General features: G+C 32.8%; 11 protein-coding genes across 21 annotated transcripts; 4 read left to right on the top strand and 7 right to left on the bottom strand.

Moving 5' to 3' along the window:
- Positions 1-2,356: 2,356 nt before the first annotated feature.
- On the bottom strand, positions 2,357-11,141 carry LOC129940065 (protein takeout-like). 3 transcript variants are annotated; one of them, XM_056048297.1, is made up of 4 exons: positions 11,123-11,141; positions 3,327-3,402; positions 2,778-3,261; positions 2,357-2,641 (listed from the first exon to the last, which is right to left on the bottom strand). In XM_056048297.1, exons 2-4 carry the CDS (start codon positions 3,394-3,396, stop codon positions 2,443-2,445), a joined length of 753 nt encoding a protein of 250 aa, XP_055904272.1. In that variant the 5' UTR covers positions 3,397-3,402; positions 11,123-11,141; the 3' UTR covers positions 2,357-2,442. The 3 variants fall into 3 exon arrangements, with proteins under 3 accessions (XP_055904272.1, XP_055904271.1, XP_055904270.1); XM_056048296.1 differs by lacking the exon at positions 11,123-11,141 and adding an exon at positions 3,478-3,509; XM_056048295.1 differs by lacking the exon at positions 11,123-11,141 and adding an exon at positions 3,474-3,497.
- On the top strand, positions 10,259-57,369 carry LOC129940068 (dynein beta chain, ciliary). Its single transcript, XM_056048300.1, has 27 exons — positions 10,259-11,012; positions 18,149-18,301; positions 18,367-18,578; positions 18,798-19,036; positions 19,269-19,551; positions 19,625-19,890; positions 19,955-21,977; positions 25,036-25,308; positions 25,596-25,625; positions 25,805-27,793; positions 27,864-28,576; positions 28,641-28,993; positions 29,073-29,896; positions 42,079-42,440; positions 42,503-42,659; positions 42,724-44,073; positions 44,262-44,431; positions 44,492-44,989; positions 45,050-45,419; positions 45,482-45,622; positions 45,694-45,864; positions 45,936-46,252; positions 46,324-46,738; positions 46,805-47,806; positions 47,869-48,017; positions 52,545-52,677; positions 52,826-57,369. The coding sequence occupies exons 1-27, from the start codon at positions 10,298-10,300 to the stop codon at positions 52,985-52,987; spliced, it is 13,470 nt and encodes a 4,489-aa protein (XP_055904275.1). The 5' UTR covers positions 10,259-10,297; the 3' UTR covers positions 52,988-57,369.
- Positions 57,370-61,584: 4,215 nt separating this feature from the next.
- On the top strand, positions 61,585-82,034 carry LOC129941808 (Kazal peptide Pr13a). The gene is made up of 4 exons (XM_056050537.1): positions 61,585-62,844; positions 81,250-81,420; positions 81,487-81,561; positions 81,620-82,034. The coding sequence occupies exons 1-3, from the start codon at positions 62,817-62,819 to the stop codon at positions 81,519-81,521; spliced, it is 234 nt and encodes a 77-aa protein (XP_055906512.1). The 5' UTR covers positions 61,585-62,816; the 3' UTR covers positions 81,522-81,561; positions 81,620-82,034.
- Positions 82,035-92,209: 10,175 nt separating this feature from the next.
- On the bottom strand, positions 92,210-156,113 carry LOC129942914 (protein Malvolio). Of its 8 annotated transcripts, none has more exons than XM_056052050.1 (12): positions 120,781-120,939; positions 116,428-116,658; positions 116,177-116,361; positions 115,944-116,108; positions 115,725-115,863; positions 110,533-110,688; positions 110,299-110,457; positions 109,783-110,228; positions 109,593-109,708; positions 109,437-109,528; positions 107,203-107,273; positions 92,210-95,071 (listed from the first exon to the last, which is right to left on the bottom strand). In XM_056052050.1, the coding sequence occupies exons 2-12, from the start codon at positions 116,653-116,655 to the stop codon at positions 95,047-95,049; spliced, it is 1,782 nt and encodes a 593-aa protein (XP_055908025.1). In that variant the 5' UTR covers positions 116,656-116,658; positions 120,781-120,939; the 3' UTR covers positions 92,210-95,046. The 8 variants fall into 8 exon arrangements, with proteins under 8 accessions (XP_055908025.1, XP_055908020.1, XP_055908023.1 ...); XM_056052045.1 differs by lacking the exons at positions 92,210-95,071; positions 120,781-120,939 and adding exons at positions 106,032-106,385; positions 155,827-156,113; XM_056052048.1 differs by lacking the exon at positions 92,210-95,071 and adding an exon at positions 106,032-106,491.
- Positions 156,114-181,468: 25,355 nt separating this feature from the next.
- LOC129941005 (src substrate cortactin) lies at positions 181,469-188,014 on the bottom strand. Its single transcript, XM_056049542.1, has 6 exons — positions 187,894-188,014; positions 187,545-187,838; positions 187,072-187,475; positions 182,948-183,069; positions 182,022-182,879; positions 181,469-181,954 (listed from the first exon to the last, which is right to left on the bottom strand). The coding sequence occupies exons 2-6, from the start codon at positions 187,706-187,708 to the stop codon at positions 181,862-181,864; spliced, it is 1,641 nt and encodes a 546-aa protein (XP_055905517.1). The 5' UTR covers positions 187,709-187,838; positions 187,894-188,014; the 3' UTR covers positions 181,469-181,861.
- Positions 188,015-193,670: 5,656 nt separating this feature from the next.
- On the top strand, positions 193,671-195,202 carry LOC129941854 (60S ribosomal protein L13a). Its single transcript, XM_056050608.1, has 3 exons — positions 193,671-193,821; positions 194,146-194,386; positions 194,772-195,202. The coding sequence occupies exons 1-3, from the start codon at positions 193,801-193,803 to the stop codon at positions 195,125-195,127; spliced, it is 618 nt and encodes a 205-aa protein (XP_055906583.1). The 5' UTR covers positions 193,671-193,800; the 3' UTR covers positions 195,128-195,202.
- A 9,674-nt stretch (positions 195,203-204,876) lies between these two features.
- On the top strand, positions 204,877-205,674 carry LOC129942557 (uncharacterized). The gene is made up of 2 exons (XM_056051552.1): positions 204,877-205,329; positions 205,385-205,674. Exons 1-2 carry the CDS (start codon positions 204,903-204,905, stop codon positions 205,390-205,392), a joined length of 435 nt encoding a protein of 144 aa, XP_055907527.1. The 5' UTR covers positions 204,877-204,902; the 3' UTR covers positions 205,393-205,674.
- Positions 205,659-207,247, bottom strand: LOC129942556 (putative nuclease HARBI1). Of its 2 annotated transcripts, none has more exons than XM_056051550.1 (5): positions 206,998-207,247; positions 206,764-206,939; positions 206,481-206,714; positions 206,267-206,405; positions 205,659-206,207 (listed from the first exon to the last, which is right to left on the bottom strand). In XM_056051550.1, the coding sequence occupies exons 1-5, from the start codon at positions 207,026-207,028 to the stop codon at positions 205,687-205,689; spliced, it is 1,101 nt and encodes a 366-aa protein (XP_055907525.1). In that variant the 5' UTR covers positions 207,029-207,247; the 3' UTR covers positions 205,659-205,686. The 2 variants fall into 2 exon arrangements, with proteins under 2 accessions (XP_055907525.1, XP_055907526.1); XM_056051551.1 differs by having other exon boundaries at positions 206,764-206,935.
- Positions 207,248-207,414: 167 nt separating this feature from the next.
- LOC129942227 (meso-2,3-butanediol dehydrogenase-like) lies at positions 207,415-208,351 on the bottom strand. The gene has a single exon (XM_056051083.1). It carries the CDS (start codon positions 208,275-208,277, stop codon positions 207,507-207,509), a length of 771 nt encoding a protein of 256 aa, XP_055907058.1. The 5' UTR covers positions 208,278-208,351; the 3' UTR covers positions 207,415-207,506.
- A 9,120-nt stretch (positions 208,352-217,471) lies between these two features.
- Positions 217,472-217,948, bottom strand: LOC129944996 (uncharacterized protein K02A2.6-like). Its single transcript, XM_056054657.1, has one exon. The coding sequence runs from the start codon at positions 217,946-217,948 to the stop codon at positions 217,472-217,474; it is 477 nt and encodes a 158-aa protein (XP_055910632.1).
- Positions 217,949-220,486: 2,538 nt separating this feature from the next.
- LOC129941677 (uncharacterized oxidoreductase TM_0325-like) lies at positions 220,487-221,552 on the bottom strand. The gene is made up of 2 exons (XM_056050373.1): positions 221,432-221,552; positions 220,487-221,361 (listed from the first exon to the last, which is right to left on the bottom strand). Exon 2 carries the CDS (start codon positions 221,351-221,353, stop codon positions 220,586-220,588), a length of 768 nt encoding a protein of 255 aa, XP_055906348.1. The 5' UTR covers positions 221,354-221,361; positions 221,432-221,552; the 3' UTR covers positions 220,487-220,585.
- Positions 221,553-231,921: the final 10,369 nt, after the last annotated feature.

Raw genomic sequence — 231,921 nt, 5'->3', positions numbered from 1 at the left:
CTCTTTTTTATGTCGAACTCTTTAATGAATTCAAGTCTCTTTTTAATTTTGTATAAGCTAGTTATGTTACTGATATGGGCACCTCTTTTGAAGGTGAATACTAAAAAATGTTGGAAACTTGTAAACTTAAAGAAAAAATCAGATGGCTTTCCAGTTAACTCCTCTTACAAGAAACTTCCATTAGATAAAACTGTTGATATCTGTAACGCTTTCGCAACCAATTTCAACCCCCTACGTTTATATTCAAATTTTCTCTAAAAACAGGGAAATTTTCCAGTAAATGTAAGAAGTCATTTTCAAGGAAGGTAACAAAAAACTATAGGCCAATTCCAAAGCTTTCTTGTACATATTGTTTGAGCATGTTGTATGTGAGAGTGTAGCAATTTTTAAGTACAAATCTCATTTGCGAACAGCAACATGGATTCGTGAAAAAAGATCAACTGTTACAAATCTCCTCATATTTTAAGACATATGTTTAAACGTTTAAGAACAAGGTTATGAAGTTGACTATGAAGTGTGTATGCTATGCACTGACTTTTCTTAAGCTTTTGACCAACTATGTTACGGAATTATTTTATTTAAACTTAAACCTCTTGGTCTTACACCATTTTTCTTAGCTTGGATCAAATCACACCTTGAAAACAGATCCTATGAGGTAAAGCTTAAAAATTGTCATTCAAATCCTTTTGTTACTCAATGTGGTGTTCCCCAGGAAAGCCATATTTGCCCTTTTCTGTTCATCCTGCCTATTAACGACGTACCGTCATGTCTGCGCTCGAGTGAAGTTCTCATTTTTCTGATGACATGAAGATTTTTAAAATAATAAAGTCTACCCATGATCGTAGTCTTTTACAAGCCCATATAGATAGTTTTAAATTTTGGAATGGGTAAAGCAGCCTACCCTAAACCCTTTCAAATGCCAGTCGATATCTTTTACTAAAAAAGAGGCTGCGATGTGACCCACACTGATGACTTCCCATCCCGTCTATCTATTTGTCTTGCTTAAAAGTTTGTAGGTTTTTTTGTTGGGTTAAAAAAGTTGTTATTTGAATTATTCTTACAAATTTTAAAACTACCAACAATATTTTTCATATCAAGAAACAGATAAGTTTGAAAATCTAGTTTTATTAAATAGACTTTTAGTCGAAAACAATTTTTTACCAATTTTAGTAGTATTTGAGAGATATCAAGAACCGAACTTCAATTTTTACCAAATTTGCGTACCATTTTTTGAAGATTTTATTTTTGTATAAAAAAAAACGGTGTGGAAAACAATATTTTCTGTGAAATAAAAAGAGTTTGAAGACAATATTTTAAGTTCTTAAAAGCTTTTAGAGTCGTAAGTAAATTGTTTTTTGTAAGTTTTTTATTTTTTGTAAAATCAAAATTTTACTGAGTGTTGACAACAATATTTTTTAAAAGATAAAAGAAGTTTAAAGCGAATATTTCGAAGTTTTGAAAAGATATTTGAGTCGAAAATCAATTTTTACCAACTTTTATTTTTTTTTGTTTAGGTTTTTATTTCCTGTACAAAAATTGTCAATTCGATTTTTTTAGAATTTTCTGAATGTTAAAACAGTATTTCTTAAAAGATAAAATTAGTTCAAAGCCATAATCTCAAGCTTTTAAAAAGATACTTGAGTCGAAATTTAATTTTTATCAACTTTGAGTAATGTTTTTTTTGGTTTTTATTTTTTATTAAAATAACTTTCAATTCGATTTTTTTTTAAATTTTTCCAGTTGTTAAAAACTTTATCTTAAAAATTTAAATATTTTTTTGGTTCGTGAGATATTTAGGTTTAACCAAAATGTTCACCTTTTTTTAAACTGCTATGGTAAAAAAACCACACACGCAATTTTCTTTTTTGCATCTTTCTGCATTACAAAATTTTTTTGAAGTCGATATCTCTTCTGGTTCTTAAGCTATAGACAACGAAAAATCGTTGTGAACCTTCGGACGTACTGAAATACAAACGTACGGACATACGGACGTGTTCTGTGATAGTTCGTGTTAAATATGTTTTTTACTTTGTTCGTGTATCAGGATTTAAAATTGTTATTTTCTTACTAACAACGAACACATGCACTTATGATGAGCCTCTGATACTCTTAAAAGTCCATAAATTGCTATGATTGGTTTCAATCATAAAAATAAATGATAGCTTCAAATAGTCCCTAACTTGGCAGTTAGTGGAGTTATTATGCATTAAAATGAAATCTGTTATAACTTAGAACTCATTTTTAGACAAACATTCTTTCAAAAAAGGAGATAGAGAAATCTCTAGGAAAATAATTTTTCATTACACTTACTCTTTTATTAGACTTAAGTTAGCAAAAGACCAAAAACGTATAATAATTATATTTGTTAGGGCTCATTTATTACAACACATTCTACAAAAGAAGCAGCATCAGTAAAAAATTACTTTGGGATTTGAATTAAAATCAATCAATGTAAAATTCGTCATAAGAAATCACTTGTAGGACTTCACTTAATAATAATTTTATAATGTCTGAGTATCCTTCATTTATGCCGCTTTCCAACTCTGTCCAAACATCTCGCCAATTGTCGTTGATGACTTTGTTAAGTTCGTCACCTACAGCCTTATTGCCATTGAATAAGTTATCTAGTTTTATGCTCATTCTGAAAAAAAAAATTGAACTTGTATATAAGATCAGCACATAAAGGAGCAGAGGTTTGATTTTTAAAATCAACGTTTATTAATTTTTCCTCAATGATTGCTGATCAAATAAAAGGTTACCATTGAAACTTTACTTACAGTTCAGGCTCATTGTGGACTTTCATTTTCAAAATTGATATTCTTTCCTTTCCGTCCTCCTTAATTATTGCAAACTTTAACTTAACACCACTTTTAAAATTCTTCAATTGCAAATCAGCAGTTCCATTGCCTACGATCGGCAGTAACAGAATTCTTCCATTTGCTTCGTAATGACCTTTAATTCTTAACTCAGGAATTATTACATACATTTCAAATTTCGATTTCTTTAAATCTTTTTCGAAACCAACCACCTTGGTGACGTTTAATTTTGACAGTCCAAACACATCCAGATTAGTAAATTTGAAGTTTAAATTTAGTGGATTATTACCATTGGTTCTAGCAACTACCATTTCATCCAAATGAATTGGTTCGATTCGTCGCAAACCGAGTTCTGCATTGCCATTTGGATAGTCGTTCAAAATCTTAGTGGTGGTTTTTGCTATGCAAACTACATCTGCTGGACGACATTTTTGAATACTTGAAGCTGCAATACGTTATAAATGGGTTAAATTACTAAAAAAAAAAAAATACAAAATTAAGCACACTCACGTATTCCAGCCAAACTTTCCTGCAGAATTAAAAGTCCTAAAATTAATGTCGATCGAAATGAGAACTCCATATCCCACTGTAAAAGGTATGAAATTGTATTTTTGAATGTTGTAAATTTGATCACGATTATTTATTTTTTACACCTACATACGTTTACAGAAAATTATTTTGACACTAATGATTCTGTTGGAAGTGTTCCCGGTTTTATATTCAGGAAATTCTACAAAAGAAGATTGAACTTTAATCCCAAAAAAACATAAACCTATTTTTGTGTACTTTTAATTTCGTTTTATGGGATTAAAAGTCATTATAAGAAACAAATGTATCTAATGCAATTAAAAATAAAATTCTATTTCTTGTTTCTTTAATTGTCATTAAATATTTAATGTTGGGTATTATAGAGATATTTAAGTGATTTTTTAATGAGGAGGAATTAAACATATAAACAAAAGATTAATTGTTGAAGATCTGGTTTAATACGTCAGAAGTTGATTTAATTATGCCTACCAAAAGATAATGTTCAATTCACCCGAATATTATATCACATAGGGACTCCTATTGGTAAAGAGCTAACCTGCTTTCATCAGGGATTATAAACCTTGTCAATGTTGAAAGCAGATTAGCTCTAAACGAATTAGTTTTCAAAGGTGAACGGCCGTGAATTCAATCCATCACATCAGTAAAATAAAATGAAAAGAAAAGTATAATATTGATATATTACAAAAGTCGTTATGAAATCAAAAATTCTTAAGTTATTTTTTAAATTTTGTAATTATAAGCATTAAAAGTGTAAATTTGACCTTTTGATCCTACAAAATTAATAAAATTATTAAATTCATGCTTGACTTTGAAAAAATCCTTTCTTAAATAACAGAAGTATATACATTGAAATTGATTTAAATTTTATTATTTCATTTTAATTTTAAAATGCATAGTAATAGTTATACCGACAATGCTGTAGTTGGTGATAATATGGAAAATTGTTTTTGATATATTCCTTCTTTCATTGAGCATTTTAACATAACAGTTACTAAGCCTGGTGTACTTGTATTACTAAGAGAACTAGGGCCCATTTATAAGCCTGATACGTATTAAAGACTTTGTTCCTCTTGTTTTGCGTCACCATGCGCAGATACTCCTTACTTCAATTTAACAATGTTCTTCAAACTGTCAACATCCTCTAGGTTGTGTATTGTTAATGATCTTGATATATATCTTTCATTTCTTGAAGAGGTGATTAAAATTAGCTACGGTGATCTTGATATTTACTACCTTTACTTTACTGTCACTTTGCCTGTCGACACAAACCGGACCATAGATCATACGCAGAACCTTGCTCTCGAAGACACCAAGAGATCCTTCATCCGATAGGGCATCATTTCCAACTGCAAGCTTAGACCAAAGAAACAGCGATTAGCAAGGGTAATTCTACGTTTGATCTCCGCGCTGATGTCATTTGCGGAACTAGCAGCAGTGCCCAGGTAAACAAATTCGTTTACCACCTCGAAGTTGTACATGTCAGTTGTCACATTTTGACCAAGTCTACGGTTTGAATCGACTCTATTTGATGACAGTAAATACTTTTGTCCTCGTTAATGTCAAGACCCATTTTCTTCGCCTCAGACTCCATATTAGAGAAGGCACTTGTCACTGCTCGTTTGTTTCTTCCTATAATGTCGATGTCATCTGCATATCCAAGATATTGTGTGGATTTTTGAAAGATGGTGCCACTTGTATTGGCGTTGGTGTTGCGCACCACTCTTTCAAAGTCCTGTGGTGGTTTCGAAGGCTTCGGTCGAGTCTCTTCCCATTTTGACCCAGCAACGAGCATTTCCCAGCGTCATCCTGATAAGTCGTATCAGTTTGGTACGGATACCAAAACTCAACATGGCACGGCTTTAAAATCGATGAAAAGATGGTGTGCTTCGATGTTATGTCCTAGGGTCTTTTACAGGATTTGGCGTAGAGTGAAAATTTGGTCGATGGTAGATTTTCCAGGCCTGAGTGAACTCGGAGTCAAACCAGGGGTTCCTTAGTGGCGGCTGTGAGAAACCTCTTCTGCAGCATTCCTGATGGATTGTTTGCAAAGCTGACAGTGGGTCTCTGGCACATCTCGCCTGCTTTAGGGTTTCTCGAAAGCTCTAGGGATACTCGGTCGGCAAAGGCATTGGCGGTATGCTCCTGCTGCAGTCTTCCAACGTTAAATCTTCTCCTCGAGGTTGTTGTTCGCCTAAGAGCTTCCATGGATATTTGTACGCCCAGTTTAGCACCAAATAGGTAGCGGTCGAATTCTTTGTTGGCTGATCTTTCGTCAATAGCAAAATGATCGATTTGGTTACATGTTCGATCGTCGAGGGACCGCCAAGTACCTTTGTGGATATCTGGGCGGGGGAATCTGGTGCTACTCAACACAATGTTTTTTCTCGGCTAGGAAGTCGATAAGCCTGAGTCCGTGTTCAGATGTGATGTCGTATAGGCTATGTCTTCCGAATGACAAAAGATGCCTTCTTACCAATTTTGGCGTTAAAATCTCCCAGGACAATTTTAACGTCGTTTTTGGTACATTGCTCATATGTTTTGGCGAGGAGCTCGTAGAATTCTTCTTTGCTATTGTCATCTTTCTCTTCCGTCGGGTCATGCGCGCTGATAAGGCTCAGGTGGTGGAATTTGGCCTTAATGCGGATTGTCGTCACTCATTCGCTTACTTCCCGAAACCTTAAAACTCTTTGATTTAATTTCCCTCTGACAGCAAAACCACATCCAAATAAGCGCTTCTTCCCATCGAGTAGACACTTCCCATAGTAGAAGTCACAACCTTCAAACTTCCTACTGCCTGGCCTATTCCAGCGCATTTCCTGGAGGGCTGTCACATCAGCTTTGAGTTCGTCGAGGGCAACGGCAAGCTGCTCTGCATTGCGTGGCCGGTTGAGTGTACGCACATTCCATGTACATACACGTACATTGTTGTCCGTCTTTCGTTTGCGGGGGAGGGGGGTGTTAAAAATTTCGTGAGTCTTGCTTTTTTTGTATTTTTTTTTTAATGAAGCTTATTTTTTTTTATAAAAGTTTGAAAAGAATTAGTATAAGAAATAAGTTGTTGGATGTTTTGACCAAAAAACATTATTCTATTATAAAATGAATTCTGATTTCGAATCTACTGATGCTTTTTCATTTGTTGCTATTATTTTGGAAATATCTTAAGCTATGTGCCAAATGAGACGGTTTTGTCTTCGATTACCTAAAAGACATAGCAGGATTTAGAAACAATTAGGTGAAAGATACTTTCCAGAAAAATAAATAAATACCATTAGAAGACAAACATTAGTTTTTTCTTTACTTACAACATACAAGTCGTGTTTCTTTGGTAACATATAAAGGACGGTTAACTTTTAAGGGCCGATGTTTAATGCAAACCACACCTAAATTTCATGTTTTTTTCCTGCATTTCATTTTATATTTCCCAATATCAGTCTAATTCAATTTGTTAAACTTATTCAGGCTTATCATGAAAATCGTAGTACCCGTGGAATGATGGTAAGTGCGTTGGACTATCATGCCAGAGGTCTTGGGTGTGATCCCAGCCTATGCCAAAATGCTAAGAAAATCATCTTAATTCATGACTTTATTTATTGTAGTTCCTTTAATACAAACGTTAACAATTCTTTATATATACTTAAAATCTAAAAACTTAAACTAGACTGTTGAATAATTTTAATTTGCAATTTATTCTTTTTATATTATCATTTGGTGAATTAATACAAGAGTCAAATTTATTATAGATTTCAATTTATTGATTTAAGGGGCTTTGTACACCATCGAAACCCATTCATTTATAAATAAAACAAATAGAATAGGACCAAGGTGACTACCCTGGGGGACACCAGAATTCACAACAAATGAACTTGAACACTCATTACTAAATTTAACACTATAACGTCTACCTGCAAATATGAGGAGATACAGTTTATGAAACTGTCGTTAAAACCTAACAGTAGTGTTTTATGACACAATTTGTTCACGTTTTACAAACACATTTAAACAAAAGGTCGTAAAGTTAAACAGATTAGTAACAGTTAAATGGTTTTTAACAAAACCATTCTTGTTATCACAGATACTTGAACTACAGTGAAAAGAAAGGACGCTACGATTGACTCAAATAGTTTAGGTATCACAGATACGAGAAGTTTAGCAATAGGTCGGTAGTTCATTATTTCGTTTTTTGGACCTCTTTTGTGTACTGGTATTATAAAGGAGCTCTTCTTGATAAAAGGAAACAGAGAGTTACTTAAAGACGTGTTGAAAAGAACACATAACGGATGTGCTAAATACGCAGCACATTTCTTTAAAAATGGATGATGGTACACCGTCGGGACCAGAACTAAAACATTCGTCAAGTTGTAGGACACTATTAAGGACAGTATCTTCATTTATAACGAAATTGATAGAATTTAAGTGGGGGATATTTATAAAAGTGGTAGATGTGTTAGGAAAACTAATAATATCATAATCTACAAAAGCATATTTGAAGAGTTTGGAAACATGTTCACAATTATTCTCGGCTCATTACTATTTGATGTCGAATCATTCATTAAGTTAGGGTACCCACATGACTTCTTCTTACGATTAACGAATTTTTTAAATACTATCAGGATTATTTTTAAGGTTTAATTCAATTTTCCGAATGTAGTCATCATATAGGATGTTAAAATGTCAGTGAAAAGTTGTTTTATTATAATGAACGTCTTATAATCATCATCAGTTCTTGTTTGATTATACTTTATCCAAGCTTTGTTCCTTTTGTTTTCAGGTTTTTAACGTGTGAATTAAACCATGGTGGAACATTCAAGTATTTTCGAGTCTTTTTAAATGGAATCGTTTTTTAGAAACAGTCAATAAGAGTTAAATAAAAAATGTTACACATATCGTCAATATTTATGTTACAAAATAAGTGATCCCAATTGATCGTACATAATAAGTTAAAAAGGTTATTAAAATTACACCTACTAAAGTTTGTTGTTATTAGATAACATATGTTTAAATTATGTGCTATGTCTAATGCAGGATGATGGCGTTCTTCGTCCACAATATTGACAGCAGAAAAAATCACAGCTACTTCAGAACATATGGTTTCAGTGAAAAATACCAGATTTAGTGAAACTTCTTCGGTTCTTCACACCGTTTAGTTGACTTAAGCCACATGAAGACATACCATCTGTTAATAAAAACTCATTTGAAGATGACGCGTTTATTGGAACGTAGAAGTTATCGTCATCAATTTGAATCCAATGGAGATTGGGTAAATTAAAATCACCAACAACCAGAACTTCGTCTTCAGGCTCCAAAAGGATATAAATACTTTCTATACAGTTGTTTAGTTTTTCATAAACATCGTTCTTGGAGCTTGGAGGTATACATGCTGTTGCTATTTTAGTTTTTAAGCATAGTATTTCGATGTCTGTTGATCAAAAGTGGTCAATCAGGTAACTAGTGAAAGTATTGTTAAAGTTGAAGCAGAATTTAACCTCAGTGGATTCCTCTATTCAAAGAATTGCCCCATTGATGGTGCCACACAACGAAAACATATGTGACAAATTCAATGGAGTGTAATTTCACGTGATGACGATGTCAATTATCTGCGAAGGTCACGTGATTTGACAACTTGGCACTTCTTTCTTTGGGGTTAGGTATTTGAAAAGAAAAGTGTACGTCGATAATCCAGCAACAATTATCTATAGTGCAGATAAAGTACTAAGCAGAGTAAATATCAACAAACAAACCCTATCTATTAATTTTTTCATCATCTAAATTTCATATTCCGAAACTCTATCTTCATCTTCTTTAAATATTTGAACTGACTTCTGACTTACTTTAATTCACAACCCCCTTATTGTTGTTTTTAATCATACATTACATAGTTACATACTCAAATCAACCCAAGTCTATGTGAAATCCAAAAATCAACTTTTTAATATAATATAATTGGACGTTTCTAAAAAAAATGCACTTTCGTTTCTCAAATTTCAATTCCAAGTGTTTAATCAAACCTTATCCTATTCAGCACTCTATCAAAATAAATGAAGTTATCCTAATTGCTTAATTATCACTAGTCATGCAATCGGAACCTACCATCAAAGTTTCCGACGCCTATTTAACTGTTGAAAACTTTAAACGTACCTACACAAGATACCTAATTGAATAACTTCGCCTTCCTTATCAATCAATAAGAATACCATCAGAGAAAACAGCCTTTTGTTTCGTGGCACGACGGACGTATTATAAAGGAGCAACAGGAACATTTTAGCATTAGTTATTTTTAGCCATCACCAACTTGTTTGCCAGCTACGCTTTTTGAAACCAATGAACTCATAAACTTTTCCACAACAAAACTTCAAAGACCTTACCTTAGGTCACGATTTTATAATAATGTTTCAACAGGTAATAAAGCCTGCATAAAGCGAAAATCTAAGGGCATGGTCATGGTCATGGCCCAACATACCTGTTGGTAGCTACATTGGTAATAAAATCAACTTTAATTTCAAGTAAACAAAAACAAATGCCAAGTAAACAAAACAAAATCGTTTTGACGCACACGTGACGGATATGAAAAGTCACCACCACCGGCTTCTGTTGTCGTTTGCAACGCTCGACGCGTCATCCAAATGTTTGGTTTTTGATTTTTATTTATTTACATATGATATTACTTTTGGTTGCATAGCAAAATTATGTTGTTTGTTGTGATTAAATAAAATTGTCTCTGATGGTGATTTTGTCATCGATAAAATATTTTTGTTTCGATTCTTGTCTCTCATTTGTAACAAGTCCTTAGCCGAATATATTACATCGTGTTGAGCTTTGCATATAAAACTGTGAGTAGTTACATAACTTCTTGGTAAGTGTAAAAATTTTCAAATTTTTTAGATTTTTCCATAAGGAAATTAGCTGTTAGAAACTTTGAAAACAAAATCCGTTAAATGGAACCTTCGACAAGTGGAGAGGGTGCCAATGGGCCAGGTCCTGATGTTCGACTAGAATTCATGGGTTCTTATGTAATCAAGTCACTCAAGTTGAAACCAGAAAAATGGACAAGGGTCATTACTGTGGAAGAGCACAAGGGTGTTATCAAAGAATTTCTTGATCGGCCCATGCCAGTGGTGTTGGTTATAATTTTGACACAAGCTGCACAATTGGTTCCATCCACAACATTTCCCTTGTCGCAGTTAAAGAGCAAGGGTGTCTACTTTATCAAGAAACAACCATTGCCAGTACCAAAAGAGGAATGTGAACACTTTATCATAGTTGGGGACTTGGCCACACGGACAATTGATCAATTATCAGCATTAGTAGAAGAAGTCCTAGTGCCATTATTGTCCAATGAAGACAACTACAAGTCATGGCCCGATATGGTTGCGCAAGATGTTCAAAAACATGTTCACAGTTTGAAAAGCACTGTACATCAGGTTAAGGGTCAGGTTAGTGGTGAGACTATACTTGCAATGCCCGTTGGAGTTGAGAAGATCGTGAAGGCTGCTAAGGAATTATCAGAAACACAAAAATGCACTTTCGATTTGTATTTAAAAAGTGCTATTGAAGGAGTTGTCATAAAATGGGCAACACAAATACATGATGTCATAAAAGAGAGTCCATCAAATGCTTTTCTAAATAACCAAAATCCGACACCGCACGCTGGTTAGTATACTTAAATTTTAATTTTGAAGTTTCGTACACATATTTCTGAGAATTCTGAGAACATTTTATAAGTCATATCGATTTTGGGGGAGGATGAAATATGCACATACATGTAATTCATTATTTTTTCGCACTCAGATTTTTTAACAATCACAAAGTATTTTTTTTGTATTTTGAAAAAATGTATGTTTATTACGAGGTATTTGTTTGAAAAGTGGAATGAAATCATTTATCAATTTATAGATCTTGAAAAAAAGTGTCCGTAAGTACAAAAGTATATATCATCACTGATTTTGAATGATATATGCAAACAAAAGCAAGCGAACAATATCTCGATTCAAAATCTCAACACTGGACCTGAATAATAAAGTTATATTCTAAAGCTACAAAAATTCCTTTCAGTGGGTATCAAAATAATTATCTAAACTTTTTTATCTCGCAATAAATAAACAGTTTCTACGTCGAAAAAAGTTTTTTTTACCACTCAGAACTTCAAGTTCAAATACTCGTATCTCAACTTTCCGATTACTTAATTTTCTATACTCAAGCTTAACGTCACCTTTTAGTTGACACCAGCTTTGTTTGGGTACAATCATGACCAGAAATGAGCGATACCCTAAGACTTATTTAAAACAAACAATCAATCGGGCTATAAATGCGCATTAAAAGTTCAAATTTACTTTTGTTGTATCATTAAGTTGAGGTAAGATTTAGTGATAAAACGTCAAAATGAGTCACCTGAAGTGAACCCAATCTGAACATATAGCCATCGACTGGGGAAATATTTTGTTGAGATTTAAAATTGAAAGAGGCTGGAATCCGTCCCAATAGCGTCCGACAGAAAATGTCAAATGGCATTTGTTATAACGAGTCTTTTTTTTATTCAGAAAAACGAAATGAAAATCCAATACAAAATTAAGTATCAATTTAAATCAATATAATAGTATTTTTCGCAGAGCTTGCATTTTTGTAAAAAATGTCTTGAAATGTATCAACAAATTGACAACAATAATAATATTGGAGGAAACAAGTCAATATGTTTTTCAATATATTTAAGCCGAAATTAAATGTAAGGTTTTCATTTCACTATCGAGAATATTTTTTAATGGTAGGTATACAAATTATAGTGACAAATTGCCATTTTGTAAATTAAAGCTGAATAAAATAAGAACTGAATGAAAGGGGTTCGTTCGTAGATTATGTTCTAAATGTGTGCAGACCTTCACCTTCAAATTACTTATCATACTGTAATAAGTTTACTTATTCTAGGGATTTATCGAGTGAAAAATCAATTTTTAATTTTATTAGTGTCCAGTAGTTCTTTAATTCTTAAAAAACTGTCAAATGCATTTTCCTTAAATTTTAACCAAATGTTAAAAACTATGATAAAATTTGTTCTGAGACAATATATCCGAATTGAAGATTTACCAATTTTTGATAGAAGTTTTTTAGATTTTTAATTTATGCAAAAAAAATGTCATGTAAATTTTTTTAAAACTTTTTTTTTGACTTTTCATAACTTTATTTTGATTGTTCAATTTCTTGTGTCTTTTCGAATATTAAAGGGGAAGGAAATACAATTATGAGAAAATTGACATTTCCCAAAACATAATTTTATATAATTGCAAGATTCACTACTTGAGTATTTGCTTAGGAAAATTATTTGATCTAATTATTGTTGCACCATATGTTTTTTAAAAAGCAAATCAAATAATTTAAAAAAAACTACTTCATTTATTTTCATAGCTTCAAAAATCCAATTTAAAAGGAAACCCGTTGTGAACGCACCCGCTAATCATCAAACTGTCCTTGTGAATTTATTTAGTAAATTTAAAATACTCGAACAAGCAACGTCTGCAAATTATACAAATTTTCAACCGATATGAGAAATCGGTGTGACCGAAACTTTAAAAGCGTTAAATTTTCGGTAGTAATTTTCGCCTTATCTCAATAGCTTAATGGGTTCGTCAATAAGCAAAAACACGATAGTTCCGCACTTTCAAGACGCATAGTTAGTATTGGCATTTTGTCTCTAAAGTTTGACTGTTTTTTAGCTTCCCATAGGAAGTTATTGTAATGGGTCCGATTTGTCAAATTGAAATTTTGACATTTCTCGGCGTTTCAAGGTCCCTAGAGTGGAAATAAAAGATTTTTAGAGAGATGTCTGTGCGTGCTTGTGTAAAAATTTAAGAAATTCTACAAACTTTTAAGCAAGACAAATAGACAGACGGGAAAGGGAAGTTATCAGTTCGGGTCGCATACCAGCCTCTTTTTTATTTTTTATTTATTAACTTTTACAGCTCAAGTACGAGCTTATTTACAAAAAAGCTTGTAAATTTTTAATATGATATGAATTATTTGTCTGTAGAAAATTTACATTTTGTTCATGAATCCCCACTTGATTAAAAAAAAAAATATGTGTTTGGTGCGGTTTGCATGACGGTTGCCTTATTAGGCAATATTTTTTCATCGATGTCCTGCGAATGACCAGCGTTATAGCGATAATTTTTGACCCAAATAAATTGAAAGATATGGACCTGGATGACATCTGGTTTTAACAGGGTGGTGCCACAAGCTACATAACACACGTAACAACCGATTGATTGAAGAGGAAGTTGGATGAGCGGGCCAGTCGATTAACTGCCTCGTTCATGCGACAGACAATTTTCTTTGGGGCTATGAGCTCATAGCGGCCATTTCGGCTAAAATATTGTGCCCATTCATCGAAAATTGGATTGCCACTTATAAAACCTTATATACAAGTTATTTGGTAATTATGTTTAATATGGTAAACGAATGTCATTCAAATGCAATAAAAGAGAAATTGTATCAGTAAAAGGTACAAATATTATGTATGTATCGAGAAATTGAGGATTTGGAGATTTCTTGGGGATTCAGGTAATACGATTTGTTTTTTTTTTTGAGATTTTATTATACACTCTGCTTCAAATGAAAACGTACAAACATTTTTGAAAATACTTTTTACAATTTTTTCAAATGTTGATGGATATCGTGCCATCATTTGGTACGAACTACTCCCTTTAAATATGAAGAAAGCTAACTAACAAGAAAAGTTGAATTAAAATTGTTATTGGATTAGAACAAAACAAATTTTTATGTTTGGTAGTTGGTACTTTTAATTTTAGTTTAAATTAGTTCCGCTATGAATCCTATGGACCTTTTGATATAGTTCAACGATATTTATCTAAACGCTAACTTAATTGCAGACTTTATGGCATTATTTTTCTTTAAACTGACGCCAATCACCTTTATCTGTAGGTATTAACCATCCCCAATTTGTATATTTAATAATGTTTAGATCAGATGAGTACGGCAGTTATTGAAGAAAGTGCAAGTTTTGCTTCTTTGTCCAAGCTTTTATTATGCTCAACCAGTGAATAGACGCCTTATCATAGGCTCCGTTTATGGGTCAGAAAATGTTAGATTCCTTAGGAAAATTTCTTTCTAAGATTCACTTGTGCCCAGCTGCAGTAATTTTTGATTTAACGACCTCAATCTTAATTATTTCATACTAACTGACACATTTTAATCTATCAACACTTCCTGGCCCATCAGTGGCACTGAAAATAAATATTTGTATCGTCTGAAAAAAAACAACTTGATACCATAGTTTTGAAAACTATTGTAAAAGTCAAAATGGCCAAATATTTATTAATTATCCTTGATAGTACATCCAATCTGTCTCATGTTGATCAACTAACATTTATTATTCGTTACGTAAAAGATCACAAACCTGTTGAAAGGTTTTTGGACTTTGTTGCAATTAACGAACATAGATTTGATTATTTAGCGGAAACCATACTGAAGTTTTTGGAGGATCATGGCATTTCTATAACAGATTGCAGAGAGAGGCAAGAAGGTTTTCTCGTCTGCAGGCAAGAATTGTATAACTTTTTTTTCGGTATCTTCTCATCGATGGAGTGTGTTGACTGCTCATTTAGGTCCAAAAAAAGTTTTAAAAAGTCGTTATTAAACAAGATGGTCGGTGCGAGTTGATGCTCTACCTTATATAAAGGTCATCTCGAAATTGAAGAAGCTTTGATGGCTATCGTGAACGATTTATTACAGGCACGAGAGCCCAGAGAGGAAGCATTTATTTTTTGCAAAATATTTCCAAAAACAAAATATTACCCTGGATGTTGCAATAAATTTGATGAGTGCATTAGATGTTTTTATAATTGGGCTCAGAGACAATTTTGATAACTTTGATTCATCAGCCAGACAAAAAAAAACGGATTCCGAATATAAGGACCTTTCTGAAAGGATGAGGTCACGCCAGACTATTTTTTTACGGATCTGGACCCTCAGTAATTTTGACTGGGAAAGAAAAATTTAAAATTGAAACCTTTCTTCCCATTGTCGCACACTAAGCGTTCATTTGAAACAGCGACTAGGTTAGGTTCGTATACGAAGATTGGACAACGTTTTGATTTTTTTTGATTACAAAATCTGAACTCAGAAGACTTAAAAGAGAACTGCAAATCTTTTGCTAAATTTTACAACTAAGATGTGAAGGGAGATGAACTTCATGCTGAATCCCTGACTACTTAAAAATTATCGTCACGAAAATAAAGAAACTGACAACATTCTAGAGCTTTATAATAAAATTGAAGATGAATTTCCAAATATTGAAATTGCACTAAGAATTGTCTTAAGTATGATGGTGACCAATTGCAGTGGGGAACGTTCCTTCTCTATGTTAAAAAGGATCAAAAACGAACTCAGAACTACAATGATTCAAAAAAGATTGACATGTTTGTCGCTGATATCAATCGAAAGCGACATACTCAGAGGCATCGAATTTAAAGATGTAATCAATGATTATGCTAATCTCAAATCAAGAAAAAGACCCCTTCAATACCATTTCCGAAAAGTGCCCAGGCCCCCCAAAATTGTAAAGACGGCTCTGTGCAGATTATTAACTTCCCATAGGAAGTTATTGTAATGGGCCCGATTTGTCAAATTGAAAATTTTGGCATTTCTCGACGTTTCAAGGTCTCTAGAGTCGAAATAAAAGATGTGTACATACGTTCGCTACGTTTTTTCGCCGTCCATAGCTAAAGAACCAGAAGAGATATTGACTTCAAATAAATTTTGTTATACAGATAATAAGGCAGAAAGATGTAGAAAGGGCTCCCACTAAAATTGCGGGGGTAGTTTTTTTTACCATAGCAGTTTGAAAAAAAGGTGAAAATATTGGTTAACCCTAAATATCTTCCGAACCAAAAACGCTACAGACTTGAACTAAATTTTACATAATATATTGTAACGTGATATCAAAGAAGTATATTTTTTGAAAAAAAAATCCATTTAATGGTTTTTTTTTATAAATCAAAAAAACTAAAAAAAATGTCTCACATCCAAAATTTAAAACAATTTTGTGCAACGAAGAATAATGTTTTTGACATCTGATAAAATTTTGAGAAAAATCAAATTGACAATTTTTTTTATAAAAAATAAAAATCTAAAAATAAACATTACTCAAAGTTGGTAAAAATTGAATATCGATTCAAATATCTTTTCAAAAACTTGAAATTTAGGCTTCAAACTTATCTTATCTTATAAGAAATATTGTTTTCAACATTCGGTAAAATTTTGAGAAAAATCGAATGGAGAGTTTTTTTTTAACAAAAAATAGGAACCTAAAAAAAAATTAATAAAAGTTGGTAAAAATTGATTTTCGACTCAAATATCTTTTCAAAACTTTGAGATATTGGCTTTAATTTACTTTTATCTTTCAAAAAATATTGTTGTCAACAATCAGTTAAATTTATACAAAAATCGAATTGACAGTTTTAAAAAAAAAATAAAAACCTACAAAAAAATGTATAAAAGTTATTAAAAATTGATTTTCGATCAAATATCTTTTCAAAAATTGTAGATATTGCTTTAAAACTACTTTTGTCTTTCAAAAAATACTGTTGTTAACATTCAGTAAAATTTTGAAAAAATTCAAATTGACAGTTTTTGTACAAAAATTAAAAACCTAAAAAAAATTAACAAAAGTTGGTAAAAATTGATTTTTGACTCATATATCTTTTCAAAAATTTGAAATATTGGCTTCAAACAAATTTTATCTTATAAGAAATATTAATTTCAACATTCGGTAAAATTTTGAAAAAAATCGAATTGACAGTTTTTTTTACAAAAAATAAAACTCTAAAAAAACAATACTAAAACTTGGTAAAAATTTACTTTCGGCTCAAATAGCTTTTCAAAAATTAAAAATATTAGCTTCAAACTTATTTTATTTTACAGAAAATATTGTTTTCGGTAATTTTTATATAAAAATCCAACAGTCCGTTTTTTCATAAAAAAATAAAATCCACAAAAAATAGGACGCAAATTTGGTAAAAATTGATAGGAGTACATAAAGACAAACTTTTAAGCAAGACAAATCGACGGACGGGATGGGAAGTTATCAGTGTGGGTCGCATCCCAGCCTCTTTTTTAAGTTTCGATTTAAACTATCCAGGACATACTTGAAAACGCTTAAAAACAACTATTAGATTGTCGTTGCATCTATTAAGTTGACTTTAAAAAAAACTACTTTTTTACGTATGAAATACATATTTAAAAGTGGGCGAAAAATAGACTCGCAGTTTTATTCGGATATTTTTTTTATAACATCTTAAGGGATTAGTTAGCATCGACAAATGTCACAAAAACTCTCAATATTAAAAAAAAAAATGCATTTTTGAAAATGTTTGTTCGTATTCAGTTGAAGCGGGTTCGTATGTAGATTTTCTCCTTCGACAAAATGAAATTATTTTTTTTCTAGAGAATTTGCTCAATGTGATTTATTTTTTTGGAGATTTCGTACGTTTCACTTATAAGTAGTCAAAATTAATCTTATAGGAACACAACCTTTGATAAATAACGGGATTCTGACGAAACTTATACACACTGTGTCTTTCAGGTTTTTTTACTTTTTGGTACTGTTGATAAAAAATGTGATTTTCAGATTAATATAAAATATACATTACAAAGCGTTACCTTTAACCTTCCCACAAATTCTGTTACTTAATCATACGAGTAATTAGCTTAATTGAAGTACTTTAATTTTCTTTCTCTTGTTTTGATTTTCTTTTAAACATTTTTTTTCTTCTCCACAGAAATTTCATTTTGGAATAACCGTTTGAAGAACCTTTCATTTATATTTGAACAACTCAGAAATGAAAGAATTCGTTCGATGGCTCTTATATTGGAACACTCACAAAGTGCATATTTTCCATGCTTTCAAACACTATTTAAAAATGTTGTCACAGGTAAGTTTTGCGATTAAAATCATATTGTATAATGTACTTAGTATAATAACAAATACTATTTTCAGCCTTGGCTGAAGCAAAAGATATAACTCTATATTTAGGACCACTTAAAAAGCAACTAGTACAGCTAGAAGAGATAGACTTCGCAGAAGCAAAACCTCTTTTAATTCCACTAATGCACGTAGTTTGTAACCTTTGGGGAAATTCCAGATATTATTGCCATTCCTCAAAAATTACTGTTTTGCTTAAACAAATGTGCAATCTTATTATATATCAAGTAAGTTATGTTCCCGTGAAGATACCAGTGACCTTGCACTAAAAATCGAATTCAAAGGTCTTATATTCGATTTCAAAAACATTTAGGTTGATTTTAAATTTTAAATTTACAATTCAAAGAGGTTAATGAAATCGGTTATAGACATAAAGATCACTTTTCAAAGTTAGTTTCTACTGTAAACTGTTTTTAAATTTTCTTTGTGTCTTATTTTATTTTCAGGCAAAACGTTTTTTAGATCCATCATCAATTTTCCACACAGATATTGAAGAGGCTATGCAGCGTTTGACATTATCAATTCAAATTTTAAAATTCTATCGAGATCTTTTTGACTATTATAGAGAAAATTTGGCCAGTTATTTTACCGAAGAAGATCGAGCTCCAATTTTATGGACGTTTCATCCAAATTCAGTTTTTAAAAGGTTCAATGCTTTTGTAGAACGTCTTACAACAATTCAGTGGTGAGTAATCCCAATCGAAACATACAATGAAACCCAATTAAATTCAACAACAACAACAACAAACAACAGACTTTTCTAGTTTTGAAGTGCGGATGGTACATATCAGATTCAAATATTTTAATTTGGGGGTTCTGTCTTCACACAGCTCACTTAACTGTTTGAACATTCTTTAGTTATAAAAATTTTTACAGTAACTTTACAATTAAACTAAAAAACAAATGCCTTTTTTCAGGTTCTTCTTCACAGTTATGGAATTTCTCAAGTTAGAAAAAGTTGAAATTGGTGGCCTCAGAGGCCGTCAATTGAGTGCACGTATTGTAGCTGTTTATGTAGAATTTAATCAATACTTCACAGCATTTGCTTCAAAAAGCTACGATGTCCTAGATCCCGATGATCATGAGTTCGATGTAGACTTTGAAAATTTTCAAGCACGTATTTTGGAGCTTGACATGAAGCTGGCAGCAATTTTATGTCAGGCTTTCGATGATTGCTATAATTTGGAAAGTATATTTAAGGTAAATAATTTTGTGGATAAGAAACCTTAACGATTATCATTTAACAATAATATCTCTTTCTTTGTATGTAAAGCTCATAAGCATTGTTGGAAGCGTATTAGATCGTCCAAAGATTAAAGAAGAATTTACACAGAGATATGCTGAAATTGTTCGGATGCTCGATGAGGAGGTGACAGTCTGTGAAGGCATATTCAATTCTCAAATGGCTCTCAAAGAACAGAATATATTCCTTTATCCGGACTATAACTTTCCACCCACATCGGCATTCATTCGTTGGTGCGGTCAGCTGGAAAATAGAATAACTCCACCTGTGCAGAGCTTTCAATCATTGCAGCATCCGTAAGTTGAAAATAATTATATTCATTTCGTGCCTTAAAATATTGTGTTTATCTTGATTTCATAGAGTAACGACCACTGAAGAAGCCTTAGCAATAATTGAGCGGTACAAAAAGCTCATGGAAAAACTTGCAGCATGTAAATCGTCTGTATTCCAAGAATGGAGCGAACAAATCCCCGAACAAATTGAAAAGAACCTTGAAAACTCACTAATAGCTCGTAATCATAGCAACAACATGCTTATTCTTAATTTCAGTCCAACTCTATTCTGCATTCTGCGAGAAGTGCACTATCTCAAGCAAATGGAAATTGAAGGAATTCCCGAGGTTGCGACTGAGTTCGCTGAGAAGAACGAAATTTATAGAACGTACACTTTAAATCTGGAGAAAACAATCGACTGGTACAACGCCATTCAGCAGAACAGTTCTCCAGTCGAACTGATATTGATCAAGAAGGAAATCGAACAAATCGATGCGCTAGTAATTACCGGAGTCGATGAGTTGGTTTGGAACTCGGAAAATATAACGGAATATCTCCAGAAACTGCGAGAACCTGTAGCTGCGTTACAGAATCGAATGAATCATACCCAAGGTAATTTAGCCCAAATTCATCAAATAATGTCAGCGTGGGCAAAGGTTCCACTCTTCGAACGCAAGGATTCCAAGAAGGACACTGTACTCTGCTTAGATGAGCGTTCGGATCGGACAACTAAGCGATATGCCGAGATCCGTGCAGCATCAAAACAAATTCATGAGTTGCTAGAGGATAACATGGTTCAGTTCAACATGAAAGATCGCCAGGATGACGAAATGTGGATAAATTACGTCTCATTTGTCGATAACATCGTCTACGAGAATATTTTGAAGACAGTTGGGGTAAGTGTTGGCTATTTGGCTGAGAACATGGATATTGAGAATGGTTACGCTCCGCTGTTTGAATCACGACTGGAACTGGTCGAGCCGGATTTAAAATTCGTTCCGTCTTTAGAACCTGAAGATCCACATGGTTTCAATAGCATGCTAATAGAACTCATGCGTGACATCCTTAAGATGGCAAATCTGATTCAGCGGCTGAAAAAGACCGATAAAAAGTCGTATGGCGAGTTGGTGAGCATGAATCAAGACATAATAGACATGCGACGAGAGATATTAAACGGAGTTGACAAGGTCATGGAAGAAGCTTCGGAGTTTTGTCATCGCTTTGAAAGGTACTCATACCTTTGGCTTGAAGATCGAGAGGAGTGTATGTCATTGTTTTTGGAATACGGACGTATCCTCGACCCGGATGAAGTAGATTTGATAATGGTTAAAGATCAACTTGCCCCACAAGTCTGTGCTCCAACTATTGAAGCCTTTCGTGAGCAAATTGACAATTATGAATCGCTTTTCATGGAAATAGAAGCAATAGCACCATTCCAGGTCTTCAATTCTTGGTTTCAAGTTGATGTGAGGCCATTTAGACAAGCACTTCTGAATACCGTGTGCAAATGGGGTAATATGTTCAAGGAACATCTTGTTGATCGTGTCACAAATAATCTCATGGATTTGAGTAATTTTATTCGCAAAGCCGATGAAGGTCTGCTGCAGACGGTTAAAGAAGGTGACTATAATGGTTTGGTTTGTATTATGGCATACTTGATGCAGGTTAAGGAAAGAGCCGAAAATACCGATGAGATGTTTGAACCTATGCAAGAGACCATTCAATTGTTAAAGTACTACGATATGGATATTCCAGAGGAAGTGAATGTTCTTCTGCAAGAGTTACCAGAACAATGGGCAAATACTAAAAAAATAGCCAGTACTGTGAAACAACAAGTTGCCCCCCTTCAAGCTGCGGAAGTTGTGTGTATACGCAATAAAATTGCTTCGTTTGAGACTCATATTGCATTTTTCCGAGAGGTCTTCAAGCATTACGAATTCTTTAAATTTGACTGCCATGAACCATATATACTAGCTAATAGAGTAAACGACGATATGTTTCGTTTGGAGACTGTTATGCGTGGCATTCAAGAATCTGGAGGACTGTTTGAAGTTAATATACCAGAGTTTAAGGTCTTGAAGCAGTGTCGCAAGGAATTAAGGATGTTGAAGGTTATTATGCAGTTCTTAATATATATATATTTTTGATTCATGCCTATTATTTTTTTTTAGAAAATCACATTTTATAATAATAATAATATTTATAAAAGAATCTGCAGTATTAGAATTGCAGAGATTTGATTTATTTTCTATGAAGAAAGAAAAGAACAGACAATTGATAAGAAGAAAAGCAAACAAAAAGTATATTCTTTTTCTAAATATTGTCAACTATTGGTAAAAATCGTTACTTATTGTCGCTATTAAACGTTAAGATTGTTACGTTTTATATGACGTCATTGCAATATATCTAACCTCATTGTTCAAATGTCAAATAGTAACGACTTGTAAAGATTCGCAAAGTTGAAAATGTTGAACTGTCAAAATGATTCATTTGTTTGCAAAAAAGTAAAAGTTTTTTTTGCTTTGGAGAATATAATGAAAAGCAATTTGTTGGATTTTCATTACACAATAAACCAAAGTTTTTCGTTGATTCCTTTCTTAAAAATAATATATATTTGATTGAGGACATATTTTAAAAACAAGCATTGTTTATCATTAACTTTCAATAAATTTCTTAAGCATTTTGAAAGCTTCTTCAGTTTTTCTTTCGTAATTTAGTTTGTGATTTAAGGTTTTAACATCAAATTGTTTTTAATTTTTGATATTTTTTGAGACTGTTCTGAGACACCTTAATTCTCTTTTGGAGTTGTTGATCTTAGTTCCCCATTGGAGGTAATACTCCCAGAGTTTACAAAAAATGTGTTCTTTTATTTATTGGATTTAATCAGTCAACTACTTGTTGTTTATTATAAGCTCAAAGTTAATTTTTGGTTATTTTATACAACATGGAAAATAGAGCATGTCATTAATATTAATTTGCGATCGCAGAAGGGGCTTTAGCGGATGCTGTGAGCAGTTCCATGCGTCCTTGCATTGGATTTTATTTCCTAAAGTAATGGTGGTACCAAATATGAGAATCAAAGAGAACGAAGTTTCCTACTAGATAGATAGATACAGATTTTATTGAATTAAAGTAAAATTTACATTACACACCAAGAATGTTTACAAAAATCATTATAGCATGGCGACTGCCATCTGCCAGATTGACAACAAAAAACAATTAATGTAAAAAGCTCTCAATATAATTTCTTTTTAATATTAAAAAAGTTATTTATAATTTCGAAAATAATGAAGAAAAAATTAAATGAAAATGTTTCAGTTCTTTCAAGAAGAGATAGAGGGGCGTAGTGGGTTATGTTGGGTTACTTGTGGCTTCGTTACTTAGGGAAATGCCGTTTTTTTTGGGGATGTGGTAGTTGGATATTTCGGCTATATTTTTTCTTCGCAATAAAACTAAATTTAAAAACTAGTAAATATGTATTTTTGTTGGTGAGATACCAGTCATTAAATAATGTTTGTATAATTTATGCCAAGTTCCCAGGCTGGCATTTTTTTCAATAAAAATAGGCTGGGATGAGACCCACACTGATATCTTCCTATCCGTGCCCCTCTGTAGATTTTTTTAATTTAACAAATTATTAATAACAATAAGTTGCGAGAGGTACGAAAAAAGTCAATACCTTTCTTTGTTCTCATAATACTTGAGCCAAAAACCATTTCTTATCAGTTTTTTTTAAGGATTTCTTGTTTGAATTTTTCTAAAAAAAATTAACTAAAAGTTACTAATATGATTTTGCATTTGCAGTTTTTACGAATTTCGCGTAGTATTTCTTGTAAACTCTAATTATTTCATTAAAAAAAAACATTAAGTGGAATTTTTCTAAACATTTGACTAAATGTTGAAAACAATATTTATCACAATATACAATTATTTTTAATATATTCTTAATTTTTACCAAGATATTTATTCACTGGTTCTTGAGATATGGATGACAAAAAATGGTATCCCGAACGTAAGACGTACGAACGTAGGAACGTACGAAAGCATGCACACACATACACAAGGACTATATAGTTGAATTCAAGCATATCTCAATGCAATTTATAGTTCTTAAGAACTTTTTTTGCAATAAAAGAAACAAATTAAAAAAACAGACACAATTTTTAACGAATCAATTTTCTGGCTTCGAGTACGGTGACTTTGTCGCCAGGAAAACAGTATTCGGTAGAGGGACCCGATGATACAGCATTTTTTACAGTGGCGTTTAGGCGATGGGCAATTTTAAAAAAATTACTTAAAATCTAAAAAAAAACATTAAAAAAAACGGCAACACCTGCAGTTATAATTTTATAAATTATTCTTTTTTTAAGAAGCCAAAACTCAACACATTATAATTTATTTTTAATAAAGTTGATTCATTCAATAATTTTTAAAGTTTTTGACTTGAAAGGTAAATTTTATAAATATTTTTGATGAAAAACGTTCAAAAATGTTTCCTTTTTTTTAATTGAATTTGACAGAAGACAAAAACTATTTTGGAAAAAGTCAATAACTAGCCTTATTTGGGTCACCCAAAATTTTAAATTATGTATGTAAATTATTTGAAGTTGATATCTCCACTGGAGGTAAATTTTATAAATATTTTTGATGAAAAACGTCATGTTTCATTTTTTTTAATCGAATTTGACAGAAGACAAAAACTATTTTGGAAAAAGTCAATAACTATTTAGCCATATGTAAAAAAATTATTTATCATATCTCTCTAAATATAGTGGAGGACTTACCTACATTCTATATCCTTTAATATTTTTCAAATAAATACTGTTTTGTCTTGATTTTTTTTCTAATTTCAGCAAGATTTTATTAGGCTCCCGTTTTCTCTATTTAACATGAAATGTATGCTTCTAACATTTGATACCTTTGTAGGTATCCAAAAATAATTCCTTAAAATATTTGAAATCTTCACTTTGACATATTCTAACGGTTATTCTTTGAAAATCGATATTTCTCTTGGTTTTTGGATAAAAATAGAGCTGTCTTTATGAATTAAAATATCATATTCCATTCAACTCTTTGGGAATTCCAAAGTCTTACAAACCTATGTACCTACAAAAATCTACCTGCCCAACTCGTATCATATTCTTAAATATTTTTGTCTTTCCATTTCAGCAACTTTGGGACTACGTTTATATCGTTCAAACTTGTATTGAAGATTGGAAAACCACACCGTGGCGCAAGGTCGATGTCGAGAACATGGATATAGAATGTAAAAAATTTGCTAAAGACATTCGTCTTCTTGATAAAGAAATGCGCACCTGGGATACCTTCCTCAAGCTCGAATCAACCGTAAAGAATATGCTTACGTCGTTGCGAGCCGTTGGTGAACTTCAGAATCCAGCGATTCGTGAACGTCATTGGGATCAGTTAATGTCATCGACAAAGGTCAAACTTTTATATTTTAATTGTATTTTATTTTATTCTATATATACCTACCATACTTATATACTCGTATATGCATATCGCTGTAAATGAAATGCTGAATTCATCGCGTTTTGCACATCCGATATCAAAGTAGGGTGTCTCGTTGAAGGAACATACAAATGATGTTGCCTTCAAACGTCTGACACCCTATCATTGTGTACAGTCACAATAAGTTTCGTTTGGACCAGTTTTATTTTGTATCTTTGTTTCCTGTTTCTTTCGTTTTTTGTAAATACGTTTCATTACAGAACTTAGCGGCCTTACCGAAGGATATAACCGTAAGTAATTGTACCAAAGTTAACCAGCAAGTATCTATATTTGTTGTACATAGTAGCGGTTCATATATGCATGAAGTAGATTGCACAGTAATTTATAGATTGACTTTTAGATTTATTCGATTTAACAATCGACTTGGTGACGACGCTTACTAACTCTGTATGTCTCTGGCGTATTATAGGTTAAGTTCATTATGGACAAGGAAACAACTTTGGCAGAACTTCTGGGTTTGAATTTGCATGAATGTGAAGAGGAAGTAAAAAATATCGTTGACAAGGCCGTAAAGGAGATGTCAATGGAAAAGGTTTTGCGTGATTTGAATACAACGTGGTCGGCCATGGAATTCGATCATGAACTTCATCCTCGAACTGGGTGCAATCTGCTGAAGGCATCAGAGGAGCTTATAGAAACTCTGGAAGACAATCAAGTTTGCCTGCAAAATTTGATAACTTCCAAGTATATTGCGCATTTTCTAGAAGAAGTCTCAACCTGGCAGAATAAGTTGATGATCGCTGATCAGGTAATCACTGTATGGTTTGAGGTCCAACGAACGTGGACTCATTTGGAGAGTATATTCATGAGTTCTGAAGATATTCGTAAGCAATTGCCAGTGGATTCAGACCGTTTCGATCGTATTGACACCGAGTTCAGAATTTTGATGAGTGAAATGTCATTAACTTCAAATGTTGTGATTTCAACCAACCGAACGGGGCTTATTGAACGCTTGGAGAATCTGCAGAGAGAACTTATATTGTGTGAGAAGGCTTTGGCGGAATATCTCGAAACAAAACGTTTGGCGTTTCCGAGATTTTACTTTGTATCTTCGGCAGATCTCTTGGATATCCTCAGCAATGGAATACAGCCTGACATGGTGACCAAGCATTTGACAAAGCTCTTTGACTCTATAGCAAAGCTCAAATTCAATGCTAGTGAGTCGAACGAAATTGTTTCTGCATCGGGAATGGTTGCGAAGGACGGTGAATACGTCGAATTCAATGAAATAGCAAACGTTAGGGGCCCCGTAGAGGTGTGGTTGAATCGAATTCAAGACGCCATGCGAGCGTCACTTCGCCATTACATCACAGAATCCGTGGTTGCCTATGAGGAAAAACAGCGAGAGCAATGGCTCTTCGATTATCCAGCACAGGTTTCGCTGTGTGTCTCACAAATCTGGTGGTCCACGGAGGTAAATATTGCTTTTGGTCGCTTAGAGGAAGGGTACGACAACGCAATCAAGGACTATTACAAAAAACAAATAACACAATTAAGCCTTTTGATTACATTGCTCCTTGGTGAGCTGACCAAAGGTGACCGTCAAAAGATTATGACCATCTGCACAATTGATGTGCATTCTCGAGATGTTGTAAGTAAGATGATACAGGCAAAAGTCGATGCTGGATCAGCATTTATGTGGCAATCGCAATTGCGTCATCGTTACGATGACCAAGAAAAATCATGCATGGCAAATATTTGTGATGCTGAGTTTCAATATTGTCATGAATACCTTGGGAATACACCACGTTTGGTGATCACACCGTTGACGGATCGTTGTTATATAACATTGACACAAAGTCTTCACTTGGTAATGGGTGGGGGACCAGCTGGTCCTGCTGGTACGGGAAAAACTGAGACTACTAAAGATTTGGGAAGAGCTCTTGGCATAATGGTATATGTCTTTAATTGCTCCGAGCAGATGGACTATCAATCGTGTGGAAATATTTACAAAGGCCTAGCACAAACAGGTGCCTGGGGGTGCTTTGATGAATTTAACCGAATCACAGTCGAGGTTTTGTCTGTTGTTGCTGTCCAGGTGAAGTCCGTACAAGATGCCATTCGTGATCAAAAGGAGAAATTCAACTTCATGGGAGAGATTATATCGTGTGTTCCTACGGTGGGAATATTTATCACTATGAATCCAGGTTATGCTGGGCGTACTGAGTTGCCAGAAAATCTGAAGGCACTATTTCGTCCCTGTGCTATGGTGGTGCCGGATTTTGAATTGATCTGTGAAATTATGCTGGTGGCTGAAGGATTTCAAGATGCAAGAGTATTGGCTAGAAAATTTATTACACTCTATACTCTTTGTAAGGAGCTGCTCTCCAAGCAGGATCACTACGATTGGGGATTAAGAGCCATAAAATCAGTCCTAGTTGTTGCTGGATCACTCAAGGTATACGATTTATTTTAATCTTTTACAATTTACGTCTTAATGCGTTGATTGAGTTTGTGTTTTTCTTTAGCGAGGAGATCCCGGTCGTCCTGAAGAAGAGGTTCTTATGCGGGCCCTACGTGACTTCAATATTCCCAAAGTTATCACCGATGACATGCCAGTATTTATGGGTCTTATTGGTGACCTCTTTCCCGCTCTTGACGTTCCACGCAAGCGGGACCAAGACTTTGAGAAAACAGTAAAGCAAGCAGCCTCCGATTTGCTTCTTCAACCTGAAGATAATTTTATTCTTAAAGTTGTTCAACTGGAGGAATTACTGGAAGTGCGTCACTCGGTCTTCATTGTAGGCAATGCTGGAACGGGAAAAACTCAAGTTTGGAAAACGCTCCTGCGCACTTACCAAAATAATCAAAGAAAACCGATTTTCAACGACTTGAACCCCAAAGCTGTGACTAACGACGAATTGTTCGGTATTATAAATCCAGCAACGCGAGAGTGGAAAGATGGATTGCTTTCTGTGATAATGCGAGATCAGGCAAATATAACAACTGATCAGCCCAAATGGATTATTTTGGATGGTGATATTGATCCCATGTGGATAGAAAGTCTCAACACCGTAATGGACGATAATAAGGTTCTGACACTGGCTAGTAATGAGCGCATAGCTTTGACACCATCGATGAGACTTCTATTCGAAATTTCAAACTTAAGAACTGCTACACCGGCTACAGTGTCAAGAGCTGGAATTTTATACATTAATCCTCAAGATTTAGGTTGGAATCCGTAAGTTTTTTTTTCAAAAGTCTAAATTGGTAAAAATCTCATTCGTTTACATGTTTTTTTTAAGGTATGTCACAAGTTGGGTAGAAACTCGGAAAGTTCCTGTAGAAAAATCAAATCTGGTAATGCTGTTTGACAAATATATTCCAGCAGCACTGGAAACCATTCGAACTCGCTTCAAAAAGATCACCCCAATAGCTGAGATGGCACACATACAGATGCTTTGTCATCTGTTAGACTGCCTTTTGACACCCTCGAACACACCGGCCGACTGTCCAAAAGAATGGCACGAACTTTATTTTGTTTTTGCTTGTATCTGGGCATTCGGTTCGGCTATGTTCCAGGACCAAGCAATCGACTATCGTGTCGAATTCAGCAAATGGTGGGTGAATGAGTTCAAAACGGTTAAATTTCCTCAAGGTAAGTTTGAAATTGACACCATAAATCAGTAACCTGACGAACTGTTTTTCTAACAATAATCTTTTGAGTGCATTATTAGGCGGAACAGTGTTCGATTATTTCTTAGATGGTGAAACGAAACAATTTCTATCATGGACTGAAAAAGTTCCTAGATTTGAACTTGACTCTGATCTGCCACTTCAAGCGGTTCTTGTTCACACATCGGAGTCGATTCGAGTGCGATTCTTTTTGGAACTGCTTATGGAGAAAAAACATCCAGTAATGTTGGTCGGTACGGCTGGATGTGGAAAAACGGTTCTACTCAACGAAAAACTCCAGAACTTATCGGAAAACTATGCTGTGGCCAATATCCCTTTCAACTTCTATACAACATCGGAAATGCTACAAAAAATACTCGAGAAACCCCTTGAAAAGAAGGCAGGCCGAAACTTTGGTCCACCGGGGAACAAGACCCTCATATACTTTATTGACGATATGAATATGCCAGAGGTAGATTGTTATGGTACCGTCCAACCTCACACAATCATAAGACAGCATCTAGACTACGGGCATTGGTATGATCGAAATAAACTTTCTCTAAAAGACATTCACAGCTGCCAATATGTGGCCTGCATGAACCCTACCTCGGGAAGCTTCACAATTAATCCGAGGCTGCAAAGGCATTTCTGTGTTTTTGCCATGAGTTTTCCAAATATGGATTCGATCAGTATAATGTATTCTTCGATATTATCACAGCATTTTATTAATGCTGAGCAGAAATTCAATCCAACTGTAATGCGGCTAACACCTAATATTGTGTCGGCAACGATCGCGCTGCACAATAAGTCGTCGCAGATATTTCTACCGACTGCAATTAAATCACATTATATTTTCAATCTACGAGATATTAGCAATGTATTCCAGGTATGTGAGTTGCATGGTTTTGATAAGGAATTTGCATGCTGAGCCTTAGTGATCCTTGATTTAATTTGTTGTAATTGCATATATTTTTCAGGAGTTCGGACTTTATTCTAATTACTTTTGCATGTTGCATGTTTATCTTCTTCTTTTTGGAATGTAATAATATTGGTTTCAAATTGAATTGTTGAGGTCTTCAACTTTATATATTTTTTAAGTATAAGGTAAAAACACCGAGTGTAGCTTCGGGTGTGTGGTACGTAGCGTCAACCTGTTGCAATAAAATGTTGCCAATATCCTCTTCCCCTTTTTGTGAACAAAAATTCGTTTAACATTTTCGAAGAAAAATGGCCCAATTAAGCCTCTGGGCCAAAATCCATATCAAACAGTGACTCGTTTTGGGTGTATCGGCTTTTCAATGCATAAGTGCGGGTTTTTTGTGCCCCAAGTGCTTCTTTACATACCGGCCAAAATCAAAATGGGCTTCACTTGAAAATATGATTTTTTTAGCAAAATCGGCATCTTCTCTAAGCGTTGTTCCCAGCAATGTTCAAGCGTGTACACAATCATATGTGTTCAGCGGAAAGATATGTTTATGTTTATTCATTCATTATTCTCTTTTACATAATAAACTAACGTATATACATAGTTACAAAATCTTACTTTTTACAATTGAGAATAGCTAGTGACATTTTGTATTTTGCTTATAAAAGCTATAAATAGTGTTAGATGTCACTTTAAAAAAGACAAAATTAATCAAAGTGGGGTGACAGTGATTATTGTTTTTTTTTCTTTGTTTTTTTCTTTTTTTCAAAATTAACAATAAAATTTACAAATATAATTAAAATTTTTAAGATTTTAAACTAATATTTATGCAACATAGGAGAGCAAATCTTCTATCTCATCCTGATTAAAACCAAGAAGCCATGCTTTAACATTTTTTAAAAATTTACTTTGGGTTCTTATAACTCTTATATCATGTGGAAGATTATTAAAAAGTTTACAGGACACAACTGGGTAGGAGTTCCTATGATGAGTAGTGCGGAAAGCTGGAATTAAGACAACATGACGACTAATGCTACGTAAGTTACGTGAATCAAATATAGGACTTTGCATATAGCCACCTCTCATATAAAATATTTTAGAGACCCTAAAATAAAATAAATGCCTAACTGGAAGAATTCTCAAGGATCTAAACAATGACGATGAGCGTTACTAATTTTTCTTATGGCGCACTTTTGTAAGATGACGATTGGCCTTAGATTGGACATGTAGGCACCTCCCCAAACACTAATCCCATATTGCAGTTTTGAATGGAAGATTCCATGGTAAACAGTAATGAGTGTTCTATTAGAACAACACTTTCTTAACCGATATAAACACCTAATAGAAGAGCGCAAGTACTGTTTCAAACTAGAAATGTGTTGCATCCAACTCATGTTTTGATCGATCGTAGTACCAAGATATTTAAAGTTTATGACCACTTTAATTTGAAAACAGTTTGAACTGCAGGCCTCATTTTCATTAAAGGTTGCTTCAGACACAGATGTACAAACACAACCATTTAAGCTGAAACGCTGACAGTCAAACGAGTGGAACTTGACATCGACATATGGTGGCTCAAGTGAACCTAATCTGAAAAACATTAATTTGGTTTTTCCACTTACAATTAACTTATGTGAAGCAAACCATAATCTCAATAAGTGAATATCGTGGTTTAGTTCAGCTGTCAGATTCAGTGGGCTCGTTGAGCCATATGCGATTCCAAGATCATCTGCAAAAGTAGTAACTCTAACTGGACTAAAAAAGTTAATTTTTGCTAGATGCGCGCACATTCTTTTTTTATCATTTTTTCAAAAACCTTAGAGATTGAAGATAGCAAAGAAATGGGCCTATAGTTGTTTTTCTCTTTACGATTACCCTTTTTAAACAGTGGTAATACATCTGCACATTTCAGTTGATCAGGAAAAGTTCCACTAAGAATACTTAAATTGAATAAATGTGCAAGGATTTCAACTAAATTTGGCGCAATTTTCTTAAGTAGTACATTAGAAATGCCATCGTTACCACAAGAATTCGAGTTCTTCAGAGAGTAGGTCGTACTTAAGACTTCTAACCCAGTTATTTCTTCAAAAAAGAAGCTATTTGCAGTCGTCGTACTAACATGCACTTGAGAACTTACACATCTGTTGCAAAGCGACCTACAGTTTGATTGGAAAGACATATCTCCTACTGAAACAAAGAATTCATTAAATGTATTGGCTACAACTACAGGCTCAAAAATGTCAACTCCTGCTTCTTTCAGCACAATGGGGTTAAATTAATAAGGCGTGATTCTATTTTCTAAACTATTGATTATGCTCCATTCCTTTTTTTGGGTTTCCTTGAGCGTTTTGAAATTTTGAACAGTAGTAGTTGTCGCGTAAGGTCGAAATTTCCTTATTAGTTTTCTTACTCAATTTCTTAAACCGTTTTTTTAAGTTTGAGTTAAGTGGATGCTTAAAACATAATTTGCGCATTTTATTTTTCACTTTAATTTTTTTTCAAAATAGAATTGCTTATCTATGGTTTTAATCTTACCTGGGATTTATTTTTTGTGACTGTGAAACTAGAGCTTTTTATATGATCTTTTAAAATATTTAGAAACGAGCCATACGCTTGAGAAGCATTTTCTTCAGCATATACCTCCTCCCAAAATTCAAAACGCAGATGATTATTAAGTAAGGGATATCTTATATTAGTCACAATCTAAGGGGAAGTGAAACAGTTACGTTTCACACCAAAAACACCGTTGAAGAAAATACCTGTCATATTGTGGTCAGTTATTTTCAAATCAAAGTTGATACCAAAACAATTTCCCAAAGAGATTTTCATAAAACGACCAAAAACATGATCAATGCACTTGCATGATATCGGCCTTGTTACTTCATTTATAAAAGATGTAAGACCATGTTCAGCAAGGTAATAATCAGATACAGCGCTCAAAGTTAAAATGTCAATGTTGAAATCACCCAATACAACGAGATTACACCCATTTTCACCACGTAGAAAATTTGAAAAATCCTCGAGAAAGGATTGAGAAGATGTAGACTCTAATCTATAAACACAAACAAAATCAAAAAGAACTTTGTGAACATTAATAGTAATTTTTATCAAATCTGCGCTAGCCATGTTGTATCGCTTCACCTTCAAGCAATCACCTTCTGAGTATACATCTCGAATAAAAACTCCAACACCACCTGCTGGATATAATTCATTAGTGTTTGCATAAAATGTATAACCGGGAATGATAAAATCATCCGTTTCACAAGAAAAAATCCAAATTTCAGATATAAATATCAAATCAGCAAATATTCAAAAGCTTCAAGATTACAAACCAGTAAGTCGAAGTTTTGTCTCACACTACGTATATTTTGATGTACAATATAAAAAGGTTTACTTTCATTAAAGTTTATACGAAAAATTTTAACACAACTACTTTTAATTATCATAGTGGTTGAGTTGTTGCTATCTAGATCGAAATTATTATTCATGCTAAACATTGTACAAAAATAAAATTGAACTAAAAAATTAGTCTTGTAATTTACCTAAATCTTCGAACGAACTTATAGCAACAACTCTACCCTTATCAACCTTACGCAATAAGATTTGAGAATTTTGAAGTTTTTAGTTTTTTTTTAACTTTTTTCGCTTCCATAAATAATGCACGATTAAATTTGGTTAAAGAATCATTTACATAAATATTACTCTGTTTCCCCTCTACAAATAATGCAGCATTCAGCTTCTTCGTTGCGGACCTTTTTTGCTTCATAATTTTTTGTTTGACTGCTGGTGATGAAAAATGCACACATAAAATGTCGTCATAAACATTTGTTCTGGATCCCACGTTGCTAGAGTAATCTTTGTTGTTTTTATTCTTCCGCACTTGTTTTACAAAGCATTTAACTATTTCTCTGGGCTCAACTGAGGTATCCAACGCATCGGATAAAAGCTTCTTCAAACATTCGATGGCATTATTGTTGTTTACACCTGGTATGCCAACTATCTCAACAGAATTCTCCAACAGTTTTTGATCTCTCCAGTTGAGTTTACTTTCAAGGGACGATATTTTAGATTTCAAGTAATCATTTTCATCTCTGAGCTCCTGCACTATACCGAGAAATTCTGTGTTGACTTTTTTCAGATTAATAATCTCTTCGTAAAGAAGCTCCAGAAGATAAAACCAATTATCTGTTAAAACAAACATGTTGACAAAAAAACGTTAGATGGCGGATGTTTTATGGTGAAAAAAGTTTCTTTCGCGTGGAAATTGCTCAAAAATTGTTTGTTCCTCTAGTTTTTTATAGCAGTTTGATTTTATTAAAGTGTGTAAGATAGCCAAACAAATCATTGAAAAAAACTTAACTAGCTGAAACTCAAATCCCTGTCCAGGTGAAGAGTTTTTGTGTCAGTTCTACCGTTTAATTCATCCTTTCATTTGCTATTGTCATCTTTATTGTTTTAAAAAAATGGTTGCCCTTATTCATTCACATTTAAGATAAATCGGTTTGCCCGATCAATGCAGAGAGGGCACAAGAAAAATGTTATTAAAACTTTCAGATTTGTATTAAAATGAATTTTTCATCATAGTTGTGACATTAAGTACAATTTCTGTTGTATAATCAAAGCAACACTTTTTTAAAGGATTAAGATGCCCTGAATTCGACTTTAAATTTTTTCTCACATAAGTATAAGGTTTTTAAAAATAGCCCCTTTTAAAATACTACAAACAACGGAGTTATTAAGGCTGAGTTAAAACTCAAAATATCTCTTAACAATAAATTGTGTGATGATTTTGCTAAGCACTAATCGCTTTATACTTTTATACCGAGCTGAGGGCTAATTTCTAGCGTTAAAGGAAACCAGTTGAATTTAAAGTTGAAGGTAGTTTTAGTAATGGTGATAACAGAAACGTTCGTCTTCAAATGCATTGCATCTTAACGTCTACGACACGCTGATTTCATATATGGTTTTGACAGACGTGTAGGTTCTTGCATTTATCCTGCAGAGGTCACCGAAAACGCGTTTTTGGCGAATTTAGATTTTTGTGAGACCGCTTGAAATCGTACGTTCGTACGTCCGTATGTTCGCGATGTTTTTTTCGTCGTCCATAGCTCAAGAACCAGAAGAGATATCGACTTCAAATGAATTTTGTTATACATATAATAAGGCAGAAAGGGCTCTTTTAAGAAAATTAAGTGGGTGGTTTTTTTTACCATAGCAGTTTAAAAAAAAGGTACACATTTTTGGTTAACCCTAATTCTCTTAACTGATTTAAATGATTTTACTTCCCAAACAATTTTGTGCATCTGGTAAAATTTTGAGAATAATCAAATTAACAGTTTTTTTTTTATAAAAAAAAATAAAAAAAATTAAAGAAAATTTTACAAAAGTTGGTAAAAATTGATATTCGACTCAAATATCTTTGCAAAACTTTGATCTTATGGCTTCCAACTAATTTTAACTTATAAGAAATATTGTTTTCAACATTCGGAAAAATTTGAGAAAAATCAAATAGACTTTTTTCTTACAAAATATATAAACTTAAAAAAAAATTAAATACAAGTTAGTAAAAATTGACTTTCGACTGAAATATCTTTTCAAAACTTTGAGCTTCCAACTAATTTTAACTAATAAGAAATATTGTTTTCAACATTCGGCAAAATTTTGAGTAAAATTGTATTGACAGTTTGTTTTACAAAAAATAAAAACCTAACCAAAAAAATTAATAAAAGTTAGCAAAAATTGATTTTTGGCTCAAATATCTATTCAAACATTTGAGATATTGGCTTTGAACTACTTTTATCTTTTTAAATACATTGTTGTCATCATTAAGTTAGCTTTTGAGAAAAATCTAATTGACACATTTCTTACAAAAAAAAATAAAAACCTAACATAAAAACAATACTTAAACATGGTAAAAATTTACATTCGACCCAAAATTAAAAATATTGTCTTCAAACTTTTTTTTATTTTACAGAAAATATTGTTTTTAATATTCAGTAGTTTTTTTTATAAGAATCCAACAGTCCGTTTTCTCATAAAAAATAAAATCTACAAGAAATAGTACGCAAATTCGGTAAAAATTGATGTTCGGTTCTTGATATCTCTCAAATTAATTTCATGCATCCAATTTGTAAAAATTTAAGAAATGATACTAAAATTGGTAAAAAATTGTTTTCGGCTAAAAATCTATTTAACAAAACTAGATGTTTAAACTAAACTATTTCTTTATATGAAAAACACTGTTGGTAATTTTAAATTTTTTAAGAATAATTCAACTAACAACTTTTTTTACCCAACACGAAAGCCTACAAACTTTTAAGCAAGACAAATCGACAGACGGGATGGGAATTTATCAGTGTGGGTCGCATCCCAGCCTCTTATTTTAGATGGTTTTTGATGGTCACTAATTGTAATATCCATTCAATTAATGATTTTCAATCCAACCAAACCAAACCAAAAATTTTCGGGCAACTAGATAAGATTAAACCGAACCAAACCAAAGAATATCGAGATAAAAGTCGGAAATGTTTGATTCTATTGTATATATATATTGCATGTAGAGGTAATTGTTTGTATCCCAGTATTTTAAAAAATTCAGCGGTGAATCACCAACTTTTTCCTTTTGGAATGAAAGCTGCCCCCATGAAAACATGAAATTGGTCTAGGGATTGTCGTTCACCAAGTAGTGAATTTCAGGGTGATTGTTCAGTGATGGAATCACCAAGCAAGTGTATTTGGTGTATTCCGAAGTCAATTGTAGTTGATGAATAATACCGTGAATTCACACCGGTAAAATCACTACGTTAGTGGAGTTGCTTAATATACTTGGGTACTTTACATTGTTAATACGAGTAGGTAAATTTGATGTATATTCACTAAGCAATTAATTTTGCGAAATTGAACTGTTTATTCATAAATGAATATTGACCGGTGATTTCATTAAGCTCGCAAAAGTTACTCATTCATTGGGCCAAACTTACCTTTTGAAAAATTTCGTGAATGTGCATTGAAACTACTGTTTTTTTTTTAATCTCACTCTCAATGTCACTTTCTATTTACCTACAAGTATTTCCATCTACAGTTTCTTAAGTTGGCGCGCTATTACTAGCAATGACCTCCTTAACTTTCCTATTAAAACGATTCCTTTCTTGCTTTGCCAAGCATTTCAAATTTTTAATTTAAATTTAATTAAACACAAATTAATATTCACTTTTTAACACTCTTTATTGACATTTTTACACATTTACTCTTTTCAATAAATTTTCCTTTAAATATCGGCTTTACGCAATTGTTGATGCTCTTAACAAAAAAACACTTAATGAAAAAATAAACAATAAAGGAAAAGGATTGTATGTAATTAAAATAAAACTGTCTTACCTAATTACTGAAAAAGCCTAATGCATTTTGTAACTTTTCTGTTTCTTGAAAAAACAACAATGCTTGAACTTACCCGCATACTATGGATTGTTGTTATAAGTTAAAGAGGGTTTCTTTGCTAAAAATGAAGTTGTAAATTATAGACTTTAAATTTAACGAACTTCTTGCGATTTAAGTGGCGAAAATGATGGAGATAACCAAATACAAGGTTTTTAAAGAAAACCCTCAACATACATTAGGAATAAATTGTGTGATGATTTTTCAAAGCACAAATCTTTGTGTTTTAAGATCAGTTGAAATTATTTTAAAATCATATTTATTTTGTTACAGTTCTCATTCGCTTTGAAATTTGGAGTAAACCTCGAATTTAATACTTTCATAGTTTAAAAGAATACGCTTCATATTTAATTTTAAGTGCTGAATTCAATACCAAACTTGGATTTTACTTACGAGTATCTGCCCGAATTTTACAAATACCTGTTTTTATGATCATTTGTTTACTTTTATAATATATTTAAAAAACATGATACAATAGAATTGTAAAACGATGGATTCGTTGCAAGCACACAAATTACTTTAATCCGTTTTTTTTTCGTTTTGCCGAAAACCGTTTTAGCTCAAATAGCTTAGCTTTTCTTTTATTAATTTGAGGCACGTGCAAGGTTGACCCAGACTTTTATTCGGAAGAGGGATCAAATACTTAACAAAAAGAAGAGTTTTTGGGCATAACTTAAAAATGTTCTTTAATGATCTGTCAAGGAGGCTGCCATATTTAAATAACATAATGTGTATCTTAACCTTGCATTTACATATTTCCAAGGCTAAAGTGACAATTTTATATATTAGATTTTTTTAGGAACATTGTTTTTCGAAAAACTGTGTTAAAACTTTTTAATTTGGATGACTCCCTACATATGAAAGCATTCCAAGATCACAACAGTTTTCTTAATGTGCACAAGAGCGAAAATACAATAGTTTATATTGATTTTGGGTGCATTTCATGCAGAAATATTAGAAAATATGTACACGCAGCTTTTTTCTATAAATAATGTTTTCAGTTCTTGTTGCCATTTCTATATATTTAAATATGCGAAGAATGCTACAAAAATATGCCAACAGGCAGAAAATGCGAAAGTTTGCCAGAAAAATTAAATATTTGTTCATAGAAAAATAAAACAAAATTTAATACGAAGCATTTTACTTACTCCTAGATTGGAGCTGTTGCTAGAAGACAAATTCCTTAAATATGACTGCTTTTCGTGAACCTTTTTCAATTTTTCTTGAATATAAAAGAGTCAAAAAAAAACTTAAAAATTAGGAAAAGAAATATGAGTGTTTCTTATATTTAATTCTCAAAAAATTAAAAAAAAAAAAACTAATTAAGGTAAAATACAAACAAAAAAAAGGCTGGGATGAGACACACTGATAACTACCCATCCCGTCTGTTCATTAGTCTTGCTTAAACGTTTGTAGATTTTCGCGTTGGGTTAAAAAAGTTGTTAGTTCAATAATTCTTAAAAATTTTAAAACTACCAACAATATTTTTCATATAAAGAAATAGTTTGGTTTATAAATCTAGTTTAGTTAAATATATTTTTCGTCGAAAACAGGTTTTTACCAATTTTAGTAGCATTTCTTCCATTTTTACAAATTGGATTAATGAAATTAATTTGAAAGATATCAAGAACCGAACATCACTTTTTACCAAATTTGCGTACTATTTTTTATAGATTTTATGAAAAAATGGACTATTTTATTTTTATAAACAAACTTATGATTATGAATATCGAAAATAATATTTTCTGTGAGATAAACAAAGTTTAAAGCCAATATCTCAAAGATTTGAAAAGATATTTGAGTAAAAAATCAATTTTGAAAACTTTTATTAGTTTTTTTTCTAGGTTTTGATTGTTTGTAAAAAAAACTGTCAATATGATTTTTCTCAAATTTTACCGAATGTTGAAAAAATATTTTTAATAAGTTAAAATTAATTGGAAGCCATTATCTTAAATTTTTTAAATGATATTCGAGTCAAAATTCAATTTTTAACAACTTTGAGTAATTTTTGTTTAGGTTTTTTTTATAAAAAAAACTGTCAATTCTATTGTTCTCAAAATGCTATCAGATGTTAAAAACGTTAATTCCCGTTGCACAAAATTGCTTTGGAGATAAAATCATTTTCGAGGTGACATATTTTTGTTTTAGTTTGTTTTGGTTTATAAAAAAACCGTTAATTGTGTTTTTTTTCATATTATCTTTATAATAAAATTTATTTGAAGTCTATATCTCTTCTGGTTCTTCAGCTATTGACGACGAAAAAAACGTAGTGAACGCACAGACGTACGATCGTACGTACACACGCACCTTGAAACGTCGAGAAATGTCAAAAGTTTCAATTTGACAATCACTTCCTGTGGAAAGTTAATGAAAGAAACTGTAGTATGGCACTCATAATTCATTCGTATGGGCGCATCCATACATTTAATAAGAGGGGTAACATAAAGATGATTTTTGAGCAAAGCTTAAGAATGTTCTTTAATGTACTCTAAATAAGGCTGACAAAATTCTAGTGTGGCACTCACAAATTAAACCTTGCAGAATCTCTTTTTTACTTCAGTTTTCGAGAGATTCAAAGCTTTTATATTAAATTACTAGCAAACCCGGCGAACTCCGTTTCGCCACCATATGGCTTCGTTTTTTGTAACATTTCGTTCGGGGATTAAAAGATGAAGACAAATTATTATTTTTTTCTTTTATATTTGAAAAGGAAAAATTTTATTTCATTTGACAACAATAATGAATTCATTTCGATAACAAAAATGAAATGAATCCAAAGTAAATACTGAATGGAAGCGTTATACTTGTCCGCAAATCCTGGTAACTCCAGAGAGTTCAAGAACTCCGTTGGATAATTTACTACAACATCAGGATTTTTTTATTGAATCAACTGATTTGTATGTCACCAAATAGCCAGTGATTTTTGATTGAATGGTGAAATTCAGTGCGTGTACATCATTATTCTTTGCGGCGAGAATTGCTCGTTGACTTAACCCAGCATAATTCTGATTATTCTCACTAATGTTTGGGAAACATTTCCAATAAGAGCTACTTGAGAGTCTAAAAATCGGCAAAAGTCGTTGGTAAGAGTAATTAATCCAGTTGTCGCATCAACTGGCACTTTTCCATTTCTAACAGCAACAATTGTTTAGAAAATTGTGAAGCACTTTGATCATTATGAAGAGAACTCTCATTTTAGTGGTTAGAGATAATTATTATCGATAACATATTATAAAGTGTTTCCTTTAGGCAAGAATTCAATTCACACGCCGCCGTTCCTCGGGGAATCGCTGGCAACGTCTGTATATGGTTGACTAAAAAAGGTTCCCAAAAGTAAGCTTTGGTGTAGAATATAAACTTTTGAAACATCAAAAAATTTTAAAAAAATTTTATTCCATAAATCGGAACTTTTACAATAACTTTCTATGGGAAGCTAAACGGACATCGCCACTTTTCTGTTGAGTTTGTTCCTGAATTTTGTCTGCTATAAACTTCACGGACCCCGAGACCTTTCCAACGAATGCAAAACCGTGGAATTAAAGCGACAGAAAGGAAAACATGACTTATTTTTATATTATAGATTAGATATGAAAGGTTGATAGGTTTTCAATAAGCCATTCATTTAAAGGCAAGTTAATCAATATCAAGTTGGCGAACTCTTATTCACTAACTCTTTTTCTTTTTAAGATCCTGAATATTTGCCCTTTCTGTCAGAAAAGATCTTATGAAAATAATTTAAAGCTTTATATACTAAAGTTTTTTCAAGTTCTTAATTGTGTGAAAACAAAGATTTTTTGACAGCAGTATTTGGTAAAAATATTTAAGTGGTCAAAAGTTGATAAATACATATGTGTTACGCAATTGGAATAGGCCTGGATTTCCGATTTATATTGTGTTCTTGGTCCCGTCCTCAGTTAAAAGTACACTTTTAGCAACAAAGTGGAAATCACTAAATAAAAATCTAATGTTATGTACATACATATGTACATACACACATATACTAAATAAATGATTTAAAACATAGGGGAGTCATATCTAATAATGGAAAACGATTAGACTTTAGTTCAAGGGAACTACTACGAAAATTAACAAACAAAAATCTCACAGAGGGGGTCAAGACCCACAAGCCCCGCTATTGTGCACGTGAAATCAAACAGATTTCAAAGATTCTTCAAAAGTTTTATGAAATCCTAAAGTATTGGATTGTAGATTTGAAAAACATTACGAATTTAATCGAAAAGAACTGCTTTATGAATTTAGATAGCCTCAAAAGGCCTTGTATATTTGTTGTTTTTTGTTCCGAATTTTAAAAAGTAATATTTCGAAAACCTTACATGATTGAGTAATTTTGTAGTCGGTTATGAATTAAGGCTATCAAAACCGATTGGAAAAGTGAAATTTTATTGCCAGGAACAAAACCGAGGTATTATTTGGGAACCTTTTTTTCATTTTTTATGATATCATTCATTATCCTCAAAATGGGAACGATGTAAAGTTATAGTCGTATAAGATTTAGACAAAATAGTTGGAATTTTTTTTGAAATTTTTTTGGATCACTAGGTGCAAACTATTTGAAAGACTTTTTACATAAACGTACTGAAATAAACACCTGCATGATGCATGAAGTGTCTCACAAAGAGGTTCTGTAGAATTTATAATAATTTACAAAACAAAACTAATCAAAGAACTTGAATTCCTTCTTCCTGTAGGGTCTTCTTTTTAGTTCGTCTGAATGTCTAACATGTCCCACAGATTTGATAAGATTATGGCAACATGAGACGCAACGTGTGTATGGTGATAAGCTCATAGATGACAAGGACATCGATAGTTTCTCGAAAATGCAACACGATATTATAAAAAAATCATTTGAAGAATTGGATGAAACGGTGATATTCGAGAAACCAAATATTTATTGCCACTTCGCTGGAGGAATTGGTGAACCTAAGTACATGCCCATAACGGGATGGACTGAGCTTCATAAACTCCTTCAGGAAGCAATGTCTTCGTATAACGATTTAGTTGCTGCAATGAATTTGGTGCTCTTTGAGGATGCAATGATGCATGTCTGCAGGTAAAATAAATTGTTTGAGCACTGTAAAGAACTTTTAAAAAGTTTTATATTTTTTGTACTAGGATAAACCGAATTCTAGAGTCACCGAGAGGAAGCGCACTTCTCGTTGGTGTTGGAGGAAGTGGTAAGCAGTCTCTAGCAAGACTGGCTGCATTTATATCTACACTAGAAGTCACCCAAATTCAGCTCAAGAAGGGTTATGCAGTAAATGATCTCAGGGTTTGTATATTCTTAACTTCAAAGGTCGTAAATTATTTTAATTACTTATTTTTATGTTATTTAGGGTGAGTTTGCAGGTCTTTACCTCAAAGCGGGCTTGAAAAACGTGGGGATAATGTTTCTGATGACAGACGCACAGATTCCTAACGAAAACTTTTTGGTTCTGATAAACGATATGCTGGCAACTGGAGAAATACCCGAATTATTTCCTGATGACGAAATAGAAAACATAATAGCTGGAGTACGCAATGAAGTGAAAGGAGCCGGCATGGTGGATAATCGCGACAATTGTTGGAAGTTCTTTATAGATCGCGTTCGAAAGCAGTTAAAGGTTGTCCTGTGTTTCTCACCAGTCGGATCAACCCTACGTGTAAGAGCTCGAAAATTTCCCGCCATTATCAATTCAACATCTATCAATTGGTTCCATGAGTGGCCGCAAGAAGCTCTTATATCGGTTGCCATGAACTTCCTGCAACAGACCGATGTTTTACCAGAGAATCACAGAGATTCAGTGGCTAAATTTATGGCCTACGTCCACACATCCGTGAATAGCATGTCAAAGTTATACCTTCAAAACGAAAGACGGTTTAACTACACAACACCTAAAAGCTATCTGGAACAGATTAGTCTCTACACAAAACTTCTCAATAACAAACACAAGGATCTACAAAGCAAAATCTTACGCTTAGAAAATGGTCTCGATAAATTACGTAGTACTGCTGATCAAGTTGCTGATTTAAAGGTAAAGCTTGCCGTTCAAGAAGTTGAGCTCAAGGAGAAAAACGATGCTGCAGACGCTCTTATCCAGATAGTGGGAATTGAAACCGAAAAGGTGCAAACTGAAAAAGCTGTTGCTGATGAAGAGGAAATGAAGGTGGCTATGATAGCCGACGAGGTGACAAAAAAGCAAAAGGACTGCGAGGAGGATTTGTTGAAAGCAGAACCAGCTCTTTTGGCGGCGCAAGAAGCTTTAAATACCCTTAACAAAGCTAATTTGACGGAATTAAAATCCTTCGGATCACCGCCAGGGGCTGTAACTAACGTAACAGCAGCAGTTATGGTTCTCCTTGCACCAAATGGCAAAATTCCAAAAGATCGAACATGGAAAGCTGCCAAAATTGCTATGGCTAAGGTTGATGCATTCCTTGACGGACTTATTACCTATGATAAGGAAAACATTCATCCTGAAATCATTAAGGCTATACAGCCGTACTTGAAGGATGCAGAATTCGAACCAGAGTTTGTACGATCTAAGTCAGGCGCTGCCGCAGGTCTTTGTGCTTGGGTCATAAATATAATAAAGTTCTATGAGGTTTACTGTGATGTTGAGCCAAAGAGGAAAGCACTTGCTGCTGCGAATGCTGAACTTGCGGCAGCTCAAGAAAAACTGGCCGGTATTAAGCGGAAGGTTACGGTAAGTACAACCTTTATCGAAACTTAATTCATTTCACATAAGGCTGTGATATAAAGACTTTCAATTTTCATAATTTTTGTTAAAAACATTTTGCTTTGAACAGCTTTTCGTGAACAAATTATTTCCTACAAAAACACAGCAAGAAGCAGCAAAATATTAAGTAAAACCAAATTTTGTATCAATTTCAGTCACTTGAGGAACAATTGGCAAAACTAACAGCAGATTTTGAACAAGCTACAACCGATAAACTACGATGTCAACAAGAAGCAGATGCTACCCAGGCTACCATTCAGTTGGCTAATCGTTTAGTTGGAGGATTAGCAAGCGAAAATGTTCGCTGGGCTGAGGCCGTCAATAAGTATTTAAAGCTTTAAAATTATCTTTTTTTGAACATTTGACTGATTTAACTTTTAAATAGCTTCGTGAAACAAGGCATCACTCTCCCCGGTGACATTCTTCTCATAACTGCATTCATTTCTTATGTTGGTTGTTTCACCAAACAATTTCGAATAGATTTGATGACAAAAATGTGGCAACCCTACTTAAAGAATATTGATCCACCAATTCCGACTACAGAAAATCTGGATCCATTGAGTCTTTTGACGGATGATACAACCATTGCAGTTTGGACAAATGAAGGTCTGCCAAGTGATCGAATGTCAATGGAGAATGCAACAATTCTCTCGAATTCTGATCGATGGCCTTTGATGATTGATCCTCAATTGCAAGGTGTTAAATGGATCAAGCAAAAATATGAAGATCTGCTTAAAGTGATTCGCATGGGTCATCGTGGTTACTTGGATATAATTGAAAAAGCTATCGTGCAGGGAAGTACAGTTTTGATAGAAAACATAGACGAACAACTTGATCCGGTTTTAGATCCTCTGCTTGGAAGAGCCTTGATAAAGAAGGGAAAGTAAGTTGGAATGTAACACAATTATTTGAACTCTTAATTAAATGTGAATTATACTTTCAGAGCTATTAAGATTGGTGACAAGGAAATGGAATATAGTTCCAATTTCCGGTTGATTCTTCACACTAAGCTCGCCAATCCACATTATAAACCGGAAATGCAGGCCCAATCAACACTCATTAATTTTACAGTGACTCGAGATGGTCTTGAAGATCAGTTGTTGGCTGAAGTTGTCAAAGCTGAACGACCAGATCTTGAGGAGCTCAAAGCTGAATTGACAAAACAACAAAATGATTTTAAAATCATGTTAAAAGAACTTGAAGATGATCTTTTGTCAAGACTATCTTCAGCTGGAGCAAACATTTTGGGAGATACTGCTTTAGTTGAAAATTTGGAAACAACAAAGAGTACCGCATCAGAAATTGAAAGAAAGGTATAGTTTTGCTTTATAAGACAAAGTTTAAGAAAAGACAAAATAAAATTTGGTATTTTAAGGTGGCTGAAGCAAAGATTACATCTCAAGAAATAGACAAAGCCAGAGAGTATTATAGACCCGCAGCAGCTAGAGCTAGCCTTTTATACTTCATTTTGAATGAACTCAATACCATAAATCCAATTTATCAATTCTCATTGAAAGTAATACCATTTTTTAAATATACAAGTCAAGGGAAAATTTTTATACATACATATCTCTTGAACTTTTTAAGGCTTTCAGCGTTGTATTTCAAAAAGCTATTGCTAAAGCAGAGCCGGCTGAGACTGTTGCAGGCAGAGTTACAAATCTAATTGATTGTATTTCATACTCGGTCTTCCAATATACTTCACGAGGATTGTTCGAATGTGACAAGCTGATTTTTGCATCTCAAATGACATTTCAAGTAAGCTGAGCAGTTTGAAATTTGACTCTTTTTTTACAGATCTAATACAATTTTAAATGTTTAATTATCAGATTCTTCTTATGAGTGAAGAAATAACCTCCACAGAATTAGATTTTCTTTTGAGATTTCCAATTAAACCGCATGTTACAAGTCCTGTTGACTTCTTGTCAAACCAGTCTTGGGGTGGTATTTGTAGTCTTGCCTCGAAAGACGAATTCCGAAATCTTGACCGTGATATAGAGACATCATCTAAGCGATGGAAGAAACTTGTTGAATCTGAAATTCCAGAGAAAGAAAAATTCCCACAAGAATGGAAGAATAAGACAGCACTTCAAAGGCTTTGTATGATCAGAGCTCTGCGACCGGATCGAATGACATATGCTTTGGCGTAGGGTTTTTTTTTACTGCAGATGCATATGTAGACCACTTGAAAATTTTATAATTCTTTTCTTCCTTCAGAGATTTCATTGAAGAAAAGCTTGGTTCCAAATACGTTGAGAATCGAACAGTAGAATTCGCAAAATCATACGAGGAAGCCAGCCCATCAACACCTATCTTCTTTATTTTGTCACCTGGTGTAAATCCTTTGAAAGATGTTGAAGCTCTTGGCAAACAACTAGGATTCACCATGGACGATGGCAATTTTCATAATGTCTCACTTGGTCAAGGCCAAGAAGTTATTGCCGAAGCTGCAATGGATGAAGCCGCTAAAAATGGACATTGGGTTGTTCTGCAGAATATACATTTAGTTCGCAAGTGGCTGCCATCGCTTGAAAAGAAGTTAGAACACTATGCTGAAGGATCTCATCCGAATTATCGGGTATTTCTTAGTGCTGAGCCAGCAAGTTCAGCTGCGGCACATATTATACCACAGGTATGTACCTACGAAAATGAAAACCAGAGTTTGGAAATATATTTAATGATAACATTTACTCCACAGGGTATTCTTGAATCTTCTATTAAAATTACCAACGAACCACCAACTGGTATGATGGCAAATCTTCACAAAGCATTGGATAACTTCACGCAAGAAACCCTTGAAATGTCCTCCAAAGAAGCTGAATTCAAAGCAATCCTTTTCTCGCTCTGCTATTTCCATGCAGTTGTAGCGGAACGTCGTAAATTTGGGCCACAGGGATGGAATAAGATTTATCCATTCAATGTTGGTGATCTTAATATAAGTGTTTCAGTTTTGTATAATTACTTAGAAGGCAATGCTAAGGTTCCATGGGAGGATCTGAGATATCTCTTTGGAGAAATTATGTATGGTGGCCATATAACCGATGATTGGGATCGTCGCCTATGCATCAATTATCTCGAAGAGTACATGCAACCTGATTTGGTTGATGGTGAATTGTTTCTAGCACCAAGTTTTCCAGCTCCACCAAATACCGACTATGCCGGCTATCATGCTTACATAGATGAAAATATGCCAGCAGAGTCGCCGTATCTTTACGGTTTGCATCCAAATGCAGAAATTGGTTTTCTAACAATGCGAGCTGAGACTGTTTTTAGGACAGTGTTCGAGATGCAACCACGTGATGCCGGCTCAAGTGGTGGAGCAACTGTGACTCGTGAAGATAAAGTCAAACAGATTGTCGATGAAATTCTTGAAAAACTTCCCGAGGAGTTCAATATGATGGAAATAATGAATAAGGTCGAGGAGAGAACACCGTATGTCATTGTGGCCTTCCAAGAATGCGAACGAATGAATTATCTAACGAGCGAGATGAAACGAAGTTTGAAAGAGCTTGATTTGGGTTTGAAGGGTGAACTGACAATTACATCTGACATGGAAGAGCTAGAGAACGCTCTATTCTTAGACCAGGTACCGCCGATTTGGACACAACGTGCTTATCCTTCATTGCTTGGTTTGACTTCGTGGTTTGTGGATTTGCTTCTTAGGTTAAGAGAACTAGAGACGTGGTCAACCGATTTTGTGGTAAGGCTAAAATAAAAAAAAAAAAAAAATTTTCTCATATTACCGCACATATTTTCCTTAAGCTCCCTTCGTGCGTTTGGTTAGCTGGGTTTTTCAATCCCCAATCTTTGCTTACGGCAATCATGCAAAGTACAGCCAGGCGAAATGAATTACCATTAGATAAAATGTGTCTACAGTGTGATGTTACAAAAAAACAAAAAGAGGATTTCACGTAAGTTTCTTATAAATTATATGTTTTGTTAAACGGTTAAACAGATGTTTCAAAAAAGGTTCATATGGCAAAAAGTTGATACAACTATGAAATTTCACAAAAAGTTCTTCAAGAAAGAAGCAAAACTAAAACATTTTGAAAAATACATAGGTATCTTCAAAAGACATTCGGTAAGAATCGATTCCAAGAAATGTTGGTCTCTTGTGACACTTAAACCACCGAATAATGAGGATCAATGTTTGAAGATCGACAGATGATTTTTCTTTCTTTGTTTAAATTCACTTAAGGGAAGTTTGTAGTTGAAATATTTTCCGAGTAATTTTAGTTTACCTTACGACGATGTTCGAGTTGTTGAATTATTACACTTGCTATAAATTAACTTTATTATATTTCAATTGGAAATTCCGATTAAAGGCTGTGCTCAAGGAACATGAGCTCGAAGAATTTGTTTTCAAAGATTTGGAGAGGATTCTGGAAGCGGAAGCAGATGCAGGAAAAAGAAATGCAATTAAAATATTAGAAAAGAAATGCAAATCCCTTATTATAAATCGTATAGTCATCTAGAGTATATATAGAACAAATTAACGGCTAAGGAAATTTTGGTAAGCCTTAAACAAACTTATAAGGAAGACCTTTTGCGAAACAGCTTACTGAGCTTCAAGTGTTTAGAAGGAGGGGACATTTATCAACATCTCATTAAATTTGACAAATTCAATCGAGATTTGCGTTCAACAGGAGCAAATTTAGAAAATGCTGACGTTATTTTTCCCTAATACGTACATTGCCCCCTTCATTCATCGCACTGGTGACCTCTTTGGAAACGATGGAAATAGAGAATTTGTCAATTGATTTTGTCAAAAGTCGGATCCTAAATGAAACTAAAAAAAATCAGCTCCAGAAATTATTCCAGAATTAGTAGGAATGTATACGAAGAGTTCATTTTAAATGCTTTAATTGCGAAAAGCTTAGGCAGAAGCGAACAAAAAAAAAACAAAATGAAATAGAAATATGTTGGAAAAGCCAAAATAAGTACAACTGATGCTGAAAGATTACTTTTGTTGCACATTCAAAAATGCGTCTAGAAGCTGAAGCATTAAACTTTTACTTGGATTCCGAAGCAACCGACCACATGATCAATGAACAATATTTGATGAAGTGTAAGACATTGGAAAATCTAATTCAAATATCAGTTGCAAAGAGTAGAGTGCAAATTTATACGCTTATGAAAAAAAAATCGAAGAATTCGTAAAAGAATTATCTTGTAACTTGCTTGCTATTTGAAAGCTGGAATTGAAAGGTTTTTTGAAAACGGAAAGGCGCAAATTTGGAAAGGAAAAAATCTCTTGACTGAGGCTGTAAGCAATAGTAAGCTGTATGAAGTATGCATCGAAGTTCACAAATTTGGGTTTACTGACTTGCAGACTGGAATAAATTTAAAAGTGCCATTGGGGATGAGTTAAAATATTTGAAAGAAGCTCATACCTAAACGTTAACAAATCTTCCTGTTTCAAAGAAGCCATTGGCAATAAATGGGTATTTAAAATAAAAAGGGATCAATTTGAAAATATCAGCAAGTAATAAGCTCGTTTGGTTGCCAATGGTTTTGCCCAACGGATTGGTTTTGACTATACCGAAACATATGCAACTGTAGCTATACTAACGACTGTACGAGTAGTTTTAGCGGTAGCGAACAAAACTGGCATGTACATTCATCAAATGGATATGAAGTCGGCATTCTTGAAAGGCAACATAAATGAAGAAGTCTATAAGCGACAGCCGGAAGGTTTTAAAACAGGCAATCTCGTTTGCAAATTAAATAAATCGTTGTATGGTCTAAAACAAGTTTCAATAATGTGGAACGAGCGATTTCATAAACTTATCATTTCAATTGGTTTCAGAAGAACAAATTCCGACTATTGTCTTTATACAAGAATCAAGAAAGAAAATCAATTGTTCATATTGATTTATGTCGATGACCTATTAATCGTTGGAAAAGACTTGCAAGAAATGGACGACGTAAAGAAAGTTTCAAATAAAAGAAATGAATGAAGTTCAACATTTTCTTGGCATACACATCAAATGAAGTGTATGATGACGTGGAGTCAAAAAGAGTCTTTGAAGAAATTTTTGACAAGATTTGAAATGCAAGATGTCAAGGAAATTTCTACTCCAATAGAACACAATTAGCAAATACCCAAAGGTGACAAAATAAACACTAAATACCCTTACAGATAACTTATTGGGTTCCTGGTGTATGTGATGATGTCTATAGTCGTCCCGACTTGAGTGCATCGGTGAATTACTTCAGTCGCTTACTTCAAAGCTGTTACATAGGAGCTCACTGCAAACATTTGAAATGCGTTTTAAGGTATATCAAGAAAACCATAGACTTTTAGCTGGTTTATTCGAAGACAGATGACGGATTGCCTTAACAAGGTTACGCAAATACGGGGAAATGACACAAATGACCGAAATCTATCTCAGGGTATGTGTTTAAAATTTTTAATTGTACAGTTTAGTGGTGTTCCGGAAAACAAGAGTCAGTTAGCTTGTCTTCTGAAGCTAAATATGTAGCTTTATGTAATGCTGAATGCAAAGCAATCTGGCTAAAAGAACTACTTTGTGATCTTGGTATACAAGAAGACACCGTTAAAATATTCGAAGATAATCAAATATGCAGACAAATAGTAGAAGAACCAAAAGAGCACAAACGAATGAAGCATATCGACGTAAAACATAATTAAATAAGAGTTGCTATTCTATCTTCGAAGAATCAGATAGAAGATATGATGACAAAGGCTTCACCTCAAGCTCATCAAGTTGAGGAGGAGTGTTGAATTATTAACACTTGCTATAAATTAACTTAATTATATTCAACAAAAAATATCGAATAACTTAAATATTTGTTTGTCAATATAAGTTTTTGTTATGAATTACTTGTGAAATAATTCTACTGCTGTGCTGTTGTGTTCCCTCGAACAATAAATTGTTTGTACCATTCTCTTATAAAGGGCTATTTTTTTAAAGCTATAGGATAGTTTTTCAAAAAAACAATTCAGAAAAATGCATGAAATCTTTATTTGAATCAATAGTACGGTCCATATAATTTATGGTCTGAAGATTATTTCATGCAAATGTTGACCTTGACTGCGCCTCAAATGGTTCATCTTCATTTTTGGCATACCTTTTCCAACATTTCGGCCTGTATCTCACGACTAAATGCTTCAATATTGTCTTCCAATGCGTTAAATGAAGCGGGCTTTTCTGAATAGAGATGACCTTTAACATAGCCCCACAAAAAATAGTCTAAAGGCGTTAAATCGCACGATCTAGGCGGCCAATTAACCGGTCTCAAACGTGAAATAAAATGTTCAACGAACTCGCCTCTAAATAAGTCTATTGTTGGACCGTCTTGTTGAAACCACATGTCATGCAAGTCAAGCTCTTGTATTTTGGGCAAAAAAAGTTGAATATCATCTCACGGTAGCTCTCACCATTCACAGTACGTAACAATTTGCCAACCTATAAATTTCACCAAACTGTGACTTTTTCTGGATGCATTAGTAGCTCTTGCAATACTTCTGGCTGATATTCACTCCGAAATCGACAATTCTACTTATTTACGTACCCATTGAAACAAAGATGAGCTTCGTCGCTGAACAGATCTTCGGCAAACTTTCCAAGAGCCCATTTACCAAAAATTTTACGTTGCAATTTGTCGTTCGACTTCAATTTTTGCACCAGCTGTATTTTGAAAGGCATCGCACCTAAATCCTTTCGCAAAATTTTCCACGTTGTTGAGTAACAGAGGCCCAATTGCTGCGAACGCCGACAAATCGATAATAGATGGTCATCATCAACACTGGCCGATACAGCTGCGATATTTTCTTCAGTTCGAACTCTAATGCCCGACAATTTAAATTTAGTCCGAAATTTAGTCACAATAGCCCGAATAGCCGCTTCAGTGAGTTTTATACAAAATTATTAAATTTCAATATGAGAAATGTATGAAACGTTAAATACCTAACAAATTAACAATTTAAACGATTCAAGGCAAGATTATTGACACCAAAACAAGCGACTTAAAAACCAAATTTAATTTCTGACTGTTTTATTTTTTAAATATTGCACTATGCGTAATTTATGACTTTTATCATGAATATAGGTAATCAAAGGTAATTCAATCCTCAATTGACCCCCAAATTAGTTAACACCCGATGTTTTGTGCCATAGTTTTTGCATGCACATATTTACAAACAAATACAAAAATAAATGTTTAATGTTTAACCCTCAAGAACTCATATTTCGTCTAACGACCACTAAAAGTATCAATTACATGAACCATCAGACAATTCTGCTTTAATTAGTATATTTTCTTCAACAAGAATACCTACACTTCAAATTTTAACATACCTTGAAAAACTATTTGAAATTTTAAATCTGTCAGTTAATTAATTCCAAATACATTTTCTTAAACTCATACTTTATTCATAGCTCATATTATTAACATTTATTTAATTTTTATAGAACGGCACCTCGAGAAGGCGCCTACGTTCATGGTTTATTTATGGAAGGCGCCAGATGGGATATTCAATCAGGCATCATTATGGAATCACGACTAAAGGAACTTTATCCTCCAATGCCTGTTATAAATATTCGGGTAAGAAGAATGAATGAAAATAAAGAGAAGCAAAAAGAAGAAAACACTTTTGTTTGATATTCAGGAATGCAATATCAAATTTTGACTTTCAAAATAGAAAATATTATAATTACATGATTTTATTTCATATTGTTTATTTTTTTTCTAGGCTATAACGCAAGATAAGCAAGATCTGCGAAATATGTATGAATGCCCATTATACAAGACGCGAACAAGGGGTCCAACTTATGTTTGGACTTTTAATTTAAAAACAAAGGACAAGCCAGGCAAATGGACACTTGCCGGTGTTGGGCTACTTTTACAAACTTAAGTTTTTTTTCAATCATTATTGTGATAGAAATATTAGTCTAGTTTTCTGTTTATCAGTCATGAGGCTTTGATAAACAAACGTTTGTAGTTGTTTGCTTGAACGATGTTAAATATCTAAAATCAAAATTTTCAGATTGAGAGTTCAAGCTCTTGTTGAAAGTGAGATCATCATAATTGCACCTTAAGAAAATAAGAAATTAGGGAATATAACTTAAATTGTTTTAAAAACAAATAAATATCAGTATTTAGTACTTAGTTAACAAAACGTGCCGTGTGGATAGTTTCCGTTAATCATTTTGAACTTGTTATCAACGCAACAAAGCACCTCTAAGAACTTAATGCACAATGTTGTAATAAAACACTAATAAACTTAATGCAAAACATTGATTTTGAAGTTGAACACAAAGTTTTGCATACATTTGTGTTCATAAGTCAATCTTTACTTTAACTCTTTAACCTAAAGCAGTATGTTATTTAGCTAAGGTCCATCTACATTCGGTTTGGCTTTGGTTTTCGTCTGTTTGCTGTGATGATTTCAAAATTTAGTTATTTTTGTAGAATAACGTGTTGTCTATTTCCAAAAGTTATGCAATTATTTTGGTTAATTCTAAAACATTGTGAAGTTTCGGGAGTCAAAGTTAATCAATAGCCGTTAACATTTAAAAATGAATAAAACTTGATTACAATTTATAGTCACGTCATATGAGATTCGCATAGTCCGGTTTTTAACGTATATTCATGATTTTATGGTGATGGTTGTGAACTTTTAGAAGAAAGTCGTATACAAATTTACGAGCTCGAAGCTTTTATGTTTCAGATATTGTTTGTTGTTGTTTTATCATGATTAGGATTTCACAGTTTGCATTAACTTTTCGGAACCCTGTAAAATAGGCTTTTTAGAAAATTTAAAGATCAAGATCAAGATTGATTTCATATAATTTTAAAGGGAACTTGACCCAGATATATTAAATTAATTATTTATTTCACATCATTTAAAATTATTTTAAGTATCTGCAGCATTTTTTATGGTATTTTTTTGATCGCGATGCACTACTTAAGCCTAATAGGTTCAAAGATATATTATTTTTAATATTCATCATATCGTTCACTTGTCACCAAAATCGGAAAAATATGCAACACACATTTTAGAGCTCTAGAGAGAGACATCTTTATCTGTTAATAACTATCCTCACAGAAAGGTTAGGTTAGGTTAAGGTAGCTTTTGACGAGAAAACTAACACACTTAGATCAATGGTTGGACTGTTGTCATACCATATGGAAAAGAATAGTTCCACAGTTGCATTGTTAACGCTCTCTCGAATACTTAGTTTCCAGCTTAATTTCTTATCCAAAATAAGGCCTAGCTTTGTCTGAAAATTTAAGCGGTAAACTAGGAGAATTTTATATTTCTTAGTAAAGAGGACAAGCTCGGTTTTGTGAGGATTGAAGCCAAGTCAACACCTATCTGCTATGGTAGGGAGCTCGATTAAAGCAGTTTGTATTATGTAGTCTCTTCATTGTGTTAAAATACTAATTAGTTTGAAGCCGATATCGAAAATTGAGTCGAAAATAAATTTTAACCAACTTTTAATAAAGTTGATTTTTAGGTTTTTTTTTAACTTCTCATTAGGAAGTTATTGTAATGGGTCCGATTTGTCGACGTTTCAAGGTCCATAGAGTCGAAATAAAAGATTTTTAGAAAGATGTACGTGCGTGTGATGTGTATGTGCGTTCGCGATGTTTTTTCGTTATACGGATAATAAGGCAGAAAGATGCAAAAGAGCTCTCAAGAAAATTGCGTGGGTGGTATAAGTCAATATCTTCCTCTGTTCTCCTGATAGTTCAGTTCATTTTTTTCAGTATTTTGTTGCTTTTATGGGTTTTCGTGTTTTTTAAAATTGAAATTTTATCAAAATGAGCTACAATTATTTTCATTTGATAAAATAAGTTTGTTTTTCACCAATTTTAGGGTATTATTCTGAAAGTTTTTATATATAAAGACCATTAACAAACGTTTAAAACAAAATTTAGCGCAAAATTATATATATATTTTTGCAGTCAATGCCTTTATTTATCCTCTACATATCGAGAAAAGAGCATCACTTTTTATCAATTTTGTGTAGTTTTTTCGTAGATTTAAATTTTTATGAAAAAACAGACGGTTGGTTACTGAATGTTAAAATCAACATATTTTATAAGATGCAATTAGTTTGAAGCCGATATCATTAATTTTTGAAAATTGAGTAGAAAAGTTTTGTATTGTTCTCAAATTTTTTTATTTTTGTATTATTGGGCAGGTTCAGCCAATATAAGGGATTTCATTTGCATTCTTTGAACGAGCATTTTGACTAAGGCAATTAGTTAGTTTTTCAAGTTTCTACTTTAAGTTCATAGTACAAAAACGACCAAACAAAATTATTGTCAACAAAACACTCCTCAGGCAAGCTACAATTCCATCACGATTTTTATTTTGTATTGTAAAAAAAAGTATTACTTATTTCTTTTCCAAATTGAGAAGGGACACTTTTACAGAACTAATGAAATGAAGTTGTGCAGAAAATTAATAAACCACAGAGTAATAAAGTTCAGCTTTCAGTTAATTGAAAAAACATGATGAACTGTCATGTTGATAGAAGTAGACTTGACTTGATAGTTAGGGAGATTTTTCTTGACTAACTTTCCAGTCAACTTTCCCAATAAAGCTGCCTTAATTGGAAGGTAATTTTTTGGCAGCTGATGACCACAACTTATCCCTTCCAAATAAATTATATGGTGTTTTTGAAAATTACAAATCTTTATCTTTTAGATACAATTTAAATCAATTAGGACCTGACTTAGTTTTTGTAATTTGATAACTCACGGATATTCGATTCACTCTATAACCAGTTGTGTAAAACCTTGAATGTAATTCCTTTATGGCTTTAGAGTTGATTTGTAATTTAGATTCAGAGTCATACTCCGATTCATTCTCAGAAAAACTCAGAAATATCCGTTTTCATCACTATTGTCATAAACTTACTGTTTATAAGTATAACAAAACCTTCAACCTACAATTTCATAATACTTACTTAAGGTGGCGCTACAGTCCGGGGCGGACCTGGGCCTCAACCAACAAGCGTCTCCAGCCAGCTCGGTCCCTAGCTAGCTGTCTCCAGTTTCGCACGCCAAGTTGGTTGAGGTCCTCTCCCACCTGCGTGCGCCACCTGAGTCGCGGTCTTCCTCTACTGCGCCGTCCCTCGGGATTGGATTCGAAGACCTTCCGGGCTGGAGCGTTGATGTCCATCCGCTCTACATTACCTAGCCATCTAAGCCGTTGGACTTTAATTCTGCTAACTAGATCAGTGTACAGTTCGTCGTTATATCTTCTCCTCCATCTATGCGTACGGGACCAAAAATCACCCGAAGAATTTTTCTCTCGAAGCATCCTAAGACGCTCTCATCTTTCTTTGACAATTTCGTAATAAGATCAAAAATTGCTTCCATACCGTTTTGGGCTTTTTCGTTAAGAACCGTTTTATGTTCTTTTGAAGTTAATGTATGCAAATGAAGACTTACAACTTACAAGTTTTTTTTTTGAAAAATAAGTACAATTTTCAAACGGAATATTGAAGTAAGGGCTTGCAGACTTTTTGAAATCATCACCAATTATATTGAAAAAAAAAACTACTTCATGAATAAAAACAGCCTCAAAAAGTTTATTAATAGTTTTTATTTTATATCGCAAGAACCTGACGTGGTAGATTAATTTTGAAGTCGGATTCAAAGTAAGGCCATCAAAAACCTTACAAAACTGCATTGTCTTAATTTGGGTCAAGCCGTTAAAAAACACTTAAAATTAAAAAAAAATATGTTCGTATAAATTTCATGTATATTTTCTTATAGTCCTTAAATTTAAGAGCTAGTGCAGGTGACCTAACTTACGTAGTCATCACCTTATGCATACCTATTAATCTATTATTATAAAAATGATTTACTGTACCTGTATGTTTATACAACCCTACTATTATAATTGATATTTAGGCTGATAAAATGTCCAGGTATCTAAACTACCTAATGAGTAAAATTCTTATAAAATATTCTTACTCACCCATTTGATAAAAATTCCTAACAGAAAACATCAATACTTGTAATAGGTAACAGGTAGCAACTTCGTATAATCAACAATAAATAATACCTAATCAATCACCACCTTTTATATGCTTATTTGTCTTTTATCTTTTGAAACAATATTTATACTATACGCATACATGATTGACAAACATTTATTTTAAAAATTCAGCTATCCAACTGTTAATTATCTTTCAAATTGTTAATTACCTTCTAAGTATCTAATATTGTTATTTAAAAAACTGTTAAGAAAATAAAAACCTTATCTATAAATGATGAAGACTGCGTTTATTTTTATACTTATAACCAACAAAAACCCCTTTCAAATCATCTTCAATAAAGGTAGTCCTATACAATACATATCTATATTTTGCAGATAAGCCTAAAGATGGACTCCGCCGCGTCGGTCGCGTCGGGCCGGCCGGCCGGCCGGTCGCTGCCCGTTTACATATCTTTATTACATTCCATTCAAAATATTTACCTACATTTCATTGGAATACCTTTACCTACCTTCATCAATATGGTAAAATCTTTTTAATCTTTAAAAGTTGCCGCGCGATACGATGGTGAACGTGACTTGACTCTGAGTTCGAATGAATGTCTTAATGATCATAATCAATATAATCTCATATTATGATAAAGAAACAAAAAAAGCGTTTAAAATCTAACGCACCCCATTTAACATCATTAAAGTATCTCTCAATGACTTGTGGTACCTACACAACATACGGTCATCGTTTGTGGTTGCTTTTGTTTATTCAATGAGAGAAAGTCACCTCTCTTATTATTATTGATTTCATTCAAAGAAAAACAAAAAGGTAGTAGGTTCACATAAATGTAATAAAAAAACAAGAAAAACAACAAAAACAAAAAATGCAAGAAATACATCAACGTCACGAAGTGTTTAATTTGTCGTAAATCATTTTTTATCACCAAAGAATCTCTAACTACATTTTCTCCTCTTTTCTCTCTCTGTTTATAAATAATTCATCGTGCTACAATTATTATTAATTTCATATCTCGTTCGATCTCTGAATACTTGGAATCGAACTTGTTATTTTGTTACACTCCGAATCAATAAATGTAAGTCATACTTTCGTCGTTTTTATTGTAAATGGGAGGAGCAATGAAGTAAAACACGATGTGATACTTTCATGTTATAGGTCTTGGGTTCAATCCCGGCTTGTGACACCTATATTATATATATATTATATATTATATTAGTCAAAAAGTAAAATTACAGATAAGGTGTTTTTCTTTTTTAGTTTAGAAAAGAGTTCTTTATAGATTCTGGGCATTAAGAGCATGTTCTTATCAACCTACAAGGAAAGTGTGTTTTGTTTGAGAAATATTTTTGAAACACAATACAACACTTAGATGTCACTATTTTACAACAAACTTCTCCATCTAGCTCGGTCCCTAGCTAGATGTCTCCAGTTTCGCGCTCCAAGTTGGGTGAGGTCACCTTCCACTTGTGCGCGCCACCTGATCCGCGGTCTTCCTCTACTGCGCTGTCCTTTGGGTGCGGATTCGAAGACTTTCCGGGCCGGAGCATTGGTTTACATGCGCTCTACGCGACCCAACCATCTAAGTCGTTGGACTTTTACTCTTCTGGCTAAGTCTACGTCGCTGTACAGCACGAACAGTTCGTCGTTCCATCTTCTCCTCCACATCCCTTCGATGCATACGGGACCGTAGATCACACGAAGAACTTTTCTCTCGAAGCGACCAAAGTTTCTTTCATCCGCTTTTGTCATGGTCCATGCTTCTGCACCGTATAGCAGGACGGGGATGATAAGGGTCTTATATAGCAATACTTTGGTCCCTCGAGAGAGGACTTTACCACTCAATTGCTTTCTCAGTCCAAATAAACAGCGGTTAGCAAGAGTTATTCTGCGTTTGATCTCAGCGCTGGTGATGTTTTCTGCGTTTACAGCGGAGCCTAGGTAGACGAAGTCCTTGACTACCTCAAAGTTACGTCTGTCGATTGTGACGTTTTGACCAAAACGTCGATGTTGTATGTTCTTTCTAGACGACAGCATGTACTTTGTTTTGCCCTCATTAACTGTTAAACCCATTTTTGCCGCCTCTGCCTCAATACTCACAAAAGCCCCATTGACATCACGCTGAGTTCTTCCGATTATGTCAATGTCATCAGCATATGCCAGTAATTGGACAGACTTTTGAAAGATAGTGCCTCTAAGGTTGACGTGTGAGCTCTGCACTATTCTTTCAAGCACGATGTTAAAAAAATCGCATGACAGCGCATCACCTTGTCTAAAACCTTTTTTGACATCGAAAGGTTCTCTTAAGTAGTTTCCAACCTTTATGGAGCAGCGTGAATTCTCCATGCTCATCCTGCATAAACGGACAAGTTTAGCAGGGATGCCAAAACTAGACATGGCTCTGTACAGCTCGTCCCTGTAGATGCTTTCATATGCGGCCTTGAAATCGATGAAAAGATGGTGGGTGTCGATTTGGTGTTCTTGAGTTTTTTTCCAGGATCTGCCGTAATGTGAATATTTGATCAACTGTGGACTTTCCTGGTCTAAAACCACACTGATAAGGACCTATCAGGTTGTTGACGATGGGCTTTAGACGTTCACATATTACGGCAGAGAAGATTTTATTGGCGATGTTAAATAGACTTATCCCTCTATAGTTGGTGCAGTTTAGAGGGTCTCCTTTTTTCAAACTCTTAACAAGCTAAAAACACGTTCAGAACGAAAAAAGAAACACGAATTTGAAGCTTTGAACGTTCAAAGATAAATAAGAAACAACATTTTTTGTTTGACAGTCCAGGTTCTGGTCTGAACTGAAAAAGAAAATCAACTATTATGTGACGACAAAATGTTATATCTAGAACTCAACTTATTGTATTAGGATGATTGGGTTTGTTAGTCACTTCGGATCACAATGACTAACCTAAATTTATAATCAAAACAATCAATAGTGAAGATACTTTTAATACCCAACAACAAAGCAATGCAGAAGTATTACAACCATTACTTAAAAGTGAAATCGAAAAAAAAATCGGAAAATTTTCATTGACCAACTGGTTGAGAGATATTTCCAACAGGTTTTGGTCATACAGAAAGTCCCAACTCAATTGACAAAATCTAATATAATTATCATACACAAAAAAAGGTAAAAAAAAACAATAATAATAAATATAAACCTATAAACATAATATCTCCAATTTAAAAGGTTTTTGCGAAGAACATTATACAATAAAAAAAAGCACTGTATGCTTTAAAACAGAATCTATCCGACCAGAATTTGAAATTTTACGAAGTGTAAGACAAGGAGATCTTCTCTCACCAGCGCTTTTTTCCGCAACCCTCGAAGAGATCCTTAGGCAGTTAGATTGGGAAGAAATAGGATTAAAAAATGGGAAACAAGAAAATATATGTTCGATTCAACAGTGCTCCCAGTTTTAATAGATTATTTATTTACTGTTTCCAGCAATTGGGAACATTTTGGGAAAGAATTCAGGAATGAAGCCTTTTAAAGTACAGTTGCTACTAAAATTGAAGCCGAACAACTCACCAAACCGTATTTAGAATGAAAAACAGTCAGAAGCATTAAAAAAGAGCTTCCAGTGCATCCAAAAAAGTCACGATGATCTGTCGGAATCATCGGGACGTATTTCATTAAATCGCAACGTTACTGTGAATGAAGAGTACTAACGATCAAGACCTTTACATGTGGTTTTAACGGTGCCACATAGTACGCGTGACAATAGACCAAATTGAAAGACGAGTTCGAAGAACATTTAATTTTACGTTTGGCTCCAGTCAATTAGCAGCCTAGATAGGCGATCTAAAACCTCTAGACTATTTCTTGTCAGACTATGTAAAGCCTTGTTTCTAAAACGTAAAAAATCCGTTTCAATTGACACACTGAAAGCCAACATTAAAGCCTTTAGGGTAGGGGCCAATTATAGCTGTCATTGGTTGTTTCTCTTTTGAACAAAAAAGTGTCAGCTGTTCAGGAAAAAAATTTAAAAAAAAATTATTTTTAGCAAAAAATAACCACTCAATTAAACTTTTAACGTAACAAAGATTCTGTGGAAAATTTTCGATCGATCAGTATATGATTTTCATTTCTAATCAAAGGGAAACACAGTCAAATATCGATTCAAAAAATTTGCCGGTTTGCAATGATATCTATAACTGGCCCTTTATTCCAAAATTGACTATATTTGAAATAATTTTCAAATATCAAAGATAATTGTAGTTTTGAAAGTAAATAATTTAAAATCAAAGAATAACTATGAAATACATGTTACATGTGTGCATAAATAATATTAACAGGAGTAAAATTACAAAATGATAATTAATTTGAAAAATAGATACGAGTGCAGATAGTATTTCATTCAAGTGACTCAGAGTGTATGTATGTACGTTGTACGTTCCTTCAAAGTATTTTCCTACAGAAAGATAGATACCTAACCTACACACAATGTACGATCGGATCGGCTACATCGACACCGATCGTGCTGCTGCTCGCGTTCGCGTTCGTTGTGATTCCCTACTTTTTTTACTTTTATATTTATTTCTGTCTCAAAATTCAAATTCAAATTCAATATACAACACTCACTGCTGACCCGTCCGTCTCGTCTTGTCTATGTCTCCATCTCCATGTACAAAAGATACAGTCCTCATCTTATCTGGTTCTGGATGTGTAAAACGTCAAAATCAAAGTACTAGTGGTCGGGTCGCCGAGCATGAGACAAAAAATATCTATATAAAATTAGGTACCTATCGCTTATTGAAGCTAAGATATTTTTGAGTCCAAACTAAAAGGCAGCCACCGCAGCATCTATACGGTTCGTTTCGGTTCGGTTCATCCATCGTCCATATCTTCTTCACTTCTGTCCATTTATTTTCGCAAACTGTTATTTTTTCTTTCTTAATTTTGTTTTTTTTTTTGTTAAGGAGGACACTGAAATCAAATTTGCGCTGAGCAAACTAAAAATCGAAAAAGAAATAAAAGCCAAAAAAAACAACAGACAAAATTTAAAAACGATCGCGAATTTTTAGAGTCTTTTGCGGCAGAACTATCGTTTTCCGTCCAGTTGAATTGAGTGAGTGCATATTGAGGCTTACACTTTAGTAATTTTTGGACGTTGCCGCTGCCGCCGCTGCTGTTGCTAAAAGACAATTATGTTCTTGTGAAAAGTGTTTCGGATTTGGGTGAGATCGGTTCGTTGGCGGACTAACAACTAACGACTAACATCTTGTATCTTGAAGCTTGATATCTACCTTTCAATCGGTCCCATCCTATACACTATACACACACCTTTTTTAGTTCGTGTTGTGTTGTTCTTTTCCTCTTCAAAAAAATTGGATATTGGGATCCAATCGATCTGTGTGAGATAATTTAGTGTTCGCAAATTTTGAAAATCAATTGATTCGTTATTCGGCGTCTAGCGAAAGTGGTTGTGTTGTTTCTGAAGAACGATTTGCCTCTCATAATATCCCGAAACGTCGGAATTTAAGTGAACAAGTAATATTTTCTATCCACATCCACGTGATCATTTGCTGTTATTATTTCCTAATTAAAATTTAAATAAACTTAAATTGATTGGATTGTTTCAATTTAAATAAAAAAAAAAGAAATAAAACTACATACAGTCGATTTTTGTAGCTGGGTTTTTGCACAGTTTTTGTGTTTAGCTGATTTTAAAGGAGGCAATTGAAAATTATTGAGAAATAAAAATGAAGTTGATCTGCATTTTATTGGCACGTAAGTAAAACGGACCTTAACAAATTTTGTTTATAAAGATGATGGTTTTTTTTTGTGTTTGGCGCCATATTTTAGTTGTGTATCTAAAATTAATCAATTGTTTATAGTTTTGTTTTTTAAATCATTTGTTTATATGTACCTAAATATTTTTTTAACATGATGATTGAAAATTTAAATTTTCATAATTGAGTGGTTTATTGCTTGCTTAGTTAACTGACGTAGAATGTGTATTGAATTTCCTCAGCCTAAGCAATTTTTCTTAGGTAAGATTGTCACCAGCTCAATCTGAATACGGGAGTTAAAGCTGAAAGTTATTAATGGGATTTCAGATATTTAAATTGTCACACCTATTTTGACAATTTGAAATTTACAAATACTTACACTGATACTCAATAGTTGTTTCTTAATTTATGTAGACAAAAGAGTATCCAAAATACTAGGGGTTTTATCAAAGACTAGAAAACGCTGATAAAGCAAGATAAAAAGAAAACTGGCTTTGCTATGGAAGAACTTTTAAATATCCTTTTTTTGTTTTTTTGTTTTAAAGTGCTTATTGAACTTTTTTTCAAATCAGCATTTTTCACATATTTAACAGATTTGACTTCAAGCTCGTCTTCATGCATAATAGTTCGGTTCTTTCTAACTTTCCATAGGAAGTTATTGTAATCAGCCCGATTACTCGAATTAATAATGTCTCGACGTTTCAAGGTAAATAGATTCTAAATCAAAGATTTTTAGAGGGAAGTCTTTGTTCGTACTCTCAAGAGCCAGTAGAGATAAAGACATCACATAAGTGTTGTATACAGATAATAACACAGAAAAATGCAGAAAAGATTTTCAAAAAGATTGTGTAGGTAGTTTTTTAGCGAAACAATTTAACAAAAAAAGGGAACATTTTGGTTGACCCAAAATAAATCGCGAACCAATAACCATGGCGACTTCAATGTGACGTGGTAATAAACTATATAATTTTGAAACAATCGAAAAATGATTTTTATAAATCAAAAAACTTTTAAAAAATATTTGTCACTCCAAAAAATTATTTTACTTCCAAAATAATTGTATGCAACGAAGAATAACGTTTTGACATCTGGTTAAATTTTGAGAATAATCGATACAAAGGTTTTTTTTACAAAAAATAAAAAAAAACTTAAGAACACATTACTAAAAGTTGGTAAAAATTGATTTACTAGTCAATTCAAAAATTAAAGGTATGGGCTTCAAACTAATTTCCCCCTATACAAATATTGCTTTCAATATTCTGTAAAATCCAGAAGTATTTTTTTTATAAAAATTAAAATCTACAAAAAAATACAGCACACAATTGGTAAAAATTGATGTTCCATTCTCGTTATAGCGTGAAAAAATGAAGGTATTGACTTCAAAATTATCTTATTCTGTGCAAAATTTTGTTGTCAACGAAAGATAATGGTATTAGAAAAAAAAACGATCTAAATTTTTCCTTTACCTATAACAATTACAAATTTCCAAAAAATGCTTCTAAATTCCGACTTAAAACAACGTCAAAAACACGAAGCCCTACAACACGAAAAAAAAACTGATAGAAGAACTGATTTATTCATCTTACAACGACGAATTGTTGTTATTTATATTTTATACATTATTCGCCTTTATAAACTTATTTCGGAATATAAAATGATTTAAAAACTAAATTATTGGACACACATAGTCATAAATAAAAAGTTGCCTATATAAACTTTAAGTTTTTTATTTTGTTCTTTTATTTGTTTAGAACAAATCTAAATGTTTGGTATAACTTAATGTTTGCTATAATTTAACTATATACAGTATTTGAAAAGATTCCTGATTTCTATATTAATGATATTGGTCTTTGTTTCAATTAATTTGAAATAAAACGAATGATTCATGTAGTATTAGTTTAGTTTTTCAACTTCTTAAACAGTTAAACAAAATTGTGGTTGCATTTGGTTAAGACTAGTACGAGCTGAAATTCGCCTTTTTCTCCAAACTAAGACTAAGACCTGAGCTAAAATTTGACAAAAGAACGTTGTGTAGAAAATTCAATTGGTCTTATGGGTACTAAAATAATCAAAGTCACAAAATGATGGATGATGCTTCTTCTTTTTTTTAACTAAAATTTTGCGAAAGAAATTCTTCATTAAACTACTTCTCAATAACATTTATTTATTAACAGAAACCCTTTGGAAATAAAAATACAGAGTATTTTGTAACTCAATTGAGGGGACGGTTTAAAGACTTGTTTTGGTAAAGAAAAAAATGTATTTAAAATATATTTTTCAATTTCTTTCAGTATGGGTTGAATCGCCTTGATAAATAAACGAATTTGATCTATGTAAGGTAATAGTCAAATTGATTGCTTAAAAGATGTCACGACAAAAATTTGTTAGTAGTTGTAAAAAAATATGTTGTTTCTGTTGTTTCGTTAAAAAAAAAACAAAAATTTAAAACGAAGTTTACGACATTACAAAAAATGTTATCAAATCAAAGCTAATTTAATACTTTTATTTAGATTATTTATAGAAATCATTTAAAAGGTCACCATGGCAACAACGAATTTTGGCAGTTCTAATCTCAAACTGTTCAATCGAATTGAACTTAGTTAAATCCATCTTACACAAACAAAAAATTCAATTTGACTATCAAAAATGAATTAGTCAATTATCACCTTACATGTATTTCTATATTATTTTTATTTGTTAAAACAAATTTTCTGATGAAATTAAACCTCAATATTTCCCCCTTTTGGATGCGACATTCAACAATCTGTCAAAATTTAGCAAAACGAAAATTCCCATACAAAAATGACATTACGAAATCATAAACGTAAAATTTCGCTGTGCTTTTCGTTTTTCAGTTCGCTGCTCAACAACGAAATGTGTCATTTTAGTGGATAGCTGTACAAGATTTCTTAGTACAATCCTCCACTCTTTTCGTTCTCAGTTTAATTTTTTTTATTGAAAAAAAAATTGTTTACTCGTGACTTTCGGTGTTTTGACTTTGATTTATATGTGATTTAAAATTGATTTGTCTAATGTGTTCCAACAATACATTTCTGAATCAGAAACTCAGGATGTTGAAGATGTTATTGGTGATGTGCAAGAAGTGATGAAGACGAGCAGTGAACTTCAACTTCCAAAAAATTAACCGAAGAAAAAAAATTGAGTTCTCTTCGGAGGAAAAAAAGAAACTGGCTTCGTTGGTCGAAGTTAGTGAAGCTATTTGGAATTCATAGGCTTTACAAAAATAATTTAGCCGCTGCGAGCCTCTGGAGTAATATACATACCTGCGGAAATGAAAAAACTATGTACTAACTGCTCAACAAAATGTTAATAAATAGAATTCTTTTCCACTTTTGTTTACCAGCAGCTGATTGTCGGAACTTGTCAATTGTTTTTGACAGCTGACAGAACTCTCCACAAATATGTTTACGCTGTGGTTTTCGTGTTCTGCACTTGGAGACCGCTCGCTGGCTTAAGAAATAAATGCGCAAAGTAATTTATCCGTCTGTTAAAATTTGACAGCTCAACAAGCTAGGGCTTCTTACCAATCGGAGAGAATTTTATACAGAAGCTTAATTTTAGCTCAAACTCTATACCATGCTTCAGGTATAATAGTGTAAAGGATCATTTATTTTAATTACAAGTTCTTCAACACCATTCATCTTTAAATATTCATATAAACATATTTAGCTCTTATAGAATACAATTTAAAAGAATGGTTTTAAATTTTAAAACTTCTCAAATTAAAAATTTTAAATTATTCCAACTCCTAAATTAAATGGAAAGATGTTTGGTTATATCCCTTGAGTTTTTTGTTGCTGCTACTTTAAGATCTAACTCCTCTGATTTTGTCCAAAGTTCACATCTGAAAGGTCAAAAATAGTTTTCTTCATATTATAATTTACAAAGTTTTTATTTTCAGGGGAACTGTGTCGTGCGAGAAATAAAAAAATCCTCCAAGAGTAATTCTTGTCATGAAAAGTGCTTTCGCAAGTCATTAGGCCCTACTTCTCTGCGAATTTTTTGAGCCACTAATACTAGTAAATGTATTACCCGTGGAATGATGATTAGTGCGTTGGACCGTCATGCCAGAGATCTTGAGTCCGATCCCTGCCTATGCCATCTTTGACCTGTGTCAATCGTGATTGATTCGGTCTTTATGAACTTCATCAAAACGATTGAGTGAATGCAATCGTAGTAAACCAAACCAATCGTTCTCAATGTTAATCGTTTCATCATGCTGTCTTTCGTTTTAAAGGGAAAGAAATATGTTTCGTTCATCCAACTTGTTCTTATTTTCAAATGAAATGATATAAAATGGGGATTAAACATAGCTTTGAAACAATCAATCAATCATTTCAATACTAATCGTTTTAAAGACCGAAACTGAATGAAAATGAAGTACCTTAACCTTACCTACTCTACTGCAAAAAGATCTATATGGTTCCACACGCTTATTTTCCATTCAAAACCAAAATGAAACAGAAACCTAAATGATTGAAAAAGTGAACGATTAGAATAGAATGAAATTTGCAAATTTTATTCGCATCCAAATGAAGCATATACCAAAACGATTGAAAAAATGAACGATTGAAAAGAACGAATCATTGAACTGAACGACATATGAACGATTGAATCTTTTAAAACGAACGATTGACACACCTCTATGCCATCTAAAGTTTTTTTCACGGATACTGCCTCCTGCGAGGAACTGACAAATTCTCCAAGAATATTCTCGTCATGAAAAGTGATTTGTCAAATTAGCCGTTCGGATCCGGCGTAAAACTGTAGGTGCCCTAGTAAATATACGTTTAGCCACTTAAGTTATAAACAAAAGGATGTACTTTAATGAAATTTTCTTTTTTTGGTCCTTTAAAACCGGTAAAGATTTTTCAAAAACCTCAAATTTATTTGTCTTTAGCTGATTATCAAATCGCAACAGATAATTTACTAAGATCAAACAGCAAATATTGCAAACATAAATAAAATTTTAATTTTCTTCGCATTTCGCACTCGTGTCATGTGTGAGCAAAGCGTGATGCCGATTTAAAAACGAATGATAGAACACAGACGCATTAAACTATAATAACTTTTTATATATTATATAAATAAATAATGCGTCCAAAAATATATTTACATACCTATGAACATACATACATATATGCATGTTTATAGTTCTACCATAGAATCCTTGTGTTCATTTATACATTTTTATTCATATTCCGAACCGAACTGATCAAAAGATACATAATTATTTATGAATCCGTCTGTGAATCGCAAAAGATAAATCAACATGACATGTCCATTATAACTTTTTGGATGTTTCATCTTTCATCTGTCTGTCAGAGAAGCTGTCATCTTTATTGAATATATCCGATAGCAAATATTGGCTGTTGTCCAAAACGTTTTGTATATACGCACAACGAATTACACATGCTCGTCGTAATGTATCTACATTATGTACTTGTAGAACGAACGCAATTTAGTATTATGAATGACGTCTGGGTTTTGTCTTTTTTTTTGACAGTTCAATAGCCACTCACTGACAGAATTATATGATGAAATTTTGCACAATTTCAAATCACATTATAGTTTATGTGAAAATATATTTGGAGCTTTAAATAAAACAAGTTTCACACTAAACTAAATTTAAAAAAATATCTTTCATCTTTGGTAAAGCAAAAAACAAATAATTTTGATCAAAATATTCTGCCTGTTTTTTTAATAATTGGTTGATAGAAAGGGTTTCGCTATTTGTGATAAAGGTTGTGTTGGACCCACATTCCTTGAAAATATTCATACTCAAAAATTCAACATTTTTTTTTCGTATGTATTTTCTGTTTAATCGATTTCTTAACTCGATCATGATTTTGACAGAATAGTGACCAACTCCCAAATTATTTATTTGACAATATGACACGAGTTATTTGAAGAATGACGTTTGTGATTTGTGTATTAAACAGATAAATTTTAATGGTGGACATTTTGAATTCTTATTGAATTCGTCTTTTAAAGGTGTGTTCAGACCAAAGAAACTAAAATGTTTTTTCAACAAATGGGAAACATTTCAGGTTTTCTAAGCAATGTTTACGAAAATCGTCTCTCTTTGCAATAGTACTGCTTTTAGTGTTAACTGTCAGTTATCTGTTCATTGGATACTTTATGCACCCTATAAGTTGCTTAACACATTAACTTCTAGTTAGACCTTTCCAATTATTGTGAAACAGTAATATGAATTGTCTATCGGCTAATTAGGTTCCAAGTAGCTTAATTATAAACTTTCCTTTTATGTTGGAGAACAATCCCTAAGTGAAAGCATGGATTAGATTCAATTGAAGTAGTTTTAAGTTATTTTAAATCCAATTTTCAGCTGATGCACTTTTTAAAGACAGTAACCTATTTAAATGTAGGTTTTTGGTTCTAATACCGGCAAAAGAAAAATATAATAGAGTTCAAATATTTTATGCATTTGCCTACACCCATACATACAGTACAGTTACTCTTAAAATTGACAACAACAAAAAATTACTGTGTTGTTGTTTTGAATAATTAAATTGCAATATTTTTTGTAACATTTTTATTTTGATTATAAGAGAAAAAAACTGAAATAACAACTAAAAAAAGGAATCACAATTGAAAAACTACAATATTCTTCATACATAGCTCAAAGCGTATTATCGAAGATCAAAGAAAGAAGAGGTATTTAAAGTCTGCTAAAATTGAAAGATTATTATTTTGGAGGGCTACCTTTAGCCATGGATTTGACAATTTTTTTTTTGTAAAAAACGTGTGTTTTAATGGGGGCTATCTTGAATAAAAATGTTTGTTCTGAAGACATTGCTAGAGGCCCAGTGACTTGCTGAGCTGGGGTCTTGAGTTGGTTTTTGGCATTATTGAGAAAAAATTCTTTGACAAAAAAGGTGTTTGTTTCAGATCGTGATATTCTTAAAAGTGAAATGTGGCTGTTAAATTTAGTTTTTTTGAAGACTGGCGCATATTTCTTTGAGTGTGTTTAAAAATATCAATTTGTCCATAATTATGTGAATGAATTCAAAGGTTTTCCCCAAAGAGAAACTGTATGCATGTATTTATAAAACGTTTCCCAATATTAAATTAATTACGTAGAAACAATAATCAAAAGACGGAATTAAAAATTTACTAATTTTAAACGACTTAGTAAAAATGTTGAAGTAATTTTTGGCAATTTACAATTTATAAGATTATTTACCGAATTTTAAAAGACTTTACAATCTAACTAACTCTTAACAATTTAAAAATAAATAAATGAGGTGGCGCAACAGTCCGTAGAGAACCAGGGCCTAGTGACTTACAACTCTCAAACATTCCTGTGTAAGAGTAAATGCAGGGATGGAGGGGACCTACAATTTATATGCCGAATCCGAACGGCTAATTTGACAAAGCACTTTTTCATGACAAGAATTACTCTTGGAGAATTTGTCAATTCCTCGCAAGAGGCAGTGCCCGTGAATAAAACTTTTGTGTGGCACAGGCAGGGATCGAACCCCAGACCTCTCGCATGACATTTCAACGCACTAACCATCATGCCACGGTTACTACTTAACAATTGGCTTAAGTTAATATCACGGAATGCTGCTTTAACTTTAAGCTATTTGCATATGATAATATGACATCTGCACAGTTATTCTATAAAGGCAGTGGGTGAAATGGTCCAGTCCATAGTTTGGAACTCCAGTTAATTGGTCTGTTTAAGCGTATTTGCTTTGTTTATTTTCACGAACTGTCACTTTTTAGAATTGTTTGGATGCTTTTTTATTAGCAAAAATGAAACAAAGCTTTAACATTTTGGACTCTACTAGTAAATTTGTAAATATTGACCAAATTGCTAACTAGAAAATTGTTAAATCCTTAAAATGTTGGGCCACTGATTTTAAAAGCTGACTCAAATTTAAAACTGACATTTAAAGTCTTGAAAAAGTCAAATAGACGAATGGACTTCAAGTTATGACTTTAAAAATGGCTTGATAATTTTTATTTTAAAAGTTTAAGCCAAACCAAATTAAGGAAATAATGTCCGCTTTCAGGGCATTAAGGAGAATATCTTGATGACTTTTCTAAAAAATATTCTATAAAATGGCAGGAAAGTTCATTTTTACAAACCAATACAAACAAAACAGTTTGACAAACGAGACAAGTTGTATTCTTTATGGAAGTCTTTAAAGTATTTTGTTCGTATGAATTAATAAATCGTTATATTCTATGCTACAATATAATTTGTGTTTAAAAAGAAAAACTGAATGGAAAATTTTCAAGGATCACGTTATTCGATTTAACTTCTAATACGGGTCAAGAAGCTTTCGCACGTGAACGTGCTGCTCTCAATCTTCGCTACTTGTACGACGACACAGACGCAAGATTGATATTGTTTCCCAGAACAAACTAATTGGATGCAGATGTTGAGCGAAAACAAAACAAAGTGTTAAGAAAGCTTATCAATTCTATGGCATAATGTTTATTAAATGATTATAGACAAGAGTATGACTTTATCAATGAAATAGACATCATTTCTATAATTATCAAATCATTGTCAGTTATATTAGTTTAAGGGAGATCACACTTTTGTTGAAAAATTCATGATTATACGTAATTCCCACAATTTTATAGATAAGCGCTTTAGACAAACCGTCACTATGAATTTGTGATAATTTTTCAGCACGTACATTCATAACAACGGGTCTGTTGATTTAATAAAAACAAAAACATGATGATTTCACTCGAAGTGAAAAATTATTATAGGGTTGCCAAAGTCTACAAAAAACTTTTCTAAATTGTATTTCTTTTTTTTTCATAACTAATTTAGCAATTCAATTTTCATAAAAAAGGTACCTCTACAATAAGGAAAGTTGAAACAAAAACAAAGCACGTTATGTGAAACATTGTTAAAAGCCTTATTAATGCCATCTTCGTTGTACATGAAACAAAAGCCGATGATGTCGCCGGACGGTTAACAATAAAAACCAAATAGTAAATTTCTGAGGGTGCATTCATTTCCACTATCTACGTCAATACTATTTAGAACTTATTAATAGTTGAAGCTCTATTTTCATGTTTTCTAAAAGTGGATAAGAAATTAATATCTACCTATGTACTATTTCTTGTAGATTTTATTTTTCATGAAAACACGGACTGTTGGGTTTTTATAAAAAAAAAACTCCTGAATATGGAAAATTATATTTTGTATGAAATACAAAAAGTTTGAAGACCATATTTTTAATTATTAAAAAGTAAACTTTTACCAAGTTTTAATATTTGTTTTTTTTTGTTAGGTTTTTATTTTTTGTTAAAAAATTGTCAAAGAGATTTTTCTCAATATTTTAATAAATGATGACAACAATATTTTTTAAAAGATAAAAGTAGCTTAAAGTCAATATCTCAAACTTTTGAAAAGATATTTGAGTAGAAAATCAATTTTTAAAAACTTTTATTAATTTTTTGTTTAGGTTTCATTTTTTTATAAGAAAACTGTCAATTCGATTTTTCTTAAAATTGTTCAGAATGTTGAAAACAATATTTCTTATAAGCTTATAATGGTTGGAGTCAAAATATCATAATTTTGGAAAAGATATTTGAGTCGAAATACAATTTTTACCAACTTTGAGTAATTTTCCTTTAATATTGAAAAATTTGTATAGTAAAATATACAATTTTAAGAAAATCTTCAGAGGTTGCTAGATTTCACATGACTTACAAAAATCTAAATTAACTCTAAAGCAATAAGTTCTTAAACGGGTTTCAACTGAAAAACGCGAAACGATTTGAACTTTTATATCCAGTTTTGGAAATATGTATATTAAAAATATAAAAATGATGCTGAAACGAGTATTTTTAAAATTTTAGAAAATATGTAATATCGAAGTAGAGACTTGCGATCAGCATTACAAATTAATCCCAAAGGTATTTTTTAAAACAGTGAATGTATTATATTCAAGGTCAGCTCAAAACTTCATATAAAGGGTGATTTTTTAAAAGCTATAGGGTGGTTTTCAAAAAAACACATATTCAGAAAAATGCATGAAATTTGTATTTAAATCAATAGTACTATTGTATGGTCCATGTTATTTAATGTTTGAAGATTATTTCATGCAAGTTTTGACCTTGACTGCGCCTCAAATGGTTCATTCGGTTTGTCCAATTTTGGAATACTCTTTCCAACATTTCGGCCGCTATCTCACGAATAAATGCTTCAATGTTGTCTTCCAATGAATCAATTGAAGCGGGCTTGTCTGTATAGTCATGAGCTTTAACATAGCAAACAAAAAATAGTCTAAGGGCGTTAAATCACACAATCGAGGCGACCAATAAACCGGTCCCAAACATGAAATAACTCGCCTTTTAATAAGTAAATTGTTACGCGTGCTGTGCATGTCATGCAAGTCAAGCTCTTGCATTTTGGGCAAAAAACAGTTAAATATCATCTCACGGTAGCGCTCACCATTTACTGTTACGTTACAATTCGCGTCATCTTTGAAGAACTGCGTCCAATGACGCCACCAGCCCATAAAACGCACCAAACTGTGACTTTTTCTGGATGCATTGGTAGCTCTTGCAATGCTTCGGTTGATATTCACTCCAAAATCGAAAATTCCACTTTATTACGTACCCATTGAGACAAAAATGAGCAAACTTTCCAAGAGCCCGTTCACCAAAAATTTTACGTTGCAGTAGGTCGTTCGGCTTCAATTCTTGAGCCAACTGTATTTTGAAAAACATCACACCTAATCACACATAATTTGCAAGCGTTGTTCGTTTGAAAGACGATACATGGTTAAATAATAGACCAAACTAAAGATGTTTAACAGTGAAACAAAAAACGAAACGTTTGTCAGCTGCTTAAACCAGTGTTGCCAAAAAAATCACACTTAAGTTAAAGAAAACAACTAATGAGTATTTCTATAAACTAAGTCCGATACTAAAATCATTTATACTATAAAGATTCGTACTTTGTAAAAATCATTGTAAAATTTGTTGTGGAGGATTATATTTTGCTTTGACTTAAAAACACCGTTTTTGGTTGTCTTTAGCATTTTCGAAGTGCTATATTCCAAAAACCTAATTTTATAGGAAAGTTTTAAAGCAAGATACAGGACAAAGTAATTCTTTTAAAAAAATATTGTTTTGTTTGTGTTACAGGAAAAAAAAAGTAATTTTGTCGAACTGTGTTGCAACTTCATAAATGACAATCAGCGACTTGGGAATAAGAATAGAAAGAGCGTATTTTATAGAAAATATCAATATAATTTGTTGGTTTTGTCTGAAACATACATTACTATTCAAATGATGGATCTAAAAATATTTTAAGGCTCTACAATCGTGTATACTTAGTTGATTTTGTAAGTTTTTATAAGTAAATTAAGTTGTGCGGCTTGAAGAAGACTTACGAAAGCATTGCACTCCGCACAAATATGGAATTGTGGAATTCGACCCCATTGAATTCTATATAACAACATTCTGTAGCAAAAAAATTCTATAAACTTTTATGAGAATAAGTTATCATAAGAATTTTTCTAAGTTAATTTGAATAGCAAATTTATTGAATTCTTGAACAAAATTTGTTTTGCTTTTCAAAAAAATAATACATACATACATACGTTAAAATAACATTTGGTTTTTTTTGTGCTACTAATAGTTAAAATTCAGAATTATAAAAAACAGACTTTGTAAGGATACAATATTTTGTGATGATAAATTCAGAGCTACAGTATTATGACATACAGTATTCTGTTTATAAAGTATTCCAAGTTTACAGTTTCTCGAAATACAAAATTTGAGACATACATAATTCGTATCAAAAACTTTCACGTCTGCTCTGCACCTCTTAGTATGAGTGTGTTCATTTGAATATACAAGTTTAATGCTTCTTTTTTTTAAACGATGGGCAAAGGAATTTAACGATCTTATACTCTTTTTTTTACAGTTGCCTTGTTCGTCCTTATTGATTCGTGTTGAATCAATTCAACTATGTTAGCTATTCTGCTTCTTCAAATCCAATCTTTCCATCAAAGGCACGTTTATAATGACTTAATGTTTCTTCATCAACTCATTAATTTTTTATTCCATAGAATTTAAAGAATGAAGCTTTTAGTCGAATGAATATTTTATGTAACTTTAACCGCACAGGCCATCGATTAATTTAAACCTTAATAAAGTGGAATTAAAATTATTCTTTAGAACCAGTGCTCCCTTATCGTAAACGTCTTTATTTTATTTTAAAATAGTTCAACTTATATGCTAATTTAATTGTTTTTGTATTTTGTACGTTTTAAGGTGCATCAAGACCAAAGAAACAATTTTGAAGCTCATAGACATTTAAGAATCATTTTGGGGAATGTTCTCCTATTTAAATCATCTAAGGAAACATTTCTCAAATGTTTCTTAAATGATCTGGGGGTCATTCCGTAAAACGATTATCTTCAAACGATAGCGTTTCGACCATAGTCTCACTTCACATAAGACGATAATCATCAAAGCTTTTGTACGATAGCTAAATAGGTATCGTCTGTCATCGATTTCCAAATATTAACTAAGAAAATTGAAATACAAATGTTTCGGCGTAATTGAGTTTTACAAAGTGAAAATGAAAACTCAGAAAAAATAAAATTAATACGGTTATGTTTAAGAGATAAATCAGATCCCTCTATCTTCCAACCCATATGTAAGCATTTGTGTTTTTTTCTTTTCCACTTGTAAAATAATTTAAACCATTATAGTTTTGATCGAAGTTTTCAAAAAAGGGCCTTATAATAGCTGTAACTATTAAAACTTTGTGTGGCGGAAGCTACCAATGTTCTTGCACTAAGCGCATTATCCAAAATAGTTTTGGTAACAACAAATACTTTTGTAACCAAGTTATGTCCCCTGATAAAATTGAATCTTGTCATCCTTCCCATGAACATAATTGGGGTTATACACATTGGCCAAGGGAGGTTGCTCACCCATAAATTTTGTACGCATTTGCAGATGAACTTGTGTTACGGACCTAGTATGTATGTTTATACAAAATTATAATTATAACTACAATATCAGATATAAATAACTTACATGTTAAAATAGAGTTCTATCGTCGGAGGCAAAAAAAAGTAAAAATATATAAAATAAAATAATAGTAAAATAATAAAAGTTGGTATATTTGGTAAAAAACAATTTGTTGCAAATATTCACAATTTTCCATGGACAAAAACCAAGTTTAATAACATTTTCAAGTTATCGAACAAGCAGTATCTTTTGTTGAGTTCATTTTGACATTTCAGTTATCTTATTATAAAAACGATAGACAAAACGATAGTGTCAAAGATACGTGAAGCAAATTATTGACGATATCGTTAATGATAATCGTTTTGAAAATTACGGAATGACTCCCCTGGACACTCGTGAAACATTGCTGAAATGCTTCTTTGTTTCCCATTCCGAATGGGAAACTTTATTTGATTTCCAACAAATTACATTATGTAGGTAGAAAGTAGGTAAGAGGCTATGAACCTATAGACATCAAATGTCGTAAAAAGTGTAAAGCAACAAGAATGAATGAAAAAAGTTGATGAGCCCCTGATCGCAGTTTGACAATTGCACTAAGCTTACTACTTTCTGAGAATTCTGAAGTGAAAACAAAAATTATGACCAAACAATATCATACAAAATGTTGATTATGCATTATTCCGAAAAACAGTATTTGGACGTGCTCCTATTAAATCAACGATACAACACGTTATTAAAAACCACAGTTTCACTTTGGCTTGGAAACTACTTAATGTCTACGCTGACCGATTAAACCATTAAACATACATCTTAATTAACTAATAACTAACATAAGAACATTGTGAAATTTATATTTTTAACAACTCTTGCAACCATATTACTTCTGCTTTGTGGAAAACAAATCTACTATTACTAATTTATTACAATTCTCCATTTTGCATTTTTACGGACTTTAGCAAACCGTTTGAAAAATTAAGCCATGAAATTGTTCTTAATTAATTAAGTGAAATTTAGCTTAATTAAACGTGTTTCGTTTTGTGGATTTCGTCATATCTTAAAGATAGGTATCAAAGCGTCATATTAAGGAGTTAGACTTCATGTCAATTCAAGTACCTCCAGGGAGTCACCTTAGTCAATTATTATTTATTTTATGTATTAATGATTTGTCTGTTTGTGAAATAAAAATAGTTTGATTTTAAATATATACAAATGTAAGACAATGTGTTTTACACGCAAACTAAGAATTCTAAATTATGACTATATGTTGAGTTCGTAACCTATGAATAGAGAATCCAGTTTTTCTGACCTTGGTGGTGTACTAGACCAGCGGTTCCCAATCTGTTTTAGTTGCGGAGCACTTTTTGCGTTAGAAATTTTACGCGGAGCGCTTCGATGCGTATATGCCATTTCTCGTAGTTACATGCAGCAAATTAAATAACTTTTTTTTTCGAATTTCGTTTATTTTATTGAATTCAGGAAATATTTTCTCAAACGAAAAACACAAGAACAATGTTAATAACTAATTACATAATTATATTAAATGCATTATAATTATATGGAGTTTCTTTTTAGTGGAAATAATGTGCCTGCTTGTTTTTGCATAGAGCTGTAATATCTGGTTGAATTTGGACAATTGCAACAGTACCTATATTAGTGTCTGCATCTAGTCGGGATCTATACTTTGGTTTGGTTCCGACACATGTAGAGAACCCTTATTCGCAAATGTATGTTGTTGCAAACGCCAGAAGAATTATTTTAGCTTTCTCTGACAGTAAACTGAACTCGTGTCTTCAACATACACCAGAATTCTGATAAGGACTTCATTGTTGCAAACAGTTCTTTTATCGAAGAATCTAATGTCAACGCGGCAGAGTACGGATTTATTACCCATATGACATTCATTTAAAATATCATCGAGAATGTCCAAATCTATTTCTTCTTTAAACTCCTTGATTCAGACCAAAACAGGCTTATATTTATAAATGCTTCTTTTTTGTCATTGGATACGCCAATTTCAATAACCAACGCTCATAACACAACATGTCCCCCAAAATAAATTTGTTATCAATAAGCAAGGTTCCAACTTCAGCTCTCATTTCAAAATGCCGCTTCAGTGTTTTTCCGCGAGAAAGGCACCTTACTTTCACGCGAAGAAGTAAAGACGTATTTAGACTACCCATGTCATCGCACAACACTTTAAAAAGGCTTGTATCCTTTGGCCGTGATTTAATAAAGTTGATTATTTTCACACTTTCGTCCAATACCTCTTTAAGAGAGACCGTCATATTTTTCATTGCGAGGGCATGGCGGTGTAGAACGCAATGGCTACTGGTGCATTCTTTAACAATTTGCTTTATTCTTGCGACTACACCGGAAGTTTTTACAGTCATGGCCCGTGCGTACATCCACGCAGTTAGCCCATGCTATGTCATTTACAATTTGTCAATCAAATTCAAAATTTCAGCACCAGTTGTAGTTGTTGGCAATAGCTTGCAGAAGAACAGACCTTCTGGAAAGGACTGTAGATATTGGTAGCGCACAAATACTATTAAAATAGCCAACTCTGCAACTTCCGTTGATTCATCCATCTGCAGCGCAAATTGTGTGACTTTGATTCGTTAACGTAAAGTAGCTTTCACATTCTTCTCTAAGTCTCCGATTCGTCTTGATATTGTGTTATTTGACAAAGGAACGGTGTAAACTAATTTTTTGGCCTTTTCACCCAACAAACATTCAAAAATAACTTTAACACAAGGTTTTATTAAGTTTTTAGCAATGGTATGAGCTTTACCAGTTTGCGCTATTTGGAATCTTTCCAAGAAGGAGGTCATCAACGGATTTTCGTTCACTGTCTTTGAGTGATAAGTAATAAATATAGGTTTGAGATTTAGTAAGTTCAGCATACTTTCTTTATTCTTTTGAAGAAATTAGTCGGTTTGCTTTTGCAATCTGGATGAATCCCTGCAAAGTGACGTTTGATTTTTCGTGGAGACATTACACTGTTCGTCAACACATTGCCGCAAATTAACACATTGAGGTTTGTTGTCACTTGTCTCAGCAAGTCCAAAATTCAAATATGATTCGTGGTACTTCCTTTTAACTGATTTTTGTATACAAACAAAATAAAGTAAAACTCACACACTAAAAGCAACTGCAAATTAAGTTCATAGTACTACGTTTAAAAAAAAAGCTGTTTTTATCGTCTCTTTCACTAGTCTTCTTAGTATAGTATGTAAATTTATACGAGTAAGATGGTATAAAAAATAGAATTTGTCCCTGAATTTCAAATCCGACTGCTGCGATCAAAATTACAAGTTCAGAACCCCAAAATTAACTAGTTACTTGGAATTTTTATATTAACTTCCCATAGGAAATTATTGTAATGGGTCCGATTTGTCAAATTGAAAATTTTGAGTCGAAATAAAAGTTTTTAGAAAGATGTCTGTGCGTGCGTGTGTACGTACGTTTGTACGTCCGTACGTCCGTACGTTCGCGACGTTTTTTTCGTCGTCCATAGCTCAAGAACCAGAAGAGATATCGACTTCAAATAAATTTTGTTATACAGATAATAAGGCAGAAAGATGCAGAAAGGGCTCTCAAGAAAATTGCGTGGGTGCTTTTTTTACCATATCAGTTTGAAAAAAAGATGAAAATTTTGGTTAACCTTAAATGTCTTACGAACCAAAAACGCTAGAGACTTGAATTAAATTTAATATAATATATTGTAACGTGATACCAAACAGGTATATTTTTTAAAAAAAATCAATATAACGTTTTTTTTTATAAATCTATAAAACTGAAAAAAAAAATTGTCACCTCCAAAATTTTACGACTCAAATATGATTTCATCTCTAGAACAATTTTGTGCAATAAAAAATAATGTTTTTTGACATCTGATAAAATTTTGAGAAAAATCTAATTGACAGTTTTTTTTACAAAAAATAAAAACCTAAAAAAAATTGTATAAAAGTTGGTAAAAATTGATTTTCGACTCAAATATATTTTCAAAACTTTGAGATATTGGCTTTAATTTACTTTTATCTTTCAAAACATCTTGTTGTTAATATTCAGTTAAAGTTTGAAAAAAAATCGATTTGACAGTTTTTGTACAAAAAATTAAAAACCGAAAAAAAAAATTAACAAAAGTTCGTAAAAAATGATTTTGGACTCAAATATCTTTTAAAAACTTTGAGATAATAGGTTCTAACTAATTTTTTCTTATAAGAAATATTGTTTTCAATATTAGGACAAATTTTGAGAAAAATCGAATTGACAGTTTTTTTACAAAAAATAAAAACCTGAAAAAAAATGCATAAAAGTTGGTAAAAATTGATTTTCGACTCAAATATCTCTTCAAAAATTTTAAGTATTGGCTTCAAACTACTTTTATCTTATAAAAAATATTGTTTTCAACATTTGGTAAAATTTTTGAATAATTCGAATTGACAGTTTTTTTACAAAAAATAAAACTCTAAAAAAAACAATACCTACTAAAACTTGGTAAAAATTTACTTTCGGCTCAAATAGCTTTTCAAAAATTAAAAATATTGGCTTCAAACTTATTTTATTTCACAGAAAATATTGTTTTCAATATTCAGTAATTTTTATATAAAAATCCAACAGTCCTTTTTTTCATAAAAAATAAAATCTACAAAAAATAGTGGGCAAATTTGGTAAAAATACATATAGACAAACTTTTAAGCAAGACATATCGACAGACGGGATGGGAAGTTATCAGTGTGGGTCGCATCCTAGCCTCTTTTTTTTCAAATATTTCCGCGGAGCACTTGGATTTTCTTCCAAGTGCTACGCAGAGCACACTTGGGAAACCCGGTACTAGAATAAATAATAAAATTTACTGATTACCAAACAAAAACCTAACAAAGCACTGGATTTCATCGTCAAAAGATTTTCCCGATAGTTCCGTGTCCCGAAATCGTATTTTAATAAAATTCTATATGTTTCCTTGTTCAGGCCAATTTTTGAACACGCTTGTGTTGCGTTGTATGGGTCCCGTACTATTCAAGGAAGAGTAAGAAGTATTCAAAGTAGATTTTTAACATTTTGTGTATATTTTTGCTCCTGGATAGACTTTTATTACCTTCCTACAACCTTAGAACTATTTTAAACAGATCGAACTATGGCGCTAATAATTCTCTAAATCAATTAATCTGTAAATTTTTTATGCTTATTAACTTTACAAATGACAATCTCAAATCTGAAAGCTTTAAGGTCTGCTATAAGCAGTTAAAATTATGTTAGTTTTAAGTTTAAGTTTAGATATATATCATAAATTTAACGTTAGCATTAAACGTATATATTAAATTTATAATATATGTACATATGTAATTATATACTTAAATTTTTGATTTATTGCTTTTTATATTTTCAGTGTCGCTAGTTTCCTTATCGATGTCACATTCCCTGTCTACTGAGGAGAAATGTGTCCTTAATTGTGACATTAAATCCTATATGCCGGTATGTGGTACAGACGATGAGGGAGAAACGCGGACCTTCAATAATTTATGTATTTTGAAAACGGAAAATTGCTTACGCAATTTAAGTAAGTCATCTTCCATATAAGAGTGTTATTAGTCTTTTTAACTCTTGTATCTTTTTTTTAACGCAGGTTTCCAAAAGACCGCTGATGGCCCGTGCCCCTAAAATGAGCAAAAACTATCGGAATTTAAATTATAATTAATATGTATTTATATATTTTGACCTAAAGATTTAATTTAAATCTAAGCGTAGTCATGACCTAGGGCAATGTATACAACGCTTCATCATCATCAACCATCACCACCATCGATCGCCATCGCCATCGCAATCTTAATCATCATCTGTTGCGGTTGCAGGACCAGAAAAAGAAAAAGAAAACAAATTAAATTAACATATCAATCTCAATAGTGATGCCATATTGTTCGATTGGCAGCAATAATTTAAATTTAAATTTAAAACAAAACAACACAAAATTGCCGTCGTCAGTCATTTCTATATAGTTGTAGCGATGTATATGGAGCCAATTTACGTGGTATTTGTGTGATATTCTTAAGTTTGATCAATCATGAATGTAGATTTGCATAATATACGTTTTATTTTTGTATATTTAATGAATACTTATTAGAAAATATAAAGAGACAACGAAAAAATAAATAACAAAATAAAATATAAATCAAATGCAACTACTTGGTAAATGGTAAACAATAAAATTGACTTTTGTTGTTTACTATTAGGGTGAGAGATTGGTGTAATGGCATTTACCATTAAAGTTAAGAGGTAAAGTAAAATAACTAGGGTTGTTCCTGGCCGGATAGCAGATAGGATTCGTTTATTATTATTAGTTTTGAAAAGTACTCTTTTTTACCCAAAGTAATCTTTGTAAAAAATGGATGAGATCATTGCTTCTTTACATATGTTAATCATAAAAAGTTGTGAGTTGCATTTTATCAACAGTTGCTTGTTAAACTTAAATTACGCGGTCAACGTACCATCACACAAATGACACCCTCCAACCAATGTTGTCAAAAAATGCGTTGACGTGTAAGTGAGTTAACGTGACATTTAGTTTAATCTTTCAAAGTTGACTCGCCAAACAATTACGTTTTAACGATTTGACAAAATTAATGTTTATGTAAATCAACTTAATTTTTTTAAGCTGGGAAAGAATATTTACACTAGGGCGTTTCAAAATAAAATTATTTTTTTCCTGAACCAGGCTCAAAAGTTTCGTTTACATGCCAAAATAGGCCTCTGAAAATATGAGCCCTTAATATTAATATGTAGGTACGGTAATCCGCATCGCACATTTCCCATAAGAATAACATAGGTAAAAAAAAAGTTTTTCTTCCGATTTTTATAAATAACGAACGAAAAATTGCATTGTAATATCTCTTATGTATTTTGTAGAGAATTGAACGCTCTACAAAAAAGTGTCACTTTTTGATAAATCAACTCAGTCGAAAGTTATTTAAGGGTAAAGTTTACTTTACCCTTAATTAAGGCGTTTTATTTACAATACTCTTAAATTTATAAGATTACTAGTTTCAAAACAAACTGAAAGTTTATTTCTAAGCTCTCCGAGTAAAAAAAAAACAAAACTCTTATATATTGCCCTCAAAGATTGCTGAAATTTTATTCATCCAACAGTTTTAAATAAATTGCGCTCGAAAACAGCTGAAATTTTTCACATGGCCAGAAAAATTATCAGATTTATTAAGTTTTCATTACTTAACTAATGAAAAATATTTTATTTCAAATAAATTCGAAATTTTTCCATTTAAAAATAATTTTTACGCATTTACATTACATTGATCTTGCTGAGGAGTTGTCTTATTGTACTTAGGATAACTCAGACGATGTTCGCGAGCTACTTGCAATAAATATTACAGTTGTTCTTCATCTCTCGTAAGGCAGTTGTTGTATTCCTTAATCAGAGCAACCCCTCGTTCAGCTACGTCATTTGTCACTTCCAATGTATTGAAATATTCTAAACATTCCTTATATGAATGATTAATGCACCATGTTGAAACATCATACAACAAATCGCTTGGTAAATCGAACAGCTCTACGGAATTTTCGGAGACGAAGTCACTCAAATCTTTTTGTAAGAAAGATTCTAAATTTTGTCAAATTACTGATATCCTCGATTTTTAATTGCCGCAACAATTTTTTTCTTCACATCAACTGATACGTTACTATCAAATAATAAAAGAGTGACCAATTTTTCATTTAAGTACCACAAGTTCTCAATCATTTTCTTCCAAGCTCTTTGTAATACCGGTGGATCTGTGGTTTCTGATTGAATCAAATTCTTCATAAATTGTAACTCATTGCTTGGTGCTTGGATAGCAGAAGATGAATTGTACCATACTTTAATAGAAAATAAAATGGCAAAAATACAAATTCGGCGTTTATTTTTTTCCTCTTGAGCAGTAAGATTAAACTGATTAATAAAAATATTTTCAGGCTGTAGATGGCCCTTGACATCTATCGCGCATGGTGCATTGCACCAGGTCGTTTAAAAGAAAAAAAATTTCTTCAGAAGAACTATCGAGGAATAGGTACTAAATATAAGAGTAAAAGCTCTCGATTATCATCTCGAGGCTGTGACATCTGAAAAAAAAGCAATTAATTGAAAGCTAGGAATTAAAAAATCTACAATAGGAGCAATAAACAATTTATACCTGTAAGCAATTGTTAATGAAGGTAACAATTTCAGATTGTTTTTCTCTCAAAGTACTGGCGATAATTACATCTACCATTCCGCTTTAATAGTTGGATTTGTCAACTTTATCCTAATAATTTTTAAATCTTACGAATATTGGAACATTAGGACCAGATGTCGTTTTCCAAAAAACTTCGAAAACTCCCCTCAAAATGATCTCCATTATATGATAGCGACATGGAAGCCAAACTAATTTCTGCCAAATGCTTTTTCCATTAGAACACAAGTACCTTATTAAGTACCTTAATAAAAAAAGGTACAGCTAAGATAAAATCGAATATACAAGCTTTATAAAAATTATAATGTTTTGAATATATAATAAATTATACCAGTATTTACAGTTGTTGGCGTATCAAAACACATTGCTCTCACATATGGAGCAACTTCCCACTCATTCAAAGCGTCAATAACAGATGAAGCTTGTTTAAGAGCACTTCCATCATTTTGGAACTGCGAGAAGTTGATCAACCCCAGAAACTGATAAGAGAACTACAATACGGTCTACAGTTTCCGTAATTTTAATATATGATTTCAGATCCTTAGCAATAGATGATCTATATTTCATTCGCGCTCGTTAAATTGTGCTGTAACTTAGATTAAGAGTTGACAGATCCATTCCTTCACTTTTGTACGCAGCAGCTAAAATGAAAATTGCATTCCAATAAGTTACTTTTGCTAAAGTTCAGGTGTCATTACATCAATTTTTGGAATTTGTTCCGGTTGTCTGAGTTGACTTTCAAAATCAGAAACCTCAGTAGATACATGACTTGATGTTGTTGCTGATAAGTTAGATTGAAATATCATTGCAATGACCGAGTCTCAACGTGAGCGTTAATGTAATCGTCAACACGATGACTGTATTTTTAGTTGACGATTACACGAGCGACGTGATACCCTTGGGAAAGATTTTGACGCCATTTTTAAACGAGAGAGCAATTGCGCTGGCCGTTTTAGTTGTTCGATTTTAAAACAGAATTGTAAACGTCAAAAATCTGAGCCAGTATGATACACCTACTCTTGCACCAATTCTTTTCAGAGTTTTTATCAGATTTTTGTGACTCGAATCGAAGGAATGATGTTTTAGATTTAATCCGGCTTTCCGTACTTTTATTTTTTTTAAATATAAAAAAATGTATTTGCTCAGACATGAAGTAAGTTATATTTTATTTGTTGCTTAATTTTACATTGGTTTACATAAGATTTAAATTAAAGCAGTTTGCTATAAAAAAAAAACAAAATTAATCATATTTGTTCACGTTTTTTGTGAAAGTTAATTTCATGTTGAAAGTGCCTTATCATGAAGACGAAATTCCCAAACCATGTGGAGCTTTGAACCTTTGGGGTTTAGTTTTTTTCAAAGTATTTTGATAAACTATTACGTTTGAGTAATGTCTTCCTTAGTACGATTATTAAAGCTTCAAATAAAATAAAAACTACAGAAAATGTGTCAAATTTGTCCTACTCTACTATACTATTTCTTCCAAGCATTTTTCTTCGACTGACATGATTGCGTTTGGTTTATAGTTTTCAGTTTTGCATTTGATACCTCCTTTAAATCTAGGACGAATAGTTGATGTTTTCATAAGTCTTGTCACATAAGACTGTAATTAATTATGGTTTGTACAACACAGGTGTGAGAATTTCCAAGTTATTTTTGAGATCAACTCGTCGAATAATATCTGCTACAATTCCTTTATTATTTTTAATTTTGTTTATAATATTCAAATTTTTCTTTTCAAACCTTAATAGACCAAGAATATACTGAACTCTTATCAACACTTAAAAGTTGTCAACATTAAACAAAGCCTATTTCAGCCCTTGAAGAAGTTCAACGACCTTAAGTATCAAAGCCAAGGGTGTTTCGCTAAATTCAGGCAGAATCACTATTTCTCCGTTTTGTTATCAATTTTTGTTTTTGTTTAGCTTTTTGTTGTAATAGTTTTTAATAGTTTTCGAAAGAGCTCAACCGTTTACTTATGTATTATATTATCAAAGTCTAGGTAAATATTTGGTTTTCAAGTTTGTTATTTAAAATAAAAATAAGAGATAGCTTCTAATCGAGTTTTTTTTTTTTTGTTGTGTTTCAAAAATAAACAAAAATAAAAATAAAATATTTTTAATATATAATTGCATTCTTATATTTTTCAATGTTAAACAAATTTATCTTAAATATTTTAAGCGTTTAGTTAAGTTACTAAATTCTTCTGGAACCAAACTCAATTAAAATTAAAAAACGATTTACAAGGAACTAAAGCTAAACGATAATAATATTGATAGTTTCGATCATGTAGTTTCCATAGTTCAGCATTTTTTAACTCACTGATTTCGGATACTGAACTTTTTTTGAGTTTTAAATAAATTTACTTTTGTGACCAAAGTTAAGTCTTTAATACTACTGGATTCAAAACTATTAAATATAAAACACAAGTTAACAAGAAAATATATTTCCCTTTATATTTTATTTAAATTAATTCATTCTACCCGTAAATGTTTACCATAGTTTTGAAAACTCCCCGTATGGTCTAAGTCGTCATAAAATATATGATCTTGTTCAAATTCATCTTTGTGGAAAATGTTGTGATAACCTTTTGTAACCTGGCCACTTCGTCGATATTTGTTTTCTTGGAAACTTTTTCCATTAAAATCAATTGAATGAGGATTTTCCGTTGGAGGACGTTTCAGCGTTTGGTCTTGATTCTTGTGGAAGTTATTAATAAGTTCCCAAAAAGGTTTGACTGATTGTTTAACCAATAGTTTTTTCTTTCCATATATAATCGAACAATTAGGCATTGATTTTGTCTCTGTACTTTGAACTGAATCTGTTTTACTTCGTGGACATTTAAGTACTAAACTTCCGCTTAGTTTCGCTGTATCACATCCCAGCGAATTTAATACAGCAACTTTTGGCAAACTATAATAGGAAATTGTATTGTCTTCAACTACAATTGTCCTGATTGGTTGTAAAAAAAATAGAATTCCAATTAAAACTTGAAAATTTGATAAAAAATGCATATTGTTGAATTTAATTTTAATTTGATTTAATAATTCACTATAAACGAGCTAAAAACATACTGGTCAATTTGGAAGTTAAGGAATCCCATTTTATACAGAGAGAATTTATTGTTCTGCTTGGCTAATGACGGAAATATAGTAAGAAATAAAGTGATCTGTAATAATAACGTGGCTATAAAAAATAAAACCGCAATTTAATTTCGATCAGATTAAAATACCATCAATACCTTACCTTGGTACGCTTCCGATTGTCTGCATTTACGTATAAGAAAAGACAATATGAAGTAAAGGGAAGTATAAGAAAGGTTTTACATCTCTGCCTTGCCTCTTTTTTTTATAGGTTACAGGCACTCAAGAGGTTACTAATACCCTTAACATGTTTACATTTAAACAGTGCGAGTGTGAGAAAGAGAATCTTTATACTTACAATACGTCCGAAATTGAGCTTGAGGGTAAACTGATGAGTATTAATGGAAGTGCAAATATTACGGTTGAATTGTTTTAGCGGAAAATTGCAATTGCCTGATTCGACAGAACATTGTTGGTTATAATATGTGTCATGAAACATAGCGAACGGTGTTCTTGTGATGTAAATGTTTTGATTATATTTCTGTAGTCTATAATTTTCATATCTCTTTTTTGGATCCTATCCAAAACATTTAAACTTCTTTTAGGAACACCTGCCAAATATGCAAATATGCAAGCTATATTCAAGTTTTTGACGAATGAATAATTTTGAATAAATTATAAATAGATCGGAAGGGGTGAAAAATTTCTTGCACCGCCGCGCCGGAGGAATTCTAAGCACCTCCAACATTTTTGACAATATCGAATATTTGATCATTCCATAAGAGTTGCTTGGTTTCCTGGATGCAATTGCCACTCATGGATAGAGGCATCTGTGGTGGGTTACGCGTAAACGATAGGAGACAGAATTGAGTTTTTGAAGCATTAAATTCTATACACGGTTGATAATACCCTATTGAACAATGATGTCGAGATCAGAATTTAATGAGTTTATCATACGCCGCCGTTAGAGTTCCTCATCCGAAGGACAATGATATGCTTTTAGAAACGATATGAAAAGCTGGGGGTACTGTCATCAGCGAATCAGTGTAATGGACTAGACGTAGCAGACAGTATTATAATGAATACAAGGAAGACAGTGAGAGACTGAGGAAGGAGGATATAAAGATTTATTCCACAGTTCATTTAGATAAACCTTCAAAGTATCGGTCGCCTTTTGCTACGAAGCCCTATTGCCGGTCATTAAGAAGCTTCCGTGATATTTCTTAAGGTGATAATTAATCAGCATTTCCATGACCTTGGAAAGAAGGAAGGTAAGAGCGATTAGACGATAGTTGGAGGGGGGGAGGATTCACCATTTTTAAGGACACTTGCAACTGCACTAATTAAAGTAATAATAGTTCAAAATCTATTTTTGAATTAGTTAAAAAAAGTTTAGATTCTAGAAAAATGATATCATTTTGGCATTTTCCACATAAATGCACTCGTCTATGTACATTCATTTTAAGATGGATTTCGCATATCAGTACACCGGTGTGCACTTTGCACACCCTATTTGCAAGAGAGAACAAAGACTTTGCAGAAGAGTGCATAGAATGCATACAAAAATTAATTTGGTAAGTGCAAAGTCAAAAGTTGATAAGTTTTTGTGGAATAAGGCCCAGGTCATATCAGGCTGTCGAAAAATTGACTATGGCAATTTTAAACCAACAACCTTTCACTCCAAACGCTCTTTTCACCGAGTTTTTTGTGGACAAAAATTATTTATTTAAGTCGGATTAAGATGAACCTTGTATGTTGCGATCCTGGATTGATGCGGGTAATAGGGCATCGGCATGTAATGCTTTCAAATTGGAATCAATTATAACCAACATATTCCGGCTATCTTAACCTTTTCTGTCTTCAAACTGATGTTCGATACACCGATATCGTTTCTGGTGAAGCAACAATTATTTGTATGTATGTAGGTACCCTTATCGCCACTTGAATAGGACACCCTGTACACTATTTTTACTTTGCTTTTACCTCAAAAGCGGAATGATAAAATAATAGTACTTTGCCCGTTATCTTTTTGCAACTCTTTTGTTCTATCTCTATGACAAATTGCAAGTTCTGGAAAAAAGCCGATATATTTTTTGTCTACTTGATGTTAACTTTCGTCTAAGGCGGAAAAAGGACAAATCGAAGCATATAAGGACGCTCCCTTATCATTTGCCAAAATAGCTAAAAAAGTCGAGAGAAGCCGACAAGTGATATTCTAATTTTTAGTTAATGAGCTTTAATATGACATGAACAAAAAAAATCAGGGAAAAAGCAAGTCTAACAACCATGCGTCGTGTTATTTCGAAAGCTTAACACATGAAAAGACTTAAATCAAGAAGAAGCCACCCCTTAACCCAGTGTGAAAAGAGCAACGCCTCAGTTTTTGCCGTGCACATGTAACCTGGACTTCTGAGTGGCATCGAGTGGTCTTCTCCGACGAAAAAAAATTGTATTTGGAAGGTCCCGACTGATAAAGCTACTATTTCCATGACCTCCGCAAAGAAACTTATTATCTGGACTGGCTGCATAGCAGAGTTGGAGGTCAGGAGGTGTAATGGTTTGGGAGCTATTTCCTATTATGGTAACTGTGTCAACAACAATGAATGCGTTGTCTTACAATGGTATATTGAAAGAGGCCTTTCCATAGTTTCAAACCTTTTTGGACCTCTGCTCTGGATTTATCAACATGATAATGCGCCAATACACACAGCCCGGGTAGTTAAATCGTATAAACAGAGCCAAAATGTGGAGCTATTAAGCTGGCCGCCCTACTCACCAGACTTGAATATCATAGAAAATGTTTGGGATGGCTGACACGTCAAGTATACGGATCAGGTAAACAATATTCATCTATATCCGAACTAACCCAAGCCATTGAATTGGCTTGGAGCTCGATTTCGCTAAATTATTTGGAAAGTTTGTATGCATTCCTTTCAAACAGGATGTGTGAAGTCTTGGAGCGGAAAGGTGGCTCAAAATACTATTAAAACATTTTTCTTTGTTAGATAAAATAATCCAGTTACCTCCAATTAAAGTATCGTTTGTAATAAAAAGAGTACCTAGTAATACTCTAAAATGTTTTTTTATTAAAGTGTCCTGTTCAAGTGGTGCGAAATTTGGACCTAGCAGTTCATCAATAATTTTTCATTAATACTTAAATCCTTAGCATTAAATCTTTTTTAGGTGAAATAAAAACAATTAACTGAACTTAAGATTAAAAAAAATAGGTCTCTAGAATGTTTGGGACCTATGGACGATAGAAAAAATACTTAAGGGGTGTCCTATTCATATGGCGAGGATGGTATAACTTCTATTACATCAGGCATGTTGAAGGATATGAATCATAACTTAGAGAAATAGGTTCTTAGTTTTATATATAAGATATGCCTAACTGTCTTTTTTTACTTCAGCTGTATCAAATAGTTCCGTCAATACATGAATCGGCCTCGACATACTGGACCGGAAAATGTGAGTGCTACCAATTAATGGTTTGTTACAAACCGTTTCCATAAAAATGAAGCGTTTAGAGAAACTTAAGTTAAATATGAAGACATCTAGGCATCTTCTAACAAATATTTTACTTGAATTTGGAATGGAATGGTTGTGCCTGTGACTATCGTGAATGATTGCATTTAATTTCTGTAGTCGAAAAAGTTGAATGAAGCGTTCATCGTAAAGATCAAAAGGACTGCTTTTAAGTCTAAGTTCCATTAGAAGTTTTCTTTGGCTTGGGAAATAAAAAAAATATACTTGTTTTTATTTAATTACTTGTGAATTTTATACGTTTTTATTTTTTTTCTCTTTTTCACTACGTTTCGTTGAGGATAATATTCCATTTTTGTTGCATTTTATGAAAAAAAATTTCAATGACAGATATTTTGAATGCTATAAATAACCTGTCACAAAAAATCCAATGATTCGTTTTATTTATGGAAACCAATAATACTTTTAACTGGTCTATTTTAACATTTTTAACATTCTATTGTTCATATTCAATATGTCAAAGTCGAAAGGACCGATCGCGTGGTTGTCGTTTAACTAAAAAGTGTGTAGCCGGACGAATTGTAAAATTAACTATAAGCTATCAGAGTTATCATTTATACATGAAATTAACAATTAAAACAAATAAATAAGAGAAAGCGCTTATAATGACAAGAATTACTCTTGGAGGATTTGTCAGTTTCTCGCAAAAGACAGTATTCGTAAAAAACTTTAGGTGACCCAGGCAGGGATTGAACAATTTAAGAGTCCTTATGTCAAACAATGAGCTGATCACATTCTACATGATTTATTGTTTTGTGTTAAAGGATTCCTTGTCAAACAAAAGAAATAAGTATTAAAAAATGATTTCATTGTAATGTTTTTATTAATTTTTGCATGATCAACTAAGAGTAGAGGTTTGTGAAGTTATGTTCCAAAATTAAAATTATTGAACTTTGCATGCGAAAAACTAAACTAAAAAATGTAAATGTTACTGAAGTTTAAAATGTATGACACTTGAAAAAAAAAACTAAGTATAGTTGCCTTAGTTTAAATTTGCGTCCAAAAAATGCATTGCTTTCTTACCTATAATATGTAGTTTTCCAACCGTAAATAATATTAATGGCTGATCTGTAAAAAACTTAAATATCATGTAAATTTCAATACAAAAGATCATGACAAGTAGTTGAATTCGCTGCACCTTTTGTGGAAACCTAAGAATTTGAAAGCATTATACAAATCTTTAAGTAAAAATACACATCCTTACAAATTTCTTTTTTTATACATCAAATATTTTTATTTATCAAAAAAAAAAATTTCCATATCATAACATTTCTCATAGAATTTTTGTTTACAATATTTACATTTTTTTGTGTACAATTTTGCATGCAATTTTATATTATGAAGAAATTAAAAATATTGTGACCATTTAAAAATTGAACAAATAATTACAAATAATAACTGTGTTTATAAATTTATACAATATTATAAAGTTATAGGTATTTCTTTGTTTTAAACGAAAAAAACCTTTGATTCTTAAGTACACCTTCATGTGGGCTTTTTGTTGAACTTTTCGTTAAGAACCATCGTCTTGTTTTGTAATGAAACTGCACTTGTGAGAATTTCAACTTACAATAAATAAAGAAGAAATCAAAAATATAATTTTTATATTTGACTATTTTTGAAAGCTTTCTTGAGATCTTTATTTTTAATCAGAAAACTTAAATTCCAGTAATTTGGGCATCTAAAGAAAAGTTTATCATATCTCCAAAGATTGTTTTATAAACATGTGTTTTTAATTTTTAAGGTTTCAGTTTAGGATTAGAGTTAATTTTTCAAACATTTCACAGCCAATATTACCTCTATATCGAAATTCACCTTCAACACACAAAACATATTTGTTTCACTTACTATTCTTCGTCAACTGTAACTGACTTAATGTAATCATCAACATTTTCAGATAAATAACTTAACGAATCTGTTAACGTCTAAAGTGACACTTACATTGGGCAAGTTCAGATTTAAAAAAACTTAAAGGCAAGGCAAGTTTCTGGTTTCTGATTGGCCAGCTGTGACAAAATATTCTGCCAAATGCGGCAACATTATTTGAAAGTTGATTTTTAAAGTTAAAAAAAATCAAGTTTACTAATGTCAAAATGACAACTAAGTATGTTTTTCATTCAACAGAAAGCTTAACTTTATTACTAGGTGATTTATTTATCTTATGCACAATTCTGTTTAACGTTTTGTACAAAAAGATTAGTTGTTAAACTAAAAAAAAAGTAATATTTCTATACAATGCAAAAAACCACCCAAAATTGACTTTTACCTTGCCTGAGGAGTTTAGTTTTTGTAAATATTAAGAGATGATGTTGGTACTTTTAACATCATCAACTAAAGGTAGACGTTAGTAAAATAAAGTTCCAAGTTTGAAACTGCTGACATATGAAAGACCACCTTATTGCCTTGGTCAAATGAATTTGACTACAAATGAAGTGCCTTGTGTTGTCTGAAAATGCCCATTATGCGTAGTCAGATAGCATATTGCAAAGTTAAAATAATGACATGTTCTTATTTTTGAAGGAAGATTAGGTAGATTTCAGTATTTAAAATGCATATTTATGTTTGGTGCGTAACGTACATAATCTATAACATTTGATTTTGATAATTTTGACATTTATTAAAAACGTAGAAAAATACAACGTATTGCAAGCCCGTTATCTTAAAACGATGTGTTTTCATGCAAGTCTGCCTAGCCCCTTAAGCCCCAACTATAATAGACTTAACCGAAAGTAAGCTAATGTCAAAACCGAACGAAAAGTTATCAGAAGTTATATTTCAAAATAAAAAGTAACCATAATGGATTCAAGTAACTTAAGCAAATTTCAAACGAAATGCTTTTCAAATTTGACATTTGCTTAAGCTCTAACCATTTAAATGTCTTGCGTAATTGCGCGAAAGTTAACGAAACTGAGCAGAACGTCTATTAAGGGTAGTGAAATATAAGGCTACGTATTGGTTCGTTCCCTTAAGCTGGCTTAAGCTCTTTTCAGTCTATTATAGTTGGGCCCTTAGATCTTCGTCAGACATGTTCATAAAGTCAGATTTGTGATCAAATAAACGCAGATAAATTGCTGAAAATATGAACATCATAAATGACAGAAAACATAAACGTCATAAATGACGTCAGCGGAGCCGGGCAGATTGTGCATCCATATTTTGTCGACTGCAGAAAGCAAGAGATAAAAACAAAATATGAAGTGCAAACAATGTGGAAGAAAGATTTAATATTTAACTGAAAAAATAATTCTCATGTAAAACAAATTCTCCAAAAAAGAATTATCATACAAAAATAATTAAGTTCTAAGAAAAATCATTGTTGAACATAATGTTCTTAAAAACTAAATAAAAACATCTCGCGGCGGCCATTTCTAATTTTTGTCTGACGTTTATGAACATTCGGGGACTACTCAAAATTAAGCAGGCATACATTCTATAAAATTGATTGGTTCATTAAAGCAACAAAGAACGCAGATTTTTATCGTGTTTGTCTAAAAACATAATTTTGAAAAAGTTGAACTAAATTATAATTTCTTATATACTCGTATTTTATTCTTAGAAGCAAATAGAAAGGATTTTTCTTTGAAAAAGACTATTTTAATATGTTCATTGTTAAAGTTGAAAAGCCCGTCTAGTGCCTCATTATTTCGCTATTACTTTAATAATACGTTTGTTGTTTACTATGAATTGTGTGATGAGGTTTGTTTAAAAATAATATACAATTTTGTGTTTCATGTAACTTATCTTATAAGTGATGTAGCATACAATTTTCAATTTAAAAAATAAATAAAAACATTCATTTCAATCTCGTTAGACATTTTTAAAATGCAACAGACAATGGGCAAATTTAAGTTTAAAGGATAAAATTTAAAAATACGATATCTGACTCATTTTTTTGTTTCACAAACATACAAATTCTTTCTCTTGATTTTTATTTATAATTTTTGTATGCAATATTAATAATTTTAAGGGTGTACACAAAAATGTATTAAAAAAAAAAAGAATTTCGTACCGTGATATAGAAAAAAAGGTGATCTTTGTTTCTGACACTTCTCTTCTTAATATTCTGAAAGAACGCGTTCGTAGTTATGGAATTTCATTTAAAATATTTATAAATACGCAGCCTTTCAATAATTTTAATTTTGTGTTTGGTCACTTCAAAAAATATATAAAAGTGTAAAAAAGTGTCCTTACGCTTTCATGTCACGGTGTGAAATTTTCTAAGTTTTTTTTTTTTAATTTTTATATTTAAGTAAATTATTGTACGAAGTGCAAACAATTAAGACAAGCAGTTAATTGCTAACTTATCTCATAACTATCTGAATCAGTATCGTTCAATAGTGGCTATGCATCATCTTGCACATCCATTCTGAAAAGAGAAATTAAATAAAATTAATTCAAAAATGCAAATTTTTATTTTAGATGATAATTGAGACTTCTTATTTTAGAGCATTAAATTTTCGATTTTTGTATCACTACAACAATATAACAAAATAAACATGCATAAGCTTTGTGATAAGTGCTAGCGAAAAGATTGACAGATGACATAGGTCTAAAAACATATCACATAGTAAAAACAAAAGTTTCAAACAAGAGTATACATATGTATATGTTCATACAAAAAAATATGCTGACAATTCTTAACAAATTATGTTCAGCTATTTTAATAAAAAAGAATATTTACCTCATAAAAGATTAAAATCTCTTATTTTTATTGTATGTGGAAAGTTTACATTTCTAAGATTTTAGAAATGTTCATACACATTTCTCACCTTCACTGTCAGAAATATGTAAACAGAATTTTTATAATTCAATGCCTTAAGAATTCTCTATAGCACCTTTACCTTCTCAAGAATCTTTTTTATATCTTTCAATGACAAGTAGTGTTAATTTAGTTATAGATTAATTAGCTTTTCCGTTTTTTGTATGCAATTTGATTTTTTTTCTGTCAAATTTGGATTCCAATAAAATTGATTTATGACAATTGGTCGCATTCACCCGTGGCTACGTAGTCAAAATTCAACTAGCTTTGTAAATGCAAAACTACACTTCAAAGCTAGTCAATCTGGAACTGTCACATTATTGACAAATGCAAATATATAAAATAAAAAACATTTTTGGTTTGATAACTTTAACTTATCTTTTGTGCTTTTAAATTCAATAAAATCAAATTTAAGACACAATTTGAAATATTTAAATTTGTATATTTAAATACTGAACGATTTATTACATTTTGAATTCGTGTGTCTTTACCGAGCAGCTGATTCTGAAAAGTCAAAATCATTCGCCACTAACTTTGTAGCCGAATTTTTTATACTGCGTCGGATGGGAAATTTCAACTACTTTTGTAATTAGATTTAGCCAATCAGAATTCCTTGAAAACGTAGTCACAAGCTTTGTGAATGCGACCATTGTGTTGGTGTTCTTAAATCTTGGGCAGGTTTAAGACTACATAAAATACTGTATTCTTTGAACGCAAAATAATACCAGAAAGTACCGAAAACATTTTTATGTTTTTTTATTGTAAAGAAAAAGTCCTTACTCCTTTTATAATACAACACAAAACATCAAATGAAATGGTGCATATAGTAAATAAATCACAGAATACTCAAGTTCAACTTTCGGTTGAAGTAATAAAACATGATCAACTCTATTTTTGACACAAGTAATCTTGACTTGATAATAATTTGGATTTTTCTTGACTTAAGTATGCATGATTCGAAAATCTTCCAATATTGGCCGAACTGTCAAAAGTCTTCCAATAGCATGAAATTATGTGACCGTTTATACGGTTGGTTTATTTCATCCAAATATTAGACAATTTTGGTAGTACCTGTGGCATGATGGTTGTTGCGTTGGACTGTCATGCCAGAGGTCTTGGGTTCGATCCCTGCCTGTACGGGTACTGCCTCTTGCAAGGAATTGACAAATACTCCAAGAGTAATTCTTGTCATGAAAAATTGCTTTCTCAAATAAGCCGCTTGGATTCCTGCAATTACTCGCACACAGGAATGGTTGAGAGTTGTAAGTGACTGGGCCCTGGTTCTCTACAGACTGTTGCGCCACCTAATTTATATATTTTTATTTATTTTATTAGACAATTTTTGGTAGAAACTAGGCTAACAAGGTTGGATAACTTAATATAAAAAAAAATTGGTAGCTTCATTGGAAAACCATTTTCTCGACAGATGATAGAGAATAGGAAGTGAAAACAACATTAAAAAATATAAATAAAATTGTCCCATCCTTTTTAAACACTTTATTGTATATACATATGTATATATTTTCTTCTTCGATTTTTTGCATTGGAAAATCCCCCAATATTTTATTAGTGGACAATCGTCTTATTATTTCAAAATTCAAAAATTGGGTGCATTGACGAACAAATGATTGCAATAAGTCGGCCAATAGAAAATTTCACTTTCGACAGATAAAATTGGGTGTTTTGCGAATAATCTGTCAATATTGGAAGATCTTCCAATCATGTAGGTACACTTAGCTTAACTTTCCAGTTAACTTTCCAATTCGTTGGCTATTGGCCAATCTGATACTTGAAAATTGCCTAACCTTCAAGTCCCTTGTGTGATCTAAACCTCTCCATTGAAATCTAATGAGAGCATACAAATTTGTATTAGTTATTTGTCAAAAAGTCCCTGTTTAAGGCTGTAACTTTGGAGCTCTAAATGCTTTACAAATTATGACATGTACTACAAAAAAGCTTCAGTAGCTTTTGTATCTGCAGCGCTATTTGATTGTGAATTGAAATAGTTCGTTCAAAAACTACCCAATCCTAGTATTGAATGGCCCCTTTGGGCAGCTGTTCCTTGAAAATGATTCACCATTGAAAAATTCTAAAAAAATATCCGGTTTGAATAAAGTTTTTTTTTAGTGAAAAAATAGCATCTAAAATTCATTAGATTCATTTTAATACCAAAAATATCAAAGTTAACTTTCCTAATCGCTTTTGAATCTCGAAACGATAGCTTCAATAATGAAACCCAATGATTGCCTTAGCGTAAACAGAAATTTGTTCCAATGATTGCAAAGACCTATCTGTCAAAAAACTGGTTTGAGGGTGTAACCATTTGGAAGTACTCCCTAAAAACACAATACATTCATGAATAAATATCAAATTTAATAGATATTTTCTATTTAATTGCTTACTTTTCGTTTTCCTTCAAAATGCAACAAATTTGCGTTTGTGAACGTTTGACTTTGAACATTTGGACATCATTACTGCAGTGAAGCGTTAATGAATTCATACTAAATTCTTCTGGAATTTGGAAAACCATAATCGAGATTGTTAGTGCGTATGACTGTCATGCCAGATGTCTTGTTTTCAATCTTCGCATGTCCACCTACGGTTTTTTCCACAGTTATTGCCTCTTTTGAAGAATAGACAAGTCCTTCAAGAGTATTTTTTGTCATGGAAAGTGCTTTCTCAAATTAGCCGTTCGGATTCGGCATAAGAACTGTGGGTCCCCCTCATCTCGGAGATGACTCGCATATTAATTATTGAGCTGTGATTTACTATAACCTGGTTTTCTACGGATTGATTGCAAAACCTAATTTATTTATTTGTATTATGTTGCAAAATTATTGTTTTTTCCTTCTTTGGAGCGAATATAAAAACATTTATCTGAATGGCGGTATTCAAAAATACATGTATGCAAAATGGTTGTCGAAGTTTTCGAAAAAATCGCGTACGCAAAACCGGTCTTGTTTGATTCGAAACATCCGCACATCCTTAATTATTGAGTGCAATTCGAAAGTGAATTATGGTGGTCTAAAGCAGTTTACCATAAATATTGGGCTTAGTGTTGTGACTTTCAGGAATGGGGAGTTCTTGGTAGACAAGCAAAAAAAAATGATGTAATTTCTTTCTCTTTTTGTTAAACCGGCTTCACGCATATTATACACGAAATTATTTTTACTACGATCATTATTATCAATCAATGTTTTTAATAAAAGAACTTTTATCATTAATTGAATACAAGAAAAAAGTGCTTTTTTTAATTCAAATAAATAACCGATCTGCATCGTATCGCAAAAAAGCAGTGGTGCCGAACAATTGCACAAAAAATTGACGTTTGTGAATTTACTCTTATTCGACAGAAATTTCCCGATTTCTATACCTACCAGATCTTTTTGGGAGGATTGGACATTCTTGGAGGATGAGTCAATCCACTTTTACACAGATGGCTCAAAAACCAAAGAAGGGGTTGGCAGAGGTGTGTACTCTGAACGACTGAAATTAAGTCTCTCATTCCGCCTTCCCAATCATTGTAGCGTGTTCCAGGCGGAACTTTTGGCGATAAAAGAAGTCTTGTCTTGGCTCAAAGAAAACGTGATATCAACATCTGATATCCGTATTTTCTCTGATAGCCAGGCCGCTATCAAATCTCTGGACTCTGTCTCTACAAACTCTATAACAGTCCATAACTGTCGATCATCTCTAATGGAGATGGCGCAACAGTTTAATATTCACTGATGAACTCGCCAGGAACGGTACAGTACAGCCCATTCTACCACGTTTGGCAAGTACTGGCATACCAATCGCTACTTGTAAACTGCTGCTAATGCAAGACGCTGTGAGGAGGGCAGGCACCAGGTGGAACAACATCACCACGTGTCAAATCACAAAAAACATCTGGCCAACACTGGATTTAAAACGTTCAAGGTGCCTGCTCTCTCTAAGCATATTGCATATAAGCTCGATAATAGGTGTCATAACCGGACACTGTCTAATAGGAAAGCACGCCACGAGACTAGGCGTATTCTCAAATGACTTTTGCAGAAGCTGTAGGGACGAGGAAGAGGAAGAAACGGTTCTTCATCTTCTCTGCACATGCCCTGCTCTAGCTCGAAAACGCAAGAATTACCTAGGAGAATTCTTCTTTAACGATCTAAACGATCTAAATCATATCGGTATAATCAGCCTTCACGTTTCGTAAGGGACTCAAGCTGCTTCCATTGAGCTTAGGAGGAAGCCTCAAGATTCATGTGGTATCACAATGGGCCATTGAACTGGCCTAAGTGTGTCCGTTTAAATCTTGGACCCAACCTTATTCGAGTAAACATTGGGAAAATTTGTCAGCATTTATTTTGTTGGAAACTTAATTTTGTTTGATAAATGATAAACACAATTTTTGTTTCACATTAAAACCAAATCGGAAAAAATAACAATAAAGGTGCATCTATTACCTACATGGAAAAAGATCTGGCAACATATTGGGAGAAAACGGACACCGAGCTCAATAGTTTTTGTCTGTCAATTAAATCCTATCTGATTTAAAAAAAAAAAAGTTATATTTGTTTACAAAATTATATTGCTTCATATTCTAAAAACATTGTTTTTAATACAAGCAAATATGTTTTGAAGAGAAAAAATATAATCAAAACAAAATGTCAGTACAATTGAAAGAAGCTGCGATATATATTTCAGAACCGTTGATTCTTCCTAGTATTCCATTTGAAGGTAGATGAAATATTAAAGACTGCGAAATTTATAAAATTGTTCAAATGCAAAAATATTATTGGCATCATCAACAAAATCAATTATTTTGTTTGTTGTGGAATCGCGCAGTATATCTTTCTTCAAATTGATTTGGAATTTATTTCGGATATTTTTTTTATTGTAAGGAGAATTTCAACTTAACCTCTATTTTTTTCAAGGTATTCATTTTTTTTGCTGGGCAAATATGTTCCGAAGGAAGTTTCCCACTTTGGCTCCAAAAAAAACATTGGGCAGGTTCAGTTCAGGGTTCAGTTCAGGGAGTCATTCCGTAATTTCCGAAACGATAATCATCAAAACGAGAATCATTAACGATATCGTCAATAATTTGCTTCACGTAACTTTATCACTATCGTCTCGTTCAATAGTTTTCAGTATAAGTTCGTTGAGTATATTCCAAATGTCAAAATGAACTCAACGAAAGATAATGCTTATTCAATAACTTGAAAATGTTATTAAACTTGGTTTTTCTCTATGAGAAATTTTGAAAATTTGCAAAAAATGTATTGTTAATAAACATGCCGCCTATTTTGTGATGTTTAATGTTACTGTCACTTTTTGTGTTTTCATTTTTTGCCGCCGAAGATAAAACTATAATACCAAAATGTTTGTCCAATATATGTTATTTTTGTAAATCAGCTGCAGAAATAAACCCAATTTGGTCCAAGGGAAGAAATTGAAGACTTCATTTTATGCACAGGGAACATAACTTGGCTTCAAAAATATTTTTTGTTTCCAAAACTAATTTGGATTAGTGCTTTGTGCAAGAGCGATACATAAATCGTTGCCTGTCGAATATACCAATGTTCATCCGCCCCAAAGTTTCAATAGTTACAGCAAATTTGAATATTGAAGGTATATACATTATGTATGTAGAACGACAACCGTCTGGCAAATTTATTTATAATATCATTATAAAGTCCTCTTCTGCAATTCCAAAACTACAATTGTTTTATTTATTTAACAACAATTAAGAGAGATTACTAATGTTTTGTATATAAAAAAATGCTTACATATGGGTTAGAATAGATTGAAGGTTCCATTCATCTCTTAATTTTCTTCGTAACCGAATTCATTGTATTTTTTTGAGTTTTTGTTTTCATTTTGTAACAAAACTAAACTACATCAACACTTTTTTACTTTAATTTGCTTAGTTGTCAATGGAAATTAATAGCAGACGATACCTACTTAGCTATCGTGCAAGCGTTATCGTTTTGACGATATCACTTTGACGATTATCGTCTTACATGAAGTGAGACTATCTTCGAAACGCTATCGTTTTACGGAATGACCCCCCAGCTTTCAGTTGGATGAAAAAACTTTATTAACTGTCATTTTGATAGAATTAGACTTGACTTCATAGTTAGGGAGATTTTTCTTGCCTTACTTTCCAGTCAACTTTCCATTGAAAATGCCTTAATTGGATGGTACATTTTTTGAAAACTGGCCAATCAGATACTACAAACTTGACTAACTTTCAAGTCCCTTATGTCGTCTAAACCTGCCCATTGTAATTTTTTTGACAGGTCGTTTATAGCTATCATTAAAAATGTATGTATTGAAACGAATTTCCTGATTGAAAACCTCCGAAAAATGTTAACTGATAGTAACATGTCATTGAGATTGTGTGAAATTGGAACACAAATCAGTGGAACTATTTATTTCTAGCAAAAGATTGATGCAATAAGATTAATCCTGTATTCAAGCATTTTGTCAAAAAAGAGCAATGCATTTAAAGTTTTATTTAATTTATAAATCCATTTTAATTTTTTTAATGATGAAATTTTATTTTAAAGACAATCAAAAATCCATTTCGTTTTACTGTTAGTTTTCCAATCTTTTGCTGTTCCGATCACATCATTAAAAAATTTACTGATGAAATCAACAGTAAACACACTGTCTGAGGCACGAAGCTCGATGTTATGATCGAAAGAAAACAACATTTAATGACGTAAATTTGCTGATTGCTATAAACGCTCATCAGTAAAACATTTCAGATTCCCCCAATTTTACTGATGGATTCTACTGATAGCTATAACCGGCCCCAAAGCCACGAAAAATGTATACTGACAGAAATCCGTCATTGGAATTGTGTGAAATTGGAACACAAATCAGTAGAACAATTCGTTTCACTCTTGAACATAAAAGCATCAGCTGTTCAGGCAATGGCGGATCCAAGGGGGGGGGTCAAAGGGGTCATGACCCCCCCTGGGAGATAATTTGTTTGCTTTTTCGTACGAATTCCCTTCAATTCAAAACTAATCGTATTGCGTTAATGGATATGACCCCCATTATATTTTGAATTATTTATATTTTGTATATGAAAACAACATTTGTATTTTACTTCCTTAAACTTTGTTGCTAAAAGTACTACTTTTGACTGAATGTTGGACCAAAAACATAATACAAATCAAATATTCAGCCCTATTCCAAGAACACTGCACAAACTCATCAACTTTTGACCAATTGACGATCCAGGGGTGGTCATATGAGCCAAAAAGCTTAAACAGTTAAGTTGTATAAGTAAAGATTTCATTTAAAGATTTATTAGTAATTTAACGACATTTACCAAAAAGTGGTTTGCTGTCAAAAACGCTCAATTTAGAACTTGAAAAACTTTAGTCATTTTTTAAATTATTTTCATAAAAATTGTTTCTAAGAAAAAGAGCAAATATTCAGGTTCTTAAGAAGAAACCTTGAATAAGACATTATCAATTTTATATTAAGTTGCCTTTAAATTCCTTAAACTAGCCTTTAATTTTATTATTAAACTTTTTTGACACACATAGATAGTGAGCATTGAAGTGATTTTTACTTGCGGCATATAGGAACTTTATGGCAAGTTTTGCAGATATCTCGGAAAGGGGACAAAATTTTTGTACGAAATTTAAACGTAAAATGTTCATATATTTATAAGCTCTTTATTTAGTGCTTATACCAAAAATATTTATTAGACAAAATTTAAAATGATTTTCGAAAAAATAGGTAAATCTAGATTTTTCGACAAATAAAATGGCATTTAAATTTTTGAGAAAAACTTGTTTTTGAGGTACATTTTTAAATCTTAAAATATAGGCAATATTTTTAAACAGACTTTTTGGAAGAAATTATCAACTTCTTGCGAACCAGTCGTGCATTTCATTTCTTTAAAAATTGGTTTACTGTTGAATACAAAAGATTTTACAAAATTAAATAAATCTACTTTTGAAGTAAATTTGATTTGGATGCTCTAGAACTGAGATTCAAACACGGATTTCAATGAGACAAATGTCCCAAAAAATCAAGTGACACTTTTATTAAACTAATGGCTAAGTGAAAAACATAATAAACGTTTTATATCTATTGATATAAAAGCTTTGAAACGTTTAATTTGTGAGTACTACTAAACTCTTCTTCTTCTTTTAGAGAAATTATGTGCTTGAATGCAACTATTTCCTTAAATTCAAGAACCAAACCTTTTTGTCTCTACAATTTTTAAGTTTTGTTGACGACTTTATAAGGTCCAAATGCGGGTAAGCAGATTGATAACGATAGTAATAAGAGACTCCCGGAAATTGAGTTCGAAAAACCTACGTCAAAAAAAAACCCGACATTTTTACATTTCAGATCCTCTCTCATTTTCTGGATTTTTAAATTTTTACAGCGTTCTTCGCATAAATAGACATGAAAACAAGAAAAGTGTGTTTTGTTTTTGGAAATACGTGCTCGAAATGAACCAAAAACCCTCTAAGCTATTGTATTTTAGCTCTTAAATATGGAATATTTAGACAACTGTTCGAATCTAGGAATGCTTTCATATCAGTCATCCAAATTAAATAGTTAGACCATAACTTGCTGGACAACAGTGTTCTAAATAATTTGATAACTAAAGTTGTCATTTTAGCAATTATTAAATTTTGTTAGCACCCTTTACAAAACATTAGAGAACATTTTTAAGCGGTGAGTAAAAACTCATCTTTGTGTGTGCCCCCCCCTGATGAAAAGTCTGGATCGGCCCTTGTGTTCAGGAAAATGAATTTCCGTCCGGAAATAGAAAAATGCATTTTTAGAGAAAAATAAATGTGCGACTTAACATTTTTTTTCTCAAAAAAAATCCTTGTGTGATTTACGATAGATCGGTACGTAATTTTCATTTACAATCAAAGGGAAACAACGTCAAATATCGATTCAAAAAATTTCCGGATCAATTTCAATGATAGCTGTAACTGGCGCCTAATTATGCTGTTTAAGGCGCCAGTTATAGCTATCATGAGTTTCATCATTGAAAACAAACATTGGAATTTTTTGGCAGGTCGTTTATAGCTATCATTAGAAATGTCTGTCATTGATACAAATTTCCTGATTGGGACCCACCGAAAAATGTTTACTGATGGTAATATGTCATTGGGATTGTGTGAAATTGGAACACAAATCAGTGGATCGATTCTTTTCACTTTTAAACATAAAAGTATCAGCTTTTCAGGCAAATAAAAAAATACATTTTGATAGAAAAATAAAGGCGCTATTACACTTTTTTTCTCAAAAAAAAATTCTTTGTGTGATCTCCAATCGAATAGTATATACTTTACGTTCCTAATCGTTTTTCGTTTTTTTTCCGGATCGATTCCAATGATAGCTATAACTGTCCCCTAAATGTATCAGCTGTTCAGGAAAACATTTGTTTGACTCGACTCCAATGATCGATTTCCCTTTCCGTGGGAAATAATATTCCTGGGGTGGAATCGGGTAAGGTGATAGTTGACTATCAATTTTTTGATAGTCAAATTGACTACCATTTTCATTCCGTCTGTGTAAGATGATTAAACTCAATTCAATTCGATTGAACAATTTCAGATTCAAATTGTCAAAATTCGTTGTGTCCTTGGTGAAATTTTAAATTGCTTCTTATAAAATATCTAAATAGAAGTATCAAATTGGCTGATTTTGAATACAATTCTTACTTTTCTCGCTTTTTTTCAAATGTCGTAAGCCTTGTCGGTCACAGGAAAAAAGAAACAAAGTGAACTGAGAAAATTTGTTAGTAGTTTGTGTAAGCGTCTGGTAGCTCTATTCGGAATAATCATTTTTGTTTTAAATTGACTATCACATTTTTTTGTGACAGCTTTTTACTCGTAGGTATCAATTTGACTATCAAATTACGTAGATCAAATTGGATCATTTTGATTGTCATTTATCAACAATCACCTTAGCCGATTCTACCCTTGGTTTATTGCTCTATTGTTCCAAGTCTTCATATATTTTAAGCTGTTATATTATCAACTTTAAATTAGAAGATGGTGACGACTACACATAATAGGAGAAGTCAAAAAGATCTGTAATAAACTTAGAGTATGAAATTTTATACGGATCTAGCTGAAAAATATTTAAGTCACTTCCAGATTCCTAATTATGCTGTTTAACAAATATATGTTTATTGCTCATTTTTTTCCTGTACAGTCTTAAATATGCTTGGGTATAACCCTAAATTTTTATAAACATACTAAAAATGATATTTCAATAACTACAACAGTTAAGTTATTACGTTCGTTATATTTTAGATACATACAATAAATACTAACTACTTTATTGGCGTTGATTATGGTTTATGATTCGTATTTTTAAATACATTCCGAAATTTATTTATTTTGTAGTCTATGAATGTAGTTAAAATGAGATATTATGAAATAAATTAGTATAGAAAAATAAAATAAAACAACATCGAATGCGTAGGGACTGATGCATAGGGACTATAAAAATAATAAAATAACTTCACGAAAACATCTTACATGCTTACACAGAGGCATAAATAATAATACAAAATAAAAACAAGGCAACACAAAATTATTGAATTTTTTTATTCTATTATCGTCTTAATTTTGTTTACTAAATTTAAAAATAAAAGTAGAAACTATGAAATAAATACATAACAAAACTTAAATCTACTATACAAGGCATTTTCTTTTTGTAAATTCAAACAATATTATGACATCGACTTATATTGATTTCAAAAGTAGTTACGTTAACGGTTTCTTTTTTAATTTAAATTCACTTTTATTTTATTGCACTGCAAGTTGAGTCAAAGTTTTTTATTTTTTGTTTTTAATGTAACAAATTAATCAAAAAATATTTTAGGCCGATTCATCGTTTGGTGGGATATCCAGTCATTTCTCCATTATAAATTGTAAGTTCGCTGTTGAATGGCACGTTAGTGACCAGATCAATGGAATATGCAGGAAAACATAAGGTAAGTAGTAGGCATCCGTTATGTATTATAGCTACGTAAATTATACGAAAGGCTACACAGAACACATAAAAAAACACATTTTTATAGAAGACACGATGACATGTGAAAATGAAACACAGAGAATATTTGTTTTTAAAATTTTGTTGTATAATTGATTTGGTATAAAATGTTTAACAATAAAAACTAATATTAATAAAACAAAATGGGAAGGAAATCCAAAAAAATTTAATATACACCCTTCACACACAACCGTAAAAGAATTATAGAGCGAATTTTATTTTTATCCACTTTAATTTTTGTTTATGTTTGATTAAGGCACAAAAACGTTTATGTTAACAATTTCTTATTTTAAGATTTTTTTTGTTTTTTGTTTATATACAAGACAGTGAACAAATATAATAATTGTTTCTTTTTTTTTATTAGTGACATTTGAAAATTGAAATTCGTTAAAAGCTCAAGAATTATTGACAAAAATGAATAATTTTAAGCAATTTATAATAATAGTTCTACAATGGTAAATAAATTATGTAAAAAATGTGAAGCAAATACTTGGATGGTTCCAGTATTTATTAATAAATGTTATTTTAAGCTTAAATTGCACTCTTATCTACGATAGACCTATTTTTGTAGTAACACCACTGTTAAAAAATAAAAAAAGTTTGAAGAGAAATAAATTAAATAAAAATCAAGCAACAAATTCACAGCACAGAAAATTACAATATTGAGAACAAAAAGTATAGAAACAACATGGAAATTGACTTACCTTGCGTACGGCGAACTAACACCATTCATGGAGAAACCGTCCTGCGACGGTAGTACCAGTCTTTTAACCCACTAAAAGAAGAAAATATTTATCTTAGATTGAAAACCAAGTCATACAAGATATAAACAATATATTGTTAATCATAATATCATGGATCTTTTTCTTTCCTGGCTTTTATTAAAAACAAACAGAACAGGCACAAAACTAAAAGAGGCTGGGATGCGACCCGCATCGATAACTTCCCATCTCGTCTGTCGATTTGTTGTCATATAAAGAAATAGTTAAGCTTGAAAGTCTAGTTTTGTTGAATAGTTTTTTATTCGAAAACAAATTTTTACCAATTTAAGTAGCTTTTCTTAAATTTTTACAAATTGGATGAATGAAATTAATTTGAGAGATATCAAGAACCGAACATCAATTTTTACCAAATTTGCGTACTATTTTTTCTAGATTCCAACGGACTGTTGGATTTTTGTTGGATGAAAACAATATTTTTAATTTTTGAAAAGCCATTTGAATCAGAAGTAAAATTTTACTAGTTTTAGTATTGTTTTTTTGTTAGGTTTTTATTTTTTGTAATAAAAACAGTCATTTTTCTCAAAATTTTACTGAATGTTGACAACAATATTTTTCAAAAGATAAAATTAGCTTAAAGCCAATATCTCAAAGTTTTGAAAAGATATTTTTGTCCAAAATCAATTTTTACCAACTTTTATAAATTTTTTTGTTCAGGTTTTTATATTTTGTATAAAAACTGTCAGTTCGATTTTTTTAAAAATTGTTCTGAATGTTGAAAACAATATTTCTTATAAGTTAAAATTGGTTCGAAGCTATAATCTCAAATTTTTGAAAAGATATTTGAATCAAAAATCAATTTTTACTAAATTTTGTTAAATTTTCTATTAAGTTTTTATTTTTTGTAAAAAAAACTGGCAATTCGATTTTTCCCGAAATTTTACTGAATGTTGAAAACAATATTTTTTTTAAAATTAGCTTAAAGACAATATCTCAGAGTTTTGATAAGATATTTGAGTCGAAAATCAATTTTTACCAACTTTTATTCATTTTTTTGTTCAGATTTTTATTTTTTGTTAAAGAAAACTGTCAATTAGAATCTTTTCAAAATTTTTCTGAATGTTGAAAACAATATTTCTTATAAGTTGAAATTAGTTGGAAGCCATAATCTTAAATTTTTGAAAAGATATTTGAGTCGAAATTCAATTTTTACCAACTTTGAGTAATGTTTTTTTTATGTGTTTTTATTTTTTATAAAAAATATTGTTAACTTCATTTTTCTCAAAATTTCACCAGATGTTAAAAACGTTTTGTTTCGTTGCACAAAACTGGAGATAAAATCTATTTGTATTCGTAAAATTTTCGAGGTGACAATTTTTTTTTAGTTTTGTGATTTACAAAAAAAACGTTCTTGAATTTTTTTCCAAAAATATACTGATTTGGTATCACGTTACAATATATAATATAAAATTTAATTCAAGTCTCTAGCGTCATTGGTTCGTAAGATAACCAAAATGTTCACCTTTATTTAAACCCACGCAATTTATCTTGAGAGCCCTTTCTGCATCTTTTTGCCATATTATCTGTATAACAAAACAAAAAACGGTCGCGAACGTACGGACGTACACACGCACGCACAGACATCTTTCTAAAAATCTTTTATATGGACTCTAGGGACCTTGAAACGTCGAGAAATGTCAAAATTTTCAATTTGACAAATCGGACCCATTACAAAAGCTTCCTATGGGTAGTTAATAAATAGAATTGTACCTAAATGGCATCCCTGAGGCACGCCAGAATTATCAACAAATTGAATAGAGTACTTGTACTTTTTTAAATATGATAAGATCTAATTTAAGAAGTTGTTGTTAAAATCTTGATTGTTTAGTTTTAAAATGTACGTATTTTTTGCGCAGGTTCTGCATCTTGTCATGAAGACTGCTTTTTCAAATAAGCCATTTGGAATCGTAGTTCCCCTCCATCCCTGACATTACTTGCACACAGGTATGGTTAAGAATTGCAAGTCACTAGGCCCTCGTTCTCTATAGACTATGCCACACCTAATAATTCTGAAGATAATTGCTAATAACGATTAAAACGCAAAAAACTGCCATAGCTACAAAATAATACCTTGACATTGTTAAACTTAAGACTATTAATGTAACCTTCAGACAAATTAAATTTGTATAAAATAATTAAAATCAAAATAATCCACCTACCGGACTGTCATTGATTCTTTGGCTGCCCATGCATGCCGACATGTGTATCACGAGATAAATATTAAACAACAAATACAGAATAGAAAATATGCCTGAAAATAAATTTAAATTAATTAAACATTCCTACGTTTTCCAATATTGAATAAGTTAACTTACAAATCAACACAAGTAGCAAAGTGTCCAAATCAGCACCTCGTACTTGATCAATAACAAAATATAGATTAATTCCTATTACGACTATACAAACAATAATCGAAAATATTTTATTTGCCCTGTAAAATATAAAAAACATTTAATTAATAAGCACACAGTTTAAAAACAATATATATTATGTATCCAAACTTACAATCCATTTACAAAATCACCCATAATGGCAACGGATGACGTAAAGGCAACCGTTGGTATAACAGCAAATGGTAACTGCAGCATCATGACTGCATTCAATATATCATTCATACCGGTAAGATCTTCAATTTTACTAAAGAATGCAACACAAAATGTGGGAACGATTGCAATGAAACGTGTAACGAAAACTCTCTTCCACCGAGGCCATTGCAAATTGAGAAATCCTTCCATACAAAATTGACCAGCATAGGTTCCTGTCATTGTTGAACTTTGACCGGCAGCTAATATTCCCACAGCCCATATAATCATTGCAGCTGCCCCAAATGTACAACCTAAGAATAGGCCAGCCTTGTACAAATCAGCATTAACTATATCCGTTCCATTGTTGTTATCAACAAATGAATGTTGGGCATCAGGATACATCGTTTGATTAACACAAACATCGAGCTATTTGTTAAAAGTTTCGTTTAAAAAAAAAGTGCATATGAGTGAAAATATTTTTATATTTGCATCTTACCACTTCTTGGTTAGTCTTTCCATACAGACCATGAGCAAATACAGCCACAACAAAAACATTGATGACAAGTGACACTAGAAGAGCAACGGTTGCCTCAATGAAGAAATAGTAATTTGCTTCACGAACTTTATTTGTCTTAGTTCGGTCAACATCACGAGACTGTAAGAAATTTAAAATTATTATTATATTTATTTCTTATTGATACTGATTGGTTAAAGTATTTTGTTTGTTTACCTTAACCAAGGCTGAATGCAGGTATAAGTTATGTGGCATTATGACAGCTCCAACAACTCCAACTGCCTGGAGAAAAACTTTGGAATCGCATCCACTACACCAAGGGATGAACATTCCCTTTAAGACTTCAATTTGATCAGGTTTTGAGACAACATACTAGAAAGGAATTTATTTTACTTTATGATTCTTTTTATGCAAAATAAAATTAAAAATATTATGGGTTTGCAATAGAATTCAACTTTGGACGATACTATTTAATTGAAAACTTTTGTCCAACATATTCTTGAAGACACCCTCAATAGTTCTTGGCTTTTTTAGGCTGGTTCTGGTGTAGAATACCGTATTCTTATAAAATTTACTTTTAATGTATTGGAAACAAGAAATATTCGTAAGATGTCAAACCAAGACTGTTCGGTGAATGACTACTCAATTCATTGTTTTGATTCTTCAAAAACTGATACAGCAAAAAATACTGGGGCCCTACTATGTTACTCGATTCTACTTTTGATTCTATTAGAAACTCATTTCCGATTCTACTTTCAAATCGTACTACGTATGAAAGTAGAATCGGACTTATTTTCAAAAAAAGTCGTACTTTCGAACAAGTATTGAGTTGTTTGACAGTTTTAAAAACAAAAATCGAGTTGTTTGACAGTTTTAGAAACAAAAATAAAACATCAAATTTTTGGACAAGAATAATTATTACAAAAATGGACACCGTTGGAATTTGGTTTAATTTGCAAGGAAATTAAGAGCTGTACGAGCAAATTGATTGTAAAAGAATAAGAGATAATCCAACATAATGGAGCTGTGTGAGAAAAGGTTTGAGCATATACATACATATGTATATACGGTAGAATATTTCAAAACATTCTTAATGAAAAATATGTAATTTTGTCTTAGTTTTTTAAGAACTATCGTTTTTCTTAAGACGGATTTATGTTCTTACTTAACAACATATCATTACCGATCATCATTAAGTTAGAAGCAGCATTGAAGTTTTTGGAAACAGGAAACCAAATCGGTGGTGACAAGAACGCTGGACTTGCACAGCAAACCATGTCAAAAATACTTGCCGAAGTTTTGCCTTCAATCGAAAGAGTCATGTGCCGCTGATGACGAATTTTGAAATGAATACTAGAACTATTCGATTCTCGTTGGTTCGAAAGTAGTCAAATAGATACCGAGTAGCAATTTTTCGAAATCGAGCAGTTTGATTGTAGAATCGAGTTAAATAATAGGGCCTCTGCACGTACATACGTACATTACTATAGCTTATAAACGGGAGTAAGATAATGGCTGCGCTCAATCTCTGACAGATAGGGTATCCAGATACCTTTTTATTAGTCTTTTACGTGTAAAATAACAACTGATCAAAAACAGCTGAGATGTCAAAAAAGGAATCCAAATGTATCCAAGAATTTCTGGGGTATGTATGTATCTGACAGAATAGCATATTCAACACATGGTTGAATTTCAAGAAACTTGAAAATTTATTTCAGCCTTTCGTATTTGTTGGTAAACAAAAAGGTACAAAATGTTAGTTGAAGTTGAATTTGAGGATTTTCTGTAGATAATAGACGTTTAAAAAGCTATTTGCCTCCGAATGTTAGAAGGTAATTATGACCTATTTTTTTAAACTTCAGAATTGATTTGTTTTGTTCTCGTTTTATAGATGACCAGTCCGACGAATCAGTTGAATTATCGATTAAATGTTTTATCTAACAACAATTTTGACTTCAAAGCTTAAATGTTTCTCTGCTTTTTGTGAACAGCTGAAAGTTGTTATTATCCAACTCGTCCAACAAGGTATCTAAAAATCCACCTATCCAACACGAGATTGAACGCAGCCAATACAAGTTATAATTCATACAGATCAACTGTCTAAAATACCGTTTAGCGATAAGTTTTAAGTAAGGACACATGTTTATCTTATCCCTTAGGGGCCACACCTTTTACAGACCAAATAGAGGCAACACATTACCCCAAGATGAAAAACCCATTTCAACCAGTGTGTGTATATTTTAAGTTGGAGAGTTCTTTAACATGTATCAAGATTTTTGTAGGTTAATTTAATGTCAATTTAAAAAAAAAGCATATTTGTATTGAATAATGGTTACGGCCGGACTGAGGTAACTAATTACCCAAGCCCAAGGAAACAAAAGTTCAAACCGACGGTATGCAATTTTTGGCTTACTATGTAGAGAAGTCTCTTCGCAAACTTGCCTGCCACCGTCAGATGTCGTTAATTGTATTAATTTGAAAACTTTAAGAACTCGAATTACACTTTTTAAGCCTGGGGCTTTGTATATGAACACTATAGTACTCATGAGCAACATTTTTTAGGGCGACCGGATGCCGAGCCATTGGCGTTAGTATTGAAAGTGGAGACATTTCGGGTGAGCGAGAGAAAAATATTATTTCCACTTCCACAAGCAGCCAGCAGAATAAGGAATATACAAAGCCTGGGGTAATGCGTAACACCATGTGACCGGTAAGAGTTAAATAGTCCTACAAAAAAACCAGCAACGGCATATACACCTAGTCCAAAAAGTCTACGTCAGCAGCTTTTTATTATTAAACAAGTATTTTGAAAATCCCATTTTTTAATATTTGGTAAAAAGACAAAGGTGGGAACTAAGTTTTTTTCAATGTTGTCGTTTTTACATTACTTCCTAGTACTTTTTTCAAAAAACACTAAAATCAGGCTGCTATACGGAGACTTTTTGGACTAAGTGTAGCTCGAACATGAATATACATATTTCACGAATAAATTTAATTGCTTTTTTTTCAAATGATAGTCTAATGTTTAAGGTTTCCCCTAACAAAGAGTAAGTCACAAGACGATCTTGTTCCACTGTTTATTGCTAAACAACTTATTTTGAAAGACCTTAAAGAAGTTCATCGTTGAGTGAAAGACGTCCAGGGTTAAATTCGTTTTATATCAGGATTTACCACTGCCATAAAATATGGAGTCAAAAGTCGTACTTTCTATAAGCAATATAAATCACACCCAAATAACAATCAGAAAGTAGTGATTTTCAAAATTGGCAAACTTTTCAGCTGTAAGGTTCGATTTTGAATGCTTTCCGTAATCCGATTATTAAAAATTGTGTTTTGATTTTTCAAAAGGAAAATGGAAATTTTGGTCCCTTTTTCCAAACGTTATGGCCTTGCACGTACCAAGGATAAGACGAACCATTCCTTACACCCCCAACACCCCTGGTGCACGGGGCATAGTCATTCTATCCGTCAGTCTTTCGTTCGTATTGCCGCTCGCCCCTAATAAAGTTTTTTCCGTGTTATCTCTTTGATTTGTATCTCTGACCCCTACGAGCCTACTGGACTTTACCCGTTTTAAACGTTGACGACTGCTTATACACTGGAGTGGTAGTTTTGCTACTCAAAATGGAACAGCAAAATCGTGACTTTGTGATGTGTCTACAAGGCCTGTACTACGGAAGATACCAACGCCACTTATTGGCAGACGATCTGTCATGCTGTTATAGAGGTTTGTGTAATATTATTGTTTATTAATAAGCCATTCGTATCATGTCTTTAAACGAAGCTTTGTATATATGTCTCTGTAATGATTTGAACCATTCGGATGAGTACGATTGCGTCGAGATAAGTCTGTTTTGTATTCGTTGTTAAACTGTCGAAAAGTGCTAGCTGTCCTCTTACATAAACCCTTATGCAACATAACCCGTTTTTGACCTTAAGCTTGAACTGAGCGTCTTCAGAGCAACCTTGTTCCAATTTTACTTTTCAATCGTACACTGTTTTTTAGAGAACATGATACATAGATAACGATAATTAACTAAAGAAAACTGAATTTTTCTTTTTGTATTTAACCTTTCTATGCATGAATATATTTCTAAGACACAATTGTACCGAAATCTTAAAAATGTAGGTAAAGCGTGCTGCTGTGGTAAGGGCGGGGTTTATTTACTATACTTCTTAAACATAAATTGCTTTTATATTTTCCATTCGGCGTCTTGAGTACGTAAATTATAAGAAGGAATTACCCTTAAAATATTGCTAATCGTAACAAGCACAATAGTAGCCGTGGAAAACATAAACTGGCTAATTTGAGAAAGCACTTTTTCATGACAAGATTTACTCTTGAAGGATTTGTCAATTCCTCGCAAGAGGCAGTACCCGCGTAAATTAAGTTTTTAAATTAAGGTGGCACAGGCATGGATTGAACCCAAGACCCCTTGCATGACAGTCCAACGCACTAACCATCATGCCACGGGTACTTTAGTATGCGTGAATGTACGTCAAAATGCCGTTCTTATGATATGCGACTCATCTCTATAGGAAGGGGGACCACGACCCATACAAAAATTCCCACTCTCCCTTTAAACGTTTTAATTTTTGCATCCAAAAATTGAGAACTTAAAAAATTTATATAATTTTGTACAATACAACCCAAGTGAAAAAAAAAAAAAACTCAATTAAAATATTTCACTAAAACCAATCTGGTCTTTAGCTTACAAGTGAAATGGTCTTTAATCCAGTCTAAGTTTAGCATAAAACAATTGACAAAGGTTTAAAAAGATTATTATAAAAAACCATATTAACATGAAACCGAACAAAATCAAACATACGATCAGACTTGGTTTTCTAAATTTCTTCCGATCGGAAAATTAGAGAAAACTTCTATCCCTCTTTTTTCATGTAAAGATCTATCAAACCATTTAATTATTTTATAAAATAAATATTTATACAGTTTTAAAGTTAATTTGGATTTAATTTCACATGATTAGAAATAAATAATAAAAATAAAAAAATGTATGCATTTGTTAAGAGTGCTAAGGTAAATAAAATAATCATATTCAATGTCGGTTTGTTTAATTGTTTTCTCTCAAATTCAAACTTAAACATTCAATTGATAAAGCTTTATACACCGCATCAAAGTGAGTTACTTTAATTACAGACAATACATTATTGCGGAAATAATCTCACACTGCTGATATCAATTCGCTAGGTCGCAATAATATTATCCCCTATTCAATTTTTTTCTTTTGTCCAAGGTCTTTTAATAAATTGTTGAAATTACAAATACATTGTGTTGCTATCGAGTCGGGAGGGGCGGATAGAAAAAATTATAATAAATCAATTGTTTACATTTTTTTGTTTGTTGGCTACTGCGGTGTGTAGGATGTTTTAAAATAAATAGTAATTACCTCAAAGCTAAATGTCACAGCCATCACAGTTATAAGTACGCCAAAAAGCAATTCAAGTTTTCTCAGGCCATATTTGTCCAAGAATAAAAACGTAAACGTGTCAATAATGGTGATAAGCGTTCCACCCCACAATGGTATACTGAAAACGAAATTTTAACGTAATAGTAATAATCTCTATGTTTGATAAGAGGCTACGTGTAAAATTCGAGCAACACTTACACTTTATTTGATAAAAGGTATATCGCAATTGCTGTGCCAATAACCTCTTGCATATCGGAACCAATTATCGCAATTTCGATCATTATCCAAAGTACGAAGCGTGGAAGTTTCTTGTACTGCCTGTAGCACATTTCTGCTAAATGCAAGCCTGTTACTACCCCTAATCTGTGATAAACAGACAATTATTTTTCAAATAAGATAATCGATTAAATATTGTTTATAAATAATATTACCTTGCTGATAACCGCTGCATTAGCAATCCCAGGATTGTAGCGGCGAAAAGAACCCATAGTATCTTATACTTGGCTGCTGCACCACTTTGAAGATCAGATTCGATGTTACCGGGATCGAGATAAGCAATTGACATAAGAAACCCTGGACCAGTGAAAGCCCATAGTTTTCTAAAGCTGAATCCGACCTATTAAGAGAAATAAAAACAATCTTTTAGTGAAACTTTAACTTTAAAAGGATAACAAAAACAAACCTTTTCAATTTCGGGTATTAGAATTTTTTCATCACTGAAATATGCTTGTCTTGCTGATTTCAAATGTGTTCCTTCATTTGGGGCAATTTGTGGGTCATTACTGTAAGCGATGGTCGCTGGCACTCTTTGCTGTGCTGAATATGATGAGAAATCACTTGCATTGTTTGAGCCTACCCGCGCTGCTTCGATTGTATCACCATTATCATCGTAGCCAGCATTCGTTGCCATATTCTGTGTATGAAAATGAATGAGAAAATAAATTAATGAAAATGAAAAAAGAACGAACATTGCGGTCGAGAGTGAATTTAATTTTTATTTTTTATTAAGATTTAACTTCTCACTGACTGATGATAGCAAACAAGATTTATGGTGACGAGACAATGTTTAATATTTCCGTTTTAAGCCTCATAAGATTGTTTGTCTTGACTGTGTTTTCAAAGTCGTTAAAATAAAGATTATTATTATAAAAACATAAAGAAAATGATACCATGTTTTTATTTTGATGCACCTAAGGGTTATTTTGTATTGTGAAGAAGAATTTCATTGCATAGACACATCATTTGAAACAAATGAATCATACGAAAACATTTTGTGTAATGTATTTTTTCGTGTTTTTTCCTAGAATGTGGTTTACATTTTATTTTTCATTGTGTTCATTTTTCTCATATTTCATATTTTCTTTATCATTTTTAAGTTTCAATTCAAAAAAAGAAGACAAAGAAAACAATAATATTGTTATTTGAGCAGGTGAATCGGTTTTCTTTTTTCTTTTATTAATTTTAATTAAATTAATAAAGTTTGTTCTACTAGTATTTAGATTGACTAAAGGGTGTTTTTTGGAACGTGTGGTTTTTAAGAAAAATATAATTTAATGTTAAGACCAAGAATGTAGTTTTGTTATGAAGATAAGGGTTTGCCATTATGTTTTAAAAATGATTTTGGGCAAGTAGCCTCCGTGGCTAGCTCGAATAAACTCCAGCCTAATTCCCGACAACTATTAAGTGCGTAAGCCAGCCAATTTGGCGCATAAGTCACCAGTGAATTGAGTTCGTTTCATTACGTGGATTTCGTCATATCATAGTGTTATGTTCAGGAGTAATCCTTTATGCCAATTTATAGTCAACTCTGGTGTACCTCAAGGGAGTCACCTTGGTCCATTGTTGTTTATATTATTTATTAATGATTTGGCTTCTGTTTTAAATAATTTTATATCGTTAATCTATGCAGGTGATGTTAAAATTTTTAGAATTATTATAAAGAGCTACAAAAACATATTAATTAATTTTGGAAATGGTGCAATAAAATGGGAAGGTTTAGACGACTTCAATTGCAGTCAACTTCATGCTTTGAACGTAAATTTCGACCCAGGCAACTAGTTAGTTTTTCAAGTGTCATAAATTTCCAATTCAAAACTTTGCTTCGCAAACCACTACTTTATGTTCATAGTACAACAACTACCAAAAACATTATTGTCTAAAAAACACTCCTCAGGCAAGCTACAAGTCTATCACGATTTGTATTTTTTATTGCAACGAAATATTACTAATTTCTTTTCCTATTTCTTACTGTCAACTCGTCAAGGAATCCATTTACAGAAAACATTAAATGAAGTTGTGCAAAAAATAAATAAATCATAGAGTAATAAAGTTCAGCTCTCAGTTGAATGAAAAAGCATGATCAACTGTCATATTGATAGAAGTAGACTTGACTTAATTTTTCTTGACTAACTTTCTCCTCAACTTTCCATTAAAGTTGCCTTAATTGGGAGGTAAATTTTTGGCAGCTGGCCAATCAGAGGGAAGAAACTCGTTTCGTCAAAACTTTTTCCTGAGAGTTCAGGGATCCATGTTATTAAAATTCTGTGTTTCTTTTGTAAGGCCAATTCTTAAATAGGCTTGCGTTAAATACGCCATAATATTCCGTTCATATTGATTTGTTTCCTTGGCATTATAGACTTCTTTTACTTCCCATATAGAATATATAAATCAAGTGACAGCTTTCAAAAAGACCCTTCTCTTATTGGAAACGACACGTCTAAAGAAACACCCGTTTTGTTTATCTATATTTTTGTCAATTAAGAGATAAAAAATCAATTACAATAACGACTCTTACAAGTTTTAAAAATAAAGTCTATTTTGTTTGAATGTGAATTTTTTTTTCGAAATATGGTGTTAGACCTGCTTAGATTAATATATGAACAATGGCTACATTAAATAACTTTAGGCACGTGTGTGGTTTCATGAAACATATTTTTTAGAAAATAAGCTTGTAACTATTATATGATTTGAATTAGTTTGTTTTTATAATATTTTACATTGCAATTTAAAAAAAAAATAACAATTAAGTATGATCTTGATTAAAGAAGAAAAAGAAAATATAATTTGGTCATTTCTGCTACAACTGCAATCTTTTATAATTGGTATTCAGTTCTTCGACCTTTTATAAAATTCTGTTATGAAACTTCGAAAACAAAATTTGTTAGCAAACAGAACTAAAATCTTTTATCCGTTGAGCTAAAACCGAAACGGCACCAAACGACAACTAGCCATACAAAATACGGTAACTATAAAACTACTTACTTTATTGGTATAGTTAAAACGGTTTTGAGTTTTTATTGGCCTCTTTGCTTTATTAGAAATCCATTTTAAATTCTATTAAAAAATTAAAAAAATCCATCTGAAGGTAATTTGGTCGTTGAGTTTTCAAAAACATTTTGATGGATTTGTCTTCTCTTCATAGCATAAATCTGCCGAAAAATCCAGATATGCGATTTGATGTTAAATCAAAAAATAAATCAATTTACTTTGCTCCAAGGAATGCAAAAACAGCGGAAATTTGTGTTTGACAGATATAGATCGAAAATAAATTGATTGATTTTAACCATTGAAACCCACATAAGCCCAAGCAACAAAATCCTTTATCGTACACATATTTTTCACAGGCTAAGGAGACAAAGGTGAGTGTAATCCAACGAACCTGTCCTTTTTTCTTTACGAATGTGATCAATGCTTTTAGTGAAAAATTTGAATTCTATTCAATATTATCCAAAATTCTTGACTTAATAGCTATAGGTTCAATTTAAGTAGATAGGGTACCCGGATACCTTTTTTTTAGTGTTTTAAAATGTGTTCAGACGACTTAAGGGACTTGAAAGTAAAGCAAGTTTCCAGTATCTGATTGGCCAGATGCCAAAAAATTGCCTTCCAATTAAGGCAACTTTATTGGAAAGTTGTATGGAAAGTAAGTCAAGAAAAATCTCCTTAACTATCAAGTCAAGTCAACTTATTTCAAAATGACAGGTGATCATGTTTTTTCATTCAAGTGAAAGCTGAGCTTTACTACTCTATAATTTATTTATTTTTTGCACAATTGCATTTAATGTTTTCTGTAAAAGGGTTCCTTCTTAATTTAAAAAAGAAATAAGAATTATTTCTTTACATTACAAAAGATAAATCGTGATGAGCTTCTTACTTGCCTGAGGAGAGGCAATAAAGGTTTTAGTAGTTTTTTTACAATGAGCCGAAGGTTAGTGAAGTAAAGTTCCAACTTTGAAATTTATGTTCAAAGAATGTTGTTGACATGAAGTCCCTTATGTTGTCTGAACCTGACCAATGTTCTTGAGTTGGGATGTATCCTTTCATAAATTTGAGGTTGATATTAGGTAAAATCGAAATTTAATCCAATTATAATCTGTTTTGACACCTTCTTTAGCATGAAAAATACAATGTATTAAATGTTTGACATATTGACACTGGTGAAAACAACTGTCAAAAATTGTCACATTTCAAGTCACTTTTCCAAAGAAAAGTGACCACCACAAAATCTACCAGTTTTTAACTAAAACAATAAATAATAACACACACAAAACCCATCAAAAAAACATCTATTTTATCAGAATTAGAGATTCAAAAAATAATTATCAAGGATAATATGCACGAGACTGATTTATTTCCATGGGTAGTTACTATCTATACAAATTACAACAGGAAGTAGTCAATTTTATAACTTTAAAGGATATATTAGAATGTACCACTTAAGATTAAAGAATCCTTTATTTTGTTCATTAAATATTTGTATATTATGAAGTAAACGAGAAAATTAAAAAAGAAAGACACAAGGTACCTCTTTGAAAATATTAAACAAACTGACACAACACAAACTTTTAAAAATATAAATTTTAGTTTTAACCTTCGTAGGAATTGAGCTATAATTTCAGAATTTTTGTATAACAATATAAGCTTTCCAATTGTTAAGCCTCGTAATTAATTATAATTTTTTACGTATGTCAATCAATTTGTAGATAAATTTGCTTTGTGCCAAAAAAAATGCCTTTAATCACACTAAATTACGAACATTTTTTTGTTTGTATTCAAAACTGTCAGAATAAATACAAATTTGGATTTTTGTTCTGATAAATAATCACTAAGCCGGCGACGGCGACGCCTTCAAACGAAATGTGAAAATATACTGCCACACTACCACCCAGCTCAGTATAGAGTTTACCCTCGACGAAATCTACGATAACGCCAAGTATTTAAATTGAAGACTTAGTCATGTCGTATCACAAAAGAAAAATAAGATATTAAATGCATGTACATGTATATTTATATATTTATAACTATACATTATGTATGTATAAACATACATTATGTATGTATGTACGTACTTGAATGTGTAAAAAGTGGATATCCAATTTTGTAGAATAATATACATATGTGATCTTTGGGGAATTACCGGTAATCTTGATTATGGAAAAGCGTTGCCATAATATTTCCAGAAAATCAAATAAATTAGTAAATGCAAACCTCTTCCGAGTTAACTGGGATTTCATACAAATGTAGATGCAGCTTCAATTGCATCATTCTAAACAAGTTAAAATGCATCGAGATCGCTTTAAAATTAAGAATATTATCATTGAATAATTACAAATTGTAAGTAAATTTCCCATAAAATCCAAATCTGTAAAATTGAGTGTTGTATTTGATAGACCCATAAAATGTTTAAATAACTCGCCGTGCGATACTAGCGACTTATTAGCAATAAGTGTCGCCATCTAGAGCAGGATCTACCTGGTGTCTCTTCTATTGGTATTATCTCAATAGAATTTGGTACTTTTGTTTAGATATATTATAGGAAACACTTCAAAACTTCAGCATGTGAACAATGGGGGTATCACTAAGCTAGTGGCTACGTAGTCAAGGGATTCTGATTGGCTAAATGCAACCACAAAAGTAGTTAAAATTTCCCCTCGGACGCGACGTACTGTAAAAATGTCGGCTACAAAGTTAGTGGACCCTGGTTTTGACGTTTCACAATCAGCTTCTCGCTAAGGACACAAGAATTCAAAATGAAATGAATCTTTCGGTATTTAAATACAAATATATACAATATAAAGGGTGTCCCAAAATTAACGCAAGATTTGAATTTGCCGCCATTTGTGCAGTGAAGTGTTGGCAACCCTAAAAAAAAGCAATTTGACAGCTAACAGTATAGGGTTATTAAAAATGAAGCGTTACACGATAGAACAACATGTCTTCATTATTAAAGAATATTTCAAAAATAGTGAAAGCTTGGCGGCTGCAGTTCGAAAATTTCATACAAAATATGGTCGGAATAGTGTTTTAACTTCGTCAACTGTGAAGAGATTAATTGAAAAATTCATGGAGACTGGATCCGTTGGAGACGCCAAACACACTGGTCGTCTAAAAACAAGCCGTTCAAATGTGAATGTCGAAGCAGTGCGTGAGAGTGTTGCTGACAATCCAGGAACCTCAATTCGACGTAGTGGGCAAGAATTGCAAATTTCAAGAACCTCTCTACAGCGTATACTCACCAAAGATCTATGTCTTCATGCTTACAAAATTCAATTAACACAACAATTGAAGCCTAATGACCATGGACAGAGAAGAGAGTTCGTTGAATGGATTATTGAACATCAACAAATGGACCCTGATTTTTCGAGCAAAATCATCCTAAGCGATGAAGCCCATTTTCATCTTGATGGCTTTGTCAATCCCAAAAATTGCCGCATTTAGGGTTCGGAGAACCCACATGTGATTGTCGAAAAACAAATGCATCCACAACGCGTGACCGTATGGTGTGGATTTTGGGCTGGAGGCATAATTGGGCCATATTTTTTTTGAAAATGATGCTGGTCAAGCAGTGATTGTACTAGTGCTACATGATTACACAGTTCTTTCTGCCAAAATTGGATGATATTGATGTGTCCAATATGTGGTTTCAACAAGACGGTGCCACATGTCATACAGCCCGTGAAACAATTTACTTACTGCATGAGACATTTCCAGGTCGTGTACTCTCTCGTTTCGGTGATCAAAATTGGCCTCCTAGATCGTGTGATTTAACACCATTAGACTTCTTTTTATGGGGTTATTTGAAATCACAAGTCTATGTCAACAAGCCCACAACCACCCGTACATTAAAGGAGGAGATTCAACGCTGCATCAACGAAATTCAGCCACATTTATGGAGAATGGTCATGGAAAATTTCAACAAAAGAGTGTGCATGTGCATGCGAATCCGTGGAGGCCATTTGTCCGATGTGTTATTCCATACATAACCCTATCCTATGTACTTTACGAGTCAATAAAAATTTAACTATCAAAAGACTAAAAACGGCGTTTTCTGTTTAATTCAAATCTTGCGTTAATTTTGGGACACCCTATACAATATACAAGAAAACAAACCATTTAAAGTTCTGAAAACACAATTTTTTCTTATTTTATATATTTGTATTATTGTCATTAATATGACAGTTCCGGATAGACTATCTTTGTAGTGCAATTTTGCATTCATAAAGGTAGTTGAATTTTGACTACGTCACTAGCTTTGTGAATGCGCCCAATGTGTTTTGACTAATCTAAAAGGAAATTGTTGAATTGAATTTCGTTGACACGGACGAAAAGTCAATTTTACTATCAAAATTATGACAATGGTCAGGTTCGTTTGCAATTTGAACGTAAATTTGGACCAATGCAACTAGTTGGTTTTTCCAAGTGTCATAAATTTCAATCTCAGAACTGTACTTAACTAACCTTAAACTTCAGTAAAACGTGACAAAAAAAAACTACCAAAAACATTTTTTTCTACAAAACACTCTTCATGCAAGTGGATCTTGACTTGTATTTTGTATTTTTTAAGAAATGTTACTTAACTATTCCTTTTAAAATTTTACAAGGAACCCCTTTTCATAAAACACCAAATATAATTGTGCAGAAAGTAAATTAATTACAAAGTAATAAAGTTCAGCTTTGAGTTGTATAATAAATTATGATTAGCCGTCATTTTGACATAAGTTGACTGATAGTTAGGGAAACTAGAAACTTGCCTTTCTTTCAAGTCTCTAATGTCGTTCGAACCTGCCCAATCACATACCAATTTAGCTGATTCCACACGTTGAGGCTTCAACAACAATTTGTAAATTAAATGTGGGATGTATATAACGAGTCATTCATGTTACGGTTGATAGCGCCATTTGTCACATGACAACCTGAGCTGTCATTTGGAATTCTCAAAACATTGGATGAATGTTTGTTATTTACGAAATTAGATCGCTTAAAATTTATAAAACGTGATTAAGTTATTAAATTTTGCAAAAATGAGGTGAGTTCTCTGTATCCACTTTTGCTCATAACGCGATGATTGTGATCTAAAAAAATTAAAATTGGAAGCGTTACAGGCTCATCAGTCTAAAATCAAGGATGGTTAAATTTTCAGGGCCGATGTTGAATGTAAACCACACCTAAACGTCAAGTTTTTTTTCTGCATTTGATTTGACATTTCTCAATGGCAGATTAACTCAATTTGAACCATTGATAGATTCACAATCGAGCAATGCGTTAAATTTATTAAGGCTTATTATGAAAATGTATGTACACTCTTGACCATTTGAAGCGTCGTCATTGGTCATAATGGTATCAAAAAGTGCTAACAATTTTTGAAGAAAATCATCTCCATCTATAAGACACATTTTCACCTCAATGGATTCATCAATAAGCTGATTTGCCGAAATTTCGCGAATGATGATTCAAGATTAATTGTCGATGCACCCACAAGGAGTGGCTGTTTGGACCGGTTTATGGGTTGGCGGCATAAACAGGCCGTCATTTTTTTCAAAACGAGGTCCGTCAGGCAGTTATTGTGAAAAGTATTCGATGTAGTGAGATAATAACGATCTTTTTTATGGCCCGAATTAGAAGATGTGGAATATGTGGTTTCAACAGGACGATGCCATTTTCCACACAGTTAGAGAAACAATAGCTTTTTTGCGCAATAAATTCAATGGCCGTGTTTTCTCATGTGATGGCCATGTCAATTAACCGCCAAGATCATGAGAAAGAAAAGGTCTACCTCGATAAGCCAGCAAACAATTCAAAAGCTACAGGATGAGATAATGAGTTTTCCAAACCCAATAAAATAAAATTATTAAGATTTTCTTTCTCAGTTAGTTTATATCCCACAATTCAAAAAGCAAGAAAAGAAATACTCTGCTTATATTCGGCATATATTTAATTTTCTTGATCTGTCAATATAATGAAAAATAAATTGGGTAGCGCAACAGTCCGTGGAGAGCTAGTGCCTAGTGACTTACAACTGTCAACCATTCCTGTGGGCAAGTAATGTTGTCAGGGATGGAGGGGACCTACAGTTTTAAGCCGATTCCCAACGGTTAATTTGAGAATACAATTTTCACGACAAGAATCATTCTTGGAGGATTTGTCAATTCATTGAAAGGGGATTAAACCCAATATTTCTGGCATGACAGTCCATCCACTAACCATAAACCCATCTACTACGATCTGTCAACCAGACGGAGAAATTATTTAGAAATTAAAATAGGCAATTCGACTTATCAAATGTCTCTATTCGAAGTGTTTACCTGTGGATGTGTTCAACCAGCTGCACTGGACTAGTTTGGGCAGGAAAGTGTAGCTTTTTTGTGTTCATTCATAAAATTTGTGCACTGACTTTCACTGATTAGCTTTAACTGAGCTGAACTAGTTTGTTCTAGAAAATTCTGCATACCTTTTAAGCTAGTGATTCAGTGTTCTCCCAACACTAAACAAAATTTGGAGTAAGTAGAGTAGAAGATTTAAAAGAAATACCAATCCAATAATTTCATTATTAGGTACTACATTTTTCGAAATTTAAAAAACTGAGTATGCAAAGAAAAATAATTTGTAGCTCGATGATTTTTAAAAAAGTGGTATGTAGTGCTAAGTTGATATCAAGTTATCATTACACTTTTTTATTTTGTTAAAGCTAAGTACGCAATTAACTAAACTAGTTGTGGAAAGAAAAATATTAAAAAAAGAATTGTACTTCCATTTTTTAAAAAAAGGGGGTATGTAGTGCTAACTTGACAGGTATAAATCAAGGATATTCCAAAATGTAACTTTTGGACTTTTTTGGTGACATAATAAGACGTTTATGCAACAATTCCTTAAATTTAACCTTGTAGCTTTTTTGTTGTTAATTTAATATTAATTAAAGTGCAAAATTTGACAGTCGTCTATTTTTAATTATTCCTTCAATTTTATTTTAACAACTGACGTATTATATGACAATTTTGAATTTGAATTTAGACTGCTGTGGTTCATCCTCTCCCGAAAAAGGGGAAGGACAACTCCAACCCGTCAAATCTTTGGTCGATAAGTCTTCTTCCGAACATCAGCAAAGTTTTCGAAAAGATCATTAATAGGGCTCTGACTAAGTAGGCTGCGGACAATAAAATAATTCCGGATAAACAATTTGGGTTCAAGGCGGGTCATGACACAATTCATGCTGCGTCTAAACTCGTTTCTGATATCCAATGGAATAAATCAAAACAACAATGCACAGGTGCTGTTCTGGTTGATTTGGAAAAGGGTTTTGACACCGTATGGTTAGAGGGTCTTTACCTAAAACTGAGCAGGCTTGGCATTAGCAAGCCATTGTTGTATATACTTTATGATATGCTTAACGGTAGAAAGTTTGTTGTCAAAAGTGGCAATGTAACTTCTACCACAACATTCTCAATTAAAAATGGTCTTCAACAGGGAGCGGTGAATTCGCCGATTCTCTTCAGCATTTACACCAGCGATCTGATATGTAGTCTTACAAAGGCAATTGCGTACGCCGACGATCTAATTGCGTACAGAACAGCCTGAAAGGTTGAGGTTATTAGAATTCTCTTGCAGCGTGATTTCGACAAGATTCAGCGATATTGCGACGACTGGAAACTGAAAATAAATGTCAAGAAGTCGGAGACAATTCTGTTCCGGACTCCGTTGGCTGGGGCCACGAGGGATAAGTGCAAGAATTGGAGCAAGATGGTCATCGTTGATCTTCACGGGCAGCCATTAGCGAGCAAAAGTGTAGTGAAGTACCTCGGTATCTGCTTAGATCAGTATTTATATTTCGACAGACATATAAATGCTGCTCTGACCAGGGCCAGAGGAGTCTTCGCTCTGACGAAACGGCTGTTTTTTAGCAGTCGGCTTGACCACAGAGTGAAGGTAATTTGTTACTTGGCCCTCATACGGCCGATGATCGTTTATAGTTGTCCTGTGTGGTTCAACGTTGCCCTTTCCCAGATGGAGAAGTTTCGGGTGTTCGAGCGGCAGTGTTTACGACGCTGTACCGGTTTATATCGAACAGCCGAATCTTCTTATGTGCATTACTATTCCAACGAGGTCCTATACAAGGCTGCTCGAATCAACAGAATTGACATTTTCTTGATAAAACTCGTTCGAGGTCACATTGCAAGAGCTATGTCTTCGACCAACAATTTAATTTTCGAGGCGTTCTATCCGAACGACGAGTATATTGAAAGTGCGCGCTTGAGCGGCTTTAGTGTAACTTAGAGTGTCTCTATGGGACCATTAAGTTAGTTGTAAGTTATGGATAATTAGGCTAGGTTAATGAATTTTTGTCTAGCTTTAAGATAGGTTTAAGAATGAATTAATAAAAATGAATAAAAAAGGAATGGTTGAGAGTTATAAGTCACTAGGCCCTGGTTCACAACGGACTGTTGCGCCACTGCATTTGATTTGATTTGATTGTTTATTTTACAAAAATGTAAATTAACAGACTAAGTTTTAAAACAGAACAAAGGCAACAAACGAAACCTTATTATATATATCCTAATAATCTCGAATTGGAAATTAAAATGACTACAAGCTTCATTTGAAAATCTTTTGTTCAAAACACATTTTATTTTGATGTGACAACACCTTTTTTATGGATAAGAATGATTTACGATTAAGATGGGTAGGTTAGGTACATACATATGCAGGTATAAATAAATACAAACTTAAAAACAAACTACGGAAAGTACATGATCAGGTAATTACCCCCGACGAACGACGCTACGCCAACGTATCTATTATTAGCATCCCTTCTGATGTGTCGGCATATATGTATATGAAAAGTTATATGAATAAAGATACAAAGTATAAAATATCATAACTGTTGATAAAGAACTTATTAATGGTATTTATTATAAATTTATTCGCAGACGTGATGTGGTTAAAATAAACATCGGCTTTGAGGACGCATCAACCATCAACATCAACATCAACACCTTAACTTGAAATATCTGAAGGTTACTTTGGGAATCGAATTTCACTTCAGTCTCAGTCTTTTATCTTTTATTAGGTACCTTTTAAAATATAAGTTAGTCAAACTGTGCTGGTTTTGATAAATGATTAAAGGAGAAAACTATAAAACAATAAAAATGATGTCCCAAATATGATTTTTTTTTATGAATTTCATGAAACGTGTTATGGGTTGTTATTAAAATACCTTCTTTTAAATAAAATTGAGATAGGGGTTGAGGTGACCTTTTGTGTTTTCTTTGTAAATTTTTTAGAAATTAACTTTTTTTACCTTCTTTAGATTTGAGAAAGAAATCTTCATACATGCATTTTATAAAGATGAATCTCAACCATTGTTCATTGTCTCGGTTTCGATTATTTCGTTTATCTGTGAAAGAGGCGAAAATTGTTTCAAAGCATCCGAACCAGAAGAGGCTCTATGGACTATAGCACTGTAGGGGAACCGGTAGTAAAATTGTTTTTTTTTTTTTAATAATGTGTGATCAAAATTCTTTATGATACATACTATTTGCTCATAATTCTGTGTGTCCTAAATTCTAATAACTACTCAATAAATCAAAAGCCAGTAGTTAAATTCATTTATTATTAACTTCCCATAGGAAGTTATTGTAATGGGTCCGATTTGTCAAATTGAAAATTTTGACATTTCTCGACGTTTCAAGGTCCCTAGAGTCGAAATTAAAGATTTTTAGAAAGATGTCTGTGCGTGCGAGTATACGTACGTTTGTACGTCCGTACGTCCGTACGTTCGCGACTTTTTTTTCGTCGTCCATAGCTCAAAAACCAGAAGAGATATCGACTTCAAATAAATTTTGTTATACAGATAATAAGGCAGAAAGATGCAGAAAGGGCTCTCAAGAAAATTGCGTTGGTGGTTATTTTACCATAGCAGTTTGAAAAAAAGGTGAAAATTTTGGTTAACCCTAAATATCTTACGAACCAAACACGCTAGAGACTTGAATTAAATTTTATATAATATATTGTAACATGATACCAAACAGGTATATTTTTTGAAAAAATCAATATAACGGTTTTTTTAAAAAATCAATAAAACTGAAAAAAAAATGTGTCACCTGCAAAATTGTACGACTTAAATATGATTTCATCTCTAAAATAATTTTGTGCAACGAAGAATAATGTTTTTGACATCTGATAAAATTTTGAGAAAAATCTAATTGACAGTTTTTTTTATAAAAAATAAAAATCTAAAAAAAAACATTACTCAAAGTTGGTAAAAATTGAATATCGATTCAAATATCTTTTCAAAAACTTGAAATTTAGGCTTCAAGCTTATTTTATCTTATAAGAAATATCGTTTTCAACATTTTGAAAAATGTTGAGAAACATCGAATTACAGTTTTTTTACAAAAAATAAAAACCTAAAAAAAAAATGTATAAAAGTTGGTAAAAATTGATTTTCGACTCAAATATCTTTTCAAAACTTTAAGATATTGGCTTTAATTTAATTTTATCTTATAAGAAATATTGTTGTCAACATTTGGTTAATTTTAAAATAAAACTCTAAAAAAAAAAAACAATACTAAAATTTGGTCAAAATTTACTTTCGGCTCAAATAGTTTTTCAAAAATGAAAAATATTAGCTTCAAACTTATTTTATTTCACAGAAAATATTGTTTTCAATATTCAGTAATTTTTATATAAAAATCTAACAGTCCGTTTTTTCATAAAAAATAAAATCTACAAAAAATAGTACGCAAATTTGGTAAAAATTGATACGAGTACATATATCCAACTTTTAAGCAAGACAAATCGACAGACGGGATGGGAAGTTATCAGTGTGGGTCGCATCCCAGCCTCTTTTTTATTTATAAAAAAAACAAGAATGTTGAGAAAAATATAATTCGGAAACCACAACAGTCGCTCAGAATTCGTCACTAAAATGACTTAGTTTTAAGTGATGAATATTAGCTTATCTATTTATAACGTTTTGAACATAATGCGCCACTATAAAAAGAACACAACAGTCTAGCTTTTAAATGTTTTTATTATACATACATACGTTTAAATTTGTTGATCTAATTGTAGAAAATCTAGTAAATATGAGTTCAACTTATGTATATGTTTGAATAGATTTTTTAAAAACACTGTTGAATTTTTCTTCAGCTATGCAAAAACAAAATATTTTGAAAGCTCCGTTTATAAAATTATACTATCTATAGTATTGTCCACACATGTCTCCTTAATAAGTTTGGGAAATCCCTGGGGTATGTCAGTACAATCGACTTTTAAGAGAACTTTTCGATACTTTGCACAATTACCGTTTACACAAATGATAAAACTAATTATATGTTGATTTTTTAGTCCAAAAACAAAATTCACATATCACTGAGAATTGTTGAGTAGGTACTAAAAAAATTATATTTCCTTCAATCTGAAGTAAGACATAAATAAAAAAAAGGTCAGGTGACGAAATAATCTGTTGTCACATATACATACGAGTATGTATGCAATAGCTTTTAGACTTTGCAACAGGAAGAAGTTGATTTTATCAGTTGTTTTATCAATTGATAAAACTCAATTTTGCATTTACATATATATTTCTATGCAATCACAGGAAGGCAGGTTAAAACATGAGCTCCATATCTCACAGTTGTTAAATAGCTTCTATTTGTTTTGTTTTTGTTTTCGGTCCCTAGATCAGGGGAATTTTATTATTTATTTGATGGGGATTTTGATAAATTATCAACACTACAATAATAAACAACGACTCCTACACTTTAAAATGTCTAGAAATTAAAATTCCAAGAAATTCCAATTAAGGTTTGTAACGTATAATATACCTAACTATACATACATACATTATACATTCTTAGTCAAATCTGAAAAAATAGTAATTCGAAAATTAAGGAAGATGACTTCATCAATTGATAACACTGGTCGACAAAGTTTTGTTCGTGGCAATCAAATTTCACTTTGCAATTGGTTTTAATTGCCTCAATTCAAATTCAACTTCAAAATTACTATATTAAGATAGTTTTTGAGATACTAATTTTTAAAATTAAAAAAAAAATCTATAAGACTTTTAAATTCATGAAGGTTTTCCAAACGTCCTTTTCTTAATACTTACTTACTTAAGGTGGCGCTACATTCCTGTGTGAACTAGGGCCACACTCAACAAACTTCTCTATCTAGCTCGGTCCCTAGCTAGATGTCTCCAGTTTCGCGCTCCAAGTTGTGTGAGGTCACTTTCAACTTGTGCGCGCCACATGATCCGCGGTCTTCCTCTAATTCGCTGTTCTGTGGGTGTGGATTCAAAGACTTTCCGGGTCGGAGCATTGGTTTCCATGCGCTCTACGTGACCCAGCCATCTTAGTCATTGGACTTTTAACCTTCTGTCTAAGTCTACGTCACTGTACAGCCCGTACAACTGGTCGTTCCATCTTCTCCTCTACTCCCCTTCGATGCATACAGGACCGTAGATCACAAGAACTTTTCTCTCGAATCGACCCAAGGTGCTTTCATCCGCTTTTGTCATAGTCCATGCTTTTGCACCGTATAGCAAGACGGGGATGATGAGGGTCTTATATAGTGACACTCGAGAGAGGACTCAATTGCTTTCTTAGCACAAAGAAACAGCGGTTTTTAAGAGATATTCTGCGTTTGATCTCAACATTTTTTGTGTTTACAGCGGAGCCTAGGTAGACGAAGTTCTTAACTACCTCAAAGTTACGTCTGTCGATGGTGACGTTTTGACCAAAACGTCGGTGTTGTATGGCCTTTCTTGACGACAGCATGTACTTTGTTTTGCCTCAATACTCACAAGAGCTCCATTGAAATCACGATGAGTTTTTCCGATTATGTCAAAATCATCAGCATATGCTAGTAATTGGGCAGACTTTTGAAAGATAGTGCCTCTAAGGTTGACGTGTAAGCTCTGCACTATTCTTTTAAGTACGATGTTAAAAAAATCGCATGACAGCGCATCACCTTGCCTAAAGCCTTTTTTGACATCGAAAGGTTCTGTTAAGTTGTTTCCAACCTTGAATTCTCCATGGTCATCCTGCACAAAGCAGGGATTCCAAAACTAGACATGACTCTGTACTGCTCGTCCCTGTAGATGCTGTCATATGCGGCCTTGAAATCTATGAAAAAGTAGTGAGTGTCGATTTAGTGTTCTTGGGTTTTTTCCAGGATCTGCCGTAATGTGAATATTTGATCGACTGCGGACTTTCCTGGTCTAAAACCACACTGATAAGGATCTATCAGATTGTTGACGATGGGCTTTAGACGTTCACATATAACGGCAGAGAAGATTTTATAGGCGATGTTAAGTAGACTGATTCCTCTATAGTTGGTGCAGTTTAGAGGGTCTCCTTTTTTCAGAATCGGGCAAAACAATACTGAGGATCTATTCATCGGGCATCCTTTCTTCCGACCATATCTTACAGATAAGTTGGTTAGGAGCATGCACCAATTTCAATCATTCAAGCCATCCGCTCCAGCGGCTTTATTAGACTTCAGCTTAGATATGGCAATCTTTACTTCGTCAAAGTCGGGAGGACGGGATTGTTGGCTTTCGTCGTCTTAGTGAATGGATCATCCTGCCTGACAGTGGAATTCGGTTCGTCGTCGCCGTTATACAGTCTGCATAAGTGGTCCTTCCATATCATCAGCATTGACTGCGGTTCCACTATGATGTTTCCACTTTCGTCTTTGCAGCCTTCGGTTCAAGGTTTATGTACCTGTGAATTTTGTTTTACCTGTTCATAAAACTTTTGAACTTCATTCCTGCTTTTAAACCTTTTAACATCTTCGACCGCACGCTTCTCATGCCCTCTCTTTTTTCTTCTGAGAAGTCGGTGTTCCTCTCGCCTCTTCTGCTCATAGAGCTCATGAGCACTCTTATCCTTCTATGCAGCGCCGCTTTACATTCCTGTTGTTTGGCTGCATTTACCTGGCGACATTCCTCATAAAACCTTTTCTAAATATTTAGTTGAAATATTTATGGTATTTCATGATATGTTCAAAAAATGTTCATAAAAGAAACGCTCAATCATTTGTGCTAAAAGCGTTTTAATCAAAAAAGGCAAAAGGATTGAAAGTAATTTTTGTTCTTGTCGAAATTAGGTTTTTTTTTTAAAACTTGAGCAGATAATATCAAAGTTAATCAGCGAAAATTAAGTCCAAAACGTATAGCTATGAAAATATTGAAAACTATGAAGAATTGAATAGCCTTAAAAACCATGATTTTGGCTGCCTTTAGCATTTTTAAAGGGGGAATAGCTTTTTTAAACCTGATATGGTACAAAAACGTAAAGGCAAGATTCAATTCTTAAACAAAAGACCTTGAAATATAATTGTTGAGGGAATGCGTGTTTCCTAACAGAACTGCTATAATACTTTTACTAAAATGATACTTCAGTATTTTTGTTTGATTTGATCTTAGCGATTTAATATGCGGTTAGATATAGATTAAAATAAAGATTTAATGGCAAATTAACCAGAATAGAAAATGTAGAATATACAAATATCGTTTGCAAAAAAGATTCATCTTTTTCTTAAGAGTTTGTCAGTGACGACATATTCATGTCTCCTTGACAAATATCTTTACAACTTTATCAACAGCAACTAAATCTTTTGTCCAACCGGTCTTAAGTTAGAATGTAAGAAACATAAATGTGTTTGTTTCAATATTTTAAGTGTCTTTATATTTTATGACACTCAGTTTTATAGTGAACACTTAACTGATTAAGAGGCAATAAAGTATCTTTTATATTAATTAGCTTCTTGAGTACCACTTAATTACTTAAAACTATAAAGCTGGTCCCAATTCTAGTTAACATTGTTTACATTTTTTTCTAATATCATAGGTAATCTAACTGATATTAATAGATTCAATAAACAAATCATAGCCTTTCTATTAACACCTTCTACACAAACAAAAATAAGACCATCGGATAAATCAACTAAAGCTTTACAAGTATGAACATAATTTTATTCGTTAATCTACACTATACTTGAAAAATATAATGTAAAGTGCATTAAATATTAATTGAAATTAAGTTGCTATTTATATTCGCTTAATGTAGTTTCATTTGGTACGCAAAACTTCTTTTTTTAAGTGAATGTTAGATTAGACAAAATTGATAACAGCTTCAAGCAAAAATGTTTGATTTGTTTGAAATTTTAAAAATTGTAAGAATTTTTGTCAATACAATTACAAACATAAAAGCCAGAAATCTGGATAAATGAATCAAATCACCAAGACCTTATCGCATTGAAAGTGATAGCACCGTAATTTTTCAAAATGCTTTTAGCTTAAATATAAAATATTCTTAACTCAATTGGCAACTTTTAGTCAATTTTTTAAATCAAAGGTAAGCTTCTTGAAAGAAAATCTTTAAATCTACAGCAAATACTAAAAATTCAATCTTATCTTACTATTCTTTTGTATACAACTGTATATTAATTTTAAAACTAAATTATTTCAACTTTTGCGAATTGTATTTTTTTACAAAACGTAAAAATAACCAACAATTATTATTACAACGTGACTATCAACTTCTAAACTTATACAAACGTATGTGTAAATGCAAAATTAAAAAATATCATTGTCACGTTTTTTTACTTTCTTAAGAGGAAAAATCATGGAATTTTATGAGTTCTTTAGTTTTGATTTATTTTATTAGCTTTAAGCTTATAAAATATTCTAAATACTTTAAACGTTTCGTGATGATGAATTTGTAGTTTTTCCATGATGTATTATTTAATTTAATAATTAGAGTTTTTTTTAAAATAAAAGAAGGTACAAAGCATTTTTTAGAGATTATTTTAACAAGTTAATTATTATTATTTATACGAGTATTATTCTTGATTATTTATTTCAATAAGAAATGTCAAAAGTCTAAAATACTTCTAGTATTAAAAATGCAGTTATCTTAGTTTGCGATTCCCTGACCAACCCTAATAACATTTTTAAATAAACAGATTGTACAAACAAATTTCACCAATAACACTAAAAGCTAATACGACGAAGGATGTCGTGAAAATAAGCCAAATGAAATAAGACCAATTCAGACATTGGTCAGATAATACATTGACAAAATGGTAAGATCGGATAACTAAGTAAACTAAAAACAAATTTAAAGGATTATTTTATTATTGCTTATTTGCTTAACCTTTAATTTTCAAGTAGTTATTAAAACTAATATTTTTGAATATGAACAGGGATTTCAAGAATATGCTTTTGGCTGCCTTTAGCATTTTTAAAGGGGTATATAGGTTTTTTAAACCTGATATGGTACAAAAACGTAAAGGCGAAATTCAATTCTTAACCAAAAGCCGTTGAAATATAAGTTTTGAGGGAATGCGTGTTTCCTAACAGAACTGCTATAATACTTTTACTAAAATGATACTTCAGAATTTTTGTTTGATTTGATATTAGCGATTTAATATGCTTAACCTTTAATTTTCAAGTAGTTATTAAAACTAATATTTTTGAATATGTACAGGGATTTTAAGAACATCAGCTATGCTGCATTCTGATGTTTTACATGTGAATGAGGATAGTATTCTTTATCAGTCTTCATCTTGCGAACAATAAGAATATCTTAGCGTGACGTCAAAAGTAAAAACTTCCTTGCCTACAGAAAACTTTGTTTTACAAACGAAATGAGATTATTAATGGAACAAAGTGATTTCACTTAAAATGTATAATTTTACTATTCGTTTCGAAACTATACGGTTCTAACCTTGAGCCAATAAAGGTTCGCTCTTTATTTTAATCGTTTTAACAATTTGCACAACAATAAGGAATTGAAGAGTTAGATATTATTGAGTTGTACCAAAAACTCGTTTCTAACTCAATTTCGATGAACTTTAATCCCAGTGCAACTTTATCAACTGATTGTGATAGAGAAACATTAAGCTCACACTCGCTTAAATTTTCTACAACTTCTTCCGAGCATGTGGTCGAAGGCACAGACAACGACACCAGCGCTGAAATCAAACGAAGAATAACTCTTGCAAATCGGTGCTTCTTTGGACTCCTCTCTCGAGAATCTAAAATCACCATCTTTAAGACACTTATCATCTTGGTTCTCATTTATGGCGCTGAGGCCTGGACCCTGTCAAAGAAAGATGAGAGCGTCTTAGGGTGCTTTGAGAGAAAAATTCTTCGGGTGATTATTGGTCCCGTACGCATAGATGGAGAATGGAAGAGAAGATATATCGACGAACTGCACGGGCTGTACAGCGACACTGACCTAGTTAGCAGAATTAAAGTCCAACGGCTTTGATGGCTGGGTCACGTAGAGCGCTCCGACCCGGAAAGTCTTCGAATCCGCAACCACAGGACGGCGCAGTAGAGGAAGACCGCTGATCAGGTGGCGCGCACAAGTGGAAGGTGGCCTCACCCAACTTGAAGCGCGAAACTGGAGACAGCTAGCTAGGGACCGAGCTAGATGGAGAAGTTTGTTGGGTGAGGCCCTAGTTCACACAGGACCGCCACCTTAAGTAATTAAGTAAGCATTAAAAATCAGCACTTTTTCGACATAAATGATAATATCTATGGATACAGAAAAGCTAAGAAAATCAAAAATGTATTAAAATAAAGGTGTCAAAAATGTCTTTGAAATGAAACTAAAATTTTGTAGGCAAACTTTTGTACAATAATATCTTTTAAAATTCAATGATGGCATTTATTTTTTGTTGACACCAATAAGTAGCTTAGTTCACAACCTTTATTTTTATTTATTGGGTTTTCTTTAAAAAAAAGAGGCTGGGATGCGACCCACACTTATAACTTGTCATCATGTCTGTTGATTTGTCTTGCTTAAAAGTTTGTCTATATGTGCTTGTATCAATTTTTACCAAATTTGCGTACTATTTTTTGTAGATTTTATTTTTTATGAAAAAAACCGACTGTTGGATTTTTATATAAAAATTACTGAATATCGAAAACAATATTTTCTGTGAAATAAAATAAGTTTGAAGCCAATATTTTTAATTTTTGAAAAGGTACCTGAGTCGAAAGCAAATTTTTACCAAGTTTTAGTATTGTTTTTTTTTTTTAGATTTTTATTTTTTGTAAAAAAACTGTCAATTGCATTTTTTTCAAAATTTTACCGAATGGTGAAAACAATATTTCTTGTAAGTAAAAATTAGTTTGAAGCCAATATTTCAAATTTTTGAAAAGATATTTGAGTCTAAAATCAATTTTTACCAACTTTTATAAATTTTTGTCAGTTCGATTTTTCTTAAAATTTGTCCTAATGTTGAAAACAATATTTCTTATAAGTAAAATTAGTTAAAAGCTATTATCTCAAATTTTTTTAAAGATATTTGAGTCGAAAATCATTTTTTACCAACTTTTGTTAATTTTGTTTGGTTTTTAATTTTTTATAAAAAAACTGTCAATTCGATTTTTTTTTTTTAAATTTTACTGAATGTTGACAACAATATTTTTTGAAAGATAAAAGTAATTTAAAGCAAATATCTCAAAGTTTGGAAAAGATATTTGAGTCGAAAATCAATTTTTACCAACTTTTATTAATTTTTTATTAGGTTTTTATTTTTTTGTAAAAAAACTGTCAATTCGATTTTTCTCAACATTTTTCAGAATGTTGAAAACAATATTTTTTATAAGATAAAGTAAGTTTGAAGCCTAAATTTCAAGTTTTTGAAAAGATATTTGAATCGATATTCAATTTTTAACAACTTTGAGTAATGTTTTTTTAGATTTTGATTAATTGTAAAAAAAACTGTCAATTCGATTTTTCTCAAAACTTTATCAGATGTCAAAAACATAATTCTTCGTTGCAAAAAATTGTTTTGGAGCGATGAAAGCATATTTTAGTCGTAAAATTTTGGTGGTGAGACATTTTTTTTCAGTTTTATTGATTTATAAAAAAAAACAGTTAAATGGATTTTTTCCAAAAAACTTCTTTGAAATCACGGTACAATAAATAATTATATAAAATTTAATTCAAGTCTCTAGCGTTTTTGGTTCGTAAGATATTTAGGGTTAACCAAAATTGTCATCTTTTTTTCAAACTGCTATGGTAAGAAAAACCGCCCACGCAATTTTCTTGAGAGCCCTGTCTGCATCTTTCTGCCTTATTATCTGTATAACAAAATCTATTTAAAATCGATATCTTTTCTGTTTCTTGAGCTATGGACGACGAAAAAAACGTCGCGAAGGTACGTACACACGCACGCACAGACATCTTTCTAAAAATCTTTTATTTCGACTCTAAGGACTTTGAAACGTCGTGATATGTCAAAATTTTCAATTTGATCGGACAAACAATAACTTCCTATGGGAAGTTAAAAATTAATTATAAGAAAAAAACTTTCAAATTCTCATTTAACTCATTTGAAAGACATTTTTGACACCTTTATTTTAATACCTTTTTGATTTCTCTTTTTTCAATCTATGTCAATGAGCTTTTGTTTAAATTCAAACACTGTTCAATTTGTTTGTACGATGGTGAAGCCCAGTTGTACATCAGTTGTGCGTTTAGGCTTATCGAATAATCTTCAACTTCCTTGAAAGAAGATCTGGAAGAAATCAGACGATGGTCAGACAAAAATGGTTTAAAAAACAACCCAAATAAATCAAAAAGCGTTGTTATTTTATTTCAAAGATAAAAGGCCTGCCATATTTTTGTCCCCTATCATCTCAAATTCTTTTTCTATTGAGTTCGTCGAAACTGATTTTATATACTGAACCTTTACTTGGAAAAACACATAGCTAGACATATGGTGTTCTCTATTCGCTTTGGTCTTCAAAGTACTATAAACCTGAAAAACAGGTGCAGTTGTGAAAATGTCTGTGATCTTGATTATGAAAGCAAAAGAAAAATAAGCGTTGCATTTAATAGTCCTATACGTTACGTTTACGAACTACGGGGCGTTTTGAACGAGTTTCACAGCATGCAATAACCTTATTGGTTATGTCGTTTAAAAGCCATTTTTGTTTACAAACTTTAACTTTATTTTCGGATGTGCTTTTAACCCATCAAACTTGTGATATATTAAATTAAAAAAAAATCATATTTAAATTCAAATAGATCATTTTATTTAATTATTTGTGAATAATTACTTTTAAGTAAATTCTATAAGAATCAGACTTAATAACTTTTTTGGAACGAGCTTATGGTTAAAAACAGATAACGATAAAAGTTATTAAATCGGTTAAACAGAATATTCTTTAAAATTAAACAAAATCAGAAAATATCCTATATGTAAGATTTACATCCATAGTTATTTGCATTTTGAGTAATTGAAAACCTTTTCAAAGCTTTTGAACTGCTGATTTCTTAATAACACCACAACTCGTAGCCAGCTTCTGTTCATCAAATTTGTTTAGGTGACCCTTTGTTGGGATTGAAACGTCACCTTATTTATTAAGTCTAAAAACTGAAGAATAAAACTGACACTAAATAGAGCAGTTGTGTAAAATCTCGAGTTCATTGTTGTTTTCAAAAGAAAAACTTGTTTTTTTTGTCTAAATTAAAAAGTAAACAAGTAAAAATCGATAATTACAAAAAAGAGGTCAAACTTAAATAAACAAAAGTGTATTCATAAAAGCAACCCGTGTTTTCTGTGTATCCTAATAACATTTGTATTTATTTATTTGATTTTAAGTTTTATAAAAACAACATTTAATTTATTTTGAGGAAGCTACAAATATGTAGGTATCGGTATATAATCAATAGGTACCAGTTTTTTTTCAATCACAATTTAATGTTTGTTTTTTTTTTATCGATAAATTCAATTTAACAATTCAGTTAAAGTCAATGTACTCTATTTCTTTTAATGTACATTTTTATTGATTTTAACTTTGTTTACAATTCCATTTGATTACAATTTAATTTTATCTAAAATATGTGTGATGTTAAAAACTTTACATATGTATATCATAGAAAACACTCGTTTTTTAAACAAAATTTAAACTTTACAATTTGAAATTGATTAATTTGCAAATCAATAGAAAATTATAAAAACGCTAAATGAATTCCTCTAACGAAAGAAAACTTGAGATGAAATGGAGTAAGGTTGGACACAATGCAACAAACTAGAATATTATTATCCTGATTAAATAAGCAAAACGAACAAACAGGATTTAAATCAGATCTATATGTACATTTCTAGTATTTCAGTTCTGACTTTGAAAATCTAGCAGCTTATTTCTAAAACTAAAAACTCATCTCTGAAATAATTGTTTTCGCACCTAGGCAAGACTTAATTGTCGATGAGAAAGAATCTCTTTCATTACAATTCTAATATAACTTCTGGTCTATGCGAGCTATGCAGACGTATAAAGACATTTCTAATTCTTCGATATTATCGGTTCGCAATGTGATCAAAAACTCTTTCAAAATAACTAGAACACACCAGTTTTTGACTGGGTTCTAACCACTACCAAAACTAATCTTAAGAATTCGTTTTCAAAGCTATAGGTCTGATCGACTCATTACCTTGATAATGTAATCAAGTTCAAGTTTTTTTTAGAAAAATGTAAAGTAAGCCAGACTCTGTATGGATGGCATTATAAGCGGTGTTCTTTGATAATCCGGAAATTCGTTTGAAAAAATATCTTTGAACATTTTCTAGTTTTTCCGAATGCTAATGACTGTATATTTCATTATTATAGCAGAGGCAGTTATTCACTGAAGCGTTAGTCTTTAAATTTGGAAACTGTAACAACATTTAAAAAAAAAACACATACAATTCAGAAAAATGCATTGATAGTACGGTCCATATAATTTAATGTTTGAAGATTATTTTCTTGACCTTGACTGCGTCTCAAATGGTCCATCCGCTTAGTTTAATTTTGATATTCACCCCAAAATCTACAATTCTGCTTATTGCAAAAAATGAGCACGAAACGTGCCTCAGCGGTTTAAACTAGTGTTGCCAAAAAAATAGTAGCTAAAAAATCACCCTTTATTAAAAAATTTAGACATTGCCAACTTTTGTTTTTACTTAAGCATGTGCATGAACATTTGAGTTACATGTGAGTGGATAACCAAGATATTTTATTTCATCGACAACTTCGATAATATCGTCGCATGTTGCATGTTTTGAAAGCCATAATTTAAGACTTCGAGCTGTTTATTTTGTGTTACTTATGGATTTGAAGCTGTAGAGTAAACGGGTTATCGGAAATGATAAAGAGATCGTTTGCACAAAGTAGGACCTTAACATCAACATCGTCTATCGTAATACCTCTCGGCATTTGATTTTTAACATTATTAATAAATAAGGAAAATAACGAATTACTTAAAACACCTTAAAAAAGAAATTTATGAGGATTTGGCAAAGTATCTATTTTTATTTTCTAGGTGCAGTGTAAATCATTTGAATATATCACTTAGTTTTCGTAATTTATCATAAGTTATAAGATAAGTAACGAGTCTTCTATTATTCGATGATTCTATTTGAAGTATGGAAAAACCTTGACTGTAATTCCTTTACGTTTTTGAATAATTCTTTTTAGAGTTTAATTTGAGTGCTGATTCCGAATCTCAGTTATACCTGCCTTAAACATTATTTTGTTTTCAATGTATTCTAAAACTAACAACATTTCGAGTGAGATGAGAAAATTTCAAGTCTATATCTTTCTTTGTTCTTATAATCCTTAAGTCGAAAACAATTTCTTATCAGTTTTTTTTTGTTTTTGTCAGTTTTCGTGTTTTGTTAACAAATCTGTCTATTAAATATTTTTTGAAAGATAATACAAAAATACTGATTGAATTTTTCTGAGAAAATTTTCTTAGGAAAAAAAATGTCAATTGGAATTTTCTAAAAAATATACCTAATGTTGAAAACAATATTTTTCATAAGATAAAATTAGTTTAAAGTCGATATCTTCAATATTTGCCAAGATATTTGAGTTAAGTTACATTTTATTGTTATTTTTAATTTTTATAAAGAATGATTCAACAGAAACAGAACAAGTCAGCATTTAACTTTGTATAAAAGTCAGCATTTAACTTTGGAGAAAAGCAAATCATTTGATTTGATTATATATTTGACACCTTTGACACCTTTTTGGCATTGAGTCCACTAACTTTTGCCACCTGTCAATAGGAATAGACTCTTAAGCTTTTTTTACTGATTGCCATAATTCTTCTTTCGAGGTATGTAAAGGGTGATTTTTTTGAGGTCAGGATTTTCATGCATTAGTATTTGACAGATCACGCGGGATTTCAGACATGGTGTCAAAGAGAAAGATGCTCAGTATGCTTTGACATTTCATCATGAATAGACTTACTAACGAGCAACGCTTGCAAATCATTGAATTTTATTACCAAAATCAGTGTTCGACAAATTTTGTTCAGCGATGAGGCTCATTTCTGGTTGAATGGCTACGTAAATAAACAAAATTGCCGCATTTGGAGTGAAGAGCAACCAGAAGCCGTCCAAGAACTGCCCATGCATCCCGAAAAATGCACTGTTTGGTGTGGTTTGTACGCTGGTGGAATCATTGGACCGTATTTTTTCAAAGATGCTGTTGGACGCAACGTTGCGGTGAATGGCGATCGCTATCGTTTAATGCTAACAAACTTTGTTGCCAAAAATGGAAGAACTGAACTTGGTTGACATGTGGTTTCAACAAGATGGCGCTACATGCCACACAGCTCGCGATTCTATGGCCATTTTGAGGGAAAACTTCGGAGAACAATTCATCTCAAGGAATGGACCGGTAAGTTGGCCACCAAGATCATGCGATTTGACGCCTTTAGACTATTTTTTGTGGGGCTACGTCAAGTCTTAAGTCTTCACAAATACGCCAGCAACTATTCCAGCTTTGGAAGACAACATTTCCGAAGAAATTCGGGCTATTCCGGCCGAAATGCTCGAAAAAGTTACCCAAAATTGGACTTTCCGAATGGACCACCTAAGACGCAGCCGCGGTCAACATTTAAATGAAATTATCTTCAAAAAGTAAATGTCATGGACCAATCTAACGTTTCAAATAAAGAATCGATGAGATTTTGCAAATTGTATGCGTTTTTTTTTTTAAAGTTCTCAAGCTCTTAAAAAATCACCGTTTTTTTTTTGGCCCAGAGCCCTCTTTACATCACTTCACAAGTTCTCTATTGGATTAAGATCCGGAGACTGGGCCGGCCACTCCATAACATCGATCTTATTGCTTATAAACCACGTCGTTGCCGCCTTCGAGGTATGCTTAGGGTCATTATCTTGTTGGAATGACCACCTAAGGAGCATTTCTTCCTCAAAATACGGCAACATTACATTTTCCAGAATATTTATGTACCCTCCTGATTTCATAATGTCCTTAATCCAGAATTTCGGGCCATTTTTCACTCGTCAGACCATAAGATGTTCCGCCATTTTTCTTTGCTCCATAGAAGATGCTGCTGCGTAAATTGTTTTCGTCTTTGTCTATGTGGAATAGTTAGCAATGGGCATTTCCTCGGCCTTCTAGAGGGTAGTTTGTTTTCCAGCAACCTTCTTCTGATTGTTGAGGTGTTTAAATCCAGGTTAAGGTCCTTTTTTATTTGGGTTGAACTAGTAAACGGGTTGGTTTAAACAGCCCTTGTAATCTGTCGATCAGTGGTTTAGGTAGTTTTTCTTGGTATTCCTCGGGTTTCTGGGTGGCTGGTCCATTTTAAGGCATTTGTGACCATATTTTGAAAACAACCAACCAGTCTCTCGATTGATTTATAGGTTTTTCCATCACCTCGAAGCTTTTTGATAACTTCTCTAATCTGATGAGAACAATGTCGTTTACGGCCCATTTTTACTTGTTCTAAATCAATTTAAAAATATTTTAAATAATTAATATCTATAAACTGATGATAAACAAACTAACAACTTACTGCACTTCACTTTAAACGACGAATGAGAGTGACTTCATTCTAATGCACTTATTTTCTTACACAGCGAATTTTAACAACGGTTAAAATTAACGGGTCAATAAATCAAAAGCAACGGCTGGATGCACGTGAAGCAGCAATAAGGCGATACAAGAGCATGTGACATATTTTATGTATAATTTAAGTAACACTTGTTTCACTCTTTCTTAAGGAAATTAAAACCTTTTCAACCTATGCAAGTTACACTTGAGCCACTTGATCTTCCCACAACCATCACCACAGCAGCCAATTCCACAGATCCGTTGTGCTTATCCAGCATATAAATAAACAAAAGACGAAACTCTATATAGAGGACCACCACAGAAGAATGAGATACATTCTTCGTGCACAAAAGTGATGAAGCAGCATAAAGATAACAAAGTCTTCGCCCAACAATAGAACCGATCATCAAATCATCAGAGAGTCATCATCCAGCATTCAAATAGAAACGTTGTTTCCATTAAATAAATTTCTTTTTAAAAACCCAAACTCGCAAAAGCATTTTTTAATTGGCGCAGTCGGTAGGATAAGTGAAAAAAAATTATTAAACGAAAATTAATAATAAACACTTATCTAGTGATCGTAACCGTGAAACCCAAACGTATATTGGAACACGACGTGATACTTACAAAAAAAAAAAATAATAAAAATTGCGCACTAAAAATCAGTGAAAAACATAACAATTCAAGATCCGTAAGGACATATATTGTGAATTCTCGCAGAGAGAGTGTTTTATTGGTTTGATTTATTTAAAAAGAAAAAAAAGAAAATATATATTCAGAATAATAAAAGTAATCGGTGACTAGCAAGAAAAAAAAAAGAAGAAATACGAATAAAAGAACAGTGAAAGTGAAAAAAAAACAAAACAAATCAACATGTCAACTAATGACGAATTACCACTAACTGTAGCAGAAGAAAAGGAGCAAGAATTTTTGCTGAAAGAACTCCAGCAAGTACCACCTTTCAGAGGTGCCTCGGAAGACAATTTGGCACTCTTTATATCTGCGGTGGAATACCTGATGGGAAAAATTATTGGACAAGCCAACATCATCAAAGCTACCTTCACCTTACATCACAAAATACAAGGAGAAGCAATAAGAGCATTAAATGCTCTCACACACTTAGCCCCATGGAGGGACGTTAAAAATAGTCTGGTAAGGAATTATAGTGTAAAAGAAAGTTATTTAAAACTAGCTCAAGAAGTAGGATCAGTTCAAGAAAGAAATACAAATAAATTGTATGAAAAATTAGATAGTTTATTACAGAAAATACAAACTAAGGCACAGCTCGAGCCTAATTTTTTATATACCCAAAGCAACAATGAATTGTTAATACTAGAAGCTTTCAAAAGTAATTTAACTTCTAGTCAGAAAGCCATAATCATTGCAAGTAAATGTACTACTATGATGCAAGCATATGATTTATTGGAATCAAATTCCATGTTAAATAATGACTATGTAAAAAAACCCATAGATACGAATAAAAATTTCAATAATTACATTCCTAAACAGAATCATTTCGTACCTAGATATAATAACATGAATAAAAATCCCAATAATGTTCAAAGAAATAATAATTTAGGAATGAATTCAGCTCAAATAAGGACAAATAATAATCAGGTCTTAGGTAACCACAGACAGAATCCTTTTAGAGATTATAAATTCGGATTCCAACATAATAATAATTACCAACCTCAAAATAGAAATTATCAAGGTCAAAATAATAATTATCAAAGTCAAAATTATTATCGGAACCCTAATTATAGTAGACAGATAAGACAAGAACCAATGGAAGTTAATCGTCTTACCGACGAACAAAATAAAAATAGTGAAGAAGTAAATTTTATTCAAGGGGGTCAACGACACTTCCTGTCGTAGAGCTAAATGTACAACAAGAACATATTAAAGTCTTAGTGGATACAGGATCTACTATGACCCTTCTTGATAACAGAAAATTAAAATCCTGTAAAAGAATAATATTAGACAAAGAAATTAAAGTTAACACAGTAAACTCTCATGTTTACATAACCGAACAGATAATAACTAATTTACCCGTAGAGTTTAATGAAAAAGCCACTATGGAGTGGAAACTGATGAATTTTGAAAATAAAAGCTTTGACGCGATCATAGGATCAAATTTTTTAAACGCTATAGGAGGAATTGTCAATATGAGAGATAAATACTTAGAAATAAATAATAATAAAATTCCTTTTTGTAATTCGAAAATCAAAGAAAAAGAATCAATCAACTCAAATGATCAATGTCCTTTTCCTTATAATGAAATTCATACAATGGAATATAGCTCAGTAGAGATAGGTGAACTTTTACATAAAAATCTAAATAAAGAAGAAGGAAAGTTATTAACAGAATTTTTAAGAAAAAATAAAGATTTATTTTATACGGATGGACAAAAGCTTAGTGCAACAACACAGACTACTCATAAAATACGCACAAAAAATGATACTCCAATATTTACAAAAATTTATCGCTATCCCAAAGTACATGAGATAGAGATAAATAAGCAAATATCTGAAATGTTAGAAAACGGGATAATTAGAAAGAGTATAAGTCCATACAATTCCCCAGTATGGGTAGTTCCGAAGAAAACGGATAATTCAGGGGTAAACAAATGGCGCATGGTCATTGATTACCGCAAACTAAATGAAAATACGGTTGAATATAAATACCCACTTCCTAATATAGAAGACATACTTGACAAATTGGGACGCGCCCAGTATTTTTCAGTATTAGATCTCGCTAAGGGATTTCACCAAATACTTGTTGATATTAAAGATATCGAGAAAACAGCTTTTAGTGTACTTAATGGTCACTACGAATTTCTAAGGATGCCATTTGGATTGCGAAATGCTCCAGCATCATTTCAATGCATGATGAACGAAATTCTGGAGGGATTAATAAACAAAATTTGCGTAGTTTATATGGATGACATCCTAATATTTAGTACTTCCTTAACGGAACACATGATTAACTTAACCAAAATATTTGAGCGTCTAAGAAAATATAATTTAAAAATTCAGGTAGACAAGTGTGAATTCTTGAAAAGAGAAACTAAATTTTTAGGACATGTGATTACTAAAGATGGATTGAAACCGAATGAAGAGAAAATAAATGCAATTCAGAAAATTTGTATACCTAAAACCACAACAGAAATAAAATCTTTTCTTGGTTTAACCGGGTATTATAGAAAGTTTATATCGGACTATGCTCGTACAGCGTTACCAATGACTAAATATTTGAAGAAGGGAACGAGAATAGATGTTAAAGATTCCCAATATATACAATCGTTTGAAACTTTAAAGAAAAATATAATGAGTCCCCCAGTATTAGCATACCCTGATTTAAATAAAGAATTTGAGCTCACTACCGATGCATCAAATTATGCGATTGGTGCTGTATTAGCTCAAGACAAACATCCCATAACATATATTAGTAGAACCTTAAATGATCATGAAAGAAACTATTCAACCACGGAAAAAGAATTATTAGCCATAGTGTGGTCCATTAAATATTTAAGACCATATTTGTATGGAAGGAAGTTCCAATTAAAATCAGATCATCAGCCTTTGAAATGGTTAAAAACAAAAAGTATAGGGAAGGATATTTCTGGAAGATTACAGAGATGGATACTTTCTCTTGGAGAGTATGATTTTGATATAAGTTACTTAAAAGGATCACAAAATACAATAGCCGATTATTTAGGCAGAGAAATAAAAGACAATGAAATAAATCATATAGATGAAGAACAGGAATTAGAAACTCGACATTCTAAAGAAGAAGAATTATTAGATCATTTTGTTATTATAGAAAAAGCTGTTAATTCTTACAAACAACAGATAATAGTTAATCAAGATTATCAAGGATGAAAAATAGGAATAAGACGAATAAATGGAAATAGAAAATTAGTTGAACTTTCTCCAAATTTATTAGAATCACCAAGTTTCGAGAGAAAAATTAAGACAGTGTTAGAACCAAAACAAACAGGTATATATTGTGAAAACGATGCAATATACAATAAACTACAACAAAAACTTATAAAACTTTTTGATAAAAGTCTTATGACATTTCATCGATGTAGCTATTTAGCTAAAGAAATGAAAACAGAAGAAGAAACAGTAGAACAAGTTAAATTATATCATGAGTTAGAGACCAGTCATTCTGGCATAGAGGAAAATTTTACTGGATTAAAAAGATATATTTTTTTTCCAAAATTGAAAAATATAGTAACTACAGTAGTAAATAATTGTGCCATTTGTCGTTTAAATAAATATGACCGGCATCCAGTTAAACCAAAGTTTAAATTAACTGAAACCCCTAGTGACGTAAATCAAATTGTACATGCAGACTTATTTTTCTTAAATAAGCTACCATTCCTTTCTACAATTGATAAATTCAGCAAACGTGTCACATTTACTTCAATCCCAAATAAAAATATAGAAAGTATACATACAGCATTAGTGCAGTATATTTCACAACATGGAAAACCAATCAAGTTTGTAATGGACAATGAATTTGACCAAATTTCTATTAATACTTTATTTAATGATTTAAACATAGAAAGACATTTTACAACACCTCATTCACACACAGGGAATAGCCCTATTGAAAGAGCACATAGCTCAATATTAGATAAAATACGATGTCTAAAAAATGGAAAACAATTATCAGACCTAGAAAAAATTAATATTAGTTACAAAGCTGTATTTTACTACAATAATGCTATTCAAAACATAAGTAAGAAAAAACCATTTGAAATCCAAGAAGGAAGAGTAGATAAAAAACAATTATACGAAACCTTTAAGGAACACAAAGAAAAGAAAATATCTCAATTAAATAAAAATAGAGAAGATACGGAAAAACCTAAAGATAATGATTATGTAGTTAATCCTGGAAGAAGAGATAAAATCTTACCAAAATTTAAGTATAAAACTACAAAAAGAGTTCATCCTGTAAACATTCAGAGAAAAAGAAAACAAACTAGGCAAATTTCAAACAACGACATGTCAGAACAGGAACGAAGACACAAATCAGAAAATAAAATTGCCTCTACAACAGAGTCAGTATCTCAAAATACTTCATTGAGTGTAGAATCGGAAAATATACCTCTCGCACAGTTAAAGTGGAAATTAAGAAAAGAATAAATCATGAATTTTTTATCCTTTCTCACCTTAATAACATTATTAGTTACAAAAATTAAAAGTGAAATAATAATAGAAAATATAAATAACCAAGAAGGTTATGTTAAGATTAAATTGAACAAAGTAGACATAGTAAAAGATTTTGCCCATATTGCACATAGAATAAATATAACAAAGATAGAAGAGGTTTTAAATTTCGTAGAAATAAATATATTAAAATTAAAAGAAGTTAATTTCCCGACTGACATTTTTTCTGAAATAGAAACAATAAAATCAGAAATAAAAAGTGTAACAAATCATAGACAAAAAAGAAGTCTTTTTGATATAGGCGGAAATGTATTGAAGTTTTTATTCGGAACAATGGACGAAAGTGATCGAAAAAATATAGAAGAAATGTTAACGATAAATAAGGAAAACAATCACGAACTAATTATCAATGTGAACAAACAAATTGAAATTAATAATAAATTTAGAAAAACTTTAAATGCCATCGAGACAGAATTCAATGAGATGTTAAAAAATAATTTTGTTAATGTAAAAAAAGAAAGTGTTACTTACGTACACAGATTAATTATACTAGAAATACGAGAAAAATTGAATAAAATAAAACAAGCAATTGAAAAAATACAAAATAATATTCTTTCAAGTAAATTAAACGTTATGGTTGGCTCAATGTTAAATACAGAGGAAATAAACCGATTTAAAATAGATTTCAACAAATTGAAAAACATAAAAATATCAACAGCTCTGTTTAAAGATGAAATTATTTTTGTAATAAGTATTCCAAATAACATATTGAAATTAAATAAATATTTTGTGACAAATTTACCAAATTCAAAACAAGAAATGATAAACATAAAAGATAATTATGTAATAATGTACGAAAATAAAGAATATAAATATGAAGACAAAGAATTAAGAAATTTAAAATATTATAAAAATTGCTTATACTATACAAATTGTACCAAAATATTAAATAAAGAATCTAATAATGTAATAGAATTAGAGCAGGGAAAATTATTAATAAAAAATGGAAATATTGAAATAAAAACAAACTGCAATGAAAAAACGAAAATGAGAATACGTAATAACGTATTGATTAATTACGAAAATTGTAAAATTAATATTGAAAATAAGACATATATTAACTTAATAAATGTAGAAGAAAGATCTACGTATCTTGATAACATGGAATTATATACAAATCTTGCTAACATAAGTGAATATAAAGAAATTAAATTAGAAGAAATTGAAAACATAGATTATATTCATGAAAAAATTTATGATATCCAAAGACATTCATATATATCATATTTTATGCAAACTTTTATAATATTGTCAATTATAACCTTAGTAATATTCATATGTAAAAATAAACTTCACAACATTTGCTCCAGGAGTAGCAACAATTTTAAGGAGGGGGGAGTTACACTTGAGCCACTTGATCTTCCCACAACCATCACCACAGCAGCCAATTCCACAGATCCGTTGTGCTTATCCAGCATATAAATAAACAAAAGACGAAACTCTATATAGAGGACCACCACAGAAGAATGAGATACATTCTTCGTGCACAAAAGTGATGAAGCAGCATAAAGATAACAAAGTCTTCGCCCAACAATAGAACCGATCATCAAATCATCAGAGAGTCATCATCCAGCATTCAAATAGAAACGTTGTTTCCATTAAATAAATTTCTTTTTAAAAACCCAAACTCGCAAAAGCATTTTTTAATTTGCAATATTGCACCTATTATTTTTCACACCACTGTATAACCAAAATAAAAGAAATTATTTTAAATTGTCTCTTGAATTATTTTGTTAAAGAAAATAATAACAATTTTCTAGTCAAGAAAGAATTCGGACAAAATGAAAACAACGGGAATATTATTAAAAGCAACAAAAATGAGAAGCTGCTTTACTCTCTTTTACCGCATCCAATCTTTTTGGCATAGATTGAACTAGTTTTTTTCACAGAAAAAAGTAGGAATTTTCCCATTTTCCAAGTCTTCCTTCTTGGCAAAATTGTAGTTTTTAAGCTGATTGTCTAAGTAACTCCATACATTTTTAATAACATTCAGTTCTGGTGATTGTGGGGGAGGTTCAATCAAATGTTTCCAGTTATAGAAGAGCCATAACCAAGTATTTAAAGCCTTGTGTTTTGGGTCGTTGTCTTGGTAGAAGTAATATTCTTTCGTAATTCCTAATTTTCGTGGGCTTTGTTGTAAGGAAGTAATAAGATTTCCTGGACCATCCGCCGACATAGATCCTCATACCATAAGGGAGCCGCCTCCATGTTTAACAGTAGGTCTCAAGTTTTTTTCGAAGCACTATTCACGGATTCAGGGTTAACATCTTTTTACAAGTACTTGTTTTACTATCCAACGTTCATCACCTGCAGTAAACTCCTTACGTCTTCCAGTTTTTTTGTAGATTTTCAACGGATTTATGGTTGTGTTCAAAAAAATAGGAGTGCCTGTTGTTTTTAGATTAAATCGTGAATCAAAAGTTGTATAATTTTTTTTAATTTATTTTTTTCTTTTGTACAAAATAGGTAATCCAGTCTTTTATTATTATGCTTAAAGACTACTTTGTTTAAAACAAATAAGGTAGTAAAAACATGAATTTTATCAAAATAAAGCCAAAAGGAATTATTCAAAATAACAGGAGTAAACAAAATAAAGTATAAAAAACTTACAAAAATATTCAATATTAAGATTTTTTTGTCAGTATTTTGTGGAAAATCCTTTGTTTTTTATAATTGCTGCACATCTGCGGGGCATAGAGTTCACAAGGGCCTGACAACGCTCAACTGGAATGTTTCCTCGACTGCGTCCCACAACTGCCTCGAATTTAAGGGTCTTCGTCGAGAAACACCCTTTTTCACATCTGCAGATAAATTTTCTATGGGATTGAGGTCAGGCGACTAAGCTGGCCAGTCCATGACCTCAACCCCATTGACCCGTAACCATTCCTTGGCAGACTTACTGGTGTGTTTCGGGTCGTTGTCTTGTTGAAATACCCATTTAACCGGCATATTCCAACTCGCATAAGGCAGCATCACATTGGACTTTATATCCACATAAACGCGCTGGTCCATCGTGCCAATGATTTGATGTATGGGGCCAACACCAGCATATGGGAAACTGCCCCATGCCATCACTTTAGCACCTCCATGCTTTACCGTTTTAATAGTGTACCGAGGCTTAAACTCGGAATTTTCTGGACGTCGGAGCCAGTTCCACCGAATAAAACAATTTTGGTCTCGTCAGTCCACAAAATGTTTCGCCATTTCTCTGCAGGCCAATTAGCTGGCTTCTTGCAAATTTCAAACGAGCGGCTACATGTTTTTTGTAAGCATCGGCACTTTTCGTGGACTCCGAGCGAAAAGATTGTGTTCCAACAATCGCCTTCTTATTGTTACGCTACTTACTGCCAGTCTTTGATCTTCCTGGATCATCTTAGAGGAAGCAAAAGGATCCTTTCGGCTGTAGCGAACAATACGTCGATCGTCATTTTCACTCGTTTCTCGTTTCCGTCCCCGGGTTTCGACTTTTTTTTCATATTTTACAGCATTGGCTATCATTTGGTCAGAGCACCCCAACATCAACTTTATATCCTTATAAGTTTTTCCTTCATTTCGCAACTTTTTTATGATTTCCCGTTTTTCGTCGGTGCAGTGCTTTCCTCAGCCCACTAAATAACCAAAGTTGTTTAGATATTCGTTATTCCAACTATTTAATATTCCTATTTTAATTTAGTTACTTACTTTTTATTTTTTTTAAGTTTTTGATTTTTTTTTACGTACAATATAGTTCACATTCCTATTATTTTCAATATCCGGATTGAGAGTAAAGATCATTTGATCTCTGGTTACAAATGTAAAGGTTATGAATTCAAAACCAGTTCATTGTTTTATCATCTTTAATGTCCCGTTATACTTACCGGTAGAGAAATGGGCTGATTACCAGTATACACATGGTAAAAAAAAAACACTTGAGCAAATTTTGTAAAAGCACTTCTATTATTTTGAACACAGCTATAGTTGTTTTGAACTTTTGTATGATATCTCCTACCGTAGACTTCTTTTAACAATTTCTGCAATAGCACGAACAGGTTTACCTTCTTTAAAATGTTTTATTACTAATTTTCGCAATTCTATCGTTGTATAACCACGTTGTGCTTCCATGTTGACCCTTATTATAATAATCTGACTTATGTTACGCCATTATTATTATTAACCTAAAAGTGATATTTTTGTTCCGTTAAAAACAAAAAAAGATGAGTACCTATACGACACAGTATCCGATTTATTTTTTGATATTTTATTTCCGATCGTTTCTTTTAAATTGAAATTCGACGGCTAATTCTTTACAAAAATTTAATTTTTTGCTTAATATTCAGAGTAAATATTAAAAACTGTGGTTTGATGTCCAAATACGCCATTATCAAACTTTCATCAAATTTATTTCGATCTTTAAAGAGCAAAAAGATATGTGTCCGAATACTTTTTTGATAAACTGTACCTGGACTTGTGAATTAACATAACTTCCTAATAACCTAATATAATAATGTATTTCTTTAAACTTTTAAAGAATGATTTTGATTTAATTACAAATCCGTGTTGACTATTACCGTCAGTTTTGAACCATAGGGAGACTATATTTGAAAATATCGCATTGAAGGGATTTCAAGCTCTGGTACGTTCTATCAAGCGACGATGTGAAGATATATTACGGGATCAACAATCAAAAACTGAAATTTAACTACCTACTTTTTTCAAATGGTATGAATATTCATATTTTTTTAAGTGTGTATTATTTACAATTCTTTGACAATATTTTTTATATTTATTAGTTTATAACATTTACATATATTTTCAATTTATCTTTTTGTTTACTATTATTTTGAAAACCATTTTAAGTATAAAAAAATCAACAAGTAAACCCTAAAATACGACATTACAATAGCCGGGTAAGGAAAACGTATGTATATTTGGAACATACAACAACTATCTATGAACTTCTAATGTACACAACAGAAATTGGTTTATTGCCTTAAACTTACTTATGAAACGCAGGTAAATGTGGACCAGCTTTATTTAAAGAGTATTAATGTTTGAGTACTGAAGTCTATAAGCACTATATAATGCAAAACATCACACTGCCTGAGTGTGTAAAGCTGATGGTAAAGAAGCGCAGAGTAAAATAATTAAAGTGCATAGGCCAAAAAGCAACAAAATTCAAGCTAACAAGAAAGCGTTTTACTTGAACCGATAGAAAGAGAAGCAACAAGATCCGCTAAGCTAGTTTTAATTCACAAATCATGTTAAATAATCAATTGTGTAAGTTTAACACTCATTTTGATATTTTAAATTGCATACCTTTTTGATTTTCATAAAAGTGGCTTCATAAAAAGTTGATTTAGAAACATATTTAAAAGTGTAAATATGTGTTATTTAGATTGGAGAGTACAAAATTTGTTTATTAGGAAAGATTCCTACAATTAGGTCTACAGCTAAAATTAATTAATCAACTGTTGGGTAATTTATCAATTGAATTAAGAAATAAGCAAATTATTTCTCAACATACCCTCATACATACTTGCCTGCCTACTATGTCATTAAGACTAATCAATAATAAAAATAATTATGAATTTATGATGAAATTTTAATAAGTTGCTAAAACTGTTTTTTGCGCCTAAAGCGTAATAATTATGTTTAGGCCTTAGCTTTGTATGCTATCAAACTTGTTTACCCCAAATACCATCACAGTAATTTTTCAATTTAATTCCCAGCTTTATACCTAACCTACTCCTTATCTGCTGTGAGAACAGCGCAAAAAAATATATTATGCCATATTAACCTTCTAACTGCCTTTAGTGCAAGGGGACGACATACAAAACAAACAAAAACAACAAATTTGATCATTGTATGTACTAAGTTTAATCTATAACTTAATATATAATAACGTGAAGCATAGTTATGTATATGTACCTATTTTGATCGTAAATACCTATATACATATTAAATTTAAATTGATAACCTGTTCATCCCAAAAAAAACTGCCACTCTTGCACATATCAGGCACACATATATCAATTAAATCTTAGTGTGATTACCAAGATCGTTAAAATAAAAAAGAAAAATCTAATTTGGAAACAAGACCGAAAAAGGCTTGTTAACTGCGCGAGCTTGAGTGGTCAAGTGGTCAATAACCCTCGACCTGTATTCGTGTTATCCACACGGAGCAGCGCAGTGAATGCACTTGCACTGCAATGCGAAATATACAACAGTCAACCGCTTCCAAGTTCCAAACCAATAATCATCTAGAAAGATTCGGCGAGCAAAACCATGCTTGGGCTTTCACATGTTGCAGCAGCAGCATAGATCTGTTAGTAGTACTCGTGTTTATCGTTAGTCGGAAAGTGGATATTCAATTTTGAAGGTTTTGGATGCTTCTTCTAGTGTAGTTTACCTTGGAATTGGTTTGGTTTTGGTTCGATTCGGCGGCGGCGACGAAAAGAGATAAGACTTGAGAATAAACAAGTGCGAAATCACGAAGCCAAAAGTATCACCTCTTAGCTATTACTTAATGCATTTTTGTTAAAATTAAAACAAAGAACATGACTTTTTGAATATTTTCATTCATCACGCATTGAAAATACGAACAAAAGATAAATAAAAATAAAACTTTCATGTCAAAAAAAATGCATATTTTTGACAGATAATTTCCAGAAATCAATACATACATAACTTCTCTTTCACACACACTTACATGAATGAAAATTTAGCAAACACAAATCGATTCCTCCGAAGACAATAAATTTGAAGCGGAAACTGAACTTTTGATGGGAAATCCCGAATAAATTCAAACTAAAAACAACCCAAAGTATTCGAAATCACAAAAGGCGATAAAATTTAGTAGATTAATTTATTTTTTTATTCACTGCACCATATTCGAGTAATTATCTAATTTTTCAAGAGCGACGACGACGACAAAAATATTTTCACTTCATACACAGTATACTACACTAGTATACACGTCGGACTGTTCACAAGAGATGGCAGCTTCACAATGCAAGAATTTTACGTTTACTCAGCTGTTCATATATTCTTTCCAGGCATGTGCATCTCCCTCGCACTCGGTTTTATGACCTATTCACAATATATTTGAAAATGTTGATAAGAGTGCTTTTCAATAAAAGAAAAAATGTGCTGTGGAAATATCATCATAAATCTATAAATATGAATTGGTCATAATAAAGATAGAACGGCTTATTTTTAATTATGCTTTTAAGTCCTGCAGCTTTCTTTAGTTCAGGTTCAGTTCCGCATGCATGTCGTGTATCTATCCGAAAATTCAAGTACATATGGATCTAATGTCTATAAAAACGTGCTAGATTTTTAAATTATGGTTGATTTACATGTAACCTAACTATAATTCTGCCAAAAAGGAATTCTACATATAAAATTAATGTTTGTGAGATAGAGAGAAAATATTTTACTACAGAAGCATTATAGGAACTTCAAGAAATACAAAGTCAAGATTATAAAGGGTGGTTAAATTTTAAATTCCTATGTTTAATGTGAACCACACTTAAACATCAAGTTTTTTCCTGCATTTCATTTGACATTTCTCAATTCGAATCACAAAAAGATACACGCTTTACAGTTATTTAGGCTTATCATAAAAATAGTGCGTAGGAATGTCATGCAAGAGGTCTTGGGTTCAGTACCTGCCTGTGCCATCTAATGAAATGAAATCCTCCATTCTTTTCATAAAAAATGCTTTCTCAAATAAGCAGTTCGGTTTCGGCTTAAAACTTTTAGTCCCCTCCATCCGTGACAACATGGTTGAGAGTTGTAAGTCACTAGGTCCTAGACTGTTGCGCCACCTAATTTATTTTATTTATGTAAATTATTTTGTGTATTTTGTGATTTTTTCGGTAAATTTAATTGCCAAATGTACGTACAATAGTGCAAACATTTGAGCAAACTGGGTTTCGTACAGCTCGTTCTTTCAAAAATATCGCTACTGATTGCGATATTATGGCCAAAGAGCCCTACACCTCAACTCATTGTCGGTCAACAATTGCACCTTTTACTCTCATCGTTGTTGAACATTATGCATAAGGATTTCCGTTTACACGCTTACAACGTGCAATCGACTCGAAAACTAAAGCCTCTTGACCATTTTAAGCGTCGTCCATTTTCAGAATGGTGACAAGAAATGGCAACATTTGGTTGGGGACAATATGTGGTTTCTACTGCCACCTCAAGTGGTGGTGATGTCAATTTGCCTTCTCAATTATGTGATTTGACACCGTTAGGCTTCTTTTTTTGGATTTATTTAAAAAAAATGTGTATGTCGATGAGCCAGCAACAATTCAAGAGGTAAAGGGTGAAATAATTCGGCACATTAACGGATTAGAGCCTATTTTATGCCATAGAGTCATCGAAATTTTGGGCCATTAGATGGAGTTTTGCCACCGAAGTCATGGCGGCCACCGGCCGATATTTTGAAATTAATATTCTTCTTCTTACTCTAAATATATTCAGATATGCTAAGTTCGTAGTTTTTATTAGGTCTTTTGTTTCATTACTGTTTTGTGAAGGCTTTCGGTAAAACTGTAATGTCTAAAAGTTAAAGTATTTTATAGAAAGTAAAATTCGCAAAACCTTATGCAGCTTCAACCTCGGGCGTTTCGAAAAAGGTTTATTTAAGTTCACTTTTACATCTTATAAAATAGATCAAGCTATTAACGACTTGACTCGGAGGCAAAGCCTGAAGTAACATTTCAGATTTTTTCAAGCTACTTACAGTTCTTAAGAAAGAAAGCGCACGAACTAAGACTTAAACTTATGAATGAATACAAAATAAGTCAATTCACATTCTTGTCAGTTTGTCGATTCTTTATTTCAATATCTTTTTGTGTTCCCTATGTATTTTAGTCGAAAACCTATTTTTACCAATTTTTAGTAGCATTTTCTTAAGGTTTTCATTTCATTTCTTTTTTTTTAAATTTTTTTAAGAAAATTAAGAAAATGACCTTACGTGAACAACAATACTTTTAATAGAACAAAATAATTTTTAAATCAATGCCTTTATTTACTTTTTAAAATTGGAGTCAAAAATCGATTTTAACATTTTTTAAGGATTTTTTGTAAAAAAAACCTGTTAAAACGTGTTTTTCCTTTCTTTGTTTAATTTGTATTTCAACTAAATTGTTAGCTTTGTTAAAATGTCTGTATTAAAAAACGACATAATCATAATAATGTATAACTCCTTTTTGCATCCCTTTATGATGATAATACCTAAACTAAAAATTTGTTTTAACTCGGTATCTTGAGCCTGAAATGAAAAAAAAAACTTTTTATTTAGATTCTATGATCCTTAAAACGTAACCTATACAAATATTCCCCAACATTTAACACTCCTTTTTATTTGTTAGAGACCTAGATAGATGTATGTGTCTTGTGGACGATTTATAAACGCCCATATTATTGAGCTTTCCTAAAACAAGCAGTTAAACTATTGAATAATTACAAATAGAAGTAGACACCGAACATTGCTCAAACGACCATGCGACTTATGAGCACCCAGTGAGTACTATTAGTAGCTTGAATATCATTTTCATGATATTGGTTTTTGTATATGCTAATTTAAATGCTCGAAAGGTTTTTGTATACAAAGTCAAAAGGGATTAAAAAAGTCCTTTTGGGATCTTTTTTGAAAAGGACACTAATATCAATGTGTACACGTTGAAAAAAAACAATTTTAAGAATAGGTATACCTACATCTTTGGAAGAAAAATGAATTATCAATCCAGACATATTATGTATGTTTGTATATGTATTTCATTTGTGTTTATCATATATGTAGATGACTTTTTGTTGTAAGTTTTTGTATTTTATTGAGTGCGGTTTTGTCTACGGGTCGATTGAAATTTGTAGTTAAATTAAAAATGTATTGTGATTATAAGGATTGTTTAAATAAAAAAAGTTCAGGTGTGCCGCGGTTTCGACTGCCACAAAACGAAGGTCTTGCCAAAATTTGGCTAGTAAACTCCGGAAATAGCTATTCCGAAAAGCTAATAAACAATGAGCCAATTTTTATTTGTGCAGACCATTTTAATAAAAGTGAAATATGTTTGAACAGCATAAGATCGCGATTGAATATGGATGCAGTTCCTTATAATTGCAAAACCGCAAATTTGATGGCAATACAACAAAATAAGAAAGTTTATAATAGGAATGTAACGTAAGTTAAAAAAAATTTGTAGTACCCGTGGCATGATGGTTAGTGCGTTGGACTGTCATGCTAGAGGTCTTGGGTTCGATCCCTGCCTATGCCATCTAAAGTCTTTTCACGGGTACTGCCTCTTGCGAGGAATTGACAAATTCTCCAAGAGTAACTCTTGTCATGAAAAAGTGCTTTCTCAAAAATTTGCCATTCGGAGTCGGCATATAAACTGTAGGTCCCCTCCATTCCTGGCAACATTACTCGCACACAGGAATGGTTGAGAGTTGTAAGTCACTAGGCCTTGGTTCTCAACGGACTGTCGCGCCACCCAATTTATTTTTTTTATTAACGTAAGTTAATTTAAATCACAAAATAAATATTTTCATGAATATAAAAAAATTGATGTTTTGTTCTCGATATCTCGTGAATAATAAAAGACATTGACTTCAAATTATTTTCATTTATTGTTAAAAAAATTTACGAAAAGCGGTGCAGCAGGTATGAGATACCGTTATTAATCGGTATATATTTTGTTTCTCCTAATGATGTAGTAGATCGTATTTACTTATTTTAGCTCAAATAAAATTTGAATACAAATCACGGAAGCCACAATGGTATCAAACAAAATAAATCAAAAATGGTTAAAATGATTTGGTATGTTATTTGCTTTCAATTAAAAGGGGTGACAAAAACAAATTATTGGTTGTATACAGCGTGTTTTGCATAAGATGCTAGGGTTTGTATAGGTTGGGTTGAGACAAAAACAAATTGCGTGGGAGGGGTGTATACCTATGTATGCTTATTTAACATTGAACAATTTAAGTGACTTGAACTACATGAAGCCTTTCTTACATTGTATGTTTTTCTAAAGCCAAAAAGTTCTTCCCACAGAAAAAGAAAAATTACACCGGTTGGAGATAGTGAGGATCACAGTTCGGCAGTAAATAAAGACGACGAATTTCTTCATTTGAATAAAATACCCCCTCACAAATTTTATTCAAATAATTGCAAGAAATCCGAAAGAGCTGTAAATAACGTATATCAACCACAATCTTGGTCACCAACGCCGCCGTCACCAGTTCAAATAGATATTGAAAAACTTCTTAAGTCGCCAAAGTCAAGCAAATTTAAACCAATCGGTGTTTTAAAAAATACGTGTAGTAATATTTTAAATGAAATTTTAGAATCAAAGTCAAAAAGCGTACAAACTTTTTTAAGAACCCAAATTGTACACAAAGAAAGAACAAAATGGGACGCAGAAGAAAAAGGTCTTTTTTTGAAATTCCATTACAAATCACCGTCATTTTATAAATTTTTGAAAAATGAAGGGTTTGTATTGCCATCCCAAAAAACATTAACACGATGGTATGACATGCTCCCATTTGGAACTGGCATTTTAAAAAAGCATCCTTTGCATTCTTAAAGAAAAACTTAAGGATCTACCAAAAAGCCATAGAACGTGTGTGCTCGTCTTTGACGAGATGAGCACCAAAGTGGAATTAGAATACAATTCTAAAGAAGACGTAATGTCTCGAAAGCAAACAATGATATTGACTCCGGAATAATTTTATTTTAGAGTTTAGCAACCGTCACCCTAAAGCAAAACAATATCACAAAAAAATACATAAAAACAAAAACAAAATAGAAAATTAATTCTTTAAGCCATGTAGGTATGTATGTAAGTACCTACCACAAAATGTATATAAACAAATTTAACAATGTAAGATGAAATTGTATGTTATTCGTGTACGCACAGTGCACTGGTAAATGGTAACATGATCCAAAATGGCTTTAAGAATCCTTTTTTATTCTACTTTGATTATATCTTTTTTTCTTCACTCCAAAGTTTTTTGCTATAAAGCAAAGAAATCTGCCAAAAATACTACTAAAATGGTTGAAAAATCTAATAGGTACGCCCCCAACTTCTGTTATATATATATACATATATACCTCCATACATATGTATGTTCCTACTAACCTCCATTTGTGCAATTACCTACCTAACATTAGCCTAAACATTATACCTACCTATGCTTATGTATGTACATTGTAGAAAGTATGATTCGTCCACTATCCCTATTTTCAGAAAATAAAGAAATTTTAAAACAAACCCATCCCAACCCATATCAAACTAACAACGAATTTGAAGAAATACTCACAAAACATCATCATTTTCGTTTTATGAATGAGAACGAAATTTAAAAAAGGAAAACAAACCTTCAAAATACATTTTCTGCAGCGATTTGATTTGGCCTTGAATGCCACACACAAGTATACCTACACAGTTGTTATTGTTGTTTTTTATTCTCTTTCTCGACAACAAATTGTGAGTAAATTTCCCATAAGAACCAAATCTGTTAAATTGGGTGTTGTATTTGATAGACTGAGATACAATAACTCGCCGGCGATACTAGCGACTTATGAGCATTTGAGAAATAAGTGTCGCCATCTAGAGCAGGATTTGCCCGGTGTCCCTTCTATTTGTAATTATTCAATGGTTAAACTAGATTTAAAATAATTTTTTGTTTGAATTTTTTAAATACTTCAAACTCGAATCGACTTTGAAATTATTTTTGCCGTTAAACTAATTTTGAAGAAACTTATAACATGGGCGTAATAATAAGAAAGTGAATTTTTTTTTAAAATAATCTTTCTATGAAAAAAGAACTCTTAATGTTGTTTTCCGATTCGTATCTTTGAATCTGAACTTTACCAATAATTTTTACCAATGAAGCCAAATATATTGGTTTGATATGGGACACAAAATTAAGTTGGAAATCTAATATTCAGGAAAGAGTTGAAAAAGCTACAGCAGCTCTTTTCCTTTGCAAGAAAGCCATAGGAAGCAAATGGGGTTTTTAACCTCGCATAACCTACTGGCTATACACATCGGTCATCCGACCAATGGTGGTATGGTGAACTGCATTGGAGAAAGTCACTTACTACGACAAACTCAGCAGAGTCCAACGCACTGCATGTCTCTGCGTAAGCGGGGCACACCCTCAGCAGCGTTAGACACTCTCCTCCATCTGCTACCCCTCGACATCTTCAGTAAACAAGTGGCAGCGAGTACAGCTATAAGACTCAACGTCTCATCTCAATGGACCAACAACAATGTGGGGCATTCCATCATTTTGAACCTTTTTGGTTCTATACCAAAGTACATACATACAATACATACTCTGTTCCTAAACCCCTATTTGGAAAAAACTTCCAGGTATCCATTCCATCCAGAGATTAATAAGACAAAAAAAATCCTGGATAACAAAAGTATTCATTTTTATACTGATGGATCCAAGACAAATAGGGAGTTGGCAGTAGTGTGTACTCAGAATAGCTTAATCTAAGCAACTCATTCCGCCTCCCTAATTATTGTAGCTTCTTCTAAGCGGATATTTTAGCGATCAAAGAGGTTCTCTCCTGGCTAAGAGAAAATGTGATATCAGCTGCTATCAAATCTCTTGATCTCATGCTAAAAGAAACAGCTTTTGCGATAGAAAATTCTAGGTGGCACAATTTACCAACATGCGCAACCACAAAACTCATATGGCCTTGACTGGACCTAAAGCGCTCTTAAGACTTGTTATCTCAAAGCAGACTTCATATTAGCTTCCTAATAGGTGTCCTTACGGGACACTATCTTATAGGCAGACAAGCAATACGACTTGGTGTAGCCCCAAATGAAAAAAATCTCTCATCTTCTCTGCACTTGCCCTGCTCTTTCACTAAGACGCAAACTTCATCTGGGAGACTACTCTTTTGAAAATCTCATTTAACTAGCTAAAAAGGATATCAAATATCTTCTTCACATTATAAAAAGCTTAAAATGGTTTGACTAGTAAGAAGTAATTCTCTAGATTCATGTGGTATCACAATGGGCCTTTTCTTTTGGCCTGAGTGTGTGGATTCTAAATCCGCAGTCCGTAAAAAGACATATTCTAAAAAGTGGGGTAAAATTCTCTCACAAAAAGAAAAAACTACAAAAAAAGTAAGCGCACGGGTAAACAACACATTTAAAAATAATATGTACTATATATAAATTTTGAAACATCATCATTTCATTTCTTATTTAGGATTTATTTGTTTTTATAAATGGATAAATTAAAACAACAACTGCAAAGAAAATTCTTGGGCTAAAATTCGTTAGGAAATAATTTACTCTCGCTTTTACGAAAAGCTACGAAATTTTTAAGTACGCGAACGGACCTGATATGTATATTTCAAAATAAAACTTTGTTTTTTGATAATAGAAATTTGATCATATGTTTAATATGTGACAAATTTTTTTGTTTCTTGGGCTTTGATGATCAGTCAGTTGGATGCGATTAATATCTAATAAAATTAAACTAATAAATCTTGGTTTTACCCTACGCTTCGCAAGTTTGTTTAAATACGGTGATACAAGTGTTGTCCATATTAAAACTTTTCGCACTTTTTGTGCAACTTTTAATCATGTTTTTTTCTCTTTTAATATAAAATACTAAATAAATCCCCTGAAGAAGCTGGAAAACAACTGGCGCAACGTAGGGTAAAACCAAGATGGATTAGTTTTATTTTATTATTAATCGCATCCAACTGACTCATCATCAAAGCCCAAGAAACAAAAAAAAATGTCTCTTTGTTTTTTGGTTTTAAACAAATAAAGAAATACTGTCATTGATTTTGATGGTATTAAAAAACCACACAAGATAAAGACTATTGAATAATTACAAATAGAAGGGACATCGGGCAGATCCCGCTCTAGTTGGCGACACTTATTGCTCATAAGTCGCTATTATCGCACGGCGAGTTATTAACTTCCAAAAGGAAGTTATTGTAATGGGTCCGATTAGTCAAATTGAAAATTTTGACATTTCTCGACGTTTCAAGCTCCCTAGAGTCGAAATAAAATAATTTTAGAAAGATGTCTGTGCGTGCTTGTGTACGTACGTTCGTACGTCCGTACGTTCCCGACGTTTTTTTCGTCGTAGATAGCTCAAGAACCAGAAGAGATATCGATTTCAAATAAATTTTATTATACTTATTACTGTTATAAGATGCAGAAAAGGCTCTCAAGAAAATTGCGTGGTGTTTTTTATGCCAAAGCAGTTTGAAAAAAAGGTGAAAATTTTGGTTAACCCTAAATATCTTACGAACCAAAAACGCTAGAGACTTGAATTAAATGTTATATAATATATTGTAACGTGATATCAAAGAAGTATATTTAAAAAAAAAATCCATTTAACTGTTTTTTTTATAAATCAAAAAAACTGAAAAAAAAATTTACGACTAAAATATGATTTTATCTCGAAAACAATTTTGTGCAACGAAGAATAATGTTTTTGACGTCTGATAAAATTTGAGAAAAATCGAATTGACAATTTTTTTTATAAAAAATAAAAATCTAAAAAAAACATTACTTAAAGTTGGTAAAAATTGAATATTGATTCAAATATCTTTTCAAAATCTTGAAATGTAGGCTTTGAACTTATTTTATCTTATAAGAAATATTGTTTTCAACATTCTGAAAAATGTTGATAAAAATCTTGTCGACAGTTTTTTTACAAAAAATAAAAACCGAAACAAAATTAACAAAAGTTGGTAAAAATTGATTTTCGACTCAAATATATTTCAAAAATTTAATAGCTTTTAACTAATTTTTACTTATAAAAAATGTTGTTTTCAACATTAGGACAAATTTTGAGAAAAATCGAATTGACAGTTTTTTTACAAAAAATAAAAACCTAAAAAAAAATTAACAAAAGTTGGTAAAAACTGATTTTCGACTCAAATATCTTTTCAAAACTTTGAGATATTGGCTTTAATGTACTTTTATCTTTCAAAAAATATTGTTTTTAACATTCAGTAAAATTTTGAAAAAAATCGAGTTGACAGCTTTTGTACAAAAAATTAAAAACTTAAAAAAAAAACTGATTTTCGACCCAAATAGCTTTTCAAAAATTAAAAATATTGGCTGCAAACTTATTTTATTTCAAAGAAAATATTGTTTTCGATATTCAGTAATTTGTATATAAAAATCCAACAGTCTGTTCTTTCATAAAAAAAATAAAATCTTCAAAAAATAGTACGCAAATTTGGTAAAAATTGATACGAGTACATATAGACAACCTTTTAAGCAAGACAAATCGACAGACAGGATGGGAAGTTATCAGTGTGGGTCGCATCCCAGCCTCTTTTATAAAAATTGTATCGGTCTATTAAATACAACACCCAATTTTACAGATTTGGTTCTTTTGGGAAATTTACTTACAATCTGTTATGGTCGAGGAAGTTAACGGAATATTGTAATTATTCAATGTAAAGACTTATTTACAATCAGGAAATTTTGCAATAAGTATAAATATTTACTAAAACTAGAACTTAAATCAATTGATTTTTGTGACCATAAAACACATTTTTAATCGGTTTTTGTGAGAGCAAGTATCTCTAGCGATGTTCGAACTCTTTCACTTTTTGAAAAAGGTGATTTAGTTACTCAAGCCTATCACCCCTATTCTGCTATGCGATTCGATTTTCATCGAACATTTCAATGTACATACGTTGTACGTAGGTGAATGTTTAATTTAATTTGCCTAGTTTCCTTGCGAAGGCATCACTGCCGAATTATTCAAAGCAGCAAGCGATGACTTTGTATACACCAAAACTTGACTAAACTGAATAGTCAACACTAATGGCACAATCTTTCAAAGGTCCGTTCAACTACTCGGGTAGGCCAATTATATTAACATAATTTGAAGATCGAAGCGTGATTCAGTGGCGCGTTTTGGTTATTGCGACGGAAGCGGAGAAAATGGGCCAAGACCAAGTATATGCTTTCATCAAAAAAGGACATTGAACGTCTTGGACAAAACATAATGATTGACAGCTATAATTTGTTTGTACCTAGGCACAACTACGAGTATAAATTCAGACGACTACACCCAGTGCTGAAATCGAACAAGGAATAATAATTGCAAATCGCGGTTTATTGTTATATATGGCTCTGTGTCTGGGACCTTATCAAGGGAAGATGATAACATCTTATGGCTCGGATACACCTAATCCGTCATCAGCCAAATTTCGCTCGGGCAGAAATGAGATGAGATGAGTCATAAGACTTTTTACAAAACACGTTCAGTTTCATTTTTGTCAAGGATAAGTTTTGAAAATCTGTAAAAAAGGTAAGAGTGCTTCTGGTGCTATGGTTTTAGTGTTTTTTTTTTAAATTTAGTGTTTATTTGATTGATTAAACTAAATTTTAAATTATTCGTTTTATAAAAATAAAAAATAATAGTAATAAGGTGGTAAGTTAACTGACCACTGTGACTTTATTTGGTTTTTATTCAATAATCAGCCCTATCATGAATTCCATCGTAATCGGAAATTTGTACGAATCCCGAAAAACTGTATCATGAAATCCGTTCGTAATGCAAAATTGTGTGAGACTTTCCACTACGAACGGATTTCATGATACAGTTTTTCGGGATTCGTAAAAATTTCCGATTACGATGGAATTCATGATAGGGCTGAATGTCTTCAACGGAATTAAAGGTTACATTTACAGAATGCCACGTGTTCTGAATGAAGGTGATATGGCTGACTTTATTCTAGAGGACATTCCATCAGAGGATGAAAATATTTGCAGTTTAGACCTAGACGACGATTACAATGATAGGCCTCCACCTATGACGGTGCTTAGTGACATACCTATATCAATATTAAACGAAAGCTTGTTGATAATTTTTCCTCGGAAGGTGATGAATCATTCAGCCCTATCATGAATTCCATCGTAATCGCAAATTTTTACGAATCCCGAAAAACGGTATCATGAAATCCGTTCGTAATTCAAAATTTTATGAGAATTTCCACTACGAACGGATTTCATGATACAATTTTTAGGGATTCGTAAAAATTTCCGATTACGATGGCATTCATGATAGGGCTGATTGTGTTTAGTTAGTAATTTGGGTCGTCATAAAACTTCAAGATTTTTAAGCTCAAAAAATATTTTGGTGGAACCAAAGTGAAAAAAAACTTCAAAATGGTGGAACCAAGTGAATTTTCTGGAGATTTAAGTATACCAGACAATATAATATAAAAAGCTACACAGCTTTTTCGTTTCTTTTGGTCAGATAATCTTGTTGAAATCATTTTTTTTTTAACCAATTTATACGCTACGCAGCAAGGAATGCGTTTTATACCTGCCACACCTGAGGAAGTAGAAATATTTCTAGGTTTGAATTTAGTCATGGGTATACAAAAAATTCCTAGTTATAGATTAATGGTCTTGTGCTCCTGATTTGAATGACCCTTATATATCATCGTCTATGCCACTCAATCGCTTTGGCTTCACAAATTCAGACTCCAGACCGATATCGTCCGCGGTCGGAAGCCGTGTATGCAGTCGAACGTCCGAGACGGTTATCCAAATTGTTCCGACCCGATATCGGCCGATAATTCGGTTTTAGTTTACGCGAGCCGTTAGAATGCTTAGAGAGAAAAATTCGACCGAAAGGAGGATTGTATAAAACATACAGCTAGCTAAGCACTGAGCTGGCTGGAGACGCATGTTGGTTGAGGCCTTTGTCCGTCCTGAACTTGTCAATGCTATTGTGGATTCTTTTCGAATATATCTGTCCTTAAAATCTTAAATAAATTAAATTCAAATTTATTAAATCATAAACAATTTAACTATTTTAAGGTAAATTAAATGGTGCTGCAATAATGTCTCTTGAAATTGATATCATTGTATTATCATGCTAATATTATTAAATATTGTTTACATTGAATTGTTATTGCAGTTACTATCAAAACTTAAAACCCCAACGTTGATATTTTGAAGGTAAACATCACCCACATAACTATCAACTTTTTAATTTAATTTTAATTTAAATATATATAAACATAAGAATGTGAAATTCCTTTTATTATTATAACTTCTTGAAATCACAAGTATGTAGATAGCAGGTTTGTGGTCGAAAGTGAGTGTAGAGATTATAATTTCAAGAGGCAGACGGTTATCACAGCACGCAATTCTTATCTTAAGCACACGTTGACATTATAAGGCAAAGGCCGGTGATGACACAAAATAATTAAAGTGATTTTTTATCATGACAACAGTAGAATTCCGTTATTTATTTATTCTTTTTTAAATTTACCAAACTTAGGGGTTTGTCATTCTATCTGCATTGTTAAATGTTACATACCTATGTATATTTGTGTGAACGTATTTTTTAAATTGTTTTATTTGTATAGTTTTTTTTTAGTTTTAGATCAATGATGAAGTAAATGAGTACGTAGGTACCTATTGTTTATATTGTTATAACTAATTAACTATCAGCTACTAAAATAGTTTGATCTCAGATAAACAAAAATACCATGTGAAAAGTGGAATAAGGAGCTTTGGATATTAAGCGATAAATAACCTTCCCACTTTTTTGTAAGTTTTTGTTATGAAATACAGTATTTTATTTATGTATTTGGTATTTAGGAACATTTAAAAATGATTCTGATATGAAAAGCCTAATGTAAGTACTTACTTACTTAAGGTGGCGCTACAGTCTTGTGTGAACTAGGGCCTCACCCAACAAACTTCTCCATCTAGCTCGGTCCCTGGCTAGATGTCTCCAGTTTCGCGCTCCAAGTTGGGTGAGGTCACCTTCCACTTGTGCGCGCCACCTGATCCGCGGTCTTCCTCTACTGCGCTGTCCTGTGGGTGCGGATTCGAAGACTTTCCGGGCCGGAGCATTGGTTTCCATGCGCTCTACGTGACCCAGCCATCTTAGTCGTTGGACTTTTACTCTTCTGGCTAAGTCTACGTCGCTTTACAGCCCTCACAGTTCGTCGTTCCATCTTCTCCTCCACTCCCCTTCGATGCATACGGGACCATAGATCACACGAAGAACTTTTCTCTCGAAGCGTCCCAAGGTGCTTTCATTCGCTTTTGTCATGGTCCATGCTTCTGCACCGTATAGCAGGACGGGGATGATAAGGGTCTTATATAGCAACACTTTGGTCCCTCGAGAGAGGACTTTACCACTCAATTGCTTTCTTAGTCCAAAGAAATAGCGGTTAGCAAGAGTTATTCTGCGTTTGATCTCAGCGCTGGTGTTGTTTTCTGGGTTTACAGCGGAGCCTAGGTAGACGAAGTCCTTGACTACCTCAAAGTTACGTCTGTCGATTGTGACGTTTTGACCAAGACGTCGGTGTTGTATGTCCTTTCTAAACGACAGCATGTACTTTGTTTTGCCCTCATTAACCGTTAAACCCATTTTTGCCGCCTCTGCCTCAATACTCACAAAAGCCCTATTGACATCACGCTGAGTTCTTCCGATTATGTCAATGTCATCAGCATATGCCAGTAATTGGATAGATTTTATTTTTGAAAAATAGTGCCTCTATTGTTGACGTGTGAGCTCTACACTATTCTTTCAAGCACGATGTTAAAAAAATCACATGACAGCGCATCACCTTGTCTAAAACCTTTTTTAACATCTAAAGCTTCTGATAAGTTGTTTCCAACCTTTATGGAGCAGCGTGAATTCTCCATGGTCATCCTGCACAAACGGACGAGTTTATCAGGGATGCCAAAATAAGACATGGCTCTATACAGCTCCTCTCTGTAGATGCTGTCATATGCGGCCTTGAAATCGATTAAAAGATGGTGGGTGTCGATTTGGTGTTCTTGTGTTTTTTCCATGATCTGCCGTAAATGTGAATATTTGATCAACTGTGGACTTTCCTGGTCTAAAACCACACTGATAAGGATCTATCAGGTTGTTGACGATGGGCTTTAGACGTTCACATATTACGGCAGAGAAGATTTTATAGGCGATGTTAAGTTGACTGATTCCCCTATAGATGGTGCAGTTTAGAGGGTCTCCTTTTTTCAGCTTAATGTAAGTAGATAAATAGATATTTTTCCTTATTTCATATAAAGAGTGATACCATTTTTTGATTAGTGTTAAATACGGAAATGACAGTTTTGCTGTCTGCTGGATATGACAACTAATTAGGAAAAGGAGTAAGGTGAAAAAAGGAATGCAATATGTATAATTTAATTTATTAAAACTATATAAAAAGGAGTTTGGGATGCGACACACACTGATAACTTCCCATCCCGTCTGTCGATTTAGCTTTGCTTAAAAGTATGTAGGTTTACGTGTTTTGTTAAAAAAGTTGTTAATTGAATTATTCTTAAAAATTTTAAAATTACCAAAAATATTTTGCATGTAATGAAATTGTTTGATTTCAAAATCTATTGTAAATGAGATTTTTAGTCGAAAACCAATTTTTACCAATTTCTAAAAAAGTTTTTATTTCTTATATAAACAAATTTAAATTCGATGAATGAAATTAATTTGAAGTAAATATCTTCTATTACTCACGAGATATTGAGAACCGAACACCAATTTTTACCAAATCTTCGATTTTTCTCAACATTTTACCAGATGTCAAAAACATTATTTTTCTTTCTAAAAATCTTTTATTTATACTCTAGGGACCTTGAAACGTCAAGAAATGTCAACATTCAATTCGACAAATCAGACCGATTACTATAACTTCCCATGGAAAACTAATATTTTAAAAAATATGCAAACAGAATAAAAAAAAATTGAGTGTTGAAATAATATTTATCGGTACACATTTGGTGGTTTAAGTTTTTATAGAATAATCAGGCGTTAAAAGAAACCTTTGTTACGTTGGGCACGTTCAGATGACATTAGCGACTTGAAAGTTAAAAGTTTCTAGTATCTGATTGGCCAGCCGACAAAAAATTACCTTCCAATTAAATAACTTTAATTGAAAGTTGACTGGAAAGTTAGTCAAGAAAAATCTCCCTAACTTTAATAGTATATTCAGAGTCTCTACAAGTCTACTTTTTCAAAATGACAGATGATCATGTTTTTCATTCAACTGAAAACTGTTTTCTGCACAACTTCAATTAATGCTTTTTGTAAAAGGGTTCCTTGTCAAATTGGAAAATAAATAAGTAATATTTCTTTACAATACAAAATACAAATCGTGGTGGACTTGTAGTTCACCTGAGGAATCTCTTGTAGCCAGTAATTTTGTTGGTACTTTTTGTACTATGAACTTAAAGTAGAGGTCTGCGAAGTAAAGTTTTGAATTTGAAATACATGACACTTGAGAAACTAACTAGTTGCCTTGGTCAAATGTACTACAAATCAAGTCCCTTATGTTGCCTGAACCTGCACACTGATCGCATCTTTTTTCATTGATTTTAGAAAAAAATCCTTGCAAATATCCTTCGAGTAGCCTACATTTATTTTCATTGGGTTTTCACAAAAAGGACTTGACAACTTTTTAAAAAATAAAACGCAATTCGTTTGAGATATTTCAAAAACTTTATTATCGGCTTATAGTACAATCAAATCATCTTTGAATACAACTTGACTTCATTTATATGTCTACCGAGGGAACGTTTGCAGTGGTAGATTCCTTAGGACAATTTCAGATAACTCGGCAACACATTTCGGCTGAAGCGGCCCCTATTTCGAGTTCAAGTTGTTTCTGAGCTATTCTAATGTCGTCAGTTTGTTGGCATAAGCCAATGACTTTCCGTAGCCCCAAAGAAAATAGTCTACAGGCCTTAAATCGCCTGGCCCATTTCTTAAGATAACCTGCCAGCCAATTGTTTACACAAATAAAGTTTTCAAAACAAAAACTAATTATGGTAACAAATAATAATTCTTATTAAATAAGTTAAAGAGACAAGTGTTCTCTTGTGAATAACAATAATGAGTGATTCGACTGACAAAAGGCAAACTTAAAAGTGGCCAGTCTACATAAATGTTAAATAACAACGCGTATGGCAAAACATTGAACTTTTATTAAAGATCATATTTCGTGTGGTCTCACAATGCTGAGGCAGTTGGGTGGAATATGAGTTGTGGAAAAGGTAATACTTTTGATAACAAAAATGTATTAATAGTGTATAAGAAATAAAGGCATCATTTCCCACCGTGTAAGCATTTATTTAAAATTTATGTGTGATAATATATGGTGGGTTGTTTTTATGTTACTTTACAACGCTCTTCAAACTGTCGGCAGTGTGGCCTATGCCACCATCAGTTTGGTTTCCAATATCGAGTAAATGAAATTGTTTTCAGAGTTCTATCAATCGATAATATTAAAAATATATTATGAAAGGATATTTGCTTTAGAAATAATAAAAGGACTTCTTGGTAGAAACGATAATGATTTAATTTAAAAAATTTACTTGAAATAAACAATCAAACATTTTCATAACTTCGAATACTTTTTGAAATCACTTCAAATTAAAGCAAATTGACATATCGTCACACTAAAATTGGGTTGCCATAAACGTCGAAAATTCACTTTTTGGACTTGATATGCAGTTTTATGTTTTCGGGATAGCTCTTTCCAAATCTTGTATCCATTTTGTTCTATCTCTTATTGAGATACATAAAGTGCGTTTTTTTTTAATTCCAAATATGTATAGTACAGTGAGAAATTGCCAACAAAACGATCCGCAGTAGCCAGATTTTTGTATTTAGAAATTGGTACAACTGAAAGATGATCTTTAGCAAAAAAACTAACTAAAACTAATCAAATTGACAATTTTCAAGAAATGTCATCATCTGGAAATTGAGATTCAATACAAAAAAGTTAATTTAACAATTGCTTCAAGAAGGGGGTTTGTTCGTAGACTACTGCATTAACATGTGGTGTTGAAGCGATTCTTTATATACCTGAATAGAGTTCAAATAAGCTTGATTCGACTCGAATCCCGTCGGGGATCGGTGTCTAGTCAAAATTTGTTAAGAAAAACTTGTATGAAGGAGTTGGTTATACAGTTGTGCATTATGGTCTGTTTATTTGCATGTTTGTGAGCTTAAATATAGTTTAATTTTAATCAAATTACAAAAAACAAAATTGACATGGAGTAGGTATTCTTATATGGTGCTGAAGTATTCAGTTCTTCATTGTTTAAAACGAATCAAACTATCTTCCTTGCACTTCACACATCGAAACTGTATTTGCATTTTGGAAAGAGCTGTCAAACTTAATCATTTTTAAATCTTCTTGTGCGGTGGAAAAAGATTTATTTAATCTAAACTGAGGTTTATACCTTTGGTGGAAACATAGCAAAACTTATTTATCTTTGCTCTAGTTTTCTCTTGCAAAATAAGCCCATTTAGTCCATTTTCACTTACAAAACTAAATAATATCAACAGTTATTCCCAATGGAAAACACACATGATTCCAAATGCACAACTACTCAACCAACACAGCCATCGAGATACAAATGCAACATCAATCGCACTAACAATTGAGAACAAAATCTTGTATAAATGTCAAAAACCCATCCATAGTAAGATTCTACTCGAACTTTTATCGGTGTTATTCATACTATGGATATTGTTTTTGTTATTCGTTTAAAATCCTATTATACTATGGATAGATTTTCCAACAAAACACGAATTAGTCCATTAGCACTTATAAAGCAAATACATACTCTATAAGAAGGTGACTCTAAAATTAATTCAGATGCAACCATCAGTTTTCAAAGCATGCACTGTCAAAGCAAATCACTTAAATTTTTCAGCTATGCACTTTTCCAAAATAAAATGTATTAAATAAGGGAATCAACACTTTTTTCAACTATCTTTCAAAACAAATGCTAGAGAAAAAATTTTAATACAATTCACAAAAAAAAAATATATCAAACGACCAAATTAAAGATATAAAAAGTTCGTATCCTTTTATATTTTACAAACATTTTGAAGCTCTTTTTAAATAATTGAAATAAAAATTCTACTAATTATGTTATTTTGTTATACTGATTTTTATTTTTTTTGTTATAAACAAAAATGTATAAAATGGTTGGAGTCATTGAGTTTTTCTTTTTGCAACGAACATTCCGACATGCAGTTTAGATTCCGACAAGCTCACTCAATTTCTAAAGTTTCAGTCCGCCGCTCTCAATAGCGAACCTCAGTTGGATGCTCTCTGGATGTCGAGAATTGAGGCCCTCATCCGTAAGCTCCGAATTTTTAATATCCCACATCCAATAATAAAAATGTTGTTTTCTGTCTTTCAGAAACTTTTTCGTAGAAATCGACCGTTGCAAATCAACGATTAAAGACGTAAAGTCTGGAGTTGCCTAAGGATCATAACTTGGGACGTTCCTCTACAGCCTGATGGCATCTGACCAGCTAGTGCCAGCGGATTGTGAGAACCTTCTGTTCACTCACCTATTCGTCCTCCATGTTTCCTACAATCGCAGCCCGAAGAGTAGAAGCACACATAGGAAGACTCTACGAGTACTACCCGTGGGGAATAAGGATAAACACCTCCAAATCGGAATGAATGTGTTTCCGGAGACCCGTCACCAATATTAGCCGCTGTAGAAAGGGTAGATAGGCGGCAGTGGCCCGAAACCTTGTTCTGACGTTTCCAGATGGATCAAAGATTAAAGCCAAGAAGAACGCCAAATACCTGAGAATAGATTTCAATGAGCTGCTGCGATTCAATCCACAATCTAAGGCTGTGATAACGAAAGCCAAAATCGCACTCCATCGAATTCATCCTCTCTTGAAGAAGAAAGCAGGATTGAGTAAACCAACGAAACTGTTGATATACAAACAGCTCTTAAAACCGGTTATCACCTACTCCTACAGTTTTCCGATATTCTTCACCATATCAAAAACTGGAATAGAAAAACTTAGTCTTCGAGAGGAAGTTAAGCACTGATCTACAATTCGACCTTCAGCGACAGAAGCACTATAGCAATCGAAGAGTCTACGAAGAAGCTAAAATCAAGCCACTCGACCAGTTCCTTGCACAGGAAACAAAGAAAATAATCACCAAAGTCACCAGCCATACCTTAACCAATTAATAAGAAGGGTGACCAATCAGGAACGACACCCGGACCCGAGATAACTTTTTTTGTATGGATATCTTGGACAAACTCCCCACTGACGACGACGACGTCTCCTTCTATGCTGGCCTGGAGTCAGTACTACTGGCTGAACGCCACAACACCCAACCAACCTCCACCAGGATTTCATGTTAAACACATGCAAATTTTTGTTATTTACCAATGTACAAAGTTAGGCCCCTTTGTGCCAACAAATTTTTTAATTGTTAATAGTTATTGTTAAATATTATTTATGTTAGAATTAAGCCAAACCTATATAAATTTTGTATGGTTTTAAAACAAATTGTTTACTTTTTATCATTTATTTTGTTATAAGTATTTATTTTATTTCTTATTTCAACGAAAACTACTCTAAGAAAACTCGTATTTATTTTCTCAAAAACTATGTCTTTTATTGAAAAATGAGAACTTGCATTTAATTCCTTCACTTTAAACAAAGAAATTTCTTTTTTTTTATTTATTATTTAAATGCAATATGTATTTCCTTCTTTTGACGTCCGTGTATGGATAGAACAAAATTTTTTTTTTTGATAGCGTATACGGAAAAGTCATTTTTTAAGAAATTTTAAATATTTTAAAAAATTAAAGTGTTTTAGAACAAAGATTTCTATATGAATATCGTGTCAAAAAATAAAAAAAATACTACCGGTTGGTTTTCATGTAATACTTGACTGCCAAACCTTTAAATGCGACTTCACAATTGCGTTTAAGCAATTACGCTGACGATATGTATAAACAAAAAAAATCCATATTTGTTCATTGTCATAATTTGTTTCATAACTTATGTTTTTTATTTGTTCTGTGTGTTTGAAATAAAATAAATATAAAATTATAAATATAAATAATAATGAGCATTCATCTGCCTTACAGTTACCTGGAATGTCTCTATGGCCCGGCAGTTGTTAAAGTTGTTTTTATACCCAAAGCAGGTAAATGCTCCCAAGTCAATCCTAAAGATCTACGACCTATATGTCTATCATCATTCCTTCTTAAGACCTTTGAAAGATTGATTGATATCCATTTAAGGGCACGGATCGATACAAGACTTCTGTCTTCGTCACAACATGCCTACTGTAGAGGTTAATCTGTGGAAACAGCATTACATACTTTAGTACGCACCATCGAATATTCCCTCCATCATAAAGACTTCACTATGGTTGCTTTCCTTGACATCGAAGGTGCCTTTAACAATGTGGACACATCTGCACTAACATCTTTTAATGTAGAGAGTTCGCTTCGGGAGTTGATTCATTTAATGCTTACTAGCAGAATAATTAACTCAAAACTGGGCAACTCTTCTAGCAGACGATTCGTTAGTAGAGGTACACCGCAAGGTGGTTTTCTATCCCCTCTCCTCTGGAACCTAGTGGTGAATGAAATCCTAACTAGTCTGGATGCGAAGGGTTTCAGAGTGATAGCCTATGCGGACGACGTTGCTATAGCAGTTTCAGGAAAGCATCTTAACATCCTAAAAGAACTCTTACAAAATGTCTTAGACAGACTAATACTTTGGGCTGATCGGTGTGGACTGGGTGTTAACCCACACAAAACCAATCTGGTCTTATTTTCGAGAAGATTCAAAATTCCATTTGTAAACCCTCCCTATTAAAGGAATCCAATTAAAATTCTCAGACGAGGCTAATGTAGCTCTCTTTTCTTGCAAAAAAGCTATTGGTAATAAAGCCGCTATCAAATCTCTGGACTCTGTCTCTACAAACTCTATTACAGTCCATAACTGTCGATCATCTCTAATGGAGATGGCGCCACAGTTTAATATTCACCTTTGCCATGCCAAGGGAACATGGTCCAGGTAAAGACAGCTAATAAAAATTGCCTCAAAGATTGGTGCAATTATATCAGAAGTCTTTTGTAATTCGGTTGGTATTATTCCATATCATCCTGCAGCTTTAAATGGTTTGAAGCTGTTGAGAGCCCATTGTAGCTTATCCCTTGTGATCAGACCTTGTGGATATGTTGTATTTGAACTTGAACGTATATAACTGTTGCAAGTTTCGGTAAGAGAACTACCAGGAAAGTGAGTGTCCAATAGTAAGTTCAGCGATTCATTACTTGAATTTGTCCAGGAGCCGTCTGTATTTTTCAAGCAGCTTGGCATAGCTGGATTAGTTGAAAGAATTTTCCGTAACCTAGAGGCTTCAGAAGTTTCTTCTATCGTGCCACAGAAGGACCGGGAAGAAAATCGCTTGGATTTCCTTAGTGTCTTCTTGTAGATTCTTAGGGATTCTTTGTAGGAGTCCCAATAAGAAGCTAGTCTTGCAGCTTTGGCCCGGTTGAAAAGTTCCCGCATTCCTTCCTGAGCGAGTCAAGCTCTGAGGCCCACCATTGTCTTCTCTTATGTGTATAAGTGGACAAACAATTTCTTGAGATCTGTTCATAGCTGAGGTAAGGTCATTGACTTTGTTGTCAAGTTCATTAGCGTTAGGGGAAGAACTAGATAGTCCAGGTTCTAGTAAACTCTGTAATAAGTTCCTGTATTAACCCAGTAAGTTTTCCGATAATTTCGAAAAGTCAATGGACTCGGGTTATCATCCACATTTATATTGAATTGGATATATCTATGATCAGAGAACGAGTGTTCTTTGGATACTTTCCAGTCCAAGATCATAATATGGTGTATACTATATGAGACAAGAGTTATGTCTAAGACTTCTTGTCGAGTTTAGTTATGAAGGTTGGTTCATTTCCAACATTACTTACTTAGAGGTTAGTTCCAAGAATATAATCAAAAAGAGACTCACCTCTGTCGTTGATATTCGTACTGCCCCATACAGTATGATGAGCGTTAGCGTCGCTCCCAATAATTAGGCGGATCCTTCGCCTTTCCGCTTCAGCGACGACTTTCTCCAGGGTTTTTCCAGGGAGAGGGCCAAGGTGGTCATGCCCAAGATACGCCGACACCAGCCAGGAACTTCCTTTGGTTGTTTCCAGCCTAGCTACGGTGGTATCTTTGTCACTAAAATGATGGAGTAAAAATACATTAATGCTACGTTTCACTAGTATGCAAGATTTAGGTTCACCTTTATCTGTCACACAAAGTGTGTAGTATCCAGGAGTCCTGAGTCCTCGAACAACGGATCCTACAATCCATGGCTCTTGGATCAGGACAATGTCTTCCCCGTTACTCGCCAGACGGAGAAGAAGTGAGGCCGAGGCCTTTATGGAGTGTTGGAGATTAATCTGTACTAACTGCAGCATTTTGGCTACAAAAAGGCAGATCAACCTCCACCATGGTTTTGTTCTGATCCTCTGAGCCTGAGGATGAACCCAAAGGTTCGTCCTCGCTCAGAAGGATCATGTTAAGGTCGTTCTCAGTCTCCATTAAGGATGGACTGTCTACGACTTTTGTAGAGGGTGGAGTCGCGATTGGAGAGGACATGGGTGCATCGTCACCCTCCTTTTGAAGAGAAGACGACGTCCCAGGCCCACCAACCGCTAGTTCACCTTCGGTTGTTTTTGAAGGCCCGTTTTCCACGTTAACTTCATCTTTTTTATAGATTCGAATTTTAATGGATTCGAAGCCATAGTTTATGAAGCCATCGTTTAGGGCTAGAGGAGCCAAGGATTCTTTATTGAGTACCACAATGGCGCTCCTATAAAGACCCTTCACTTCCTCTAGCGTGGCTATCTTCCAGATATGCGTCGGAAGGGACGGGTTGTAAACTTTGACCATCTCGAGAATGTCCTCGATACCAGCAGGTTCGATCGGTATTCAAATGCGGGCTCTAGGTCTGCTGGGAATGTCTTCCACAGCGACAACCTCGAGATTCGCACCTGGCCAAACTTCACCTAACCGGCTGACAGCAAGCTTGTATAGGTCACAAGACCTCTGGTCGCCACAAACCATGAGTTTGACATGGCCTTGATGCCAACCCGCTTCGCTTTTGGAAGAAAGTGGTCCTGGAAGCTCCCTCAAAATGCTCAAAAAGCCACCCGAGAGCTTAACCTTGACCAACTGCCAACGATCAGCCGATATTGTGCCATCATCATCGCTCCTGTCAATGACCGCAACCACGAATTTGCCCTTCGCGACGTCACTGAAACTGGATTGTTTCCTGATGGGATTGAGGGGGGTGCTGGTGTTGTGCACCCGAGGCCGTTTTGGTGTCGGTGCGGCCCCCTCGAGAGACTTTTCTCTTTTGGACGTAGAGTCCTTATTGGACCTTGTTGTAGCAAGTATGCTTTTAGCCCATTTGACGCTAGCGGTTTGCTGCTGTGTCCTTTCAGCCCCCGATGATGCACCAGAGGCCTTTAAGATTTTCGCCGCTTGCCGCCTTTGTCTATAAAGGCTTTTTGAGAGTTTTCCATTTCTGGAAGTATTCTCATTTGTAGTGGTAGGGCACTACCACTACTGAAATTGTAGTTAAGAAAGAAAAGATATTGAAATAACAAAAAAAAAAGTAAAGACAAAATAAAGTGCAAATTCAAAATATGAACATAAATAGTATAAAATATTAAAAAAACAGTTTGATAAAGTAAATAAAAATGAATAACGAGTGGCTCTGCCTTTATTTTACATAACTTCAGCTAGGCGTTTGGGCATAGTGCAGACAAGATTTTTTAAAAATTCAGGTGGAATTCTCTCCCATTCATTTTGGATACTTTTCCAAAAAGACGGTAAATTGTGACGCTCATCCAAAATAGACCAAAGGTGTTCAATGTTGTTTTGTGCAAAAAAAATCTTTTGCAATTCTGCTTGTATGATTTGGGTCTTGTTGAAAAATATAATTTCCCAGAGACTGTTTTAAAGCAGAAGAAGCTAGATTTTCTCTGACAATATTGACGTAACTAGAACCCGTCATTTTAGTGTCAATTTTAATAATATTTTCAACCCCACTGAAGGAAAAACATCCCCAGACCATAAGTGACCTCCTCCATGTTTGACGGTTTTTTGAATGCACTTTTGGCTCAGTCTTTAAGATGGTTTGCACCAAACTCGTTTTCTGGCTTTTACATTTTTACTTCAAATTTGGACGCATCGGACCAAATTACGTGCTCCCAAACGGATTGTGGCTTTGATAAAAACTTTCTTGCAAAAGCTAGCCGTTTTTCGGCTTTTTCTTCGCAAAAAAGTTTCTAAAAAGCCAATTTCATTCAGTCGCCTTTGAATAGTCCTTGGTGTAATGGATAACTCCAAGTCTTCTTTGATGCTTCTCTCCGAAGATAATGGTTTTTTTCGAGCATACATTTTTATTCTGCGGTCATCAACAGCTGAAGTCTTACTTTTCCTTCCTCAAGAATTTTTCAAGCTGACGACAGTTCCTTGTTGTACAAAATTAAAATAAATATTTCTAGTTTTTGGAATGTCAACCCAGGTCTAAAACAAGCATTTCCTTCACTTCGGTTGAAAGCGGTTTCATAATATCCTTAACCGAATAAAATTAAAATAAGCAATTAAATGAATATCACTTTAAATTTAATTTATAAACCTTTTAATATTTTCTCTGCTATACAAATGTTCCTATTTTTTTTTAAATATTTAGAAAGAAATTGAAAGAGTAATAAAAATTGGACTTTATTTTGTAGCGTGTCAACTTGATATGCAACAATTTTATCGATGTTGGTAAACAAAAGAATAAACCTTTAACGGGCTTTTTGATCAGAGAGTGAACAACTGGAAGTTTGTGACGTCATCAGTAGCAATTAAGTTAAATCTCTTTGCTCTTAAATTGCAGCACTGTGAAAGTGTGAAATCAAATGAACCGCTTTTGCACATTATTTTATCTGACAGTGGACAGGTTCAGGCGACATAAGTGACTTTAAGTTAAACAAGTTTCTAGTATCTGATTGGCCAGCTGCCATTTAAGGCAACTTTAATGGAAAGTTGACTTGAAAGTTATTCAAGAAAAATCTCCCTTAAGCACTATTTACATGAGCACGAATAACGACCAACGAATGAACGAGTATTCGTCGATTTTGACTTTTCTTTCACATGAGAGTTTTTAATTTGTCGCGAATGAAGTTTGACAGGGAGCCACAGCCAAGCACCATAGACACACCATATGTGGTGTGTGCTATAGTTTTGTTAAGAATTTGTGTGGAAATATGTCTTCAAACGTATATAAACTCACATTTTGTAATTTATTCGTAGTTCGTTTCTCGCGGTCATGTGAATACTACTTTATTATCAAGTCAAGTCTACTTCTGTCAAAATTACACTTGATCATGTTTTTTCATTCAACAGAAAGCTGAACTTTATTACTCTATGATTTATTTATTTTCTGCGCAGCTCCATTCAAAAAGACACTATACTTTTGTAAGTAGTTAATAACACCGTATATTTAAATTTATTACAAAGAAATACAACTAATATTTTTGAAACATTGGAAATTTTTAAGAAATAAAAAAATGTCAACTTACATGCATTTACGTAGAATAAAAATTGTATAAACTAGAATGTTTTTGTTTTATATAAAAGGACACAAAGTAAAAAAAAAGTTACATAAACAAAAATGTAAAAAAAAAGTTTAAATAAAATGTTATCACTTTTAAAGCTCTCTTTGTCTTAACGTTTCCAGAGCACAAAATACTGTTATCTTATATAAATTTTAACGAAGTCTTTAATTTGTTTTTGTCTAGAAGTTAATAATTGTTATCTCTGTTTGATGGAAGTATATGTAAATGTATAATTTAACAACTAGTCTATGTCTCTTGTTGTTCAATTAATTGCACATAGTTAGCAGGAAACAAGCCGTGTCGGTTCTTGCACATACCACGCCACCATCCTTCGTCAATCTAAAAAAAATCAATATCAAATAAGTATCAGGAGGTGGTTAATATGAGAAAATAAAAGTATATCTACCATCTCAATATGTGTAATAATATCGTCGGGATCAAAGGATATCTCATCATCGTCAGCTGCTTGGTAGTCATAGAGAGCAGTTGCCTTAATTCCTGTATCTTCGATGTAGTCAAGGTTTTCGGTATTGGCATATATTGACTCAACGTTCTGGGCTTGAAGTGACTCCCTCAATTGTGCTTCTTCTTTATTTTGATAGATGGGTTCGTTTATTGGCTGAGCTTTCTCGACCTTCTCGGTTGACAGTTTTATTTCTTCTTGAACAGCTTCGATATTCTGTTGGGCAAGTGGAGCTTTAGCTGGAATTGTATCAGGAACAATTTCTTCTACTCGTTCAACTTCTTTTACTCGTTCGACTTCTTTTTGCACTTCAACAGCAGGAATCAGGTCTGGCTGTACAGTTACTGGCTCTGGTGCGCCTCGCGGTATGACAATAGGTTCCTTTCGTGGAGCTGGTTTTTCATCTGTTGGCGACTGCATTTTGTTGAATGCGTTTATTGCACTTCCAATACCACCAGTGCGCCCCGTCGTTATGGAAGTCGATCGAACTATTGGCCGGGCTTCCTCGGATGCTTGTCGTGGTGTATTCTCAACAACTGTTTGTTTCGAAGCTTCTTCACGATCTCTTCTATCTTTTTCTTCGCGTATCTTTTTCTGCTCGTCTGATCTTTTTCGAGTTTCTTCTTCGGAGTTTTTGGCGAGATTTTCGAATTTAGCTCGAAGATTCGATGGTTTTGCTCCCTCAATATTGGGCTTAACTTTTGTATAGGATGTTCCTATTTTGCTATTTTTGTCATCATCAAATCCAAGCGCAGATTTGTCCATACGATCTTTTTGAACTCCAAATTTTCCACCAAATCCCTTAATAATATAAATTTTTGTTTTTTGAAAAATAGTAAATTATTTAACAAACAAATTTATGAACTTACAACTTTGTGATCTAGTTGGCTTTCATGTTTTTGAGGTTTTTCTATATGATCCCAACCAACAGCTGATTTATCTTTACGATCTTCTTGAACACCAAATTTTCCTCCGAAGCCCTTAGAATAATCTGAAATTAAATATTTTAAAGTAAAATTTAAATAAACATGAACTTTAGTTAAAAGTAATTAGGTTTTTGTTGTGACAATAAACTTCTACACAAGTAAATATGCTTTTATAAGTCAGATATTTGCATAATAGAATAAATCGAGTGTTCATGGATATAGGAAAGGTTGAAAAAGTTGAATCCGAAAAATATTGAATTGAATTATAAAACAAACAAGTTTTCAAAAAATAAGGAGACGAATTAATGTTCATTATAGTATTGGATGAGATTTTCAATGCACCTTGGGTTAGGTTTAAAGGGTTGATACAACAGATCACTGTAGAGTGTAGATCCATATAACTCCCCAGGAAATGGTAATGTGTAGGAAAGTTGATGAGAATTTTTTTAAGTTGTTGGGTCTTCCGCGAACCATCGTAATTTTTTGGGGAATATCAGAAAAATGAGACGTTCGCAAAGGTCGTGAAAAAAGTATTTTCTTAGTATTGTCATTTTTCTTTTTGCTAGGCTTGAGCATTCGCTGAAAAAGAGGAAGGTATCCTCTTCCTTTTCATCGTCTTAGCACCATCTACATAGACAAGATGAGCTGATACTCGTTTTGCTGATGTAGGTATTTTGCTTGGAAATATTTGGCCATTCTCGTAACCCTGCAAGTTTTAAGAGCCGACATTAACTTGGCCTATTGGCTAATAGATCATAACAACACTTGTCGAACTCATTTAATCAAATCACTTTGACATCATTGATTCTATACTGACGTAATTCAGTGCTTGTCGAAAAGTACTTCTAGTGACATTGTTCTCCAACAGCTTACTCTGCCTAGCTAGAAGACTCCTTGTTATTCTTAAGTTATTTACAACAAACTTCTCCTTCTAGCCCGATCACTAGCTAGATGTCTCCACTTGTGCGCGCCACCTTATGTGCGGTCTTCCCCTACTGCGCTGTCCTGTGGGCATGGGTTTAACGACTTTCAAGGTCGGATTAGTGGTTTCCATGCGCTCTTAGTGACCCAGCCATCTTAGTCGTTGGCTTTTTATCCTTTTGACTTTGTCTTCATCGCTGTGCAGCTCGTCGTTGCATCTTCTCCTTCACTCACCTTCTAAGCATACGGGCCGTAGACAAACCAAAGAACTTTTCTCTTTAAACTACTCAAGGTGCCTGCATCCGCTTTTGTCATATTACATGCTTGTGCACCGTATAGCAGAACGATGACGTTCATACGAGTATGTAACGACTTTTGTTACTTGAGAGAGTAACTTTTTTAACCCAAAGAACCAGCGGTTAGCAAGAGTAATTATTCGTTTGATCTCAGCGCTGGTATTGTTTTCTGTGTTCGTAGCCGAGTCTAGGTAGACACATTTCTTAGCTACTTCAAAACTACGTCTGTTGATGGTGACGTTTTGACCGGTGTTGTAGGTCCTTTTTTGATGACAGTAGATAGCATATAGTTTGTTTTGCTTCATTAACCGTTAAACCCATTTTTGCAGCATCTGCCTCAATACTCACAAAAGTCCCATCTACATCACGCTGAGTTCATCAAAAGTCCCATCTACATCACGCTGAGTTCATCACCATATGCCAGTAATTGGACAGACTTTTGAAAGATAGTATTTCTAGTGAGCTCTGCTGTCATATGCGGTGTTGAAATCGTTAAAAACATGGTGGGTGCCGATTTTATGTTCTTGGAGTTTTTCCAGGATGTGTTGTAATGTGAATATTTGATCGACTGTGGTTTTTCCTGGTCTAAATCACACTGATAAGGATCTATCAGGTTGTTGACGTTAAATTTTAGATGTTCGTATATTACGGCATAGAAGTTAAATGGACTGATTTCTCTATACTTGGTGCAGCTTACGTAGTCTCCTTTTTTATTTGTAAGTTGTTCTTAATAAATTTGGCATTGAATAGGAACGTTTTATGTTTTAAGTTTCCTAATAGTGTTTTAGCTTCCATTTGTGTTGTTCCATCCAAAGTTTGGATTGATTTTATTTAAACACAAATTGTTAACAATAATTTGGTTAATACAATCAATATGATGCATGGCATTGCCGTCTGCTTTATAGCTTTATATAGATTACAAAAAAAGAAAGTGCAGTTTAAGATTAAAACGCTTCATTTAAAATTTGATATCTATATTTAAGTGCTCTTTGCAATATGCATATAACTTTGTGACTTCCATTTCTTGTAGAAGGCTTATGCAGTATTTGAAAGAAAGTCACTGCCTAGGATAAGTCTTCTTATTTCTCTCAGTATCGCACATCGCCCAACAAAAGGAAAAACATCCTAGCGCTCATTCAAGTTGCACAGGTTGCATAAAATCGATAAGTCATTGCCGTGAGGAATATAGGTCAGATTAAGGAGTTCTCCTCTTAGCCGGAACATGCACGAAATTTGTTCGATGGTATATTTGTCGTGTAAGTAGGTTCGTTCCCGGAGATCGTAGTCTAGTCTACTGTATACCATCAGGTGCAGTGTGCTTTTGGCTTGCTCCGTGTATTGTTCTCTTAAGGCTTCATCCAGACGAGCTATTAGGCGATATAAAGTTGGTTTCCAAGAGAAGAGATTAATGTAGTTTAGGTCAACATCCACCTACTCAGCATGTTCTAACCAGTATTTAAACCATCCACTTCGGGATTGGATTGTTTGATGAACTACTTTTTTGGGAGACGATAAACTTTGAATATCCAGAGCTTTGGGGATGTAATCGACCTGCAGCTTAAGTGTTTTTATAAATAAGGGCGATAGAGATTCCAACATAATCATGTAGTTTGGCGTACTCGAAGGAAGGTGGAAAGTCCGTTTAATGTAAAATCTAAGCAGTTTTTCCACTTGTTCATATTTCTGACCTCCCCAAGCTTGCGCCGCATAAAACATAACTAATTCCCATACAGCTTCGAAGACCCTGAATTTACTGGAATGCGTAACTTCCTTATCATTAAAACATTCCTTCCATTCTACGTTTATAGCTGTTTTCGCCTTAACAAGTTTGTCAGTGAGATGTTTTTCCATGCTCAAGTTCTTAGTAAGGCAGAATCATAGATTTTTGTTTTCTTTCACCAACTCTACTCTTTCACCATTATAGTGCCATTGCTGACTTGCACCCGATCTTTCTTCGCCATTCACAATCACTTTGGATTTACTTTAATTTATCACTAGCTTCCATCTTTTACAATATTCAGCAAGCTTTTCTATCATTAGCTGAAGGGACTGCGGTGTATACGCGAGTAGGACAATGTCGTCAGTGAAAAGAAGAGCTTTAAAATTAACGCCTGCGTACTCGATTCCTGCTGGTAATGCTTCGACGATATCATCAATGAAGAGTGCAAACAAGCTTGGACTGAGTGCATAGCCCTGTCTTACTCCTGAATTCGTTTGGAACAGCATTGGCCATTCCACGCTGATGCTTTGGTAGTCTTGTATAAATTTTCCAATACTGTACCGAACTTAAGCGACATCTAACTGGTAAAGCTTGTAAAATTGGGCACGGTGTCGAAAGCAGCTTCGAAATCAACGAAGAATGCAAATAGTTTCTTATTTCTCCATAGAAACGAGCCAGCAATCGAGCGGAGTACAAAACTGTGATCGACGGTGAAGTATCCCGATCTGAAGCCAGCTTGGAACTCACTGAGCAGATTATTACAGTGTATCCATTCATTTAAACCGCTGAGCAGAATCGAAGTAAATATCTTATATGACGAGTTCAAAAACGAGATTCCTCTATAGTTTTCCGGAACTTCAGTGGTTCTTTTCTTGTGGATTGGGAAAATCAAGGCAACGCTTAACTGGTTTGGATTGTATTCACTTTTTATTTCGGTTTAAATCATGTTTTTATCATTTATTCCCCAACTGGGCTATGAGTAAGTAGTACGAAAAGAAGGGCAACACTTTTTTTGCTTATCAAATTCATTTAACCTACTTATACACTTTAATATTTGTAGACATGTAAAACCTTCTATTTGAAGCATCGCGAATAAATCTAAGTCTAAGAGAATACTTTTTGATATTTACCTTTTTGTGACTCATGTTTTTCCACTTTCTCAACATGGTCCCACCCCAAAGCCGACTTATCCACACGATCTGATTGTACGCCAAATTTACCACCAAATCCTGTAGCATAGTCTTTTTGGGAACTATGCTTTTCAGTTTTCTCATTGTAATCCCAATTCACTGCTGATTTATCCACACGATCAGATTGCACTCCAAATTTTCCTCCAAAACCGTCGCTATAGTCCTTCTGTGAGGCATGCTTTTCAACTTTGCCCACGTAATCATGCCCCATAGCTGATTTGTCCATTCGATCAGTCTGTACCCCAAATTTACCACCATAGCCGTAGCCAGGATTCAATTCCTCCAATTCTTTTTTCTTTCTATCTTGATCGGATTTTTCTGTTTCTTCACGTAACTGTTGCATGCTGAAAAAAATATAATAATTTATATTGAACTCTCTCTTTCGTGTTTCCAAGAAAAGCAAAAACACTTACTTTATTGATCCAGCAGTTCGACCACTGCCTTCAATGGTCTTTGAGCCCCACCGTTGCTCTTGTTCGGTGACATCGTTTACAAAATCCGGATCGGTCTCCCAGTCGTCGTCATTGTCGTTGCTTTGTTCGTTTTGAATTTGATGACCCGCAGAAGCTTTCCACATGATGAAAGTTGTAATTTATCTTTTATCTTTTTATTGTACTAAAAAAATGAATTGATGATAAGCCTTTGACAGGGATTAGGGGAGTGGCATTCGATTATACTGATGGCTTCTCCTTATCCTATTTAAATCGCTGGAAATACGATTATACAAGCGATATAACTTTAACAAACTTTATGGCTATTTACAGATTATTCTAGTGGCAATTTACAAAAATTAATGGAAAATAATTTAAACGAAACTATAGGATGTTTTAAGGAGAAATGCAAATGATTCACTTTTTGTATGAGAAAAATATCTCTTTGAACAGCGTGTGACAGATCATTGACACTTTTTTTGGTTTTGTAGTTGGTACTACTGGCAAAAATATTTTCTTTTACAAATTGAGTGCGTTCAGATGAATCTCATTTTAAGGTTGGTCTTAAACTAAAATTATTTGTCCAATGTTTTAAAAAAACAGTATTCATTGAGTAAGCTGCTAAGGGAATTCTAACATTTATATCAAATGAAGGTGTCAAAAAATGTTATCTTTAGGAACCTGACATCCTCTAGACAGCCAAAGTCACCGTTCAAAGCAATTGTTTTACTGTGGGAAAAGAGTTCATTGAGCAACTAAGTTAATGGGAGTTTTCTTGTTTTCGAAATTTTGTAGCCTGCAACTTAAGAGGTCTGTATCCTCTAAAAATATGTCATTTTCGCTAGAATTGGTCAGTTAAAAAATGTGTATTTCTTTATGAATTGTTCTACAAATTAAAAACCACGTATAAATATACATTAATTAAGTTTCTTAAAGTTGGCAAAAAAAAGTAAGTTGCTTTTCTTTACAAACTAGTAGTAGCAGAAAATCGATTTGCATATTTGTTTTAAAAATTCACAAAGTATAGAAGTTATAATAATATACAAAGACATATATGGGCATTTCCACAGTATTTTTAACTTTCATGTTACCACAGTATATTAAGCCTTAGAAATGAAATTGGCACTTTTTAAGTGGATAGATTTTCGTATCATGACTTATTTCAATTATATAACTTACTTTTAACTTGATTGGATTAAAATTTTTAATTAAAATTAATAAAAAATAGGCTTAAGTATTGCAAATTTCAAGCGTACCAGATGCAAATTTATTAAGTTTTATTAACAAAAAACATTTCAACGACCTTTGAAACAACTTAACATCATTAATTTATAATTATTTATAATATACACTGATAGAAAAACCTCGAAATAAAGGTGTGCTACCATTTAAAAAATAGTACAAAGCAATTAAATTAGAGTACCTCCGTTTTTACAAATATTAAAATCTGATCTTTTTCTCTATATAACTTTTTCAACGATCGATTCTGGTAGTATTTTAAAGGCTTAAATTATTCTCTATCAATCAATAAATCAATAAAATTTAATTAGATCATGTGCCTCTATTTAAAAATAAAAAATGGCATTTTAAAGTTTAGAATTGAAAACGTGATTGGTATAGAATATGTGATTTTTTTAGCGGCACACCTATCGATAAGATCTTACAGAAAAATAAATGATTGTGAATGATAATTTTACGAATAATCAATAGTAAAAAAAAGCCGTTAATCGAAAATTTTAAATTTCAAAGTTTGTACGACAGTACAAAATCAAATTTTTGTATGAAATTAGGGTTTTTTATTCAATGCACACATCTCCCATTCACTGCACAGAACGGAGGATATTTTTTAACGATGTTTCAAAATGAATCACGCAAGTATTTTCTTATTATTTAGATGAAAAACAATCAAGAAAATCTTTGTTTATAGATGTGCCTCAAAATAAAAAAAAAAAAAATTCAATTGTTGAAAATGAAAGATTCTGTGGAAATGCCTATATGTGTTCTTATTATAGTTTTTATCTCAAAAAGAAAACTGAAGGAGGTAAGCGATTACTTTTTTAAATGCTGGGTTGATAATCTGTTTGCTATAGTTCACCACCATGCGCACGAAATTCGACAGAAAAAGAAAACTGGGCTCAGAAGACAGTCTTGTTTGAAATCGATCCGTTAATTTTGATTTGAAATGAAAATTATATACTGATCGATCGGAAATCAAACAAAGAATTTTTTTTAGTGTAATTGCGTATTTGTTTTTCTTAAAAGCCTAGTACGCTGCTGATGGGAAACGAAAATTCCCATACAAAAATGACATGACGAAATCGTAAACCAGAAATTTCGCTGTGCTTTTCATTTTTCAGTACGCTGCTGGATGACGGAAAGTGACATTTTAGTGGAAAGCTGTACTAGATTTCTTTGTAGAATTCTCCACTCTTTTCGTTTTCCACTTTAACCAGCCAAATAAGGCAAATGGTTTTCCTGAATCTTCGTCTTCACATAAAAGTTCTTTAGTTGAGGCAAAAGAAATGCACGAAAAGTTAGAAGCACGAAAAGAGGCATAAGAAGTACAAAGCTGTCCGTTCCGATCATAAAAAAGTTGGATCTATTGATAAGCGCTTTTGGACTCGAAGTCAATAACTAATAATTTATTCAGTTTTTTTAACTCAAGATGTGATTTTTTTAGCTCGTAAGTTTATGAATGGTGTCTTTTTAGTTTGTTTATTGAGTTAAGTTTTTTTTTATTATTTTTTTTAGTTTTTAATGCGAAGATCATACATAAGATCTAACAATGATGCAACAGATTTTTGTTTAAACTTACTAATTGTACATTTTTTTAATGATATCCTTTGCGATTAAGGTAGCAGTTCTCTATTTCAGCTTTTGGTTTTTTTATGCGAACATGAGTACAGTCTATAGCTCCAATAACACCAGCAAAACCAGCTCTGTTGTAAAATCTATCAATAAAAACAACAAACTTATTTTTTAAATACCTGCTATAGATTTAAATTTACCTTTGTTTTATGACATCGTATTCCTCTACTGATGGAAATTTAATCAATTTCGGCATAAGATACTTTTGTAAAATAACAGATATTTCTTTTACTGAGCGAGAGACCATCGTTATGCTGATCGGTACTGAAAAATCTTGTCCGATATCCCTTTGAAAGGACCAAGTTGCAAAAAAATGCAAAGCAGCACACATTCGAATCGGCTTAGGAATAATGGTGTTTCGAACCCCTGTTTTCATATAGAAACTTAATTCCTCTAACAAAACATTAGCTGTGGCTTTTGTGAGGCGGTAAAGATCACGAAATCTCTGTTAAGGCATTTCAAACGCATTAGTGGTATCTCGTAAATGACGCCTGTGAATGCGCATCATATTTCTATTGTCACTTTGTTCACTAATTATAAGCACACAATACATTTCACTCGTTTTGAAAAATTTAACTACTGCAAAATAAAAAACTTGAGCACTTCAACCTTTTCAATATAAAAGAAAAAATAATTTTTAGTTAAAATGTGAACAAAATTAGGGCTGTCAGTTTAAGGGAAATGTAAACATTTCTTCAATTGGGAACTGGATACTATGGTTTTCTCACAGGGGTGTTTTCGCATCATGTTATAGACACAGTTCATTTTCCAATATAGAGAAACGATGAAATTTTTCGTGTAAGTAAAAGTGTATAACTTCTTACTATTCATTACGAATGATCTCGAGATAGATATATATGTCAAGGAAAAATATGAGAGTAATGTATGCCAAATGCGAACTGCTTATTTGAGAAAGCGTTTCGCATAAAAAGAATTACTCTGGGTGGATTTGTCAATACCTCGCAAAATCCGCGAAAAAAGTTGGAATAGGTTGAAAAACGGACTGAAGCCAATACTTCTGGCGTGTCAGTCGTAAGCATTTACCATATGCCACGAGCTCTACCAGAAATCTGTCATTGCAGTTGTTTGAAATTTAAACGCAAAAGCAGTAGAAGAACAAGTTTTTTGGACATAAAATACAATATAAAAATAATGTTCTAGACAAAATAACTCTGCCAATAAATTTGTATTTGTAATCAAAAGAAAACGGTGGAATACCCATTCAAACATCTTATCAGATTAATTTCATTGAAGGCTAGCTCCATTATAAAACATTGAGCCTAAAATGGATTTGAAAAAGTCTTTCAAAATTGAATAGAAACTTAAGGTGGAATTAATGCAGAAATATAGAGCGAAGCCGATATGTGTCGAAACACGAAACTGCACCAGTGGCAATTCTTTCTTACTTCCTATAAAATACTATATATAATACAAGTATTCACGAAATTGTATTGAAATAAACCAATAACCTAAAATAATCTTAACATAGACTTATACGAGCGGGTAATGCCCATGATTGGCTGTGAGCCATTTGGACCGGTCTAAATTTTCCCGGAGTAGATACACTACCAAACCATAGCTAATTTAACACATTGATTGTATTTATATTTTTATTTCGACCACAAATTCCGTTAATTCGTTCAAAAAACATCTTAAAATTATGAAACTTGTAAGCAGTAGGTTATGTCATGTCCGATAACGACATAACCGCATATAATAGAAGTTGCCAACTGACACAGAAAAATATATAAAGAAGGAAAGGGACATTAAGAATTTGTTTTCTTGAACTTTTGTATAACATAGCGTGTGATAGTTCGTTAGGCGACGAGATAAGACTGTGTAAACAGACAGAATTAGTAGTATCCGTAACCCGTAGCGTGATGGTTTGTGCGTTGGAATGTCATGGGGTCTCGGGTTCAATCCCTGCCTGTACCATTAACTTTTTCACGGGTACTGCCTCTTGCGAGGAATTGACAAATCTTCCAAGAGTAATTCTCGTTATGAATAAGTGCTTTCTCAAATTAGACGTTCGGATTTGGCATATAAACGGTAGGTCCCTTCCATCTCTGACAACATTACTCGCACACAGGAATGGTTGAGAGTTGTAAGTCACTAGGCCCTGGTTCTACATGGACTGTTGCGTAATTTAAAACAGACAGAATTACTAAGCTCGTTGATTTCCCACTCACGGCGGAACCGAGCTCTTTGACTCTTTGATTTTTCAATTGCTGAAAATCCAAATGGATCAACACAGCCAAAGCGAGCCATCTCTGTTATCCTACACAAGGTCGATTTTGGATCCACTCGGGTACATTTGAATTTTTGGCTCTGTCATAAGTGGCTATCTTAAAAAGAGAACGTGGCAATAATTAAGTATACAGTGTTTATGCAAAGTTTTAAAACTGAGACATAAAACATAGTTGCTTGCACCGCACAGTTAAAAAGATATTTAAATTCAATTCTTGAATAAATATTAAGCAAAACGTAAAGCAAGCAATTTAAAAATAAAGAAGAAATGTAAAGCTTTTGTTAAACTTGAAAAATTGTTGCAACACTAAAGCAGACAAATATTTTATAACAAAGATAGACATATTCATCTTCACTATCATCTTCATCGGATTTTTGATTCTCTGTCTCTATCCAACCAGTGTTATTTTATTATGATGCATCCTTTTTTTGGAAACCGAATATATCATTTTTTCATTCTTTTTAAAAATAGTTAGTTGCTGACAATAATCATTGGTTTGTTGGTAGAGCCAAGAAACTTTAAGATCCATTGTATACTAAGGACTTTTTGAAAGCAAATTTCAGCAACTCTAAGCAACTTTAATTGTTCAATAACTCAGTTGACTAACGGGTGCTCTCCCATATAAGCCAATATGGTACTGAACTCTGAACATTGTATATATATTTACTAGAAAATATATATACAATGCTCTGAATAACTTTAATTAACTCGGTGATCAATTTTGAGTTATAATATTTTGTTTCTATTCTGAACGTATTCCTATTTCAACTCAGCGTGTAACTCGAATTGCACATGCAAGAGCACACTCATAGTGTGCATACACCTTAAGAATTTTATCTTTCATCGCCATATAGGATACCTTGCAAAATGTTTTTTAATGAAAACTTCTATACCCAATACTCGACTTATTGCATTCAATTAATAAAAGATTTCATTAAAATTTGAAGAAAAACCTCAACAATTAAAAAAAGATTTTTGTTCCGAAATTCCAATTTCAAGCGGTTTCCATAATTTCATTCAATTCAGTTTCATTCCAACCGGTTCGCCATCTTTGAAAACGAAACCCCACTTCCGTCCTTCTGACTTTCGGATCGGCCATTTCTTTCCGTGCGGTTCTTAAACATGACTGGTTTAAATAACAGGGTAAGTCGCGATTTTTTCATAGAAAAACTATGTTAAATTGCCTACAAATTGGATAAAATTGTAGAGAAAATAAAGCATTATTGTGTTGTGAAAAAATACTTTCAATAAATTTGTGTTTTTCGTGGAAAAATGTTGAAAAACTACACGCTTTGACAATCTTGTATGGGGTGTTACACGTGCAAGTACACTGGGTCATTTACAAAATTTTTATTTTTCGTGAAAATGTCCAACCACTAGAGAAAATTTTCAACACAATAGTTTTATTTTCTAAAGGAACAGTAGTTTGAATGCAAGAAATATTAATTTTGTGATTTTAACTTGCAGGCCGTTGTTATCGATGGTCGTGGCCATTTGGTCGGCCGATTGGCATCTGTAGTTGCTAAATACCTGCTGCAAGGCGGCAAGGTCGCTGTTGTACGATGCGAGGAGCTTAACCTCTCCGGACACTTCTACAGGAACAAAATAAAGTACCTGTCCTACCTGCGCAAGAGGTGTAACGTTAACCCTGCCCGTGGTCCTTTCCATTTCCGTGCCCCATCAAGGATTTTCTACAAAGCTGTAAGAGGTGAGTTTGTTTCTAGTCTTTAATTTAAGGAGGAGGCCCAGTTCATTGTTTATAATGATGATTATACTATCTTACCTACATTATTTGATTGTAAACCATGAAACTATATCTTTCTGACGTCAAAATCGCTTCCAAACAAATGTTTTAATAAATTGGACACATGTTAATAAGTTTCTTTTTTTGTTTCTTTCCAGGTATGTACTCGAACTAGATCATTGCTATTGCATTGTCGCTTACAATGATGTTATACACATCTTACCTACATTATTTGAAAGAATCATGTAACAAAAACCGAACTGAGAGCACCCACTCGCGTTACCTACATGAAACATTCAGTGATTTGGAACCTTTTACTAACATATCTATGTTTTCGTTTCTTTTCCAGGCATGGTACCACACAAAACCAAGCGTGGACAAGCTGCTTTGGCTCGTCTTCGTGTGTTCGATGGTATTCCACCACCATACGACAAGAAGCGTCGCGTTTGTGTACCAATCGCTATGCGAGTGCTGACCCTCCGTTCTGACCGTAAATACTGCCAAGTCGGTCGTCTGTCCAGCGAAGTTGGATGGCATTACCAGGACGTTGTCAAGAGTCTGGAGAGGAAGCGCAAGGCTAAGTTGCGTGTGACATTGAAACACAACAAGATCATGAAGAAGTTGACGGTCAAGGCACGCGAGAATATTGCAAAGGCAGCCGAACCCTTCAACAAGATCATTCAGTCTTATGGTTACGAATGTTAGTTCGTATCTCGTACTGTAATGTGTTATTTTTAAATATGGTAAATAAATTAAAAGAGAAGAATTTTTCATATTTTATTTGTTTTGTTTTTTCTTTTTTTTCCGATCGATTTAAAAAATTATTAATACATAAATTAAAATGAAAATGATGTTGAGTTGGAGATAAAACTTTATCCAAAGAAATATTAGGCTTAACAAGATTAGACCGAAAATTAGAATCTCGTTGGATATTTAGCAGCATAGCTTGATACCTAATTTGTTATTCGGATACAAGTGTAAAGTGACCTTACGCCAGCTTTGATAGTTTAGTAAACATATTAATTCCATAGAATAGAGATTCAGATTCTTGTAGAAGCGCTATTTATATGAAATGGATTTATTGCGGTAACACTGCTCATAAACATTTCGTGTTACTCTTGGAGGGGCATTTCCCCTAATTGACTAGAGTTCTTAAGAGGTGGACAATTAACATGTAATGTAGTAATGATATCATAAGCAAACATAATTGAAAAGTACTTACAGCGAGCTTGTAATGTTTTTATTTCAAACAAAAAGCATAGTAAGGTGCTGCGGTCCTCCAATTTAACTTACAAAAAAGCATACCAAGTACAATTTCTTAACATTATTCAGATGTAACTAAATATTTGAATAGTAGGGATTCAAAACGCCAGGAATCCCTGAGAAAATTGTCACTCTTATTAAAGAATCGTACAACAATGCAAGGTGTTTTGTGTTGCACAATGGACAACTTTCCGACTCCTTCGATGTGAGACAAGGAGATGTCTTGTCACCAATTCTGTTTTTGCTGGCGATTGACGATGTGATGACTGCCAAGGTGGGTACAAATAAAAGACACGGTATCCAATGGAGTCTGATTGACAAGCTTCAGAGATTATGCTGACGATATAATATGTCTCGTGGCAAACAACACGGCAGGCTTAAATCAGATGTGTCATTCGCTGCAATTGAATGAAGAGGTGGCTGGCTTAAGGATTGACACAAATAAGACCAAAGTAATGACCAAGGTCCAAAGAACACAAGTTATTCTAAGGCAGGGTACCATAGAGGAGGTCGAGCAGTTGAATTATCTTGGAAGTTTGATAGCTCTCGATGGCGGAACGGACCTGGATGTTAACAGTAGAATAAACAAAGCCCGTAGTGCATTTGGAATCTTTTTTTCTGCGTGGAACTCTAGCAAAATATCGCTACTCACCAAGTTGAAACTCTTCGAATCCAACGTTAAATCAGTGCTGTTATATGCCTCTGAAACATGGAAATTCTCTGCCAACATCTCTAGCAGACTACAAGCTTTCGTTAACCCTTGTCTGTGAAGATTCGGTGGCCGCAAATTATTTCTAACGTTGAGCTGTGGAATAGGACCGGACAGAAAAAATTGGACGTAGACATCATGCAACGAAAATGGAGTTGGATAGGCCATACACTGAGGAAATCGGACGACAATATAGCAAAACAATTTCGATTGCTAATGTATGCGGATCACATTGCGCGTATAGCTGATAAGCCAGAAATACTACAAGGCATGATAAATAAGATGACAGAACGGTAGAATCTTGTTATAAACCTGGAGAAATCGAAAGTGATGGAGGTGGACGACTATATGGCTAACTTCCGGACTAAGCCTAACGGAGCACTTTAAAGAACGAGCTGAACAAGCTAGACAGAGCTAAAATTTTACGTGGAATCGGTTCATCACTAATAAAGATGTTAAATTAACTTCTAAGATCCAAGTGTGCCACCTAACTATGTCTTGAACCTTAAATGCCAGTTGAAACCTGTCTTTGAATACACGATGAGATATCATATGTACTATGTGGGAGGAGTTCTCAGTGCTTATGCAAAAATTTTTAGCGAAGCTGGTAGGATTGAAAAGAAGATTTTCTGGTTTAGGAGTTGGAAAAATAGCTTCAATGGGGAAGATGTTGAACAGTTGGATGAGATCGACAAAACTCTGTGTAAGCTGGTTGTGGATGGCGTAGCAGTTAAAATTATCGAGCGCGAGCACTTAGATTCTCTGCAAAGAGCACAACAAATGAGAACACATAGCTTATACCATTTGATTGATTATACTGCTGGTGAAGTTTACGTCTCGGATGACTGGGATGTCTCCAAAATTCGCTGGATACTGAAAGCAAGAGCAGGGCTTATTATACTCAATGGAACACGAAGGACAGAAACTGAAAATCTAAACTGTACTCTCTGCAATTCAAACGAAGAAAAGACCCTTTCACATTTTGTAGGAACTTTCCCAATTTTAAGATGTATTAGCTGAGAGACATTAGGAAGTGGTTCCCTTTATACGAACACCATAACAGATTTCTTAAAAGGAATAAAGGATTGGAACTGCATCATCAAATACTTACAAATAGCACTGAATTATCGCCAACTCATAAATGAATTTAACAACTAGAATTTGAAACGTATCTTAATTATATTTTTGCCCTAAAAATAATCATAAATCTAGGGAAGTTTTTAGAAAAAATTGTAATTGATTGCGACAGATGACAAAAGTCATTGTTGAACCTTTTTATTTAAAGAAATAACAACACATTTGTTAAATTATTACTAATTCAATTTAATGTATGGATAAAGTGAAATAAACAACATTACATACTTACTATAGGAAAACAATCCGTCCAATGGAATCCTCAGGGTCAGACCAAAGACAACTTAGAGGTCATCAGTTTTGAAGGAGGCTCGGTCTCAAGGTATTCAATCGTGGCAACAGCTGAGGTCAGTTGCGGTGAATCGGGATAGGTAGAAGGATGTTGTTGCTGCCCTATGCTCCAGGAGGAGTTAAACGTTGCTGTATTTGCAGCCAGACAACATATATAAGGATTCAAAACTTTACAGCAATACTGAAGTAGGTAATGACCTTACCAGAGATTTATAAAAAATAGTAAAGTGAAGATCCTGAGCTATTTTTTTTTTACAACACCCAACATCTGTGGTGACATTCTGTATCGCACAAGCGAATAAACGTTTTCGTTTGTTCGAAAGATTTGCTTCATGTAACATAAAAAACGAAAGTTTTCGTTCGCACACGAGAAAGAAAAAAAAAGAAATGATACGTAAATATATTGCCTTTTTGACCGATAGTGAAAAAGAAAATAAGGATTCGGTCATTCGGAGTTACTGAACTTGCGAAGTGTAAGAAAAAATCTTAGAGATTTTTCGGATCCAATTACTTTGCAAGATGTGTTTTAATTATTTGTTGGTAATTATTGTTTTAAAATATTTGTTTAAAAAATTAGAGCTTCATTCAACGATTTCGGTTGAGTAAAATAGCCTTCAAGTACGTGTTGGATAATATACGCATAAAAACAGGGACACGACTAACATACATTCCTCCAATTTTGAGACTTTGCTCTACTTTAGAGATACTGGGTGGATGAAATTACCAATGGTCATTGGTCAGTTGGAAATGATTTCGTTTGCCCTATCGCACAGAGTACTCTGTCAAAAGTTTTTGGCGAGTACTTGATATCCTTGGAAGATTAAATTTGTTCGGAATGGATCAATTGGTCATCCGATTTTAAAGAGGACGAAACAAAAAGTTACTTTTTCAACAAGTATAAAATATTAACATATATTTTGGAGTTTTCATGTTTCTTGTAAAGAAAACAGATATGTTGGTATATGTTTATGATCTCCAATTTTCTCAATTTTAAAGTTATTGGCTGTGTTGATGGCACCCAAATAAGTTTAATCTGGCCAACTGAGAACGAAGAAATGTTCTACAATCGAAAGGGATACCACAGTATAAATACGACGATTGTATGTAAAAATATAGATATTACCTGAAATTTAAATCAATTGAGTATGCATATCTGGTATATAATTTTCCACAGATAAATGATCACAAGTACCGAGTAATTGCAGTTTCTGCTAAATATGGGGGTGCTACTCACGATTCATTCGTATGGAGTAGTCGGGTATTAAAAATGAACTTCAAGCAAGATATAGTATTAGAAGAAATTCTAAATTACTTGGTATTATATAGATAAATCTTTCTATGATTTTTTTCAAATCGTGTTTCAAGGTGGCAGTGGGTATCCGTTCGAACCCTGGCTACTAAAACAGTACAGAAAGGTAAGAGATCATGACAAAATACACTTTAACACAGTTCACGCTAGAGCACTCAAAATAAATGAGCGATGTATTGGTACCTACCTATTCTGAAAGGTGTTATTCAAAACTTATTATTAATCAAATAAAAATTATACTAAGCATTTTTAGTTCTCTTAGGCAGGTGTAGGTGCTTGCTCCTTGAAAGGAAAAGTAGATAGAGTCTCAGTGTGTCAAAGTATGTGCTGCACTTCACAACATTTGCATCTACTATAAAGTTCCTGTGATCGAAACATTTTGTGAGGATGAAGCACAATACCATTGAGAGGCGGAGGATAGTAACAGATTATCCTTAAAAAAAAACTGCAGACAAAATTCGCAACAGAACTAAACGTTCATTAGTTCAAAGATCTTAACGATTTCTTTTTAATTTCATAAATATAGTTATAAACATTCAACAAAACATAACGAAGTAATAAGTAGTTTCCTGAGATCAATTCCCATGTATATATGTACACATCAGAAAACAATGAAAAAACAGAAAACTAAATACCTTCACGATATCTAAGGGCGATTTTGTTCACTAGAAGTTGAACATAACTTGGGGATTTTTATTGTCAACTTGAGAATTCGGTGGAACAGATGCAGAAAACTTCAAAAATCGAAAAGGGTGGTTCTCGTTGAACGTCCAGACGGTGTCTGCAGCTAATTTAAAAATTAACGGTATCGTGGCTCGGTGGCAGGTACAGCTTATGCGTTTGGAAAAGGCGGTCTCTAGTTTTGGCAACTGGATTGAGGTGTAGGCTTGACACTGTTCAATCAGTAATAGTGGCTTGTGCCGTTCTCCATAACATTGCCATCGACCAAAACGAATCGCAATCGGCATGTTTTTGCTTCTCTTCCGATAACTTACTTTGAATTTCACCTCTGTCCATTTTTCGTCGACGGCATTGCAACAACGGGTTTATCGTCTTCTTTAATTTTGAGGGATTCACCCTCTCCCAAGGTTCATCACCTTCTGGACCTTTAACTGACAATGGCGACTCTGCATTTTGGTTTTTGGTCGTTTTGTTTTTGTTGGCCGTTGTATAGTCACTATCACCTACTACCGCAGGAAGACCTAATGTCAAAGTAGTCAAAAGAACAGATAATTCTTGCATAGTTTCGCTTAATGGTGGTGGTTCTTTTTTAGGTGGTCCACCACCTGTCTTTTTTGCATCTCTTGAGAAACAAAATGCTCGATCTCTTAACGTTTGCTTTATTTTAATATACTTTTCACGAAAAGATTTTAGATTTCGTTCCTTTAAAAAATAAAGAGATACATAGTACGATATGAACATACAAAATATCTCATCGGGTACTTACACATCCGGTGCAACATTGAATGCACGTGTTATTTTCTCCCATGCCTTTTCTTTATCACGATTGGTTACCTTGTCTGTCTTTTTATTTTCTATCACTGATTTGTATAAAAGAGCATTTTTAACTAACCAATCCTCCTCTTCGGGAGTATAAAGCACTTTAGACATTCTTTTTGTCGTTTCCTTGATATTCATGTTTATTATTTTTTTTTATTAATTTTAAAATCAAAACATCAACAGCTCGTTTGCTTTTCAAATTAAAAACTGACATAATTTGTATTGACTGTCACAAATATCCCAAGGATATTTTCAAAACTGAAAGTTGGCCAACTTTTGTTTTTCAAACTCGAGAGTTATGAAAAAAATAGTGAACATAATAGATTCTTAACTTTTGTTTTAACTCTTGAGTTAAAGTGAACTCTCAAGTTTGTCAACTTGAGAGTTTGCTTCAAGTTAAGCAATAGTGAACAAAATCGCCCTAAAGCTTGTTGTTTTAATATCTGAACTTCCTTCGGTTTGATATCTCGTATTTCTAACAATACGTCGACGACTTTTTTGTAAACGGCTTCACTGGAATTTGCCGAGTTCTTATTGAACAAGTATAATCATATTGAGGCAGGAATGACAGATTAACATCTAGAATAACTTTCTTTTTATTGATTAGTCTCGTTAGAATTATGTTATTAATATTGAAGCCAAAGATAAAGTCACTTTAGTATTTGACATTTTTCTTCATTCAAATGAAGATTTTTTATCCTGCACCAATTTAAACAGGCCTTCTAGCAGAAGACTTTAATCCGATAGGCACATAGTAGATCTTGAGATCATCGTCAAAAACGAGAAAGTCATAATTTTATAAAATGTTAAAGATTCAAAACTTTTTATAAAAGATAAACTTATACCAAAGGAAAGAAAAATAATTTTTTAAGTTTTTTAAAAATCGGCCTTTTTTGTAAACGGCTTCACTGGAATTTGCCGAGTTCTTATTGAACAAGTATAATCATATTGAGGCAGGAATGACAGATTAACATCTAGAATAACTCCGAAGTCTTTTTATTGATTAGTCTCGTTAGAATTATGTTATTAATATTGAAGCCAAAGATAAAGTCACTTTAGTATTTGACATTTTTCTTCATTCAAATGAAGATTTTTTATCCTGCACCAATTTAAACAGGCCTTCTAGCAGAAGACTTTAATCCGATAGGCACATAGTAGATCTTGAGATCATCGTCAAAAACGAGAAAGTCATAATTTTATAAAATGTTAAAGATTCAAAACTTTTTATAAAAGATAAACTTATACCAAAGGAAAGAAAAATAATTTTTTAAGTTTTTTAAAAATCGGCCTGTATATATTAAAAATGTGTGTTAGTATCTGAGCTAACACAATTGTACATTGTCTCAGTAAAAAGGAGGACTTTTGCCCGGGTCTTCCCTTTTTTTAAAATTACATTCAATAAAGCACCCTCTATTTCATTTTGACATAAAACAAGTGAACCAAACGACAACTTCCTTAAGCCTGATGGAAGACCGTAATTTGAAAAAATGTCTGAAGAACGAATTGATTGAAAATATATCACAAATAAGTAGAATATTTCATAAACTTCACTTTATAGAGCTACTGAAGAATACAAGTCGAAAGCATACTTCATTCTTTTTTCATTTTCAAAACCCCTTTAAAATCAACTAGAAAAGAAAGACAATTTAGTATCAGTCATAAATGTTTATGTTTAAGAAAGAGTAGTTTAAAATATTTACAAAACATATTTGTCATACATAATCCAAAGAAACCTGAAGGTGTTTAAAAAGTTGTGAAGAAAAATGGCCTGAGTCATGAATTTACATCAGCTCAAAGCTTATTTGACCCATCGTATATTAACAAGTTTATGAGAGAATAGTTCGTCGTCGTTTTCGAATATTTGTATCCAAAATTGACTACAGGTTTTCTATAACATTCAAATCCGGAGACTGTGCTGGGGGTTTTATGACGTGGCGACAATTATAAATCAGCCATGTTTGGAAAATTCCTGAAGTATGTTTCTGGTCGTTTTTTTGATAAAACCGAAACGAGCGTCTTATGCCCAATTGTTCTGCACTTTGGAGCTAATTTTTGTTAAGGATGTTGAGGTACACCATTTTATCCATTGTACTCTCAATGAACTCCAAATTCCCAACACCGGCTGCTGACATGCAGGCCCAAAGTATGACATTACCATACCACATATGCTTCGCAGTTGCTCTGAGATTTTTGTCCTTGAGTTCTGTATTTGGTTTGCGCCAGACATAAGATCGCCTTCGGATACGAAAATGTTAAACTTAGACTTAGACTAGTCCGCAAATATAATTTGCTCCCAAAATGTGTTCTTTTGCGAACCTTTGAGGATTATCTCGGTTTTTCTAGTTAAGGAAAGGCTTTTTTCGGGCAACTTTCCATTAAACTCGTTATTCTTCAAAATGCGTCTTATGGTTTCGGGAGAGCAAGACTTTCCGAGCTCGTTTTTCACTAGTCAGTTTTCAGTTTTTTTCCAAACAGTTTTCAAAAACAAAACGGTGGACTTTGGCCTTGACCGTGTCGTCTGGAATATTGACAATTTCCGATATTTTCCTCCGAGAATGTCCATTCCTGTGATGAAACCGGGCAATTTCACGTTTTTCGCTTTCTCATGTTAAAAAAACGTGCTGCCTTTATGAAAAATGACTAAAACTTGTAATTTTATTTGAAAATATAACAACTTAGAGACTGACATAATAAACACCGATACACCCTTGTGTTTTGATTGAGCTCTCTCATTAAATACCGTGGGTCAAATAAGCGGTGTCATTGGAAAATCTTATTATTATTATTATTATTTCGTTTTTCTTAGGTAAAATTTAAGATTTCAAAAAAAAGGTTAAATTATTATTTTAAAGATCAAATCTTAATTAAAGTTCCTGCGTTTTTACTTTTTTAATAAATTTTGTTGTTTAGGAAGATACTCAGTTGTACATGCAATTGCATTATGATATGAAGACTCAATTGGCGGACTACTAGAGATAGAATGTGAGCCGACTACACAAATTTTAATTACACTTTTCTTTAAGTTTTTGAAAATAGTTTGTTGTTTATGGCAAAGAAAAAACCGGAAGATACTATAAAAACTGAATTTCGAAGATTCAAACATAACAAAAAAAGTAATTGGGGGCTACTACTGACTCCATCACCGTACACAGGTGTACCTATCATAAAGATTTTTGAGGGTGTGGCTAAGGGTTTGCCGAATAAACAAAGATCCATATTTCGGTGGCTTTTGTATTATATTATTTTTGTGAATTTAAGTGCAATGCATTTCATCCAGATATGACAGTTAGGCTCATCAATTAGAAACGTTCTTCCATAACTTTCTATGACCAAAAATTGTATAATTGTTTTTAAAAAGAGTGCGTCTTAAAATGAGCTAGTAATATTGTGGTTTCCTTATATGGATGCCCTGCATTAGCCTTCGATTCGTTTATGTTTTCCCCTTTTTCCTTTTCAATTGTAATTTTGTTGATGCTTTCATTTCATGAAATCTTAGTTATGTTGAAGAAGTCAAAATACACTAGTTACATGTTTGGGCTTTGGAAAAACAATTTACAGGTCGCATTCGAAAAGCTAGTGGCTACGTAGTCAAGGGGTTCTGATTGGCTAAATCTAGCTACAAAAGTAGTTGAAATTTCCCCTCCGACGTAGTGTAAAAATTTCGGCTAAAAAGTTAGTTGGCACTGATTTTGACGTTTCACAATCAGCTGTTGAAAAAATTTAAAAAAGATACAAACATTTCAAAATGAAACTTATTGTGCAGTATTTAGAAATAAATTACGAAATAGAGGCAGATGAAGAAATTTGCAATAAAATCTTAACAGGTAATGTTTTTTAAGTGCAATAAACAAAACAATTCACTTAACAATTTTGTTTCAGATCCAGTGTATGCCGCAGCATTCATGGAACAAAATTTGAGTGCACAAAATGCAGAACATACGGAGGAAGGTAAATTTGAGTTATTTTGAAAAATCTTAAATTATTTCAATGTAGTAAGCTAAAAAATATATCTAACAATATTATTACAGATTCAGTGTCTACTCCAACAAATCTTGATTATGCACAAGAAAACACAGGCAATATAGAGAAAGGTAAAATTAAATTGTCTCTTATTTAAAAAAAGAATACCCTATTCATAAAGATTTAATTTTTTAGAATCTTCTTGGGAGCACCGCACCGTTCTTCTGTTTTTAGAAGAATGTAGCAGGCATAAACATGAGCTAAGAAACCCAAAAATCAGGTGCAGGACGGTGTTCCTTAAAATTAAGGAGGCGATGGAGGGTAAAGGCTACAATTTTAAAGAGAGCTCGCTGGAAAAGAAGCTGGGCAATTTAAAGATAAGGTATAACCGCATCCTGGATAACAACAAAAAAACTTCCACAGGTCGAGGGCGCATGTCCTGGCCCTACTTCGAACAAATGTGCCTAATATATGAAGACGAAGTTAATGTCAGGGATGCGCCTACAGTGAGCTCTCTGAACCCTTCATCGCTGTGTGCTCCCTCGGATTGCACTCCCTCGGATTGCACTCCCTCTACCTCCAAACAAGCAACCCTTCGCTCAAAATTAGTTGCACTGGAGGAGGAAAAGGTGGAAATCGCGCGAGGGGTGCTAAATGAATTGAAGGAAATGCGAGTTCTAAAACAGAAAAGGTTGGAATTCGAGATGCTTAAATACAAGGAAGAAAAAGAAAATAGAACAAGTAAGTTAATATAATTTCTTAAAATATATTCTCCTAATATCATTTTATTTTTTAGATAACTGAGAACTTTGCAGAGATTGGATGGAGAGTTATCGTGTGTATTTTTTGTTAATGAATTTTATAATTTTTGTTTTTAACTGTGATGAAATACTTTTTTTTTAAATGAATTGTTTTTTTTTTTTGTTTAGTATTAAGTGTGTTATTTTTATTTTTAAGAAAGCTTATAGTTAGGTTAAGATTAGTTTATAAGTTTAGTAATAAGATTTTTAGTCATGAAGACAAACTGAAGTTCCTTTTTTTGTAAACAAAACAAAGTACAAATAAAAAAATTAATTGAAAAAAGTACATATTTTATTTTTAAAAATTGTTCAACAAGAAGTTTCTTTTTCTAGCACAGCTGCTTCTTTCTTGGTTTTCCATGTTTTGACTTGAATTTAAATCATTTCCCAGATCGTCATCATTTTCAGATTCGATGTCAGAAAAATTTCCAGATTCATTAAATAAATGAATGTGGTTGTGCAAAATGCAACTAGCTGTTATAATTTTATTGGCCAGCATAGGACTTGAAACATCCAAATATTTCAATCGACGAAATCGGCCTTTGAGAAAACCAAAAGTTCGCTCTATGGTTATTCTGGCACTGCTAAGGCGTGTATTGAAATTGATTTGCCTTTCGAGAAGGTGTCCATTGTCACGGAAGGGAGTTATTAGGTTTTGACCTAGAGGGTAGGCAGCATCTCCTACAAGATGGTAGTCGGCAGGCAAGAATTGAGCCAATTTATCAGAGAGAGGGCTATTTCTAAAAACTCGAGCATCATGTAGTCGACCAGGAGCGCCTACATAAATATCGATGAAAACAGCTCGATGGTCACAAACTCCTTTTAAAGAAATTAATATGTAAATATATTTGTTAAAATTAATATAATATTAAGTGTACCTTGTAAAATAATCGAATGCGTATTTTTTCTGTTGTAGTAGTCTATAGGGTTCTTGACCGGCTGTTTTATTTGAATGTGACACCCATCTATCGCACCAACGATCCCGGGAATATAACCTCCTGATTTTTCTCGAAATACCTTCATTAGAATATTTATGTATGTGTTATTTCAAAATGATGAACTGAATTTGTCAAAAATTTTATGTACACATACCCGGGATATATCATTATATTGGCTTATTGATGGCCACTTAATGTATTGAGCCAAAAGGGAACACAACAAATCCAGAATCTCACAAAATGAATTGTGTGCTGAACTTGGTGCTAAATTGAAACGATCGCCAGATGACAAAAAACTCTCTTGTTTGCTTAAAGTCCAAATAGTATACAAAAGTTTTTTTTCCAACTGATGAACACACTTGAGATTTCCAATCTTTGTCATAAGATCCTTTAAAGAACTAATTAATAACATACTTATATAAACAAAAAAAAATTACCGAAAAACAACTTCGACTCATTCGAAAATGGCACCGGAATTCTTCTAAACTGTAATCTGGAATTACTACTTCATAATAGTTCGTATTCCTTACGCGATCTTCTTTAATGTTTTCTTGAAGTTGGTCAGATAAGGAACCCACTGCGAGGAGATCGTTTACGACAATCACAGCTCTAGCTATTTGGCAAATATATGAAGTGTCTTAAATTGACCACAATTAAACTATTTTACATACCTATGACTTCATCTTCTTCCGAATCGCTCATTTTATCTAATTTTTTGTATTTGTTTTTATTTAATTTAAAAATATTGTTGTTATTTGTTTAAAATTCTTAAAACTTTCTCAAATGTTTCCGATTTTGCGTTTGTTTACTTTTGCATCTGTCATTAATATGACAGCTCAGGATTGACTAGCTTTGTAGTGAAGTTTTGCATTCACAAATCTAGTTGAATTTCGACTACGTAGCCACTAGCTTTTCGAATGCGACCAAAGACCTTGACATTTGTAAATTCAATATGTCTTCTTAATGCAGCGTTTTTCACTTGTGAGGTAAACAAAAAATGTTCAAAATCTGTAATCTAGCTTTAACTAACAAATTTCAGTATAGAATTCTGTTTAAACAAGCTTACAACAATAAAACATCCACTCAAATATTCTTATTTTATAGTTTTTATTTACACACACAAAATTATATAACACATTAGGGAATTTTTAAGTTTATGAAATACTTATCATATTTAAACTTAACGTGGACACATAGCATGACGGCCTCCATCAACAGGCAAATTAACTCCTGTTATAAAGCTGGCACTGTCACTAGCTAAAAATGTTATAGCTGCTGCTACTTCATCGACATTTCCTGGGCGCTGAAGTGCGTGAGTTTGTTTACATTTTTCCAAGAAATTCTTGTAGGTCTCTTCATCCATACCGCCTCTCTTGTGTAATTCAGTGACTATAACTCCCGGATTCACCGAATTGACACGCACTCCCTTCGGTGCCAATTCAAGAGCTACACATTTTGTAAATTGGTCAACTGCCGACTTTGACATGTTGTATGCCACTAGCCCAGGAAATGCTCTCAAGCCACATACACTCGAAATGCTAACAATATTTCCTTTGCTTTTCACAAGATGAGGAACTGTCAGCATAGTTAGCTGATAGATCGAACGAACATTGGTGCCCATAACTCGATCATATTGTGTTAGATTAGTTTCTTCTATTGAGCCATTTTCAATTATACCAGCGTTATTGATAAGAACATCGATTCTGCCATATTTTTCCAAAGTCTGATCAACTATAAGTTTTACGTCTTCTTCATTTGTGACGTCAGCTTTTACAACAAGTGCTTGTTGGCCATTTTCAGCAAGACATTTTTCGGCTGTTTCATTTAATTTTTCTAGATTTCGTCCAACGAGTGTAAGGAGACCTCCAAGCTTAGCAAATCGAACAGCTGTAGCGGCTCCGATTCCAGAACTAGCTCCGGTTATAACAATTACTTTAGTCTTGAATTCCATTTTATAATCAAAAATTGTCCAACAAAAATGCAAGTTCAAGTACAAACGATGTGATGGGGAATGGGAAGTACTGTCATAAAAGTTTATTTTGATTTCAAGGCAAAATAAGCTTATGGACAAAATGTCAATCGTGTCTATAGAAATAGCAAAGCACATTTCAATACAATTTTGAAAATAAGTGCTGCGAGACTTTGAATGAATTTAGTTTAAGAGTAAGGACAATGCTATTGTGCCCAATTCTAAAAATAGATGAGGCTTCCAATTTTAGAGTTCTTTCTATTAGTTTATCTCATTTAAGACTTTCGTATTTAAAATACCATCAGGAAGGGAAGGTTGTTTACTTTTACTAGAGAAACTCTCAAGTACTTTTTCTTCGCACTTTCAAAAATGTGATTAGACGCATACCTGTGTTACAAAACCTAGAACTGACTGTAGGTTAAGTTAAGGATTTTTTTTTGACTCATGAGTGTTGTCTTAATTGGAAAGATTTTTTTTGGCAGCTTCCAATTTATATGTGATTGTTTGGTAAGACTAATCTCAGAAATCAAATGTTCGAACTTGGGGGCTCCAAATGCTTCTTAGGATATGTATTCGTACATACGAGGTGTGTTCAAAGAGTACCCGGAATTTTAAAATTTCGTGGTCCTGGAGAGACTGAAGGTAAAATTTGTTTTTATTGTGTAGATATATGTACATTGTACATGCCCCTAAAGTATGATGCAATTTTCAGCTATATTCACTGTTTACTTTGTCTGTGGTAGTTGCTAAGGTTCGACGTTTTTTTTATAAGTTCGCTGATTTTTGCTAAAATCATTCCAAAACTTCTGAATATTGACCAAAAAAAGAATGGCATGAACATCGCTCAAATCAAATGGGGTGGCGCAACAGTCCGTTGTGAACCAGGGCCTAGTGACTTACAACTCACAACCATTCCTGTGTGCGAGTAATGTTGTCAGAAATGGAGGGGACCTACAATTTTATGCCGAATCCGAACGGCTAGTTTAAGAAAGCACTTTTTCATGACAAGAATTACTCTTGAAGGAATTGTCAATTCCTCGCAAGAGGCAGTACCCGCGAAAATTATTTTTTTAAAATTAAGGTGGCACAGGCAGGGATTGAACCCAAGACCCCTTGCATGACAGTCCAACGCACTTTTTTTTTTTTTTTTAAATTCATTTTTATTAATTCATTCTTAAACCTATCTTAAAGCTAGACAAAAATTCATAAAACTAGCCTAATTATCCATAACTTACAACTAACTTAATGGTCCCATACGGACACTCTAAGTTAAACTATAACACTTAATACTAATGCCTTTCGGCCCTAAGATCTATTTTACTTCATTTAAATTTTATTTCATTTATTTTTGTATTTATTAGAAAATTTGAACAAAAAAGTAATATCAATATCCTTTTTTTATTTATTTTTACTTACAAACTACTTAAAGTTAGGTCCTTAAATAAAACTTAAAACTAACTTAAACTACCTATTCTACCTATAAACTACTTAAAACTAGAACAACCACAGCAGCAAATCTAACGTTTTCGTTATTATATTTTATTGTCTTTTTTGTACGTTTTTTTAATTTTTTTGTATTTTTTTGTTTTTGTTTTTTTTTATATTTTTTATATTTTTTTTTTTTTAATTTCTTTAGTTTTTTTTTTTTTTTGTATTTTTTTTTTTGTGCCACCATGCCTATTCTACTTAAAACTAAACCCTAAAACTATAAAACAAGTATGTAAGCCGGCCAAGGCTTAAAACCCCATCCCGACTACCCACTATCAAGTGCCGATTGAAGCCACCAAAACTGGTTCTCCTGCTTCACCCTATCAGTTCGGTCCCGTTCGGACACAGCCCTACTGAACCGAAGGAGCTCTGCTCCGCCTTGTGCCATGACGTGCCGATTGTACAGGAGTCGCCTATCCACGGTTCTTCGTCTGACGTGGTAGATTAACGGAACTGCCAATCTATCCTGTATCAGACCGCATCTATCTAAAAAGAGGAATGCCTCTGGGGGAATGAAGCCGCTCAAGCGTGCACTCTCAAAATACTCGTCGTTCGGATAGAACGCCCCGAAAATTAAATTGTTGGTCGAAGACATAGCTCTTGCAATGTGACCTCGAACGAGTTTTATCACGAAATTGTCAATTCTGTTGATTCGAGCCCCGTTGTATAGGACCTCGTTGGAATAGTAATGCACATAAGAAGATTCGGCTGTTCGATATAAGCCGGTACAGCGTCGTAAACACTGCCGCTCGAACACCCGAAACTTCTCCATCTGGGAAGGGGCAACGTTGAACCACACAGGACAACCATACACGATCATTGGCCGTATCAGGGCCATGTAGCAAATTACCTTCACTCTGGGGTCAAGCCGACTGCTAAAAAACAGCCGTTTCGTCAGAGCGAAGGCTCCTCTGGCCCTGGTCAGAGCAGCATTTATATGTCTGTCGAAATATAAATACTGATCTAACCAGATACCGAGGTACTTCACTACACTTTTGCTCGCCAATGGCTGCCCGTGAAGGTCAACGATGACCATCTTGCGCCAATTCTTACACGTATCCCTCGTGGCCCCAGCCAACGGAGTCCGGAACAGAATTGTCTCTGACTTCTGGACATTTATTTTCAGTTTCCAGTCGTCGCAATATCGCTGAATCTTGTCGAAATCACGCTGCAAGAGAATTCTAATAACCTCAACCTTTCGGGCCGTTCTGTACGCAATTAGATCGTCGGCGTACGCAATTGCCTTTGTAAGACTACCTATCAGATCGCTGGTGTAAATGCTGAAGAGAATCGGCGAATTCACCGCTCCCTGTTGAAGACCATTTTTAATTGAGAATGTTGTGGTAGAAGTTACATTGCCACTTTTGACAACAAACAGTCCAACGCACTAACCATCATGCCACGGGTACTACTATGAACATCGCTCAGGAGCTGTTAAATGACGTCAACGACGATTCAACCAACTTCGTGTGCAAAACTGGAGACAGATAGCTAGGGACCGAGCTGGCTGGAGACGCATGTTGGTTGAGGCCCAGTTCCGCCCCGGACTGTAGCGCCACCTTAAGGAAGTAAGTAAGTAAGACTTGACTTGATCGTTAGGGAGACTTTTCTTGACTAACTTTCCAGTCAACTTTCCATTAAAGTTGCCTTAATTGGAAGGTAATTTTTTGGCAGCTGGCCAATCAGATACTAGAAACTTGCCTTACTTCCAAGTCCCTTATGTAGCCTGAAGGGTTGTTACCACAAGGTCGTACGGTTGATAAGGAGTATTACTTTGAAGTCATGCTACGGTTGCGTTAAGGAATCGGACAAAAAACGCCCAGATTTATGAAAAACAATTCATGGCTTTTGCACCACGATAACGCACCTGCTCACTCGTCGTTGCTTGTACGTAATTTTTTGGCCAAAAACAATACCGTAGTCATGCCCCAACCTCCATATTCACCAGATATGGCTCCGTGTGACTATTTTCTGTTTCAAAAGATGAAGAGACCCATGAAAGGACGGCGTTTTCCTCGATTGAAGTAAAGGCCGAATCGCTGAGAATGCTCAAGGACATATCAAGATTAGAAAAAATGCTGGCATAACTGTATTATATCTGGGGGTGCTACTTTGAAGGGGCCCACATTGATGTAAACGAATAAATAATTATTTTTTCGAAAAAAAACGAAAATTCCGGGTACTTTTTGACACACACCTCGTATGTGCCTATTTTGTCGAAAGGGGAATACATCAATTTGAATTTTAAATCTAATGTTCAAGTTTATGGATTCGAGAATTAATTTGAGTTACAAAATTTGAAAACTAACTTAAAATTTTAAGTGTTCTTTTTAGAGGATGGTCTAAAATTTAAACAAACAGCCTAAAAGGATTTAGGAAAAAGTTTTATTCCTTTAGAAAGTTGGGTAAATAATAAACGTTTTAGAACAAAAATATTAAATACTGACAAGTACATATAAAATCTAAGGAAACAAATTATTAAGTATTTTTATTCAAAGTAATAATGATAATCAGTCGTAAATGTACACATATTTCCTGCAGATAGGCCTTCTAAAACATTGTTAAAAAAGAGGCTCGGATTCTACCCACACTGATAACTTCCCATCCCGATTGTCTTGCTTAAAAGATTTGTAGGTGTTCGTGTTTTGTTAAAAAAGGTGTCACTTCAATTATTCTAAAAAAATTAAAAATTAACAACAATATTTTGCATGTGTTTTATTTCAAAATCTATTTTTGCTAACGAGATTTTTAGTAGAATTTACCTACTATTTTTTAAATTTATTTTTTATGAAGAAACTGACTTTATATAAAAATTTAAAATAAATAGATTTAAAAATTTAAAATAAAATAAAAATAAGTCTCAAGAAAATATATTTATTTTTTGAAAAAAAAATATTTGAGTCAAAAATCAGTTTTTTTTTTTATAAAAAGACTGTCACTTCGATTTTTCCCAAAATTGTACCAGATGTAAAAAATGTTATTTTTCGTTGCATACAATTATTTTGGAGATAAAATTGTTTCTTGTTCGTAAAATATTCGGGGTGACAATTATTTTTTTCACTTTTTTTATTTATAAAAAAACGATTACTTGTATTTTTTTCCAATAATACACTTGTTTGTTATCATGTTACAATTATTATAACATTTAATTCAATTCGCTAGCGTTATTGGTTCGTTAGATATTTTGGTTTTACGAAAATGTTCACCTGTTTTTTGAAAAATTGCTATGGTAGAAAACCACCCACTCGATTTTCTTGAGAGTCCTTTCTGCGTCTTTCTGCATTGTTATCTATGTAACAACACAACATTTATTTAAAGTCGATATCTTTTTTGGTTCTTGAGCTATTGACGATGAAAAAAACTTCCCGAACGTAACAGACATCTCTCTAAAAATCTTTTATTTAGACTCTAGGGATTCGAAAAATCGGACCGACTTCCTATCTGAAGTTGATTTATAAGCTTTTTGCTCATGTATCCAAAGCCTGTTTAAAAATATTTCATGTATTTTAAGATTTTAAAATTTACCTGCAAAAAAAGTTTGTTTCCAAAAACTTAAATGCCCATTTGACATAAAATGTTTCTGTTTTAGTTTAAAAATAGTTTTGATATGAAGTTCTTTAGAGCTAATTGATATACTTATGTATGTACACATTTAATTTTGTACCGACTTATTTCGAACAGCCGAGTCTTCTTATGTGCATTACTATTCCAACGAGGTCCTATACAAAGGGGCTCGAATCAACAGAATTGACAATTTCGTGATAAAACTCGTTCGAGGTCACATTGGAAGAGCTATGTCTTCGACCAACAATTTAATTTTCGGGGCGTTTTATCCGAACGACGAGTATTTTGAAAGTGCACGCTTGAGCCGCTTCATTCCACCAGAGGCATTCCTCTTTTTAGACAAATGCCGGCTTATACAGGATAGATTGGCAGTTCCGTTAATCTACCACGTCAGACGAAGAACCGTGGATAGGCGACTCATGGCACAAGGCGGAGCAGAGCTCCTTCGGTTCAGTAGGGCTGTGTCCGAACGGGACCGAACTGATAGGGTGAAGCAGGAGATCCAGTTTTGGTGGCTTCAATCGGGACTTGATATTGGGTAGTCGGGATGGGGTTTTAAGCCTTGACCGGCTTACATACTTGTTTTATAGTTTAGGGTTTAGTTTTAAGTAGAATAGGCATGGTGGCACAAAAAAATACAAAAAAAAAAATAAAAAAATAAAAAAAAAAAACAAAAAAAAATTTAAAAAAAAAAAACAAAAAAACATGGAATATAGGTAGTTTAAGTAAGTTTTAAGTTTTATATTAGGGACCTTATTTTAAGTAGTGTTTAAGTAAAAATAAAAGGGATATTGATATTAGATTTTTAAATTTTCTAATTAATACAAAAATAAATAAAATTGAATTGAAGTTAAAATAGATCTTAGGGCCGATAGGCATTAGTAGTTAGTTGTATAGTTTAACTCAGAGTGTCCGTATGGGACCATTAAGTTAGTTATAAGTTATGGATAATTAGGCTAGTTTTATGAATTTTTGTCTAGCTTTAAGAGAGGTTTAAGAATGAATTAAAAAAAACGCGTTTAATCTCAATTTTGTAAAAAACTAGACCCTTTTCAAGATGTCGAATTTCGAAAAAAAATATCAATATTTTTTAAACATCAAAAATAAAAACAATAACTTATTTGATCATCAAGTATTATTGAGACAGTCAAAGAGCTTGTGCATATAAATTATTGAAATCGGCTGATTAGATCTTGAGAAAACTTTAAAAAATAACGGTTCTATAAAGGGTGCTTCTAGTTTAACCTTCGAAAAAATCGTGTCGCTTTTTCTGTACGTCTTTCCTGTTTGTTATCAGTAGTCCCAATACAAATTCGCACGGTCAAAAACCGATAATTCAATTTTTCTCAAAAACATACCGATAGATTTTTTTTAGTTTTTGCTAAAATGTTTGTTCTTAGTTTGGCTCCTTTCAATAAAAAAAAAATATGTTTGTATTGTTTCAGAAGGGTACCCCCCATAGAACTGCTATTTTGTTTTTAAGTTTTCTCTAGAACTTAACTATTTCTTTCTGCAAAAGAAAATATAATTTTTTTCCGAAATTTGCTATCTTGAAAATGAGTCATAATTTTTTACAAAATTGAAATGCAGAACGTCTAAAATTTGAAAATGATTTTCAAATAAAAATTAGATAAAATAAAGGTATTGTTGAGAAATCAAATGGTATTTAAATTTTTGAAAACAATCTTTTTTTGAAGGTACATTTTAAATCTTAAAATACAGGAAAAAGTTTTAAACAGACTTTTCTGGATACATGAGCGAGTACATGCAAACCAGTCGTGCATTTTATTTCTTTTCTGTTTGTTATTGTTATTTGTGTTCAGTTGTGCTCTAGTGTTTTTTTGGATTTGATTTTTTGTTTTGAATATATAAAGATATTTTCAAGTTGTTCAAAAAAATAGATAAAAGGTTTGTTGATATACTGAAATTGTATTATGATTACAATAACTATTTCTTGTAGAACTCGTACTTTGCAATCAAAACATCTTTAAGTCATTTCATTTGACCAAAACACGCCCAATCTTTGCGTTTTCGATGCAAACAACCAAGAATTAATTTAAGAAACGTTACATTAACATATTGAATTATAAATAATTCGAGCTTTTTCTTATTTTTTGTTTTCATTGAAATAATGTAATCTAAAAATATGTAGAATAATATGGAAAAGTTCATTTTTGAAATCTAATTCCATTTTTCTCAATCTATTTCGCTTTTTTCCTAAAATCTACTTCCACTTTTTTCTGAGAAGTGGTAACGCTAGAGACCTATAGTTTATATGCCGAATCCGAACGGCTAATTTGAAAAAGGACTTTTTCGTAACAAGAGTTACTCTTGGAGAATTTGTCAATTCCTCGCAAGAGGCAGTACCCGTGAATAAAACTTTAAGTAGCACAGGCAGGGATCGAACCCAAGACTTTCGCATGAAAGTCCAACGCACGAATCATCATGCCACGGGTACTATACTATGTTGCTATACCCACGCTTATAAATGCAAAAGTTTAATCAACATGTTGACCATATAGTGAAACAAACTTCAAAAAAATATAAATCTCAATCAATAAAAATGGATGAAAGACAACTATAATATTATTCCGAATCCGAACGGCTTATTTGAGAATTTATTACTTCCTCAAAAGAGGCAGTACCTCAGAAAAAACTCTTAGTGGCACAGGCAGGGTTTGAACCCAATACCTCAACCCAATACAGCCCAACGCATTATCCTTCATGGTGCTTCACATATTCAATACCTTGCAAAATGATTTAAAGTCTGAAACAACTTAAGCATTGTTGAACTCTGAAATGAATTGCATGCAATCATTCGTTATTTATTTTAATAAAGTTTTTTTTTTAATTATTTATTTATATGTAAAATAACACGCAAACAAATAAAATGTGCTCTATTATTATCAATAACAATCATTAAAATTTGTAATTAAATAGTTGGAAGTACTAAAAAAATAAACATTATATTGTATGCCTATGTACACACGAACATGGAAACATTTGTATACAAACCTTTTATTTAGATTCTAGCGACCTTGAAACATCGAGGAATTGATCGGTTACAATAGTTTATAATGGGAAGTTAAAACTCGTGCGATCAACTTTCTTCATACTAAAAACGTTTGAAAATGTTATATCCGTGAGTGACATACAAAATAAATACATAAGTTTTGTCAATTTAAATAACTCAAAGCAGATTTATTAAATCAGAAAAAGGTAATTATTAAACAGTAGACAAAAGTATATCAAAAATGAATATTCGGCTAGGACGGAAGTTGAGAGTAGAATTAGACCAGCCAACCGAAGTACAGGGTTGTCTGATGTTGAGACATCTAGTTGTCGAATGATGTCTTTTCTCATTACTCCAACACCTCCTTCACTTAAAAGGTATCATAGTCCTTCATCCAAGAAGGTGCATGGACAGTTCGTCCTGATGAAGTTACTGGTCCTGGTTCAGGAGTGTTGGATCTTGAAGGAAAACCCAAAAGTTGATCCTTCGACAGCATCTTCAAAGTCGGCTGTGACATCTGGATCCGAATCCTCATTGACAATGTGTGGAACATCTTGTACCAAATTGGGTTGTTGATTCACTTCAAACATATCCATTAACTCGAGAAATAGGTTTGTTGAGTTCTCTTCGATGCTTGGAGAATATCGATTTTTGATTTGATTTGTATGAGACCTTAAAAGTTTCGTTTTACTTCCATCATTTATAAGGAAATTGTAGTTGACGGTTCCTTTACGCTCGACACCCAGTATTCTTTATTATTGCGATAAATGTTGGCATAGACACTATCACCTGCAGTGAAATGTCGTTCCTTGGCACCATGATGTTTATTGTACTGAATATTCTGTTTTTCGTTACGTGTTGTAGGAGGATTTTCTTTTCGCTTCAGTAAATCCAACGAAGTTCTTATTTTACGACCAAGGAATGCTTCTGCTGGCGATTTAAAATTAGTCAAATTCCGATTAGGTGTATAACGATAAGTCTGTAGGAATGTTTCCAGGTTCTGCTGACTTGTTCCTTCCTGCTTTAACTTTTTTAACGATCGCTTTAGAGTATCCACGAAACGTTCTGCCTGGCCGTTGGATTGTGGATGAAACGGAGCAGTTCGTAAGTGTTAGATTCCACGTGATTTGATGAAGGTTTGGAATTCAGCACTAATGAATTGAGTTCCATTGTCCGAAACTAGTTGCTTGCAATAACCATGTCGGGAAAATAATTCACTCAATTTAGTTATCATCATGCTAGATGCAATATTACTGACTTGAAGAACTTCCAACCACTTTGAATATGAACTCACAATGACGAAATAGTATGTTCCGTCACAAGGGCCCGCAATGTCGATGTGAGTGCGATCCATTGGTGCTGTTGTAGTTGGCCATGATTCGAGAGTTGTTTTTACCGGAGACTTTGCTGCTCTGGCACAGGCATGACATTGATGCACGAATGATGTAATGTCTTCGTCGATTCCCGGCCAATATACACGACATCTGGCAACGGTTTTCATTTTGTCAATACCCGGATGACCTCGATGAAGTTGTCGCAAAATTCTCTTTTGAAAACACGCTGGTATGATTATGCGGTCTTTAAACATTATGCATCCATCGACGAAAACTAATCCTTATCCCCTGGCATAATATGGTGAAATTTGTGGTGGTATAGGGAACTTCCATCCAGAGGTCAGGTTCTTGATGACTGTTTGTAGGATTTTACAATTTAATGTTGCTTGTTGTATCATTTTGAAGTTTATTGGAAGCGTGTTGATTGTGTCAAGCAGATTAATTTTGAAATCATCTTCAAATTTTGTTGAAGCTATGACGTAATCTTCGTCCAAATTTGTTTTGGTGTTGATTAAACGTGATAGTACGTCGACGAATCCAAATTTTTTGGTGGAAAGGTATTTTATATCAATATCATACATCATCAACGTTAACGCCCATGCCTTTCTTATTACCGAATAATGCTAGGAGAGGCTTATGATCGGTGAGAAGCAGAAACTTACGTCTAAAAATCATCCTATGGAATTTCTTAAAGGCAAAGATGAGTGCAGCGGCTTCTTTCTCTATTTGACTATAGCTGGTCTCAGCTGAAGTCAAGGACCTGGCTGCATGTGAGATGACTTTCTCATCAAAATTCGGAAAAATCTCTATGATGCATACCCCCATTCCAACATTTGATGCATCTGCTGCGACTTTTATAGGCAATGCTGGATTATAATGAGTGAGCATAAGATCAAAAGCGAGAATGGACTTGAATTCGGAAAAACGATTTTTGACACTCCTCAGACCAACATTTTCTCGAAGCAAATTATCTAATGGTGCACGAATTTCTCTCATTTGCTTTACAAATTTCCCATAATAACAGCTGAATTATTGAAAATATAAAATAAATTAGGTGGTGCAAAAGATATTGTAAAGATCCAGCTTCTAGTCACGTACGAACTCTCAGCCAGTAATGGGCAAATTCAGACGACTTAAGGGAGTTGAGAGTTAAAAAAGTTTCTAGTATCTGATTGGCCAACTGCCAAAAATTAAAGCAACTTTAATGGAAAGTAAGTCAAGAAAAATCTCCCTAACTATCAAATCAAGTCTACTTCAATCAAAATGACAGTTGATAATGTTTTTTCATTCAACTGAAAGCTGAACTTTTTTACTCTATTATTTATTTATTTTCTGCACAACTTTATTTAATGCTTTCTATAAAAAGATTCCTTGTCAATTAGGAAAAGAAATAACTTATATTTCTTTACAATACAAAAAACAAATCGTGGTAAACTTGTAGCTTGCTGAGGAGTGTTTTGAAGAAAGTAATTTTGGTTGTTCTTTTTGTTCTATAAACTAAAAGTATACTCCTATTATAGTTGGCTAATCGAAAGTTTAATGTGGGATATTTTCATTAGCGAACTAACACATTCGACATACCACGGTTGGCGAACTTTACAATTCGAGTTCGAAATTCAATGCTACCATAAACACACAAAATAACAGGCATAAATAAACGTCAACCCATTAAATATCAAAAAACTGTTGGGTTTATTAATTGATAATTTTCATATTTAATAAAAATACAAAACAAACCAAAATGATAAGCAACATATGTAGGTTTGTTATTACAGAAAAAAGTAAGAATTCTTCGACTGCGGAAGAATATCCGAGACAACTCTAATTTCTTGGAACTCCCTAATCATCTGTAAGTAAAAAAAATTTGTTGTACCTACTGGAAGTTCTTTTAATTCTAATAAATTCCTTAAGTTTCAGATCATATTTTGGACCGAATAAGAAAGCGTTTGTATTCGTATTAAACAAGTTGGAAAGCCAATTCAAAAATGCAAGCACCTCCTTAATACCTGCTATACTAAAATTAGCTTCTGCCCTTGGATTTTTTTTGCTAGTGAGAGTTATCAGAGCAGCGTAGGATGATTTTGACTTAGGGCTGTCACAATCCTCGGTTTCCTTAGTATTAAAAGAAATTGTGTGTGCAATTGAAGACAAGTTAAGTCCAACTTGTGTGATAATAAAATGCGTATTCGTTATGTTGACTCAAGACATCCGGGATCAACCCATAATTCCTTAGTATGGAACTCCAGTAATCTTAAGTGAGTTCTTGAAACGTGGTACCAAACAGAAGAACGTTCAATGTTCCTTGGTCGTTCGATAATTTTTCTTTTCCATTGCGAGCAGGTCGCCCAAGTGAGTTGAGGGTTTTAGCAAATTGATCCCAATATTACTTTTGGTTTTTTTTGAAGAACCAAGCTTTGCAACACCTCTCGCTTCGGGTTCGATTCCATCAGTTCGACTGACTTTTCGTTCTGATTTGTATTAGTTCCCTTGCTGCTGAATAAAAATGCATTGATTCATGATAAAGTCCCCTATGTTAGCTGAACCTGCCCAATATTAGGAATGGAGGGAACATACAATTTTTATGCCCCATCCGAATTGCTAATTTAAGTAAGCACACTTTTTATAACGAGAATTACTTTTGGGTAGCGCAAGCAGGGATTGAACGCGAGACCTCTGAAAAGTCAGTTTAAGAAGGAAGAAGGAAAGGATTGTTAAATGAAGCTAGGACCGGATCCCGGCTGTCGAGTCGATTACGATGATGATGAATACCTATTACTGAAAAAAGTCCCAAGTTAAAGTTAGTTAAAATATCAACATTTATTAAAAATATAAGAAATTGATTACATAAATGCCAGTTTTATTATTTTTTGGAAGAAGTTCCAAATACACAATTAACGTGGGCACATAGCATGACGACCTCCATCAACAGGCAGACTAACTCCAGTCGAAAAGCTAGCCAAATCACTGGCTAAGAAAGCAATAGCTTGAGCCACTTCATCTGCTGTACCCGGTCGGCCAAGAGCATGGGTAGTCTGTGAGTGCTTTAAGAACTTATCATAAGTCTCATCGTCCATTCCTCCACGCTTGTGCAAATTTGTTACTGTCACTCCAGGATTAACACAATTACAACGAACACCTTTTGCAGCCAATTCCAAAGCAACACACCTAGTAAATTGATCGACTGCCATTTTCGAAATATTATACGCTAAGACACCTGGGAACGAACGAATACCATTGACACTCGAAACATTGACTATATTTCCTTTAGTTTTCACCAAATGTGGCACCGCCAACATTGTTAGATGATAAATTGATCTTATATTGGTATTCATAACCCGATCGTATTGTTCCATGTTAGTATTTTCAATGTTGCCAGTTTCAATAATCCCAGCATTATTTACCAACACATCAAGTTTGCCATATTTTTCTAGAGTTGCTGCGACTAACTTTTCATTGTCGGCCTCCTTGGTAACATCGCCGGGCACGACAAGTGGTAATTGATTAACACCGGAGCACTTGACAGCAACTTCTTTAAGGTTCTCAATATTACGTCCAGTTAGCACCAGACTAGCTCCAAGTTTGGCAAACGTTTCAGCTGCTGCTGCTCCAATACCTGAACTTGCTCCAGTTATGAGGACAACTTTCCCGGCAAAGTTCATGATTTATTCTGTGGTAAAGTAGATATTTTTTTATTTGTAGAAATGTGAAAAAAATATAAATAATAACTCGATACGAACCAATTTGTTAAGTTAGAAAAATATAAAGTAACCTACAGGCACGAAGGTGAAATAAAAAATAAATCTCATTTCTCATATCAAAAATATTCCTCTTATCAACCATTCGCGAGCAAACAAAAACAAAATGAATTGATTGTCAGAATGGACTGGAATTAGGGTTGAACCAGAAGCACATTCGAAAAATGAGTGCTTTTTTGGAATCTCACAAAAATAATCTTTCCAATCTTCTACAAATTTAAATTTAAAAATTAACTTTCATAGACAAACTTTGAAGAAATTTTTGTAAGACATACATAAATACCTTCGAATAAGTTACATAAGTATAAGAAAGTGTTTTTTTTTGGAATGGGTCCATCAAAGTATTTAGCTTAAATTTATCAAAAACTTGTTTTCCTAGTAGTTTTTTTTGTTTCAAATTTAATGTAATAACTAAACGTATTGTTTTAAAAGATCATGAAGCCATTGAAATATACGAACGAAGTTGAATTGGGAAAAGGTAAATTTGTTTAGCCAAACAAGCTGAAAAAATTGAGTGTTTTTGTTACCTTCAAGCAACTATAAAATAAATAAGTTAAGTGTGAAGAAATAAAAACCTCGGATGATATAAGTTTTTTATCAACAGTTGTGTGATCTCCTTTCAAAAATGTTACGGTTTTATGTTTTTAGCTAAGCTGTTTGTAATTTTAAATTTGTCTGTTAAACAAACCAAAATTAATTAATTCTTTAAAAAAAGTTTTATTCCAAAATAAGCTCATTCGAAAGTCTCCTTCTCTAAGATTTTTTAATAAGGGACATTGTGTGCCAAATCAGTGATATAAGGTAGTTGGCTTACCTATCAACTCAATGTTACGAAACTTTAATAATTCACTTGTTTTAAGTTAAATAGAAGGGATTTCGTTTCCTTTATGACTCCCATAATCAATTGTTTTGGTTACGTCAAGTAATTCATAATCTTTATGGTAAAGAAACATGCGAACATTTGTTTGGAAGTGCTTCGAAAACGAACAATTTTTGATCTTGAAACAAACACATAATCTACTCCTATCTAGTTACAAATTTCTCGTCTCCTATTCATAAGTGAGTATTGGTTAGCCCAAAGCCGTATACAGCAATAGTTTGGAATTTATTTTGAAATTTTTGATTTTAAAGAGTCTTGATAGGCTGTAGTAGGTTCTGCCCGTTTTGTTGGCGGATGTCCGTGTATTTCTTCTTCTATTATTGACCGCTAGTATTCAAATTCGTGGGCACTTACCGTAATTGCTGTTGAGTTTCTAACGTTTTCCACAGACAAAGCCACCATCTACTTTTTTTCGCTCATTTAGTGGATCCCCAGGGGCCTGATTATGAGGTTCGCGGCGGATCGTTTTCAATTCGACCTTTCAAATTCGACTCGCTTCGTATTTCCTTATTAACGAACTCGCGGCGAAGCGAAAGTAGTTCTTCCTATATTCCAGTGATTTGACACTTTGGTTTGACAGCTTTCCACAAATTTTGTTTTGTTTTGATTGAATTTGTGAAATTTGCGGTGATTTATTTAATAAACAATATTGAAATTAAAAATGGAATCAATTATGGTGTATATTTATTCTGAAAGTGAGGAATTTAAGGAATCCCAGGAATCCTCAAGATTACGGGTGCCCAGGAGACTACTAAGGAGCAAATCTTCTCCTCTGGATCTCCCTTTAACTGAGTAAGTATTGTTTCCTTTTAGTTAAAATCAAATTAATCAATTAATTTACACACTTTGTCTTAATAGATTTATCAAACTATTTCGAAAGAAGCTTTTTTGTTCTCATTTTGCACGAGATCAGTGAGGAATTCAAGGATCAGAACAGCAACGCATTCCTTCAATTTTAAAGCTTGCCGCTACTATGAGATTTCTTGCTGAGGGATCGTACCAAAAAGGAGTTGGACAAGACGTACTGCTTGGAATGGCACAACCAACAGTCTTAAACGTTTTGTCTGAAACTCTTAAAATTCTTGAGAGAAAGTTGTGCCCAAAAATGATGTCAATTTGTTTGCTTGTTTTTATCGTTCTTTGAATGAATTTTAAAATTTTATATTTTATTGTGGATAAATTATAAGAAAATTAAAATAAAGCTACCTCACATTTTTAAATTAAAATTAAGAAATAATCCACGAAATTGAACACTGAATAATAATAAACACTCTTTCGCCTGTGAATCCGCCAAAAAAAAAGCTTTCGGATTCAACTCGCCAACAAATATTATGACATTTCAAACTCGCCTTCGAATTCAATAATTGGTCGAATTCAAAACGAAGAAGGCGAAAGCGAAAGCAATTATTGAAAAATGGCAAACTCGCTAGCAAAACGATTCGCCGCGAACCTCATAATCAGGCCCCAGGTTTTTGCCGCTCGCTCGATCTGTACGAGTATAAATTAGTCCTGTACTGGTTGTTGGCTTTTTGTTAAATTTATCTACGTAAGCAAGTAGTTGTGTGGACTTGTTGACGAGTGTCCCTGTGGCAGATGTTTCGAGTCTAGGATTGTTTTCTTTTGAATGATGCAGGCTAACCCATCCCATTGTAGAAGTCCATTGACGGATGTGGGTAGCAATCCGTATACCTTTACGTCGGCCATGATCAGTTCAGTTTTTGGATGCTGAATTCTGTCATGGCTTTGTAAGGTTAAATGCTATAAACAGACGGTATGTTAAATTCTTGACATTTTGTCCATAGCCTGGGCCCTTATTATGAATTACGAAACGAACGGCAGAAAAAACGAAACTCGAAGAAACGAAAGTCATGGTGAAGAGCGATTATAAGATACGAAAATAGAAAGCAAAAAAAGTTGCCAGGAAAAAACGAAAAATGATAATTTTTTAAAGAAGCAACTATCTTCACTCCTATTAACAAATGTCAAAATATAAATAAAGTCGAGGAAGTTTCAAAAATAAATGTAATTTGCATTAATTCTATAAAATGTTTTTTCACTGCGACTATTTCGTGCATTATTTTTCTTAATGTTATTGCATTTAAACTTCTCAAGTTTTTCTTTTTTGAGATCATAAAGTTTTCTGCGCCGTCTATCAGCTTCTTTATGCCATTCATTTTCCGAATATTTTGTTTGCTTATTCGGGCCACCCCCTGTGCCACTTCGATGGAGCAAATTTCCACGCATTTTGCGCTTAAGATTGTACCTAAAATCTTTCCATCTTTTGATTTAAGGAAACCTACACTTTTCCAACCATCCCTTGGTTTCTCTGGAGGACCGCATGCATTTAGCTTATCAGTCAAAGCCTTCCAAAAAATTTTGGATTTGGCTTTGGCTTGGCTCGTCGGCAAGTAATTTTTTGCTATGTTTGGATTGGTTTCCATAAAAACTACCAGCAAATCCAACTGCTTAGCATTAGTTGTAGGCCTAGAAGGTTAGAAATAACTTATTTGTATGTTTTTGACAATTTTAGTTATTATTTACTTACATTTTTTTGCGCACTTAACAAAACAAAAACCAACCAAACAAAAACAAAAAAAATAAATGACATTTGACATCTACCCCCAAAACGAACGCTGAACGAGAGCTGAAGGCACTCGTAAATAAAAATACGAGTATCGTCATTTTTACGATTCTCGTTTTTCTTAATCGTAATTTGACGATTTAGTGCCACTACAATCGTTTTTTCTAATCCCAATTTAACGAATAAGCGTTATTTTGAACGAGTTTCGTTTTGCATAATAACCCCCCTGTCTAAAGGTAAAAGTAAGGTCAGATGGCGAATAGCTTCTAGGATAGAGAGAAATATCTCTAGTCTTTTGTTCTGATAGGTATACAAATCTTTGGTTGTAGAAGAATTAAATAAAAGATTAAAATAATAAATATCTTTATTTCCAATAGCAAACCTTTGCCTTCATTTTACCATTTTTCTTTGAATGTTTATTATTTGGGGTTTGCTCTACTTGGCTCATGTTATATTTAATAGTTACAAAGATTTTTTCTTGGTATGTATTTAAAAAAATATCATTTCTTACAAATTGTGTGTTGTTTTATTTTTAATAATTCATATATGAGGATATACTCAAAATAAAGGATATACTAAATATAATATGTTTAGGATAAGGTTTAATTTATTTAGAAAAGCAAATGGTAGTAGTTTCTTTCTGAAATACTTAATTTCAACTTTGGTTGTGATTGTTTTGAATGTATGTATATTCAAGCGATACACAAATAAAAAATAACAAATGTTCGACAACACTTTACAAGAATAAAGCTATTTTTTTAAATAAAAAAACATACATTCGTTATGATATTAAACTAAAATTTAAAAACTATAAATAATATGATCGATAATATACTACGAACTAGTCATATTTGTTTGCTTATGCATCAATCAAAAGGAGTATAAACAAAAAAAGACCTGTTCTCTCTTAAAAGCTTGGTTGTTAAGAATTCAGTTGTTACGATTAGAAACCTTCTTATAACGATTGTCGATTGACTACTCATATCTATACATAAGTACGAATTTCAATGTTTTTCTTCAGGACCGCAACTTTAATTATATTTAAGATAAACTAACTCTATTAAACTGGATGATACAAAATTCTAGGCCTATTTTTTGTATTAAGCATTGAAAATTCAAGGACAATTAAAATAAAATATTGATTTGTTTTGAGTCAAATCCTTATTTCAAATTGAGCTAAAACAATTTACGATAAGATGTAATTTTAAAATACTTCAAAAACCCTTTCATATTTTAATTAAATTAGTCTTGCAGATTAAATCGTTAAGCAAAATCTAGTTATTTTTCTCTAACACAAACGAAACAATACTTTTCCAGAGAATTTTGCTGTCCTGAATTGAAATCAGGGACCCACTGTGTAACTCGATCCTACTTCAGATTGGATTTGAAAGTTACAAAAAAGCTTTTATATTACAATTTAAAAAAAAAAAACGATACCTTCTGCGGACGCGCGTCGGCCCGTACTTTAAAAGAAAAAGTTAATTATTACTTATTAGTTAATTATTGAATACATATGTATGTAGGACGAAGGATACTAATAAGCAAGAAAGTTGGCTTATGTATTTAGAGACATTTTTGGTTAACAACAAATAACTTTGAGTTTAAGTTAAGAAATTGGTAATTATAATAATATAAATATTTATGTTTTGTGTCAGCAACTGGGCCTTAATTAATGAAATATTCAACACATTTATAATTTTCGTTTCAGTATTTGCTATAGAAAATTATTCAACAACAATGATTTTGTGAATTTGCAGAATCGAGTTACATAGTAGAGCCCCTGGCCTTATAATTCCCTCAACAGGTCAAATTTTTCATAAAAATATTTAAAAATGGGCCCAAACAATGTGATACGGTGTTTTTAAGGCAACACATCACGATCATATCATAGGCTTATAGATTCAATTTTATTTTGTTTAGTATCTTACTTAGATTTGGAAAATTTGAAATTAATTTTTTATTTCTTCAGCTAGATTCCCAAAATGAAATGAAATCGAAATCTACACCTATAGGTTCTACATTTTACTTTTACTCGAAATAAAATTGAAATCGATTCAAAATATAAATTTGAGTTCGTTATCGATAGCGATTTTCTTTTTTTAGTGTATTAGTTTTAATATCACTTAAAGAAAACCCTAAACTTTTGTATGTAATGCACCTGGTTCGTGAGAAGCGCTTCTACTTTGCATTTTAGGCAAACCGGACAAAAGCATTTATAATGATTTTTCAATACGCCAAATGTCTTCTTCATAACATTTTCAGTAAAACAATCCAAAATAAAAATATTATCGTATTGAAAATCACAAAACAAATAAAAAAAAATAAGAAACGAACGTTCGACTGTTAGCGAAGGTTTTTGAAATCACTAATTTCGTGAATACCATTTTAATTCAAAAGCCAACTTTTTTGTAAAAAGTGGTGTTAACCTAGTTGAACGTCGAAATTAATCCATCTTAATTTTGCTCCATATTGGATTTTTCAAACGTTCGATTCGCTTCTCGCAATCAACAAAATTGTTTATTGACTGATATCGTGCAGTTGCTTTAAAATTTCAGAACTACAATTTTTTATTTGGAATTTGGATCGATTTGAATTTCTTTTCGAGTGAAAGTGCTGTTGTCTGCTTTAATAATCTCGAAAAATACGTTTTAGATTAAATTTTTAGTGCTGTTTTCGAAACCGATTTCAGTTATCACCCCAGATTTAAAAATTACCCGTTTTAAGCATTACTTACATACATTTTTAATAATGTATTTCACAAACTTGAGAGACAAAGATGACGAATTTGTTATAAGAACAAAAGTTATGTACCTACATTCAAACACTTTTTGACCATTACAAACCATTTTAGCTCATGGTTAAGTGATTTTCAAAGTTTTATGTGAAGGAAAAGTAAGGACTCTAGAAACTATTGAGGATTTTTCAGAAACTAAATTAGTGAGATAATAGGGCTCAAAATCACCAAGGTGCAGAATTGGCTTTGCTAGCAATTAAATGCCTTAAATCCTGACTTAATTAAAAAAAAAATAAAAAAATACTAAAAATAACCTGTTTCGTGTGTCCATCAAAAAATATAATTTATTAATAAGGTGAATTTTTAATGAAATGAAAAACACGCTTAGAAAATCATTTCGGGAATGCGTCCTAATTTACAATCTTCAACAACAAGTCCAAAATAAAGTTGAAAAATGTAAGGTATTTAACCCCGGTCATTGCTCCATACACCGTCTTTTTTATACAAAATGTAGTTTTAGAGAGGATACTAAAAGATTATTTATTTTTAACTATAAAAATGCAAAAATAGTTTGTCCAATACCGCACAAGTCATTTCAGTGAACATATCGATAACCGACCAAAAATAATTTTAAGTAAATTCAGCCAATCGGTGTCAAACGTCAGTCGAGGATGAACACAATAACAAGCCGGCTGTCAGAGTATTTTTCGTCGACTAAATTATATCTAAATGTTAAGTACCTTTCTATTCACTATTCGTAGAGCCTACATAAATAGTCCGTCATTCCGTGAACGTATTTATTACATTTAACTATTGATGAAATTCTTTTTTACGAATCGAAATAACAAAGAAATTTCAAATACCTATTGACAAAGTCAGGTGGCATTTAAGATGGCCGCCGTATAATCAAAGGGCACTACTATTAGAAATCGTCATTTCGTGAACGGTCGTTTCGAAAACGTTCCCGGACATGATTTAACGTATTTTCTTTGTAGAAGATTTTGTATGTATGTATTGTTTTCATTATTGCTTATTTAATCAGTCTTATTTAAAAACGCTGTATAGAGCCTACATAAAGGTATGTAATCTCTATAATGCCTCTAAACGCAAAAATGCTATTTATAAAACTTATGCAAGGTTGCATAGTCCCATAATAAGCTAAACGCGTTTTGAGGTTGAATAGAGCCTACATAAGGAAATTATTGTTGTTATTATTTCGTAAATGTCATTTTGATTTCTCTCCATTATTTAAATTTAAAAGAAAACAATAATGCCTTTCCAATTTAGCTCATTAATTAACGATTTTAATAATTTAAATCGCGTTTTACCAACTCCGAGAAGTCGGAAAGTTTATAAAAAAAGGTTCAACCCAATGAGCCTAAGGAACGAAGAATTTAAAAAAAATATAGATTATCAAAAAGGAATATAATAAAAATAATTGAAATTATCCGTTCGGATCTCGGCAGCGGCAATAGAGGAGGCCACATCCCCATAGATATCCAAGTAATGGCTGCAATAAGATATTGGGGACAGAACGAGGTAAGTTTGTACTAAATGTTCACACCAATTCGAAATCCGTACCTTTTATGATTTGTTTATACGTTCAAGACGATGGAGCAGACATCCATGGATTTAGCCAACCTACGCTTTGCCAAATTTGTAAGCGAGTGGCAAGCGCATTAGCTACCAAAAGACCTTTGTTCATTAAAATGCCAACTTCTTTTTCGGACCAGATAAGAACTATGAACAAGTTCTCTCAAATACGGGAGTTTCCAAAGGTCGTTGGGGCCATTGACTGTACCCATATAAGGATCCCAAAAGTAGGTGGCCCATCAGGGCAGTACTATATTAACAGAAAAGGGTACTACTCGCTGAATACGCAAGTAGTGTGCGACGCATCCCTTAAAATTAATGACATTGTTTGCCGCTGGAGAGGCAGCACTCATGACTCACGATTTTTTAGGGAAAGCAGAATCAAACAACGGTTTGATGATGGGGAGTTCAATGGTCGTCTGCTTGGGGATGGTGGGTACCCTTGTACTAATATCCTCTTTACCCCCGTTTTGAATCCTCGAACGGATCCTGAAATAATATACAATATAGCTCATATAGCTACTCGTAACACGGTGGAAAGATGCTTTGGCGTCTCGAAGCAAGGTGAGGTGCTCCTTAGAAAATGCCAAAACAACTATTATAGACTTAGCAGTTCTTCATAACTTGGCATTTGATTTGCAGGATGTTCTTCCACTCACAGGTATAAAATTTTTTATAAATGAAAACTTTCGCAACATTACATAGAGCCTACATAAATCCTTATGCACTGTATAACTATTCATCTGTTTAGCGAATTCTATTAAATAAGACTGAATATGTTTACCTAATAAGCTCATGTTATAAATCAAAGCTTAAATTATGTGCTTCTTTTTGTTCTTGTTGATTGATAGTTTCTATAAGATATTAAATACTAAAAAATATTTCTAATAAATTATAGAATTCTGTGCGCTTTCCTGTCAAAGTTTATTAATATACAAATTTTAAAACAGTATAAGCTAAAAGTCATCATTTTATCTTGCAATTTTGTTCGTCATAAACCTTACTGATTTTGAGCCATAGACTTTCTAAATTATTATAAGTTGTAATGGAAAAAAAACTTCTTCAATTATTTAAATAGCCAAAAAAAAACACTACAAAATTAACAGGCAACATACGAACACATTTTTTTTTACATAAATTGATTATCAAGCAATTGCATTTTTTAGAAAGCTTATTAAGTTCTCAACAAAAAAAAAACACCAACAAATAATAGGTGAGTGGAAGAAAATGGATATTTTTTCTCTTTCTTGTCTATGCTGTAAGAAAAAATACAGTTTTCTTTTGTTCACATGATTAGTCGCACCTGTAAAATGATAGTAAAAATGAAGCACAGACTTTTTAATTTACTTTTTTCTCATTTATTTTTTTGTTTGTATGTTTCTTTTATATTTTTAGTACTTTGTAGAACTACTATGTTTTAAAATCATATCAAAAATTCTGTTTTTTAATGAATCGTACAATTCTTCTAAATACTTTAAGGAAATCTTCTTCCAGACTTCTTTGATGGCGACAATGAGCTCTTTTCAGGTCTCATACTGCTTACCTCCTTCATAAATTTTACGCGTGAGCCATCCCCAAACATTTTCAATTATATTGAGGTCAGATGAATAAGGTTGCCATGACAATTCCACATTTTCGGCAGCAAGAAAGGTTTTGACAACACGAGCGTTGTGGATTGTCGCATTTTCTTGTTGAAAAATCCAAGGAATAGGTCCAAACAGTTCTTTCATAGGGGGCAAGACTGATTCCAAAAGAGCTTTGTAGGAAAGTCCCGTCATTTTGTTGGAAACAAACACCAAATCGAACGCCCCATCATAGTACGAAATGGCTCCCCAAACCATTACTCCTCCTTGCCTCGAATGGTGACGTGTCAGAAATGTTTCCTCTTTTCTTACATCATGGAAATAGCAGTTGTACCCATGAGGGCCATCCAAATTAAATTTGTTTTCATCTGAAAAAACGACATTTCGCCAATTCAGCACACTTGCAAGGTCGATATCTCACGTCATGTGAAGGCGTTCGAATTCCAACCGCTGTTCTTTTCGTACGGCGTTTAGTAGTGTTTTTTTTTAAGTTTTTTTAATTGCAGATGTCTTCGCACAAAAAAAAACGCCGAACAGTGGATATGCTTGCATTTATCCCCGCTTTTTCCTTTATTTTGCTGGTAGATGCAGCTGAATTTGACGCAATTCTTATAATCTTTTGTCCTGAGGAGTTAAAGCGGTTTTTGTCCGTCCCTTGTAATTCGCTCCATATGTAGAACTTTTTTTCTATGTAATTTCTTATAACATGGTCACTTCGGCCAATAATTCTCATGGCAAACCCTTCGGAATGGAACGCGTCAATTTTTCCTTTTTCTTCCGCGGTTAGAACTTGTTTTTCCCATTTTTGATTAAAAATAATTTTGAGTGCTTAAACTTTGAAGTGAACTCAAATCCACGTACTAAATCGCACCCATTAAGTAATTTAAAGTGTGCCTCTAATCATGTGAACAATAAAAACTGCACTTTTTCTTACAGCATATACAAGAAAGAGAAAAAATATCCGTTATCTTCCACTCACCTACCATTTGTTGGTGTTTTTTTTGTTGAGAACTTAATAAGCTTTCTTAAAAATACAATTGCTTGATAATTCGTACACACACTTATAAAAAAATCAAACTTATGTAAAACAAAATGTATGCG

Source organism: Eupeodes corollae, chromosome 1 (assembly GCF_945859685.1).
Source record: "Eupeodes corollae chromosome 1, idEupCoro1.1, whole genome shotgun sequence".
Lineage (NCBI taxonomy): Eukaryota > Metazoa > Arthropoda > Insecta > Diptera > Syrphidae > Eupeodes > Eupeodes corollae.
The sequence above is the reverse complement of the archived record's forward strand: the minus strand, read 5'-3'. Positions and strand labels throughout refer to the sequence as shown.

Excerpts from the sequence above, each read along its gene's own strand:
- LOC129940065 (XM_056048297.1), bottom strand. The coding sequence starts at position 3,396 with ATGGAGTTCTCATTTCGATCGACATTAATTTTAGGACTTTTAATTCTG. Across the intron at positions 3,262-3,326 it reads GGAAAGTTTGGCTGGAATAC|CTTCAAGTATTCAAAAATGT; the intron begins GTGAGTGTGCTT and ends AACGTATTGCAG. Across the intron at positions 2,642-2,777 it reads GTCCACAATGAGCCTGAACT|AATGAGCATAAAACTAGATA; the intron begins GTAAGTAAAGTT and ends TTTTTTTTTCAG.
- LOC129940068 (XM_056048300.1), top strand. The coding sequence starts at position 10,298 with ATGGAACCTTCGACAAGTGGAGAGGGTGCCAATGGGCCAGGTCCTGAT. Across the intron at positions 27,794-27,863 it reads TTGTTGCTGGATCACTCAAG|CGAGGAGATCCCGGTCGTCC; the intron begins GTATACGATTTA and ends GTTTTTCTTTAG. Across the intron at positions 46,739-46,804 it reads CGGCACATATTATACCACAG|GGTATTCTTGAATCTTCTAT; the intron begins GTATGTACCTAC and ends TTTACTCCACAG.
- LOC129941808 (XM_056050537.1), top strand. The coding sequence starts at position 62,817 with ATGAAGTTGATCTGCATTTTATTGGCAC. Across the intron at positions 62,845-81,249 it reads GATCTGCATTTTATTGGCAC|TGTCGCTAGTTTCCTTATCG; the intron begins GTAAGTAAAACG and ends TTATATTTTCAG. Across the intron at positions 81,421-81,486 it reads AAATTGCTTACGCAATTTAA|GTTTCCAAAAGACCGCTGAT; the intron begins GTAAGTCATCTT and ends TTTTTAACGCAG.
- LOC129942914 (XM_056052045.1), bottom strand. The coding sequence starts at position 116,655 with ATGGCAACGAATGCTGGCTACGATGATAATGGTGATACAATCGAAGCA. Across the intron at positions 116,109-116,176 it reads ATGCAGCGGTTATCAGCAAG|ATTAGGGGTAGTAACAGGCT; the intron begins GTAATATTATTT and ends TGTTTATCACAG. Across the intron at positions 110,229-110,298 it reads GAAAGACTAACCAAGAAGTG|CTCGATGTTTGTGTTAATCA; the intron begins GTAAGATGCAAA and ends TTTAACAAATAG.
- LOC129941005 (XM_056049542.1), bottom strand. The coding sequence starts at position 187,708 with ATGTGGAAAGCTTCTGCGGGTCATCAAATTCAAAACGAACAAAGCAAC. Across the intron at positions 187,476-187,544 it reads CGAACTGCTGGATCAATAAA|CATGCAACAGTTACGTGAAG; the intron begins GTAAGTGTTTTT and ends TATTTTTTTCAG. Across the intron at positions 181,955-182,021 it reads TTATTACACATATTGAGATG|ATTGACGAAGGATGGTGGCG; the intron begins GTAGATATACTT and ends GATTTTTTTTAG.
- LOC129941854 (XM_056050608.1), top strand. The coding sequence starts at position 193,801 with ATGACTGGTTTAAATAACAGG. Across the intron at positions 193,822-194,145 it reads TGACTGGTTTAAATAACAGG|GCCGTTGTTATCGATGGTCG; the intron begins GTAAGTCGCGAT and ends TTTAACTTGCAG. Across the intron at positions 194,387-194,771 it reads TTTCTACAAAGCTGTAAGAG|GCATGGTACCACACAAAACC; the intron begins GTGAGTTTGTTT and ends TTTCTTTTCCAG.
- LOC129942557 (XM_056051552.1), top strand. The coding sequence starts at position 204,903 with ATGGAGGGTAAAGGCTACAATTTTAAAGAGAGCTCGCTGGAAAAGAAG.
- LOC129942556 (XM_056051550.1), bottom strand. The coding sequence starts at position 207,028 with ATGAGCGATTCGGAAGAAGATGAAGTCATAG. Across the intron at positions 206,715-206,763 it reads TGAGTCGAAGTTGTTTTTCG|GATCTTATGACAAAGATTGG; the intron begins GTAATTTTTTTT and ends AGTTCTTTAAAG. Across the intron at positions 206,208-206,266 it reads GCATTCGATTATTTTACAAG|GAGTTTGTGACCATCGAGCT; the intron begins GTACACTTAATA and ends TTTCTTTAAAAG.
- LOC129942227 (XM_056051083.1), bottom strand. The coding sequence starts at position 208,277 with ATGGAATTCAAGACTAAAGTAATTGTTATAACCGGAGCTAGTTCTGGA.
- LOC129944996 (XM_056054657.1), bottom strand. The coding sequence starts at position 217,948 with ATGTTTAAAGACCGCATAATCATACCAGCGTGTTTTCAAAAGAGAATT.
- LOC129941677 (XM_056050373.1), bottom strand. The coding sequence starts at position 221,353 with ATGAACTTTGCCGGGAAAGTTGTCCTCATAACTGGAGCAAGTTCAGGT.